Raw genomic sequence first — 288358 nt, forward strand, 5'->3', positions numbered from 1 at the left:
TCTGTCAGTTTCTTTTCTGTACAGAGTTGTAAACAGGGTTCCATTTGATTTCTCAATCCACATATCGAGGTAATAAACACGTTTAATGTCACATTCAATAGTGAATTTGAGATTGGGGTCAATGTCATTGAGTAATGCCATAAAGTCTTTCAGCTCTTCTCTCGTTCCTCCCCATATGCAAAAAATGTTGTCAATATATCGATACACTTCAGGATTTTATTCAAAAAATTATTTTCATTTTCATTGTAAACAAAATTTCATTGTAAACAAAACTTTATTCAAAATGACCCACATAAAGGTTAGCATAGCTCGGAGCGAATGTGGAGCCCATCGATGTTCCATTAGTTTGGAGGTAGTATTCATCACCAAACCTGAAATATTTATACGTCAAAACACATTCAGCCAGCTCTAGAATAAAATTTGTTGGTGGGTATTTATTAGTATCTCGGTCTCTCAACTAGTGAGCAAGAGCTGGCAGTCCACCCCCCCCCCCCCACCCCCCCCCCCCCACCACCACCACATGTGTGGGATCAACACTCAGTTATCTATAGAAACGTTCATTACTGACTTCTCTCTGAATCTCTTTGTATTTTTCATAGTCTAAAACGACCACAGCACCCCCCTTGTCTGCAGGTTTGATAACCAAAGATGAATCTTTCATTAGTTAATTAAATGCCTGTTCTTCTGTCCTGGTGAGGTTCTTCTGAATGTGGTTTGTTTTTCTCGTATATACAGACATGGCTTCTTGTTCGACTAACCTACAATAGGTATTAGGTATCATTGTGGAGTGACACGTATATACATTTTTCTAACTAGGCTACCCAGCCTGGTCCTTCTGATCACTGCTAGTCTATTAGAGTCGACCCTGGTCCTTCTGATCACTGCTAGTCCATTATTCTACCATGGTCCTTCTGATTACTGCAATCCAAGATGGCGTAGCAGTCGGACGTGTGTTTTGTCTTGTCCCGTGTAAATAGTCGTTTTCCTCGCTTTTTCCTTATATATATTTCGTATATATTTTAATCACTCTTTCCATCTGCGGACGGAATATACTTTCCTGCAACCCGCCTCGCCCAATGTGGTACGGATCTGCTATTTTTCAGAAGCTAGCCAGCTAACTAGCTACTAGCTAGTAGGCAGTTAGCCACTGCTAGCGGTCTTCACCGTTAACACGGACACCAGCCAGCTTCAGCTCGGTCAATACCTGCCAGTCTGCACAGCACGATATCAACCCAGAGCATATTGGACTGCTTTTTCTCTATCACATCACCGGATTCCTACTGCAAGCTCTGGACCAGTACACTGGATCATCGCTGCTAGCTAGCTGCAACCTGAGTGGCTACTGCTGGCTAACGCCTCTGTCACGAAGCAAGCACCAGTTAGCCTTGAGCTAGCCTCGAGCTAGGCCCATCTCCCGGCTAAGCGAAGAGGCCTACCAGCTAATTCTTGGGCTACAATACCTCTTTTGTCAATTGGCCTGGACCCTTTTTGCCGACATGGTGCCCCGCCGATCCATCACGACAGGTCTGCCGACGTAATCGTCCGAGGTGGTTTCAACAGGCTCTTCCGTTGCGATGTCGCCGTAGACCCATCTGCTAGCCCCGGTCCGCTAGCTTTCTGAATCGCCGTGTCTCCAGCTCGACTAGCGTAGTAGCGACTACCGAATGGCTCCCTGACCCACCTATTGCTGCTCATTAGACCCTATGATCACTCGGCTACACATGCCTCTCCCTAATGTCAATATGCCTTGTCTACTGCTGTTTAGGTTAGTTATTGTTTTATTTCACTGTAGAGCCTCCAGCCCCACACTACATGTCTTAGATAGATCTTTTGTCCCACCCCCCACACATGCGGAGAACTCATCTGGCTTAACTGGTGCCCTCAGAGACACTATCACTCTCATCGTCACTCAATGCCTAGGTTTACCTCCACTGTACTCATATCCTAACATACCCTTGTTCGTACATTATGCCCTGAATCTATTCCACCACGCCCAGAAATCTGCTCCTTTTATTCTCTGTTCGCAATGCTCTAGACGACCAGTTCTTATAGCCTTTAGCCATACCATTATCCTACTCCTCCTCTGTTCCTCTGGTGATGCAGAGGTTAACCCAGGCCCTGTAGCCCCCAGCACCACACCTATTCCAAGGCCCCAGGTGCTCTCATTTGTTGACTTCTGTATCAAATCAAATCAAATTTATTTATATAGCCCTTCTTACATCAGCTGATATCTCAAAGTGCTGTACAGAAACCCAGCCTAAAACCCCAAACAGCAAGCAATGCAGGTGTAGAAGCACGGTGGCTAGGAAAAACTCCCTAGGAAAAACTCCCTAGAAAGGCCAAAACCTAGGAAGAAACTAGAGAGGAACCAGGCTATGAGGGGTGGCCAGTCCACTTCTGGCTGTGCCGGGTGGAGATTATAACAGAACATGGCCAAGATGTTCAAATGTTCATAAATGACCAGCATGGTCAAATAATAATAATCACAGTTGTCGAGGGTGCAACAAGTCAGCACCTCAAGAGTAAATGTCAGTTGGCTTTTCATAGCCGATCATTGAGAGTATCTCTACCGCTCCTGCTGTCTCTAGAGAGTTGAAAACAGCAGGTCTGGGACAGGTAGCACGTCCGGTGAACAGGTCAGGGTTCCATAGCCGCAGGCAGAACAGTTGAAACTGGAACAGCAGCACGGCCAGGTGGACTGGGGGACAGCAAGGAGTCATCACGTCAGGTAGTCCTGAGGCATGGTCCTAGGGCTCAGGTCCTCCGAGAGAGAGAAAGAAAGAGAGAAAGAGAAAATTAGAGAGAGCATACTTAAATTCACACAGGACACCGGATAAGACAGGAGAAATACTCCAGATATAACAGACTGACCCTAGCCCCCCGACACATAAACTACTGCAGCATAAATACTGGAGGCTGAGACAGGAGGGGTCAGGAGACACTGTGGCCCCATCCGACGATACCCCCACACAGGGCCAAACAGGAAGGATATAACCACACCCATTTTGCCAAAGCACAGCCCCCACACCACTAGAGGGATCACTTCAACCACCAACTTACCATCCTGAGACAAGGCCGAGTATAGCCCACAAAGATCTCCTCCACGGCACAACCCAAGGGGGGGCGCCAACCCAGACAGGAAGACCACGTCAGTGACTCAACCCACTCAAGTGACGCACCCCTCCTAGGGACGGCATGGAAGAACACCAATAAGCCAGTGACTCAGCCCCTGTAATAGGGTTAGAGGCAGAGAATCACAGTGGAGAGAGGGGAACAGGCCAGGCAGAGACAGCAAGGGCGGTTCGTTGCTCCAGAGCCTTTCCGTTCACCTTCACACTCCTGGGCCAGACTACACTCAATCATAGGACCCACTGAAGAGATGAGTCTTCAGTAAAGACTTAAAGGTTGAGACCGAGTCTGCATCTCTCACATGGGTAGGCAGACCATTCCATAAAAATGGAGCTCTATAGGAGAAAGCCCTGCCTCCAGCTGTGTTTGCTTAGAAATTCTAGGGACAATTAGGAGGCCTGCGTCTTGTGACTGTAGCGTATGTGTAGGTATGTACGGCAGGACCAAATCAGAATGATAGGTAGAAGCAAACCCAGGTAATGCTTTGTAGGTTAGCAGTAAAACCTTGAAATCAGCCCTTGCCTTAACAGGAAGCCAGTGTAAGGAGGCTAGCACTGGAGTAATATGATCAAATCTTTTGGTTCTAGTCAGGATTCTAGCAGCCGTATTTAGCACTAACTGAAGTTTATTTAGTGCTTTATCTGGGTAGCCGGAAAGTAGAGCATTGCAGTAGTCCAACCTAGAAGTAACAAAAGCATGGATACATTTTTCTGCATCATTTGTGGAAAGAAAGTTTCTGATTTTGCAATGTTACGTAGATGGAGAAAAGCTTCCCTTGAAACAGTCTTGATATGTTCTTCAAAAGAGAGATCAGGGTCCAGAGTAACGCCGAGGTCCTTCACAGTTTTATTTGAGACGACTGTACAACCATCAAGATTAATTGTCAGATTTAACAGAAGATCTCTTTGTTTCTTGGGACCTAGAACAAGCATCTCTGTTTTGTCCGAGTTTAAAAGTAGAACGTTTGCAGCCACCCACTTCCTTATGTCTGAAACACAGGCTTCTAGCGAGGGCAATTTTGGGGCTTCACCATGTTTCATTGAAATGTACAGCTGTGTGTCATCCGCATAGCAGTGAAATTTAACATTATGTTTTCGAATGACATCCCCAAGAGGTAAAATATATAGTGAAAACAATAGTGGTCCTAAAACGGAACCTTGAGGAACACTGAAATTTACAGTTGATTTGTCAGAGGACAAACCATTCACTGAGACAAACTGATATCTTTCCGACAGATAAGATCTAAACCAGGCCAGAACTTGTCCGTGTAGACCAATTTGGGTTTCCAATCTCTCCAAAAGAATGTGGTGATCGATGGTATCAAAAGCAGCACTAAGATCAAGGAGCACGAGGACAGATGCAGAGCCTTAGTCTGACATCATTAAAAGGTAATTTACCACCTTCACAAGTGCAGTCTCAGTGCTATGATGGGGTCTAAAACCAGACTGAAGCGTTTCGTATACATTGTTTGTCTTCAGGAAGGCAGTGAGTTGCTGCGCAACAGCTTTTTCAATTTTTTTTGAGAGGAATGGAAGATTCGATATAGGCCGATAGTTTTTTATATTTTCTGGGTCAAGGTTTGGCTTTTTCAAGAGAGGCTTTATTACTGCCACTTTTAGTGAGTTTGGTACACATCTGGTGGATAGAGAGCCGTTTATTATGTTCAACATAGGAGGGCCAAGCACAGGAAGCAGCTCTTTCAGTAGTTTAGTTGGAATAGGGTCCAGTATGCAGCTTGAAGGTTTAGAGGCCATGATTATTTTAATCATCGTGTCAAGAGATATAGTACTAAAACACTTTAGTGTCTCCCTTCATCCTAGGTCCTGGCAGAGTTGTGCAGACTCAGGACAACGGAGCTTTGAAGGAATACGCAGATTTAAAGAGGAGTCCATAATTTGCTTTCTAATGATCTTTTCCTCAAAGAAGTTCATGAATTTATTACTGCTGAAGTGAAAGCCATCATCTCTTGGGGAATGCTGCTTTTTAGTTAGCTTTGCGACAGTATCAAAAATAAATTTTGGATTGTTCTTATTTTCCTCAATTAAGTTGGAAAAATAGGATGATCGAGCAGCAGAGAGGGCTCTTCGATACTGCACGGTACTGTCTTTCCAAGCTAGTCGGAAGACTTCCAGTTTGGTGTGGCGCCATTTCCGTTCCAATTTTCTGGAAGCTTGCTTCAGAGCTCGTGTATTTTCTGTAATCGTAAAAGCCTTGGTTTCATGCATGTTAACATCAGAAGCCTCCTCCCTAAGTTTGTTTTATTCACTGCATTAGCACACTCCACCAACCCTGATGTCCTAGCCGTGTCTGAGTCCTGGCTTAGGAAGGCCACCAAAAATTCTGAAATTTCCATCCCCAACTACAACATTTTCCGACAAGATAGAACTGCCAAAGGGGGCGGAGTTGCAATCTACTGCAGAGATAGCCTGCAGAGTTCTGTCATACTATCCAGGTCTGTGCCCAAACAATTCGAGCTTCTACTTTTAAAAATCCACCTTTCCAGAAATAAGTCTCTCACCATTGCCGCTTGTTGTAGACCACCCCCAGCTGTGCCCTGGACACCATATGTGAATTGACTGCCCCCTATCTATCTTCAAAGTTCATACTGTTAGGTAACCTAACCTGGGATATGCTTAACACCCCGGCAGTCCTACAATCTAAGCTTGATGCCCTCAATCTCACACAAATTATCAAGGAACCTACCAGGTACAACCCTAAATCCATAACCATGGGCACCCTCATAGATATCATCCTGACCAACTTGCCCTCTAAATACACCTCTGCTGTCTTCAACCAGGATCTCAGCGATCACTGCCTCATTGCTTGCGTCCGTAATGGGTCTGCGGTCAAACGACCACCCCTCATAACTGTCAAACGCTCCCTAAATCACTTCAGCGAGCAGGCCTTTCCAATCGACCTGACCCGGGTATCCTGGAAGGATATTGACCTCATTCTGTCAGTAGAGGATGACTGGTGGTTCTTTAAAAGCGCTTTCCTCACCATCTTAAATAAGCATGCCCCATTCAAAAAAAGTAGAACTAAGAACAGATATAGCCCTTGGTTCACCCCAGACTTGACTGCCCTTGACCAGCACAAAAACATCCTGTGGCGTTCTGCATTAGCATCGATATGCAACTTTTCAGGGAAGTCAGGAACCAATATACACAGTCAGGAAAGCTAAGGCTAGCTTTTTCAAAACAGAAATTTGCATCCTATAGCACTAATTCCAAAATGTTTTGGGACACTGTAAAGTCCATGGAGAATAAGAGCACCTCCTCCCAGCTGCCCACGGCACTGAGGCTAGGAAACACTGTCACCACCGATAAATCTACGATAATCGATCATTTCCATAAGTATTTTTCTACGGCTGGCCATGCTTTCCACCTGGCTACCCCTGAAGCACCTAAAGGACTCAGACCATGAGAAACAAGATTATCTGGTCTGATGAAACCAAGATTGAACTCTTTGGCCTGAATGCCAAGCGTCACGTCTGGAGGAAACCTGGCTTCATCCGTGCGGTAATGTAAGGGCTGTCTGAAGAGAGAGTGGACCAAAACGCAGCAGAGTTAGTGTTCATCATATTTAATTAAGGAAGAACACTCTACAAACAAAACAAGAAAAAACCGACAGCCAAACAGTCCTGTCAGGTGAAACACAATGACAGAAACAATTACCCACAAAACCCCAACGGAAAAACATGCACTTATGTGTGACTCCAAATCAACCACAACGAACTTCAGCTGTGCCTGATTGGGAGCCACACACGGCCCAAAACAAAGAAATACAAAACATAGAAAAAGAACATAGAACGCCCACCCAATGTAACACCCTGGCCTAACCGAAATAAAGAACAAAAAACCCCTCTCTATGGCCAGGGCGTTACAGGTAAAGCATGGTGGTGGCAGCATCCTGATGTGCGGATGCTTTTCAGTGGCAGGGACTGGGAGACTAGTCAGGATCGAGGGAAAGATGAACAGGATATCTCTACGCTCCGGTTGGAGATCCTGGATGAGACAGAAGGCCGACTGCACCTCACGGTGAGTCTCTGTGGCTGTATAACCACCGGTATATTTACTACCGAGATACAGGGTTTGGTTGGCATTGTCTTTGTCTATAACATTGCTTTTAAAAGTGTTGCCTCTGAAAAGGGCGTACAGTATTTGCAAAATGTTTTATCTCATTACTTTTTCATCACTTTTATTATCACCAATCGCTCATCACCGGGAATCATTCTCCTCAGACCACATTGTGTAAGAGTCATAACACGTTTCTTCTCCTGACAGTTGAAGGATCCGTTGTCCCGGCGATATGAAGTTCCTGTATCCACTGCCCAGTCCAGGGGTAACACTAACATCCAGGACCACCAATATGTCACTGAGTTTCAACCCGACCCTTTTGGGTTCATAGTGCGCTGAAAATCCAACGGCCGCATCCTGTGAGTATTCATTGTCTGTTGTTCTTTACGTCTAATATGTCTGGCACTGGTTAATTGATCAGATCTCATAAACCTGACATAAAACTGTTGTAACCATGTCATAGGCCTAACACATAAGATCAGTTAGGATTTATAGATCCCAAAGGGTAACTTGGCTTGCAGATACTACTGCACTGTTGGAGCTAGAAACACAAGCATTTCGCTACACCAGCAATAACTTCTGCTAAATATGTGTATGTGACCAATACAATTTCATTTGATTTATATCGCTGTGTTTCTACTTATAGCAGTCATAAGCATGACATAAGGTGCCCCTGTCCCTACTTATAGTTGTCATAAGCATGACATAAGATGCTCTCTGTCCTGACTTACAACTGTTATAAGCATGCCACCTCTGTCCTCTGTCTGTCAGTGTGAACACCACGGTGGCCCCGCTGCTGTATGCTGACCAGTACCTGCAGCTGTTTACCTCCCTGGCCTCCTCACTGGTGTCTGGGCTGGGGGAACACTACACCCCCCTCAGCCTGGACCTCAATTGGACCTCCCTCACCCTTTGGAACAGGGACATTGTGCCCCACGTGAGTCTAACATCACCATCATTATCGTCATCATTATCATTCATTTGTTTCCTTTTTAAATCATGGTCAGGAGTGGTAAGTAAGTGAGATGTGTCTTCTTTGTCCACCATGCAGGGCGATGCCAACCTTCATGGCTCCCATCCATTCTACATGGTGCAGGAGGGGGGTGGACAGGCTCACGGGGTCTTCCTGCTCAACAGTAATGCCATGGGTAAGAAAGCATGTTGCTCCATGTATCATATCCTTAAGCAGAAATGTTTTGTTCTAACAGGAAAGCTTTGGTTTGAGCTAGTAGAGTATCGAATCCCTCTTTTGACGATCTGACAATATCATGGGCATTACGCCTCGAACAGACCACCAAGACTGTTGGCCATGCTACTTAGCAGCTCTGCCCAGAATGTTGCCAGTCATTCTTTTTTTGTGTTCACATGGCACAGTACTTCAACTGTATCAGGATACAGGTTTACATGATTGAGCTGAGTTTGACCTCTACTTCTCTCTGTAGAGGTGGTGCTGCAGCCTAGCCCTGCTCTGACCTGGGTGGCTGTTGGAGGAATCCTGGACCTGTACATCTTCTTGGGCACTGACCCTCAGAGTGTTGTCAGACAGTACCTCCAGGTTATAGGTCTGGCTATATATGACCTTTAGCTGTAACTTCCTGTTACTGAATAACCTTTTCTTGTCTCCTATCCCAGTGTTGCTATGGTGGGTCAGGCCACTGGTGGGTCACAACAAATTACTTTTGGGTAATAGCTAAGGAAAAGATAGTGGCTGTCTGTGTCCCATTGTCCTAGTAGTCTGAACTTGCTCCCTGTCTTGCCTAGTTAAATAAAGGTTGAATAATAAAAAAAACATCTCCTTTCCTTCATCTCCTTTCACTTATGTGAAAGAACTAGACTGGTGAAAGCAAATACATTTTCCACCATTAGGCACCATCCACCATATAGGCATTATCCACCATAATATGGTGTGGTTTGTTTGGTGTCTGCTGTGAAGTAATACCACAACAAGTTAACTACTTGATTGATGAAAGCATGTCATCCAGCAAAGACAGCAGCGCAGTCATCAACTACATGCACCATTTCTTCACCAACTACGGAGTTGGGGAAACACGTGTGAACCTGAATTGTGATAACTGCAGTGGCCAAAAGAAGAACACGTTTGTGCTCTGGTATTGTGCCTGGTGGACCATACACAAGCTCCACCACAGTCTGGACCTTCACTTCCTGATCACATGCCACACAAGTTTTCCCGTGACTGGTGCTTCGGCCTCATCAAGCAGCGCTTCAGAAAGACCAGAGTGAACACTTTGTCTGAGATTGCTGGTGTTGTGAAGGACAGCACTGTGACAGGGGTCAACATCCCACAGCTGGTTGGACTGGAGGATGGTACGGTGCTGGTGGAAAGCTATGGCTGGCAACAACACCTGACTCTGTACTTCAGGCCGCTGCCACAATTCAAGCAGTACCAGCACTTCAGGTGAATATCATTTTCATTGCATTGTATGAGGTTATTCTTCTTATCTAAACTTGCGAGGTGAATTGATGTTGTGCAAGGTTGTAATGTCTTCTACATTTTTTTGGTTATTTCCTGTTTTACAGCTTCAATGCTCTGGAGCCTGGTGTTGTTGTCGCCAAGGAGCGTTCGGACACAGTCGGGACCAGGTTTCTGCTGCTGTGCAATGCTGACATCCTTCCTCCCATGGATGGTCTGCCTGTACAAGCACCACCTGAACTGGACACAGCTAGACAAACGTATGTTTTTGAGAAGATCAGGGAGTTTTGCGATGAAGAGGCTATGGACATCACATTCCCTGCACCAAAGGCAAGGCAGGACAGAAACAGGCTCTACAAATATAGATTCCCTTGTTCAGACGGATCAGTCATCAGCACTATCTGTAGTGCCTCTATTCAAATTACTCTCTCTTAACACACACGCCATACTTTTCTGCTACTATTATTTATCCTGCTGCTCAGCCATTTTACCCCTGAATGTATGCGTACACAGTTGAAGTCGAAAGTTTACATACACCTTAGCCAAATACATTTAAACTCAGTTTTTCACAATTCCTGACATTTAATCCTAGTAAACATTCCCTGTCTTAGGTCAGTTAGGATCACCACTTTATTTTAAGAATGTGAAATGTCAGAATAATAGTAGAGAGAATGATTTATTTCAGCTTTTATTTCTTTCATCACATTCCCAGTGGATCAGAATTTTACATACACTCAATTAGTATTTGGTAGCACTGCCTTTAAATTGTTTAATTAACTTGGGTCAAACAATTCAGGTAGCCTTACACAAGCTTCCCACAATAAGTTGGGTGAATTTTGGCCCATTCCTCCTGACAGAGCTGGTGTAACTGAGTCAGGTTTGTAGGCCTTCTTTCTTGCACACGCTTTTTCAGTTCTGCCCACAAATTTTGTATACGATTAAGGTCAGGGCTTTGTGATGGCCACTCCAATACCTTGACTTTGTTGTCCTTAAGCCATTTTGCCACAACTTTGGAAGTATGCTTGGGGTCATTGTCCATTTGGAAGACCCATTTGCGACCAAGCTTTAACTTCCTGATTGATGTCTTGAGATGTTGCTTCAATATATCTACATAATTTTTATTTCTCATGATCACATCTATTTTGTGAAGTGCACCAGTCCCTCCTGCAGCAAAGCACCCCCACAACATGATGCTGCCACCTCCGTGCTTCACGGTTAGGATGGTGTTCTTCAGCTTGCAAGCATCCCCCTTTTTCCTCCAAACATAACAATGGTCATTATGGCCAAACAGTTCTATTTTTGTTTCATCAGACCAGAGGACATTTCTCAGAAAAGTACAATCTTTGTCCCCATGTGCAGTTGCAAACCGTAGTCTGTCTTTTTTTATGGCGGTTTTGGAGCAGTGCCTTCTTCCTTGCTGAGTGGCCTTTCAGGTTATGTCGATATAGGACTCGTTTTACTGTGGATATAGATACTTTTGTACCTGTTTCCTCCAGCATCTTCACAAGGTCCTTTGCTGTTGTTCTGGGATTGATTTTTTTCTGAGATCTTGGCTGATTTCTTTAGATTTTCCCATGATGTCAAGCAAAGAGTCACTGAGTTTGAAGGTAGGCCTTGAAATACATCCACAGGTACACCTCAATTGACTCAAATGTTGTCAATTAGCCTATCAGAAGCTTCTGAAGCCAAGCTGTTTAAAGGCACAGTCAACTTAGTGTATGTAAACTTCTGACCCACTGGAATTGTGATACAGTGAATTATAAGTGAAATAATCTGTCTGTAAACAATTGTTGGAAAAATTACTTGTGTCATGCACAAAGTAGATGTCCTAACTGACTTTCCAAAACTATAGTTTGTTAACAAGAAATTTGTGGAGTGGTTGAAAAACGAGTTTTAATGACTCCAACCTAAGTGTATGTAAACTTACAACTTCAACTGTACATACACTTATAATTCTAACAGCTTTTTTGTTAGTAGAGTATTTAATTGTCTTAAAATACAGTTCAATTTATTTTTGTAAGATAAGAAAATGGGGTATTTTGTTTGTAAATTTACATTTGTGAATATGAAATGTGACCAAAAGAATAATGAAATTAATTACTTAAAATTGTTTCATCTTATTTCTATCATAGGTAAAGAATCCAAGCAGTACATCTCTCCACAAAAGTGTAAAATCTTCATCAATGTGTTCAATTGCCACAGTTTCCTTACATGAATACAATGCCAAAAAAAGATGCAACACTGTTTCTGGGTGGTCATTACAAAACGTACAATTTGAGTTCGTTTTTTCTTCATATAGTGGTTGGCAGGATAATATTTATGAAACATTTTAAAGGAAACTTCCTTAATTTTGTTAGCAAGTAGGTATGTGTGTGGCAACATCCAAACTTTTTTCCAACAGATATTATCAATAAATCCATTCTAATAAGGCATGACATAAGGTATAGATACAACATCCTGCTGAAACAAGGTTCGTATCGCTCTGTTGTTGAATGGACCAAAAGAGAAACGAATCTTTCCTACTGATGAGTCAAAACTTCGTAAATATCTTCTTATGTGGCATTGACATTAGTGATGTGCTTGAAACTAATAAATAAACCTATGTGACAGGGATGATAGGATTTGGCCCACTATTGTCACGGCCCCTCCTCTGCAGTGCAGGGGCGGTTCCTCCTACAGGCAGAGGAGGGTCGTTAGTGATTGGAGCTGGTGTGATTGGAGCCACCTGGGCTCAGGGTATTTAAAACTGCTTCACTAACCTCTCTCTCTCTCTCTCTCTCTCCCTGCTCCTCCAGGTATGATCCTGTTTTGTTTGTTCCTTTGTAGGTTTACTTAGTTTCCATTCAGTCATGTTCACACACACAGATTCATGCATCCATGCACCTTACATACACCCTACATTATGACATTTCCATACCGCATTCCTTTTTCTTTGTTTAAAGTTAATAGTTTTTTGGTTTACCATAAAGAACCTTTTGATTGGCCTATACCTGTTGTTCATGTCCCCTCATTTTTGCCACAGGCTATGAGCCGGCCTGTGACACTATCATAAAGTGTTGATATTTACATTTTATTACATTTATTTTTGTTGCTTTATGTCTCGAGAATAAAAATGTTTGTCCACCGGCCTCTTGAGGATTGACCACAAGTTCTCAATGGGATTAAGGTCTGGGGAGTTTCCTGGCCATGGACCCAAAATATCGATTTGTTTTGTTCCCGAGCCACTTAGTTATCACTTTTGCCTTATGGCAAGGTGCTCCATCATGCTGGGAAAGGCATTGTTCGTCACCAAACTGTTCCTGGATGGTTGGGAGAAGTTGCTCTCTTGGGATGTGTTTGTACCATTCTTTATTCATGGCTGTGTTCTTAGGCAAAATTGTGAGTGAGCCCACGCCCTTGGCTGAGAAGCAACCCCACACATGAATGGTCTCAGGATGCTTTACTGTTGGCATGACACAGGACTGATGGTAGCGCTCACCTTGTCTTCTCCGGACAAGCTTTTTTTTCCGGATGCCCCAAACAATCAGAAAGGGGATTCATCAGAGAGAATGACTTTACCACAGTCCTCAGCAGTCCAATCCTTGTACCTTTTGCAGAATATCAGTCTGTCCCTGATGTTTTTCCTGGAGAGAAGTGGCTTCTTTGCTGCCCTTCTTGACACCAGGCCATCCTCCAAAAGTCTTCGCCTCACTGTGCTTGCAGATGCACTCACACCTGCCTGCTGCCATTCCTGAGCAAGTTCTGTACTGGTGATGCCCCGATCCCGCAGCTGAATCAACTTTAGGAGACGGTCCTGGCGCTTGCTGGACTTTCTTGGGCGCCCTGAAGCCATCTTCACAACAATTGAACCGCTCTCCTTGAAGTTCTTGATGATCCGATAAATGGTTGATTTAGGTGCAATCTTACTGACAGCAATATCATTGCCAGTGAAGCCCTTTTTGTGCAAAGCAATGATGACGGCACGTGTTTCCTTGCAGGTAACCATGGTTGACAGAGGAAGAACAATGATTCCAAGCACCACCCTCCTTTTGAAGTTTCCAGTCTGTTATTCGAACTCAATCAGCATGACGGAGTGATCTCCAGCCTTGTCCTCGTCAACACTCACACCTGTGTTAACGAGAGAATCACTGACATGATGTCAGCTGGTCCTTTTGTGGCAGGGCTGAAATGCAGTGGAAATGTTTTTTTTGGGATTCAGTTAATTTGCATGGCACAAAGGGACTTTGCAATTAATTGCAATTCATCTGATCACTCTTCATAACATTCTGGAGTATATACAAATTGCCATCATACAAACTGAGGCAGCAGACTTTGTGAAAATTAATATTTGTGTAATTCTCAAAATGTTTGGCCACGACTGTATGTAAACTTCCGACTTCAACTGTAAATGGAACATGCAACAATTTCAAAGATTTTACTGAGTTACAGTTCATATAAGGAACGAAATGAATTAGGCCCTAATCTATGGATGTCACATGCCTGGGCAGGGGCGCAGCCATGGATGAGCCTGGGATAGGCCCACCCACTTGGGAGCCAGGCACAGTCAGAATGAGTTTTTCCCCACTAAAGGGCTTTATTACAGACATAAATACTCCTCCGTTTCATCGGCTTTCTGGGTGGCTGGTCTCAGACGATCCCGCAGGTGATGAAGCCGGATGTGGAGGTCCTGGGCTGGCGTGGTTACACACGGTCTGCAGTTGTGAAGCCAGTTGGACATACAGTACTGCCAAATTCTCTCAAACAATGTTGAAAGCGGCTTATGATAGAAAACGTTACATTCAATTCTCTGGCAACAACTCTGGTGGATATTCCTGCAGTCAGCATGCTCCCTCAAAACTTGAGACATCTGTGGTGTTGTGTGACAAAACTGCACATTTTAGAGTGGCCTTTTATTGCCCCCAGCACAAGTTGCACCTGTATAATAATCATGCTGTTTAATCAGCTTCTTGATATGCCACACCAGTCAGATGGATGGATTATATTTGCAAAGGAGAAATGCTGACTAACAGGGATGTAAAACAAATTTGTGCACACAATTTGAGAGGAATAAGCTTTTTCTGTGTATGGAAAATTTCTTAGATCTTTTATTTCAGGTCACGAAACATGGGACCAACACTTTTGCGTTTATATATATTTTTTTCGGTATACATCGTTGGACAGAAATTCGTAAAGCGCGCTCACTATTAAAAATGTATAGTTTTATTAGACAAGTTTAAAGATTGACATTTCGGCCTTCTTCAGAATAATCACAACAGGAATGGACAAGTTCATATAGGGCATTGGTGCTAATGAGAGACAGTGTGGTAGACCATACAGGTTGTTACTCAGGGTGTGGTGTGCTGTGGTCAATGTCTCCACCTAGTGATGAAAAACAAGTAAAACCAGCAAACAACAACTGGACAAGCTTTTTTCAACTACAGTAGGTGTAATTGATATACAACCATTACTATATATTTTGGGTATTGAAAAATAAACAACAGGGCTAAGCAAAACTAGAGAACACCAAAAAACAATCTTAGGCAATAACAGAGAACCATGTCTTTTCTACACAATATTTCTGCACAGTATTTCCATCTGAACATTCTGTAAAGTCGAACTCGACCCAGATGGATTCCATGATGGGACAGTGCACACATTAATCATCTATGTAATTAGTTTGTATTCTGAACATACATGTTAGACATTCATTAAACCTTACCACAACAGATAGTCATAATCAATCATCCCTTTATTATAGCAGGTTGTTGGCATAATAAAAACACATTTTATCCATAAACCTTACTGACCCCTGTGATGAGACCTCTCTTTCCAGTATGAGGAAGGCCTTCCACTTCCTAGTGGAATCATAGACTTATAAGGGTTGGAAGCAGCAGTTAGTCTTTCTCATAACAAAGGTCCCCAAAATACTGAAGGTCAAAGGTGAACACTGCGCTTCACTATGTAGTGATCTATGACTGTGTTACTGCAAATCCTGACAACAATGGATGGATTGCGATTGTTAGCATTGGTCATGTCAATTGTGAAATACAGGTGACTCCTGACAACATTTTTATTGTTTTCAACTGCATACCGTTATCATGCGCAATTACAGTAAATTAATGTAGGAAAAGAACACTGTCACACTTTTGAGCAGTGTGCATCTTATCCGAAGTGTGCTGAGTGATGAAATTAACAAAGTTGTAATGTTAATAATGCACCACGATTGGTCATACATCAACTATATTTGATCTGATTGTTCATACATCTACTATATTTGATCTGCATGCCTCATATTGAGAAATATTTGACTACTGTTGAATATACTTGAGTTTGCAACAACAGGGTAAAATATCGAGATGCTCACTTATGTGTTGTTGATGTCGTGGATATACCTTGGCTTCATGCCGTTTTGTTCTTCAGAGAAGGATGGGACATCTAGTTGACGTTGACCACTGAAGTTACGTTGACAACCCAAGTTAATTTCAGTAGACTTTACACAATGTACACTGTCCATCACAGTTCTAAGTATGTTAGAAGCATTGCCTACATACCTGCTTGTGGGTAGTTTGAACTCAACTATTTTTATTATGTGGTCCTATGGATTCATGGGTCTACCATTAAAATGTTTTTTTTTGTTTTTTTTATGCGTGAATTTCATGTGACTATTTTAGTATTGTTCACACATTTGCTAAACAGTCACACAATAACCATTCAAAACAAAAAGTTATGGCTACTTTATTAGACATGAGTTATTACATGATAAACTATAACTTTGCACTAGTCATTCTTCATTCAAAAAGACTATTAAAACTGGTTAGAAAAAAATACGTAAAATTAAAAATGAGAATCCTATAGAGGGGGACATTACATTGGGAAAACTATCAATACATTAATGAGAGAAGTACAAAGTTGTTTGGTCATCAAATACTACATTTTGTGCACAATACATATATGATATTACCCAGGCTTGCTGCATAAGACAAAATATAGTATTTAAAAAATATACAATATTCTTCAAGAAGGAAACAAAAACAACAGATCTCATGACTGCATAACTTGACAACACATTCCTTAATATTTTCAGTCCACATAATGGTTGAAAACTTGCAACAAAGCATTCAAACAGAAATAACTTTACACTTATGGTATGCAAAATATCCATACAATTGCCTTGCAAATTTTTTTTTACAGGCAGAAATTAATTCAGTCTTTTGACACTAAACTGAATTTTGTACACACACACAGTCTTCCTCTGACAATGTGCTCTAAAACATGCTCATTCGTTGGTATGTTGGTCCAAAATGTTCAGGAGATATTCCATAAGACTCCTTTTCTGGCAGCATCTGTCTAACTGGCCTCTCTGCCTTCTATTGCAACCCTACTTTTTCACAGTGACGTTGTACGCAACAGGTCCTCTAAATGTGAACCCCAAGTAGAATGTGATGTTTTCATTGCCATAGGGCACGGAGGCTGCTTTCAGATGAGGAATAGGGAACTTCTTCTCTTTTGGGCCCTCAAGGTACACTTTCCCATCTTCTGTCCACCCAGACACAGTCCTGAGCAGTTTTGCCATCTCTGGCATTTTCCACACCTCCCCACTGAACCACTTCATTCTCTTTTCTGAGATGGAGAGGACCTTTGTAATCGTTTCAACCTTGCTTTTGTGAACAATCTTGTCCCACCCACTTCCATTACTTAGGAAAAAGTGGGTGTAAATCCTTTTCTTTCTTTGTGGTATATCCTTCATTTTGGTCCAGTAGCTCCTTTTGAGGTACTCAACAGCTGATAGAACACTGTTGTATTTGGTCTCTTTTTCAGGGTCGGTGTCATGATCTTCTGGCCAGAAGAGCAAGATGAGCAGGAACAGAGCACTGGACAGGCACTTCCGTTTCTCTGTTGGGAACTGCTGACTGAGTTTCTGAAGGTCTTTCAGAGCAGCCAACTTTGGAGATTGGGTTGTAAGGCAACTCAGAGCAATATGAGCTGCTATGTAATTGACGAGATCCATTTGATCCAGCCTGGCCATCAGAGGGTTGCTGGGGTAGAGAGATATGATATTCTCTAGGACTTTGACTTGGTCGCTTTCTTTCTGGTCAGTCAGAAGGGAGAAGATCGAAGTTATATTCCCCCCACCAAGCCGGTAAATGACCATGCGTTTCATGAAAGGAGTTAAACTGCCAGGGTTCGACTGGCACAGCTTTGGGGCAATGCTGAGAGAGGCATCACTGAAATATTTACCATACTCAGAGGATGTTCTCACCAACCATGTCATTGGATGGTTTATTTTCATCTCAGAGCTTTCAATTGTCTCCTCCTCATCTGCACTGATGTCTGTCTGGAAGTAACTCAGGTCTTCCGAGATCCACTCCAGGGCTTCATGCAGTGTCCTTTGAAGGCCTTTGAAATTGATGTGAAAATTCTCCCAAGGCTTCTTCAGTTCCTCAGGAATGTAATCGTTGAGCAGGTACTTCATACATTCTGAGTGGCCATTCGTTTTCCTTGAGAAAACAGGCAATGAGAAAAAAAGCTTCAACAGGCTGAGGCCAACTTCAACTTCACCAAAAAAGCCACTGTTGTTCATGTTTTCGAGGTCCAATTTGGCAGATGTCTGACATTCTCTGAAACACTCCATTGCTTTCAGTGCAGTTTCAACAGCGTCTGCTGTATTTTCTGCCGTTTTTGGTACATTCTCAATTGCTTTGCACTTGATGTTGAACCATCTTCTGTATACCTGGCCTTTTGTGTCAAGAATGTAAGAGTTGTTTGGCATTTGTTTTGCTGCTATCTCAGCCCAATTTTTTGCCTCTTCAAACTTCTCATAGAAGTAGTTCAGGCGAGCAAGTTGCTGAGCAAAGAAAGCATCTTTGTTGAAGCGTTTGTATGCCTCCTTGAGGAGCTCGATTGCCTTGTCAGGGGTTTCCTTTTCATTCACATGTTCAATGAGAGGAGAGAAAAAGCTGTTTGATTTATCACCTTTACTTACTCTGCAACGTCTCATGAACAGGGCTCGCAAAAACTTAGCATAATCTTCTTTTCCAAATCTGTGCTCAAAAAGCACATCCTCGTGGAGAAGATCCATGGCCAACCCACTTTGCTGCTTTTGGTCACCAAGGAGCTGCTGAAGGATTTCCTTTGCAACAAGTGGATGAATGATTTGAACTGATTCAATGTGCGTCTTGTCATCTCTCAGATGTATAAAGACAAGTTTGGCCTGCTCACTCAGTGAACTCTCAAAAGCATGCTGGCGGAATCGATCCATATGAATGGTGAATAATAGCAGAGCTTCGCAATGGGACTGGGAAATGAATGAGTTCTGAACATAAGTGTTGAGCAATGCCACATACAGAATGAGCCGAGTGACACCTGCTTTATGATCAATGCCTTGTAGCAAATGTTTCACAAATTGCTCAACATACTCAACAATCTTCTGGTGTTCAAATTCTTCACTCATCAAGATGAATGTCAAGATGAATTCTGGCGGGTACTGTTCTTCAAGCTTCTGTCGTTTCCCAGCAAACTGTCTCTTCTCTTCTTTTGATAGTTTGTGAGTGACAGCTACATTCTGCAGTGGCGAGTCCTTGCACATCTTCTCTGGGTTATGTGATCGTCTGCAGCTCAACAGAATGAAGCACGGTGTTCCTTGTTTGATATTCTTAGTGTTGATGGCAAACTCTAATTCATTTCTCAGCTCATCAAGGTATTCTTTGTCACAGTCCTCAATCAGCAGGAGCACTGGGAGACATTTCTCAGGATCTTTTTCCTCATACTCTCGGAGTTGAACAGCATGTTCAGATACAGTGGCTGCTGAGTATGACTGCTTCACAACAGCACATCTTAGGTCTGTCCTCTTGTTCCATAACACTTGCCTTCCCACTGTGCTTCCACCGCTTCCTGGGTGATGGTAGATGTTGATACTGTTCACAGGTCTGTCTACACCCCATTTCATAGTGTCAGTGAGAAGTTTGGAGACATCCCTGTATGCATCCCTTTTAATCACTTCACCAACAAACTTCTTCTCTGCAAGCCAGAAATTCAACCAGGTCACTCTTCCCCCGTGGTAAAACTGGCTTTCAATGTTTTCTTTTTCTGCTTTGATGTAATCGTCGCTAGTTTCATCACAATGATTGACACTCAGGATTTCTAAGGAATACATCCTTTCCTCGTCACGAGTTTCAAGAAGGCACTGTCCTTTCAGGTAGATAGGCAAGTGTTTGGTGTCTCGAGATGTTACAGGTTGGATTCGCTGCAGTGTCACATCTACATGGCTCATTTTCATCCCGACAACACTGGAACGGTTCACAGTTTCTGTATCACACGAACCCTCTGCAAAACTTTGCCATTTCTGATAGTTATCCTCAGATTCTGAGATGCAAATGATGTCTTCATGACCTTCCATATCTGTGAAGAACTCATAGAAGGTGTGCAAAAGTGGTTTCTCAACTGGGGATGTGAGAAGGAAGACCACCAGGAATGCTCCTTTTGGCAAGATCTGTTTGCAGATCAATGAAACAGATTCCCTCAGGAGTGTAATTTTTGTTTTGATCCATGTCATCTCATCACAGGGGTTTTCATTCCCTTTGTAATCGCTTCGTCCATTGCAAAATATCCAGCTGGTTTGCTCAAACAAATGCAATTGGCTCACAAATTCGCCAATGCTCATACCACTTGGTATTTTGTAGTCCTGCATGAAATGCATATTTGCAGCATGGTGCTGAATATATTTACTGCACAGTCCTGACAGCTTGGAATCTGTGTCAAAGTCAAACACACAGAAAATGTTCATGTTGAGCAAGAAGTCAATGCTGCTCAAATCATCTGGTTTGAACTTGTTAGTGACAAGAATGTACCATTTCTCCTTTTCAATGAATTTCTTGCCACTGGTTACCAGCATGGTGAGTTTCCTTCCGAGGTCTTGGCAGATGGCCGGGGTGTTAACATATCGACAATGCTCAGCCTCTTCTCTTTGGGCATCTCTGTCTCGGACTCGCTGGTAGAAGTCATTTTGATCACTCACTGGCTCGGTTTTTGATCCTACCCTGTAATAGATTGTTTCCTTTTCATGCTCAATCTTGTTAGAGGACTCTTTGAAGTTCGGCAGGCGAACAGAGTACACTCGGTTCTTAACAATGCTTATGGAGGGAACAATATCAACCTCCACCACATATCTTTTTTCTGTGCTATTTATGTCCATGACCTCTATAAACTGAGGTGGGCGTATGCACTGTCGCACATGCTCGCTGTCAGAGCGAGAGAAACTCCTCTCAATGTGATCCAATGCATCAACATATATATCTTTCTCAAAAACCGGAACACCGATTATCTCACCATGCACATAGCCTGTATCATCCCTACTGTCCATCACACCAAAGTGGATTGTGCCATTTGATCTGATATTCATGCAGCCACTACCGAATTTGAGAACCTCTTTGGCAAGTTTTGCCTGTAGTCTTGTGCGGTCCAATTTGGCAGCTTTTTCAAGTGACTTGTACTCATGACAGGGAGATATCAGATCAAATACACCAGATTCAGGTTGCAGAACACTATGTTTGACATATGTGAAATCAATGCCTTCTTTGCCAAATGGCCGTGGCTTGCAGTCCCTCTTTGTGGGTAACACACAGACAAACTGATCTTGGTGTGCTTGTGGCTCTGCTTCTGGACATATTTGGTCTGTTTCATCCTTCTTGTGATCAACATCTTTCTTTCCCTTTTTACCTCCCTTTTGTCTGCCATGACCACTTTGCGGACTTCCCTTTATTTGTAGCTCATTTCTTTTTCTGATGATCAGCCGAGCCACTAAGGATGTTATTCCGGTCTCTTGTTTCAGATCATCTTCTGTAAGTTGTAAAAGAATTTGCCCATTGACCTCCTCCTTTTCAAGTCTCTGAATATACTCCTCTTTCACTCCTATAGATCTCATCCAAGAGCTGACGTCATACTCTGTCCATTTCTCAATTGGCAGCACACTAAAGTCTTCCACTGGGTCGTGAAAAACAAAGTCATCGATTTATTAAACAAACATACACAGCAAAGTCACAAAAACAGCTGTTCTTTCAATTATTCGTTTTGATATCTCACATGTGGGATTCACCAGAATCTCAGAAGCTATTACACACGTCTGTAGGAGGCAGACAGATTGGGTAGTGAATGAGGTGAGCCCTACCCCTCATTATAAGGGGCCACTCACTCCCCCTCTGGTTATTCTCACCTCTCTTCCACACGAATAGTACTACTCTAAACTCTCCTCAGCATGACTTGATCTGTTTTTCTTTTCAACTGTTCACTAGTGTGCCGCAAGGAAAGTCGCTTCATGTAGAATTAGCTTTTCCGCTTTTTCTTCCCTTTGTCTCCTGTGATAGCTAGCATCACATGACTAGCTAATGAGACAACCTGGCTAGCTCACCGCAAGGCTAGCTATCATACCGACTAGAGGGTAGAATTGCTAGCTCGCTCTCTCTTTTAGCTCAATCCACTACCATGCCACGTTGACTAGACCCTTCATCCTAGCGTCACTGCTTATTGGTCGAGAGCCACACTTTTGATTGTTGCGAGACTAACAAAGCGCTAGCTTCGTTTGGCTTACATTGTGCTAACTAGCTAGGGTACTAGCCCATGAGGTGAAAGCTAGCTACGTTCACATTGTTAAAGGATTAGCTTTCTCCGCCTAGCACTGTGCTAACTTGCTACATGCTTCATCTCCTGTGGTAGCTAGTGTCACACAGCTAGCTACTGAGACTTGGTTAACCCACACTGCAAGGCACAAGTTAACTTGGCTTGCTCGTTGGAAAGCAAGCTATCCAGGAGTTTCCTATGTGCACATATGGTAGCACAAGCACTGCTATCTATAACAACCGTAGCCCACATGCTGGTTGCTGGCACTCTTCCACTTATGGCGGTATCACCAGCTTGCTCTTTCATTTAGTACATCAAATATTCACTTGTTTCTTTGGCTAAACTGACTGGTTACATCTCACCGTGCTACGGTCAAAAAAGATTCTCTAGACCGAAGAAGCAACAGTACTCATGCGGATAACGAGGTGCTAGCTATAGCTAGAATATTAGCCCACTGGGTGAATACTAGCTAGCTAACACAGAAAGCCTCACGGTTAAGCGTCAACTAGCACGCACATAACCCAGTTAGCAATACTTTTCTCCCAGAGTTAAAAAGGGCCCCCGTACCCCATGTGAATCAAACATGCTCAGGCGGCTCTCTAACGAGTCCTGCAAGATTTGTAAGGTTTTAACCAAGTACCAGCCCATGCTAGCGTAAGCTACGCCACTAGCCATCACGACGAAAGCTAGCTAGCTACCTACTAACATCTACAGTTGAAGTCGGAAGTTTACATACACTTAGGTTGGAGTCATTAAAACTCGTTTTTCAACCACTCCACAAATTTCTTGTTAACAAACAATAGTTTTGGCAAGTCGGTTAGGACATCTACTTTGTGCATGACACAAGTAATTTTTCCAACAATTGTTTACAGACAGATTATTTCACTGTATCACAATTCCAGTGGGTCAGAAGTTTATATACACTAAGTTGACTGTGCCTTTAATAAACAGCTTGGAAAATTCCAGAAAATTATGTCATGGCTTTAGAAGCTTCTGATAGGCTAACTGACATCATTTGAGTCAATTGGAGGTGTACCTGTGGATGTATTTCAAGGCCTACCTTCAAACTCAGTGCCTCTTTGCTTGACATCATGGGGAAAATCAAAAGAAATCAGCCAAGACCTCAGAAAAAAATTGTAGACCTCCACAAGTCTGGTTCATCCTTGGGAGCAATTTCCAAACGCCTGAAGGTATCACGTTCATCTGTACAAACAATAGTACGCAAGTATAAACACCATGGGACCACGCAGCCGTCATACCGCTCAGGAAGGAGACGCGTTCTTTCTCCTAGAGATGAAGGTACTTTGGTGCGAAAGGTGCAAATCAATCCCATAACAACAGCAAAGGACCTTGTGAAGATGCTGGAGGAAACGGGTACATAATTATCTATATCCACTGTAAAACGAGTCCTATATCGACATAAGCTGAAAGACCGCTCAGCAAGGACGAAGCCACTGCTCCAAAACCGCCATAAAAAAGACAGACTACGGTTCGCAACTGCACATGGGGACAAAGATCGTACTTTTTGGAGAATTGTCCTCTGGTCTGATGAATCAAAAATAGAACTGTTTGGCCATAATGACCATAGTTATGTTTGGAGGAAAAAGGGGGAGGCTTGCAAGCTGAAGAACACCATCCCAACCGTGAAGCACGGGGGTGGCAGCATCATGTTGTGGGGGTGCTTTGCTGTAGGAGGGACTGGTGTACTTCACAAAATAGATGGCATCATGAGGAAAGAGAAGTATGTGGATATATTGAAGCAACATCTCAAAGACATCAGTCAGGAAGTTAAAGCTAGGTCACAAATGGGTCTTCCAAATGCACTGACCTCAAGCATACTTCCAAAGTTGTGGCAAAATGGCTTAAGGACAACAAAGTCAAGGTATTGGAGTGGCAATCACAAAGCCCTGACCTCAATCCCATAGAAAACTGAAAAAGCGTGTGTGCAAGCAAGAAGGCCTACAAATTCACCCAATTTATTGTGGGACGCTTGTGGAAGGCTACCTGAAACGTTTGACCCAAGTTAAACAATTTAAAGGCAATGCTACCAAATACTAATTGAGTGTATGTACACTTCTGACCCACTGGGAATGTGATGAAAGAAATAAAAGCTGAAATAGATCATTCTCTCTACTATTATTCTGACATGTCACATTCTTAAAATAAAGTGGTGATGCTAACTGACCTAAAACAGGGATTTTTTTACTGGGATTAAATGTCAGAAATTGTGAGACACAGTGGATAATAAGAAGACACAGTGGCAGAATAAATTCAACCCCACCTTTGTTTCATCACAAAACAGGAGAGCAACCTCTGTCCGGTGAAGTCCACAAAGCATATTGCATGTAACAAACAGTAACATGACCTACAGCGTGGTCAAGCAAGTTATTGTTTTCGACCACTAAACTACTATTGAGTTCAAACCATTGAGAGTTACCTTAAGTCCCAAAGAAAAAAAGGAACTGCCGCCACTTTTCCAGCACCATTTCAACTTCAACATCATCAAATCACCTATGCTTAGTCATATACATTGACAACGAAAAGATACCAAAAACAATTTAGTCCAATCAACGTAAGCTAAAGGATATGGCTGTCCATGGTTCTGATGTGTCTGTGTGTGCGTGCGCGTTCGTACAAGTAGCATAAACATGTTGACTCACTCTACTTGTAGAAAAACGCCAATGCCATCCTCCTCTCTATCATGTTGACGAAACGGTCTATCACTCTGTCATACAGTACACGCTTTTAGTTTTTGTTGTCCCAGGCTACCTGGCTAAAATGCCTGCTCGCTAGCCTAACTTCCTTTCATGGGCAACAATGAGCCAGCTAGTTAACATTAACATACTACATCTAGCTACATATCGTCGGATGTGGCAGGGCTTGAAAACTATTACGGACTGCAAAGGGAAACCCAGATGCGAGCTGCCCAGTGACACGAGCCTACCAGATGAGGTAAATGCCTTTTATGCTCCCTTCGAGGCAAGCAACACTGAAGCATGCACGAGAGCACCAGCTGTCCTGGATGACTGTGTGATAACGCTCTCGGTAGCCGATGTGAGCAAGACCTTTAAACAGGTCAACATTCACAAAGCCGTGGGGCCAGATGGATTACCAGGACGTGTACTCAAAGCATGTGCGGATCAACTGGCAAGTGTCTTCACTGACATTTTCAACCTCTCCCTGACCGAGTCTGTAATACCTACACGTTTCAAGCAGACCACCATAGTCCCTGTGCCCAAGAAAGCGAAGGTAACCTGCCTAAATGATTACCGCCCGTAGCACTCACGTTTGTAGCCATGAAGTGCTTTGAAAGGCTGGTCATGGCTATCATCAACAGCATCTTCCCGGATACCCTAGACCCACACCTAGACCCGCTCGGCATCTGACCATAAGACGCTACAGAGGGTGGTGCGTACGGCCCAGTACATCCCTGGGGTCAAGCTTCCTGCCATCCAGCTTCCTGCCATCCGGTGTCAGAGGAAGGTCCAAAAAATTGCCAAAGACTCCAGTCACCCAAGTCATAGACTGTTCTCTCTGCTACCGCAAGGTAAATTGTGCGATCGCCAATATACCATAGAAGAAGACTTCACTCTGAGGCACATCGATCTGCAGGTTGAACATGAGGAGATTGTAGACTCCTAAATTAATAGTGCAGTTTGTTTAGGCAGTTTTACAGCTAACTAACTACTTCATATGCTGATATTGTCTTTGGTATTATTGTATGTAGCTACGTTTGCTAGTTAGCCACTCGAGGACACAGGAGTGAACTGTTGACTGCCCTTCTCTGCTGCTGGGGGGTACCCAACACATCGTCGAATGCCGAATCAACTACTCAAACACCGAAAATGCCTGCTGCGGCCAGCCCTGCTGCAGAGTCGAAGGCTTTGTCTATGACTACGCTTGTAGCTGAGCTAGCAAAACCATGAAGTAGCCTAAAAGAGGATATGGCTTCTCTCATCAGCACTTCGCTGGCACCTCTCCAAACTTTAATTGATGCCTTTCGAGAAACAGTTAATACTTTTGGGCAACGCCTCACTATGCTAGAAGGTTTCTCCACTGACAACACCGAGTGGATTGTCGAGCTAGAGGCAGCTGTCTCTCATATGAAAACGGTCAACACAGCTTTACTTTCCAAGGTAGATTCGTTGGAGAATTATACCAGAAGGGGAATATCCGTATCGTTGGCGACTTGAAACTGGAGTCAACCCTGTGAAATTTGTCTCTGGCATGTTGGTGGAAGTGATGGGCAACGGTGTCTTTGACAAGATGCCGGAGCTCGACCGAGCACATAGATCCCTCACCCCGAAACCCAACTCAGGGGAGCAGCCTAGGGCGATCATAAACCACTTTCATCATTACCAAGACAAGGAATGTGTAATGCGGCCTTCCCTGTGGCTCAGTTGGTAGAGCATGGTGTTTGCAACGCCAGCACGGTGTGTGCAACGCCAGGGTTGTGGGTTCGATTCCCACGGGAGGCCAGTACAAAAAATGCATGAAATGAAAAGTATGCATTCACTACTGTAAGTCGCTCTGGATAATTAACTTGCTATATCTAATATTGTATAGCTTTGGAATCGTGACATTACGTACTTTAGAGGAAAATATGCACTTTTTTCGACATATACATTGACTTTGAGAAGGGATTGCGTGACAATTAATTTAGCAACCCCGTGACGCAGCATGACAACGTGAACGCGATTGGTCGACAGTCTGCTGGGTGGGGCGTTAAACGTTACTTCGTTCATTGGATTCCTATCTCCTTTCTATAATATCTCTAGCAACAGCATCATGCAATGCACCCTGGACTGAAGAGGCAGACAAATAGGAAAATGTGCTAGACCCTCCGCTAAATTACACATTTCTTGAGGTAGGAATATCGCAATAATGACATCGGCCAGTATTGAAATCTGTATCATAGCGAAAACTACTATCTAACAGTCGTATTTCCAGTGTAGTGAGAGCAACTTTATCACAGTGATACATCATATGGTCGGATATCTGCCTGCTTGGACGCCAAGAACTCAGATACACATGAAAACATAAAATGACAGTGGCAACCCGCCATTCAGGGCAGGTGGGGCTAAAATTATGGCCCTCAAAGCAGCCCTGAATGACGAGTAGCCACTGAAAATGACCCAGGGAATCGAAAGAACATCACACAGAGATGCACAAAAACAATATAACAAGTCGTATAAGAAGTCGTCCAATAATAATTTGGCCACATATGCTTCCGGCAGACCCAGTTATTCAAGAAAGCTTAACACGCGCTCTGCCTCCTCTCCAATCCAAGCGGGTATTGCTTACACACCTAGAACCTAACGCTTCAATATAACCAAAATATTTGTAATTTAACTTTAATGTATTACCTTTTTATGTGGCATAAACACAACTAGTCAGTGTTTTAATTTAATTAGGCTACTTCAAAAGTCTTCTGTCGGCATGCGCACCGTCATCCAAAATATAATTCCAGCATTCTCGAAATGGCTTTGCATTAACCAGGTTTCCATCCATCCTTTTAACGCTAGTAAAGTAGCCTACATATCTGATAAAACATTTCACAACATCATGGAAAAGCATGCAGTGTATTAGGCTACAGATTAAATGATAAACTTCACAGGGTGGTGAAAGAGCACAGTGATAAGGAATAAATATCAATAGACTTATTCTGGTGACATGATTGATGTCGGCTTCCATTTGACATATAAAATAATTTAGCCCATAATTTGTCCATAATCATCTCATGTATTAGATTATACCTGCACTGTATGTGCAAGAGAGCCAATACCTGCACGTGCCGATAAAAGACTGGGTACATTCGCTAAACCTACTGTAACAACTCCATAGGTGGAGGAGTGTGTCACGTGTGGTACTGCAAAACCAAGAGACAGACAAGTCAATTCAGCACTCAAAGGGGATTTATTAACTTAAAAATTGGTTCACAGGTAGCTTGGGGAATCTTCATGTCCCAAAAGAATGTTCTCACAAAGAAAAATGGCCAATACTCAAAATCAACAACTGGCCCTTTATGGCAGTAACTGAACATAAACCTCAATCACTGGGGAAGGTCATTTTTACCCGAGGGCAGAGAGAGCTTCAAACCTTCAGCATTGGGTGCTGACTGGTCCAATGTTTGCGACAGAGGTTTGGCGTGTCCTCCTCAGGGCTCTCTCACCCCCCCTGAATTCCACTGCCTCCCCATGTTCTGCCACCCTAATTGCAGCCAGCTGTACAAGATGTGCAGCTGCAGTCAATTAAGTATCCGCAGAGATTCCACACCTTGTAATGAGTGGTTTAGCCACCAGGTGGGGTCAAAAGCCAGCCTTACACCCCTCTGGTGCTCGCACTACACAACATTTTTTGTGACAAAACCATCAGACCTAGAGTAGAAAATGCTATGGAAACCCAATTAACTTGTATTTTTTATTCGGTACATGGGAATTTAACCTCAAAAGTAATTTTTATGTGCACTACATATTTACGGACAGACTTATCTGCAACAACTCAATTTAAATGAGATGGAAACACAACTCAAATGAGAAAATGCAGCAGGGTTTCCCTTAGCTGGTAATTGCCGGCTTTTGGACAATACATTTTTTTCCAAGCAGGTAAATAACATTGTAGTGGGCCAAACCCCATCATTAAATTTGCCGATGACACAACAGTGTCAGCCTGATCACCGACAACAACGAGACAGCCTATAGGGAGGAGGTCAGAGACCTGGCCATGTGGTGCCAGGACAACAACCTCTTCCTCAACGTGATCAAGACAAAGGAGATGATTGTGGACTACAGGAAAAAGAGGACCGAGCACGCCCCCATTCTCATTGACGGGGCTGCAGTGGAGCAGGTTGACAGCTTCAAGTTCCTTGGTGTCCACATCACCAACAAACTAACATGGTTCAAGCACACCAAGACAGTCATGAAGAGGGCACGACAAAACCTATTCCCCCTCAGAAGACTGAAAAGATTTGGCATGGGTCCTCAGATCCTCAAAAGGTTCTACAGCTGCACCATCGAGAGCATCCTGACTGGTTGCATCACTGCCTGGTATGGCAACTGCTCGGCCTCCGACCGCAAGACACTACAGAGTAGAGGTCGACCGATTATGATTTTTCAATACCGATACCGATTATTGGAGGACCAAAAAAAGCCGAAACCGATTAATCAGCCGTTTTTTATTTATTTTTTATTTTATATATATTTATTTTTTAATTTAAAATTTGTATTTTATTTATTTATTTGTAATAATGACAATTACAACAATACTGAATGAACACTTATTTTAACTTAATATAATACATCAATAAAATCAATTTAGCCACAAATAAATAATGAAACATGTTCAATTTGGTTTAAATAATGCAAAACAAAGTGTTAGAGAAGAAAGTAAAAGTGCAATATGTGCCATGTAAGAAAGCTAACGTTTAAGTGCCTTGCTCAGAACATGGGAACATATGAAAGCTGGTGGTTCCTTTTAACATGAGTCTTCAATATTCCCAGGTAAGAAGTTTTAGTTTGTAGTTATTATAGGAATTATAGCACTATTTCTCTCTATACGATTTGTATTTCATATACCTTTGACTATTGGATGTGCAACCAGAGTGAGGACAGACATTTTTTGGAATAAGCGTGATGAGTGAAAAACGCAATGAAATAGACCACTCCCTACCCGGTGTCTTATTCTGCCGCTATACAACTTCGTATGCGTTGTTTTTTGGCAACCTTGTGATTTACGAAGTTTTTGGAATAGATTCCTGTTGGAACGTTCCTGTCACGTCCTGGCCAGTAAAAGGGGTTATTTGTCATTGTAGTTGGTCAGGGCGTGGCAGGGGGTGTTTGTTTTGTGTGGTTGGGTATTGTGGGTTTAGGTTCTAGTTTTCCTATTTCTATGTTTATCTAGCTTTTCTAGTTCTATGTGAGTTTTGTCAATGACCTCCAATTAGAGGCAGCTGGTTGTTGTCTCTAATTGGAGGCCATATTTAGTTTTGTTTGTTTTCACTGGGTTGTGTGGGTGGTTGTTTCTAGTATAGTCTATGCACCTTACTGGACTGTTTTCGTCATTTGTTTTGTATTGATCAAGTGTTTTCTTTAATAAATAAGAGGATGAGCACTTTACCCGCTGCGTTTTGGCCCCCCTTCAACGACGCTTGTTACAGTTCCACAAATTATACCCACCCGGCTTGAAGTCATAAACAGCGCAATGCTTGAAGCACAGCGAAGAGCTGCTGGCAAAACGCAGTAAAGTGCTGTTTGAATGAAAGCTTACGAGCCTGCTGGTGCCTACCACCGCTCAGTCAGACTGCTCTATCAAATCATAGACTTAATTATAATATAATAAACACACAGAAATACGAGCCTTAGGTCATTAATATGGTCGAATCCGGAAACTATCATCTCGAAAACAATTTTTTTTTCTTTCAGTGAAATACAGAACCGTTCCGTATTTTATCTAACGGGTGGCATCCCTAAGTCTAAATATTCCTGTTACATTGCACAACCTTCAACGTTATGTCATAATTACGTAAAATTCTGGCAAATTAGTTCGCAACGAGCCAGGCGGCCCAAACTGTTGCATATACCCCGACCCTGCGTGCAATGAACGCTAGAGATGTGACACAATTTCATGTTAGCAGGCAATATTAACTAAATATGCAGGTTTAAAAATATATACTTGTGTATTGATTTTAAAGAAAGGCATTGATGTTTATGGTTAGGTACATTGGTGCAACGACAGTGCTTTTTTCGCAAATGCGCTTGTTAAATCAACACCCGTTTGTCGAAGTAGGCTGTGATTCAATGAGAAATTAACAGGTACCGCATCGATTATATGCAACGCAGGACACGTTAGATAAACTAGTAATATCGTCAACCATGTGTAGTTAACTAGTGATTATGTTAAGATTGATATTTTTTTATAAGATAAATTTAATGCTAGCTAGGAACTTACCTTGGCTTCTTTCTTCCTTCTTTCGCGTACCAGGTAGTCTGCCTGCCATGCAGGCTCCTCGTGGAGTGCAATGTAAGGCAGGTGGTTAGAGCGTTGGACTAGTAACCGAAAGTTGCAAAAACGAATCCCCCCTGAACAAGGCAGTTAACCCCCGTTCCTAGGCCGTCATTGAAAATAAGAATGTGTTCTTAATCTGACTTGCCTAGTTAAATAAGGCTGTAAAATATATATATCTATATATATATATAATATATAAAAATCTGCAAATCGGTTGCCAAAAATACCGATTACCGATTGTTATGAAAACTTGAAATCGGCCCTAATTAATCGGCCATTCCGATTAATCGGTCAACCTCTACTACAGAGGGTAGTGCGAAGGGCACAGTACATCACTTCACTGGGCCAAGCTTCCTGCCATTCAGGACCTCTATACCAGGCGGTGTCAGAGGAAGGCCCTAAAAATGGTCAGACTCCAGCCACCCTAGTTATAGACTGTTCTCTCTGCTAAGTCTAGGTCCAAGAGGCAAGCAGTACCGGAGGGCCAAGTCTAGGTCCAAGAGGCTTCTAAACAGCTTCTACCCCCAAGCCATAAGACTCCTGGACATCTAGTCAAATGGCTACCCAGACTATTTGCATTGCCCCCCTCCCCTCCCTCTCCATGCCACTGCCACTCTGTTGTCATCTATGCATAGTCACTTTAATTAACTCTACCTACATGTACATACTACCTCAACTAACCGGTGCCCCCGCCCATTGACTCTGTACCGGCACCCCCCTGTATATATTGTTATTTTTTACTACTGCTCTTTAATTACTTCTTACTTTTATCTCTTATTCTTATCTGTATTTTTTTAAACTGCACTGTTGGTTAGGGGCTCGTAAGTAAGAATTTACTGTAAGGTCTTCGGCGCATGTGACTAATACATTTTGATTTGATGGTAACAGTTGAATAAGATGAGAAAAAAATAAGAAACTCGCACACTTTTTTTCTCATTAAAGTAAAACAAAAGTTAGATGCAAAAAAAGACAATGCCTATAGTGAAAAGTCTAAGGGTTGTCCTGATAGCTGAACTTCTGTACAAAGTATTATATTGTCCTATGTTGTCATCTAGTGGAGCATTTGGGTACTGTAGCTTTTAATTTGCTAACTTTCTGTTCAGAGCTATTTCCTGTTAGAACAATCCGAGCAACAACAACAACAGACAGACAAGCTCTATTTTTCCATCTTACTAGGCCTTGGTTAAAGATAAGTCTGTAAGTAATTTTTTGTTATTAGAACATGCTTTTGCTAATTAAAATTGTGTTTCTAGAATATTTATGTTTTTTACATGTTTATTCTAGTTTTCTAAGTTCCGATGATGCTACACTAATTGCGCTAACTATCGCCTATTCACTTAACATGGTCCAAGCACTTTAATGCAGACTTTAATGCAGGGAAACTTAAATCACTTCTACCAAATCTCTATCAACATGTTAAATGTGCAACCAGAGGGGAAAAAATTTGAGATCAACTGTACTCCACACACACAGAGACGCGTACAAAGCTCTCCCTCGCCCTCCATTTGGAAAATCCGACCACAACTCTATCCTCCTGATTCCTGCTTACAAGCAAAAATTAAAGCAGGAAGCACCAGTGACTCGGTCTATAAAAAAGTGGTCAGATGAAGCAGATGCTAAACTCCAGGACTGTTTTGCTATCCCAGACTGGAACATGTTCCGGGATTCTTCCGAAGACATTGAGGAATACACCACATCAGTCACTGGCTTTATCAATAAGTGCATTGAGGATGTCGTCCCCACCGTGACTGTACGTACATACCCCAACCAGAAGCCATGGATTACAGGCAACATTTGCACTGAGCTAAAGGGTAGAGCTGCCGCTTTCAAGGTGCGGGACTCTAACCCGGAAGCTTACAAGAAATCCCGCTATGCCCTGCGACGAACCATCAAACAGGCAAAGCATCAATACAGCGCTAAGATTGAATCATACTACACCGGCTCCGATGCTCGTCGAATGTGGCAGGGCTTGCAAACTATTACAGACTACAAAGGGAAGCACAGCCGCGAGCTTCCCAGTGCAGTGACACGAGCCTGCCAGACGAGATAAATCACTTCTATGCTCGCTTCGAGGCAAGCAACACTGAGGCATGCATGAGAGCATCAGCTGTTCCGGACGACTGTGTGATCACGCTCTCCGTAGCCGACGTGAGTAAAACCTTTAAACAGGTCAACATACACAAGGCTGCGGGGCCAGACAGATTACCAGGACGTGTGCTCCGGGCATGTACTGACCAACTGGCAGGTGTCTTCACTGACATTTTCAACATGTCCCTGATTGAGTCTGTAATACCAACATGTTTCAAGCAGACCACCATAGTCCCTGTGCCCAAGAACACAAAGGCAACCTGCCTAAATGACTACAGACTCGTAGCACTCATGTCCGTAGCCATGAAGTGCTTTGAAATGCTGGTAATGGCTTACATCAACACCATTATCCCAGAAACCCTAGACCCACTTCAATTTGCATACCGCCCTAACAGATCCACAGATGATGCAATCTCTATTGCACTCCACACTGCCCTTTCCCACCTTTCCCACAAAAGGAACACCTATGTGAGAATGCTATTTATTGACTACAGCTCAGCGTTCAACACCATAGTACCCTCAAAGCTCATCACTAAGCTAAGGATCCTGGGACTAAACACCTCCCTCTGTAACTGGATCCTGGACTTCCTGACGGGCCGCCCCCAGGTGGTGAGGGTAGGTAGCAACACATCTGCCACGCTGATCCTCAACACTGGAGCTCCCCAGGGGTGCGTGCTCAGTCCCCTCCTGTACTCCCTGTTCACCCACAACTGCATGGCCAGGCACGACTCCAACACCATCATTAAGTTTGCAGAAGACACAACAGTGGTAGGCCTGATCACCGACAATGACGAGACAGCCTATAGGGAGGAAGTCAGAGACCTGGCCGGGTGGTGCGAGAATAACAACCTATCCCTCAATGTAACCAAGACTAAGGAGATGATTGTGGACTACAGGAAAAGGAGCACCGAGCACGCCCCCATTCTCATCGACGGGGCTGTAGTGGAGGAGGTTGAGAGCTTCAAGTTCCTTGGTGTCCACATCAACAACAAACTTGAATGGTCCAAACACACCAAGACAGTCGTGAAGACGGCACGACAAAGCCTATTCCCCCTCAAGAAACTAAAAGATTTGGCATGGGTCCTGAGATCCTCAAAAGGTTCTACAGCTGCAACATCGAGAGCATCCTGACCGGTTGCATCACTGCCTGGTACGGCAATTGCTCGGCCTCCGACCGCAAGGCACTTCAGAGGGTAGTGCGTACGGCCCAGTACATCACTGGGGCAAAGCTGCCTGCCATACAGGACCTCTACACCAGGCGGTGTCAGAGGAAGACCCTAATAATTGTCAAAGACCCCAGCCACCCCAGTCATAGACTGTTTTCTCTACTACCGCATGGCAAGCGGTACCGGAGTGCCAAGTCTAGGACAAAAAGGCTTCTCAACAGTTTTTACCCCCAAACCATAAGACTCCTGAACAGGTAACCAAATGGTTACCCGGACTATTTGCATTGTGTGCCCCCCTCCCCAACCCCTCTTTTACGCTGCTGCTACTCTCTGTTGATATTATATGCATAGTCACTTTAACTATACATTCATGTACATACTACCTCAATTGGCCCGAACAACCAGTGCTCCCGCACATTGGCTAACCGGGCTATCTGCATTGTGTCCCACCCACCACCCGCCAACCCCCTCTTTTACACTACTGCTACTCTCTGTTCATCATATATGCATAGTCACTTTAACCATACCCTCATGTACATACTACCTCAATAAGCCTGACTAACCGGTGTCTGTATATAGCCTTGCTACTCTTATTTTCAAATGTCTTTTTACTGTTAGAAAGAGGAGGAAGGGAAGCGCTACTAAGGTACACAATAGTAAATGTTGGTAGACAGAAGGTGCTCTTTGGTAAAAGGGTTGAGTTGGTCTTCAAAAAGAAAGGAGGACCAAGGCACTCTTCATATAATTGATTAAAATGCCTTTATTAGTATGGCATGTTCAATAGAAACAATGTTTTTAAAAAACCGACGCGTTTCGGCTGCATGGCCTTCATCAGGGTGTACAAAGAAATAATACAATGTTCTCTGTTTAACAGCTTTTACAATTAACCCTAATTAGAAGGGGGAGTGGTTAAAATTGATTGGACACACCTAGTAAGCAATAGTATACACACTTTAAAGTGAAATGCTGTAGCTATGTTATCATAAAAATGTAACTCCAAACTAGAAGTATCAGAACACTTAGAAAGGTAGTTCTAACCTTAAATATGTCTGGGCGAAGTGTCAAGAATAAGAAAGCAATACATTCCATAGTACACTAGAACACAGCAAAACATGAACAACAAGAGTCTAAACATAGCTGAGGGCAATTGAGCAAAGATATCCACTAGATGACAGCAAATGTACCCATCACAACCCTACAGGAAGGGTGAGAAATCCATATCTTCATTTAAACCCGGGTATTTAGTGGCCTGTAGTTTGTAAATCCAAAAACTTTCCATTTGGTTTAACTGTTTAAGGCGGTCCCCTTTTCTAATAGAGGCCGGGATATGATCAATACCCATAGCTTGTAGGGAGGCAGGGTTGCCATGGTGTAAGGACTTGTAGTGCCTTGCCATGGGGTAGTCTTCATTGCCTACCCGTATGGCGTACTTGTGTTCCGCTAGGCGATCTTGAAGGCGTCTCTTTGTCCGTCCAATGTAGAACACCTTGCACTGTGGACATTCCAATCTATAGATGACATGAGTGGTTTTGCAGTTAATGAAATGCTTGACGTAATACTCCATTTTGGAAGCTGTATCAACGAAATACTTTTTCTGTGCAATATTTCTGCAATGGTTGCACTGGTTACATTTAAAAGAGCCCTTGGGTTTGTGGCCAAGCCAAGTTTTTTGAGAGTCACCCGGAAGATAACTGTGGACTAATTTGTCCTTTAGGGTAGGACATCTCTTAAAGCTTATGACTGGTGGCTCAGGAAAGACTTGGCGTAGTAGCGTATCACTTTGGATGATTCCCCAATTATTTTTAATGATTCTTTTAATGTTCTCTGCTTCAGTGCTGTATTTTGTAACAAAATACACTCTCTCTGATGCATCACGAGGCACTCCCCTTCGCAACAAGTTCTCTCTGTCAAGTAATCCAGCCCTTATACCTGCATCTTTCAGGACCTGGACGCTGTAGCCCCGATTCAAGAAACGATTCTCCAATTCAGCAGATTTGACAACATAGTCTGTTTCCTGATCGCAAATTCTGCGGACTCTTTGGAATTGGCCATATGGAATATTCTCTTTTAGCCTTTTGGGGTGAAAGCTGTCTGCTCTCAGAATGGTATTCCCATCTGTAGGCTTCCTAAAGATACAGCTTCCAAAATGGAGTATTACGTCAAGCATTTCATTAACTGCAAAACCACTCATGTCATCTATAGATTGGAATGTCCACAGTGCAAGGTGTTCGCCTAGCGGAACACAAGTACGCCATATGGGTAGGCAATGAAGACTACCCCATGGCAAGGCACTACAAGTCCTTACACCATGGCAACCCTGCCTCCCTACAAGCTATGGGTATTGATCATATCCCGGCCTCTATTAGAAAAGGGGACCGCCTTAAACAGTTAAACCAAATGGAAAGTTTTTGGATTTACAAACTACAGGCCACTAAATACCCGGGTTTAAATGAAGATATGGATTTCTCACCCTTCCTGTAGGGTTGTGATGGGTACATTTGCTGTCATCTAGTGGATATCTTTGCTCAATTGCCCTCAGCTATGTTTAGACTCTTGTTGTTCATGTTTTGCTGTGTTCTAGTGTACTATGGAATGTATTGCTTTCTTATTCTTGACACTTCGCCCAGACATATTTAAGGTTAGAACTACCTTTCTAAGTGTTCTGATACTTCTAGTTTGGAGTTACATTTTTATGATAACATAGCTACAGCATTTCACTTTAAAGTGTGTATACTATTGCTTACTAGGTGTGTCCAATCAATTTTAACCACTCCCCCTTCTAATTAGGGTTAATTGTAAAAGCTGTTAAACAGAGAACATTGTATTATTTCTTTGTACACCCTGATGAAGGCCATGCAGCCGAAACGCGTCGGTTTTTTAAAAACATTGTTTCTATTGAACATGCCATACTAATAAAGGCATTTTAATCAATTATATGAAGAGTGCCTTGGTCCTCCTTTCTTTTTACTGTTGTTTTATTTCTTTACTTACCTACACACACACACACATACCTTTTTTTCCGCACTATTGGTTAGAGCCTGTAAGTAAGCAGTTCACTGTAACCTGTTGTATTCGGCGCACGTGACAAATAAACTTTGATTTGATAATATTGTTCGTTAGCATCCTAGCTAATGTTTCATGATGGAATTTAGCTCCTTTGGGTTTTGGTTGTAGCTAGCTATTTTAAGTGTTCAGATATCTCTTGACTGAGCTAAAGCATAGTTATTATGCTATATGGACACTTAGATTCTGTGTATATGTTTTGTGTCACCTTTCATGTGATGTAAATTCATCATTTCTGCACGGTCATGTTGGCTAACTAGGCTTGTTTTCCTGTTGCTACCTCGTTTATGCTGTTTATTTTTATCCTTTTGTGTGAATGTATATAGTGACTTTTCTAATACATGTATTCCTTTCTGTATCTGTTACAGTTTTACAAACAAAATATCTTCTACTACAGATTATTAAAGGTACCAATGCCTCCTGATTCTTTATTGGAAGAGTGTAAGCTGTCTGCCAAGCTTTGTAGTTTACACATTGTGAGGGCAGAACAAGGGGAATTTAATATATGTTTTAATATTGTGGTGGACTAAGATGAGAAGAACATTGGGGAGCCAAATGCAGGCTACTATGCAACTCCCTAGAATACAATTTGGGAACTTAAATAATTTATAAATATTTTTTTTGCATTATTAATATTATTATTATAAATCATTGTTATTATTGTAATTTTATTTATCCATCAAAACCAGCTCTTTAAATATGCAAAACCTGTTTTGTTTAATTCTTTTAGACATTTTCATTGGCTAAATTAAATTCAATGTCTTTAATTGTGTGCTCCATATTTAGTTTAAAATAAATAACATTAGCCTATTTCAGTCATTTGTTGGGTTCTGTAGGCACTTGCCTTTGTTGGTAATTGCTGCAATATAGCCTGTTTAAAACATTTGTGAAGTGTTTTGTGTCATTCTGTTGAGCCATTTTCTTTGGCCAAATTAAGTTTCACCTGTAATGCTGTGTTTGCTGCAATATAATCGGCCAGGACACCCGTGATACAAGTCAGTATACAAGTGTAAGTAAAAACTAAAGTAAATGACTTAGAAATTGTGCTACTAATGCACAAACACGTCTCGCAAAAGTAATTATGTTTTTGTTTGGTTAGCTTTTGGAAATTGTACAAATACATTTTTTTCCTTCAGAAGTTCCAGCTAGGCAGGCTAACGTTAGTTAGCTAATGAATTTGCTAGCTATCATAGAGTAGGCATATATTAATAATTATATAGTTAATGTAACTAGACATGCAATCATAATTGACTGTAGCGCATATAAAGCACCCACAAGCGATTGACAAATTTCTGGGCAAGGGAGGTCCATTTAAAAATCATTCCTTCCTCCCTCGCCCCTTGACCTGCAAGTGTATGCTCCTCAGACGTCATGATATGTCATCAGTGGCAGCAGGGTAGCCTAGTGGTTAGAGCGTTGGACTAATAACTGAAATGTTGCAAGTTCAAACCCCTGAGCTGGCAAGGTACAAATCTGTTGTTCTGCCCCTGAACAGGCAGTTAACCCACTGTTCCTAGGCCGTCATTGAAAATAAGAATTTGTTCTTAACTGACTTGCCTAGTTAATAAAAAAAAATCAGAAGTATCTGCTTAATTTGAGGGCTGAGAGGTGTTAAGTGTTTAGAATGCAGCCCATGTCTGAGGCTGGGTCTATATCTGTATAGCAGAAGCAGTAACCATCTGACCCAAAAAATTGAAACTGCACTGTTGGTTAGGGGCTCGTAAGTAAGCATTTCACTGTAAGGTCTACTACACCTGTTGTATTCAGCACATGTGACTAATACAATTTGATTTGATTTGAAAAACCAAGCCATGAGGTCCAAGGAATTGTCCGTAGAGCTCCAAGACAGGATTGTGTCGACGCACAGATCTGGGGAAGGGTACCAAAACATTTCTGCAGCATTGTAGGTCCCCAAGAACACAGTTCCATCCATCATTCTTAAATGGAAGTTGTTTGGAACCACCAAGACTCTTCCTAGAGCTGGCCGCCGGGCCAAACTGAACAATTGGGGGAGAAGGGCCTTGCTCAGGGAGGTGGTGGTCACTCTGGTCACCAATGGTCACTCTGACAGAGCTCCAGAGTTCCTCTGTGGAGATGGTTGTCCTTCTGGAAGGTTCTCCCATCTCTGCAGCACTCCACCAATCAGGCCTTTATGGTAGAGTGGCCAGACGGAAGCCACTCCTCAGTAAAAGGCACATGACAGCCCACTTGGAGTTTGCCAAAAGGCACCTAAAGGACTGTCAGACCATGAGAAACAAGATTCTCTGTCAAGATTCACTTTCCAACAGAACAATGACCCTAAGCACACAGTCAAGACAACACAGGAGTGGCTTCGGGACAAGTCTCTGAATGTCCTTGAGTGGCCCAGCCAGAGCCCGGACTTGAACCTGATCGAACATCTCTGGAGAGACCTGAAGATAGCTGTGCAGCGACGCTCCCCATCCAACTTGACAGAGCTTGAGAAGATCTGCAGAGAAGAATGAGAAATACTCCCCAAATACAGGTGTGCCAAGCTTGTAGCGTCATACCAAAGAAGACTCACGGCTGTAATCGCTGCCAAAGGTGCTTCAACAAAGTGCTGAGTAAAGGGTCCGAATACTTATGTAAATGTAATATTTCAGTTTTAAGTTCTTTTTGCAAAAACAATTCAAAACCTGTTTTTGCTTAGTCATTATGGGGTATTGTGTAGACTAATGAGAAAAAAACCCCAATTGAATAGATTTTAGAATAAGGCTGTAAGGTAACAATATGTGGAAAAAGTCAAGGGGTCTGAATCTGTCTATTGTGCTTGAAGCTATTTCACAGAAGCCTTTTCAGCTGCTGGAAAGCTTGATGAAATATCTCTCCTTTAAGACTACTTTACTGGTCACCATTCAACCCGCAAAGCTAGTGAGTGAGATGCGTGCACTGTCAGTTCACCATTAGTGTCAGGCTTTTTCCAAGGTTTCCTTGTTGCCCAACCCCACTTCTATGCCTTAGGTCAGCAGCAATTACAATTGTCTCGCTTTGAAGCTTGTGACTTACCACCCGTTGGCCTTCCCTTCTATGGAAGAAGAGCATCTCCAACATTTGTGTCCAGAGGAAGGCCTGAGGGCTCACTCCACCAGAGCTTGGGCACTGTTCAAGGGCATCTCCTTGCAGGAGATTTGCGATGCGGCTTTTTGGTCATCCCCTCTTTTTTAATGAGGATCTACCGGCTAGACATCTCTGTGCCTTCTTTGGCACATTACCGTACTCAGTGTCGGGGCCTCTGTGGGTTGATATTTTGAGACTACCTGGCTTTCGAGAGCATATTTGCGATACAGGAGTTGTCCATATCCCACGTGAGATGTCAAAATTAATAATTGAAAGAGAACTTAAGGTAACTCTCACTATTAGTGAGATGTCTCACCGCATTCCCCTACAAGAGTGTGAGAGAATAATCGGAGGTCGGGCGAGGGGCTCATGCCATTCGCCTTTACACCTGTCTGTTTCCAACAGAAGTGTGTAATAGGTTCTTCAAGCTTCTGAGATTCTGATGAATCCCACATGTGAGATATCACACTCATAATATCAGAAAACCAGGGTTACGCAAGTAACCTTAAATTATAACATAAAATAGAATGAATAAATGCACTACTAAATAAGGTTTCTAATTCTTACCCATGATGGCACTCTCTTCTAGGGTTTCCATATCCTGTCTGGAGGATAAAAAAAAAATGTTACACAGTTATACATATTTTTCTCAATAGTTGTCCCCAAGGTAAGTAACAATGCATGATAATCCAATACAGATTACAATAACATGGCACTCTTTATTAAAGAAGATATGTTTTAGTTGACTGATTGCAGACCTGGGGGGGAGCGGACTTGTAAGCCAGAAATGAGGTAAGGAATTTATACTGTATAGGCTATTATGTGTGTACCATATTAAGATTCATATTAAGGTGAACATGTAAATGAATGTACAGGTGTAGGATCTTAATTTGAGCCAGTTTGCTACAGCAGGAAAATAATCCTGCATTAAAGGAAATGTAAATTATTCTGTGGATTATAGTTAATGGATATTTTTGTAGGGGTTGATCGATTTTTCATAAGGGAAAATCAAGTCTGAAATTTCAAAGTGGAAATGACAAATTTCAGAAGCCTTTTAAACCTCAAATATAATACAAGTTATTCTGCGACAGGGTGATCAAATTAAGATCCAACATCTGTGTGTTATGTCTTGTACCAGAATATGCTCGTTTTTATTTAGGTTTTATAAAAATATTTCTATTTTATTTTTATATTATTTTGTTTGTGTTTCAGAAACGTGTGGGAGGCTAGGACCCATTTGTGTTGTATAGTTTATGTTTTGTTTTTTGGTGATGTTACTTCTTGCAACTTGGGGACAGTAATACAATAGATGATGGGTCAGGTCATAGGTTAGTTTAGGTTTCAATTATAAAGTTAATCTTAATGTGACTTGGATTTAAAAGGAATAGCGCTGAAAGTGGTGCACAAAATATGGTGAAAGGAAACTCTCTTGCCCATGTTTACACCAATCCAATGCTTTTTAACTTTAGTAGTAGGCCTACATGTAAGAAGAATCAAGTAATCTACCTAGCTGATTTAGCTAGTGATAGGCTAGTGATAGTGATGCACAAGCTAGGTTATTTAAACCATCACCATCCCCTGGCTGCATTTATCCGCCAGATTCAGGGTGCTTGAAAACCTAATTGAAACTGAACATAATTCATGATGCTTTTTATTTTAGTTAGTTATGTGCGAACATGTGGCATCCACCACAGGCCAGTCTGGCAGCTGGACCACAACGCTGCGGAATGCCTCCATTGAAAATGAATATATGCCCCTTACAATGATCTTAACTGTTTTTATTACACAATTAAATTAAACACAGACTACCTGGGTATGTTGTGGTGGACAGTCATTACAATTGCTTCTCAGGAACCTGGTAAAGTAAAGATTGTAGCCACTGAATGGCTCTGAATGCAGTCAGCTTGCAGCCAAAGCACTTTTGGAGCTAACTTGTGGTCTCACATCGTATCCTGGTGTCGACAGTAGATGAGAGTCTTATTCATAACATGGCTAATTTAGCTAGCTAACATACATTTAGAAAAAACAAGATATATTAACTGTCTAGCTATAGCGTTATTAACGTTTGGTGGTCAATGCAGCCAGGTCACCCGTGATACAAGTCAGTACTTGACATCCATCCATGTCTTTGGACGTTGGGAGATGACATGGAAACTGGCCACTAGGGGCAACAGTGAGCACGGTTACCTTTCAAGTTAGTTTCGGGTTTTGCTAGGGCATTTTGGACGGAGATTGCAGATGGGCATAAGTATCTGCCACTGATTCCAAAGGTTGCTCGTTTGAATCCAGCAATAGAAAGTTATTTTTGTTTTAAGCCTATCCCAAACTTTAACCCTTACCTTAACCATTCAGAGTTAATACCTAACATTAAGAATTTGGAGTTAATGCCTGAACTTAACCCTAACCTTAAAAATGTAGAGTTAATGCCTGAATTTAACCTTAAACACTTCAAAATTTGATGTTTGGAACAACTTCAAAATTTTACATTTGAGAAACATGGATGACTGTGAGAGCTGGTAGGGTCAATGAGACTAGGAGCTAACTAACCAACTGAGCTGTAACAAAAATATAATTGTTCCCCATGATGATCGGAACTGGACTGTGTATCTGTCTCTGTCCCAGCACTGGCCTGATTTTGACAACCTGGGTGAATGATGTGTCTTGCCATAGAGATCCGGCATTTACAAAATTACACTGATTGGCACAAGGCGGGTGCTGTAGTTATTAACTGAAATGTGTTAGTCACACGCAATATCTCAATTGGCCGAAGGGGGTGTCATGACGTTGGCCTGTGGGTAAGGTTTATGACCCCCCCCCCATAAATACCTTTCTCCCTTCCCCTCTCTTACTGACCCTACTGAAGGACTGCTGTCCTGTTAAATATAGAGAGTCTGGGAACATCAAACAAATGGGGAAAGGAACCATATTTTGGTAATAAAACCAGTTGGAAATATGCTTGATAACATAATGAGTATGGAGGTCAGTTCGTTGTTATCTGTGACATTATGACTGATGACAGGACGACATAAACTGTACCTGGGAAAGTATCCACCCTCTAGTTATCAGAGTCACATGGAATTGTTATGCAATTGAAATGTTTGATATTGAAATTGTTTGTTAGGAGATTAAATGTAATTTTAGCTTCCAAATGAGAGATTTGGGTTTTCATAAGGAAAGTGCCCTGCTTGATCAGTGGCCCACCCCTGTGAAGAGGAGGGGTTATAAACGATGAAACACATCCTTCCCCCCTCTCCACTATATAAGCCTTTGACGAAAAGATAACCAGTGGTTCCAGTACGTGAGGTCTGCAGCCTCTACGTTAGAAGGACACACATGTCAAGAACAGAACTAAGCCAACATTGGCGTGAGCTATGGTATGAACTGGTATGAACTTTGAGCTTATTCACTACAGAAGTGATACTTCCTAGCCGTTGAGTTAGCAGCGGCCGCTGTCGACGTGGGCTAGGAAAGGACGGACGATGGATCCAGTCTAACAGACGGACGAAGATACCACCACGTATCCAATTTACCACCAGAGACATTCTTCCAAGGACCGGAAGATCTGTTGGCCAACCCGGCCAGCATCTACGACCAATCTACCGAAGCGCAGCTCAGAGTAAATATTTATTGCATTTTCCTTTTCCAAATGGGCGGTAATTTAGAATGCATAAGATAATGTATTTACGATAGCATAGCTGCTGTTTCTCTGTTCCTAAATCTTCCCGCTCTTTCATTCAAGCCCAACCCCCTTTCCTTTGTGTAACCAGGTTCCGTCCACCGGGACGTTTTCTGTATGACATCATTGGTATTCTGTGTATTTGTAATTCTGTGTGGTTAGTTTAGGTATTTAGTAAATAAATAATTAAACCCAATTTTGTATTGCTGATTCAACTTGTTAGCCAGGGTTCGTGAAGATAACCAAGAATTTACAACTTTCATTATGAGACTAAAAATAAGATTAGGGTTAATATTGACTGCTATCGATGTAAAATATTACTAAGTATTTTAAGAGTTTATTCGGAAGATAACAGCTCTATAAACGTTCTTCCGTGGTGCCCCGACTTTCTAGTTAATTACATTTACATGATTAGCTTAATCAGGTAATATTAATTACAGAGAAATCATTTTATAAGTTAGCATGTCATATCACTTAATCCGGCATAGCCAAAGACACGACAGGGGGTTTTGAAACGCATGACGAGGTGTTGGCAAGGTGTCAGACAACAGTTGCTATCCATTAGAGCTTAGTGAAGAAGGGTCAGTTGTTGGCAATGGTACGTGTGGATTTCATTCTCAGTGATTTTATTCTCAGTTTCATTCTCATTCTTGTCCATTAGGGTGTTAGGGGTGGTGCCCCACTTAGTGATTGGTCAAAAAATAAAAAACATATATTTTTTTACGTTTTTCAAGTGTATGTACAAAACACTACGAACACCTGCTCTTTCCATGACATAGACTTACCTGGTAAAAGCTATGATCCCTTATGTCACTTGTTAAATCCACTTCAATCAGTGTAGATGAAGGGGAGGAGACAGGTTAAAGAAGGATTTTTAAGCCTTGAGACATGGACATCTTTTTTTTGTGCAGTCCGGACCGGCCTTGATTTCCACAGACATTGGTTTTTGGTCCTGTCTGGACCAAATCTGAACCAATCATAGACTATGATTGGTTCAGATTTGGTCCAGACCAAAAACCAATGGATGTGGAAATCAAGGCCGGTCCAGATTGCACCAAAATAAGACGTTGGCTCTGGCTTACTGGGGTGTAGCTTACAAGGTCGGCCTGCAATGGAATTTTATGAATGCCCATCCATGTGTTAGGCCCACTGTTTGTAAAATAGGCAGTTGCATTGGCTTTATTAGTCCTAATTCCTGTGACTAATCCATTTGTCTACTTAAACACTGAATATCAGCTACCCAACTTGATCAGGAGTTATCCTGAGCCTATTTGGAATATGTTTACACAGTGGGAAATGTAGATGTATTTCTTTTTTGCAATGATCAGCTTGTCAAAAATGTAGGGGTACCGGGGGTTGTGCGACTGATGTGTTTTCCGTTTGCTCCCGCGGTATTCTTATAGTTTATGTGAATTTTGCAGCAGAATCGTATTTATTTTCAAATATTAGTTTGGTGATCCCTTTCCGTAAAAACCAAGACTACTTTGCTTTCGAATGTCAACATGTCGACGAAACATAAGGCAAAAAACATGATTTTGAGAAAACCCGGCCTACAAGACCCACTCTCATCACCGCCCTCTCCTGAGTCTGAGGGCCCAGGGACTCACACTTTACCCGGGGGTGCAGCTTGGCCTGGCTGCGGAGAAATGAACATTCTCAAGGCCATCAAACTACTACGCTCTGAGATAGTTGAAATGAAAACGGAGGTAGTTGCTATGATTGAGGCCCGAATACAGGAGGTTTCTGATACTTTAAAAGCAGATCTAACCATCCTGCGGAACAAGACCGTGCCAGCAATCACATCACTCAAAACAACAACAGCGTTGCACACTACAACGATTGCAGCACTGGAGACCTCCGCTACCAATTTCTCTGACTTAACTACCTCCCTGGAGGCTGACGTGAAATGCCTGGCTGCGAATTTGAAAAAGGTGCAGGAGAGTTGTGTGAGTTTAGTGTGAATCTCTCGCCACAATAACCTGAGACTGGTATCGGTCCCAGAGTCAGCTGAAATGCCTCGCGCCACGGATTTTGTTTCTGGGCTGCTGAAGGATATTCTTGCCTTGGATGAGAAGCCCCTGATTGATTGTGCCCACCGGTCGCTGCGCCCAAAGCCCCGGGATGGTGAGAGGCCCCGTGACATAATTCTTTGAGTGCACTTTTTACATGAGAAGATGTTGTTGTAGCCAAACGACTACTACGGGACCATCCAGGTGTGAGGTATGGACTGCAATTCCCGGCCTGTCTCATGATGGTAAAGACTACACATTTGAGTCTCCGGATGAGGCTATGGCTCACATTCAATGTCACATCAAGAAGTCTTGAACTTGCTCATAGTTCTCAAGCAACAGTTGTTGATCTGTGGATAGTAAGTAGCCCACCTGTGGTACAATTATGTTTAGTTATAACATACTAGTCTTGTATAGTTGGGGAGTTGGCAAACCCATTCAGGCTTATTTGATGTGATCTAATGTTTTGATCATCTAGTGTGCTTGCCTTACAAGCATTCAGTAATTTTAATTTCATTGTATTAAGGTTTTACGTAACTCCTTTGTTTCTAGGCTCTCGTTCACCTATTCAGTTTGTTTACATAGTGTCTCAGTGACTCAAAATATTTTGGGTTATTTGTTTACTGCATCCGTTTGTACCGACCCAGTAAACAGTAAATGTTCTGAGGCTACATGTTTTTGGGGGTCTTCACTTCAATTTTAAAGGTTTTGAGCGTTATTTATGCCCAGCAAACGTTCAACGTTGCGCACACATAGTTTTTTGGTCTTGGCTGTAAGTTGTCTTAGCGTCAAACTGGACAATTATTATTATTTTTTGATTGTCTTACTACGATTTGCTTACTTCAAATTAGGTTTTTGATTGAGAGCCTTTATACATTGTATTTATTTTCTCTCTCAATGCCTGTTATAAGACTGGGAATATAATTATATACATCTACAAGTGGTGCTTTTGTAATTTCGTTTGCACAAAGGGATTCACTTTTTTTATTTTTCTCTCTTTTTGCTGCTTGATTCACGAACACAAAACACGGCTTTAAAGAGCGGGACTGTGGGTTTAGGTAAAACACCGCACTCTCACAGACATACTGTGCGATGAGAACATGTTCTATTTAGGCTTGTACCTCGTTTGGGGAGGTACTGTCTGGGATGGGGGAAGGTGGTTGGGGGGAGGAAGGAGGTTGAATTGTTCAGTCCTTATGTTGTCATTGTCTTTTTAGTTTTTTTCTGTACTTTTTCCAAATATCTTGCACCGTACATTATTACTCTGAGACAAGTTATTCTGGGGTTTTTGGGTACTCATTGCTTTTCCACTCTATGCTCTAATGACAGGGTTGTATAACGGGAGTGCTCAGGGTGGCCGAAATAATTCATGGAACATCAAGGGGTTAATGACCATGTGAAGCATAAGAGGGTGTTGACACACTTAAAGGGTTTGAATGCAAATGTTACATTTCTACAAGAGACTCACATGAGGACTGGTGAGCATTTTAGGATGCATAGGGACTGGGTTGGTCAAGTGTTCCACTAACTTTCATAGTAAATCAAGAGGTGCTGCCATTTCGGTTGATAAATCTACTCCCTTTGTAGCTTCTGAGGTTATTTCTGATCCTAAGGGACGATAGGTCCCTTTTCTATCCCTCTTGTTTTGGCTAGTGTTTATGCTCCCAATTGGGATGACACAAGTTTCATTTCTTCCTTTTTATCTGCTATACCCAATTTAGATTCTCATTTGTTGATTTTAGGGGGGGATTTCAACTGTACAATGTCCCCAGTTCTTGACAAGTCCTCACGAAGAACTATAGGCCCATCTAAATGTGCCCTACTTATTCAATCTTTTCTTCAGAAGTATGCTATGTGTGAGGCCTGGCGTTTCCTCCACCCTACAGATAGACAGTATTCCTTTTATTCTCATGTTCATCAAACATACTCCCGCATTGATTACTTCTTTTTGGACAAAAAACTTCTGCCTAACCTTCGGCGGTGTACTTACGAGAGTATTGTTATTTCTGACCATTCACCATTAGTGCTTGAACTAGAGTTTCCACAGCGACCTCCTATGTGTTATCAATGGCGACTTAACCCCATTTTACTCTCAGATAAGGAGTTTGTCAATTTAATTTCTTCTGAAATCACCTTATTCCTAGAAACTAATTCAACGACGCCTTATGAATATACTGTACTCCCCAGCGTCGGGGGACCCGGAGGTGGTGGTCTCTTTCGATGCGGAAAAAGCTTTTGACCGCGTTGAGTGGGACTACCTAACAGCTGCCCTTTATAGATTTGGCTTTGGCCCCAAATTCATTGCGTGGATAAAGATTATTTATTTTTCCCCCCATGGCTTCGGTACGGACTAACAACTTGTCCTCTGACTATTTTCCTTTGCACTGCGGATCCAGAAAGGGTTGTCCACTCTCCCCCTTGTTGTTTGCTTTGGCACTCGAGCCTCTCGCCATTGCACCACGCTGTAATGATGCCATTCAAGGTATAATCAGGACGGGCTTAGAGCAGAAAGTCTCGCTATATGCTGACGACCTCCTTTTGTTTATCTCCAACCCTGATACCTCATTGCCACGTGCCTTATCTGTTCTTAAAAAGTTTGGATCAATCTCAGGGTACAAGCTGAATCAAGGCAAGAGTGAGCTTTTTCCTGTAAATAAGGCTGCTTTAAAGTGCTCTTTTACAAGTTTTCAGTTTAGGATTGTCCGGGATCAATTCACCTACTTGGGAGTTAAAGTGACAAGGAAATATTCAAATTTGTTTCAGGAAAACTTTGTTGCTCTAGCAGACAGTTTGAAACAATCTTTTACTTTTTGGAATTCGCTACCTCTTTCTCTTATCGGAAGGATTAATGTCATTAAAATGAATGTGTTGCCCAAATTTTTATATTTATTTCAATGTTTACCCATTTTTATTACAAAATCTTTTTTTAATTCACTGGATCAAACATTCATGTATTTTATTTGGGATGGCAAGGTACCACGGATTGGTAGAAAACATTTACCGAAGCCTAAGGCATTGGGGGGTTTAGCTCTACCAAATTTTCAGACATGCTATTGGGCTGCAAATTTCAGAGCCCTTCTGTACTGGCAGCAGACTGATCCTACTGGCCATAGACCACTCTGGGTCCAGATGGAGTCTGAATCATGTAAACCTGCTGCACTTTCTTCTGTGTTGTGCTCGTCTCTCCCAGTGTCCCTAGGCAAAAGGTGTGTCAACCCAATTGTAAAGCAGTCTCTTAAAATTTGGAATCAGTTCCGTTTAGCCTTTAGCCTCCGAGGCTTTTCTCTATCAGGCCCAATCAATCAGAACATTTTATTTCCTCCATCTTTGAATGATATGGCTTTTGCTATCTGGCACTCACTAGGCCTCTTCTCACTAGCCCAATTATTCTTTGATGATACTTTTGCCTCTTTTGCTCAGCTACAGGAAAAGTTCAACCTCCCCCAATCACACTTTTTCCGCTATCTCCAGACTAAGAACTTTGTCAGAGCTAACACACCTGAGTTTCCCCATAGGCCTGCGAATATAGCTATAGAGAGCATCTTTGAGCTGAACAAGCTTTCTAGGGGCGCAATTTCAGATGTATATGCAATCATTAATGACTTACAGAACCCTTCTTTGGTGCCTTTAAAGACTCGATGGGAAAAGGATTTGGGGGAGGAACTTGGGGAAGACACCTGGGAATCTGTGCTGCACAGGGTGCATTCGTCCTCTTTTAGCCTCATTCAATTCAAGGTGGTTCACCATATCCACCAAACTTGAAAGAATATTCTCTGATTTTGATCCTACCTGTGTCAGATGTAAAATGGAACCAGCCACATTGTTGCATATGTTTTGGGGCTGTCATAAACTGTCAGGTTTCTGGGAATTAATATTAAAATTTTTCTCTGATTATATATGACACTGTTATTGATCCGTCTCCCCTTACAGACCTTTTTGGAGTACTGCCCATAGGTACCCCCCTGTCAAGAATCCAGTTGGACACTGTTGCTTATACAACTCTTTTAGCTATTTTTATTTTATTTCACCTTTATTTAACCAGGTAGGCTAGTTGAGAACAAGTTCTCATTTGCAACTGCGACCTGGCCAAGATAAAGCGTAGCAATTTGACACATAGAACAACACAGAGTTACACATGGAATAAACAAATATACAGTCAATAATACAGTAGAACAAAAAAAACAAAAAAGATCTATATACAGTGAGTGCAAATGAGGTAAGTTAAGGCAATAAATAGGCCATGGTGGCGAAGTAATTACAATATAGCAATTAAAACACTGGAATGGTAGATGTGCAGAAGATGAATGTGCAAGTAGAGATACTGGGGTGCAAAGGAGCAAGATAAATAAATAAATACGGTATGGGGATGAGGTAGGTAGATAGCCCATCTGTAAACAGCCCATCTATGTACAGGTGCAGTGATCTGTGAGCTGCTCTGACATCTGGTGATTAAAGCTAGTGAGCGAGATATGAGTCTCCAGCTTCAGAGATTTTTGCAGTTCGTTCTAGTCAGCAGAGAACTGGAAGGAAAGACGACCAAATGAGGAATTGGCTTTGGGGGTGTCCAGTGAGATATACCTGCTGGAGCGCGTGCTACGAGTGGGTGCTGCTATGGTGACCAGTGAGCTGAGATAAGGCGGGGCTTTACCTAGCAGAGACTTGTAGATAACCTGTAGCCAGTAGGTTTGGCGACGAGTATGAAGCGAGGGCCAACCAACGAGAGCGTACAGGTCGCAATGGTGGGTAGTGTATGGGGCTTTGGTGACAAAACGGATGGCACTGTGATAGACTGCATCCAGTTTGTTGAGTAGAGTGTTGGAGGCTATTTTATAGATGACATCACCGAAGTCGAGGATCAGTAGGATGGTCAGTTTTACAAGGGTGTGTTTAGCAGCATGAGTGAAGGATGCTTTGTTGCGATATAGGAAGCCAATTCTAGATTTAATTTTGGATTGGAGATGCTTAATGTGAGTCTGGAAGGAGAGTTTACAGTCTAACCAGACTGTAGACGGCTAATACTACAGAACGGCTAATACTCCAACTGCTCCTGAATACAAGTAAAACTAAATGCATGCTCTTCAACCGATCGCTGCCTGCACCTGCCCGCCTGTCCAGCATCACTTCTCTGGACGGTTCTGACTTAGAATATGTGGACAACTACAAATACCTAGGTGTCTGGTTAGACTGTAAACTCTCCTTCCAGACTCATATCAAACATCTCCAATCCAAAGTTAAATCTAGAATTGGCTTCCTATTTCGCAACAAAGCATCCTTCACCAACCCTTTTGAAAAGAAGGTTGACGACATCCGATCCTCGTTTGTTAAGTCAAACGACACTGCTGGTCCTGCTCACATTGCCCTATCATATGCTTTGACCTCTTTCTCCCCTCTCTCTCCAGATGAAATCTTGCGACTTGTGACGGCCGGCCGCCCAACAACATACCCGCTTGACCCTATCCCCTGCTCTCTTCTCCAGACCATTTCCGGAGACCTTCTCCCTTACCTCACCTCTCTCATCAACTCATCCTTGACCGCTGGCAACGTCCCTTCCGTCTTCAAGAGAGCGAGAGTTGCACCCCTTCTCAAAAAACCTACACTCGATCCCTCCAATGTCAACAACTACAGACCAGTATCCCTTCTTTCTTTCCTCTCCAAAACTCTTGAGCGTGCCGTCCTTGGCCAGCTCTCTTGCTATCTCTCTCAGAATGACCTTCTTGATCCAAATCAGTCAGGTTTCAAGACTGGTCATTCAACTGAGACTGCTCTTCTCTGTGTCACGGAGGCTCTCCACACTGCTAAAGCTAACTCTCTCTCCTCTGCTCTCATCCTTCTAGACCTATCTGCTGCCTTTGATACTGTGAACCATCAGATCCTCCTCTCCACCCTCTCCGAGTTGGGCATCTACGGCGCGGCTCACTCTTGGATTGCGTCCTACCTGACAGGTCGCTCCTACCAGGTGGCGTGGCGAGAATCCGTCTCCGCACCATGTGCTCTCACCACTGGTGTCCCCCAGGGCTCAGTTCTAGGCCCTCTCCTATTCTCGCTGTACACCAAGTCACTTGGCTCTGTCATATCCTCACATGGTCTCTCCTATCATTGCTACGCAGACGACACACAATTAATTTTCTCCTTTCCCCCTTCTGATAACCAGGTGGCGAATCGCATCTCTGCATGTCTGGCAGACATATCAGTGTGGATGATGGATCACCACCTCAAGCTGAACCTCGGCAAGACGGAGCTGCTCTTCCTCCCAGGGAAGGACTGCCCGTTCCATGATCTCGCCATCACGGTTGACAACTCCATTGTGTCCTCCTCCCAGAGTGCTAAGAGCCTTGGCGTGACCCTGGACAACACCCTGTCGTTCTCCGCTAACATCAAGGCGGTGACCCGTTCCTGTAGGTTCATGCTCTACAACATTCGCAGAGTACGACCCTGCCTCACACAGGAAGCGGTGCAGGTCCTAATCCAGGCACTTGTCATCTCCCGTCTGGATTACTGCAACTCGCTGTTGGCGGGGCTCCCTGTCTGTGCCATTAAACCCCTACAACTCATCCAGAATGCCGCAGCCCGTCTGGTGTTCAACCTTCCCAAGTTCTCTCATGTCACCCCGCTCCTCCGCACACTCCACTGGCTTCCAGTTGAAGCTCACATCTGCTACAAGACCATGGTGCTTGCCTACGGAGCTGTGAGGGGAGCGGCACCTCCATACCTTCAGGCTCTGGTCAGTCCCTACACCCAAAGAACGGCACTGCGTTCATCCACCTCTGGCCTGCTCGCTTCCCTACCTCTGTGGAAGCACAGTCCCCGCTCAGCCCAGTCAAAACTGTTCGCTGCTCTGGCACCCCAATGGTGGAACAAGCTCCCTCACGACGCCAGGACAGCGGAGTCAATCACCACCTTCCGGAGACACCTGAAACCCCACCTCTTTAATGAATACCTGGGATAGGATTAAGTAATCCTTCTAACCCCCCCCCCTACCCTCCCCCCAAAAAAAGATATAGATGTACTATTGTAAAGTGGTTGTTCCACTGGATATCATAAGGTGAATGCAACAATTTGTAAGTCGCTCTGGATAAGAGCATCTGCTAGATGATGTAAATGTAATGAGAACATATGAAAGCTGCTAGCTAGCCATTTCACATAGGTTACACCAACCTAATCTCGGGAGTTGATAGGCTTGAAGTCATAAACAGCTCAATGCTTGAAGCACAGCAAAGAGCTGCTGGCAAACGCACGAAAGTGCTGTTTGAATGAATTCTTACGAGCCTGCTGCTGCCTACCACTGCTCAGACTGCTCTATCAAATATCAAATCATAGTCTTAATTATAACATAAAAACACACAGAAATACGTGCCTTAGGTCATTAGTATGGTCAAATCCGGAAACTATCATTTCGAAAACAAAACGTTTATTCTCTCAGTGAAATAAGGAACCGTTCCGTATTTTATCTAACCGGTGGCATCCCTAAGTCTAAATATTGCTGTTACATTGTACAACCTTCAATGTTATGTCATAATTATGTGCAATTCTGGCAAATTAATTACGGTCTTTGTTAGGAATAAATGGTCTTCACACAGTTCGCAACGAGCCAGGCGGCCCAAACTGCTGCATATACCCTGACTGCTTGCACGGAACGCAAGAGAAGTGACACAATTTCCCTAGTTAAAAGAAATTCATGTTAGCAGGCAATATTACCTAAATATGCAGGTTTAAAAATATATACTTGTGTATTGATTTTAAAGAAAGGCATTGATGTTTATGGTTAGGTACACATTGGTGCAACGACAGTGCTTTTTTCGCGAATGCGCTTGTTAAATCATCACCCATTTGGCGAAGTAGGCTGTGATTCGATGATAAATTAACAGGCACCGTATCGATTATATCCTTCCGAGGGTGGCTCCTCTCCCTGTTCGGGTGGCACTCGGCGGTCGTCGTCACCGGCCTACTAGCTGCCACCGATCCCCTTTTCTGTTGGTTTTGCCTTTATTTGTTGCACCTGTTGTCTATTAGGTTGATTAGCTGGGCTATTTAAGCCCGTTTTCCCGCCTGTTCTGTGTGCGGGCTTGTTGGTTCTTTCCCACTGTGTGCTGTGTAGTGGATTGTATTTTGGGACCTTGTGTTTTGGGCGATTACTCTTTTGTGGTGCGTAATAAAGAGCACTGTACTGAACATTTCTGCTTCCTGCACATGACTCCACACCCACGACGACCAAGCGTTACACACGCTAGATAAACTAGTAATATCATCAACCATGTGTAGTTAACTAGTGATTATGTTAAGATTGATTGTTTTTTATAAGATAAGTTTAATGTTAGCTAGCACCTTACCTTGGATTCTTGCTGCACTCGCATAACAGGTAGTTAGCCTGCCACGCAGTCTCCTCGTGGAGTGCAATGTACGGCAGGTGGTTAGAGCATTGGACCGGAAGGCGAGTAACCGGAAGGTTGCAAGATCGAATCCCCGAGCTGGCAAGGTAAAAATCTGTCGTTCTGCCCCTGAACAAGGCAGTTAACCCACCGTTCCTAGGCTGTCATTGTAAATAAGAATGTGTTCTTAACTGACTTGCCTAGTTAAATAAAGGTAAAAAAAAAAGGAAATCGGCCACAATCGGTGTCCAAAAATGCCGATTACCGATTGTTATGTAAACTTGAAATCGGCCCCAATTAATCGGTCGACCTCTAATTGTCATACATTTTATCTCCAGCCTGTAGGCTACAGAAAAGGGCACATACTCTTTGTACCATATCCTATATCTGCTACATGATTTTTATTAGATTATATTTTTGACGGAAGCAATTTCTCTTTCCAACAGCACCCTGGAGAGGTGCGCTGGGAATGGAAAAGCTAAATATTTTGCACCCTAACCTTTGACAAAGTGGGCACTGCTTATCACAGGGCGGCATCAGCGCTCACTTAAATGCCACTGTTTGAGAGAAATTGTCATTGTTTTTTTCGTCAGAATTATATGAGGTTTTATGTGTTGTTGAGGTGCATCTTGGTCAGTTTAGCTCAGAAAATGCCGCCCTAGTCAATATGCCGCCATAGGCGACCGCCTAATCCTGCCTAATGAGTGTGCCGGCTGTGGCCCTTAGCCGCTATGGGGCGGCAGGCCGGCAGAATGGCCAGTCTCAGATAGGGTGGCAGAATGGCAAGGACCTGTTAGCCGTGGTATATTGGCCATATACCACAAACCCCTGAGGTGCCTTATTGTTATTTTAAACTGGTTACTAACATAATTTGCTCCATTACTGTCACTGTCACCGAACAGCAGGTGTGGGCTCACGGGGCGGCGAGGTTGTGTGATAGCTGAACCGTCATACGTGGACCTTGCCCTGCAAAACAAAAGCACAAAACAGTCACAAGAGACAAGTTATTGTTAGCATATGTTAGCTTGGGCTAATGCCAATACTGTGCAGGCTGGTCCTGTCTCATGAGTAGAATAGCATATAGCAATTGCCAGCATCTGTTGTCAAATTGCATTTCATATTTGAACTTTAATAAATCACCAACCATTGCTCTTACCACTGTAGGACATTTAAAGGCAGATTTAAAAAACAGTGTTCTTCATTTACAGTCCATTCATAAAACATCACTTTTAAAAAAATGTATTTAACCTCATCACGTGCACCATCTATCAATTTTGGAATACATCACTTCTATCAATGTACTTCGTAGTTTGTTTTTCATACACACATGACCACAAGTCACAACAGACACATCATGCTACCCACTCACACATGAAGTTTCGTCTAGTCTCGGCTGTTGTGTCTTTACCGTGCTCAATTGAACCACAATGGCCACAGCAGATACCCAATCACAATATTGTGTTACATTTTTGGCTGTGTTTGGTTGTGTGGTAAAAATTGAGGAGCAAGAGAACATAAATAAGTCCAAATGAGGCCAAAGGCACTGTAGTGTACAGCAGGGTTGCAGTCATTTGAGGAAGTAAACTGAACATCCAATTAAATATTTTAAAAAATTGCATTTATTCTCAATGATTTCACAACAAGCTAAAAGGAACACTATTTATTTAAAAAGTGTAAAGTTTTACATTTTTTATTCAAATCACTTCCAGAATTGAGTGACTTCAATTGGAATTGACCCCAACCCTGGTTTAGCCTACAGTATGGGCCGACTTCCTAGCTTCCATAATGCCTTATTACCTAAGTCTGTTTGTGTTAGGAGGACATTTTCTCCTGTAATTGCTTTAATACCAAAGAGCTGCTACTGTCCAAGTACATGAGTAATGAATGTTTCAACTCACCTCAAAAAAATAAGCAACACTTTATCACTGTGTTTAAGTGCGTCATAGTCTAAGAATAATGCAGGACCTGGTGGGCTCTGTCCTGTCTGTGTAGTGAAGAGTGAGAGCTGTGGAATAAGAGCTGTGAAATAAAGCAATGGAATTTTTTTCAGTCCCGCCCAAATCACAGAGCTATCAAAGAAGTTGTCCCTCCCTTGTCTGAGCATTGTAAGTTTCGTTTGGTAGAAAACGAAAGTTTGGATATGCAATAACACATTACATGCTTTTTTGTTGACATTAAAAAAAAACATACAGCCCCTCTAATTTTCTATCAAACCATTTGAACCACCTGTAACTGCAGTTTTAAAATGAAAGACATGAGGATGGGATTGTAAACTAAACTAAATATAGAGTGAGACGGTGAGGTAACACCCACAGTAAAATGCCACCCACAGTAAAATGCAGTCAGCTAGGCTTGACCACATACTGTACCTTTGTGTACAGAGTAAAGGTGGCAAAGACAGATGGAGAAGCAATAACAGTGGTAATTCAAATTAATAATTCATCAAACAAAATTTGTCTTTCTCTTGGCACAGAGAGGATGTTTTTCAGACCCATGTATCCGACAAGTATTTGCGTAGATCTGTCAAGGGAGATACAGTGCCTTCAGAAAGTATTCATACCCTTGACTTATTCCACATTTTGTTGTGTTACAGCCTGAATTCCAAATTAATTAAATAGTTATTTTTCACCAATCGAAGCTCACTATCGCTTCCAGTCCCTACTGGATTGGATGTTGATACCTAGCAGTACCTAGACTGCTTGTTAGTTTGCTAGCACCCACATGAGGGAAGGGAGGGTGGCTGCCATCAACGACGGCACTGTGCTACACCCTCCCTCCCCAACCCACCCATCCTGGAGGTGGCTCTGGTTCCGGCCTCCAGGTTGTAGGCAGACTCATTGGGGTCCGAGTCGTAGACAGACTCAAGTTGTTGTGGCTCGTGGGCAGGTTCCCTCATCTCCACGCTGTAGGCAGACTCATTTACAACACAGTTAGTCAATTTCAGTTCTGAGTCGCAGGCAGACTCACCCGGTTCCGGGTCGCAGGCAGACCCCCTCGGTTCAGGGTCGCAGGCAGAACCCCTCGGTTCCGGACTAGACACTGTTGCCGGATACTCTGGACTGCACACTGGTGCCGGATACTCTGGACTGCACACTGGTGCCGGGCTCTTGAGGCTGGGCCGACGCACTGGAAGCCTGGTGCGTGGGGCTGGTAGAGGTGGTACCAGGCTGAAGACACGCACCCTAGGGCTAGTGCGAGGAGCGGGAACAGGACTAGGCCGACTCATGGGAAGCTTGGTCCGGGTTGCTGGTACTGGTCGTGCCATACTGGAGGTACTCACTTCCGGGATAGCACGAGAGGCGGGAACCGGAAAGACTGGGCCATGGAGGCGCACAGGTGGCCTTGACCGCACCGCCTGCACAACCCGTCCTGGCTGGATGGAACTAGCAGCCCTGCACGAGCGGGGTGCTGGTACAGGGCGAACTGGGCTGTGCAGGGGCCTGATGGTTGCCGTGCATAGAGCGGGAGTAGGGTAGCCTGGTCCTAGGAGGCGTACCGGCGACCAGATGCGCTGCGCAGGCATCCTCCTACCAGGCTGGATGCCCACTCTAGCACGGCATCTGCGAGGGGCTGGAATGGCGCGCACCGGACTGTGCGTGCGTATGGGTGAGAGTGCGCATAACAGCAAAACACGGCACCCTCCACTCCATACGCTCCTCCATATAATCACGGGTAGCTGGCTTATGGCTATTCCTTGGCCTAGCCAAACTACCCGTGTGCCCCCCCCAAAAAAATTATTGGGGGTGCCTCTCCGGCTTCCTCGCCAGTCGTGTACCCCGGTAGCGTTCCCGGTCCTCACCAGCCTTTCTCCACGGGCCCTCTCTGGCCAGAATCTGGTCCCAAGTCCATTTCTCACGAGTGTCCATGTCAAAGTCTATTTCCTTAGAATAGTCCATATATTCAGCGTCCTGCTCCTTTTTCCGCTGCTTAGTCTTGTTGTGGTGGGTGGTTCTGTCATAATAGTTGAAGCCGTGTTGTATGGACCAAACTGCAGACGGAATGTGGATACTCATCTTTTAATGTAAAGAATAATAAATTAAAGCAAAGTATACACAGGAAACAATAAACACAAACTCACAACAGGCTAACATGCTACGTACAAACAAAAGACTAGCAGTGTTAGCACAACCACCCACAAACCCAAGTGACAAACATACTCCTAAATATATGACTCCCAATCAGGAACAACGATCCCCAGCTGTTCCTGATCAGGAGTCACAAGACCAACACAGAAACAGACATACTAGACAACACATACAGACTTCTTCTGCCACGTCCTGACCAAAATACTACACCACTACTCCCTCTGCTGGTCAGGACGTGACACAATGACTGCAGTTCCCATTTTTCCGAGAGTCATTTCTTTCACTCTGAAACGCTATTATATTTATATATTTATTTAGCCCTTAATGACTAACCTCCTATCTCAGGACTTCAACCTCCCTATCATAAACACAAGTTGTTTCTACCAGGTCTGGTTATCCCTAAAACTTGTGTTTACTTCGTCACTCAGCTAACAAAGGACTTCCATACAACCGGAAGGTTTTACATAGTGGCCTATGTAAAAATATTGTTTAAATTCCTAATTTGAAGCCTTATCACTCATTCATTGCCTGTACTTCAAACCTGACAATTAGTTCTTATAGTGTAGGTTTTGGCTCACCGGATAGTCAGGAGATGAGACCATCAGCTCCCAAAAAGGGTGTGTACTGTACTGCCCACAGTTCTCTTCTTCCCCTGGGTCAACAGATAAGGATTTATTGGAGCTCAAAACTGAACCATCTGGGTCACTGCACCAAGTGTTGGCTTTTTGTTGTTTTTCATGATGAAAACACGCAGACCCAGTTGTCAGGGGGGGGAGAAGGCTTTGTTGTTTATGTTAAATACAGGTTTACAACATGGTTGTTGCTTCTACCCAATATTGCATTGAAAACAGGGCAGTTTTATACCATGGCTTTGTCTGAGACTGACAGAAAACATGACCAATCAGAATTCACCATAGAATGACAGCCAATGACTAGATATTAAGTATCCAGTTCAGAGTTGGACATATGGGTACCTCAACCAATCCTGAATGTGCACACGTAGCCACAGATGAGTTCAAACCATTGGAATGCACTGAATAGGAGTGAGAGCAGTTGTACCCCTTGAATACGCCTCAGGAAATCTATAACAGATGTTACACTGCTTAACACCTTCCACTCTTTATCTACTGATACTCAGCACCTCTGCTGTACTTCTGCACATTGATCTTCACATCAGTACTCTTGCATTGTGTTATAAGTTGTCAAATGTCACAATCAGAAATATATGATTGATATAACTCCAAAGAGCCCTATAATAAAAACAGTTATAAAACACAAATAGAGTTCTAAAATTATTCCACAAGACACCAGTACCCAAAATGATAGTCTAAATTGCAATGCCAACAAGTTGAAGGCCTATTTTTTTATTTGGATAGGCCTAAATTAAACATATAATTATTAAAGTGACAGGCTTAAAAACTTTGGATAATTTTGAATACACCCAAACGAATGGATAAGACTGTTCTATTCTCTTTGATTTAGTTCCTATTGCATCTCAGACAAATGACTGAATGGATAACATACTAACTGGCTGAACTGAATTAAGGATTAATTAAATGTTCAAATATGTTGGAATGACGAGTTGCACGCATCATGCATGCTCTGCACATTATTTGGCTAGTAAGTATAAGAATATTTTGAAGATAAATACACAACGCAGAGGATGAGAGTACTAATGGTCAATAGCGAATTGTAAATAGGAGTTGGGTTTCAGTTCAACATCTGTTCAGAATCTGTGAAATGTCACTCCTGAACTCAGAGCGACGTGGGCTACGTGTGCCACGTTTTCATTGGTCTGTACATTGAGCCGGGGGCAGGATACTTATTATTTGGCCATGTTGTACTGCAAGGACCTCTGATTGGTCAACCCCAGGCTAGGGTGGGGGGTTGTAAAGGGCATCCTGTTCCTTTGTTCGGTGGGGAAAAGCTGAGGACAAGGGAGACTGAACATCTGAACATCTACCTCCCAGCATAACTTCTTGATTTGTCCTCTCTGAATAAACCTATTTTTCTCCCTCTGATTTGCTTTGGAGATTGTATTATTGAAGAATAACATCAATTGCTAACATACTGTAAGTAAATAGGCCTACATTAGGATATAATGACTCTATGGCTGCAGGGTATCTTCTGAGGCTGAGGGGGGCTTTTCCAAAGACGCATGGTGCTGTGGTGCTGTATGGGGATCACAAGCTCTTCAACTGGGCAGCAGTGTCGCGGTGGAGGTAATAGCCAATACGGAGACTACCTAAGACCACTGCAACAGCGTTATTCTAAAGTGCGGGAATAAGTTAATGTCAGACTTAGCCATATGTTTACCCTCTCCTTTGTTCATTTCAAAGTCCATATGTTCATGACCCGATTCATATAAATCATGTCAAATTATTTTAAATTCATATGAACCCCTCCTACAGAATACACTTCGGCAAGATTTTGAGTGATGAAATAAATATCCAAATATTCTATAAAAAAAATATTTAGAGTGGCAAAGACTCCAATGGTCATACATAGTTCATAGATTCACCAAACATCTATTAATATTCTGTGTTTCATTATTCCCGGTAGATACTTATGATTGCAGACAAAACCCAGAGAATGGGATTGTGCACTATTGAATTAGTTATATTTTGATAAGGTGCATGTATGGGGATGTCCACATCACCCACATATGTCCACATATTCCCATTCTGTAGAGATACACCTAGTGGACTGAAACTTCACTGTTGTAGGCATAATACAGCTAGTGCTATCTTGACTTGCGCTGGCAAACAAATCCAGTGCATTAGCTACCTAAATGTGAAGTAAACTCAACTGAGAATTAATAGAGAATGGAGACTTTTAACTTGAAAAGGTGCAGGATACCTTTTTCCAGTGTCCCTAACTTCCATTTTTTTATACGGTGTTACGACGCTTGTTCGCGTAGCACTACTCACAGGCCCTTTGGTTTACGTTTTTTTGTGCTCGCCACATGGAAATGACAAAACTCTGAAAGGTATTACTGTAGGTCAGAATTGCAACACAAGATTTGTTCAAGCCTAAAATGTTAGTCCGTAATCGTAACATGGTGTTTGTATCTTCACAGATAAAATTCTCCGTTTCATGCATGGCTTACGATCCTAACAATTTATGTATGTCCCAACACTTTACAACTGCTACACCTGGCTGTCAGCGGAGCCTTGTCTGACAGCGAAACAGTTCATTCAGCCTATTCTACTGCCTTAAAAAAAACATAGCTGATATGGCTGACTTGCTTAAACAAATGTGGTTTCTACTGACAATTGAGATGTACAAACTATGGCATAAGGGGACGACTAGCGGATAAGAGGCAATCCGTCATTTTGATTAAGACATTAATGAGCAAGCTAGGACGGACGTAGTCAATTTAACTACTTGTTCAGCACTCTTGAAATGTACAGCGACAGAATTCAGAACATGGGCCATTCTAACAGTATTCTTCCTGTACACAAAGTCAGAACTGTAGGATAAATAAACAGGGCATATAAGCAGACAATGAAAGCTCTTACAATATTCAATGATTACATTTCTCTAAAACAGGTTATAGGCTACATGTGCACCATCAAGTCAGAACAGTAGGGTAAATTATGAGGGGGAAAGGGACCAAATTATTAAGGTGAGGCACATGGGCTACTAACATCTTACTACACAACATACACTTAGTATTACTTTCTTAGCTACAGTATACATATCTCCCTGGCATATTACAGAATTTATGCAGCAGCATACAAGACATTTTTGGACTCACCTTGTTGTGCTGTGCTCACTTAAACAGGAAGGTTGTGCGGCGATCTTTCTTGTGGGATCTCAAATCAAAGTTTATTTGTCACGTGCGCCGAATACAACAGGTATAGATAGATCTTAGTGAAATGCTTACTTACAGGCTCTAACCAATAGTGCAATTTCAACAACAAAAAAAGTTAAAGGTATTAGGTGAACAAAAGGTAAGTAAAGAAATAATAACATTAAAAAGACAGACTATATACAGTAGCGAGGCTATATACAGTAGCGAAGCTATATACAGGCACTGGTTAGTCGGGCTGATTGATGTAGTATGTACATGTAGATATGGTTAAAGTGACTATGCATATATGATAAACAGAGAGTAGCAATAGCGTAAAAGAGGGGTTGGCATGTGATGGGTGGCAGGACACAATGCAGATAGCCCGGTTAGCCAATGTGCGGGGCACTGGTTGGTCGGGCTAATTGAGGTAGTATGTACATGAATGTATAGTGTTACGAACCGGCTCAGAGTTCGCAACAAAAGGGAGACAACGTGGAAACAAGGGGTATCAAAATATATATTTATTAACTAAAGTAAACTAAGTAATTAGCAATGGTGTGTGTAATCAGTAGCGTAAATGAGTGCTTGCATGCATGCATAAATGTAATAATGCAGGGTGTTGAAGGGTGCCAAAGCAAATAACCAAAAAGCCACAAAACTACCACAACCAAAAACAACAAGGTGTCTGCATGGAGAGAGTCTCCCCAATGACTGTGGAAGAGGTCTATTTATCCTGGGACACACCCGAGCCCAGGTGTGTCCCATGTAGCTGACGACCCTCCCAACTCCGCCCACTGGCATCCTAATAAGGAAACAAGAGCAAAGAGAGAAAATACAGCAGACAGAGTGGGAGGGTTGTCACACCCCCCCCCCCCCCCCCCCCCCCCGGGGACCAACAAGGACCCCGGAACAACGTACCAGTCTCTGCGTCCCAACTTGATGAGGGGTTACATGTTCACAGTTCCACTTGCCACAACCAACCTCCTCCCCAGACCTCAGCAACCTTTGCACAGGAAGCCACGTTTAAGAGGAAAGAAGAAAACAAGACCAGGAGGGAACAGACAGGAAAGACAGAACATGACAATACCAAACAATGGTCAGTCACGTAAACATTCAGGAACAGGGCATAATAGGGTTTTAATACATTTACATGGCACAGTTGGTGTGCTTTTCTCCGTTCTGGAGTGGCAACTAGATACTTTTGCTCAGTGTACTGGCGCACCACTGTATATGGACCTTGAAACTTGGCTTGAAAAGGATAACCAACAATTGTCAGCAGAGCAAGAACCTGGTCACCTGGACTGAAGTGATGAGGCTCAGTTCGGCGATCAAATATGCCCTTCATCCTGTCCTGTGAAGATGATAGCTTTTCTCTAGCCATTTCACCAGCGGCGTACAAGCATCGCCGGAAATCCCACACATACGATAACAGGGACTGAGGAGGCTCGGGAGATTTCCAGTCATCCTGGAGAACAGATAAAAGTCCACGCACCCTATGTGCAAACACAAGGTAATTTGGACTGAAACCCGTGCTCTCCTGTGAAACCTCCCTTGCGGCTAACAGTAACCAAGGCAACCCCTCCTCCCAATACTTATCCAGCTCAGTACAATAAGCTCTCAACAAAGACTTAAGTGTTTGATGGAAACGTTCCAGTGCTCCTTGACTTTGCGCATGATAGGCGCAAGAGCAAAGAGAGAAAATACGGCAGACGGAGTGGGAGGGTCGTCACAATAGTTAAAGTGACTATGCATATATGATAAACAGAGAGCAGCAGCAGCGTAAAAAAAGGGTTGGGGGGGCATACAATGCAAATAGTCCGGGTAGCCATTTGATTACCTGTTCAGGAGTCTTATGGCTTGGGGGTAAAAACTGTTGAGAAGCATTTTTGTCCTAGACTTGGCACTCCGGAACCACTTGCCATGCAGTAGTAGAGAACAGTCTATGACTGGGGTGGCTGGGGTCTTTGACAGTTTTTAGGGCCTTCCTCTTAGCCCCAGTGATGTACTGGGCCGTACGCACTACCCTCTGTAGTGCATTGCGGTTGGAGCCCGAGCAGTTGCCGTACCAGGCATTGAAAACTAGCTTGCAAGCTAATGTGTGTCAATTTGCTAATCCAATGTTGAGTCTCATTATTAGCTAGCTAGGTAAATTATTCTCTGCTAAAACATCAGCTTGCTACATGACTAGCCAACGTTAGTTATCCCTCATCGCGTTAATGTCAGCTTAAGCCAACTATCTAGCGTTAGCTAGACAGCCATATTACTAGCTAGCTAGCTAACTACGTTATCTATTTTAGTCTATGCAAGTCTAGTTGGACGATTAATCAGCAATATTCTAGCAGACATTTACTAGCTAGGTCATAACGAGTGAAAATGGCTAGCTAGCTACATCATGTAAGGTAAACCGCAATGTAAAAAGTTGGGCAATTCAAACAGTCAGTGTTAGCGAGCAACTTTTTGGTTGCACTGTTTAACAATTAAAGCAAGGCTGAACAGCTTATTTTTGGTTTCAACAGGTGAAGGCACTGAAGGAGAAGATAAAAGCAGAGAGGGGGATAGATAACTTCCCAGTGTCTGGACAGAAGCTCATATATGCTGGCAAAATCCTGCAAGATGACACACCTATTAAAGACTACAAAATTGACGAGAAGAATTTCGTTGTAGTTATGGTATCGAAAGTACATTTCCCTAATCCATTTTACTATGGCTCATAATGAGCTGCACCCACCTGTTTTGGGTTACATGATTGTCTGCATAGATGACAGTAATAGCCTGTTTATATCTCCTCTGGAACTAGGCAAAGTCTGCCACAGCTGCTTCAACACCTTCCTCAGAGGCACCCAAGGCCCCTGTCCAGGACTCTGGGTCGTCTGCGGGCCCGGCCCCTGCAGCCATTCCTATCCCCCCAGAGGAGCCCACACCTCCAGTCGCAGAGCCCCAGCTCTGATGTCCTCTTAGTCTTTCCCACAGTAGTTGTGGGTCAAGACTGTCTTCCAAACTGATCTGTGATGTATGGTCTGTTACATTGCCGTTCATTGTTCCATTACTTTATTGTATTTGTGGTTACATTCAAATCCTGAGGGAGTGCGTAGATAGACTGTGCACAGACACACAATATTGTTTTAATATTATTAACTTTTTCCACTTTTTACTCAACATGAATGAATGATAGAGATTTCCTCTTATACAGTGCATTCGGAACGTATTCACACCCATTGACTTTTTCCACATTTTGTTACGTTACAGCCTTATTCAAAAAGGATAAAAAAATTACAAATCCTCATCAATCTACACACAATACCCCATAATGACAAAGTGAAGACAGGTTTTTAGACATTCTAGCAAATTTATACAAAATAAAAAACAGAAATACTTGTACATGATTTGGAAAGGCACACCTGTCTATATAAGGTCCCGCAGTTGACAGTGCATGTCAGAACAAAAACCAAGCCATGAGGTCGAAGGAATTGTCCTCCATCATTCCTAAATGGAAGAAGTTTGGAACCTCAAAGACTCCTAGAGCTGGCTGCCTGGCCAAACTGAGCAATCAGGTGAGAAAGGCCTTGGTCAGGGAGGTTAACAAGAACCTGATGGTCACTCTGACAGAGCTCCAGAGTTCCTCTGTGGAGATTGGAGAACCCTCCAGAAGGACAACCATCTCTGCAGCACTCCACCAATCAGGTCTTTCTGGTAGAGTGGCCAGACGGAAGCCACTTCTCAGCAAAAGGCATATGACAGCACGCTTGGAGTTTGCCAAAAGCCACCTAAAGACTCTCAGACCATGAGAAACAAGGTTGGCCTGAATGCCAAGCGTCACATCTGGAGGAAACCTGGCACCATTTCTACGGTGAAGTATGGTGGTGGCAGCATCATGCTGTGGGGATGTTTTTCAGCAGCAGGGACTGGGAGACTAGTCAGAATCGAGGGAAAGATGAACGGCACAAAGTACAGAGAGTTGCTTGATGAAAACCAACTCCAGAGCGTTCAGGATCTCAGACTGGGGCGAAGGGGTAAACTTCCAACAAGACAACGACCATAAGCACACAGCCAAGACAACGCAGGGGTGGCTTGGGGACAAGTCTCTGAGTGGCCCAGCCAGAGCCCAGACTTTAACCTGATTGAACATCTCTGGAGACCTGAAAATAGCTGTGCAGCGCTTCTCCCCATCCAACCTGACAGAGCTTGAGAGGATCTGCAGAGAAGAATGGGAGAAACTCCCCAAATACAGGTGTGCTAAGCTTGTAGCGTCATACCCAAGAAGACTCGAGGGTGTAATCGCTGCCAAAGGTGCTTCAACAAAGTATTGAGTAAAGGGTCTGAATACTTATGTAAATGTGATAGTTAAGCTTTTTGTTTTCTTTATAAATTTGCAAAAAAATTCTAAAAACCTGTTTTTGCTGTCATTATGGGGTAGATTGATGAGAAGAAAAACAATTTAATCCATTTTAGAATAAGGCTGTAACTTAACAAAATGTGGAAAAAGTCAAGGGCTCTGAATACTTTCTGAATGCACTGTAGGTACAGTTATTAACTACCATGTAAAGGAAAATGAATTACACTAGGTAGGTGAGATGTTTTATATTTATATAATTGTAAACATACAGTGGATAGCCTACAGTGGTGTAGGCTGTTTCTTCTGGTGGTCTAGGGCAGCTTGATGGTGGTCTAGGGCATCCTAATTCGATGAATCTGATGTTTCTTGGTGTGCGGTAGGTGCTACTCCAGGTGGTCCCTGAGCGCTGTGCCCCTAACGATGGGTTCTCCTGGTGCTTCTCCTAGTAGTGAGGGGCCTGGTCTCCTTCACCTGCTCCACTACAATGAGAAATGACAGGGAGATCTTACATGTACATACAATGTCTGGAAAATAACACATACAGAGGGATTACAGGTTAAAGGGATAACTCTTAATGTGTGGTCAATTAATCATCTTTCTAGCTTTGGTGAACACTTTTTTTTTCTTGATGACTCATTGTCGTGATTGACTCCATTTGTGTCATTCTTCTCAAATGTGTGGGCTAGAGCCTTACCTGCAGACATAGAACAGGATGTAGGCAGTCTGTGCCGTTGCCCTCAGCACAGTGGCCTCATCTGTCCTCAAGACATGTGCGTCATCCAGGCAGAGCCACCCACTGCCACGGCTGTCCAAAACATCACTGATGTAGTGGCCTAGGGAACAAGGGAAACAGAATAGAGCACCCTATCAACAGCAGGTGCATTTCAAGAGCGGCAAATTTGAAACCAAATAAATGTCAAAATTCAAATTTCTCAAACATACAACTAACTTACAGCCTTTGAAAGATAAACATCTCCTTAATCTAACCACGTTGTCTGATTTCAAAAAGGTTTTACGGGGAAAGCATAAAGTTAGGTTATGTTAGGAGAGTACATTGATAATAGCTGTGTGTAATGCATTGTGATTCAAAGACAGGCGTCACCAAAACCATAAAATCAGCTAAAATTATGCACTAACCTTTTACAATCTCCATCAGATGACACTCCTAGGACATTATGTTAGACAATGCATGCATTTTTAGTTCTATCAAGTTCATATTTATATCTAAAAACAGCGTTTTACTATGGCGTTGATGTTCACGAAATCGTTTCCCTCCAATACCGGCAGTCAAGTCATGACAACAAAATAATTAATTAATATTAGAAAACATTGGTAAAATATTATATTGTCATTCAAAGAATTATAGATTTACATCTCTTGAACGCAATGGACTTGCCAGATTTAAAATTAACCTTACTGGGAAATCACACTTTGCAATAATCTGAGCACTGCGCCCAGAAAAATACGCATTGCGATACAGACTAACCGCCATGTTGGAGAGATCTAAAATCGAAAATACTATGTAAATAATCCATTACCTTTGATTCTCTTCATCAGATGTCACTTCCAAAGAATCCCAGGTCCATAACGAATGTAGTTTTGTTCAAAAAAGCTAATCATTTATGTCCAAAAACCTCCGTGTTGTTAGCACATGATCTAAGCCAGCCGGACTTCACATCACGAACGGAAAAAATATATTTACGTTCGTTCAAACATGTCAAACGTTGTATCGCATAAATCATTAGGGCCTTTTTTAACCAGAACATGAATAAAATTCAAGGCGGACCATTGGGTTCTCTTTTAAAACGTTTCGGAATGAGAGTACCCACCATCAACTCGCGCGCAAGGTGTCTAATGGGCCATCACAGTTCCAAGGCTCTTCTTCGGTCAGATCTCACTGTAGAAGACTCAAAACACTTTGTAAAGGCTGGGGACATCTTGTGGAAGCAATAGGAAGTGCCAAAACATTCCTCACCCCCTTTGTTTTTCAATGGTATAGGCTTAAAGTCAATTCAACACATCAGGCATCCACTTCCTGTCAGAATCTGTCTCAGGGTTTTGCCTGCCAAATGAGTTCTGTTATACTCACAGACACCATTCAAACAGTTTTTGAAACTTTAGGGTGTTTTCTATCCATATATAATAAGGATATGCATATTGTAGTTACTGGGTAGGATTAGTAACCAGATTAAATCGGGTACATTTTTTTATCCAGCCGTGAAAATACTGCCCCCTATACCCTAACAGGTTAAGCTTTCAGAATTGTGTGTGCGTGCGTGCATTTTACCTGTACACATGTTGTCTCCCAGATGTGAGATCACACTTGACAATTTGTAGATATTGTCTGGCTGGTGTCTCTGTAAGGAAACACATTTAATAATAGGATTGTTATTTTGTCTACAGGATAGGGGTGCCTTCTATAACTGCCTTATCTTGATCCGCCCACTATCTCTCTTTCTATTTCTATTTCTCTCTCTCTCTCTATTTCTCTCTCTCACTCTCACTCTCTCCTCACCACAGCGGCCTGCTGCTCTTTCTCACTGTCAGCTGGTTTCTCTAGCTGGTCAGAGGAATTTGAAGCTGGTGGGGGTATATCAAATATAGTGTAAATACAAACCAGAAAGTGAAGTGGAAACCTATCAACAAATATACTCTTAACTTCAGCTTCTGACTTGCTTTCCTCAATAGTCCTGTTTCATGAGAGGGTGTTCTGCATGATGTCAGTAACACAATGTCCTACCTGGTCTATCAAGGGTGCCTTTCGGGGAGTTTGCAGGTGTGTTGTCCATGTTGTTTTTCCCCATGGAGCTTGCCCTGTGTAAATTGATGGCATTGAAAATAAATATCTAGTGTGTGAAAATCATGGTGTGTGTTGGCTGCCCAATGTGCAATGTCCCCAAACAGAGTCTAAACCAACCTGGCTCCATGCTGGACAGGGGCTGTCGCCCCACATACGGCTGGGAGGGTCAGTTCTGCAGGGATGGATATGGGATCATCCACCTTCTCTGGCTCCCAGTTTCCTGCAGTAAACCGCTTGATATGAAGCATTAGGACCCTGCTCAGAGACAGACAGGCATTCACACACACAGACAGACGGACAGACGGGCAGAGGCAGGCAGGCATTCACATACACAGACGACCAGGCAGGCATTCACACAGACAAAGGCATCAGTCTTGTACTCAAATCAATAACCCAGTTTGGTGAGTTAGATCAGGACTGTCAATTTTAATCTGAGATGATGATGGGGGGGACTCACCGGGGAAGCGTGAGGAAGTGTCTAGTCACAGATGCCATGCTGCCTGAGCACACCCTGCATGCACACTCTAACGCAGATGGCTAGGTAACAAAGCATAGCAATACAATTATGAACATTATGACATTAATGATAGTGTTCCTTGACATACTCACTAACTCTTGGTTGAAGCTAAGTGCTGACCTTAAAGTAGAGGTCCAGGCTGTGTGTCAGGTCTTGGCTCAGGTTCAGTGACAGGTGATTGTAATCCTCCTGACCATACACTATAACTCCACAGCTTCAGAGGTACGGAGAGAAATGCATCAGCTCTCCAACACAAACCTTTTGATCCCTCTACACACTAACTATCTTAATGCTTTACCTCTGTATCCTGCATGTTATGCTGACATTAAACCTCCTCACAAATGTGATGAAGACATCAAGGTACACCGTATACAAATGACAGCTGTTACCTGGTGCAGGTACAGAAAGTCTTCAGCTTGAATTCTAACTGCTTCACGGGGCAGGTGTATGGCTCTGGGGAGCCCTTTAATGCCATACCCTCCTCCTTCAGCTGAAAGAGGAGGAGCAACACACATTCATGGGCATCCTAAGAGAAGAATGGGAAAGAAACAGAAAATACATCAACAACTACAACTGAAACAGAGCTAAGGAAAAAGATGGTCACGTGTCCCAGGTTTATTGTTAAGTGAGTCTTTTAGCATATAATATCTTACCTGTTCACCGTCGTCCTCATAGTCCTCATTGACAACGGAGAGACAGCGCTTGATTGTTTGAAGGATTTTCATCTTTTCCTTTTTCTTAGCATTGACAGTGTCTCCAGAAAGCCTTGCCTGATGTAACTCGGCAAAGCAGCTGTGGAGGGAGACAAAGAGCTCTCAATGTTGCAGCTGTAGAACCTTTTGAGGATCTGAGGACCCATGCCAAATCTTTTTCGTTTCCTGAGGGGGAAAAAGCTTTGTCGTGCCCTCTTCACGGCTGTCTTGGTGTGTTAGGACCATTCTAGTTTGTTGGTGATGTGGACACCAAGGAACATGAAACTCTCAAACTGCTCCACTACAGCCCTGTCGATGAGAATGGGGGGCTTGCTCAGTCCTCCTTTTCCTGTAGTATACAATCATCTCCTTAGTCTTGGTTACGTTGAGGGATAGGTTGTTATTCTGGCACCACCCAGCCAGGTCTCTGACCTCCTCCCTATAGGCTGTCTCGTCGTTGTCGGTGATCAGGCCTACCACTGTTGAGTCGTCTGCAAACTTAATGATGGTGTTGGAGTCGTGCCTGGTCATGCAGTCGTGGGTGAACAGGGAGTACAGGAGGGGACTGAGCACGCACCCCTGAGGGGCTCCAGTGTTGAGGATCAGTGTGGCAGATGTGTTGCTACCTACCCTCACCACCTCGGGGCGGCCCGTCAGGAAGTTCAGGATCCAGCTGCAGATTGCGGTGTTTAGTCCCAGGATCCTTAGCTTAGTGATGAGCTTTGAAGATACTATGGTGTTGAACGCTGAGCTGTAGTCAATGAATAACATTCTCACATAGGTGTTCCTTTTGTCCAGGTGGGAAAGGGCAGTGTGGAGTGCAATAGAGATTGCATCATCTGTGGATCTGTTTGGGCGGTATGCAAATTGGAGTGGGTCTAGGGTTTCTGGGATAATGGTGTTGATGTGAGCCATTACCAACCTTTCAAAGCACTTCATGGCTACGGACGTGAGTGCTACGGGTCTGTAGTCATTTAGGCAGGTTGCCTTTGTGTTCTTGGGCACAGGGACTATGGTGGTCTGCTTGAAACATGTTGGTGTTATAGACTCAATCAGGGACATGTTGAAAATGTCAGTGAAGACACCTGCCAGTTGGTCAGCACATGCCCGGAGCACACGTCCTGGTAATCCGTCTGGCCCCGCAGCCTTGGGAATGTTGACCTGTTTAAAGGTCTTACTCACGTCGGCTACAGAGAGCGTGATCACACAGTCATACGGAACAGCTGATGCTCTCATGCATGCCTCAATGTTGCTTGCCTTGAAGCGAGCATAGAAGTGATTTAGCTCGTCTGGTAGGCTCGTGTCACTGGGCATCTCGTGGCTGTGCTTCCCTTTGTAGTCTGTAATAGTTTGCAAGCCCTGCCACATAAGACGAGCATCGGAGCCGGTGTAGTACGATTCAATCTTAGCCCTGTACTGACGCTTTACCTGTTTGATGGTTCGTCGGAGGGCATAGCAGGATTTCTTGCAAGCTTCCGGGTTAGAGTCCCGCACCTTGAAAGCGGCAGCTCTACCCTTTAGCTCAGTGCGAATGTTGCCTGTTATCCATGGCTTCTGGTTGGGGTATGTACGTACAGTCACTGTGGGGACGACATCCTCGATCCACTTATTGATAAAGCCAGTGACTGATGTGGTGTACTCCTCAACGCCATCAGAAGAATCCCAGAACATTTTCCAGTCTGCGATAGCAAAAAAGTCCTGTAATTTAGCATCTGCTTCATCTGACCACTTTTTTATTGACCGAGTCACTGGTGCTTCCTGCTTTAATTTTTGCTTGTAAGCAGGAAACAGGAGGATAGAATTGTTTACCAAATGGAGGGAGAGGGAGAGCTTTGTACACATCTCTGTGTGTGGAATACAGGTGATTTATATAAAAAAAAATCCTCTGAGGTAGAAATGATTTAAGTTTCCCTGCATTAAAGTCTCCGGCAACTAGGAGCGCCGCCTCTGGGTGAGCGGTTTCCTGTTTGCTTATTTCCTTATACAGCTGACTGAGTGCGGTCTTAGTGCCAGCATCTGTCTGTGGTGGTAAATAAACAGCCATGAAAAGTATAGCTGAAAACTCTCTAGGCAAATAGTGTGGTCTGCATTTTATCACAAGACACTCTACTTCAGGCGAGCAAAATCTAGAGACTTCCTTAGATTTTGTGCACCAGCTGTTGTTTACAAATATGCACAGACCGCATATTTGTAAGAGGCCCGAGTTCCCGAGTTGGAATTCCGACTTGGATGTCTGTTAAAAATCATTTTCTGTATTTTCCCAGTCAAAGTTAGTTTTATCCAAGTTGACAGTTGTCTTGAACTCACTGAAGTCTGAGATTTCCCAGTTCGGATTTTCCAGTTGTTTTGAACGTGGCAGAAGTCATGCTGGATTGACAGCATAGCCCATATTGAATGTTTATCCTTTTAAGCTTGGAAAAGAGACCCTTAAACCCAGACTTGGACCACACACCCACTCCACTGAATAGTATGCTAGTGATTGCTTTGCAAGGCTTGCAGTTAGCCACTGATTCATTCCAAACCACTCATTGTTGAATTTGCGATTTCAACTTGTTGCGTAATGTTTATGTACAATGGCCGATGAGCACTGATACCTTTAATCTATATTTTCTCTTCATATGACAAGGATTGAAAAGGATTTGCCAGTAGATTGCCGACTTGATGCATGATGAGTGCTTGTCTAGCTTGCTAGCTACGATTTTGAAAGTATGATGTTGACATGTTGACATCAGTCCAATCAAAGCTACGGTAGATGACCAATGACCTTGAGCCTTCTTGGATGGGCACTTCTAATGTAAGTCTATGGCAGCACCCAAGGGGCTAGAATTTTAGAGCTCTACCTGTAGATTTTGCAGGGGTCAGTGGTGGAAAAAGTACCCAATTGTCATACTTGAGTAAAAGTAAAGATACCTTAATAGAAAATGATTTAAGTAAAAGTGAAAGTCACCCAGAAAAATCCTACTTAAAAGTAAAAGTCAAAAAGTATTTGGTTTTAAATATACTTAAGTATCAAAAGTAAATGTAATTGCGAAAATATACTTATGTATCAAAAGTAAAAGTAAACGTATAATTAATTTCAAATTCCTCATATTAAGCAAACCAGATAGCACCAATTTTTTTTTTACGGATAGGTCAGACATAATTTACAAACAAAGCATGTGTTTAGTGAGTTTGCTAGATCAGAGGCAGTAAGATTGTTCTCTTGATAAATCTGTGAATTAGACAATGTTCCTGTCCTGCTACGCATTCAAAATGAACGGGTACTTTTGGGTGGAAAATGTATGGAGTAAAAAGTAAATGATTTTTGTTAGGAATTTAGTGAAGTAAAAGTATAAAGTTGTCAAAAATATAAATAGTAAAGTAAAGTACAGATAACGCAAAAAACTACTGAAGTAGTATTTTCAAGTATTTTTTACTTAAGTACTTTCCATAACTGGCAGTGACGTAGTGTGACAGAATACTGAGCAAATCACAGCACAACTAAAAAACATTACCAACCCCTACGTTCTGTATTTTCCGCTGGCCACTACCACAGAAAGCACTGAGCTAGGCTGAAACACCTACATTTTGGAGCTGCCTTTCTCAAGTTGTTTTGCCACAACTTTGGAAGTATGCTTCGGGTCATTGTCCATTTGGAAGACCAATTAATGACCAAGCTTAAACTTCCTGACTGATGTCTTGAGATGTTGCTTCAATATATCCACATCATTTTCCTCCCTCATGATTCTATCTATTTTGTGAAGTGCACCAGTCCCTCCTGCAGCAAAGCACCTCCACAACATGATGCTGCCACCCCCGTGCTTCATGGTTGGGATGGTGTTCTTTGGCTTGCAAGCCTCTCCCTTTTTCCTCCAAACATAACGATGGTCATTATGGCCAAACAGTTCTATTTTTGTTTCATCAGACCAGAGGACATTTCATCTTTGTCCCCATTTTGTAAGGGCTGTCGTCATGGAGAGAAGAAGACCAAGGTGCAGCGGAGTTAGTGTTCATGATTTAATTCAAAAGGAACACTGGAACACTACAAAACAAGAAAACACTGACAGCTCAACAGCACTGACAGCTGAAACACAACTGAACAGAAACAATTACCCACAAAACCCCAACGGAAAAACATGCACTTATGTGTGACTCCCAATCAACAGCAACGAACTACAGCTGTACCTGATTTGGGAGCCACACACGGCCCAAACAAAGAAATACAAACACATAGAAACAAAACATAGAACGCCCACCCAATGTAACACCCTGGCCTAACCAAAATAAAGAACAAAAAACCCCTCTCTATGGCCAGGGCGTTACACATGTGCAGTTGCAAACCGTAGTCTGGCTTATTTATGGTGGTTTTGGAGCGGTGGCTTCTTCCTTGCTGAGCGGCCTTTCAGGTTATGTTGATATAGAAATCGTTTTACTGTGGATATAGATACTTTTGTACCTGTTTCTGCCAGCATCTTCAGAAGGTCCTTTGCTGCTGTTCTGTGATTGATTTGCACTTTTTGCACCAAAGTACGTTCATCTCTAGGAGACAGAACGCGTCTCTTTCTTGAGCGGTATGACGGTTGCGTGGTCCCATGGTGTTTTTACTTGCGTACTATTGTTTGTACAGATGATCATGGTACCTTCAGGCATTTGGAAATTGCGCCCAAGGATGAACAGACTTGTGGAGGTCTACAATTCTTTTTCCGGAGGTCTTGGCTGATTTCTTTTGATTTTCCCATGATGTCAAGCAAAGAGCAGTGAGTTTGAAGGTAGGCCTTGAAATACATCCACAGGTACACCTCCAATTGACTCAAATTATGTCAATTAGCTTATCAGAAGCTTCTAAAGCCGGGACATCATTTTATGGAATGATTAACTTGTTGGGGTGTAGGGGGCAGTATTTTCACGGCCGGATGAAAAATGTACCCACATTAAACTGGTTAATACTCTGGCCCAGAAACTAGAATATGCATATTATTAGTAGATTTGGTTAGAAAACACTCTGAAGTTTCTAAAACTGTTTGAATGGTGTCTGTGAGTATAACAGAACTCATATGGCAGGCAAAAACCTGAGAAAAATCCAACCAGGAAGTGGAAAGTCTGAGAATTGTAGTTCTTCTTTTGATTCTCTATCGAAACTACAGTTTCTGTGGGGTCACGTTGCACTTCCTAAGGCTTCCATTGGCTGTCAATAGCCTTCAGAAAGTTCTTTCAGCATTCTCCTGTCACTGGGCAGATAATAGGAGCTCAGTCAATCAGTGGACTGCCTGTGGACAAAGGGATTGGATATGCACGATCCCGCGAGCGCACCGTTCCTTCTTTTTCTTCTTGAATGAATATGCTATTGTCCGGTTGGAATATTATCGCAATTTTACGTTAAAAATAGCATAAAGTTTGATATTAAACAGCATTTGACATGCTTCTAAGTACGGTAATGGAACATTTTGACTTTTCGTCTCTGGTACCGCACTCGCGTGTTATGCCTTTGTATAGTGCTCTGAACGCACGAACAAAACGGAGGTATTTGGACATAAATATGGATTATTTCGAACAAAAACACATTTCTTGTGGAAGTAGCAGTCCTGGGAGTGCATTCTGATGATGATCAGCAAAGGTAAGAGAATATTTCTAATACTAATTCTGAGGTTAGGTGACCCCGAACTTGGCGGGTGTCTGTATAGCTTGCTGTAATGGCGAGCTATGTACTCAGAATATTGAAAAATGTGCTTTCTCCGTAAAGCTATTTTAAAATCTGACACTGCGGTTGCATCCAGGAGTAGTCTATCTATAATTCTTTAAATAATTGTTATGTATTTTTTCAACGTTTATGATGAGTATTTTTGTAAATTGATGTGCACATTCACCGAGAGTTTTGGCGGGAATACATTTTCTGAACATCACGCGCCAATGTAAAATTATTTTTTTGGATATAAATATGAACTTTATCGAACAAAACATACATGTATTGTGTAACATAATGTCCTAGGAGTGTCATCTGATGAAGATCGTCAAAGGTTAGTGCTTCATTTAGCTGTGTTTTGGGTTTTATTGACACATGTCCTTGCTGGGAAAATGGCTGTGTGATTATTTTTGTCTATGTACTCTCCTAACATAATCTAATGTTTTGCTTTCGCTGTAAAGCCTTTTTGAAATCGGACAATGTGGTTACATCAAGGAGAAGTGTATCTTTAAAATGGTGTAAAATAGTTGTATGTTTGAGAAAGTTGAATTATGACATTTTGTTGTTTTGAATTTGCCGCCCTGATATTTCACTGGCTGTGTCCCGCAGGTGGGACGCTAGCGTCCCACATAGCCCTGAGAAGTTAATTAATGTTTGTCTGTTTTCATTTCTAATTTACTATTTCAAATGCAGCAGAATTACATCATCACCCAGTCTGTAATATACAGACACATTTAGGAAATAACAATTCATCAAAAGATCTCCCTCCCTCCCCCCCTCCCTCCCTCTAGAGGGCAGTGTTGGAGATCTAGGAGATGATTTGAATATTAGAGCATCTTCTTCAGGGAGATCTACAGGACATCTTCAGCCAGATGTTGTATTTTATCACTTTTCTCTCTCAGGTCCTCTTTAGGCTTCTTATCTTTATTGGCAATAATAAAATGTATGGTATATATCCACCATTGTGGATATGGTAGTTCTCAATGACATGATTTTGTGCGTTATATGCAGTCAGATTGGTCATTATTGTCAATCTTGATAAAGATTAGCAAAAAAGAGTGAATTAAATAAATAATACACACTGAGTTATATGGAAAGTAACAAAAGGAGGGATTTGTATTATTTTATACTATTTTATACAATTGTTTTGAGAAATATTTATTTTTAACAAGTAATAAAAAATGTATCTAAAAAAGAAAGGGGTCAAAATGATTGGCACCCCTGTTTTCAATAATCTAGCACCCTCCCCTTGCGAGGATAATTACACTGAGCCTTTATCTAAAATGTTTTATGAGATTGGAGAACACCTTTAGAGAGATCTTAGATCCTTCCTCCATTCAGAATCTTTCCAGATCCTTGATATCATTTGCCTGCTCTTATGGACTACCCTCTTCAATTCAAACCACAGGATACTGATATAGCCATTGCACAATGTTGATTTTGTGGTCAATTGATTTTGATTAGTGCTTGGGGTTATTGTCTTGCTGGAAGTGTCAGCCTCCTGGCAGAGGCAACCAGGTTTTTGGCTAAAATGTCCTGGTACTTGGTAAAGTTCATGATCCCGTTGACCTTAAGGGCCCCAGGACCAGTGGAAGCAAATTAGCCCGATAACATCAAAGATCCACCACCATATTTTACCGCCAAACCAACCACTGGCGTGGTTGAGCTCTATTTTCATGTTACCTGACCATAGAACTAGTTCCAATCCAAGAGAAAATAGAGCTCTTTGGCCACACACACCAATGGTGAGTTTGGCGTTGAAAAACAGAAGCATATGCAGAAAAGCACCTCATACCTACAGTAAAATATGGTGGTGGATCTTAGATGTTATGGGGCTAATTTGCTTCCACTGATCCTGGGGCCCTGGTTAAGGTCAACAGCATAATGAACTTTACCAAGGACCAGAACATTTTAGACAAAAACTTGGTTGCCTCTGCCAGGAGGCTGACACTTGGCCGGAAGTTATTCTTCTAGCAAGACAATTAACCCAAGCAATAATCCAACTCCACAAACAATTGGTTAATTGACTACAAAAGCCCCATTTTGAAGTAGCCATCTCAGTCTCCGGACTTCCTCCGACGCATTGGTGCGGCTGGCTTCCGGGTTAAGTGGGCATTGTGTCAAGAAGCAGTGCGGCTTGGTTGGGTTATGTTTCGGAGGATGTATGGTTCTCGACCTTCGCTTCTCCCGAATCCGTACGGGAGTTGCAGCGACGAGACAAGACTGTAACTACTGTACCAATTGGATAATACAAATTGAGGAGAAAAATGGGTAAAAGTAACAAAAAATAAATAAAACCGCAAGAAGGTAGAGACAACAATACATCACACAAAGCAGCAACTGTCAGTAAGAGTGTCCATGATTGAGTCTTTGAATGAAGAGATTGAGATAAAACTGTCCAGTTTGAGTGTTTGTTGCAGCGTGTTCCAGTCACTAGCTGCAGCAAACTGAAAAGTGGAGCGACCCAGGGTTGTGTGTGCTTTGGGGACTTTTAACAGAATGTGACTGGCAGAACGGGTGTTGTATGTGGAGGATGAGGGCTGCAGTAGATGTCTCAGATAGGGGGGAGTGAGACCTAAGAGGGTTTTGTAAATAAGCATCAACCAATGGGTCTTGCGACCGGGAAACAGAGATGGCCTGTTTACAGAGGAGTATAGAGTGCAGTGATGTGCCCTATAAGGAGCATTGGTGGCAAATCTGATGGCCGAATGGTAAAGAACATCTAGCCGCTCGAGGGCACCCTTACCTGCCGATCTATAAATGATGTCTCTGTGATCTAGCATGGGTAGGATGGTCATCTGAACCAGGGTTTGTTTGGCAGCTGGGCTGAAAGAGGAGCGATTACGATAGAGGAAACCAAGCCTAGATTTAACTTTAGCCTGCAGCTTTGATATGTGCTGACAGAAGGACAGTGTACCGTCTGCCATACTCCCAAGTACTTGTATGAGGTGACTACCTGAAGCTCTAAACTCTCAGAGGTAGTTATAACACCTGCGGGACTAGGGGCATTCTACTTACCAAACCACATGACCTTTGTTTTGGAGGTGTTCAGAACAAGGTTAAGGGTAGAGAAAGCTTGTTTGACATTAAGAAAGCTTTGTTGTAGAGTATTTACCACAAAACCCAGGGAGAGGCCAGCTGAGTATAAGACTGGATCAAGCCTTTGGTGCCTTTCCCTTGGTGACAGGCAGTGGCTGAGACAACAGATTTTCTGACTTTATACACTGCACTCTTTGAGAGAGGTAGTTAGCAAACCAGGCCAAAGACCCCTCAGAGACACCAATACTCCCACAAGAATGGAATGGTCTACCGTATCAAAAGCTTTGGCCAAGTCAATAAAAATAGCAGCACAATATTGCTTAGAATCAAGGGCAATGGTGACATCATTGAGGACCTTTAAGGTTGCAGTGACACATCCATAACCTGAGGGGAAACCAGATTGCATACCAGAGAGAATACTATAGACATCAAGAAAGCCAGTATAACAGTTAGGATCAGCTTGATCTCCACCTTTAAATAAAGGACGAATTGTGGCTGCCTTCCAAGCGATGGGAAGGATATGTGTCATTTGACCTCTATTTTTGTAACTTATCTTTTTACTACTTGTTAAACAAAATATATGTCTCTGAGCAATTGTATTAGTAGATATTGAAACGAAACGCTTTTGCATACAATATAGCTCAGTATTTTAATTATTTATTTTTGTATTTTTTTTGCTTATCTTTATCAAGGGATCCAATCATTTTGGATCTCACTGTATGATTGATGTTATCCAATCTTAAGTCCTGCATTACCTCCTGCCTCCAATATATTGCCTGGGACTGTAAGATAATCAGTTGAACGTTATGAGCTTTCAACCATTTTGACATGCTTGTTAAAACCACCCAAGAACCACACCGAAAGATCCAATTGACCAAAGAGTATTCCCCCTTTTTGGATCCAAATTTACAACAGCATGTGTGCATTTCAATGCTCCTTACAGATTATGTTAAATGCAACACAGCAATAGGTGCTATGCTAATACAATGTGTAATTGTAGCTAGGTCTACTGTGTATGTAGGATCTTAATTTGATCACCCTGTTGCCCGATAACTTTCCTGCAATGCAGGACATTTAAAACTTGTAGTGTATTTGAGGTTTGAAAAGGCTTCTGAAGTTTGTTATTTTCACTTGAAAATGTCAGATTAGATTTTCCGTTATGAAAAATGCATTAACACCTACACGAATGTCCATTAATTATAATCCACATCATAATTCACATTTTCTGTTGTTTATTTTGCTGTGGTAGCAAACTGGCTCAAATTAAGACCCTACTTATGTATAATTCTCATAAACCTTTGATTTAACAGATAAGGTTCTGTGTCTTGACAATAAAGGTACAGTAGGGTGGTATTTTCTGTCTGAACACAGCGTTTTAATTTTGATACAGCATCAGATGAGGAATAGGTTGGAAAGATCACATACTACACCAGTAACCATCTTGGAAAAGGTGCCGATGGAATTGTGTTCAGGTAAACCAGCTTAAACATTATTGTGGAAATGTGTTTGTAACCCTGATCACCTCTTTGCAGCAAAATTGTCTATACGATTGGTTCATTGACTATATGTTTATCTTTCTCTACCTCTATCCTCCAGGGGTTACTTCCTTTGTGATGATAACAACAAGCGTCCTGCGGCAGTGAAGAGAATTGAACTAGCAAAACAAAGCTATGCTGATCGAGAGATCGCTTTGCTTCTTAAATTGGACGACAATCCCCATGTCGTCCGCTACTTCTGCACTGAGAAGGACGGGCAATTCCTATACATTGCCATCGAGCGATGTGCCGCCTCTTTAGATAAGGTCTAAGTGAATGACTCACTATTTTATTCTCTGGCTTATCCAAGGGGATCAAACTTGATTATATAACAGTCTCACATCATGGTTATCTGTGTTAGAATATACAGTATAATGAACAAAAATGTAAACGCAACAATTTAAAATATTTTTACTGAGTTACAGTTCATATAAGGAAATCTGTCAATTGAAATAAAATCATTAGGCTCTAAACTATGGATTTCACATGACTGGGAATACAGATATGCATCTGTTAGTCATAGATATGTTAAAAAACGGTAGGTACATGGATCAGAAAACCAGTCAGTATCTGGTGTGACCACCATTTGCCTCATGCAGTGCAACACATCTCCTTCGCATAGAGTTGATCAGGCTGTTGATTGTGGCCTGTGGAATGTTGTACCATTCCTCTTCAATGACTGTGCGAAGTTGCTGGATATTGGTGGGAACTGGAACACGCTGTTGTAAACATTCATCCAGAGCATCCCAAACAGGCTCAATGGGTGATATGTCTGGTGAAAATGCAGGCCATGGAAGAACTGGAAAATGTTCAGCTTGCAGGAATTGTGTACAGATTGTTGCGATATGGGGCCGTGCATTATCACGTTGACATCAGCAAACCGCTTGCCCACAAGACGCCATACACATGGTCTGCGGTTGTGAGGCCATTTGGACGTACTGCTAAATTATCTAAAACACCGTTGAAGGCGGCTTATGGTAAAGAACTGGACATTAAATTCTCTAGCAACGTCTCTGGTGGACATTCCTGCAGTCAGCATGCCAAATGCACGCTCCCTCAAAACTTGAGACATCTGTGGCATTGTGTTGTGTAACAAAACCGCACATTTTAGATTGGCTTTTTATTGTCCCCAGCACAACGTGCACCTCTGTAATGATCATGGTTTTTAATCAGCTTCTTGATATGCCACATGTCAGGTGGATGGATTGTCTTGGCAAGGAGAAATGCAAACAAATTTGTGCACAAAATGTGAGAGAAATAAGCTTTTCGTGCATATGGAACATTTCTGGGGTCTTTTATTTTAGCTCATGGAACATAGGCCCAACACTTTACATGTTGCGTTTGTATTTTTGTTCAGTGTAAATTCCAAGGTTAGAATGCTTGGGGTTCATCAGCGCACTAATACTTGGGTGTCTCTTCCAGTGTTTTACTAAAGAAAATCCTTTTGACCTTCATGGACTGAAACCAGTGACCCTGCTGCAGCAGACAATGATAAGACTGGAACACCTGCACTCTCACAACATAGGTTATAATGATATGCTGTATACCAGGTCTGCCCAACCCTCTTCCCGGAGATCTACCATCCTGTGGGTTTTCAGTCCAACCCTAATTTAACGCACCTGATTCTCCTAATTAGCTGCTCAACAAGACCTTAACTAGCTGAATCAGATATGCTAAATTAGTGTTGGACTGAAAACCTACAGGACAGAAGATCTCCAGGAAGAGGGTTGGGTAGCCCTGCTGTATACTGTAGATTTTATTTAACCTTTATTTAACTAGGCAAGTCAGTTGAGAACAAAATCTTATTTGCAATGACGACCACCCCGGCCAAACCCTAACCTGGACGACGCTGCGACCCAAATCACAGCCGGTTGTGATACAGCCTGGAATCAAACCAGGGTCTGTAGTGACACCTCTAGCACTGAGATGCAGTTCCTTAGACTGCTGCGCCACTTGGGAGCCCGAGATAATACTAGTGAAGTTACAGTATTGATGATTTTTCCTCATATAATCATTGATCAGATCTATGATCGTCCCTCAACTCCAGTAGACTGATTCATCCTGATCTTTTCTCCCCAGTCCACCGTGATGTGAAGCCCCACAACATCCTGTTGAAAGACCACTCTGACTCAGTCACGGTCAAGATCTCAGACTTTGGGATGAGTAAGCAGTTAGCGGACGGCAGACAAAGCTACAGCATGAGGTCGGGAGCCCTTGGCACCATGGGCTGGAATGCCCCAGAGGTCCTGGATGAGAGCAGGAAAGTAAACCCTGTGAGTGGCCCCTGATCTTTACACTGGACCAGAGAACTGTTCAAGTCATTACAGATTCAGAGATAATCGAGAAAGAAATAGTCTAATTGGCTTTTCCTTACAGGAGTAAATAAGAATGAATTTACAGGATTGGCCCATTGCTCAAAGGAACAGTTCACCCTAAAATCAAATTTGATCATCTGTTGTGGAGATCAAGCTACAGTATATTATACATGCATAAGAAAGATAGGCAGCGTCTACACAACCATGGTCTGGGATGTCGACTATGCTCGACATCAGACCACTTTCCGGGTTTAAAATGTCTGACAAATTTGTGAACTATTCTTTAAGGTTGCCTGTAGATTAGAACTAGTAATGATTGTGGTACTGTTCTGAAACACCTATTATTAAAGACACTCCTCTTCCTCTACAGACCAGTTGTCACGTCCTGACAGTAAAAGGGGTTATTTGTTATAGTAGTTTGGTCAGGGCGTGGCAGGGGGTGTTTGTTTTGTGCGTTTTGGGGTTTTGATGTATGTTCTATATTTTCTATTTCTATGTTCATTCTATGTTCCCTATCTATGTTTTGTATTTCTGTGTTTTGGCCTGGTATGGCTCTCAATCAGGGACAGCTGTACATCGTTGTTGCTGATTGGGAGCCATACTTAGGTAGCCCTTTTTCCACCTGTCTGGTGTGGGAAGTTGTTTTTGCATTGCTGTGAGCCTGCGAAACTGTTCGTTCGTTGTGTTGCTTCTTGTTTTGGTTTTTGCTGGTTAACCGTTTATATTAAAGTATGATGAACCCAACCCACGCTGCGCCTTGGTGTCATTCCAACAACGGACGTTACACCAGTGCTGTGGACATCTTCTCTGCCGGCTGTGTGTTTTACTATGTTTTAACAGGAGGCAAACATCCCTTTGGAGATATGGAAGATGAATTTGATGTTGCCATTAATATCAGACAAGGACAATTCAGCCTCGTAGGATTACAAAATTGATAGTCTCAGAGTTTAACCATTTCCAGCCGTGCAGCCAATGCTCCACAAGGTATGGTTAGGAATTCAACAACCATTACAACCTTAGCTTAAACTGAGGTTTTATGGTCTCTACACAAACCTTTGTACTGTCGGTGACCGAGGTACGCATGTTCTCAAGAGGATTTCTTCAGGTGGGGTTTTTATTCATAACAGTAGAAAAGTGCTGTCCCATGAGCCAGATGTTTATCAGGCTATATCAGGCAATATACCTTTATATCACTGTGTGCTCGACGCCGACCCTCATCTCTGATTCTCCACTGGGCGTGCAATATCAAGTGTGCCTATAGGCTATTTAGTGTGGTCTCAATCAAATGATCCAGAGGCTATCGGCTACAAAGTGCATGCTTGGAGAAGCACAGAGCAAAGGTTTATTTCTATGATAGCTGCTGGGATGGTGTAAATAAAACTAGGCAGCATTACACACTGCAATGGATATTCCAACCCTGAGCCCTGGTCTGCTCTGCTCTTGCTGATCAAAAACTTGTCAAAAGCTTTTTCTGAATATTTGTTGATTAGGCTTAGTGTCACGCCCTGACCAGAGAGAGCCCTCGGGGTTCTCTATGGTGTTTTATGTCAGAGCGTGACTAGGGGGGTTTCTAGTTATTTTATTTCTATGTTGGTGTATGTGTATGGTTCTCAATTAGAGGCAGCTGATAATCGTTACCTCTAATTGGGGATCATACTTAGTGTGTCCTTTTTCCCACCTGCTTTGTGGGATATTGTTTTGGTTTAGTGCCTATGTGTGCTAAGTAGTGCACTATCGTTAGATCTTTGTTTTGAAGTTTCACCATAATTAAAATGTGGAACTCTACTCACGCTGCGCCTTGGTCCAATTATTTATTTGACGGTCGTGACAGAATATCCAACCATTACAGGACCAAACAGCGTACCCAGGAGGTGAAGGAGAGTTGGACATGGGAGGAGATACTGGGTGGATGCGAGACCCTTCCTAAGCGGGAGTCGCTGAGGAGTAAAGGAGGACAGCGACGACGCCGGGGTCCGTCGCCACAAACAGCGACGGACCCCAAGGGGCGGTCGGCCGAGGAGAGAGCCAGAGACCGCCTGGGAGTCGATGGAGCAGTGTGAGGAGGGATATCGGAGAGAGATGTTGGCTAGGAGTATGCTGCAGCGCAGGTGTTTTGAGGAGCGTGTCATCAGTCTGGAGAAACCTGTACCGGCTCCATGCACCAGGCCTCCAGTGCGCCTGCCCAGCCCATACGTCCTGTGCCGGCTCCCCGCACTCGCCCTGAGGAGCGTATCATCAGTCCACTGCAACCTGTGCCGGCTCCACGCACCAGGCCTCCAGTGCGCCTTCCCAGCCCGGTACATCCTGTGCCGGCTCCCCGCACTCGCCCTGAGGAGCGTGTCAGGTTCTCAAAACCTGGGCTGGCTCCACGCACCAGGCCTCCAGTGCGCTTTCCCAGCCCGGTACGTCCTGTGCCGGCTCCCCGCACTCGCCCTGAGGAGCGGGTCATCAGTCCGGTGCAACCTGCGCCGGCTCCCCGCACTCGTCCACCAGTGCGTGTTTACAGTCCTGAGTCTCCAGCGATGGTCTACAGCCCGGAACCTCCAGTGACGGTTCACAGTCCAGAGCCTCCAGTGATGGTCCATGGTCCGGAGTCTCCAGTAACGGTCCACGGCCCGGAGCTTCCTGCGCCTGTGCCATGGCCGGAGCCTTCCACTGCGCCAGTGCCCAGTCCACGCACAGCGTCCAGTCCCACTCCATGGCCGGAGCCTTCCTCTGCATTGGTGCCCAGTCCAGGCACGGCGTCCAGTCCCGCTCCATGGCCGGAGCCTTCCTCTGCACCGGTGCCCAGTCCAGGCACGGCGTCCAGTCCCGCTCCATGGCCGGAGCTTTCCTCTGCACCGGTGCTCAGTCCTGGCACGGCGTCCAGTCCCGCTCCATGGCCGGAGCTTTCCTCTGCACCGGTGCTCAGTCCAGGCACGGCGTCCAGTCCCGCTCCATGGCCGGAGCCTTCCTCTGCGCCGTTGCTCAGTCCAGGCACGGCGTCCAGTCCCGCTCCATGGCCGGAGCATTCGGGGTTCTCTTTGGTGTTTTAGGTCAGAGCGTGACTAGGGGGGTTTCTAGTTATTTTATTTCTATGTTGGTGTATGTGTATGGTTCTCAATTAGAGGCAGCTGATAATCGTTACCTCTAATTGGGGATCATACTTAGTGTGTCCTTTTTCCCATCTGCGTTGTGGGATAATGTTTTGGTTTAATGCCTATGTGTGCTAAGTATTGCACGAACGTTAGATCTTTGTTGTTTTGAAGTTTCACCATAATTAAAATGTGGAACTGTACTCACGCTGCGCCTTGGTCCAATTATTTATTCGACGGTCGTGACACCTAGCCTATGTTCTGTTCAGTTTGAGAAGGAGAGAGCGAATATGAGGAGGACCGGAGGCCAACTTTGATAGCTTTCTAATACTATAAATGATTTTATTCAAAACAATATGTTCCTTGCCCATGATGTAGGCCTATTTATCAGACTTATTGACGTCACAACAAGCCAGATTCTAGTAACTTACATTGTGGTGCTGAAACTTGAAGCAGCGGCACAATCAGAAATGGACAGCTCATTGAATTGAATTTATTTTTGGCAACAGACATATACAACAAAATGCACAATGTGGACCCAGAGGATATCACTTGAAAATGCTATTCATTGACTACAGCTCAGCGTTCAACACCATAGTGCCCTCAAAGCTTATCAATAAGCTAAGGACCCTGGGACTAAACACCTCCCTCTGCAACTGGATCCTGGACTTCCTGACGGGCCGCCCCCAGGTGGTAAGGGTAGGTAACAACACATCCGCCACGCTGATCCTCAACACAGGGGCCCCACGGGGGTGCGTGCTCAGTCCCCTCCTGTACTCCCTGTTCACTCATGGCTGCACAGCCAGGCACGACTCCAACACCATCATTAAATTTGCCGATGACACAACAGTGGTAGGCCTGATCAACGATGAGCCAGCCTATAGGGAGAAGGTCAGAGACCTGGCCGTGTGGTGCCAGGACAACAACCTCTCTCTCAACTTGATCAAGACAAAGGAGATGACTTGTGGACTACAGGAAAAAGAGGACCGAGCATGCCCCATTCTCATCGACGGGGCTGCAGTAGAGCAGGTTGAGAACTTCAAGTTCCTTAGTGTCCACATCACCAACAAACTAACATGGTCCAAGCATACCAAGACAGTTGTGAAGAGGGCACAACAAAACCTATTCCCCCTCAGGAGACTGAAAAGATTTGGCATGGGTCCTCAGATCCTCAAAAGGTTCTACAGCTGCACCATCGAGAGCATCCTGACTGGTTGCATCACTGCCTGGTATGGCAACTGCTCGGCCTCCGACCGCAAGGCACTACAGAGGGTAGTGTGAACGGCCCAGTACATCACTGGGGCCAAGCTTCCTGCCTTCCAGAACCTCTACACCAGGCGGTGTCAGAGGAAGGCTCTAAAAATTGTCAAAGACTCCAGCCACCCTAGTCAGACGGTTCTCTCTGCTATTACACGGCAAACGGTACCGGAGCGCCAAGTCTAGGTTCAAGAGGCTTCTAAACAGCTTCTACCCCCAAGCCATAAGACTCCTGAACATCTAGTCAAATGGCTACCCAGACTATTTGCATTGCCCCCCCTCTTTACACCACTGCTACTCTCTGTCATCTATGCATAGTCACTTTAATAATCTATTAATTGCACATCATACTGATCCTTCAAATAAATACACCTGACCAGCTGTAGTGGGCACAAGGGGCAGTGGTGTGGTTTCCCTTACTTAGACAACCTTGTCCAAATGAAAACCTTTGCCTGCTTTTGAAAGCTTGTGTAACGCTTGTCGTCTGTAGAAGAAGGGGACCAAAGCGCAGCGAGTGTTCATATTAATGATTTAATAATAAGAAACACTTCAAACAAAACAAGAAAATGAACGACAGCCAACAGTTCTGTCAGGTCAAAAATGTACAAAACAGAAAATAACTACCCACAAACCCCAAAGGAAAACAGGCTGCCTAAGTATGACTCCCAATCAGCGACAACGATGTACAGCTGTTCCTGATTGAGAGCCATACCAGGCCAATACAAAGCATAGAAAAAAGGACATAGAACGCCCACCCAAATCACACCCTGACCAAACCTAAATAGAGACATAAAAAAGGCTCTCAGGTCAGGGCGTGACAGCTTGATCTCCAAGGGAAGGCTGTTCCATAGACAAATGCCTGTATGGAAAAAAACATGTTCTTCGCAGTACTATTTACTCTTGGGATTTTACAAGACATAACACTAGCTCTGGTATTGTGACTCTGTTGGTTATAGACCATATCAATGTGGTTTTTCATGTAACCTGGGGCATGATCATTTAAGATGTCGAACATATGATGCAGTTTAAGTTGGTCCACTCTGGACTCCAAAGGTAACAAGCTCACCTCCCGGAACTCCTGTACCCCTATATGGCTCCTAGGGGGGACATTCAACATATAACTGATTACATTATTTTGCATGACCTGCATTTTCTTTTTCAGATTTTTTGATAGCCCACTATACCAAGCAGAGCAGGCATAATCAAAATGACACTGAATCAAGGTTGAGACGAGCATTTTCTTAACTTTAATGTTAAAATTCAAAAGGCACTCGCACATCTGAGCAACCTTTTTGCAGGTGCATGGCAACAGTTGAAACAGGATGAAGGAAAAAGGAAACCCCACACTGCTCTTGATAGTATCACTGATATTTAATAAGCTTACGTATCGGCCTCACGGCCTTCGTCAGAGCTTAACTTTAATGTTAAAATATCTAGTGTTACGATGGAAAAATGTCTATTTGTTTGCCATTTTTATAAATAATTTTAGCAGTAATCAGGTCTCCAGAAAGGGATTGATCTAGGGACACACCAAGATAAATTACACTTGTTTTAGATTCAATCTCCTTGCCTGCACAGTTTACCATTATCTTGTCAGCCCTAAGCAATCTACGTTTTGTTCCAAACAAAATCGATTACGTTTTTCCCAAATGTAGTGACACTTCGTTGTCAGACAACCAATCCCCCAAAAAATTATTGCAATTCCTTACTCAGGGTCTCCTCTATGTAAACTGTATCCTTCCATTATACCAGTATGGCTGAATCATCAGCAAAAAGCAAGAGTTTGCACTTTAATGTATCTGGCATATCATTAACGTGTATATAAGAAATGAGGAGCATAAAATTGAGGCTGAAATGGGCATATTCTAAAAGGCATTAATTTAATTTAAACTTTCTTCATTTTAATTAGACTTTACTAACAACAACAGGGCTTTATGTTGAAGCCTATTTAACTTCCAATTTAAGAGATAAGAGGTAGGCCTACCTGTTTGGAAGACAAAGTTAGGCTATAGGCAGCTATATCCATAGATTTGTCAGTCAATTCCTCGACCCACCATGCACTCTTTAAATAACAGCTTTTCACTGACACAGACGTAGACTATGTTAAAACCAAGACTGGAATTGGGGGGGGTGTATGAGAGGGTATGCCATAGGCCTGCTTTTGTGGAAAAAAATGGAAAAAAACACAAGCCTACCCCTTGTTAGCTTAAGATTTTGAAGAAAATAAAAAAGGATCTGATTTATAAAGTGATCTATAACACGCTTTGGTCCATGCTTTTTTAATGCTAGAAACAAGCTGTAAAATACCAGAGAAAGACTCCGATGCATATGGGGATACAGTGGCTTGCAAAAGTATTCACCCCCTTGGCATTTTTCCTATTTTGTTGCCTTACAACCTGGAATTAAAATAGATTTTTGGGGGGTTTGTATCATTTGGTTTACACATGCCTACCACCATTTTTTATTGTGAAACAAACAAATAAGACAAAAACAGAACTTGAGCATGCATAACTATTCACCCCCCAAAGTCAATACTTTGTAGAGCCACCTTTTGCAGCAATTACAGCTGCAAGTCTCTTGGGGTATGTCTCTATAAGCTTTGCCCATCTAGCCACTGGGATTTTGCCTTCAAGTTGGATGAGTTCCGCTGGTGTACAGCAATCTTTAAGTCATACCACAGAATCTCAATTGGATTGAGGTCTGGGCTTTGACTAGGCCATTCCTAGACATTTAAATGTTACCCCTGAAACCACTCGAGTGTTGCTTTAGCAGTATGCTTAGGGTCATTGTCCTGCAGGAAGGTGAACCTCTGTCCCAGTCTCAAATCTCTGGAAGACTGAAACGGGTTTCCCTCAAGAATTTCCATGTATTTAGCGCCACCCATCATTCATTCAATTCTAACCAGTTTCCCAGTGTCTGCCGATGGAAAAACATCCCCACAGCATGATGCTGACACCACCATGCTTCACTGTGGGGATGGTGTTCTCGGGGTGATGAGAGGTGTTGGGTTTGCGCCAGACAGCATTTTCCATGATGGCCAAAAAGCTCAATTTTAGTCTCATCTGACCAGAGTACCTTCTTCCATATGTTTGGGGAGTCTCCCACATGCCTTTTGGTGGACACCAAATGTGTTTAGTTATTTTTTTCTTTAAGCAATGGCTTTTTCTGGCCACTCTTCTGTAAAGCCCAACTCTGTGGAGTGTACGGCTTAAAGTGGTCCTATGGACAGATACTCCGATCTTCGCTGTGAAGCTTTGCAGCTCCTTCAGGGTTACCTTTGGTCTCTTTGTTGCCTCTCTGATCAATGCCCTGCTTGCCTGGTCTGTGAGTTTTGGTGGGCGGCCCTCTCTTGGCAGGTTTGTTGTGGTGCCATATTCTTTCCACTATTAAAAAAATGTATTTAATGGTGCTCCATGGGATGTTCAAAGTTACGGATATTTTTTTTATAACCCAACCCTGATCTGTACTTCTCCACAACTTTGTTCTTGACCTGTTTGGAGAGCTCCTTGGTCATCATAGTGCCGCTTGCTTGGTGGTGCCCTTGCTTAGTGGTGTTGCAGACTCTGGGGCCTTTCAGAACAGGTGTGTGTATATATACTGAGATCATGTGACACTTAGATTGCACACAGGTGAACTTTATTTAACTAATTATGAAGGTAATTGGTTGCACCAGATCTTATTTAGGGGCTTCATACCAAAGAGGGTGAATACATATGCACGCACCAGTTTTTTTTTTTTTGAAACAAGTTATTTTTTTTCATTTCACTTCACCAATTTTGACTATTTTGTTTATGTCAATTACATGAAATCCAAATAAAAATCTATTTAAATTACAGGTTGTAATGCAACAAAATAGTAAAAACACCAAGGGTGTCACGCCCTGACCTGAGAGAGCCGTTTTTCTCTGTTTGGTTAGGTCAGGGTGGGCATTCTATGTGTGATATTTCTATGTTGTCTTTTTCTTTGATTGGCCTAGTATGGTTTCCAATCAGAGGCAGCTGTCTATCGTTGTCTCTGATTGGGAATCATACTTAGGCAGCCCTTTTTCCCTCCTTCAGTGTGGGATCTTGTTTTTGTTCAGATCAGTAAAGCCTGCAGAACGTGACATTTGTTTTCATTGTTTGTTGTTTTGATTTTGTGTTCTGAGTTTAATAAAATAGAAATATGAACACGTACCACGCTGCACCTTGGTCTACTCCTTACGACGAACGTTACAGAAGATCCCACCACCAACAGACCAAGCAGAGTGGTCCGGAGCAATGGACCTGGGAAGACACCCAGGAGGTAATGGTATCCTGGTCTATTGAGGAGATGAGGAGGAGTATATCCAGGGCTTTGGAGGAATTAGGGGCAGGAGAAAAGCGCCTCCCATGAGAACAGGTGGAGGCAGCGAGAGCACGGCAACGAGGGAAGCACGAGAAACATTTTTTGGGGGGGCACACGGGGAGATTGGCAGAGTCAGGTTGGAGACCTGAGCCAACTCCTCGTGCTTACCGTGGGGAGCGAGTGACTGAGCAAGCACCGTCTTATGCGGTGAAGCGCACTGTGTCGCCAGTGCGCATTCACAGCCCGGTGCACTCTGTGCCTGCCCCACGTACCAGGCCTCCAGTAAGTCTATCCAGCCTGGAACGCTCTGTGCCTGCTCATCGCACTTGCCCTGAGGTGCGTGTCACCAGTCTGACGCCACCTGTGCCAGCCCCATGCATCAGGCCTCCAGTGCGCCTTCCCAGTCCAGAGCTTCCGGCGACAGTTCCCAGTCCAGAGCTTCCGGCGACGTCCTCCAGTCCGGAGCCTCCAGCGACGTTCCCCAGTCCGGTGAGACCTGTTCCGGCTCCACGTAAGAAGCCTCCAGTGATGATCCATGGTCCGAAGCCTCCAGTGATGATCCATGGCACGAAGCCTGTAGTGATGATCCATGGCCCAGAGCCTGTAGTGGCACGAAGCCTCCAGTGATAATCCATGGCCCGGAGCCTCCAGTGATAATCCATGGCAAGAAGCCTCCAGTGATAATCCATGGCCCGGAGCCTCCAGTGATGATCCATGGCACAAAGCCTCCAGTGGTGATCCATGGCGCGGAGCCTGCAGTGATGATCCATGGCCCGGAGCCTGTAGGGATGATCCATAGCACGAAGCCTCCAGTGATAATCCATGGCCCGGAGCCTCCAGTGATGATCCATGACACAAAGCCTCCAGTGGTGATCCATGGTGCGTAGCCTGCAGTGATGATCCAGACAGGTGGCGTCAGACTGGTGACACGCACCTCAGGGCAAGTGCGAGGAGCAGGCACAGGGCGTACCAGGCTGGATAGACTCACTGGAGGCCTGGTACGTGGGGCAGGCACAGAGTGCACCAGGCTGTGAATGCGCACTGGCGGCACAGTGCGCATCACCGCATAACACGGTGCTTGCCGAACCGGAGCCGCCGCCATGAGTAGATGCCCACCCAGACCCTCCCCTATAGGTTTGCGGCCGGGAGTCCGCAGATTTGGGAGGGGGGGTACTGTCACGCCGACCTGAGAGAAACGTTTTTCTCTGTTTGGTTAGGTCAGGGTGTGATATGGGGTGGGCATTCTATGTGTGATATTTCTATGTTGTCTTTTTCTTTGATTGCCCTAGTATGGTTTCCAATCAGAGGCAGCTGTCTATTGTTGTCTCTGATTGGGAATCATACTTAGGCAGCCCTTTTCCCTCCTTCAGTGTGGGATCTTGTTTTTGTCCAGCTCAGTGAAGCCTGCAGAACGTGACGTTAGTTTTTCTTTGTTTGTTGTTTTGATTTTGTGTTCTGAGTTTAATAAAATAGAAATATGAACACGTACCACGCTGTACCTTGGTCTACTCCTTACGACGAACGTTACAAAGGGGGGTGAATACTTTCGCAAGGCACTGTATCATTGTTTGTTTCTTTGACATTGAGGCAGAGCTACAACCTTCTATAGCCGAGGAGACAAAAAATGTACTTTGCTTGGGATGTAATCTAATTCTGTCACTATCAATTGATTAACCTATTCGCTTTCTGAACAATAGAACAATTCTAAACCCAAACAGCTTTTAGTGAAAACTTTGTGACCTTCTCTCATTGGGTTAAGCCAAGAAAGAAGATCAGCCGGCAGTTAAAGCATACTTTTTTTCTGCGTCTGTAGGCCTGGGATGGAATGGTAGGCCTAACTTTTGAAAGTACCATGCTCAGATTCCTAATGACATCTCAGATTTAATTATTTACAAACAGGGATAGTTTCATTGCAAACAAGACACACTGCAACTCAATATTAGGAAGGTGTTCTTAATTTTTTGTGCACCGTGTATATAACGGTGTGTACAGACAGTATGGACAGTATATGAATAGAAAATGTGTGTGCAGCAGTAGTTATATAGGATGAGCCTTGACTAGAGTACAGTATATACATATGAAGTTGGTAAAACAGTATGTAAACATTAAAGTGACCAGTGTTCATTGACTATGTACATAGGGCAGCAGTTTCTAAGGTGCTGCTACTCGAATGAAACACTATATTGGTATTAGTAGTTAATTGTGTAACATTAATGCTTATTTCATTATTGAAAAAATTAAGATTGTTATCAGAATTCATCAAATACATAACATATAGAGATATTTATTTGTGTGACTACAGCCTCATTTTAATATACTGAACAAAAATAAACACAACATGCAAAAATGTCAATGATTTTACTGAGTTACAGTTCATATAAGCAAATCAGTCAATTGAAATAAATGAATTTGGCCCTAATCTATGGGTTTTACATGACTGGGCAGGGGCGCAGCCATGGGTGGGCCTGGGAGGGCATATGCCCACCCACTTTGGAGAAAGGCCCAACCACTGGGGAGCCAGGCTCAGCCAATGAGAATTAGTTTTCCCCACAAGAGGATGTTATTACAGACAGAAATACTGCTCAGTTTCATTAGCTGTCTGGGTGGCTGGTCTCAGACAATCCCACAGGTGAAAAAGCTGGATGTGGAGGTCCTGGGCTGGTGTGGTTACATGTGGTCTGCGGTTGGGAGTCCGGTTGGACATGCTGCTAAATTCTCTAAAACGACGTTGGACACAGCTTATGGTAGAGAAATTAACATTCAATTATCTGGCGACAGCTCTGGTGGACATTCCAGCCGTCAGCATGTCAATACCACGCTCCCTCAACTTGAGACATCTGTGGCACTGTGTTGTGTGACAAAACTGACCATTTTAGAGTGGCCTTTTATTGTCCCCAGCACCTGGGTAAATAAGAATTTGTTCTTAACTGACTTGCCTAGTTAAATAAAGGTTACATTTAAAATAAAAAAATGATCATGCTGTTTAATCAGATTCTTGATATGCCACACCTGTCAGGTGGATGGATTATCTTGGCAAGGAGAAATGCACACTAACAGAAATGTCAACACATTTCTGTGTGTATGGAACATTTCTGGGATCTTTTATTTCAGCTCATGAGACATGGCACCAACACTTTACATGTTGTGTTTATATTGTTGTTCAGTATTGTTAGCCTCACTAAATGTGTGCACGTGACATTCTATAAATTGTATGCTATTTCCCATAGAGTAACCATTACGATGAAATTCCTGATCTCCATGAGACGTTGGGCTCAATCCCAGAAGGCTTTATGCTCTACTTCACCTCCCGCTTCCCCCACCTGCGCTGCACACATACCTGGCCATGCGCACCTGTGCTGAGGAGCTGACTTTCCAGAAATACTACTCCAAGTTGAGAGAGGCGTGGATGGTCTATGACACATCCACAGCCTAAGACCAAAAAGTACTTTACACCAACCTTTGAAGTGATGACAACCAAGCCACCAGCCCAAATATTCTGTATTTTTCTAGGCTTTGCTTTTATTGTTGTTTTCATAACATGAACCTGCAGTGCACTGAATCCAGAAACATTCCTTCTATGTAGACCAACGCAATGACAATTCCATAACTAGATAGACTGTCAGTTCACTGTACTGTCAATGTACTTTATTGTTGTGATTCAAAAGTGACCTTAGCTTTTTTTTTTAAGTTGTGCATCTGTTTTTCTATTGTATTCTGTATGAAATAGCATTCTTTATGCACGAATGTATTCCTGATCCAATGTGGACCCTGACACAGGCACATCCAACGGAGACGTTTCTTTATAAGTGCATAGTTGTCCTTTTATTCACTGTACTTTGTCTTGTTGATGTATGTGTATACAGATGATTTAATGCTTTATAGATGATGCTTGTACCATGTTTGACTATAATGGCTTTTAGTACGTCAACTCAATTTGAGTGGTCCACAATGTTTTTATTTTATTTTGAATCTGTATTTTGTATTATTGTATCATTGTGTTTGTAGTATAGGGAAAACAAGCATATGTTACCAAATATAACAATGTGCATTTCATAAGTATTCTAATAAAGTGTGTACATAAAACGTATTAAACATGTCTGTAAAACCACAATGAGGACATCGACCTATCAACTAAGGTTTCATAAATCATTGGCTACAGTACAAGAAACAACGTCAGAGTAATCTGAAGTGGCGGCATTAACTCATGTTCACATTTACAACATAACATGCATGAGCATTTCATCATTAAGACATTTTGGGTATAATGTCTGGAGGGTGAAAATCCCAAAACATTCTCTTTTGCTCAGAGTATTATTCATATCACCTCCCTGGTCTGATATCTTGACTTTCTCTATGCCACAAAATCTAAAAGGTAGAAATGTCATGTTTTTGGTCATTAAGATGTACTGCGACTGGATAATCCCTGTCCTTTCTCCTGATTGAACTTTTATGTCCTCTAATTCTCTGTTTGAGAGAGGTTTAACCTACATAACACAGCCCACATGGACATTTAATAATGTAAATAACATGGGTGGTGGAACACGTAATAATGTAACTTATTTGGAACCGTTTTCATGTGTGTGGGTGGCAGAAATATTCACACTTCATCATATTATTGCACTATGAGCAACCCATGCATGTATAGCTACCATTCGGAAGAGGGCGTAAAAGAGCCTGGCTCATTTTCGTTTGTGGCTGGCGGTAGGCATGGACCAATTTGTCACGTAAATTGCGACCTCTCCTATATACAATAAGTGGTGGGTTCCTAAATTCAGCTGGCAGAGCTGGGTCCGATGATAAAACACGCCAGTGTTTCTTGACAGCATCTCCCACTTTGCGTGAGTTCAATGTATATGTGGTGGTGAACATTACAGAGTGTTCTTTACCTTTAGTGGGTCTTTTTTGTAACAGTTCATCTAGTGTTTTCCCCAATGCCAAATCAAGAGCTTAATCCACACATTGTGGAAAGAAGCCTCTTCTTGGAAACGTACTGCGCATCTCCGCTGCTTTTTCTAGATAGTCCTCTGTGGAGTGGCATATACTGCGCAGTCTGAAAAACTGGCTTCTTGGAAGTCCTCTTTTTAACGGCTCAGGATGGAAGCTGTCCCCCTGTAATAGAGTATTTCTGTCAGTTTCTTTTCTGTACAGAGTTGTAAACAGGGTTCCATTTGATTTCTCAATCCACATATCGAGGTAATAAACACGTTTAATGTCACATTCAATAGTGAATTTGAGATTGGGGTCAATGTCATTGAGTAATGCCATAAAGTCTTTCAGCTCTTCTCTCGTTCCTCCCCATATGCAAAAAATGTTGTCAATATATCGATACACTTCAGGATTTTATTCAAAAAATTATTTTCATTTTCATTGTAAACAAAATTTCATTGTAAACAAAACTTTATTCAAAATGACCCACATAAAGGTTAGCATAGCTCGGAGCGAATGTGGAGCCCATCGATGTTCCATTCGTTTGGAAGTAGTATTCATCATCAAACCTGAAATATTTATACGTCAAAACATATTCAGCCAGCTCTAGAATAAAGTTTGTTGGTGGGTATTTGTTAGTATCTCGGTCTCTCAACTAGTGAACTAGAGCTGGCAGTCTCTCCCCCCCCCCCCCCACCACCACCTGTGTGGGATCAACACTCCATTTTCTATAGAAACGTTCATTACTGACTTGTCTCTGATTCTCTTTGTATTTTTCATAGTCTAAAACGACCACAGCACCCCCCTTGTCTGCAGGTTTGATAACCAAAGATGAATCTTTCATTAGTTCATTAAGTGCCTGTTCTTCTGTCCTGGTGAGGTTCTTCTGAATGTGGTTTGTTTTTCTCGTATATACAGACATGGCTTCTTGTTCGACTAACCTACAATAGGTATTAGGTATCATTGTGGAGTGACACGTGTATACATTTTTCTAACGAGGCTACCCAGCCTGGTCCTTCTGATCACTGCTAGTCTATTAGAGTTGACCCTGGTCCTTCTGATCACTGCTAGTCTATTAGAGTTGACCCTGGTCCTTCTGATCACTGCTAGTCTGTTAGAGTCTACCCTGGTCCTTCTGATCACTGCCAGTCTATTAGAGTTGACCCTGGTCCTTCTGATCACTGCTAGTCTATTAGAGTCTTCCCTGGTCCTTCTGATCACTGCTAGTCCATTATTCTACCATGGTCCTTCTGATTACTGCAATCCAAGATGGCGTAGCAGTCGGACGTGTGTTTTGTCTTGTCCCGTGTAAATAGTCGTTTTCCTCGCTTTTTCCTTATATATATTTCGTATATATTTTAATCACTCTTTCCATCTGCGGACTGAATATACTTTCCTGCAACCCGCCTCGCCCAATGTGGTACGGATCTGCTATTTTTCAGAAGCTAGCCAGCTAACTAGCTACTAGCTAGTAGGCAGTTAGCCACTGCTAGCGGTCTTCACCGTTAACACGGACACCAGACAGCTTCAGCTCGGTCAATACCTAACAGTCTGCACAGCACGATATCAACCCAGAGCATATCGGACTGCTTTTTCTCTATCACGTCACCGGATTCCTACTGCAAGCTCTGGACCAGTACACCGGATCATCGCTGCTAGCTAGCTGCAACCTGAGTGGCTACTGCTGGCTAACGCCTCTGTCACGAAGCAAGAACCAGTTAGCCTTGAGCTAGCCTCGAGCTAGGCCCATCTCCCGGCTAAGCGAAGAGGCCTACCAGCTAATTCTTGGGCTACAATACCTTTTTTGTCAATTGGCCTGGACCCTTTTTGCCAACATTGTGCCCCGCCGATCCATCACGACTGGTCTGCCGACGTAATCGTCCGAGGAGGTTTCAACAGGCTTTTCCGTTGCGATGTCGCCGTAGACCCATCTGCTAGCCCCGGTCGGCTAGCTTTCTGAATCGCTGTGTCTCCAGCTCGCCTAGTGTAGTAGCGACTACCGAACGGCTCCCTGACCCACCTATTGCTGCTCATTAGACCCTATGATCACTCGGCTACACATGCCTCTCCCTAATGTCAATATGCCTTGTCTACTGCTGTTTAGGTTAGTTATTGTTTTATTTCACTGTAGAGCCTCCAGCCCCACCCTACATGTGTTAGATAGCTCTTTTGTCCCACCCCCCACACATGCGGAGAACTCATCTGGCTTAACTGGTGCCATCAGAGACACTATCACTCTCATCGTCACTCAATGCCTAGGTTTACCTCCACTGTACTCATATCCTAACATACCCTTGTTTGTACATTATGCCCTGAATCTATTCCACCACGCCCAGAAATCTGCTCCTTTAATTCTCTGTTCGCAATGCTCTAGACGACCAGTTCTTATAGCCTTTAGCCATACCATTATCCTACTCCTCCTCTAGTCCTCTGGTGATGCAGGGGTTAACCCAGGCCCTGTAGCCCCCAGCACCACACCTATTCCCAGAACCCAGGTGCTCTCATTTGTTGACTTCTGTATCAAATCAAATCAAATTTATTTATATAGCCCTTCTTACATCAGCTGATATCTCAAAGTGCTGTACAGAAACCCAGCCTAAAACCCCAAACAGCAAGCAATGCAGGTGTAGAAGCACGGTGGCTAGGAAAAACTCCCTAGAAAGGCCAAAACCTAGGAAGAAACCTAGAGAGGAACCAGGCTATGAGGGGTGGTCAGTCCTCTTCTGGCTGTGCCGGGTGGAGATTATAACAGAACATGGCCAAGATGTTCAAATGTTCATAAATTACCAGCATGGTCAAATAATAATAATCACAGTTGTCGAGGGTGCAACAAGTCAGCACCTCAAGAGTAAATGTCAGTTGGCTTTTCATAGCCGATCATTGAGAGTATCTCTATCGCTCCTGCTGTCTCTAGAGAGTTGAAAACAGCGGGTCTGGGACAGGTAGCACGTCCGGTAAACAGGTCAGGGTTCCATAGCCGCAGGCAGAACAGTTGAAACTGGAGCAGCAGCACGGCCAGGTGGACTGGGGACAGCAAGGAGTCATCACGCCAGGTAGTCCTGAGGCATGGTCCTAGGGCTTAGGTCCTCCGAGAGAGAGAAAGAAAGAAAGAAAGAAAGAAAGAAAGAAAGAGAGAAAGAGAGAGAGAATTAGAGAGAGCATACTTAAATTCACACAGGACACCGGATAAGACAGGAGAAATACTCCAGATATAACAGATTGACCCTAGCCCCCCGACACATAAACTACTGCAGCATAAATACTGGAGGCTGAGACAGGAGGGGTCAGGAGACACTGTGGCCCCATCCGACGATACCCCCACACAGGGCCAAACAGGAAGGATATAACCCCACCCATTTTGCCAAAGCACAGCCCCCACACCACTAGAGGGATCACTTCAACCACCAACCTACCATCCTGAGACAAGGCCGAGTATAGCCCACAAAGATCTCCGCCACGGCACAACCCAAGGGGGGGCGCCAACCCGGACAGGAAGACCACGTCAGTGACTCAACCCACTCAAGTGACGCACCCCTCCTAGGGACGGCATGGAAGAACACCAATAAGCCAGTGACTCAGCCCCTGTAATTGGGTTAGAGGCAGAGAATCCCAGTGGAGAGAGGGGAACCGGCCAGGCAGAGACAGCAAGGGCGGTTCGTTGCTCCAGAGCCTTTCCGTTCACCTTCACACTCCTGGGCCAGACTAGACTCAATCATAGGACCCACTGAAGAGATGAGTCTTCAGTAAAGACTTAAAGGTTGAGACCGAGTCTGCATCTCTCACATGGGTAGGCAGACCATTCCATAAAAATGGAGCTCTATAGGAGAAAGCCCTGCCTCCAGCTGTTTGCTTAGAAATTCTAGGGACAATTAGGAGGCCTGCGTCTTGTGACTGTAGCGTACGTGTAGGTATGTACGGCAGGACCAAATCAGAATGATAGGTAGAAGCAAGCCCATGTAATGCTTTGTAGGTTAGCAGTAAAACCTTGAAATCAGCCCTTGCCTTAACAGGAAGCCAGTGTAGGGAGGCTAGCACTGGAGTAATATGATCAAATCTTTTGGTTCTAGTCAGGATTCTAGCAGCCGTATTTAGCACTAACTGAAGTTTATTTAGTTCTTTATCTGGGTAGCCGGAAAGTAGAGCATTGCAGTAGTCCAACCTAGAAGTAACAATAGCATGGATACATTTTTCTGCATAATTTGTGGACAGAAAGTTTCTGATTCTGCAATGTTACGTAGATGGAAAAAAGCTGCCCTTGAAACAGTCTTGAAATGTTCTTCAAAAGAGAGATCAGGGTCCAGAGTAACGCCGAGGTCCTTCACAGTTTTATTTGAGACGACTGTACAACCATCCAGATTAATTGTCAGATTCAACAGAAGATCTCTTTGTTTCTTGGGACCTAGAACAAGCATCTCTGTTTTGTCCGAGTTTAAAAGTAGAAAGTTTGCAGCCATCCACTTCCTTATTTCTGAAACACAGGCTTCTAGCGAGGGCAATTTTGGGGCTTCACCATGTTTCATTGAAATGTACAGCTGTGTGTCATCCGCATAGCAGTGAAATTTAACATTATGTTTTCGAATGACATCCCCAAGAGGTAAAATATATAGTGAAAACAATAGTGGTCCTAAAACGGAACCTTGAGGAACACCGAAATTTACAGTTGATTTGTCAGAGGACAAACCATTCACTGAGACAAACTGATATCTTTCCGACAGATAAGATCTAACCAGGTCAGAACTTGTCCGAGTAGACCAATTTGGGTTTCCAATCTCTCCAAAAGAATGTGGTGATCGATGGTATCAAAAGCAGCACTAAGATCAAGGAGCACGAGGACAGATGCAGAGCCTAAGTCTGACGTCAGTAAAAGGTAATTTACCACCTTCACAAGTGCAGTCTCAGTGCTATGATGGGGTCTAAAACCAGACTGAAGCGTTTCGTATACATTGTTTGTCTTCAGGAAGGCAGTGAGTTGCTGCGCAACAGCTTTTTCTAAAATTTTTTAAGAGGAATGGAAGATTCGATATAGGCCGATAGTTTTTTATATTTTCTGGGTCAAGGTTTGGCTTTTTCAAGAGAGGCTTTATTACTGCCACTTTTAGTGAGTTTGGTACACATCTGGTGTATAGAGAGCCGTTTATTATGTTCAACATAGGAATGGCCAAGCACAGGAAGCAGCTCTTTCAGTAGTTTAGTTGGAATAGGGTCCAGTATGCAGCTTGAAGGTTTAGAGGCCATGATTATTTTCATCGTGTCAAGAGATATAGTACTAAAACACTTTAGTGTCTCCCTTGATCCTAGGTCCTGGCAGAGTTGTGCAGACTCAGGACAATGGAGCTTTGAAGGAATACGCAGATTTAAAGAGGAGTCCATAATTTGCTTTGCATCAGAGCTCGTGTATTTTCTGTAACCGTAAGAGCCTTGGTTTCATGCATGTTAACATCAGAAGCCTCCTCCCTAAGTTTTTTTTATTCACTGCTTTAGCACACTCCACCAACCCTGATGTCCTAGCCGTGTCTGAATCCTGGCTTAGGAAGGCCACCAAAAATTATGATATTTCCATCCCCAACTACAACATTTTCCGACCCCTTTTCTGCCAAAGGGGGCGGAGCTGCAATCTACTGGAGAGATAGCCTGCAGAGTTCTGTCATACTATCCAGGTCTGTGCCCAAACAATTCGAGCTTCTACTTTTAAAAATCCACCTTTCCAGAAATAAGTCTCTCACCATTGCCGCTTGTTATAGACCACCCCAGCTGTGCCCTGGACACCATATGTGAATTGACTACCCCCTATCTATCTTCAAAGTTCATACTGTTAGGTGACCTAAACTGGGATATGCTTAACACCCCGGCAGTCCTACAATCTAAGCTTGATGCCCTCAATCTCACACAAATTATCAAGGAACCTACCAGGTACAACCCTAAATCCATAACCATGGGCACCCTCATAGATACCAACTTGCCCTCTAAATACACCTCTGCTGTCTTCAACCAGGATCTCAGCGATCACTGCCTCATTGCTTGCGTCCGTAATGGGTCTGCGGTCAAACGACCACCCCTCATAACTGTCAAACGCTCCCTAAATCACTTCAGCGAGCAGACCTTTCCAATCGACCTGATTCCGTCAGTAGAGGATGACTGGTGGTTCTTTAAAAGTGCTTTCCTCACTATCTTAAATAAGCATGCCCCATTCAAAAAAAGTAGAACTAAGAACAGATATAGCCCTTGGTTCACCCCAGACTTGACTGCCCTTGACCAGCACAAAAACTTCCTGTGGCGTTCTGCATTAGCATCGATATGCAACTTTTCAGGGAAGTCAGGAACCAATATACACAGTCAGTTAGGAAAGCTAAGGCTAGCTTTTTCAAACAGAAATTTGCATCCTATAGCACTAATTCCAAAATGTTTTGGGACACTGTAAAGTCCATGGAGAATAAGAGCACCTCCTCCCAGCTGCCCACTGCACTGAGGCTAGGAAACACTGTCACCACCGATAAATCTACGATAATCGATCATTTCCATAAGTATTTTTCTACGGCTGGCCATGCTTTCCACCTGGCTACCCCTGAAGCACCTAAAGGACTCAGACCATGAGAAACAAGATTATCTAGTCTGATGAAACCAAGATTGAACTCTTTGGCCTGAATGCCAAGCGTCACGTCTGGAGGAAACCTGGCTTCATCCGTGCGGTAAAGCATGGTGGTGGCAGCATCATGATGTGCGGATGCTTTTCAGTGGCAGGACTGGGAGACTAGTCAGGATCGAGGGAAAGATGAACAGGATATCTACGCTCCGGTTGGAGATCCTGGATGAGACAGAAGGCCGACTGCACCTCACGGTGAGTCTCTGTGGCTGTATAACCACCCGTATATTTACTACCGAGATACAGGGTTTGGTTGGCATTGTCTTTGTCTATAACATTGCTTTTAAAAGTGTTGCCTCTGAAAAGGGCGTACAGTATTTGCAAAATGTTTTATCTCATTACTTTTTCCATCACTTTTATTATCACCAATCGCTCATCACCGGGAATCATTCTCCTCAGACCACATTGTGTAAGAGTCATAAAACGTTTCTTCTCCTGACAGTTGAAGGATCCGTTGTCCCAGCGATATGAAGTTCCTTTATCCACTGCCCAGTCCAGGGGTAACACTGACACCCAGGACCATCAATATGTCACTGAGTTTCAACCCGACCCTTTTGGGTTCATAGTGCGCTGAAAATCCAACGGCCGCATCCTGTGAGTATCCATTGTCTGTTGTTCTTTACGTCTTATATGTCTGGCACTGGTTAATTGATCAGATCTCATAAACCTGACATAAAACTGTTGTTACCATGTCATAGGCCTAACACATAAGATCAGTTAGGATTTATAGATCCCAAAGGGTAAATTGGCTTGCAGATACTACTGCACTGTTGGAGCTAGGAACACAAGCATTTCGCTACACCAGCAATAACTTCTGCTAAATATGTGTATGTGACCAATTTCTTTTGATTTATATCGCTGTGTTTCTACTTATAGCAGTCATAAGCATGACATAAGGTGGCTCTGTCCCTTACTTATAGTTGCCATAAGCATGACATAAGATGCTCTCTGTCCTGACTTACAACTGTCATAAGCATGCCACCTCTGTCCTCTGTCTGTCAGTGTGAACACCACGGTGGCCCCGCTGCTGTATGCTGACCAGTACCTGCAGCTGTTTACCTCCCTGGCCTCCTCACTGGTGTCTGGGCTGGGGGAACACTACACGCCCCTCAGCCTGGACGTCAATTGGACCTCCCTCACCCTTTGGAACAGGGACATTGTGCCCCACGTGAGTCTGACGTCATCGTCATTATCGTCATCATTATCATTCATTTGTTTCCTTTTTAAATCATGGTCAGGAGTGGTAAGTAAGTGAGATGTGTCTTCTTTGTCCACCATGCAGGGCGATGCCAACCTTCATGGCTCCCATCCGTTCTACATGGTGCAGGAGGGGGGTGGACAGGCTCACGGGGTCTTCCTGCTCAACAGTAATGCCATGGGTAAGAAAGCATGTTGCTCCATGTATCATATCCTTAAGCAGAAATGTTTTGTTCTAATAGGAAAGCTTTGGTTTGAGCTAGTAGAGTATCGAATCCCTCTTTTGACGATCTGACAATATCATGGGCATTACGCCTCGAACAGACCACCAAGACTGTTGGCCATGCTACTTAGCAGCTCTGCCCAGAATGTTGCCAGTCAATATTTTTTTGTGTTCACATGGCACAGTACTTCAACTGTATCAGGATACAGGTGTAAGTGATTGAGCTGAGTTTGACCTCTACTTCTCTCTGTAGAGGTGGTGCTGCAGCCTAGCCCTGCTCTGACCTGGGTGGCTGTGGGAGGAATCCTGGACCTGTACATCTTCCTGGGCCCTGACCCTCAGAGTGTTGTCAGACAGTACCTCCAGGTTATAGGTCTGGCTATATATGACCTTTAGGTGTAACTTCCTGTTACTGAATAACCTTTTCTTGTCTCCTATCCCAATGTTGCTATGGTGGGTCGGGCCACTGGTGGGTCACAACAAATTCCTTTTGGGTAATAGCTAAGGAAAAGATAGTGGCTGTCTGTGTCCTAGTAGTTTGAACTTGCTCCCTCATCTCCTTTCCTTCATTACCTTTCACTTATGTGGAAGAACTAGACTGGTGAAAGCAAATACATTTTCCACCATTATTCACCATCCACCATATAGGCATTATCCACCATATTGCTCTCCGCTTTTGTGACTCTTCCGTCATAGCTAATGTTTACCCCGTCCTCCTCCTCGGGTACCCTATGATGCTTCCTTATTGGTCACTGGGGTTCCACCTGTGTCGCTGGGGTTACCGGTCCACCAACGCAACCCGAGAGGTGGTGCGACGCATGCACAACGCCAACTTCCCCCTGGTAAAGATGCTGGAGAAAACACTTATATTGTAGTACAGTATTATCACTTGGGTTGACAACTATTGGGTAATGCTAACATTGAATGAGCATCAACATTGGCAGATTAACATGGAGAAAACCCATTATAGTATATCATGCTACAATGGGTTTTCTCCATGCTAATGCTAATTGGATGTTTGCGTACTCAAGTACAGTATTATCATGCCACTGAGGGTTCACAACTCATGGAAAACACTCACTGCATTCTTTAGTTCAACTGCTTTTGTTTTTGGTCAGGATGTGCAGTGGAATGACCTGGATTACACAGACAAGCATCAGGTGTTCACCTTTGACCCCCAGCGCTTTGTGGACCAGCCAGACATGCTGAAGGAGTTCCATCAGAAGGGCATGAAGTACATTCTCATCCTGGTAAGAGAGAGGCCTCAACCCTCACAACATGTGGGACACATAGGCACACTAATAACTCATATTAGATTGAAATAGTGGTTCAATGTCATTTTTGATTCTAAATAACAGTCTGCGTTGTGATTAAATTGTTGAGAGTGCAGTATTGGAAGGTACAAGTCAAGGAAACTTTCCTTCTCAATCCACAAGATGGCAGCAAAAGCATTACTGTCATTTATTTTAGAAGCATGTTTCCTATTTGTTCTGTTTCCCAGGACCCTGGAATCAGCAGCACCAGCCCCCCTGGTACTTACCCACCCTTTGATAAGGGTCAGCGGAGAGGGGTCTTCATCAGGAACTCTACAGGACAGACACTCATAGGGAAGGTCAGACCTAAAACTCTCACTTCTCTATCTGGAGACCTGTAAACTGGGCTACATATACTCTGAATAGTTTGGAAAGAACATCTTTTTTATCTGCTTGATAACATTGTGTATGTCCATTGTGTATTCAAGTAACGTGTCCTCTGAAAAGCAAGGTTACACAAAACAAAACCCCCTCTTGAAGCTGTGTGTGTGTGTGTGTGTGTGTGCATGCAGGTGTGCGTGTTGTGTGGAAAGGTATGCATGTTCGGTTCCTCACTCTTCTTCCTCTGTGTCCAGGTGTGGCCTGGTCCGACAGCGCTCCCTGACTTCACTAACCCAGAGACACAGAGCTGGTGGGAGGACTTCATTCGGTAGTTCCACTCCAGAGTCCCGCTAGATGGCCTGTGGATTGTGAGTGTGTCGCAGATAGAAATGTCTCGTAGAGGGCTGAAATCATCTCCTATTCTATTATATTATCTTCTATATTTGCACTAACAAGCTTGCATCATCCAGGCTGTGTCAATGCTACTCAGCATCCAGCATACTCTTTCTCTTGTCCCTCTGTTCTCAGGATATGAATGAACCAGACAGTTTTGTGCAGGGCTGTGTGGAAGGGTGTCCTGACAGTGATTTGGATAGCCCCCCCTACGTGCCATGTGAGTGTACTGCAGCTGAGTAGTTTCCTGTCTATATAAAATCAGTTGAGAAATTTAGTGAATTCATTCATTCATTTTCATTCTGTCTCCATAGACACATACAGGGGTGGTTGGAGGACAGCTGAACACTGGTACACTCTGCATGTCAGCTCAACAGAACCAGTCCACTCACTACAACCTGCATAACCTCTATGGGCTGATGGAGGCTAGCGCCACCCACAGGTCAGACACAGCACTACAGGGATCAGTGTCACACTTATCCTGAGACTGTTGGCACTTTTACTTCTGCTTGTTTGAATGAAGCAGATTGTATTTATCTTGTCTACATTACACATTTGTAACTGTAGTTGGAAGATCAGTTATAGCCTTTGACCCTCTCAGTGCCCTGGTGAAGGTCTGGGGGTCGCGACCCTTCGTGCTGTCCCACTCCTTCCCTGGCATCGGCCGTTTCTCCGGAGTCTGGACGGGAGATGTGAGGAGCGACTGGGAGCAGCTCAGATACTCCATCCCTGGTGAGGGGAAAGACATCGCCAACATTCCCATCTCCGTTCCAAGCCATTCCTATTCTCAACGAGATTCCCAAAGCCATTCACAAGCCCTGTGTGTTTTAGCCATCGGAGTACTAATGGTACCGATGCACCATCCAGACAGTACATATTGCAGTGTGCTCTTACTCAGCACTTTGTCTCTATTGTCTTTAGTTGAAAGAGTGCCTAGACAGAGTTGGAGCCTTTTCAGTGGTAGTTATCTATGGACTTGAATGAGGGGTTTGAATAGAAAAATGCCCAGACTTGTAATGGAACCACCTACTATTTATTTGACTGTATGTAGCTAGCAAGTACAGAGAGATGCCTCTGACTGCCTGACATCAAAGTTAAATAATGAATACAGTAATAATGAATAAATATGAACTAATATGTTCAATATCCGTCCGTCGCTCCACCCCCCAGCGGTGCTGCTGTTTGGCCTGTTCGGGGTGCCCCTGGTGGGGGCGGATGTGTGTGGGTTTGGGGGGGGACACCACAGAGGAGCTGTGTGTACGCTGGACCCAGCTTGGAGCCTTCTACCCCTTCATGAGGAACCACAATGACAAGCCCAACGCTGTGAGTGCTGCTGCGTGTGTTTGTGTGTGTGTGTGTGTGTGTGTGTGTGTGTGTGTGTGTGTGTGTGTGTGTGTGTGTGTGTGTGTGTGTGGGTGGGTGGTTTTATGGTCTTTACAGTTAACTCAGTTGGATAGGAATTTAACACCATTTTTTCCTGACCTGCTAATGTCTTTTCACTGTCTCTATGTAACCAAGTTATAATGTTTTCCTATTTACCATGGTGGCTGACCTGCTAGTGTCTTTTCACTGTGTCTATGTAACAGTCCATCAGTCCCATGTATTATGAATGGAGGTAACTCTAGCTCTGTGTGTAGCCCCAGGAGCTCTATGTGTTTGGGCTGGAGGCCCAGGCAGCCATGCGTAGCGCGGTGATGTTACGTTACTCTCTCCTGCCGTTCCTCTACACACTCTTCTACCACACACACACCTCCGCAGACACTGTGGGCACGCCTCTCTTCCTCCAGTACGTCCCTCTACTCCTCTCTTCTTCAGTTATCATTGTCCACTCTTCCCTTCTCTCTCTCTTCAACATTTGGATACTATTGTAACACATCTTATTTACTGTGTTGATACTGTTCTCTGGCCCTCCCTCTCTGTCCATCTCTCCCAGGTTCCCCTCGGACCCTAACTGCCAGACCATAGACAGACAGTTCCTGTGGGGGAGTTCTCTGCTCGTCCGGCCAGTGTTAGAGCAGGGGGCAGTGGAGCTGGCTGCCTACCTCCCCCCGGGGACTTGGTACAGTCTGCACAATGTAAACAGCTCCTATATTCAATACAGTTATACACTGAGCATACAAAACATTAAGAACACCTTCCTAATATTGAGTTTCACCCCACTTTTAACCATCAGATCAGCCTCATTTTGTCGGGGCATGGACTCTACAAGGTGTCGAAAGCGTTCCACAGGGATGCTGCCCATGTTGACTCCAATGCTTCCCACAGTTGTGTCAAGTTGGCTGGATGTCGTTTGCGTAGTGGACCATTCTTGATACATACAGGAAACTATTGAAAGACCAGCAGCGTTGCAGTTCTTGACACAAACTGGTGTGCCTGGCACCTACTACCATACCCCGTTCATAGGGACTAAATATTTTGTCTTGCCAATTCACCCTTTGAATGGCACACATAGACCATCCAGTTGTCTCAAGGTTTGAAAATCCTTATTTAACTTGTCTCCTCCCCTTCATCTACACTGATTGAAGTGGATTTAACAAGTGACAACAAGGAATCATAGCTTTCACCTCAATCAGTCCATGGCATGGAAAGATCAGGTGATCCTAATGTTTTGTACACTCAGTGTATTTCTATAGGCCTTTCATAATGTCACTGAAATTAGTTCGCAACTGATTAAAGGGATTCCTAGGAGAACAAGACCATCTTTTCTGTCGTTAACAGACATAAATTGATAAAAATCCATCTGTGTGAGTCTTTCTTAGGGTCTTGTAGGCTTACTTTAGGACCAGACAAAGATGTGTAATACTGTGTTACTGTGTATACTATAACCATATTTCAGTGGTCATCTCTTTCATCCCTTCCTCCCTAGAGCCAGCCGTTCTACAGTAAGGGTCAGTACCCGCTCCTCCCAGCCCCTCTGGACACCATCAATGTCCATGTGAGAGAGGGACACATCATCCCACAGCAGGTGTGTGTGTCCTCTGTACACAATAGAATTTGGTTGTCTGTTGTTTCATCGTGTGACAAAGCTTCATCTTAGGCCCATATTGTGGGTGTTACATACTGATAGTGGAGGAGATGAATGAGCTGCCAAACTCTCATATCATGAAATCTATTCAAGTTATTTGTCATAGAACAAGAGACCCAAAATTCCTTTGTGAAACTATGTGATAAAACCTAAAATGAAATACTCTCTGCATACTAATCCGACAATGTTGTTTTGAAGCTTGTGTGAGTTTTCTGTGTCAAACCTGTTGCCTGTTTTAATCAGTAATTATATATTTCAATGAAAAATCCCCTTAAACCCCCTCCAACTGAGATACAGGAGCCAGGCCTGACTACCTCAGCTTCTCGCAGTAACCCTTTCCTCCTGATGGTGGCGCTGTCTGCTGGGGGCTGGGCCTGGGGTGACCTGTTCTGGGATGGCGGGGACAGTCTGGACACCTTCCAGAGAGGTTACTACTCCTGTGTTATCTTCATCGCTGGACAGGTAGGAGATGTAGAGGTCACATAGGGTCCTGAGTTTTTCCTGATCACATGACCTTACCAAGGAAAACTCTGGGCCCTAGTTATAGCCCACTTCAAGGCTATCCCTGATGCAGTGAAAAAAAGTTAAGTAAGCTTTATGCAACATCTTTCTGAGTGCGGACCATCAAACATTTTGTTTGTCCTTCAAGGTATTTCATGACATTTGGGTAGGAATAACGTAGGGCCCTAAATGGACTTTAAAGAGAGGATGGAGATCAGAGAATTATCTAGGGTGATTTGGATGTTTCTGCAGTACAGTATGTTTCTAGCAATGCTCTCAAGATTGAGATCCAGGTCCAATCCAATCAAGATAGAAGACGTACTCTTCCCCTGCCATCCTGTAAACAGTAGACCTAACTGTGATGTCTAATGTATAGTGGTACTATACATGTGTGTGTTTACCAGTGGGGATCAATAAGGTTTTCATTTGATCCAGTCCCAGGTGGTGAGTGACCCCCTGCGTCAGAACGGGGCGCTGGACGGGCTGGTGCTGGGAGGGCTGCGGGTGTTCGGGGTGCCTTCCCCACCACGCTATGTATGGGCCAATGGAAAGAAAGTGTGGGATTTCTCTTATCGGACTGACACCAAGGTGAGCGGTAGCTGGCTGAGTTACCTCTATAGAGTTTAGAATTAAGAAATAGTAGAACGAACATTCTAATTCTGCTTGCCTACCTGTCTATTCTATTCTACAGTATAATATTATATATTGCTTATAATCCTTTCTTTTTGTGTCTGTCTGTCGGTTCTGACGGTGACCAGCCTGGCCCTGCCCATGTCAGAGGTGTTTGAAGTCCTGTGGACCTTGTGAGCCTTATGAACCGTATGACTCAGTGAACCTCATAATGACTCAGTGGACTCTGCCCCAGTAGACAGCCTCTCAGGTGGTTCTGGAACTCCTGACCTAGCACATCTCTGACAAAAACCTCCACCCAAAGTTGCCCCTCCATCACTGCTACCCTGGGCAAGACATTGCTCTAATAGACTCCTGGGTTTTCTGAATGGATGGACTACACTGAAGTATTTTGGGAAATAAAATGTGAAAAGTACAGGAGTGATCTGTGTGGGTTATTGGCAATGCTAATATTTTCACACGCTCAATCAGATATCTCTCCATTTCCTTGTTGTTGCGGATGAGTGATTACATGCCATTGTCTCTGGTGAGTTGCTGAGACAGTGGTGTGAGATAGAGGATTGTGGTCATTCTAGAATACTAGGACGAAATGTATTATTGTTTTAATATTTTAGTTTGATTCTCTTTGAAAACGTTTTGTTTTTATACTGAACAAAAATATAAACTAAACATGCAACAATTTCTAAGATTTTACTGAATTACAGTTCATAAAAGGAAATCAGTCCATTTAAATAAATAAATTAGGTCTTAATCTATGGATTCCGCATGACTGGGGTTACAGATATGTTTCAGTTGGTCACAGAAACCTTTAAAAAAAAAATGTTTTGCCTTTTTTTTAAATCAGTATCTGGTCTGACCATCATTGGCCTCATGCAGCGCAACACAAATCTCCTTCACATAGAGTTGATCAAGCTGTTGATTGTGGCCTGTGGAATGTTTTCCCACTCCTCTTCAATGGCTGTACGAAGTTGCTGAATATTGCCGGGAACTGGAACACACTGTCGTCCACGTCGATCCAGAGCATCCCAAACATGCTCAATGGGTGACATGTCTGGTCAGTATACAGGCAATGGAAGAACTGGGACATTTTCAGCTTCCAGGAATTGTGTACAGATCCTTGCGACAGGGTGGTGCATTATCATGCTGAAACATGAGTTGATGGCGGCGGAGGAATGGCACGACAATGGGCCTTAGGTTCTCGTCACGGTATCTCTGTGCATTCAAATTGCCTTTGATAGAATTCAATTGTGTTCGTTGACCGTAATATGTTTGCTCATACCATAACCCCACCGCCATCCTGGGGCAATTAACTGGCAACCGCTCTGGTGGACATACCTGCAGTCAGCCTGACAATTGCACACCCCCTCAAAAATGAAGACATCTGTGCCTTTGTGTTGTGTGACAAAACTGCACCTTTTAGAGTGACCTTTTATCGTCCCCTGCACAAGGTGCACCTGTGTAATGATCATGCGGTTTCATTAGCTTCTTGATATGGCACACCAGTCAGGTGAATGGCAAAGGAGAAATGCTAACTAACAGGGATGTAAACACATTTGTGCACTTAATGTGAGAAATAATATTTTTGTGCTTATGGAACATTTCTGGAATCTTTTATTTCAGCTCATGAAACATGGGACCAACACTTTACATGTTACGTTAATATTTTTGTTCATTGTAACTTTCTTACTGTTGTTAAGCACTTTTGAGATGCATCATGTAAGAAATGTGCTCTATAAATAACATTTAATGGATTGATTGTGTAACGGCTGTCGGGAGAGAGAGTAGACCAAGGTGCAGCGGAGTTAGTGTTCATCATGATTTTAATGGACGAAAGAACACTATACACAAAAACAAGAAAACTGACAGCCAAACAGTACTGTCAGGTGCAATACGTAACAGAAACAATTACCCACAAAACCCCAACGGAAAAACAGGCACTTATGTGTGACTCCCAATCAGCAACAACCAACAACAGCTGTGCCTGATTAGAAGCCACACGGCCAAAATCAATGAAACAGACAACATAGAAAATGAACATAGAACGCCCACCCAATGTAACACACTGGCCTAACCAAAATAAAGAACAAAAAACCCCTCTCTATGGCCAGGGCGTTACAGATTGATACATCTTGTTTTGAGGAGAGCAGTTAGCAATGGCTCTACACTATTTGAAAGTATTTAAAATTTATCAGTATATGCCCATTTTGTACTCTTCCAGAATGATGGTAGGCTCTATGTTAAATGTAGGAAGTAAGGCCACAGTTTAGTTGAAATGTTGAGTTCTAGATATAACACATACCTGACATGACATAAACATGCTATACAGTACCAGTCAAAAGTTTGGGCACACCTACTCATTCAAGGGTTTTTCTTTATTTTGACTATTTTCTACGTAGTAGAATAATAGTGAAGACAAAACTATGGAATCATGTAGTACCCTAAAAAGTATCAACATCTATTTTAGATTGTTCAAAGTAGGCACCCTTTGCCCTGATGACAGCTTTGCACACTCTTGGCATTCTCTCAACAGCTTCACCTGGAATGCTGTTCCAACAGTCTTGAAGCAGTTCCCACATATGCTGAGCACTTGTTGGCTGTTTTCCTTCACTCTGCGGTCCAACTCATCCCAAACCATCTCAATTGGGTTGAGGTCGGGTGATTGTGGAGGCCAGGTCATCTGATGCAGCACTCCATCACTTTCCTTTTTGGTCAAATAGCCCTTACACAGCCTGGAGGTGTGTTGGGTCATTGTCCTGTTGAAAAACAAATGATAGTCCCACTAAGCGCAAACCAGATGGGATGGTGTATCGCTGCAGAATGCTGTGGTAGCCATGCTGGTTAAGTGTGCCTTGAATTCTAAATAAATCAGACGGTGTCACCAGCAAAGCACCCCCACACCATCACACTACCTCCATGTTTCACGGTGGGAATCACACACGCGGAGATCATTCATTCACATACTCTGCGTCTCACAAAGACACAGCAGTTGGAACCAAAAATCTAACATTTGGACTCATCAGACCAAAGAACAGATTTTCACCGGTCTAATGTCCATTGCTCGTGTTTCTTGGCCCAAGCAAGTCTCTTCTTCTTATTGGTGTCCTTTAGTAGTGGTTTCATTGCAGCAATTCGACCATGAAGGCATGATTCACACAGTGTCCTCTGAACAGTTGATGTTGAGATGTGTCTGTTACTTGAACTCTGAAGTATTTATTTGGGCTGCAATTTCTGAGGCTGGTAACTAATGAACTTATCCTCTGCAGCAGAGGTAACTCTGGGTCTTCCATTCCTGTGGCGGTCCTCATGAGAGCCAGTTTCATCATAGCGCTTGATGGGTTTGGCGACTGCACTTGAAGAAACTTTCAAAGTTCTTGATATTTTTGGCATTGACTGACCTTAATGTCTTAGAGTAATGATGGACTGTCATTTTTCTTTGCTTGTTGGAGCTGTTCTTGCCATAATATGGACTTGGTCTTTTGCCAAATAGGGATATTTTCTCTATACCACCCCTACCTTGTCACAACACAACTGATTGGCTCAAACGCATTAAGGAAAGAAATTCCACAAATGAACTTTTAAAAAGGCACACCTGTTAATTGAAATGCATTCCAGGTGACTACCTGGTTGAGAGAATGCCAAGAGTGTGCAAAGCTGTCATCAAGGCAAAGGGTGGCTACTTTGAAGAATCTCAAATACAACATATATTTTGATTTGTTTATCTTTTTTGGTTACTCTCATTCCATGTGTTATTTCATAGTTTTGATGTCTTCACTATTATTCTAAAATGTAAAAAATAGTACACATAAAGAAAAACCCTGGAATGAGTAGGTGTGTCCAAACTTTTGACTGGTACTGTAGCTCACTTATACATGTACTTCTGGTTTACACACACACACACACACACACACACACACACACACACACACACACACACACACACACACACACACACACACACACACACACACACACACACATACACACACACACACACACACACACACACATACACACATACACACACACACACACACACACACCCTCCCAGAGTGTTCACAAACAGCAGCAGCTGCAGCATGAACAGTTCCAGAGGCAGTTGGATGAGTGGCTGGATCTCCTGAGGAGACAGCCGTTCCCTCCCCCAGGGACCGACCTGCCCCTGCTGGCCCCGGACAATTACTCACACATACTGTACACACACATACTCACTCACTTACAGTAGGTCTATAACTGCTCTATTCATCTGGGACAGGGTGCAGAGGGAACCATTGTGTATAAGTAAGTCTCAACCCAGGCTAATGTATCTACATTTTGTAACAAAGTGAAATGAAAGTCAAAGTCGCATACCCCAACCAGAAGCCATGGATTACAGACAACATTCGCACTGAGCTAAAGGGTAGAGCTGCCGCTTTCAAGGTGCGGGACTCTAACCCGGAAGCTTACAAGAAATCCCGCTATGCCCTGCGACAAACCATCAAACAGGCAAAGCGTCAATACAGGGCTAAGATTGAATCATACTACACCGGCTCCGACGCTCGTCGGATATGGCAGGGCTTGCATACTATTACAGACTACAAAGGGAAGCACAGCTGCGAGCTGCCCAGTGACATGAGCCTACCAGATGAGCTAAATCACTTCTATGCTCGCTTCGAGGCAAGCACGTGTGCTCCGGGCATGTGCTGACCAACTGGCAGGTGTCTTCACTGATATTTTCAACATGTCCCTGATTGAGTCTGTAATACCAACATGTTTCAAGCAGACCACCATAGTCCCTGTGCCCAAGAACACAAAGGCAACCTGCCTAAATGACTACAGACACGTAGCACTCACGTACGTAGCCATGAAGTGCTTTGAAAGACTGGTAATGGCTCACATCAACATCATTATCCCAGAAACCCAAGACCCACTTCAATTTGCATACCGCCCAAACAGATCCACAGATGATGCATTCTCTATTGCACTCCACACTGCCCTTTCCCACCAGGACAAAAATAACACCTATGTGAGAATGCTATTCAATGACTACTCTTCAGCGTTCAACACCATAGTACCCTCAAAGCTCATCACTAAGCTAAGGAAATTGGGACTAAACACCTCCCTCTGCAACTGGATCCTGGACTTCCTGACGGGCCGCCCCCAGGTGGTGAGAGTAGGTAGCAACACATCCGCCACGCTGATCCTCAACACTGGAGCTCCCCAGGGGTGCGTGCTCAGTCCCCTCCTGTACTCCCTGTTCACCCACGACAGCATGGCCAGGCTCGACTCCAACACCATCATTAAGTTTGCAGACGACACAACAGTGGTAGGCCTGATCACCGACAACAACGAGACAGCCTATAGGGAGGAGGTCAGAGACCTGGCCGGGTGGTGCCAGAATAACAACCTATCCCTCAACGTAACCAAGACTAAGGAGATGATTGTGGACTACAGGAAAAGGAGCACCGAGCACGCCCCCATTCTCATCGACAGAGCAGAAGTGGAACAGGTTGAGAGCTTCAAGTTCCTTGGTGTCCATATCACCAAAAAACTAGAATGGTCCAAACACACCAAGACAGTCGTGAAGAGGGCACGACAAAGCCTATTCCCCCTCAGGAAACGAAAAATATTTGGCATGGGTCCTGAGATCGTCAAAAGGTTCTACAGCTGCAACATCGAGAGCATCCTGACCGGTTGCATCACTGCCTGGTACGGCAATTGCTCGGCCTCCGACCGCAAGGCACTCCCCCCCCAACCCATCTTTTACACTGCTGCTACTCTCTGTTAATCTTATATGCATAGTCACTTTAACTATACATTCATGTACATACTACCTCAAGTGGCCCGACCAACCAGTGCTCCCGCACATTGGCTAACCGGGCTATCTGAATTGTGTCCCACCACCCGCCAACCCCTCTTTTTACACTACTGCTACTCTCTGTTCATCATATATGCATAGTCACTTTAACCATACCTACATGTACATACTACCTCAATAAGCCTGACTAACCGGTGTCTGTATATAGCCTTGCTACTCTTATTTTCAAATGTCTTTTTACTGTTATTTTATTTCTTTACTTACCTACACATACCTTTTCTTCGCACTATTGGTTAGAGCCTGTAAGTAAGCGTTTCACTGTAAGGTCTACACCTCGGCGCACGTGACAAATAAACTTTGATTTGAAGTGAAGTGTCTTTTTGAGGCTGCTCAGTTTGTCGTTCAATCATCTCTACTCGTCATATAGACTCTCGAGAGTCTTTGGCCGCATCCCCATTATTTCTGTGCAAGTGGGTAGAGAATTGGGACACAACCTTCGTTTTTTATTTATTTTGATAAATGTTCAGTTTTACAAACATACTGACAAGAACTCAACCTTTCTTTGTAAAGTGTCTGTTTAGGAATGTTCTACTAACCTTCCCCTACTCTGTCCCCCAGGGGTCAGTTTGACAACCGTGCCGTGGCAGTCAAGAGGATCCTCCCAGAATGCTTCAGCTTTGCTGACCGTGAGGTGGACCTGCTGCGCGAGTTGGACGAGCACCCTAACGTCATCCGCTACTTCTGTACAGAGAGGGATCGCCAGTTCCAGTACATCGCTATAGAGCTGTGTGCCGCCTCACTGCAAGAGGTACTGCAGCCTCACTGACCACCAAACCCAGGGGTCTGCAACACCCGGCCCACAAGCCAAATGTTTCTGGCCCTCCAAAGTTGTCTTAAGCCCTACAACGTCCCCTCTCTTCCATTTATTTATTTATTAATTAATTCATCCTCTTAAACTTGCTTCTTGTTACTTTTACTCACTCACTGGATGCGGACTCTTTGTGTTTCCTCTTTCAGTATGTGGAGAGACAGGATTTTGATCGGCATGGACTGGAGCCTGTGATGCTGCTGCAGCAGACCATGTCAGGACTGGCACACCTGCACTCCCTCAATATAGGTAATAATCACAAGATGTGCACCTCCACTAGGTTTTAATATAGGTTTTCATGAACAGAAAGGTTATACTCAAATGTTTCTATATAAGTTACAGTTAGGGCAAACCATACAGTAATATTTTCAATAAGAATCACCAGACTGCTGGACTAGGTACAGTAAACATCTAAGATCTCCTAGGTTACAGGTTATTCTTCCAGCCTGATCTTCTCCACTCTTCCCGTCCGCAGTGCATAGAGACCGGAAGCCCCACAACATCCTGGTGTCCATGCCCAACGCCCACGGCCGGGCGGGGGCCATGATCTCCGACTTTGGCCTGTGTAAGAAGCTGGCGGTGGGCCGACACAGCTTCAGCAGGAGGTCCGGGGTGCCCGGCACCGAGGGGTGGATCGCCCCAGAGGTCCTCAGTGAGGACTGCAAGGACAACCCTGTGAGCGGTCCCTCTCTTTACTGGAGACATGAATGGTCCTGATTTTATAGATAGCAGCTGTCATGAAACACAGGCCTGTGTGACTGATACTAATTTCAATTGGTGTGAATGCAGTTCACTGTTACATACTTATCATGCCTTTATCAAAGACATTGATTGCTAACCATCAACAGAACGCCATTATTGAACTCCTAACCTCTCTCTATCTCTTCCTCTGTAGACGTGCACGGTGGACATCTTCTCTGCAGGCTGTGTGTTCTACTATGTAGTGTCCTGGGGATGTCATCCCTTTGGCAAGTCCCTGCAGAGGCAAGCCAACATACTGCTGGGTGCCTACAGCCTGGACCAGCTACAGCCCCACAAACATGGTGAGGACATCACTTCCTGTTCTTCCACAGGAAGGTGGTGAGGGGAAGTTGGTGTAGAATTGGTTTGGAAGTGATTTGATCCAGATGTTGACTGTCTAAGAAACAGTAGTTTCTTGCTGGTGAGCATCAGTTCAGCCTTTGAAATTACAAAGAAGAGAGAAATATGTTTACATTTGGTAGTTTTGGTAAAGGCAGTATTAGAGTTATTATAGACAGACAGGGTCCGGATGTTATTGCAATTTGGTGTAAATGCAAACCCAAACATTGACAATAAAAGTTTATTCACATCAGAGACCGCTGTTGTGGAAAACTCAATCCAAAGATAAGGCAGAGACTAATATATAATTATAATAGTGAATCTTTAATACAGACGAGAAGCTGCTAGGTAGATCTCTCTCTGATCGCAGTCAGGGAAGGAGCTCCAAGAGTAAATGGCTACATGTCCCTTATATAGTGGAAGGTAATAATACAATCATATTGTTACACAACAGTTATTTATACAAGCAACAGTTCCAGAACACAATGGCCATGTTTTAGGGTGCAGACATAACAGGAGTTATGAAATGCATAACATCACAGTCCAACACAGAACAATAACATAACACTTGAGAAGTGACAATAGCTCACCCCAATTCTGCCACAACACCGCCCCATGGTGACTGAGTGTTTGGTCTTGTATTTCCCAGAGGACATTGTGGCCACAGACCTGATAGAACAGATGCTGAATATGGAGCGCCAGAGGAGGCCTTCTGCTGAGAGCGTGCTCAAACACCCCTTCTTCTGGAGCCTGGAGAAACAGCTGCAGTTCTTCCAGGTCACAATCAAATCCAGTACTTTTCTATTAAAGCTGTTCTTCATAAAGCAATATAGAGATGCAACTGTGAACTCACATCAATGAATATGTGCAACATTTTTCAATAACGGCATTTTCTTTTTTTTAAATAAAAACCCATATTTCATCTTGTTTCCCCTGTAGGACGTGAGTGACAGGATTGAGAAGAAGCCGCTGGACGGACCAATCGTAAGGCAGCTGGAGCGAGGGGGATGGGCCGTGGTGAAGCTGGACTGGAGGGAACACATCCCAGTGCCTCTACAGACCGGTAAGAGACTGGCCTGAGATCAGTTATAGCTACAACCACATACCTGTCTTACAAGACTTTGTCCATGTCATGAGTGTAGATTGGTAAAGAGACTGGTCTGAGTTCAGTTTTAACACTACAACTATGCTAGTGCCTTTAATGTATGAACATAACAAGATTCAAAACCTGAGACATAAACTGAACAAGTTCCACAGACATGTGACTAACATAAATATAATAATGTGTCCCTGAACAAAGGGCGGGACAAAATCAAAAGTAACAGTCAGTATCTAGTGTGGCCACCAGCTGCATTAAGTACTGCAGTGCATCTCCTCCTCATGGACTGCACCAGATTTGCCAGTTCTTGCTGTGAGATGTCACCCCACTCTTCCACCAAGGCACCTGCAAGTTCCCAGACATTTCTGGGGGGAATGGCCCTAGCTCCCACCCTCCGATCTAACAGGTCACAGACGTGATCAATGGGATTGAGATCGGGACTCTTCGCTGGCCATGACAGAACACTGACATTCCTGTCTTGCAGGAAATCACGCACAGAACGAGCAGTGTGGCTGGTGGCATTGTCATGCTGGGGGGTCATGTCAGGATGAGCCTGCAGGAAGGGTACCACATGAGGGAGGAGGATGTCTTCCCTGTAACGCACAGCGTTGAGATTGCTTGCAATGACAACAAGCTCAGTCCGATGAGGCTGTGACACACCGCCCCAGACCATGACGGACCCTCCACCTCCAAATCGCTCCAGAGTACAGGCCTCGCTGTAACGCTCATTCCTTCGACGATAACCGCAAATCCGACCATCATGAGTGTCTCCAAATGTATTTGCTAACTTAATATGCTACTGTATATGAAAGAAATGGTGAGAGAAAGTTCGCTGTGACTGTTGCATTCATGACTTTTAATTTGCATAATAGTCATTTATCTATTTAGCTTGTTGTTATGTTTTAGTTTTCATGCATTGTGGATAACTAGTCGGCTGAAGATTTCCTGGCAGGTAGACTATATTTATAGGATATCTAACATTAAACCAGGACATTGTGAGTTATTTCAATCTTGCTGTATTATGTGACTTGACTAGGGGATTGGTGTGTTTTACAGATTTTAGAATAAATTATAAAAATTTACTATGTGGATTACTCATTGCATGTATTTTCTCTTTTGGCAGATCTACGCAAATTCCGGTCGAATAAAGGAGGGTCCGTTAGAGATCTTCTCCATGAGAAACAAGGTATGGTGTCTTTCCGGCTAAATGGAGCAACAGTCCTTTTATGATGTACGATTCATGGCTGGAGGGAAGGAGTGACAGAATTATGTTTTGGTGTAACAGTGTATGTATACCCTTCTCTGTACCACAGGCTCTTATGCGCGTTTACCTGATTAGATGTCAGTTTATATGAATCCTTCTTTATTTGTCCCTCCTTTAGAAGCACCATTACAGGGAGTTACCAGCAGAGGTCCAGGAGACTCTGGGCTCCATCCCTGATGACTTTGTCTCCTACTTCACTTCCCGCTTCCCCCACCTGCTGCACCACACCTACAGTTGAAGTCGGAAGTTTACATACACCTTAGCCAAATACATTTAAACTCAGTTTTTCACAATTCCTGACATTTAATCCTAATAAAAATTCCCTGTCTTAGGTCAGTTAGGATCGCCACTTTATTTTAAGAATGTGAAATGTCAGAATAATAGTAGAGAGAATTATTTATTTCAGCTTTTATTTCTTTCATCACATTCCCAGTGGGTCAGAAGTTTACATACACTCAATTAGTATTTGGTAGCATTGCCTTTAAATTGTTGAACTTGGGTGAAATGTTTCGGATAGCCTTCCACAAGCTTCCAACAATAAATTGGGTGAATTTTGGCCCATTCTTCCTGACAGAGCTGGTGTAACTGAGTCAGGTTTGTAGGCCTCCTTGCTCGCACATGCTTTTTCAGTTCTGCCCACAAATGTTCTATATGATTAAGGTCAGGGCTTTGTGATTGCCACTCTAATACCTTGACTTTGTTGTCCTTAAGCCATTTTGCCACAACTTTGGAAGTATGCTTGAGGTCATTGTCCATTTGGAAGACCCATTTGCTACCAAGCTTTAACTTCCTGAGTGATGTCTTGAGATTTTGCTTCAATATATCCACATCATTTTCCTACCTCATGATGCCATATATTTTGTGAAGTGCACCAGTCCCTCTTGCAGCAAAGCAACCCCACAACATGATGTTGCCACCCCCATACTTTACGGTTGGGATGGTGTTCTTCGGCTTGCAAGCCTCCCCCTTTTTCCTCCAAACATAACAATGGTCATTATAGCCAAACAGTTCTATTTTTGTTTCATCAGACCAGAGGACATTTCTCCAAAAAGTACAATCTTTGTTCCCATGTGCAGTTGCAAACCGTAGTCTGGCTTATTTATGGCAGTTTTGGAGCGGTGGCTTCTTCCTTTCTGAGCGGCCTTTCAGGTTATGTCGATATAGGACTCGTTTTACTGTGGATATAGATACTTTTGTATCTGTTTCCTCCAGCATCTTCACAAGGTCCTTTGCTATTGTTCTGGGATTGATTTGCACTTTCGCACCAAAATACGTTTATCTCTAGGAGACAGAACGCATCTCCTTCCTGAGCGGTATGACGGCTGTGTGGTCCCATGGTGTTTATACTTGCATACTATTGTTTTTACAGATGAATGTGGTACCTTCAGGCGTTTGGAAATTGCTTCCAAGGATGAACCAGACTCGTTGAGGTCTACAATTCTTTTTCTGAGGACTTGGCTGATTTCTTTTGATTTTCCCATGGTGTCAAGCAAAGAGGCACTCAGTTTGAAGGTAGACCTTGAAATATATCCACAGATACACCGCCAATTGACTCAAATGATGTCCATTAGCCTATCAGAAGCTTCTAAAGCCATGACATCATTTTCTGGAATTTTCCAAGCTGTTTGAAGGCATAGTCAACTTAGTGTATGTAAACTTCTGACCCACTGGAATTGTGATACAGTGAATTATACGTGAAATAATCTGTCTGTAAACAATTGTTGGAAAAATTACTTGTGTCATGCACAAAGCAGATGTCTTAACCGACTTGCCAAAACTATAGTTTGTTAACAAGAAATTTGTGGAGTGGTTGAAAAACGAGTTTTAATGACTCCAACCTAAGTGTATGTAAACTTCCGACTTCAACTGTATGCATTATAAGGTTTAATATTGTTCCACAGTACTTTTCTAGTCTCTGCTTCTAATAAAAAATTATCTGAGAGATGTGTGAGTTCAGTGTGTCTGTGAGAAGAGCCTCAAAGATAAAAGAGATGCAGAGACACAGAACTCTGCAGGGGAGTGAAAGAGATACGAGACTAGTCAGACATACCACTATAAATCAACTAGGGGAGTGGACATTTACTGCTCAGCCTTTAGATAACACTGAAACTCTTGTTTGTATAGCTGTGTAGGCATGGGCTTGGTCTCATGAGTAGAAGATAATGACGTAGGCAGTGACATCACTCCGGTTTGACTACAAGTGTAATAAAATAACTTGTACCCTTTTATATTTTGCAGAACTTACTCGGAGACATGCGTGTTATGTTCCTGTGGTCAACTTCTGTCTGCAATTGCATTAATAAAGGTTTTTGATTGATTTACTTAAAGATATTGTCTGAATGCTAATTTCACCAAGGAGCCAATGACTGACAAGGAACAAGGAATGAACCCCAACATTTGGCGAGCTTGCCAGGAGTGAGTGTTGGAGGAGATCCACACCATGGTGCCAGAGCTCCAAAAAAACAAGGTAAGCAGACACCTGTTTAATCTAAGTCTGTAATTAATTGGCATTCACTGGTGTGGTTTCCCTCTAACAAGTAAGTGGCAACTCACTCACTCTAAAATATAGACATAGTCAGATTCTAGATTGGAGAAATTACATAACGGGCTATTGGTGAAATGCATGATGTCAATATAGGATGAATGAAATGAATGATTGATGATTTTAGGTTTTATTTCCGGTGGTAATGCGGGCGACCATTACTGAATACTAGTTGTTTTGGAGAGATGGATTTGTAATAATCATCTCTTCTATTTTATTTTGGGTTGTAATGCGGGCGTCCATTACTGAATACTGGTTATTTTATTTAGGAGAGGTGGTTCAGAGATATAATCATCTATTTTTATTTTGTAGAGGTAATTCAGCGACAATTACCCAATACTAGTTATTTTGGTTTTGAAGAGGTGGTTCAGCGTTAATCATCTATTTTTATTTTGGGTTGTAATGTGGGCGACCATTATTGAATACTAGTTATTTTTTATTTTTGTAGAGGTAATTCAGCGAAAATTACCAAGGCCACCTTGACCTATGGGAGGGTGGTTTATTTTATTTTGTAGAGGTACCCAGTGAATGAGTTGTTGTTTATGAATAGTGGTAATTCTGTGTGAAATTTACCCAGTGAATGAGTTGTTGTTTATGAATAATGGTAATTCTGTGTGAAATTTACCCAGTGAATGAGTTGAGTTGTTTATGAATAATGGTAATTCTGTGTGAAATTTACCCAGTGAATGAGTTGAGTTGTTTATGAATAGTGCGTTGTATGTTTCATTGTTTGTTTGTCTGTGGATTATGGCGGGATTTATTGGGTGATGGACCAATGGTGGAATAAAAGTTAGGAGTAGGACAGAAGTTATTTGAATAAAAGGTTGAACATATTTGTTAGTGACACTCCGGTTCTAAAGTATAACAATAGGACAAGACAAAACACACGTCCGGCTGCTACGCCATCTTGGAAACCTGTACCCCTGCACATTGACTCGGTACCGGTACCCCCTGTATATAGCCCCGCTATTGAGATTTTGTGTTCCTTTTTAACCTTAGTTTATTTAGTAAATATTTTCTTAACCAACAATGCAGTTCAAGAAATAGAGTTAAGGGCTTGTAAGTAAGCATTTCACAACAAATACCTGTTGTTTTCGGCACATTTGACAAATAACATTTGATTTGATTTGGAATCGTTCCAAGGTCCCCCAATGCATCAAGAGCCAAGGGTGTAAATTAACTAGTGTGGGCAGAGATAATCTGTTTTATTTGCAATGGAGTCCCTCCTCAAGCAAGCAATGCAATTCTTCTGTTGATGTTGTTGGAAGACTTAAGTCAACAATGGTAATTTTACTGTCCAATGTTCCCTCAGTGAGCCTTTTCACTGTAAAGAGGTGTATATCTTTGTATAGGTGATGACTTGATAATGACTTAATCATCGATAATCAGGTGATGTGGCCGTTATGCCTTTTTAAATAACACTATGCTATGTTTGTGAGCTCTGTGAGGGTAGACGTCTCTTAAAACTTCTTGGTGACAGGGGGCAATATTCGGAAATGATGAATAACGTGCCCAAATTAAACTGCCTGCTACTCGGGCCCAGAAGGTAGGATATGCATATCATTAATATATTTGGATAGAAAACACTCTAAAACTGTTTGAATGATGTCTGTGAGTATAACAGAACTCATATGGCAGGCAAAAACCTGAGAAAAAATCCAACCAGGAAGTGGTTTGTAGTTTTTCAACTGGTTGCCAATCCAAACCACAGTGTCTGTGGGGTCATTTTGCACTTCCAAAGGCTTCCACTAGATGTCAACAGTCTTTAGAACCTTGTTTCATGCTTCTACTGTTTCTGGGGAGAGAATAAGAGCTGTCTCAAGCCTGGGACCAATGAGTTGTTTAGTGCGCGGTCACGCAGGCACAACGTTCCTTCTTTTTCCTCTGTAATGAATACGTTATTGTCCGGTTGGAATATTATTGAAGATTTATGTTAAAAAGACCCAAAGGATTGACTGTAAACCTCGTTTGACATGTTTCTACGAACGGTAATGGAACTATTTGACTTTTCGCCTCGGGATTTGCGCTAACGTATTATGCGTTTGGAATAGTGATCTGAACGCGCGAACAAAACGGAGGTATTTGGACATAAATGATGGACTTTATCGAACAAAACGAACATTTTTGTGGGAGTCCTGGGAGTGCATTCCGACGAAAATCAGCAAAGGTAAGTGAAGATTTATATTACTATTTCAGAGTTTTGTTGACCCCAGAACTTGGCGGGTAACTGTATAGCTTGCTTTGATGGCTGAGCTCTGTACTTAGAATATTGAACAATGTGCTTTCGCTGTAAAGCTGTTTTGAAATCTGACACAGCGGTTGCATTAAGGAGAAGTGTATCTATAATTCTTTCAATAACTATTGTAAATTTTATCAACGTTTATGATGAGTATTTTTGTAAATTGATGTGCTCATTCACCGGGGGTTTTGGTGGGAATACTTTTTCTGAACATGCGCCAATGTAAAATGTGGTTTTTGGATATAAATATGAACTTTATCAAACAAAACATACATGTATTGTGTAACATTGAGCCCTGGGAGTGTCATCTGATGAAGATCGTCAAAGGTTAGTGATTCATTTTAGCTGTATTTCAGTTTTTTTAAGACGCCTCTCCTTGCTTGGAAAACGTCTGTCTGGTTTTTCTTGTGTCGGCGCTGTCCTAACATAATCTAATGGTATTCTTTCGCCGTAAAGCCTTTTTGAAATCGGACAATGTGGTTGGATTAACGAGAAGTGTATCTTTACAATGGGATATAATAGTTGTATGTTTGAGAAATTTGAATTATGAGATTTTTGTTGTTTTGAATTTGCCGCCCTGCTATTTCACTGGCTGTTGAATAGTGTGTACCGTGGGTGGGACAGTAGCGTCCCACATGTCCCAGAGAGGTTAAATAGTTTTGCTTGCCGTTACAGATGCTGCTAGTGACGGCTTTTCTCTCTTGAATCAAGGCTATTTCAGTGCCTGTCTTCCTGTGCAGGCGAGGACCGATAGTCCGGTTGTTTGAACTGAACACTGGTAAAAGCACAATGTGTTTATCTTTTGTACTTGTATCTTGTCTGTTAGTGTTGTACTGTACATCTGGTACAAGGAAATGTGATCTGATTGTGTTTTTATTGCAGGGGGTCACCCAAAGTCTTGTTTGCTTGATCTCTGACACACTAGGCCTTTACTAAAACTAATTTGGCTACAAGTCATGATAGGATGGTTACAAAAAGTATTAACTTTACATTACGGGTTTAATTTTTTTGGTCCATTCTTTGATGGAGGAATTATCTATATTTTTTTCTCATACTATACTCTTTAATGCAACATGTTATTCAATCATATCAATTGTTGGTGAATGACAGATGAATAGGTCTTTAATTTATTCACTTTATCAACTGTACTCGTTTGTGTTAATAGTTGATTTAGTTTGTAAGTGGAATTCCTTTACTTCAGGTGGGTATTTTGTAATGTTCAAACTACACTGAACAAAAATATAAAAACATGTAAAGTGTTGGTTCCATGTTTCATAACCTGAAGAAAAGAAAATCTCAGAAAATGTTCCATATGCACAAAAAGCATATTTTTCTCAAATGTTGTGCACACATTGGTTTCCATCCCTGTTAGTGAGCATTTCTCCTTTGCCAAGATAATCTATCCACTTGACAGTTTTGGGATATCAAGAAGCTGATGAAACCTCATGATTGTTACACAGGTGAACTTTGTGCTGGGGACAATAAAAGGCCCCTTTTAAAATGTGCAGTTTTGTCACACAACACAACGCCACAGATGTCTAAAATGTTGAGGGAGCATGCAATTGACATGCTGACTACAGGAATGTCCACCAGAGCTGTTGCCAGAGAATTTAATGTTAATTTCTCTACCACAAGCTGCCTCCGACGTCGTTTTAGAGAATTTAGCAGTACCTCCAACCGGCCTCACAACCGCAGACCACATGTAACCATGGCAGCCTAGAACCTCCACATCCAGCTTCTTCACCTGCGGGATCGTCTGAGACCAGCCACCCAGGGGGGACGGGATGGGATAAAGCCATCTTGTGGCTGGGCCTGGCTCCCCAGTGGATGGGCCTGGATGCCAAGTGGGTGGGCCTATGCCCAGTCATGAAGTCCATAGATTAAGGCCTAATTTATTTATTTTAATGGACTAATTTCCTTATATGAACTTTAACTCAGTAAAATACAATTGTTGCATGTTGCATTTATATTTTTGTTTAGTGTATATCCCCAAAAATGTTACTTGTGTATTTTGTCAAATTAGGGTTTTAAGCTAAAGTCAAAATGAATGATATGGTATATGGTCAATATATCACAGCTAAGGGCTGTTCTTAGGCACAACACATGGCGGAGTGCCTGGATACAGCCATTAGCTGTGGTATATTGGCCATATGCCACATCCCCTTGTGCCTTATTGCTTAATTAACCACTGTGGTATACGGTCTGATATACCATGACTGTCAGCCAAAAAGCATTCAGGGCTCAAACCACCCAGTTTATAATTTGGTTTATAAACTGGGTGGTCCGAGCCCTGAATGCTGATTGGCTGACAGCCGTAGTACAGTATATCAGACCATATACCAGTTGTAGGACAAAACATTTATATTTACTGCTATAAGTTGGTAACCAGTTTATAATAGCAATAAGGCACCTTGGGGGTTTGTGGTATATGGCCAATATACCATGGCTAAGGGCTGTGTCCAGGCACTTGCATTGTGCATAAGAACATCCCTTACGCTTTGAACACACCAACAGCATCATTGCATTTTGGTACACCAGAATCACATTCATTATCAATGAAACACTGCATTTGCCTTGCAGCATTGCGTTACAGTGTGTTCGGTGTGGTGCACATGTTGGATTTATCGAACCTATGCGCCAAACTGTATGCATAGACGACTTGACAGAAATGGTAGCAGAAGGTGAATGTTGAACTTTTGTTGCACACATATCAGGATGATGCTGCATGCTATTTTGCGCAAGATTGCTGTCGAACACACCGACAGGGTAATTGCGCAATGAATGTAATTCTGTGGTACCAAAATGCAAGGACATTGTTGGTGTGATCTAAGCGTTAGCCATAGTACAATATATTGGCCATATACCACACCCTTTCGGCCTTATTGCTTAATTATTCAATGTCTAAAAAACTAAACATACCATCCTGATTATGCAAGAATAGAGAGCCACTGTTTCACAATTTTCTCATTTTCCATTGCCAACAAAATATCCCTGTTTAAGTGAAAATGCCAAATATTTCAGCATTATATTTGGGACTTTGAACTTTACATTTTTCAGTTTTTGGGACAAAGCAAACATAATAAATGCAAGTATTGCTTGATATGTAACTGACTTCCGCTGCAAGCCATGACACCTTGCCAGTGGCTGCCTTGCTTGCACCGATAACTCTACTTTTCTCCTAAACGAAACTTACCGATAAAAGCCCGCCCCTTAATGGCGTCGTTCCTTTTCACGAAGACACTGAGCATTCTTGCAATCGACCCCACCCATCTCTAGTACAGCAGCAGACAGAAATCTACCAGCTGGAAAGATGAGCCTTCTATAGATGTTTATTTTAGTCATTTAGATTTTAGCTCATATCCAGTGCGACTTACAGTTGCAATTAGGGTTAAGTTAAAAACCTTTTTTATGTGCACATCGACAGATTTTTCACCTTGTCCGCTCGGGGATTCGTACCGGCCCAACGCTCTTAACCGCTACGGTTAGGTTACCTGCCGCCCCAATCTTTATATCATACCGAGTTTTCAAAAAAATAACGATGTGAGGCGTATTAAGACCTAAACATATTTCTGTATGCAATGGTACAGTTTCACGAGAAGTATTCTAGAACAATTTCACAAGGTGAGGAGAACTTTACCCTGTAGGCTAGGATTGTCGAGAGTGCTGCAACAGAGCAAAACTTATTCCTATCCCTTTATTTCTGTCAAGTGAAAAACTTCGCGTTTATCTGCTGTGGGAAAAAACGAGGCATAAATACCTAACCGTGTTTCAAACCTCTTGGGCGTCTGTTTTATCTCCGCAATCTAAAACTGGAGTATATTTTTTTTGAAGAGGAAACATCCCCGCCAACGTCTGGTTTATCTTCACCCGCCCCATTGGTAAGCCCAATATTTGCTTTGCTTGGAGACTGTAGATGAAATGTATTAAACTTAATTTAATGATTTATTTAGCTACTTAGTTTGATATTTTCTTGAACATTTTCCAATACTATCTACTATCTGTAGCAAATAGGCTTGAGCCATTATTTTGGAACCGTGTCTAGACCTGCATTCATTACCTTGTGATTTTGTAATCAACTAAACATTTTAGCAGCTAAAAGCCTCTTTAGGGTCCTACATTTTTATAACTGTGACCTTAATTGCCTACCGTCTGTAAACTGTTAGTGTCTTAACGACCATTCCACAGGTGCATGTTCATTAATTGTTTATGGTTCATTGAACAAGCATGGGAAAAAGTGTTTAAACCCTTTACAATGAAGATCTGTGAAGTTATTTGGATTTTACGAATTGTCTTTGAAAGACAGGGTCCTGAAAAAGGGACTTTTTTTGTTGTTGTTGCTGAGTTTATTTTATTTAGTATATGTAAAGACAAGATTTAAAAAAAATAAAAAAAGATTTAAAAAATAAAAATAAAATAAAAAAAAGCAACAACAGTCTTACTGTGACCTATTAGCCTATCACTTGTGAATGATACACTACATGGACAAAGGTATGTGGACACCTGTTTGTCGAACTGGGAAGGCTTTCCATTAGATGTTGGGACATTGCTGCAGGGACTTGCTTCCATTCAGCCACAAGAGCATTCGTGATGTCGGGCTCTGATGTTGGGCGATTAGACCTGGCTTGCAGTCTGTGTTCCAGTTCTTCTTAAAGGTGCGCAATGGGATTGAGGTCAGGGCTCTGTGCAGGCCAGTAAAGTTCTTCCACACTGATCTTGACAAACCATTTCTGTATGGACCTCGCTTTGTGCACGGGAGCATTGTCCATGCCACAAAGTTGGAAGCACAGAATTGTCTATAATGTCATATGCTGTAGCAATGATTTTGGACTGAATGTTTGAAGAGCAATCCACATACTTTTGGCCATGTAGTGTATCGCGGTCATAATGAGTCAAATGTTTCTGTAACCTTTACTGAGAATATTGTTGCAGTTATTGTTCTGTTGGTTGTGTCTAATCTTTGAACATGATCACTGCCAGTGCTTCAGCTTTTGAAATCAGTGCAAGTGACAGATGAGAGCAATAATATATAATCAGCATATTGCTCTTTTCAATCAGAACAAAATATTGTTTTGAATGATACATAATGGTTTCATCATTGACATGTAGAGTGCATTCGGAAAGTATTCAGTCCCCTTAACTTTTTCCACATTTTGTTACATTACAGCCTTATTCAAAAATGTATTCAATTGTATTTTTTCTTCAATTTACACACAATACCCCATAATGACAAAGAGAAAAAAACACATCCATTTTTGCAAGTTTTATAAAAAATAAAACTGAAATTTCGCATATACATTAGTGTTGAGACCCTTTACTCAGTACTTTGTTGAAGCACCTTTGGCAGCGATTACAACCTCAAGTCTTCATGGGTAAGATGCCACAAGCTTGGCACACCTGTATTTGGGGAGTTTCTCCCATTCTTCTCTGCAGAGCCTCTCAAGCTCTGTCAAGTTCGATTGGGAGCGTCGCTGCACAGCTATTTTCAAGTCCGGGCCCTGGCTGGGCCACTCAAGGACATTCAGAGACTTGTCCCATAGCCACTCCTGCGTTGTCTTGGCTGTGTGCTTAGGGTCGTTGTCCTGTTGGAAGGTGAACCTTCACCCCAATCTGAGGTCCTGAGAGCTCTGGAGCAGATTTTCATCAAGGATCTCTCTGTACTTCGCTCCGTAAATGTTTCCTTTGATCCTAACTAGTCTCCCAGTCCCTGCTGCTGGAAAAACAACTCCACAGCATGATGCTGCCACCATGCTTCACTGTAGGGATGGTGCCAGGTTTCCTCTAGATGTGACACTTGGTAGTCTTGCCAAAGAGTTCAATCTTGGTTTCATCAGACCAGAGAATCTTGTTTCTCATGGTCAGAGTCATTTATTTAGGTGCCTTTTGGCAAACTCCAAGTGGGCTTTTGGCAAACTCCAAGTGGGCTGTCATGTGACTTTTTACTGAGGAGTGGCTTCCGCCTGGCCACTCTATCATAAAGACCTGATTTGGTGGCATGCTGCAGAGATGGCTGTCCTTCTGGAAGGTTCTCCCATCTCCACAGAGGAACCCATCAGGTTCTTGGTCACCTCCCTGACCAAGGCCCTTTTCCCCCAATTGCTCAGTTTGGCTGGGCGGCCAGCTCTAGCTAGAGTCTTGATGGTTCCATACTTATTCCATTTAAGAATGATGGAGGCCACTATGTTCTTGGACTCTCTGCTGCAGAAATGTTTTGGTACCCTTCCCCAGATCTGTGCCTCGACACAATCCTGTCTCGGAGCTCAATGTAAAATTCCTTTGACCTCATGGCTTGGTTTTTGCTCTGACATGCACTGTCAACTGTGGTACTTTTTATATAGACAGGTGTTTGTGCCTTTCCAAATCATGTCCAATCAATTACATTTGACACAGGTGGACTCCAAATTGTAGAAACATCTTGAGGATGATAAATGGAAACCGGATGCACCTGAGCTCAATTTTGAGTCTCAATTTTGAGTTATTATGGGGTTTTGTGTGTAAATTGAGGAAAACAATTAATTTAATCCATTTTAGAATAAAGCTGTTACGTAACAAAATGTGGAAAAAGTCAAAGGGCTGATTATGTGTTTTCAACATCTGGCAGAGACGTCTTTTCAAAATCCATGAAAATACGTCTTTTGAACTTTGACTTAGAACTGAAGATGAACATGGCTTTAATGTTATACGCAATTTCAACATCTATAAAAAGACATCTTTATAACGTCCATGAAAATATGTCTTTTCAACTTTCACTTACAACTGAACTGAAACCTGGCATTTGTTCAAGGTCATTTTTCTCACTGACCAAGAAAGAAGAAACTTTTTATATTCACAGCCTACTAAATGCTGTACTTCTTTTGTAGTTTAATGGAAAATATGTTTCACTGCAGCAACACACTGTAGAAAAACAAGAAGTGCCATTTTAAGGTCATGTAGTTGATTGTCATCATAAATCTTTTTATTTTACAAACGATCAATCGTTACTATTTTCCTCAGACTGATTATGCAAGACCCTACTCAGCAGTGAGCTCGTAGACTGAAGCGCAATAATGGGTAAGAACCTGTTTTGGAGATATTGGTGTAATGATGGTTTAATATCCTACTAATACTTAATATAGGTAATAAACCACTGTTATTTGATGTTTCTATTTTCTTATTCTACAGCAGAGGAACCTGATGAACTGCCTGTTGAAAAATGGACTGACTCCAACGTGAGCTCCTGGTTAAGAACTACTGGAGTGAGGGAGCAATACATCAAGAAACTTTATGAGGAAGAGGTAGATGGGAGCATTCTCCTTGTACTGACTGAGGACTATCTGAGAAAAGAGATTGGAATGAAATCAGGACCAGCTCTGTTGATCATCAGAAAGAGAAATGAGCTTGTAGACACCAAACAGAAAACTCAGGGCAAGGAAAAGCCTCAAAGTAGCAACGATAGTGAAAAGGGAAGTAAAAAGAAGCAGGGATCAGCTCCCCAGATTCCAGAGACAGATCAAGGTCTTTCAGAGGAAGAGAAACAAACTCATCAAGGGCAATCTGTTGTGGACAATGTGTTAACCACAAAGAGAGACTGCAAGCCACGGCCATTTGGCAAAGAAGGCATTGATTTCACATATGTCAAACATAGTGTTCTGCAACCTGAATCTGGTGTATTTGATCTGATATCTCCCTGTCATGAGTATAAGTCATTTGACAATGCTGCCAAATTAGACCGCGCTAGACTACAGGCAAAATTTGCCAAAGAGGTTCTCAAATTCGGTAGTGGCTGCATGAATATCAGATCAAATGGCACAATCCACTTTGGTGTGATGGACAGTAGGGATGATACAGGCTATGTGCATGGTGAGATAATCGGTGTTCCGGTTTTTGAGAAAGATATATATGTTGATGCATTGGATCACATTGAGAGGAGTTTCTCTCGCTCTGACAGCGAGCATGTGCGACAGTGCATACGCCCACCTCAGTTTATTGAGGTCATGGACATAGAAAAAAGGTATGTGGTGGAGGTTGATATTGTTCCCTCCATAAGCATTGTTAAGAACCGAGTGTACTCTGTTCGCCTGCCGAACTTCAAAGAGTCCTCTAACAAGATTGAGCATGAAAAGGAAACAATCTATCGCAGGGTAGGATCAAAAACCGAGCCAGTGAGTGATCAAAATGACTTCTACCAGCGAATCAGAGACAGAGATGCCCAAAGAGAAGAGGCTGAGCATCGCCGATATGTTAATACCCCAGACGTCTGCCAAGACCTTGGAAGGAAACTCACCATGCTGGTAACCAGTGGCAAGAAATTAATTGAAAAGGAGAAATGGTACATTCTTGTCACTAACCAGTTCCAACCAGATGACTTGAGTAGCATTGCCTTCTTACTCAACATGAACATTTTCTGTGTGTTCGATTTTGACCCTGATTCCAAAGTGTCAGGATTCTGCAGTAAATACATTCAGCACCATGCTGCAAATATGCATTTCATGCAGAACTACAAAATCCCAGATGGCATGAGCATTGGAGACTTTGTGAGTCACCTGCATTTGTTTGAGCAAACCAGCTGGATCTTTTGCAATGGACGGAATGACTATCAAGGAAATGAAAGTCCCTCCGATGAAATGACATGGATCAAAACAAAAATGACACTCCTCAGGGATTCCGTGTCACTGATCTGCAAACAGATTTTGCCAAAAGGCACATTTACTGTGGTCTTCCTTCTCACCTCCCCAGTCGAGAAACCACTCTTGCACACCTTCAATCTATTCTTCACTGACATGGAGGGTCATGATGACATCATCTGTATCTCAGAATCTGAGGACAATTATCAGAAATGGCAACACTTTGCTGAGCTCTCATGTGGAACAGAAACTGTGAACCGCTCCAGCGTTGTTGGGATGAAAATGAGCCATGTGAATGCCACACTTCAACGTATTCAACATGTCACCACTAGAGCAACCAAACATCTGTCTACCCATGTTAAAGGACAGTGCCCTTTTGAGACCCGTGACGAGGAAAGGATGTATTCTCTAGAGATTCTCAGTGTTTACCATTGTGATGAAACTAGTGATGACTTTATCGAGGCAGAGAAAGAAAACATTGAAAGACAGTTTTACCACGGGGGCAGAGTGAGCTGGATGAATTTTTGGCTTGCAGAGAAGAAGTTTGTGGGGGATGTCATTCAACGGGATGCCTACTGGGACGTCTCAAAACTTCTCAGTGACACTCAGAAGTGGAGTATAGATCAATTAGCTGTGAACAGTATCAACATCTACCATCACCCAGGAAGCGGTGGAAGCACCGTGGCAAGGCAGGTGCTATGGAACAATAGAAAAGACCTAAGATGTGCTGTTGTGAAACCATCATACTCTGCTACCATAGTCTCTGAGCATGCTGTTCAACTCCGAGAGTACGAAGAAAAAGATTCCCAGAAATGCCTCCCAGTACTCCTGTTGGTTGAGGACTGTGACAAAGAACATCTGGATGATTTGAAGCATGAATTAGAGGTTGCAAGCTACACAAAAAAAATTGTGCAAGGAACACTGTGTTTCATTCTGTTGAGCTGCAGACGATCCCATAACCCAGAGAAGATGTGCAAGGACTTTCCATTGCAGAATGTAGCTGTCACTCACAAACTATCAAAAGAAGAGAAGAGACAGTTTGCTGGGAAACGGCAGAAGCTTGAAGAACAGTACCAGCCAGAATTCATCTTGACATTCGTCTTGATGAGTGAAGAATTTGAGCACAAGAAGATTGTCAAGTATGTTGAACAATTTGTGAAACATCTGCTGCAAGGCATTGACCATGGATCTGTTGTCACTCGCCTCATTCGGTATGTGGCATTGCTGAACACATATGTTCAGAACTCCTTCATTTCCCAGTCCCACTGTGAAACTCTGCTAGCTCTAACTATCCACATGGATAGGTTTCGTCAGCATACGTTTGAGAGATCACTGAGTGAGCCAGCCAAACTCGTCTTCATTCACCTGAGAGATGACAGAACATATATTGAATCAATCCGAATCATTCATCCATTTGTAGCAAAGGAAATTCTCCAGCAGCTTTTGGGTGACCACCAGCAAGGTCAAGGGACTCAAGGCAGATTAGCAATGGATCTTCTTCATGAGGATGTGCTTTTCGAACACAGGTTTGGAAAAGAGGATTACTTGAGGTTTCTGCGAGACCTGTTCATGAAGCGTTGCAGAATAAGCAAAGGTGATGAATCTGACAGCTTTTTTTCTCCACTCATTGAGCATGTGAGTAAAAATGAGGGACCTGACAAAGCAATTGAGCTTCTCAGAGAGGCATATAAACGTTTCAACAAAGATCCATTCTTTGCTCAGCAGCTTGCCCGTCTGAACTACAGACACAACAAATTTGAAGAGGCAGAACATTGGGCAGAAATAGCAGGCAAAAAGATGCCTAACAACTCCTACATCCTGAACACCAAAGGTCAGGTCTACAGGAGCTGGTTCAATGCCAAGTGTAAAGCAATAGAGAACGTCCCAAAGACTGTAGAAAACACAGCTGATGCAGTAGAAACTGCACTGAAAGCTATGGAATGCTTCCAAGATTGTGAGCAGGCTGCAATCGCAGACCATAACTCCATGAACAATTCAGGCTTTTTTGCAGCTGTTGAAGTCGGATTCAGCTTGTTAAAGCTAATTTCCTCACTGCGTGTTTTTTCAAACAAGGCACATGGTCATTCAGAAAGTTTGAAGTACTTGCTCACAGACTATGTTCCTGAAGAAGTCAAGGAACCCTGGGAACATTTTCACAGCAAACTGAAGAACCTGCAAACTACTCTGCACGAATCCCTTGATTGGATCTCAGAAGATCTGAGTTACTTTCAAGCTGACATTGGCGCGGATGAGGAGGAGACTATTGAAAGTTCTGAGATGAAGATATTCAATCCCATGAAGTGGTTAGTGAGACAGTCCTCTGAATATGGGAAGTACTTCAGTGACTTTTCACTCGGCACTGCCCAAAAAACATCAGAGTCCAACCTAGTCCAAACTCCTTTCACGAAACGCATGATAATCTATCGCCTTGGTGGTGGAAATATAACCACAATCTTATCCCTCCTGACTGACCAGAAGGATAAAGACCAAGTGAAAGTGCTGGAGGATATCATATTTCTGTATCCTACCAACCCTCTGAGGCTGAGGATGGATCAGATGGATCTGGTCAATTACATAGCATCTCACATTGCCCTAAGCTGCCTTTCTACTCTGTCTCCAAAACTGGCTACTCTCAAAGATCTTCAGAAACTTAGTCAGCAATTTCCTAAAGAGAAACAGAAATGCCTTTCAAGTGCTCTTTTCTTACTCACATTGCTGTTTTGGCCAGAAGAGCATGACACGGATCAAGACAAAGAGAGCAAATATGACATTGTACAGTCAGCTGTTGAATTCCTGAAAAGAAGCTACTGGACCAAAATGAAGGATATTCCACAGCGAAAAAGGAGGATTTACACTCATTTTTTCCTGGGGAATGGAACTGGATGGGAGAAGATTGTCCACAAAAGCAAAGTTGAAACGACCACAAAGCTCCTCTCTGTGTCAGTGAAAAGAATGAAGTGGTTTCGTGGGGAAATGTGGACAACACCAGTGATCACAAAGCTGTTTAAGCGTGTCTCTGGCTGGACAGAAGATGGAACCGTCTACCTTGTGGGTCCTAAAAAGAAGTTCACTATCCATCCACTGTATGCAGCGTCAGTTCCCTATGGCAATGAAAATGTCACATTTTACTTGGGCTTCACATTCAGAGGACCTGTTGCGTACAACATCACTGTGAAAAAGTAAGGTCGCAATAGAAGGTAGAGAGGCCAGTTAGACAGATGCTGCCAGACAAGGCAGCCTGTTATTGAATATCTCTTGTTGTATATTGTTGCCAGACAAGGCAGCCTGTTATTGAATATCTCTTGTTGTATATTGTTGCCAGACAAGGCAGCCTGTTATTGAATATCTCTTGTTGTATATTGTTGCCAGACAAGGCAGCCTGTTATTGAATGTCTCTTGTCAACACTTTGGACCAACAAAAATGAATGTACAGAACTTTTCCAACACAAATATATTTTATGGTTTTGGTTGTTGAAAATGTGTTTTCAGTTTGTCAGAAGACTATGACTGTAATGCTTCCGATCACAGAATGTAGCCTACATACAAGGCTATTGTGTATATATGTTTGAATAAGTTGTAGCAAGTGAAGTCCATTTGGACCGACAATATTAAAGGAATTTGTGAACTTATACAGATATGAGATGTCGTTTTTTGTTTGATTCTTAAAAAACATTGTATAGCTTTATATTATAACTTCTTATTCATAAAGCCTGTGTAATATTATGTATTGTGACCAAACAGTAATCTATTATGGCCAATCAACCTGGTACTTTACTCATACATTTTTTTTTGATAGTTTACCCTGTGAAATGGCCCCCTCTATAACATTTTCAAATTCCTATGAAGTTTTATATATTTTCTTCTAACCAGTTTCAATGTTATGTTACCTTTTTTGTATGACGAGTGACTAGTGCAAAGATGGAGTTTGTTTTCATTGTGTTATTAAAATGCTCATCTATTAAAGTTTCCATAACTTTATTGGTTTGTTTTGAATGGATATTGTGTGAGTGTTTCCTATAACAAAATCAGTTACCATATGTGAACAATGCAGAACACATACAGCTATTAATAGTTGGCCTATGAATATGTAGTACCACATAATAAAAGTAATCTATTCATTCTGTTATTAAACTTCGCTATACAGCAAGGCTGCTTATTTTGCTTCATACCAGTAGTCAAATATATTCTTCAAAATCAAATCAAATGTATTTGTCACATACACATGGTTAGCAGGTGTTAATGCAAGTGTAGCGAAATGCTTGTGCTTCTAGTTCTGACCATGCAGTAATATCTAACAAGTAATATAACCTAACAATTCCACAACAACTACCTTATACATACAAGTGTAAAGGAATGAATAAGAATATGTACATAAAAAATATATAAATGAGTGATGGCCGAACAGCATAGGCAAGATGCAGTAGATGGTATAGAGTACAGTATATACATATGAGATGAGTAATGTAGGGTATGTAAACATTATATAATATAAAGTGGCTAGTGATAAAATGATTACATCAATTTTCCCATTATTAAAGTGGGTGGAGTTGAGTCAGTATGTTGGTAGCAGCCACTCAATGTTAGTGATGGCTGTTTAACAGTCTGATGGCCTTGAGATAGAAGCTGTTTTTCAGTCTCTCAGTCCCTGCTTTGATGCACCTGTACTGACCTCGCCTTCTGGATGGTGGCGGGGTGATCAGGCAGTGGCTCGGGTGGTTGTTGTCCTTGATGATCTTTTTGGCCTTCCTGTGACATCGGGTGGTGTAGGTGTCCTGGAGGGCAGGTAGTTTGCACCCGGTGATGCGTTGTGCAGACCTCACTACCCTCTGGAGAGCCTTCCGGTTATGGGCAGAGCAGCTGCCGTACCAGGCGGTGATACAGCCCGACAGACAGGATGCTATCGATTGTGCATCTGTAAAAGTTTGTGAGTGTTTTTGGTGACAAGCTGAATTTCTTCAGCCTCCTGAGGTTGAAGAGGCGCTGCTGCGCCTTCTTCACCATGCTGTCTGTGTGGGTGGACCATTTCAGTTTGTCCGTGATGTGTACACCGAGGAACTTAAAACTCTCCACCCTCTCCACTACTGTCCCGTCAATGTAAATAGGGGGCTGCTCCTTCTGCTGTTTCCTGAAGTCCACAATCATCTCCTTTGTTTTGTTGACATTGAGTGTGAGGTTATTTTCCTGACACCACACTCCAAGGGCCTTCACCTCCTCCCTGTAGGCCGTCTCGTTGTTGTTGGTAATCAAGCCTACCACTGTAGTGTCGTCTGCAAACTTGATGATTGAGTTGGAGGCGTGCATGGTCACGCAGTCGTGGGTGAACAGGGAGTGCAGGAGAGGGCTGAGAACGCACCCTTGTGGGGACCCAGTGTTGAGGATCAGCGGGGTGGAGATGTTGTTTCCTACCCTCACCACCTGGGGGCGGCCCGTTAGGAAGTCCAGGACCCAGTTGCACAGGGCCAGGGTCTTGAGCTTAATGACAAGTTTGGAGGGTACTATGGTGTTAAATGCTGAGCTGTAATCGATGAACAGCATTCTTACATAGGTATTCCTCTTGTCCAGATGGGTTAGGGCAGTGTGCAGTGTGATGGCGATTGCATCGTCTGTGGACCTATTGGGTCGGTAAGCAAATTGGAGTGGGTCTAGGGTGTCAGGTAGGGTGGAGGTGATATGGTCCTTGACTAGTCTCTCAAAGCACTTCATGATGACGGAAGTGAGTGCTACAGGGCGGTAGTCATTTAGCCCAGTTATCTTAGCTTTCTTGGGAACAGGAACAATGGTGGCCCTCTTGAAGCATGTGGGAACAGCAGACTGGGATAAGGATTGATTGAATATGTCTGTAAACACACCAGCCAGCTGGTCTGCGCATGCTCTGAGGACGCGGCCGGGGATGCCGTCTGGGCCTGCAGCCTTGCGAGGGTTAACACGTTTAAATGTTTTACTCACGTTGGCTACAGTGAAGGAGAGCCCGCAGGTTTTGGTAGTGGGCCTTGTCAGTGGCACTGTATTGTCCTCAAGCGAGCAAAAAAGTTGTTTAGTCTGTCTGGGAGCAAGGCATCGTGATCCGCGACGGGGCTGATTTTTCTTTTGTAGTCCGTGATTGACTGTAGACCCTGCCACATACCTCTCGTGTCTGAGCCGTTGAATTGTGACTCCATTTTGTCTCTGTACTGACGCTTAGCTTGTTTGATATGAGGCATGCAGATAAAATATAGTAGACGTATGGCCAATCATTGTGGTAAATTATTAACATATCTATGTTAATTTCATCACTCAGCACACTTCAGATAAGATGCACACTGCTCAAACGTATGATACAGTTTTCTTGTCCTATGTTATTTTACTGTAATTGCACATGATAACGGCATGCTTAGTCGCTCTCACAACAGGAGTCAACTGTATTTCACAATCCACTGCGTTGTTGTCAGGATGTGCAGTAACACAGTCACAGATCACTACATAGTGAAGCGCAGTGTTCCTATTTGACCTTAAGCATTTCGGGGACCTTTGTTATGGAGAAAGACTTCTAACTGCTGCTTCCAACCTGTATATGTATACGATTCCACCAGAGAAAGTGGAAGACCTTCCTCAAAATGTGTTTTTATTATGCCACCAACTTGCTGTAATAATGGAGGATTATGACTATCTGTTGTGGTATGGTATAATTAATACCCAACATATTTATGTTCAGAATACAAACTAGTTACATAGATGATTAATGTGTGCACTGTCCTGTCATGGAATCCCCCTGGGTCGAGTTAGACTTTACAGAATGTTCAGATGGAAATACTGGATAGAAAAACTGTATATTATGTAGAACAGACATGGTTCTCTGTCATGTAAAATGGGGAATGATGCCAGTTCTATACAAGACATGTCTACCATGTTCAGATCTTTCCACCCTCCTGAGCACTGCCCTAGAGACCTCAAGGAAAGATGATGGATGAATGAAGATCTCCCACTCAGGCCGTTTACCATTGAAAATAATTGTCACAGTTCCGGTTGGCTTAAGGGGTGGCTCTCCCATAAGCAACAATGCATTAGCAGCTGGGTCTGGTCTGCTTAGTTGATTGACTGTATATGAACCAGAAAAAAAGGAATGAGTGAGATCTCTCGCTTCCTCTTCCGTCACTGACCTGAAGGCCATGTACAGCAAAGTAGGACTCATCTCTTGGCAGTATACAGTAGTATCATCCTCCTAAGGCCAGCAGATGTTGATTCAGGACAGGCAGTGATCCAGGGCAGCACTGGAGTGAGTACTCTAATACTATCTGAACCCTTAGATATCCTTTCATGAAGGGGTTGCTGAAATGAGTATTCATCAGTAGAATAGTGGACTAGTGACAGTTTGCCTCTTCTCAATGAAACCCAGATATCGGTTTTGTGGGATAAGTCAAAATCATCATCAATCTTCTGGTCCTGCAGGAATACAGGTTTGGACTCATGTTATTCACGCAACAATACAAACTTCAGGCCTATTGAGTAAAATAAAGAAATTAAATTGTATAATCATTTCATACATGCTTTTCTCAATGTCTATAGAAACTTGACTTATTCTGGTTATCGATTTTCATTGAATAGGGCTTTATGGTCTGCTGTTTTATGCACACTGTACATCTGTAGTGTACATCTGTTTTCTCTCATACTGTGTTTCTACCTTCCTTGTCTACATTCCCTACAACAGTAAATCACAACCTGCGTTGTTAGTGGTACTGGTAGACCTGAACTTCTCAGACAAGCCTCTAACCCATCCAACTTCCAGCGGAAGTATATCCTCATTCGGTGTACGTCTCACAAGCTATCAACATCAGCGAGAGCAGAACAAGTAATCTGGTACCGTAAGTAGTATCCCTTTATTCTATTAATACTGTATACATTGTGATTTTGACAAGGTTTATCAGACTTTTAGAAGAGTCAAGGATATGGTTATATGTGAAATTGGATAGAATACCACTCTTATAGGACAGGATTAAACTGGATGTTTCATGGGTGTAGTTAGGAAGTTAGTTGCTTCAAGTAGAAGACCCTCATGAGACCGTAAAACATGACTCAAACACAGATATCTGGAGACAAACAGTAAACATTGTCGAGAGAAGATTAGTGAGAGGAAAGAGGAAGTGTAGAAAAATAAAGACAGAAAGTTGCATATAGACAGAGTGTGTGACTTTCTTTCTGTATTTTTATACAGTTTACTCTCCGTTAGTCAGCACCGCTACATAAATTGGGTATGCGTCAGCTCATGCTTTTTACAGAAAACAGGAAGTGAACATAAAGGACAGACAGTATATCGCTTCTGTGTGATAAGTAAAAATCATCAATCTTCTGGTCCTGCAGGAATGCAGGTTTGGACTCATGTTATTCACTCAACAAAACAGTGTAGGCCTACTGAGTGAAATAAAGAAACTAAACTGTATAATAATTGTCAAACTTTTTACATTGTCCATAATAACTTTTGTTATTGTCTTATTCTGGTTACTTTTTTCCATTTAATTAGGGGCCAGCTGTTTATGTACAGTAGCTACTCTATAACGTACTGTACATCTGTAGTGTACATCTGTTTTCTCTCATACTGTGTTTCTACCTTCCTTGTTTAGATTAAGGGCTTATGACTTCTCTACATTCTCCATTCCCTTTCCACAGTAAATCACACCCTGCATGGTACTGGTAGACCTGAACTTATCAGACACGCCTCTAACCCATCCCACTTGGGTATAAGCTGACTCAACATCAGCAAGAGCAGAAGACTATCCGATCCCGTAAGTAGTATGGGATATGTTGTGTGTAATGAAATAACTATATGAGATTTTGAGAAAACCACTCTTAGGACAGGATTCAACTTGATGTTTCATGGGTGAAGTCAGGTAATGAGTAGTTTTGAGCAGGAAACCTCATGAGAGCTAATAACATGAACCACAAATAGATAGATCTCGAGACAAAATGTAAACATTGATGAAAGTAGTTTTGTGAGAGGATAAAAGACGGAGGCACTAAGTACCGGAGTACATACAGTTTGGTTAGTGTATCGTAGACTTCCTTATCAGTTGTGCTTGTGAAGTTTAGTGCATGGTATTATTTTCAGTGTGAACATTGTTTTCTGGTGATTGAAATAAATAAGTACAGTGTCTTTATAGGGAGTACAACAAACTATTATAGTCAATGTATAGTAAATATGAATACAGCTCTGGCAAGAGTGAAAGTGAAACATCAAGTCCATGCTTCCTAGCAAAGCTTCCAAAAGCACACACTGCAAGCCCACGTCTACCCCAGCCTGTTCTGCTGTGTGATGCCCTAAAACAATTTGATCTTGTACACGGTCAATAATGAAGTTTAAAAACAATACTTAAATAAGTGCATGTGACATATGAGATACTTGTAAACAAAAAAAATATATATGTATGATAGTAACAAGTATGTGGGCATGTTTGCTGGGGTGTATCTAAAGTATATTAGAGATAGCTTCCTCATGTCTTATCCTCAGTGATCCACACAGCTGCGTTCACACTGCACGTAGCCCAGGGCTAACAAGCCTCCATGTCTTATCCTCAGTGACCCACAATGGCTATCGTTCCTGAGCTGCTGCTGGCCACTCTGGATGATTTGGGTAAAGCAGAGCTGAATACATTTATATGGTACCTTCGTCAAGGCGTGGAAGGTTTCCCTCAACGCATCCCAGTGAGCCAGCTGGAGTACGCTGGCAGAGAGGACACTATCAGTAAGATGGTGGGGACCTACCAACCTGAAGATGCTGTGAAGATTACACTGGAGATTTTGAGGAAGATGAACCAGCTAGCTGAAACTTAAAAAAATATATATAATGGTGATGAGAAATACGGTCTTTGCTTAATTACTGGCCTAACACTCTTAACCACTAGGCTACCTGCCACCTCTTTTTAGGGAATTTATGTAATATCATTATTGATCCTGTAGAATTAGAAAGATTATCTCAAAGTACATTTTTTAAGAGTTGTATTTACAGTAACTTGCTTTGAATCAACATAATCTAACATATTTTCTACTATAATTTTTTATCTACCATCTCTCTGTCTCTATGTGTCTCTCTCGCTCTCTCTCCCCCAAGATGGCCCTGTTGGAGCTCTAGGAGATGGTTTTAACATCTTCTTCAGGGAGATCTACAGACATTTTCAGCCAGGTGTTGTATTTTATCACTTCTCTCTCCGGTTCTCTTTAGGCTTCTTATCTTTATTGGCAATAATAAAATGTATGGTATATATCCACTATTGTGGATATGGTAGTTCTCAATGACATGATTTTGTGCGTTATATGCAGTCAGATTGATCATTATTGGCAATCTTGATAAAGATTAGCAAAAAAGAAAACAATACTATATAATACTATATAATACTATATAATATAAAAATATAATATAAAATAAACAATATGATGGTAAGTAATAATACTAATACAATTGTTTAGAGAAATATATATTTTAAAAAAGTGATAAAAAATAAATGTAAAATAAGGTAGCGGTCAAAATGATTGGCACCCCTGTTTTCAATAATCTAGCACCCTCCCCTTGCGAGGATAATTACACTGAGCTTTTATCTAAAATGTTTTACGATATTGGAGAACACGTTGGGAGAGATCTTAGACCCACCACCATATTTTACCACCAAATCAACCACTGGTGTGGGTAAGCTCTATTTTCATGTTATCTGACCATAGAACTAGTTCCCATCCAAGGGAAAATAGAGCTATTTAGCCACACACACCAATGGTTGGTTTGGCATTGAAAAACAGAAGCATATGCAGAAAAGTACATCATACCTATAGTAAACTATGGTGGTGGATCTTAGATGTTATGGGGCTATTTTGCTTCCACTGATCCAGTTAAGGTCAATGGCATAATGAACTTTTCCAAGGACCTGGACATTTTAGCCAAATACTTGGTTGCCTCTGTCAGGAGTCTGACACTTGGCTGCAAGTTGATCTTCCAGCAAGACAATTAACCCAAGTATTAAACCAGGGGGTTCTTCCTTTGTGATGATAACAACAAGCGTCCTGCGGCAGTAAAGAGAATTGAACTAGCAAAACAAAGCTATGCTGATAGAGAGGTCGCTTTGCTTCTTAAATTGGACGACAATCCCCATGTCGTCCGCTACTTCTGCACTGAGAAGGACGGGCAATTCCTATACATTGCCAAATCAAATCAAATCAAATTTATTTGTCACATACACATGGTTAGCAGATGTTAATGCGAGTGTAGCGAAATGCTTGTGCTTCTAGTTCCAACCATGCAGTAATATCTAACAAGTAATATAACCTAACAATTTCACAACAACTACCTTATACACACACAAGTATAAAGGAATGAATACAAATATGTACATAAAAATATATGAATGAGTAATGCCCGAACGGCATAGGCAAGATGCAGTAGATGGTATAGAGTACAGTATATACATATGAGATGAGTAATGTAGGGTATGATCGAGCGGTGTGCCGCCTCTTTAGATAAGGTCTAAGTGAATGACTAACTATTTTATTCTCTGACTTATCCAAGGGGATCAAACTTGATTATATAACAGTCTCAGATCAAGATGATCTGTGTTTGAATATACAGTATACTGAACAAAAATATAAAAGCAATATGCCACAATTTCAGAGATTTTACTGAGTTACAGTTCATATAAGAAAATCTGTCAATTGCAATAAATTCATTAGGCTCTAATCTATGGATTTCACATGACTGGGAATACAGATATGCATCTGTTGGGGGCGTGGATCATAAAACCAGTCAGTATCTGGTGTGACCACCATTTGCCTCATGCAGCACGACACATCTCCTTCGCATAGAGGTGATCAGGCTGTTGATTGTGGAATTTTGTGCCACAGCTCTTCAATGGCTGTGCGAAGTTGCTGGTTATTTTTGGGAACTGGAACACGCTGTTGTACACGTCGATCCAGAGCATTCCAAACATGCTCAAGGGGTGACATGTCTGGTGAGTATGCAGACCAGAACTGGAACATTTTCAGCTTCCAGGAATTGTGTACAGATCCTTGCGACATGGGGCAGTGCATAATCCTGCTAAAACATGAGGTGATGGCAGCAGATGAATGGCGCGACAATGGGCCTCAGGATCTCGTCACAGTATCTCTGTGCATTCAAATTGCTGTCGATAAAATGCAATTGGATTCGTGTCCGTAGCTTATGCCTGCCCAAATCATAACCCCACAGCCAACATGGGGCACTTTGCTCACAATGTTGAGATCAGCAAACCGCTTGCCCACAAAACGCCATAAACGTGGTCTTTGATTGTGAGGCCAGTTTGACGTACTGCCAAATTGTCTAAAATGACATTGGAGGTGGCTTATGGTAAAGAAATGAACATTACATTATCTGGCAACAGTTTTGATGGACATTCCTGCAGTAAGCATTCCAATTGCAAACTCCCTCATAACTTGAGACATCTGTGGCATTGAAAGTGTGACAAAGCTGCACATTTTAGAGTGGCCTTTTATTGTCCCCAGTAGTAGGTGCACCTCTATAATGATCGTGCTGTTTAATCAGCTTATTGATATGACACACATGTCAGGTAGATGGGTTATCTTGGCAAAAGAGAAATGCTCACTAATGGATGTAAACAAATGTATGCACAAAATTTGAGAGAAACACGCCTTTTGTGTGTATGGAAAATCTCAGGGATTTTTTATTTCAGCTCATGGAACATAGGCCCAACACTTTACATTCCAAGGTTAGAATGCTTGGGGTTCATCAGCGCACTAATACTTGGGTGTCTCTTCCAGTGTTTTACTAAAGAAAATCCTTTTGACCTTCGTGGACTGAAACCAGTGATGCTGCTGCAGCAGACCATGATAGGACTGAAACACCTGCACTCTCACAAAATAGGTTATAATGATATGCTGTATACTGCAGATAATCTTAGTGAAGTTACAGTATTGATGACTTTTCCTCATATAATCATTGATCAGATTTATGAACTTCCCTCAACTCCAGTAGACTGATTCATCCTGATCTTTTCTCCCCAGTCCACCGTGATGTGAAGCCCCACAACATCCTGTTGAAAGACCACTCTGGCTCAGTCACGGTCAAGATCTCAGACTTTGGTATGAGTAAGCAGTTAGCGGACGGCAGACAAAGCTACAGCATGAGGTCGGGAGCCCTTGGCACCATGGGCTGGAATGCCCCAGAGGTCCTGGATGAGAGCAGGAAAGTAAACCCTGTGAGTGGCCCCTGATCTTTACACTGGACCAGAGAACTGTTCAAGTCATTACAGATTCAGAGAGCACGTGCCAAGACCAGAGTAGGCACATTTCTATTTAATGCAACAGTTTTTGTGACAAAACTATTGGTAGAATTGAAAATGCAATAGAAACACATTCAACTTCTGAGTTTAATTCGGTACATGAAAACTTAAGTGAAAAAGTTCATTTGTGTACACTATGTCATCACACACTGATTTTTATCCTTAAAAAGTTTTTATCCTCAACATATTTGCTTACTTAATATGCTACCTGTATTTAAAATACATGTTGAGACACAGAGAAAGTTCACTGTGACTGTTGCATTCATGAGTTTTTAATTTGCACTATATATTAATTTTCCTATTTAGCTCGTTGGTATGTTTTTATTTTATGCCTTGTGGATAACTAGTCGGCTGAAGATTTCTTGAGAGGTAGACTATATTTATAGGATATCTAACTTTAAACCAGGACATTGTGAGTTATTTCAATCTAGCTGCATTATGAGACTTGACTAGGGGATTGGTTTGTTTTACAGGTTTTAGAATAAATTATTAGAATGTACTGTGTGGAATACTCATTGCATGTATTTTCTCTTGCCAGATCTATGTAAATTCTGGTTGTATAAAGGAGGGTTCGTCAGAGATCTTCTCCATGCCATGAGAAATGAGGTATGGGTGTCTTTCCAGCTAAATGGAACAACAATACTTTTATGATGTACTATTTATGGCTGGAGGGAAGGAGTGACACAATTATCATTTGATGTAACAGTGTATGCATACCCTTCTCTGTGCAACAGCCTCTTATGTGTGTTTACCTGATTAAAGATGGACGTTAATATTAATCGTTCTTCTTTTGTCCCCCTCCTATAGAAGCACTCTGATTAAATGTTCTCTTACCTCCCCTCCCTAAGGCATAACTGTCGTTTTCTATCAAACAAAACTTAGTGCTCAGACAAGGGAAGGGCAACTTCTTTAACAGCTCTGTGATTTATCCCATTACTTTATTTCACAGCTCTCACTCTTCACTCCACAGACAGGACAGAGCCCACCAGGTGCTGCTTTGTTCTTAGCCTACAATGCATTTCAACACAGTGATAAAGTATTGCTTATTTTTTGGAGGTGAGTTGAAAACATGAATTACTTATGTATTTAGACAGTAGCAGCTCTTTGGCATTAAAGCAATTACACGCACACACCCCGTGCCCAAGACCACAGAGCCACTGCAGACGCTGTGTCCTGTACTGGTGAGGACCAGGCCTGCATTGCCTGGGAGCCGCCGACAGGGGGGAGCAGCAGCACAAACCAGGATCAGAATGTATCCGTCCTCAAGGTCCCTGAAGCATCAAGAAGCAAGGGAGGAAATGAACTAATTTAGGCCGTACTGTGTAGTACAGAGATACTCTTTTATTTTCACTGGAATCTCTCCTAATGTCAAGTATTTTGAGGTATTTAAGTATTGTACATATTATCTTGAATGACCGGTGTACATATTACATTGACTCTGTACTGGTACTCCCTGTATATAGCCTCGCTATTGTTATTTTACTGCTGCTCTTTAATTATTTGTTACTTTAATTTATAAATTGTTACTTATCTATTTTTCACTTAACACTTATTTTTCTTAAAACTGCATTGTTGGTTAAGGGCTTGTATAAGTAAGCATTTCACTGTAAGGTCAACTAACACAACTGTTGTATTCATGTGACAAATAAAATTTGATTTGATGTGTTGGGCACAAAATACTTGGCAAAGCAAGGGAGGAATTATTGTGTTGATGTTTTTGGAAGACTTAAGTTTATTGTCACGTGTGCTCCCTCTCCGGCCTCTAGGCCACCAGGCTGCTCGTTATGGCACACATCTGTCACCATCGTTACACGCGTCAGCGCATTATGACACTCACCTGGACTCCATCACCTTTTTGATTACCTGCCCTATATATGTCACTCCCTTTGGTTCCTTCCCCAGGTGTCATTGTTTCAGTTTCATGTCTGTGCGTTGTTCATGGTTCTTATTATGTTTAATTTATTGATTAAATCACTCACTCCCCGAACTTGATTACCGACTCTCAGCGCACATCGTTCCACAATGATAGTTTTATTGTGCAATGTTCCCTCAGTGAGCCATATGCAGGCTATGACAGATATGCCAAAGGGTGTTTGAAATATCGGGTTGCGATTTTATTGCAGGGCGTCACCCGAAGTGCATAACTCTTGTTTTCTACCAAGCGAAACTTACAGTGGACAAGACAAGGGCAACTTATTTGACAGCCATGTGATTTGGGTGGGACTAAAAAAATGTAATTTCCTTATTTCACAGTTCTTCTTTCACAGCTCTCACTCTTCATTTAAACACAGTGATACAGTGTTGCTTATTTTTTGAGGTGAGTTAACATTAATTACTCATGTATTTAGACAGATATTCCAAAGGGTGTTTGAACTTAACACTGGTAAAAGCATAATGTATTTATCTTTTGTACTTTTATCTTGTCTCTGTTAGCGTTGTGCTGTACATCAGACACAAAGAAATGTGATCTGATTGTGTTTTTATTGCAGGGCATCACCCAAAGTCTTGTTTAGTTGATCGCTGACACATCAGAGCTGTGTTGAATACTCACACTACCCACACTAACCGTACTATGTATGACGTGAATTGAGTATTATGTATGCTTATTGGTCATTGTATGGATATAATTAGTATGCCAAAAGTTCCCGGATGTCGTACTAAATTCGCAAAATATGAAGTATACACGCAGAGTACACTATTTCCATAATATGTTCTATCAGTGCTATTTCTGTACTTTAGGGCTATAATGCAATTCTTCAGGTAATGGGCGTGGCTTCACATCGTTTCCAGATTTGAAGAAAATGGCGGAAAATATGCAGCGGAAGTACGAGTGTGGATACAAATGCATTGTTTTAACTAATTATGAGAAATGTTAAGAAAATGTTGAGTAATGTAAAAAAGTTATTACTTTTCAAATAAGTTACCTTACACGATATGTTGGCTGACAATGTGTTAGCTATGCTGTCCTCACGAACCACATAACATATAATTGCATCAATATGTATCGGTATGTTAGCTAGCTACCTAGGTTATACATCAAACTTGCCAGTATATTAACTATAGGCTAACTAACTACCCAACGTTTATTGACTTGATTATTCCCGTCATTCTTAGTTTAGCTAAATGTTATAGTCGTGCGTTCTCAATGGACATTCGCTCTGGCTATCTACTCCGACTCCGATCTCATCTGAGTGTATCTGAGCGCAGAATAATGAATTTAGGAGCGCTCAACACCGGTTGAATATGGCCGGTGTCAGTAAATTTCGGCAAAAAAAGCTTAATTAAATTGTTGCCAGCAGCACAGTTAGTCACTAACGCTCTGGATAACATGAAAACTGCCTAACCAGCTCTGTTAGGGCGAGTGGTTGTTACTTTTATTTTTTATTTGAAGCCAAACTAGGTTACCTGGGGTGACAGGTAGCCTAGTGGTTAGAGCGTTGGGCCAGTAACCGAAAGGTTGCTAGATTGAATCCCTGAGCTGACAAGGTACAAATGCCGTTCTCCCTCTGAACAAGGCAGTTAACCCATTGTTCCTAGGCTGTCATTGTAAATAAGAATGTGGTCTTAACTGACTTGCCTAGTTAAATAAAAAAAATACAAGTAGAGTGGTCACTCTCATTTGTGTCTAGAAGTAGCTGGCTAACGTTAGCTTGGGTGCTTGACTGCCCATGTAAGGTCAGTACGCTCAAATCAACCCTACTCCTCGCCTGAGCGTCCAGTGTTCGCTCCGAGAGCGAACTAGTCATTTGTTATGCTAACTAGCTAGCAAGAGGTTGCATAGCAACAGCATCAACTTCCGGTAGGCTGGCGAAGCGCTAGTACACTCAACTGAAATGATACTGTCCGTTTACAGTATACTAAAATGAACTAATGGTATGTAGTATATACTCATTAAGTTCGTAGTATACAGTATGTTAGTAAGGTTATTCGAACACAGATTAGGCCTTTACTAAAACTTGTTTGGCTACAAGTCATGATAGGATGATTACAAAAAAGTATTCACCTTACATTCCGGGTTATGGGCTTTATTTTTTTTTTGTCCATTTGATGGAGGAATGATATTTATTTTCTCTCATCCTATATTCCTTAATGATGATCCAATGCAACATGTTTTATTCAATCATATCCATTGTCAGTGAATGACAGATGAATAGGTATTTAATGTATTACAATTATTAGCTGTAATAGTTTGTGGTAATATTTGATTTATTTTCTAAGTGAAATTAATTTACTTCAGGTGGGTATTTTGTAATATTCATACTACACCGATCAAAAATATAAATGCAACATGTAAAGTGTTGGTCCCATGTTTCATGAGCTGAAATAAAAAAATCTGGAATTTCCCACATGCACAAAAAGCTTATTTCTTTCAAATTTGGTGTACAAATTTGTTTCCATCCCTGTTAGTGAGCGTTTCATTAACCTGACAGGTGTGGAAAATCAAGAAGTTGATTAAACATCATGATCATTACACAGCTTGTGCTGGGAGGCTAATCAATTTATTTCAATTGACTGATTTCCTTATATGAACTGTAACTCAGTAAAATCTTTTCAATTGTTGCGTTTATAGTTCTGTTCAGTATATTGTACATTCTATAGGTCTTTCTCCATTCTGATTGTTTTGTACTGTTCAATTCAACTTCAACCCCCCCCCCTCCCAAAAAACAGCATTGTCACCCATTACTGCACGATATGAGAAAACAATCTAGGCTTTATTTTTAAGCAAGTGTAGCAATTGCGATTTGACTTGCGATTTAGAGCAAAACACTTGGGTGAACTGTTGGAATAATGGAAATAGAATGATTATTCTAATTCTATAGTTAGAATATAGTAGTGGGCACTTTGAATACAGATAGTATTTGACATGCCAACGAATGAAAATACCAAGGAGGCGTTATTGTGACAGGGTAGGAAACAAATAGTTGTGTTTCCTAGGGGACCCTATAATCTTTGGCTACATTGAGTGTTTTCTCTTAGCTACTTCATGTAGTTAACATAGTATTGCTTTGCGCATTCCTCTTTGATTTAGAAGATACTGTTACACAAAAAAACATGCAGATTTAGGTCTACTTCATCACTAGTATTATCATGCTGTATCGCTTATTACGTTTGCTCTGACAACATTTATTAGCTAGCTAGCGATTAGCATTAGCGGCTAACAAGATTTAGGCCTAACTTGCTAAAAAAAAGACAAACTAGCTGTTTGCAGATGTAAGAAACACAAACTAATGGTGTAATTATAGAACACTAGTGGATTTCTATTAAGAGCAAAGTGAAAACAGCATCGATGCCATGTTCTGCATTAACCATGCAGAGGCTGAACGCAGGACCACCAAGGATCAACAAATGCGCTTCTTGAGTGACGGGGCGGGGCTAGGTCTGTGTGGAAAGTGGCGTAGAGAGAGAGAGATGACTTAAGTAGCGAAGTAAACTATAAAAATGGACGTTACACACGACGTTTCACATTTAACAAACCAAACATTCAAATACCGTTATAGAAGATAAAGTAAAAACCCAAACCGGTCCGTACATCAATACAGGTATATTGTAAAATACAGTATACCGTCCAGCCCTATTCAGCCCTAAGATGCACATTGATCAAAAGTGCGACAGTTTTGTCCTACATTACTTTACTGTAATTGCACATGATAATGGCATGCTTACAGGCTCTCACAGTTTCAAACAATTTACATTTTGTCAGGAGTCACAATTAGAATGTGTTTTTGTTATGCCACCAACTTGCTATAATAAAGGATGTTTGATTATGACTATCTTTTGTGGTAATATATAATTAATACCAGTGGTGGCTGCTGAGGGGAGGATGGCTCATAATAATGGCTGGAACGGCATGAATGGAATGGCATCTAACACAATGAAAACATGGGTTTGATATCATTCCACCAATTCTTCTCCAGCCTACCTTCTGTGTTTAATACGTAACATTATATTTATGTTCAGAATGCAAACTAGTTACATCGATGATTAATGTGTGCACTGTCCTGTCATGGAATCCCCCTGGGTCGAGTTAGACTTTACAGAATGTTCAGATGGAAATACTGGATAGAAATATTGTATATTATGTAGAACAGACATGGTTCTCTGTCATGTAAAATGGGGAATGATGCCAGTTCTAATCAAAACATGTCTATCTACAATGTTCAGATCATTCCAATCTCCTGAGCACTGCCCTAGAGACCTCAAGAATAGTTGCTGGATGAATGAAGATCTCCCACTCAGGCAGTTTACCATTGAAAATAATTGTCACAGTTCCGGTCTGCTTAAGGGGTGACTCTCCCATAGGGAACAATGCATTAGCACCCTTAAACTCAAATCAAATCAAACTGTATTGGTCACATACACATGGTTAGCAGATGCTAATGCGAGTGTAGCGAAATGCTTGTGCTTCTAGTTCCGACCGTGCAGTAATATCTAACAAGTAATCTAACAATTTCACAACAACTACCTTATACATACAAGTTTAAAGGAATGAATAAGAATATGTACATATAAATATATGGATGAGTGATGGCCAAACGGCATAGGCAAGATGCAGTAGATGGTATAGAGTACAGTATATACATATGAGGTGAGTAATGTAGGGTATGTAAACATTATATAAAGTGGCATTGTTTAAAGTGACTAGTGATACATTTATTACATCCAATTTTTTTATTATTAAAGTGGCTAGAGATTTGAGTCAGTGTGTTGGCAGCAGCCACTGAATGTTAGTGATGGCTGTTTAACATTCTGATGGCCTTGAGATAGAAGCTGTTTTTCAGTCTCTTGGTCCCAGCTTTGATGCACCTGTACTGACCTCGCCTTCTGGATAATAGCGGGGTGATCAGGCAGTGGCTCGGGTGGTTGTTGTCTTTGATGATCTTTTTGGCCTTCCTGTGACAGCGAGTGGTTTAGGTGTCCTGGAGGGCAGGTAGTTTGCCCCCGGTGATGCGTTGTGCAGACCTCACTACCCTCTGGAGAGCCTTCCGGTTGTGTGCGGGGCAGTTGCCGTAACAGGCGGTGATACAGCCTGACAGGATGCTCTCAATTGTGCATCTGTACAAGTTTCTGAGTGTTTTTGGTGACAAGCCAAATTTCTTCAGCCTTCTGAGGTTGAAGAGGCGCTGCTGCGCCTTCTTCACAACGCTGTCTGTGTGGGTGGACCATTTCAGTTTGTTCGTGATGTGTACGCCGAGGAACTTAAAGCTTTCCACCTTCTCCACTACTGTCCGGTCGATGTGGAAAGGGGGGTGCTCCCTCTGCTGTTTCCTGAAGTCCACGATCATCTCCTTTGTTTTGTTGACGTTGAGTGTGAGGTTATTTTCCAGACACTACACTCCGAGGGCCTTCACCTCCACCCTGTAGGCCGTCTCGTTGTTGTTGGTAATCAAGCCTACCACTGTAGTGTCGTCTGCAGGCGTGCATGGCCACGCAGTCATGGGTGAACAAGGAGTACAGCAGAGGGCTGAGAACGCACCCTTGTGGGGCCCCAGTGTTGAGAATCAGCGGGGTGGAGATGTTGTTTCCTACCCTCACCACCTGGGGGTGGCCCGTCAGATAGCCCAGGACCCAGTTGCACAGGGCGGGGTCAAGACCCAGGGTCTCGAGCTTAATGACGAGTTTGGAGGGTACTATGGTGTAAAATGCTGAGCTGTAATCGATGAACCGCATTCTTACATACAGTTGAAGTTGGAAGTTTACATTCACCTTAGCCAAATACATTTAAACTCAGTTTTTCACAATTCCTGACATTTAATCCTAGTAGAAATTCCCTGTCTTAGGTCATTTAGGATCACCACTTTATTTTAAGAATGTGAAATGTCAGAATAATAGTTGAGAATTATTTATTTCAGCTTTTATTTCTTTCATCACATTCCCAGTGTCACGTTCGTCGCAGCGGGTTGAGTGCTCATCTTAACTTTTATTGTGAACACGACTAATAAACAAAACAATAAACGAACAAACAGTCTTGTAGGCTCACACAGCAGTACAAAGAACAACATCCCACAAATCCCATGACAAACACATTCCTAATTATAGGACCTTCAATCAGAGGCAACGATAGACAGCTGCCTCCAATTAAAGGTCCTAATCCCAATTATCTAAACACAGAACTAAACACCCTAGAACAGACATAGAAATATACAAACATAGAACAATGACCAAAACCCTGGAATACATAAATCAAACACCCCTCTACATACACACACACACACACCCCAAACCATATAAAACAAATACCCCCTGCCACATCCTGACCAAACTATAATAACAAATAACCCCTTTAGTGGTCAGGACGTGACACCCAGTGGGTCAGAAGTTTACATGCACTCAATTAGTATTTGGTAGCATTACCTTTAAATTGCTGAACTTGGGTCAAATGTTTCGGGTGGCCTTCCACAAGCTTCCCACAATAAGTTGGTTGAATTTTGGCCCATTCCTCCTGACAGAGCTGGTGTAACTGAGTCAGGTTTGTAGGCCTCCTTGTTCGCACATGCTTTTTCAGTTCTGCCCACAAATTTTCTATAGGATTGAGGTCAGGGCTTTGCGATGGCCACTCCAATACCTTGACTTTGTTGTCCTTAAGCCATTTTGCCACAACTTTGGAAGTATGCTTGGGGTCATTGTCCATTTGGAAGACCCATTTGCGACCAAGCTTTAACTTCCTGACTGATGTCTTGAGATGTCTTGAGCCATATTCATGATGCCATCTATTTTGTGAAGTGCACCAGTCCCTCCTGCAGCAAAGCACCCCCACAACATGATGCTGCCACCCCGTGCTTCACGGTTGGGATGGTGTTCTTCGGCTTGCAAGCGTCCCCCTTTTTCAGCAGTTGTGGCTGCTTTGTGTGATGTATTGTTGTCTCTAGCTTCTTGCCTCTTGTGCTGTTGTCTGTGCCCAATAATGTTTGTACCATGTTTTGTGCTGCTACCATGTTGTGATGCTACCATGCTGTGTTGTCATGTGTTACTGCCTTGCTATGTTGTATTAAGTCTCTCTTTATGTAGTATTGTGTTGTCTCTCTTGTTGTGATGTGTGTTTTGTCCTATATTTATATTGTATTTATTTTTTTATTTTTAATCCCAGGCCCCCTTCCCCGTAGGAGGCCTTTTACCATTTAGTAGGCCGTCATTGTAAATAAGAATTTGTTCTTTACTGACTTGCCTACTGTAGTTAAATAAAGGTAAAATAAATGTAAAAAATGTAAAAAATCCACAGATGACGCAATCTCTTTTGCACACTACTCTCTCCCACCTGGACAAAAGGAACACATACGTGAGAATGCTATTCATTGACTACAGCTCAGCATTCAACACCATTGTGCCCTCAAAGCTCATCACTAAGCTAAGGACCCTGGGACTAAATGCCTCCCTCTGCAACTGGATCCTAGACTTCCTGACGGGCCGGCCCCAGGTGGTAAGGGTAGGTAACAACACATCTGCCACACTGATTCTCAACACAGGGGCCCCTCAGGGGTGCATGCTCAGTCCCCTTCTGTACTCTCTGTTCACCCATGACTGCATGGCCAAGCACTCCAACACCATCATTAAGTTTGCCGACGACACAACGGTGGTAGGCCTGATCACTGCCAACGATGAGACAGCCTGTAGGGAGGAGGTCAGAGACCTGGCAGTGTGGTGCCAGGATAGCAAACTCTCTCTCAACATGATCAAGACAAAGGAGATGATCGTGGACGACAGGAAAAGGAGGGCCGAGAACACTTCCGGCGCCGACAGAGATGGCTGCCTCGCTTCGCCCCCATTCTCATCGACAGGGCTGTAGTGGAGCAGGTTGAGAGCTTTAAGTCCCTTGGTGTCCACATCACTAACAAACTATCATGGTCCAAACACACCAAGACAGTCGTGAAGAGGTCACGACAATGCTTATTCCCCCTGAGAAGACTGAAAAGATTTGGCATGGGTCCTTAGATTCTCAAAAAGTTCTACAGCTGCACCATCGAGAGCATCCTGACTGGTTTCATCACCGCATGGTGTGGCAACTGCTCCGCCTTCGACCGCAAGGCACTACAGAAGGCAGTGCGTACGGCCCAGTGCATCACTAGGGCCAAGCTTTCTGACATCCAGGAACTCTATACCAGGCAGTGTCAGAGGAAGACCCTAAAAATTGTCAAGGACTCCAGCCACCCTAGTCACAGACTGTTCTCTCTGCTATCGCATAGGAAGAGAGACTGGAGTGCCAAGTCTAGGTCCAAAAAGTCTAGGTCTTAACAGCTTCTACCCCCAAGCCATAAGACTCCTGAACAGCTAATCAAATGGCTACCCTACTGTAACTATTTGCATTGACCCTTCCCCCTCACCCCCATTTTTACGCTGCTGCTACTCTCTGTTTATTGTCTATGCATAGTCACTTTACCTACATGTACATATTACCTCAATTACCTCGACTAACCTGTGCTGGCGTATGTGACAAATAAGATTTGATTTGAAATTTGATTTATCTGGTACCATAAGTACCATCCCTTTATTCTATTAATGCTGTATACATTGTGTATTTTGCCCTTGCAAAATAGTCCCCTTCTTAAGCTTAGCAGATAGATAAACTCTTTCCAGCTACTGTAGTATTAAATAATGCTTTATTACCACCAGTTCGTAGGTACAGCATTAGAAACAGAGTAAAACTTAAATAGTAGAAAGAAAACAACCATATAGAGGTTCAGAAATGTTGTGAAATAGCAGTTACAAATAGAAATCAAACTGGATGGACATCAGAAATAGAGGAAGGACTAAAAACAAACAAAATATAACTATTGTAAAATAGATTGTGTCTGTAAAATGTGTATAATATGTATAAACTGAAGGTAGAAGCCTACAGTTGAAGTCGGAAGTTTACATACACGTAGGTTGGAGCGTAGCCTAGTGGTTAGAGCGTTGGACTAGTAACCGCAAAGGTTGCAATATCAAATCCCCCAGCTGACAAGGTACAAATCTGTTGTTCTGCCCCTGAACAAGGCAGTTAACCCACTGTTCCTAGGCCATCATTTAAAAAATAAGAACGTATTCTAAACTGACTTGCCTAGTTAAATAAAGGTAAAATAAATCTTATTTTACAGGAAATAGAAATTTATGGAAAGAACAGATCTTATCAGTGAGCAATTAACCTTAAAATGAACTCAAACCAACTACAGGAGCCAGAACATTGTGACTTTGGCAAGGTTTATCAAACTTTTAGAAGAGTCAAGGATATGGTTATATGTGAAATGGATAGAATACCACTCTTATAGGACAGGATTAAACTGGATGTTTCATGGGTTTAGTTAGGAAGTTAGTTGCTTCAAGTAGAAGACCCTCATGAGACCATAAAACATGACTCAAACACAGATATCTGGTGACAAAAAGTAAACATTGTCGAGAGAAGATTAGTGAGAGGAAAGAGGAAGTGTAGAAAAATAAAGACAGAAAGTTGCACACTTTAAATATGCTCCCAGCGATTAAATGGGTAAACCCATAGGTTCACTCATTAACTTGTTTGAAGAATATACAGTGTGCAACTTTCTTTCTGTATTTTTATTCAGTTTACTTTCTTTAAGTCAGGACCTCTTTAAAGATTGGGTATGGTCAGCTCATGTTTGTTATAGGAAAAAGGAAGTGGACATAATGTGTGTAAAGTTTGGTTATCAGTTGTAAGGGATAGCCTATACCCTTTTTTCTGTCCATGTGAAATGTTTAATGCATTGTTACTCACTCATTCTGTCTTTCTCTCTACCTCTCCAGAACAAGCTACTTCTCACCATTCTTAGTTTGCTGCCATGACATCAAAAGAGGATGGTAAATGTGACATATTTGCTTTGGGATCAACTCAAAAATAATACTATTGATTTGAGCAAGTTGTGGACAACTGCTGTAGTTAACTTTCTGTATTTGTATATAAATTGTTTACCATGTTTTGTAGTTATAAAATAAAAAGGCATCCTAAAAGATTCACATTGTGAGGAATGACAACAAATGACATAAAGATAGCAAGAACCATACTACTAGAGAGCATTAATACTACACCATTGATATTACATGGACAAATACTACATGATGACAATACAAATTGATGACAATTTGATGTTGTGTGTGTCGAACCTGAATGCAGACAATACTTCCCAGCTTCCTACATATTTAGTCTTGTCCATTTAGGGCCACATACACCAAGTGTGATTGTCTAATATTGTCTTGATAACTGTAACTCTTTCTTTCCTAACCTGACTACCAGCTGCTGAGTTTGTGGATAGACACAGGGCTGAGCTCATCCAGAGGGTTCGCAAGGTGATGCCCATAGCAGATGATCTGCTCAGAAGGGGCATGATCAATTATGAAATGTTTGCTAATATTACAACTTCCAAGACCAACCAAGGAAAGATGAGAGAGTTGTACAAAGCATTGCAGTCAGGAGGGACACCACTTAAAACAGCCTTCTACAGGATTCTGCTGAAAAATGAACGTCTTCTGGTCATCAATCTGGGTAAAGTCCTCTCTCTTCCTCTTCTTGGTGCAGTTTGTAGGACTACTGTAGAATATTGCATTTTACACATTTGTCACACTCTTCCCCATTCTGTGGATAAGAACATAGGCTACACTCTGATGTTTGTTTAATTTAGGTAAAGTAGAAATGTAACCCAGTCACAACTCAAAAGTGAAATATGTAAGTCTCTCTAAGTGGTTGTCTTAACAGACAATAGAGGCAGACCATAACTGACCATTATACTCTCAATGTTAATGTCATTAAGTAGCAGAATTTCATTACCACCCAATTTTACCAGAGTACAGCATTCTCAGCCAGGGAGAGATAAGCAGTTGGAGATCAGGGTCAGGGTTAACCCTACCCTAAACCTAACCCTAACCCTACGTTAATCGAGCCAGCAAACACAGTCATTTCTTTCTCCCTCTTACTAGGACAACATAGTAACAGACAAGGCTTACTGGCCTATGACTAGAATTTCCCATTTGTCCTGTCCTGAATGTAAACAAAACCTCCCAGCTTCCTACATGTTTTGTCTTGTCCATTTAGGGCCACATACACCAAGTGTGATTGTCTAATATGTCTTGATAACTGTAACTCTTTCTTTCCTAACCTGACTACCAGCTGCTGAGTTTGTGGATAGACACAGGGCTGAGCTCATCCAGAGGGTCCACATGGTGATGCCCATAGCAGATGATCTGCTCAAAAGGGGCATGATCTATCCTGAGGTGTACTCTAATATTCAAACTGCCATTGCCAGCCAGGACCAGATGAGAGAGTTGTACAAAGCCGTACAGTCAGGAGGGCCAGAAGTTAAATCAGCCTTCTACAGGATTCTGCGGAAACAGGAACCTCATCTGGTCATCAATCTGGGTAAAGTCCTCTCTCTTCCTCTTCTTGGTGCAGTTTGTAGGACTACTGTAGAATATTGCATTTTACACATTTGTCACACTCTTCCCCATTCTGTGGATAAGAACATAGGCTACACTCTGATGTTTGTTTAATTTAGGTAAAGTAGAAATGTAACCCAGTCACAACTCAAAAGTGAAATATGTAAGTATCTCTAAGTGGTTGTCTTAACAGACAATAGAGGCAGACCATAACTGACCATTATACTCTCAATGTTAATGTCATTAAGTAGCAGAATTGTATTACCACCCAATTTTACCAGAGTACAGCATCCTCAGCAAGGTAGAGATAAGCAGTTGGAGATCAGGGTCAGGGTTAACCCTACCCTAAACCTAACCCTAACCCTACGTTAATCGAGCCAGCAAACACAGTCATTTCTTTCTCCCTCTTACTAGGACAACATAGTAACAGACAAGGCTTACAGGCCTATGAATGGCATTTCAAAATGTGCCTGTCCTCTGGGGAAGGCAATCAATGTATTGAAAGGTAATGAAAGTGCTTTGAAAGTGTCTGTTTTGTCAATCAAAAGAAATTGTCTGATCATAACTGATCCTTCAATTCTGAATGCATGCATTCTTCTCCATTTTACCCCATCAAAAGCAGATGAATTTCCTTACCTGCCAAGCTCCCTCTATGTAATTAATACTTAGTAAGAATACTCAGTAAGACAAATGGTCTTGTGTAATATTCTGTAATACAGGGGTCTTGAAACTTTTCTTGCCCAGGGACCCACACCAAGGCAAACCGGTGACCCAGGGACCCCCCTTAAGTTTACAATTTTAATTTAGAAAATAAATACAAATGGCATGGGCAAAATTATTAACAGCCAACAAACGCTTCTTCTAGCCATCAATGAGCCTGCTGCTCTTTTCTACTGCAATTTGGCCTACTCTTCAGAAGCAAACTGCTCTAATTCTTCAATGTTGGAGGGGTGGCCTCCACCAACTGCTGTTTTTAGATCTTGCAATGTGGATGTGATTCAGATCTGGACTCTTCACTGGCCACTCCAGAACAGTTCAGTGTTTCTTTTGGAACCTTTCCAGGGTGTTTTTTATTTATTTCAATGTGTGTTTGGGGCTGTTGTCTTGCTGGAAGACCCACCACATTCAACAGAGACAGTGTTTAGACACTGGGTTGAACATTGCAAAACAGCTTTATAATCTGCTGATTTTATGATTTCTTGCACATGTTCAAGGCCCCCAGTACCAGAAGCAGCAAAGCAACCATACAGCATTATTGAACCTCCCCCATAATTGATTGTAGGGAAAGTGGTATTTTCTTTGAATGCTTAATTTGGTTGTTGGTAACCAGAGGAAGACCCCACTGCTGAAGGAGAAAGCCTGATTGAATTGCTCAAAAACCCACCTAAACAAGCCTGTATCCTGGGGAAAATGTTCTGTGTACCAATGAAACGGAATTAGAGCTCTTTGGCAATACAGATCAGCGCTGTTTACTGACAACCAAATGAAGCATTCAATGAAAACTACACCCTCCCTACAATCAAAGATGGAGGAGGTTTGATAATGCTGTGCGGTTGCTTTGCTGCCTCCAGTGCTGGGGGCATTGAACGTGTGCAATGCATCATGAAATCAGCAGGTTATCAGGTGTTTTGGAGTCCAATGTTCAACCCAGTGTCCAAAAATGCCTCTAAAACATACATCAAAAAGCACCCAGGAATGGTTAGGAAGAGACGCTGGACTGTTCTGAAGTAGCCAACGAAGAGTCCAGATCTGTAAACTCATGGCAAGATCTGAAAACAGCAGTTGGTGGAGGGCAGGCACCCCTCAAACATTGAAGAATTAGAGCAGTTTGCTGCTGAAAAGTTGCCCTCATTTTCAGTAGAAAGGTGCAGAAAGCTCATTGATGGCTGCAAGAAGCGTTTGTCTGCAGTTATATGAACCAAGCTCCAGGATTTAGTTTTATATTATTTTAACATCCCCACGTTTTAATTGGAAGAGGAAGTGTGAACTCTAACATAGCCTATTAGATAGAAAGGTAACTCCAAACACATTTTCTCAAGTAACAACTGTTTAGCTGGTTAAACAAAGGTTAGCCATGTGTTGGCAAAAATGAATGTCCAAGTCAAAAAAGATACTCGTGGGTGCTTTTTCAAAGCCTATGTCAGATGTTTTGTTGAATATTAGGAGTTGAGAAATAAAGTTGACATGATAAGAAATAACATATTCATCTCTTTTATATTGTAGTCATGCAATGTACATTTAGTTTATTATGTTATTACAAGCAATATTGATTTAAAAAAATCCACTTTATTTATAAATATATTTGTGAACCACCTGCAGTACATGCGTGGACACCTAGGGGGGTGCAGACCCCAGTTTGAAGACCCCATGTAATATATATAGACAGGCCCTTGATAATGTAATAATTCAATAGGACATATCAGATTATCCATTCGTTGTGACGCTCTCTCTCTATCTCTATCTCTCTCCTCTCTCTCTCTCTCCAGAGGATGCTGTTGGAGATCTAGAAGATTGTTTGAACATTGGAGAATCTTCTTCAGGGAGCATTGCATTGGAAGGTAACGAAGTTATGGAGACATCTTCAGCCAGGTCTTGTATTGTATAAACACACACAGCCTGCTAGTGTTTTATATCTATAAAATATATTTAATACGGTATATCTACCATTGTGCTGGTTTGATTGTTCTCAATGACATGATGTTGTGCATTATATACAATCAGGTCCATAATTATTATCACCCTTGATATGTACAGTGAGGGAAAAAAGTATTTGATCCCCTGCTGATTTTGTACGTTTGCCCACTGACAAAGAAATTATCAGTCTATAATTTTAATGGTAGGTTTATTTGAACAGTGAGAGACAGAATAGCAACAAAAAAAATCCAGAAAAAACGCATGTCAAAAATGTTATAAATTGATTTGCATTTTAATGAGGGAAATAAGTATTTGACCCCTCTGCAAAACATGACTTAGTACTTGGTGGCAAAACTTTTGTTGGCAATCACAGAGTTCAGACGTTTCTTGTAGTTGGCCACCAGGTTTGCACACATCTCAGGAGGGATTTTGTCCCACTCCTCTTTGCAAATCTTCTCCAAGTCATTAAGGTTTCGAGGCTGACGTTTGGCAACTCGAACCTTCAGCTCCCTCCACAGATTTTCTATGGGATTAAGGTCTGGAGACTGGCTAGGCCACTCGAGGACCTTAATGTACTTCTTCTTGAGCCACTCCTTTGTTGCCTTAGCCGTGTGTTTTGGGTCATTGTCATGCTGGAATACCCATCCACGACCCATTTTCAATGCCCTGGCTGAGGGAAGGAGGTTCTCACCCGAGAATTGATGGTACATGGCCCCGTCCATCGTCCCTTTGATGCGGTGAAGTTGTCCTGTCCCCTTAGCAGAAAAACACCCCCAAAGCATAATGTTTCCACCTCCATGTTTGACGGTGGGGATGGTGTTCTTGGGGTCATAGGCAGCATTCCTCCTCCTCCAAACACGGCGAGTTGAGTTGATGCCAAAGAGCTCCATTTTGGTCTCATCTGACCACAACACTTTCACCCAGTTGTCCTCTGAATCATTCAGATGTTCATTGGCAAACTTCAGACAGGCATGTATATGTGCTTTCTTGAGCAGGGGGACCTTGCGGGTGCTGCAGGATTTCAGTCCTTCACGGCGTAGTGTGTTACCAATTGTTTTCTTGGTGACTATGGTCCCAGCTGCCTTGAGATCATTGACAAGATCCTCCCGTATAGTTCTGGGCTGATTCCTCACCGTTCTCATGATCATTGCAACTCCACGAGGTGAGGTCTTGCATGGAGCCCCAGGCCGAGGGAGATTGACAGTTCTTTTGTGTTACTTCCATTTGCGAATAATCGCACCAACTGTTGTCACCTTCTCACCAAGCTGCTTGGCGATGGTCTTGTAGCCCATTCCAGCCTTGTGTAGGTCTACAATGTTGTCCCTGACATCCTTGGAGAGCTCTTTGGTCTTGGCCATGGTGGAGAGTTTGGAATCTGATTGATTGCTTCTGTGGACAGGTGTCTTTTTTACAGGTAACAAACTGAGATTAGGAGCACTCCCTTTAAGAGTGTGCTCCTAATCTCAGCTCGTTACCTGTATTTAAGAAACCTGGGAGCCAGAAATCTTTCTGATTGAGAGGGGGTCAAATACTAATTTCCCTCATTAAAATGCAAATCAATTTATAACATTTTTGACATGCGTTTGTCTGGATTTGTTTGTTGTTATTCTGTCTCTCACTGTTCATTTTTTTTTTTACATTTTACATTTTTAGGCATTTAGGAGACGCTCTTATCCAGAGCGACTTACAGTAGAGTGCATACATTTTTATTACATTTTTACATATTGGCCCCCCGTGGGAATCGAACCCACAACCCTGGCGTTGCAAGCGCCATGCTCTACCAACTGAGCTAAAATTATAGACTGATCATTTCTTTGTCAGTGGGCAAATGTACAAAATCAGCAGGGGATCAAATACGTTTTTCCCTCACTGTATGATGTTATCCTATTTTAGGTCCTGCATTACCTCCTGCCTCCAATATATTGCCTGCGACTGGAAGAAAACCTGCTGCACTTGGTGAGCTATCAACCATTTTGACATGTTTGTTAAAGATCCAATTTGGTTCCCAATTTACATGAGCATGTATGCAACATAAATCCAATCATTTCAATACTCCTTACAGATTATGTTAAAGGCACGACAGCAATAGCTGCAATGCTCCCAAGTATGCTAATACAATGTGTAATTGTAGCTAGAGAACTTTCTGCAATGTGGGAAATGTAAAACTTGTAGTGTATTTGAGGTTTAAAAAGGCTTCTGAAGTTTGTAAATTCCACTTAGAAATTTCAGTCTTGATGGTCCCGAAAAATCTATCAACCCCTACACAAATGTCCAATAATTATAATCCACATAATAATTTACATTTCCTGTTGCTGCATGATTATTTTCCTGCTGTAGCAAACTCGCTCAAATTTAAATCCTACATATGTATAATTCTCATAAAGGTACAGTAGGGTGGTATTTTCTGTCTGAACACAGCGTTTTAATTTTGATACAGCATCAGATGAGGAATCGGTTGGAAAGATCACATACTACACCAGTAACCATCTTGGAAAAGGTGCCGATGGAATTGTGTTCAGGTAAACCAGCTTAAACATTATTGTGGAAATGTGTTTGTAACCCTAATCACCTCTTTGCAGCAAAATTGTCTATACGATCGGTTCATTGACTATATGTTTATCTTTCTCTACCTCTATCCTCCAGGGGTTACTTCCTTTGTGATGATAACAACAAGCGTCCTGCGGCAGTGAAAAGAATTGAACTAGCAAAACAAAGCTATGCTGATCGAGAGGTCACTTTGCTTCTTAAATTGGACGACAATCCCCATGTCGTCCGCTACTTCTGCACTGAGAAGGACGGGCAATTCCTATACATTGCCATCGAGCGATGTGCCGCCTCTTTAGATAAGGTCTAAGTGAATGACTCACTATTTTATTCTCTGACTTATCCAAGGGGATCAAACTTGATTATATAACAGTCTCACATCATGATTATCTGTGTTAGAATATACAGTATACTGAACAAAAATATAAACGCAACATACAACAATTTCAAAGATTTTACTGAGTTACAGTTCATATAAGAAAATCAGTTAATTGACATAAATTCATTAGACTCTAATCTATGGATTTCACGACTGGGACTACAGATATGCATCTGTTAGTCAAAGATACCTTAAAAAGGGTAGGGGCGTGGATCAGAAAACCAGTCAGTATCTGGTGTGACCACCATTTGCCTCATGCACTGCAACACAGGCTGTGGATTGTGGGCTGTGGAATGTTGTACCACTCCTCTTCAATGGCTGTGCGAAGTTGCTGGACACTCCCTCAAAACCTGAGACATATATTTTTGTTCAGTGTACATTCCAAGGTTAGAATGCTTGGGGTTCATCAGCGCACTAATACTTGGGTGTCTCTTCCAGTGTTTTACTAAAGAAAATCATTTTGATCTTCGTGGACTGAAACCAGTGATGCTGCTGCAGCAGACCATGATAGGACTGAAACACCTGCACTCTCACAAAATAGGTTCTAATTAAATTTTTTACTTTTTTAATTTAACCTTTATTTAACAAGGCAAGCCAGTTAAGAAACCACTTGGCCAAACCCTAACCCGGATGACGCTGGGCCAAGTGTGCGCCGCCCTATGGGTCTCCCAATCACGGCCGGTTGTGAAACATTCTGGAATCTAACCAGGGTCTGTAGTGACACCCATAGCACTGAGACCGCTGCACCCCTCAGGAGCCCAGTATTTTCTGTAGACTGTAGATAATCCTAATGAAGTTACAGTATTGATGACTTTTCCTCATATAATCATTGATCAGATTTATGAACTTCCCTCAACTCCAGTAGACTGATTCATCCTGATCTTTTCTCCCCAGTCCACCGTGATGTGAAGCCCCACAACATCCTGTTGAAAGACCACTCTGGCTCAGTCACGGTCAAGATCTCAGACTTTGGGATGAGTAAGCAGTTAGCGGACGGCAGACAAAGCTACAGCATGAGGTCGGGAGCCCTTGGCACCATGGGCTGGAATGCCCCAGAGGTCCTGGATGAGAGCAGGAAAGTAAACCCTGTGAGTGGCCCCTGATCTTTACACTGGACCAGAGAACTGTTCAAGTCATTACAGATTCAGAGATAATCGAGAAAGAAATAGGCTAATTGGGATCTCCTTACAGGAGTAAAACAGGATTGGCCCATTGCTCAAAGGAACAGTTCACCCTAAAATCAAGTTGATCATCTGTTGTGGAGATCAAGCTACAGTATGTTATACATACATAAGAAAGATGGTCAGCGTCTACACAACCATGGTGTGGGATGGGGACTATGCTCGACATCAGACCACTTTTGGGGATAAAAAAAAGAACCCCTTTAATCCAAAATGTTTATGCCAGTAAAGTATACCATTAAAAAAAATGTGATGGAACCAGGAAGTTTCTGTACAATTTTATGAATGCCAATAGATCATTTGTTCGTTCGACATGTTGGGATCTTTTTGTGTCTGTAAAATTAATTGTGCGAGAAATGGCAGTAGAAATGGCTTCATGCGCAAATATTGATATAATAACCATCATACTGAGGTAAACTTGGAGTCACGCGATGACATGTTGTGTGGTCCTCCCACTACGACTTCGGAAACCAAGCCATTTATTAGGCTACAGATGAAATAAATTATGATGAACTTCACAGGAGGGTGAATTTTTTTAATGTTTAACATTTATTTAACCAGGCAAGTCAGTAAAGACACATTCTTATTTACAATGACGGCCTAGGAACAGTGTTAACTGCCTTGTTTAAGGGCAGAACGATCGATTTTTACCTTGTCAGCTCGGGAATTCGATCTAGCAACCTATCGGTTACTTGCCCAACGCTCTAACCACTAGGCTACCTGCCTCTAACCACTAGGCTACCTGCCTCTAACCACTAGGCTACCTGCCTTTAACCACTAGGCTACCTGCTACCTGAAAGTGCATGGTGATGAGTTTGACGCTCCTTTCCTATAAACATGGAGGGTCTTATTCTGGTGACATGATGATCGTTGCTTGATGGCCACTTGACAAAAAATATTCTCACTCTTATCCATCATCTCATCATGTAAACTAGCCTACCCTCACTGTATCTGCTAGCTGTTGGCTAGAGAGCACGTGCCAAGACCAGAGTAGGCACATTTCTATTGAATTCAACAGTTTTTGTGACAAAACTATCAGTAGAATTGAAAATGCAATGGAAACACTTTTGAGTTTTTTTCGGTACATGAAAAAAAAGGAAATGTTGTGTGCACTACGTCATGACGCACTGATCGTTATCCTTAACAAGTCTGTTTGGTGGGAACACTACAGGCGGGAAAATGCTAATGTTTTCTTTATGTAGATTTTAGAATATTCGCATGAAAATCTGTCGCCAATTGGATGGAAACCTAACTATAGTTACGCTGCTACTTGGTCGAAGTGAATAGATCACTGTACCGTCGTAACAAGGTTGACCTTCGGATTGCTGAGCCAGCACCTACTCAGAACCCTGATGATCAAAGGGGTCGCATGACAAAAGACGGAACCCCAGCAAGTCACATGGGGCCTGAGTCACTGGGCGAAGAGCCAGGGGATCACAGGTCGGCCGCTCCCTCGCCCATCAATACTCCCCTTAGACAGTCAGGTGACACGCCTGTGCGGGAACCCGCAGTCCTCGCAGACAAGCCCCCTGTCTTTTCACGCTGCGGGAGTCTGTCCCAGCCACCAAAAATATTTAATCTGTAGGTTTCCCATTAGGGATTGTTGACAGACAGAGATAAAAGTGAAGAGAGTATCAAAATGTGTTAAGTTGTTACCTGAAAAAAAAAAGAAAGAAAAAAAAGAACTTAACTGTTCATGTTGGAAATTATTACTAGGTTTGTTTTGTTAGTGAATTGACAGCTCCTGTCCTTTTTTATAAAAGGGAAGATGTTATGGGTGTAAGATGGCACAGTGATGCCATCTGTTGGTAAATGTTAATTACTGCAACTCCAGTGTTTTTACCGGTGTGCTTGAGATACCCGGATGTATTGTAATGTACTGAACAAGACTGGTTACTCGCATCAACACCTCTGTCTCGTCATTTATTAACATTCAAACAGAAACCTAGCTATAGTCTGACAAATTTGTGAACTATTACTTTAGGTTGCCTGTAGATTGGAACTAGTAATGATTGTGGTACTGTTCTGAAACACCTATTATTAAAGACACTCCTCTTCCTCTACAGACCAGTGCTGTGGACATCTTCTCTGCCGGCTGTGTGTTTTACTATGTTCTAACAGGAGGAGAACATCCCTTTGGAGAACCCTATCGGCAGACTGGTAATATCATGGATGGCAAATACAACCTTAACGGATTACAGAAAGACAAACATGGTAAGGTTAGTGTACAACTGAAAGGTTGTTTCTGAAATCATCATCAGAGTACTAATTAATTTAAAGTAAAGGCAAATAGTAATTTCTTTGCAGTGGCATCATGTAGCCTAACTTTGAACATAAACTATGAAGAAAATGTAGGCTATTTGCTAATGATGGTTGTGGGTTTTTAAATGGCATATTGTTGATAAATATATGACCTGAAACATTCTCACTTATGATTAACCAAAATGAGTACTATTCTCATTCTTGTAAATGGCCCATGTAAATGTGGGATCATAATGTGAGTTAGTTTTCTACAGCAGGAAAATAATCCTGCAGCAACAGGAAATATGAATTATTATTTAGATTAGAATTAATTAACATTTTTTGTACGGGTTAGTACATTTTTTGTTAGGGCAAATCAATTCAGAAATTTCAAAGCGGAAATTACACATTTTAGAAGCCTTTTTAAACCACAAATACAGTACAAGTTTGCATTTCCTGCTGTGCAGGAAAATTCTCATCAACAAAAGAGTGATCCAATTAAGATCCTACATCTGTAGACACCAAGCCAGAATTTGACCCTATGGAATAGTGATCTCAAATTTTGTCTTTGAGAGAGGCCTGATAAAATGTTCTAATAAGCACTGACATTGATTGCTTTTGTCATCATCTTTGACTCAACTCAAATTCTGGGTCTTTCTTCATTAAAATCATCACATTGATTCTGAGGAAATACCAAACACAATTCATTATAACTTTCACAATACAGTAAAGAGCCTACTAACTCGTCAACCAGTTAATAAATGATATGTTGGATTCACGTCTCTAACTCAACCCAAAATAAAAGGATTAAGCCAGTGGCTCAGATGGAACTATCCAAACAGTAGGTACAGTACATCTCCTTTACATGTTGATATTTGGTTGTCTTGTCAACCAAACACAATTCAAAATGACTTTTGTAATATAGCCTTAACTTTAGTCTTTCTTACAAACTATTGCAACCTTATAATGAGTAACACATCCATGGCCACATTTTGATGTAACTGTAACAATAAATATCTTCCTATGTAATCATAGAACGTGTGCATGTTCGAGATGGCATGCAAAGGATGCAGGTCTGTAGAGATCTTCACAATTACTAGAATAATCTGCGCAGAATTTCGAAACGGCGTTGATCACTTGCACCATTTACTTTTAACGTAATCCCAACTGCAATCCAGTTCATTTGACTGTGCTATTAGATGAAGCACAGTAATAACACATTAAGTTGTTGTATGAATAAACAAAATATCTGACATTCCCATTTTAACTTTGTTGTGCTTTTAAATGTTTGAAAGTGCAGTGATAACACATTTAGGTAACAACAAACCAAAAATTGACATTATTGTTCCTTTGTAATTTGGTTGTGCTTTTACAGTAGATGGTTCAAAGCATAATAACAACAAACTTTCAACAACTGTTGGCTGTCTTTTTAGTGGGTGAATATACTGTAGGTTATATTCTCATTGATCAACATCTCCACCAAATATTAGCCAGTTGTCCACTTTGAAATGACGTGCTGTGCCCAGTGTGGGCACTTTCATCACCATGTTTTTGAATGAACAAAGTGCCTTGGCCTTGAACCTGCCCATGGTTACTGTGTGTGTGTGTGTGTGTTTGGTCTTATCTTTCCCAGAGGACATTGTGGCCACAGACCTGATAGAACAGATGCTGAATATGGAGCCCCAGAGGAGGCCTTCTGCTGAGAGCGTGCTCAAACACCCCTTCTTCTGGAGCCTGGAGAAACAGCTGCAGTTCTTCCAGGTCACAATCAAGTATATTCAATCCATAGCTAATGTCAGTTAGCTAGATTACAATATCATTTAATTCTACTAGGGAAACATTTAACTGTAACAACAGAAACAATGGGTATACTGTCAATAGAATATATAGCAATAGTGGAGTCCATTGAGCATACAGCAAGAGGGTGGTAAATGATATGCTTGATTCACTAAAGTACTGTCTTCCCCTGTAGGATGTGAGTGACAGAATTGTAATGGAGGCATCGGATGGTCCAATCATACAGCAGCTAGAGTCAGGGGGACAGGAAGTGGTGAGGAATAACTGGATGGAACACATCCCAGCAGTTCTGCAGAAAGGTTAGTGACTGGTCTGAGATCAGCGTTTGAACAGCAACACTTTACAGCCTGTAAAGCCATATTCTATTACAGTATATTTCTATTAACATCCAGATCAGAGGTGTCATGAATGACATGACTATATTTGCAAGATGAGTTTATTACTGGACCAGACGACAGCAACATCTCTTTTTTGTTGTTGTTTTATATTACACTAATGATAAACTTTCTTAATATCATAATTCTGTATCTTAATAGAATTGTTTTTGTTTGTTTACTGGCTGTGTTTCCTCCTTCTGCAGATCTAGAAACACGTAAAGGAGCATATAAAGGAGCATATGAAAAGGGCTCTGTTAAAAGTCTTCTACGTGCCATAAGAAACAAGGTGTGTTTTGTCCAAATACAATTGCCATACTATATTAAAATACACAAATGAAGCATAATGATAATGTGTTGGTATATTTGCAAAACATTATTTAATTAGTCAAAAACATGAGAGGAGGCATCCTCTATGCCACCTACTACCCTCATAAACCTGTTAAATGGAGTATTTATGTAAATCTGACACAAGAAACTAAATGTGTGTAAATTAATTTTATAAGCAACATGTTGTTTCCCATAGAAACACCATTACCACGAATCTCCTAAGGAGGTCCAGGAGACTCTGGGCTCCATCCCTGATGACTTTGTCTCCTACTTCACCTCCCGCTTCCCCCACCTGCTGCTGCACACCTACCTGGCCATGCGTTCCTTAGCTGAGGAGCTGACTTTCCAGAAATACTACCCTAAGTTGAGAGAGTCGTAGATGGTCTATGACACATCCACAGCCTAAGACCAAAAAGTCCTTTATACCAACTTTGAAGTGATGACAACCAAGCCACCATCCCAAATATTCTGTCTTTTTCTAGGCTTTGCTTTTATTGTTGTTTTCATAACATGAACCTGCAGTGCACTGAATCCAGAGACATTCCTTTTATGTAGACCAACGCAATGACAATTCCATAACTAGATAGACTGTCAGTTCACTGTACTGTCAATGTACTTTATTGTTGTGATCCAAAAGTGAACTTAGTTAATTTTTTATTTTTTGGGGTATCTGTTTTTCTATTACATTGCTTATGAAATAACATTCTTTATGCATGAATGTATTCCTGATCCAATGTGGACCCTATCACAGGCACATCAAATGGAGACGTTTCTTTAAGTGCATAGTTGTCCTTTTATTCACTGTACTTTGTCTTGTTTATGTATGTCCATAGATTATTTAATGCTTTATAGATGATGCTTGTACCATGTTTGACTATAATGGCTTTTAGTACGTCAACTCAATTTGAGTGGTCCACAATGTTTTTATTTTATTTTGAATCTGTATTTTGTATTATTGTATCATTGTGTAGTAAGATGAGAAATAAAAAACCCGCACACTGCTCTTGATAGTATCACTGCTCTTTATTAAGATTTACGTGTCGGCCTCAAGGCCTTCGTCAGAGTTCTTTTTATAACTTGCACCCTTATGTAGACATTGCTCCACCCACATCCGTTTAATGCATCAAATGGGTTTGGAGTATAAGGAAAACAAGCATATGTTACTAAATATAACAATGTGCATTTCATAAGTATTCTAATAAAGTGTGTACATAAAACGTATTAAACATGTCTGTAAAACCACAATGAGGACATCGACCTATCAACTAAGGTTTCATAAATCATTGGCTACAGTACAAGAAACAACGTCAGAGTAATCTGAAGTGGCGGCATTAACTCATGTTCACATTTACAACATAACATGCATGAGCATTTCATCATTAAGACATTTTGGGTATAATGTCTGGAGGGTGAAAATCCCAAAACATTCTCTTTTGCTCAGAGTATTATTCATATCACCTCCCTGGTCTGATATCTTGACTTTCTCTATGCCACAAAATCTAAAGGTAGAAATGTCAAGTTTCTGGTCATTTAAATAGACCCCCGACATCTAATGTGACCAAAAAACAGTCTTATGTTAATCCCGTTATTGGTGAGATCTTATTTATGAAGTCTGTAGAGTCTTTCTGTCACGTCCTGACCATAGAAAGCTTTTATTTTCTATAGTAGAGTAGGTCAGGGCGTAACTGGGGGGTTAGTCTAGTTTATTATTTCTATGTGGGGTTCTAGGTTTGTTTTTCCATGTTGGTGATTGTGTATGATTCCCAATTAGAGGCAGATGGTAATCGTTGTCTCTAATTGGGGATCATACTTAAGTAGCATGTTTTCCACCTGTGGGTTATGGGCTATTGTATTTTGAGTAAGTGTATGTAGCACCTTTGTAGTCACGTTTCGTTTATTGTTTTTGTATTTTTGCATTTTGAGTAAGTGTATGTAGCACCTCTGTAGTCACGTTTTTGTATTTTTGCATTTTGAGTAAGTGTATGTAGCACCTCTGTAGTCATGTTTTGTTTATTCTTTATTGTTTTTGTATTTTTGCATTTTTAGAAAGTGTATGTAGCACCTCTGTAGTCACGTTTTGTTTATTCTTTATTGTTTTTGTATTTTTGCTTAGTTTCACTTTATAATAAATATGTGGAACGCTACTCACGCTGCGCCTTGGTCCATCTATACACACGAACGTGACACTTTCACATATGATGGCAATGCTTGCACATTATATTTAATAAAAGAGTCTACATAGTTTGACAATGGCTCAAGCATTGGGCCTATTCCTACAACCCCTAGTCTGCCTGGATAATTGCCTTGTGTTTTAGGTTTGTGTAATTCAGGCAAAATGTACAGGCATGGACGTATGGCACATTTGCAGCAAAGGTATTCATATTCAGGTTTTGAGATAAGGTTATTTAATAGTGCTTGCTCCAGATTAGAGCATATATACCATTGGAACACCTGTGTGGGATCAACACTCCATTTTCTGTAGAAACATTCATTACTGAGTTGTCTCTGAATCTCTTTGTATTTTTCATAGTCTAAAATAACCCCCTTGTCTGCAGCTTTGATAACCAAATATGAATCTTTCATTAGTTCATTAAGTGCCTGTTCTTCTGTCCTGGTGAGGTTCTTCTGAATATGGTTTGTTTTTCTCGTATATACAGACATGGCTTGTTTGACTAAACCTACAATAGGTATTATGTATCATTGTGGAGTGACACGTAAATACATTTTTCTAACTAGGCTACCCAGCCTGGTCCTTCTGATCACTGATAGTCTATTAGAGTCGACCCTGGTCCTTCTGATCACTGCTAGTCTATTAGAGTTGACCCTGGTCCTTCTGATCACTGCTAGTCTATTAGAGTTGACCCTGGTCCTTCTGATCACTGATAGTCTATTAGAGTCTACCCTGGTCCTTCTGATCACTGATAGTCTATTAGAGTCTAACCTGGTTCTTCTGACCACTGCTAGTCCATTAGAGTCTACCCTGCTCCATATGATCACTGCTAGTCTATTATTCTACCCTGGTCCTTCTGATCACTGCTAGTCTATTAGAGTTGACCCTGGTCCTTCTGATCACTGCTAGTCTATTAGAGTCTACCCTGGTCCTTCTGATCACTGCTAGTCCATTAGAGTCTACCCTGGTCCTTCTGATCACTGCTAGTCCATTAGTCTATATACAGTGCATTCAGAAAGTATTCAGACCCCTTCCCTTTTTCGTCATTTTGTTACGTTACAGCCTTATTCTGAAAATGATTAAATAAAAAAAGTTCCTCATCAATCTACACACTATACCCCATAATGACAAAGCAAAAACTGTTTTTTAGAAATGTTAACAAATGTATTACAAATAAAAAACAGAAAGACCTTATTTACATCCTGTTTCCATTGAACATCCTTGAGATGTTTCTACAACTTGATTGGAGTCCACCTGTGCTAAATTAAGTTGATTGGACATGATTTGGAAAGGCACACACCTGTCTATATAAGGCCCCGCAATTAACAGTGCACGTCAGAGCAAAAATCAAGCCATGAGGTCGAAGGAATTGTCCGTAGAGCTCCAAGACAGGATTGTGTCGAGGCACAAAACCTCAAGGCACAGGTACCAAAAAATGTCTGCAGCATTGAAGGTCCACAAGAACACAGTGGCTTCCATCTTTCTTAAATGGAAGAAGTTTGGAACCGCCAAGACTCTTCCTAGAGCTGGCCGCCCGGCCAAACTGAGCAATCAGGGAGAAGGTCTTTGGTCAGGGAGGTGACCAAGAACCCAATGGTCTAGTGGTTAGAGCATTGGGCCAATAACCGGAAGGTTGCTGGATCGAATCGATGAGCTGACAAGGTAAAAATCTGTCGTTCTGCCCCTGGGCAAGGCAGTTAACCCGCTGTTCCCCGGGCGCCGAAGACGTGGATATCGATTAAGGCAGGTTCCTCGCACCTCTCTGATTCAGAGGGGTTGTGTTAAATGTAGAAGACACATTTCAGGTGAATAGATTCAGTTGGACAACCTTTCCCTTTCACTCTGACAGAGCTCCAGCGTTTCTCTGTGGAGATGGGAGAACTTTCCAGAAAGACAACCATCTCTGCAGCACTCCAACAATCAGGCCTTTATGGTAGAGTGGCCAGATGGAAGCCACTCCTCAGTAAAAGGCACATGACAGCCCACTTGGAGTTTGCCAAAAGGCACCTAAAGGACTCAGACCATGAGAAACAAGATTATCTGGTCTGATGAAACCAAGATTGAACTCTTTGGTCTGAATGCCAAGTGTCACGTCTGGAGGAAACCTGGCACCATCCCTGTGGTGAAGCATGATAGTGGCAGCATTATGCTGCGGGATGTTTTTTAGCTGCAAGGACTGGGAGACTAGTTAGGATTGAGGGAAAGATCAATCAATCAATCAAATGTATTTATAAAGCCCTTCTTACATCAGTTGATGTCACAAAGTGCTGTACAGAAACCCAGCCTAAAACCCCAAACAGCAAGCAATGCAGGTGTAGAAGCACGGTGGCTAGGAAAAACTCCCTAGAAAGGCCAGAACCTAGGAAGAAACCTAGAGAGGAACCAGGCTATGAGGGGTGGCCAGTCCTCTTCTGGCTGTGCCGGGTGGAGATTATAACAGAACATGGTCAAGATGTTCAAATGTTCATAGATGACCAGCAGGGTCAAAAAATAATAATCACAGTGTTTGTCGAGGGTGCAACAGGTCAGCACCTCGGGAGTAAATGTCAGCTGGCTTTTCATAGCCGATCATTCAGAGTATCTCTACTGCTCCTGCTGTCTCTAGAGAGTTGAAAACAGCAGGTCTGGGACAGGTAGCACGTCCGGTGAACAGGTCAGGGTTCCATAGCCGCAGGCAGAACAGTTGAAACTGGAGCAGCAGCATGGCCAGGTGGACTGGGGACAGCAAGGATTCATCAGGCCAGGTAGTCCCGAGGCATGGTCCTAGGGCTCAGGTCCTCCGAGAGAGAGAGAGAGAGAAAGAAAGAAAGAAAGAAAGAAAGGGAATTAGAGAGAGCATACTTAAATTCACACAGGACACCGGATAAGACAGGAGAAATACTCCAGATATAACAGACTGACCCTAGCCCCCCGACACATCAACTACTGCAGCATAAATACTGGAGGCTGAAGATGAACGGAGCAAAGTATACAGAAATCCTTGATGAAACCTGCTCCAGAGTACTCAGGACCTCAGACTGGGGCGACGGTTCACCTTCCAACAGGACAACAACCATGAGCACACAGCCAAGACAACGCAGGAATAGCTTAAGGACAAGTCTCTGAATGTCCTTGAGTGGCCCAGCTAGAGCCCGACTTGAACCCGATCAAACATCTCTGGAGAGACCTGAAAATAGCTGTGCAGCGACGCTCCCCATCCAACCTGACAGAGCTTGAGAGGATCTGCAGAGAAGAATAGAAGAAACTCCCCAAATACCGGTGTGCCAAGCTTGTAGCGTCATACCCAGGAAGACTTGAGGCTGTAATCGCTGCCAAAGGTGCTTCAACAAAGTACTGAGTAAAGGGTCTGAATACTTATGTAAATGTGATATTTCAGTTTTTATTTGTAAAAATTGGCAAAAATAAATAAAAAACTGCTTTTTGCTTTGTCATTATGGGGTATTATGTGTATATTGATGAGGGGGGAAAAACGATATAATCAATTTTAAAATAAGGCTGTAACATAACAAAATGTGGAAAAAGTCAAGGGGTCTGAATACTTTCCGAATGTGATAACATGATGTCTGTACTGTAGCTACTGATTCATTATTAAGTGCTAATATGCGAGCTTATTAAAAAAAACTACTGGTTCACATGGTGCCTCAATATCCTCAATATTCTCTAAGTCCCAGTAATTGGATATGGGTTCACTTCACATTTAACACAGGAGCATAATGGATAATGTTTGTATTGGTATTATGTTTGTATTGGTAGTTATAGATGCATTAGATAGATGCACTCAAATAATCGAAGAATAGGTTACTTCCACTGTGTGGTAGCCCAATAGGCAGCGCCAAGTTTGTCCCTAGTGGCATGCCGTCGAAATTGCTCAGTCCAGTTCAACAACAACTTTTCACGTGCGTTGACATGCGACATTCAAAGCATTTTGTGTGGCCTGCCCTAGAGTAAGTACTTTGGAAAATGCATACATTTAATCTCCTAATTTTCACCCGCATTCTAATATCTCTTGCTAATATTTAGCTATGTATGCACCAGGCATACAATTCTAGCTACAGTATGTTCTAGGCAGCTTGCACACTTCCTTGTTAATGTGTGTAGACTGTGTAACGTTACATCTGTCAGCTGACATATAACATCTATCGTAAGTGGTAGGTCCACAATTTGTTGTCGTACGTCCATAGTTGCCAATTATCCTAGGCGTCCGTTTCATATCATTTTCATTTTTCAGACTTCTACACTGACATGCGGGCTCTTCAGCTTTGGAGACATTTTTTCCCACCACCTCCCAGATGTCCCAACTCGACACAGGACATGGGTTTGTCTAGTTGTCTGTCTGCCCTGTCTCTCTCAGCCCTGCTCACCCTGGCCTTGATGTTTACACCTTAGCAACCTGTCTGACCAAAAGTTGTCACTGATAAAGTTAACAAGCAAACAACTACCAGATGAGACACCAATACACCTGTCAGTAAGACCTGGTTTAGAGGAAGATCCAGCAACAAAACAGGCTGGTGAGAGGGAGACAGTGAACCTCCAGAGGGGTAGCGCCCATCCAGCCACAGATTGCTGTGGTAAGTCCCCCATCCAGCCAGCTCCAGTGGTCCCAGAGAGGCAGAGTGTAGGAGGGTAGCCCTGGAGAGACGTTTTGACTGTGCCCGGGACCGAGTTCTGAGCCAGATAAAGTGTCAGGGGAGAGGGTGCTGCTATGCCCCCTTACCACAAGGCCTCTCTGGAGGACCCCCCCTGGTGCTTCTACCCCCGTCATACAGCGGCTACAGGATGGGGCCCCTCACCCCCACTTCCAGGGGCCAGGCTGCCACCCTTACTCGGCCCACTCCTTCCTACCTGCCCCTGGATATCTCTACGCTCCGGTTGGAGATCCTGGATGAGACAGAAGGCCGACTGCACCTCACGGTGAGTCTCTGGCTGTATAACCACTCGTATATTTACTACCGAGATACAGGGTTTGGTTGCCATTGTCTTTCTCTATAACATTGCTTTTAAAAGTGTTGCCTCTGAAAAGGGCGTACAGTATTTGCTACATGTTTTATCTCATTACTTTTGTAATGATACGTTTGTAATAGAGGTCGACCGATTATGATTTTTCAATGCCGATACCGATTATTGGAGGCCCCAAAAAAGCCAATACCGATTAATCAGACAATGTTTTTATTTATTTATTTATTTGTAATAATGACAATTACAACAATACTGAATGAACACTTATTTTAACTTAATATAATACATCAATAAAATCAATTTAGCCTCAAATAAATAATGAAAGATGTTCAATTTGGTTTAAATAATGCAAAAACAAAGTGTTTGAGAAGAAAGTAAAAGTGCAATATGTGCCATGTAAGAAAGCTAACGTTTAAGTTCCTTGCTCAGAACATGAGAACATATGAAAGCTGGTGATTCCTTTTAACATGAGTCTTCAATATTCCCAGGTAAGAAGTTTTAGGTTGTAGTTATTATAGGAATGATAGGACTATTTCTCTCTATACGATTTGTATTTCATATACCTTTGACTATTGGATGTTCTTATAGGCACTTTAGTATTGCCAGTGTAACAGTATAGCTTCCGTCCCTCTCCTCGCTCCTACCTGGGCTCGAACCAGGAACACATCGACAACAGCCACCTTCGAAGCAGCGTTACCCATGCAGAGCGAGGGGAACAACTACTCCAAGTCTCAGAGCGAGTGACGTTTGAAACGCTATTAGCGTGCACCCGCTAACTAGCTAGCCATTTCACATCGGTTACACCAGCCTAATCTTGGGAGTTGATAGGCTTGAAGTGATAAACAGCGAATGCTTGAAGCACAGCGAAGAGCTGCTGGCAAAACGCACGAAAGTGCTGTTTGAATGAATGCTTACGAGCCTGCTGGTGCCTACCACCGCTCAGTCAGACTGCTCTATCAAATCTTAGACTTAATTATAACATAATAACACACAGAAATACAAGCCTTTGGTCATTAATATGGTCGAATCCGGAAACTATCATCTCGGAAAAAAAAGTTTTTCCTTTCAGTGAAATACGGAACCGTTCCGTATTTTATCTAACGGGTGGCATCCCTAAGTCTAAATATTCCTGTTACATTGCACAACCTTCAATGTTATGTCATAATTACGTAAAATTCTGGCAAATTAGTTCGCAACGAGCTAGGCGGCCCAAACTGTTGCATATACCCTGACTCTGCGTGCAATGAACGCAAGAGAAATGACACAATTTCACCTGGTTAACATTGCCTGCTAACCTGGATTTCTTTTAGCTAAATATGCAGGTTTAAAAATATATACTTCTGTGTATTGATTTTAAGAAAGGCATTGATGTTTATGGTTAGGTACAGTCGTGCAACGATTGTGATTTTTTCGCAAATGCGCTTTTGCTAAATCATCAAATCAAATCAAATCAAATGTATTTATATAGCCCTTCGTACATCAGCTGAAATCTCAAAGTGCTGTACAGAAACCCAGCCTAAAACCCCAAACAGCAAGCAATGCATGTGAAAGAAGCACGGTGGCTGGGAAAAACTCCCTAGGAAAAACTCCTGAGAAAGGCCAAAAACCTAGGAAGAAACCTAGAGAGGAACCAGGCTATGAGGGGTGGCCAGTCCTCTTCTGGCTGTGCCGGGTGGATATTATAACAGAACATGGTCAAGATGTTAAAATGTTCGTAAATGACCAGCATGGTCAAATAATAATAATCATAGTAATTGTCGAGGGTGCAACAAGCACGTCCGGTGAACAGGTCAGGGTTCCGTAGCCGCAGGCAGAACAGTTGAAACTGGAGCAGCAGCATGGCCAGGTGGACTGGGGACAGCAAGGAGTCATCATGCCAGGTAGTCCTAGGGCTCAGGTCCTCCGAGAGAAAGAAAGAAAGAAAGAAAGAAAGAGAGAATTAGAGAGAGCATATTTACATTCACACAGGACACCGGATAAGACAAGAGAATACTCCAGATGTAACAGACTGACCCTAGCCCCCCGACACATAAACTACTGCAGCATAAATACTGGAGGCTGAGACAGGAGGGATCAGAAGACACTGTGGCCCCATCCGATGATACCCCCGGACAGGGCCAAACAGGCAGGATATAACCCCACCCACTTTGCCAAAGCACAGCCCCCACACCACTAGAGGGATATCTACAACCACCAACTTACCGTCCGAAGACAAGGCCGAGTATAGCCCACAAAGATGTCCGCCACGGCACAACCCAAGGGGGGGGCGCCAACCCAGACAGGAAGACCACGTCAGTGGCTCAACCTACTCAAGTGACGCACCCCTCCCATGGACGGCATGGAAGAACACCAGTAAGTCAGTGACTCAGCCCCTGTAAAAGGGTTAGAGGCAGAGAATCCCAGTGGGAAGAGGGGAACCGACAAGGCAGAGACAGCAAGGGCGGTTCGTTGCTCCAGCCTTTCCGTTCACCTTCACACTCCTGGGCCAGACTATACTTAATCATAGGACCTACTGAAGAGATAAGTCTTCAGTAAAGACTTAAAGGTTGAGACTGAGTCTGCGTCTCTCACATGGGTAGGCAGACCATTCCATAAAAATTGAGCTCTATAGGAGAAAGCCCTAATCATCCCCTGTTTGGCGAAGTCGGCCGTCTTTGTTAGGAAGAAATAGTCTTCACAGTTCGCAACGAGCCAGGCGGCCCAAACTGCTGCATATACCCTGACTCTGTTGCAAGAGAAGTGACACATTTTCCCTAGTTAAAAGAAATTCCTGTTAGCAGGCAATATTAACTAAATATGCAGGTTTAAACATACACTGCTCCAAAAAATAAATGGAACACTAAAATAACACATCCTAGATCTGAATGAATGAAATAATCTTATTAAATACTTTTTTCTTTACATAGTTGAATGTGCTGACAACAAAATCACACAAAAATAATCTATGGAAATCCAATTTATCAACCCATGGAGGTCTGGATTTGGAGTCACACTCAAAATTAAAGTGGAAAACCACACTACAGGCTGATCCAACTTTGATGTAATGTCCTTAAAACAAGTCAAAATGAGGCTCAGTAGTGTGTGTGGCCTCCACGTGCCTGTATGACCTCCCTACAACGCCTGCGCATGCTCCTGATGAGGTGGCGGATGGTCTCCTGAGGGATCTCCTCCCAGACCTGGACTAAAGCATCCGCCAACTCCTGGACAGTCTGTGGTGCAACGTGGCGTTGGTGGATGGAGCGAGACATGATGTCCCAGATGTGCTCAATTGGATTCAGGTCTGGGGAACGGGTGGGCCAGTCCATAGCATCAATGCCTTCTTCTTGCAGGAACTGCTGACACACTCCAGCCACATGAGGTCTAGCATTGTCTTGCATTAGGAGGAACCCAGGGCCAACCGCACCAGCATATGGTCTCACAAGGGGTCTGAGGATCTCATCTCGGTACCTAATGGCAGTCAGGCTACCTCTGGCGAGCACATGGAGGGCTGTGCGGCCCCCCCAACGAAATGCCACCCCACACCATGACTGACCCACCGCCAAACCGGTCATGCTGGAGGATGTTGCAGGCAGCAGAACGTTCTCCACGGCGTCTCCAGACTCTGTCACGTCTGTCACATGTGCTCAGTGTGAACCAGTGGCGAATTTGCCAATCTTGGTGTTCAAATGGCAAATGCCAAACGTCCTGCACGGTGTTGGGCTGTAAGCACAACCCCCACCTGTGGACGTCGGGCCCTCATACCACCCTCATGGAGTCTGTTTCTGACCGTTTGAGCAGACACATGCACATTTGTGGCCTGCTGGAGATCATTTTGCAGGGCTCTGGCAGTGCTCCTCCTGCTCCTCCTTGCACAAAGGCGGAGGTAGCGGTCCTGCTGCTGGGTTGTTGCCCTCCTACGGCCTCCTCCACGTCTCCTGATGTACTGGCCTGTCTCCTGGTAGCGCCTCCATGCTCTGGACACTACGCTGACAGACACAGCAAACCTTCTTGCCACAGCTCGCATTGATGTGCCATCCTGGATGAGCTGCACTACCTGAGCCACTTGTGTGGGTTGTAGACTCCGTCTCATGCTACCACTAGAGTGAAAGCACCGCCAGCATTCAAAAGTGACCAAAACATCAGCCAGGAAGCATAGGAACTGAGAAGTGGTCTGTGGTCCCCACCTGCAGAACCACTCCTTTATTGGGGGTGTCTTGCTAATTGCCTATAATTTCCACCTGTTGTCTATTCCATTTGCACAACAGCATGTGAAATTTATTGTCAATCAGTGTTGCTTCCTAAGTAGACAGTTTGATTTCACAGAAGTGTGATTGACTTGGAGTTACATTGTGTTGTTTAAGTGTTCCCTTTATTTTTTTGAGCAGTGTATATACTTGTGTATTGATTTTAAGAAAGGCATTGATGTTTAAGGTTGGAGCAACGTGTACCTAAGCGATTATATGTAACGCAGGACAGGCTAGATAAACTAGTAATATCATCAACCATGTGTAGTTAACTAGTGATTATGATTGATTGATTGTTTTTTATAAGATAAGTTTAATGCTAGGTAGCAACTTACCTTGGCTTCTTACTGCATTCACGTAACAGGCAGGCTCCTCGTGGAGTGCAATGTAAAGCAGGTGGTTAGAGCGTTGGACTAGTTAACCATAAGGTTGCAAGATTGAATCCCCGAGCTGACAAGGTAAACATCTGTCATTCTGCCCCTGAACAAGGGAGTTAACCCACCGTTCCTAGGCCGTCATTGAAAATAAGAATGTGTTCTTAACTGACTTGCCTAGTTAAATAAAGGTAAAAAAAACAACAACAAAAAAATCGGCCAAATCGGCGTCCAAAAATACCGATTTCCGATTGTTATGAAAACTTAAAATCGACCCTAATTAATCGGCCATTCCGATTAATCGGTCGACCTCTAGTTTGTAATGTATCATGCTACTTAGCAGCTCTGGCCAGAATGTCACCAGTCAATCTTTTTTTGTGTTCACATGGCACAGTACTTCAACTGTATCAAGATACAGGTTTACATGATTGAGCTGAGTTTGACCTCTCCTTCTCTCTGTAGAGGTGGTGCTGCATCCTAGCCCTGCTCTGACCTGGGTGGCTGTGGGAGGAATCCTGTACCTGTACATCTTCCTGGGCCTGATCCTTAGAGTGTTGTCAGACAGTACCTCCTGAATATCCTTTTATTGTCTCCTATCCCAATGTTGCTATGGTGGGTCAGGCCACTGGTGGGTCACAACTAATTCATTTTGGGTAATAGCTAAGGAAAAGATAGTGGCTGTCTGTGTCCCATTGTCCTAGTAGTCTGAACTTGCTGCCTCATCTCCTTTCCTTCATCTCCTTTCACTTATGTGAAAGAACTAGACTGGTGAAAGCAAATACATTTTCTACCATTAGGCACCATCCACCATATAGGCATTATCCACCATAATATGGTGTGGCTTGTTTGGTGTCTGCTGTGAAGTAATACCACAACAAGTTAACTACTTGATTGATGAAAGCATGTCATCCAGCAAAGACAGCAGCGCAGTCATCAACTACATGCACCATTTCTTCACCAACTACGGAGTTGGGGAAACACGTGTGGACCTGAATTGTGATAACTGCAGTGGCCAAAAGAAGAACACGTTTGTGCTCTGGTATTGTGCCTGGCGGACCATACACAACCTCCACCACAGTCTGGACCTTCACTTCCTGATCACATGCCACACCAAGTTTGCCCGCGACTGGTGCTTCGGCCTCATCAAGCAGCGGTTCAGAAAGACCAGAGTGAACACTTTGTCTGAGATTGCTGGTGTTGTGAAGGACAGCACTGTGACAGGGGTCAACATCCCACAGCTGGTTGGACTGGAGGATGGTACGGTGCTGGTGGAAAGCTATGGCTGGCAACAACACCTGACTCCGTACTTCAGGCCGCTGCCACAGATCAAGCAGTACCAGCACTTCAGGTGAATATCATTTCATTGCATTGTATGAGGTTATTCTTCTTATCTAAACTTTGGAGGTGAATTGATGTTTTCTACGTTTTTTGGGTTATTTCCTGTTTTACAGCTTCAATGCTCTGGAGTCTGGTGTTGTTGTCGCCAAGGAGCATTCAGACTCTGCTGCTGCGCAATGCTGACATCCTTCCTCCCATGGATGGTCTGCCTGTACAAGCACCACCTGGACACAGCTAGACAAACATATGTTTTTGAGAAGATCAGGGATTTTTGCTGACGAAGAGGTTATGGGCATCACATGCCCTGCACCAAAGTCAAGGGCAGGACAGAAACAGGCTCTCCAAATAAATATAGATTCCCTTGTTCATGTGTGGTTCAGACCATCAGCACTATCTGCAGTGCCTCTATTCAAATGACTCTCCTGCTACTATTATTATTTTATCCTGCTGCTCAGCCACTTTACCCCTGATTGTATGCATATAACTACCTCATCTATCACTGATATTGTTATTCATATTGTTCTTGTACATACTGTATATTATTTTTTTTATTTTGACACTTTCTGATATTGCTACTATGCAGGTAACCATTTGGCTGTACCGTTTACACCTTCTGTAGAGACCCATCCACTTGGCAAGATGTGGCTAGCGTTATAGCATTTCTTTCACATGACCCATCAATTAAGTGTGTCTGGGTAAGAGTCAATTAATATTTATAAAATATTTTTTATCTGGACACTTTCTGTTTACCTGGAATTGTTCATTATTGTAGGCTACTACTTTTACCACTTTAAATCTGAATGTTTCCTTAAAGAGATGGGTGGGGCTGGCTTAAGTGTAAACAAAGAGCTCTCCAGTAGGTACCAAACCATTCAAAGGCCATTTTCTCAAAAGTGAGTTCACAAGTTTATCAACTTTCAAAGCAGAATTACTTTCCCATTGTTCCTCAAACATGCAGTGTATGATATACCATGTTGTAGCTGTGAGTCTACTTTTATCCAATGTAATAAAAAAAAAACACAATTTCAAATTTTGCAACTTAAGTCCAATTTGAGCAGGTTGGTTTGCGCTCACCTTTTGTGACTCTTCCGTCATAGCTAATGTTTACCCCGTCTTCCTCCCCCAGGGTACCCTATGATGCCTCCTTATTGGTCACTGGGGTTCCACCTGTGTCGCTGGGGTTACCGGTCCACCAACGCAACCCGAGAGGTGGTGCGACGCATGCACAACGCCAACTTCCCCCTTGTAAAGATGCTGGAGAAAACACTTATATTGTAGTACAGTATTATCACTTGGTACAGTACAGTATTATTACGCAGACAAGCGTTAGGTGTTCACCTTTGACCCCCAGCGCTTTGTGGACCAGCCAGACATGCTGAAGGAGTTCCATCAGAAGGGCATGAAGTACATTCTCATCCTGGTAAGAGAGAGGCCTCAACCCTCACAACATGTGGTACACATAGGCACATTAATAACTCATATTAGATTGAAATAGTGGTTCAATGTCATTTTTTATTCTAAATAACAGTCAGCGTTGTGATTAAATTGTTGAAAGAGTGCAGTATTGGAAGGTACAAGTCAAGGAAACTTTCCTTCTCAATCCACAAGATGGCAGCAAAAGCATTACTGTCATTTATTTTAGAAGCATGTTTCCTATTTGTTCTCTTTCCCAGGACCCTGGAATCAGCAGCACCAGCCCCCCTGGTTACTTACCCACCCTTTGATGAGGGTCAGCGGAGAGGGGTCTTCATCAGGAACTCTACAGGACAGACAGTCATAAGGAAGGTCAGACCTAAAACTCTCACTTCTCTATCTGGAGACCCACTGTAAACTGGGCTACATATACTCTGAATAGTTTGGAAAGAACATCTTTTTTATCTGCTTGATAACATTGTGTATGTCCATTGTGTATTCAAGTAACGTGTCCTCTGAAAAGCAAGGTTACACTAAACAAAACCCCCTCTTGAAGCTGTCTGTGTGTGTGTGTGTGCATGCAGGTGTGTGTGTTGTGTGGAAAGGTATGCATGTTCGGTGGCCTGTGGATTGTGAGTGTGTAGCAGATAGAAATGTCTCGTAGAGGGCTGAAATCATCCCCTATTCTATTCTATTCTATTATATTATATTCTATATTTGCACTAACAAGCTTGCATCATCCAGGTTGTGTCAATGCTACTCAGCATCCAGCATACTCTTTCACTTGTCCCTCTGTTCTCAGGATATGAATGAACCAGACAGTTTTGTGCAGGGCTCTGTGGAAGGGTGTCCTGACAGTGATTTGGATAGCCCCCCCCTACGTGCCACGTGAGTGTACTGCAGCTGAGTAGTTTCCTGTCTATATAAAATCAATTGAGAAATGTAGTGAATTCATTCATTCATTTTCATTCTGTCTCCATAGACACATACAGGGGTGGTTGGAGGACAGCTGAACACTGGTACACTCTGCATGTCAGCTCAACAGAACCAGTCCACTCACTACAACCTGCATAACCTCTATGGGCTGACGGAGGCTAGCGCCACCCACAGGTCAGACACAGCACTACAGGGATCAGTGTTGCACTTATCCTGAGACTGTTGGCACTTTTACTTCTGCTTGTTTGAATGAAGCAGATTGTATTTATCTTGTCTACATTACACATTTGTAACTGTAGTTGGAAGATCAGTTATAGCCTTTGACCCTCTCAGTGCCCTGGTGAAGGTCTGGGGGTCGCGACCCTTCGTGCTGTCCCGCTCCTCCTTCCCTGGCATCGGCCGTTTCTCCGGAGTCTGGACGGGAGATGTGAGGAGCGACTGGGAGCAGCTCAGATACTCCATCCCTGGTGAGGGGAAAGACATCGCCAACATTCCCATCTCCGTTCCAAGCCATTCCTATTCTCAACGAGATTCCCAAAGCCATTCACAAGCCCTGTGTGTTTTAGCCATCAGAGTACTAATGGTACCGATGCACCATCCAGACAGTACATATTGCAGTGTGCTCTTACTCAGCACTTCGTCTCTATTGTCTTTAGTTGAAAGAGTGCCTAGACAGAGTTGGAGCCTTTTCAGTGGTAGTTATCTATGGACTTGAATGAGGGGTTTGAATAGAAAAATGCCCAGACTTGTAATGGAACCACCTACTATTTATTTGACTGTATGTAGCTAGCAAGTACAGAGAGATGCCTCTGACTGCCTGACATCAAAGTTAAATAATGAATACAGTAATAATGAATAAATATGAACTAATATGTTCAATATCCGTCCGTCGCTCCACCCCCCAGCGGTGCTGCTGTTTGGCCTGTTCGGGGTGCCCCTGGTGGGGGCGGATGTGTGTGGGTTTGGGGGGGGACACCACAGAGGAGCTGTGTGTACGCTGGACCCAGCTTGGAGCCTTCTACCCCTTCATGAGGAACCACAATGACAAGCCCAACGCTGTGAGTGCTGCTGCGTGTGTTTGTGTGTGTGTGTGTGTGTGTGTGTGTGTGTGTGTGTGTGTGTGTGTGTGTGTGTGTGTGTGTGTGTGTGTGGGTCTTATGGTCTTTACAGTTAACTCAGTTGGATAGGAATTTACCACAATTTTTTCCTGACCTGCTAATGTCTTTTCACTGTCTCTATGTAACCAAGTTATAATGTTTTCCTATTTACCATGGTGGCTGACCTGCTAGTGTCTTTTCACTGTGTCTATGTAACAGTCCATCAGTCCCATGTATTATGAATGGAGGTAACTCTAGCTCTGTGTGTAGCCCCAGGAGCTCTATGTGTTTGGGCTGGAGGCCCAGGCAGCCATGCGTAGCGCGGTGATGTTACGTTACTCTCTCCTGCCGTTCCTCTACACACTCTTCTACCACACACACACCTCCGCAGACACTGTGGGCACGCCTCTCTTCCTCCAGTACGTCCCTCTACTCCTCTCTTCTTCAGTTATCATTGTCCACTCTTCCCTTCTCTCTCTCTTCAACATTTGGATACTATTGTATCACATCTTATTTACTGTGTTGATACTGTTCTCTGGCCCTCCCTCTCTGTCCATCTCTCCCAGGTTCCCCTCGGACCCTAACTGCCAGACCATAGACAGACAGTTCCTGTGGGGGAGTTCTCTGCTCGTCAGCCCAGTGTTAGAGCAGGGGGCAGTAGAGCTGGCTGCCTACCTTCCCCCGGGGACTTGGTACAGACTGCACAATGTAAACAGCTCCTATATTCAATACAGTTATACACTGAGCATACAAAACATTAAGAACACCTTCCTAATATTGAGTTTCCCCCCACTTTTAACCATCAGATCAGCCTCATTTTGTCGGGGCATGGACTCTACAAGGTGTCGAAAGCGTTCCACAGGGATGCTGCCCATGTTGACTCCAATGCTTCCCACAGTTGTGTCAAGTTGGCTGGATGTCCTTTGGGTGGTGGACCATTCTTGATACATACAGGAAACTATTGAAAGACCAGCAGCGTTGCAGTTCTTGACACAAACTGGTGTGCCTGGCACCTACTACCATACCCCGTTCATAGGGACTAAATATTTTGTCTTGCCAATTCACCCTTTGAATGGCACACATAGACCATCCAGTTGTCTCAAGGTTTGAAAATCCTTATTTAACTTGTCTCCTCCCCTTCATCTACACTGATTGAAGTGGATTTAACAAGTGACAACAAGGAATCATAGCTTTCACCTCAATCAGTCCATGGCATGGAAAGATCAGGTGATCCTAATGTTTTGTACACTCAGTGTATTTCTATAGGCCTTTCATAATGTCACTGAAATTAGTTCGCAACTGATTAAAGGGATTCCTAGGAGAACAAGACCATCTTTTCTGTCGTTAACAGACATAAATTGATAAAAATCCATCTGTGTGAGTCTTTCTTAGGGTCTTGTAGGCTTACTTTAGGACCAGACAAAGATGTGTAATACTGTGTTACTGTGTATACTATAACCATATTTCAGTGGTCATCTCTTTCATCCCTTCCTCCCTAGAGCCAGCCGTTCTACAGTAAGGGTCAGTACCTGCTCCTCCCAGCCCCTCTGGACACCATCAATGTCCATGTGAGAGAGGGACACATCATCCCACAGCAGGTGTGTGTCCTCTGTACACAATAGAATTTGGTTGTCTGTTGTTTCATCGTGTGACAAAGCTTCATCTTAGGCCCATATTGTGGGTGTTACGTACTGATGGTGGAGGAGATGAATGAGCTGCCAAACTCTCATATCATGAAATCTATTCAAGTTATTTGTCATAGAACAAGAGACCCAAAATTCCTTTGTGAAACTATGTGATACAACCTAAAATGAAATACTCTCTGCATACTAATCCGGCAATGTTGTTTTGAAGCTTGTGTGAGTTTTCTGTGTAAAACCTGTTGCCTGTTTTAATCAGTAATTATATATTTCAATGAAAAATCCCCTTAAACCCCCTCCAACTGAGATACAGGAGCCAGGCCTGACTACCTCAGCTTCTCGCAGTAACCCTTTCCTCCTGATGGTGGCGCTGGGGGCTGGGCCTGGGGTGACCTGTTCTGGGATGGCGGGGACAGTCTGGACACCTTCCAGAGAGGTTACTACTCCTGTGTTATCTTCATCGCTGGACAGGTAGGAGATGTAGAGGTCACGTTGGGGCCTGAGTTTTTCCTGATCACATGACCTTACCAAGGAAAACTCTGGGCCCTAGTTATAGCCCACTTCAAGGCTATCCCTGATGCAGTGAAAAAAAGTTAAGTAAGCTTTATGCAACATCTTTCTGAGTGCGGACCATCAAACCTTTTGTTTGTCCTTCAAGGTATTTCATGACATTTGGGTAGGAATAACGTAGGGCCCTAAATGGACTTTAAAGAGCGGATGGAGATCAGAGAATTATCTAGGGTGATTTGGATGTTTCTGCAGTACAGTATGTTTCTAGCAATGCTCTCAAGATTGAGATCCAGGTCCAATCCAATCAAGATAGAAGACGTACTCTTCCCCTGCCATCCTGTAAACAGTAGACCTAACTGTGATGTCTAATGTATAGTGGTACTATACATGTGTGTGTTTGCCAGTGGGGATCAATAAGGTTTTCATTTGATCCAGTCCCAGGTGGTGAGTGACCCCCTGCGTCAGAACGGGGCGCTGGACGGGCTGGTGCTGGGAGGGCTGCGGGTGTTCGGGGTGCCTTCCCCACCACGCTATGTATGGGCCAATGGAAAGAAAGTGTGGGATTTCTCTTATCGGACTGACACCAAGGTGAGCGGTAGCTGGCTGAGTTACCTCTATAGAGTTTAGAATTAAGAAATAGTAGAACGAACATTCTAATTCTGCTTGCCTACCTGTCTATTCTATTCTACAGTATAATATTATATATTGCTTATAATCCTTTCTTTCTGTGTCTGTCTGTAGGTTCTGACGGTGACCAGCCTGGCCCTGCCTATGTCAGAGGTGTTTGAAGTCCTGTGGACCTTGTGAGCCTTGTGAACCGTATGACTCAGTGAACCTCATAATGACTCAGTGGACTCTGACCCAGTAGACAGCCTCTCAGGTGGTTCTGGAACTCCTGACCTAGCACATCTCTGACAAACACCTCCACCCAAAGTTTCCCCTCCATCACTTCTACCCTGGGTAAGACATTGCTCTAATAGACTCCTGGGTTTCTGAATGGACGGACTACACTGAAGTATTTTTGGAAATCATGTTTTTATATTCAACTGTATTTTCAATAAAATGATGTGAAAAGGACTAGAGTGAGCTGTGTGGGTGAAAGCTCTATCAGATATCTCTCCATTTCCTTGTTGTTGCAGATGAGTGATTACATGACATTGTCTCAGGTGAGATGCTGAGACAGTGGTTTGAGAGAGAATTGTGGTCATTCTAGAACACTAGGCCGAAATGTATTATTGTTTTACTATTTTAATTTGTCTCTAAGAATATATATATTTTTTATCTTTCTAACCTTTTATTTTATTTGTTAAGCACTTTTGAAATGCATCACCTGTAAGAAATGTTCTCTGTAAATAACATTTGATTAATTGATAAATTGTGTGCTGAGGAGGACAGCAATGGCTCTACACAATTGTTTTTATTAATTGAACATCTAAAATTGACAAGAATATGCCCATTCTGTACTCTTCCAGTAGGATGGTAGGCTCTGTGTTAAGTCTCATCAAATTACTTCCAGTGATATTGCCACATTGTTACCATTAAAGGCAATTGATAGGTCTGGGTTTGTTTCTCCTAAGCTAAGCATTGTTTCTCATGTTCTCCTATTAGTGAGCTGTCACCACTCAGTGTTTGAATGTGCAGTCAATTATCTCTTTCTTAATCTACTTCATAGTCCTGAGGGCGGTCTAAGGCACTGCTTCTCAGTGCTAGAGGCATCACTACAGACCATGGTTCGATTCCAGGCTGTATCACTTCCGGCCGTGATTGGGAGTCCCATAGGGCAGCGCACAATTGGCCCAGCGTCGTCCGGGTTTGGTCAGGGTAGGCCGTCATTGTAAATAAGAATTTGTTCTTAACCGAATTGTCTAGTTAAATAAAAATAGTCTTCCCATCTGGAACATCTGCCTTATAACTCAGTGCAGTTAAGCTCAATACAGTTACATATTGTAAACAATTCTGAATTGTACAAAATATCATACCTCCACAGAAAACACTGCTACTCCTACTGCTCTCTCCTCGTCTGACCACGTGTTCTCACACCCCGAGAGCATCTGGTCAGCAGGGTGGTGGGACTGGAATCCTCATCTCTCCCAAGTGGACATTCTCTCTTTCTCCCCTGACCCATCTGTCCATCTCCTCCTTTGAATTCCATGCTGTCACAGTCACTAGCCCATTCAAGCTTAACATCCTTATCATTTATCGCCCTCCAGGTTCCCTTGGAGAGTTCATCAATGAGCTTGATGCCTTGATAAGTTCCTTTCCTGAGGATGGCTCACCCCTCACAATTCTGGGTGACTTTAACCTCCCTACGTCTACCTTTGACTCATTTCTCTCTGCCTCTTTCTTTCCACTCCTCCTCTTTTGGCTTCACCCTCTCACCGTCCCCCCCTACTCACAAGGCAGGCAATACGCTTGACCTCATCTTTACTAGATGCTGTTCTTCTACTAATCTCACTACAACTCCCCTCCAAGTCTCCGACCACTACCTTGTATCCTTTTCCCTCTCGCTCTCCTCCAACACTACTCACTCTGCCCCTACTCAGATGGTATTGCGCCGTCGCAACCTTCGCTCTCTCTCTCCTGCTACTCTCTCCTCTTCCATCCTATCATCTCTTCCCTCTGCTCAATCCTTCTCCAACCAATCTCCTGATTCTGCCTCCTCAACCCTCCTCTCCTCCCTTTCTGCATCCTTTGACTCTCTATGTCCCCTATCCTCCCGGCCGGCTCGGTCCTCCCCTCCTGCTCCGTGGCTTGACGACTCATTGCGAGCTCACAGAACAGGGCTCCGAGCAGCCGAGCGGAAATGGAGGAAAACTAGCCTCCCTGCGGACCTGGCATCTTTTCACTCCCTCCTCTCCACATTTTCTTCCTCTGTTTCTGCTGCTAAAGCCACTTTCTACCACTCTAAATTCCAAGCATCTGCCTCTAACCCTAGGAAGCTCTTTGCCACCTTCTCCTCCCTCCTGAATCCTCCTCCCCCCTCCTCCCTCTCTGCGGACGACTTTGTCAACCATTTTGAAAAGAAGGTTGACGACATCCGATCCTCGTTTGTTAAGTCAAACGACACCGCTGGTCCTGCTTACATTGCCCTACCCTATGCTTTGACCTCTTTCTCCCCTCTCTCTCCAGATGAAATCTTGTGACTTGTGACGGCCGCCCAACAACCTGCCCGCTTGACCCTATCCCCTCCTCTCTTCTCCAGACCATTTCCGGAGACCTTCTCCCTTACCTCACCTCGCTCATCAACTCATCCTTGACCGCTGGCTACGTCCCTTCCGTCTTCAAGAGAGCGAGAGTTGCACCCCTTCTCAAAAAACCTACACTCGATTCCTCCGATGTCAACAACTACAGACCAGTATCCCTTCTTTCTTTCCTCTTCAAAACTCTTGAGCGTGCTGTCCTTGGCCAGCTCTCTTGCTATCTCTCAGAATGACCTTCTTGATCCAAATCAGTCAGGTTTCAAGACTGGTCATTCAACTGAGACTGCTCTTCTCTGTTGGGCATCTCCGGCGCGGCTCACTCTTGGATTGCGTCCTACCTGACAGGTCGCTCCTACCAGGTGGCGTGGCGAGAATCTGTCTCCGCACCACGTGCTCTCACCACTGGTGTCCCCCAGGGCTCAGTTCTAGGCCCTCTCCTATTCTCGCTATACACCAAGTCACTTGGCTCTGTCATATCCTCACATGGTCTCTCCTATCATTGCTACGCAGACGACACACAATTAATCTTCTCCTTTCCCCCTTCTGATAACCAGGTGGCGAATCGCATCTCTGCATGTCTGGCAGACATATCAGTGTGGATGACGGATCACCACCTCAAGCTGAACCTTGGCAAGATAGAGCTGCTCTTCCTCCCGGGGAAGGACTGCCCGTTCCATGATCTCGCCATCACGTTTGACAACTCCATTGTGTCCTCCTCCCAGAGTGCTAAGAGCCTTGGCGTGACCCTGGACAACACCCTGTCGTTCTCCGCTAACATCAAGGCGGTGGCCCGATCCTGTAGGTTCATGCGCAGGTCCTAATCCAGGCACTTGTCATCTCCCGTCTGGATTACTGCAACTCCCTGTTGGCGGGGCTCCCTGCCTGTGCCATTAAACCCCTACAACTCATCCAGAACGCCGCAGCCCGTCTGGTGTTCAACCTTCCCAAGTTCTCTCACGTCACCCCGCTCCTCCGCACACTCCACTGGCTTCCAGTTGAAGCTCGCATCTGCTACAAGACCATGGTGCTTGCCTACGGAGCTGTGAGGGGAACGGCACCTCCGTACCTTCAGGCTCTGATCAGTCCCTACACCCAAACAAGGGCACTGCGTTCATCCACCTCTGGCCTGCTCGCCTCCCTACCTCTGCGGAAGCACAGTTCCCGCTCAGCCCAGTCAAAACTGTTCGCTGCTCTGGCACCCCAATGGTGGAACAAGCTCCCTCACGATGCCAGGACAGCGGAGTCAATCACCACCTTCCGGAGACACCTGAAACCCCACCTCTTTAAGGAATACCTGGAATAGGATTAAGTAATCCTTCTACCCCCCCCCCCCCAAAAGATATAGATGTACTATTGTAAAGTGGTTGTTCCACTGGATATCATAAGGTGAACGCACCAATTTGTAAGTCACTCTGATTAAGAGCGTCTGCTAAATGACATAAATGTAAATGATGTAAATGTCTGTATTATGGTTATGTTAGCTTATGTTTTAAAATCTTTTTTGTTATTGTTTAAAACATTGGCCTCGAAATACCTTGTTTTGAAATAGTCATTTTGAGATGTGCTGTTTATTGTTTAAATGATTAAATGATTGAATGTTTAAATGATTGTTTAAATGATTGCTCATTGTCCTTGCTGCTAGTGGTTTACCTGCCATATATAGAGTTCCAGCGGGACATCTGAGATCCGCGTCATGATGCTTCGACTCCACTGGTCCTGATGATGCTCATGTGAGTTCAGGATCAGCCAACTGCAGTGACGCTTTCGGCATTGACCTCTAAAACGTCATACTATGATAAAAGGTTAGCCTTACTTAGATATATCATTGTGATGTGTTGACGATCATTTGCTTTTGCTAATAAGACAAACATACTTCCAAATGTAATGTGATCCAAGTAGTTGACTGGTCCGTGCATTACATGCATTCACAGAAGCAGCCTTTATCCAGTCTGCCATCCCGGAAGCGGAGGAATTTGGGGGTTGGGTTAGAGAAACATAGCAGCTCCGCGTGCGGTAGAGAAAGACCGCACGGATACAAACACGCACACCGCGTAACAAAATACCGAAGACGTGACCTCAAACTACACGGATACAACCACCAGAAACATCGCTTCGGAATGGATAAGCGGAAAAGACAGTAGTCTCGGGTGGAACAGAGGGTGAGAAAGCAAAGACCGCATCGCCTGTGTTTTTGAGTGTGCATTTATTTATTAAGTCCTCCGCTCGCACAGGTGTACACCGATGACCGAGAAGGAACCAAACGACCTCGTTTATTATGGATAAGGTTATGGTGTTTGTAGCCTACACGACCCCTTATTTCCTAGGCTAGGCTATTCCTTTGGCGAACTATACGGGTTGGTCGGGATGTGCACTGCATGTGATGGGGAGAAATTTGAGGACATAGGCCAGCCAGCTAGACTAAAATATGTATTCGTGATGGTAGGCTTAACTACGAATAAAATCCCTGCCCGGCCAAACCGATAGCAATGTTGGAGAGGCAGGAGAAGGACCGGGCCCGTGAAAAAATAATGCTGCGGCAGTGAGAATCCCGCTGTTCCATCCTCCTGTCAAATGGATGTTTCCTGTCATTGAAACAACGTGTCAATAGTTGATGTAGCCTCGTCATCACGGACGGCACGCCACTCTTCAGGATACTTCTCTGTTACTATGTCGCGTTGGCTATTGATAGCCTAAAGCTATCATTTCCATATGGCTATCTCATTGACTTCATATCTATCTGTTTATAGCCATTACAGGGTCAAATTCTAGGCCTATGCCTTGTGAATGTGATTTGGGAAGGTGGGCCAAGCCAACCATTTTCAGCTCCCATTCGAGTTGTCTCACCTAGGCTACTTCTATTCAAGCTCTACTTTACTAGGTCAAATGTAAACAGAATACTTATTGCTCTGTCTGTGTCTGATACATAGTCTATTGACTTTTTGCTCATGGAAGTGAGTCAGCCTGAGGGATTGCAACTCACTGAGAGTGCTTGTGGTTATTTAAAGTCTTTGCTGCCCCCCAGGCAGTGGTTTTGGTGTCACAATCCAGATGAACGGGAGAGGCAGTTAATTATGGAAGCCTCCTCTATTCAAATGTCAGCAGCCTGACAAGTTTGTTAGCGTGGCCCGGAGGTGAACTTGGACCCACTGATCTGAGGCACTGGAATCCTCTGCGTTTATAGTCATTGAGGCTGGCAGGACACAGTGGGATACTGTACTGATACACTCGCTCTGTAATCTCGTTGGGGAACGTTTAGTTGTCTCAGAAAATCCTTAGGACTGTTTTGTTTGAAGTTTTTCTGAACAAAACAACTCCATACAGCAAGGCAGAAGGAGATGAATACTAAATGAGATGAATGGCTACAGAAAAAATGATGACCGACTGCAGACTTCACACTCACAGGAGAGTAACACGTTCTTTGGAAAGATGTCTCCATGTTGGAATGCTACAGTAGGACCAGTGTGAGGTGACAGAGGCTAAAGTGGAGGAGACAAGGCAATGTGTGAACACACACTGAGGTGATGACAGCATGGAAGAAGGAGAGAGCATTGTGCTATATCAGTCAGGCTCCCTGCTTAGTCACATGCTGAATATGGAATCATATCACACTCTGACCTCTTCTCGCCCTGCTGCTATCATACCCACCAGAATAACCTCAGGCTATGGATACACACAGAGAACTGCTTATAGCTGTTTTACCACCAAATAACCTCTAACTTCCCTGTTTTGGTGGAGATCTCCACTGTCTATCAACTGGTTAGGGGTAGCTGTTGTCTGGGGTGACCAGAAGGAGAAAAATGGACTATGAAATGTAGCTTTAATCTGCTGAGGTATGGCTGGAAGGTCCAGGGGGGTATGGTTGACACTGAACACCTGGTATAGTGAGTTCAGCCTAGTTTACTACTGCTCATTTGCAAGTGGATTCAATGGATTGGCTTTGTTCTGTAAGCAGTTACCATGCAAATGTTCATGTGAGCAGCTCAGCGCTATGGCCAGAGTGGTTTTAGGATGGTTGAAGTACTGAAGTATAGTGTGTACATGCAGTGTTCTAAGAAAGGTAGCCGAAGAGAGAAACATAATCATTGTAAAGTGTTACCCGGCCAAATGAGTACATTTGTTGCATTCCTAGGAACCTCACTCACTCTCCCTAGCCTGGTACCCGGTCTGTTTGTGCTGTCCTGCCAACTCCTATGATCATTGTCAGTCCAAAGACCATAGCAATTGGCAAGACGGCACAAACATATCTGGGACCAGGCTACAGTACATCCTCACTGGCCTTGCCCGGATTCCGGGGTAGAAGACTTCCTGTCCGAGTCCTGATAAGCCAGTAGGGTGAAGTTACCCCTAGATGCTGATCTTGTGTCAGTTTTGCATTTACCCCACAAATGGTTAAGGTTAGGATTGGGAGAGGGGAAGCTGATCCTAAATCTTTACCGAGGGGAAACATCACCCTGGAGCCCTGTTAACAGGAAGTCGTGGGGCATAGAGTTAATCAGAGGAGGTAAACATGGCTACCTCCCAAATGGCACTCTATTCTCTATGTAGCGCAGTACTTTCTACCTCTGCACATAGGGCTCTGGACTAAAGTAGTGCACCATATAGGGGATAGGGTGCCATTTGGGTCACAGATCATGACTCAGGGTTCTGAGGAAGAGGGAACATTCCACACATTCAGGAGTAGTGGGGCCCTGGGAATGTAGCCGATGTCATAGACTGTAGTGATAGGGAACTAGGCCACATTATCATAGGGTCGCACAGAGGAACTTACACATTATGGAGTAACACTGATATGCCAGTAGCACTGATATGCCAGTAGCGATAGTGGCCAATTCCAGTCATAGCAGAAAGGTTGACTGGAGTGAACAGCAAAATGATTTTGTTTACAGTCCTAGTGTAGTCTCTTTCATCAGCTGCTGTGAAAGCTATGAGTCTGGCATGTGAGACCAGTCATAGTGTAGTCTCTTTCATCAGCCGCTGTGAAAGCTATGAGTCTGGCATGTGAGACCAGTCATAGTGTAGTCTCTTTCATCAGCTGCTGTGAAAGCTATGAGTCTGGCATGTGAGACCAGTCATAGTGTAGTCTCTTTCATCAGCTGCTGTGAAAGCTATGAGTCTGGCATGTGAGACCAGTCATAGTGCACAGTTGTGTGACATGTTGAGAATAGCCATAGATGCTGACATCTGTTAGCTCTGTGTGTGTTTATTCAAGGTGGGGGACACACTTGCACACACACGCCTACACTAACTGAGCCAAGTGTCTGAGTCAAGATAGTGTTTTCCTATGCCACGTCAACTAACTGTGAATTTTTATTGCATGCCAGGGTTGACTTGTTGGGGTAAGAACACACTAATACTATACAAACATCAGTGTAACTTGAGTATAAATGTCTGTCACTGCCTTTAAATGAAATCTCAAACTGTAAAAGAGTTAGCTTTGCCATGTATGATTGTATAACGATTATATACGTTGTCTTCAGAAGGTATTCACACCCCTCGATTTGTTGTTATAGCCTGAAATTAAAAATGAATAAAATAATATTTTTCACACCTATCTACACACAATAATAATGACAAAGTGAGAACATGTTTTTAGAAATGTTAGGACATTTTAAGAGCTTTGCACACCTGGATTGTACAATATTTGCACATTATTCTTTAAAAAATTCTCCAAGCTCTGTCAAGTTGGTTGTTGATCATTGCTAGACAGCCATTTTCAAGTCTTGCCATAGATTTTGAAGTAGATTTGAGTCAAAACTGTAACTAGGCCACATTGAAACGTTCAATGTCGTCTTGATAAGCAACTGCAGTGTATATTTGGCCTTGTGTTTTAGGTCTTTGTCCTGCTGAAAAGTGAAGTGTCTGTTGGAAAGCAGACTGAACCAGGTTTTCCTCTAGGATCTTGCCTGTGCTTAGCTCTATTTGTTTCAAGATTCTCTGGTCTGATGAAACCAAGATTGAACTCTTTGGCCTGAATGTCAAGCATCATGTCTGGAGGGAACCTGGCACCATCCCTACGGTGAAGCATGGTGATGGCAGCATCATGCTGTGGAGATGTTTTTCAGTGGCTGGGACTGGGAGGCTAGTTTGGAAGGAGGGAAAGATGAACGGAGCAAAGTACACAGAGATCCTTGATGAAAACCTGCTCAGGACCTCCAACTGGGGCAAGGGTTCACCATCCAACAGGACAACGACCTTAAGCGTACAGCCAAAACAACGCATGGGAGAATCTCCCCTAATATCAGTGTGTCAAGATTGTAGCGTCATACCCAAGAAGAATCGAGGCTGTAATCGCTGCCAAAGGTGCTTCAACGAAGTACTTAGTAAAGAGTCTGAATACTTATGTAAATCAAATTGTATTTGTCACATACACATGTTTAGCAGATGTTATTGTGGGTGTAGCGAAATGCTTGTGTTTCTAGCTCCAACAGTGCAGTAAAATCTAACAATTCACAACAATACACACAATACGCACAACCTAAAAGTAAAATAATGGAATTAAGGAATATATAAATGTGATATTTCAGTTTTTAATTTTAATAAATTAGCTAACATTTATAAACTGTTTTTGCTTTGTCATTATGGGGTATTGTGCATAGATTCATGAGGGGGGGAAAAAACGATTTAATACATTTTAGAATAAGGCTGTAACGTAACAAAATGGAGAAAAAGTCAAGGGGTCTGAATACTTTCCGAAGGCACTGTATATATGATTTGTTCATTTGAATAGGCAAATGTCGTACTGTAAAACACTAGTGCCCCATGTCCTCCATTCTGACCTGATTCTGTCTCTCTCCATCCCTGTCCCCCTCTCTCACCTTTCCCCCTCCCCCCACTCCAGAGGATGGGCGCAGAGTCCTGGTGTCGGTGTAGATGTCTCTCGGTCGGCTCTTGCGACGCGCCTCCTCCAAGGCCTCGGACCTCCTGACCTTTAACCCAGGGTCGGCGGGGTCGCGGAACAGCTTGGACGGAGAGATCATCTTCTCCAAGAACAATGTGTGTGTGCACCCTGCCGAGCCTCTGCCGGGCCTGCCCGAACACCACCCAGGTACAGTATATAGCTGTCTAGGAGTCCCCTACATAAGGGTCCTATTCATTAGGGCACACTGTAGCGAACGTCTTTGCAACGGAGAAGAGCATTTCTTATCGGACAAGTTCAGGCAGTCCCTTCCTGTTTCAGTCCATTTTCTTGCATTTGGTGCCTAATACATACAACCCTGGGGTGTATTCAGTGAGCTGAACTATTCTGAACATCACAGACATGTAATGAATAGCACTAACACGATTCCCTATTCTACCTGACAATCATATTTGTTCTACACCATACATTTCTATCTGAATGTTCTGTAACATTACATCCTCCTGAACAGGCCCCAGCTATGACTATAGCGTTCACCTATTCCTCTGCTGTTGTTCTCTTCCCAGTGTGTCCTATAGTGTCTCTCTCTCTTTCCACCATGTACAGATGAACTCTCACCTGAGAGATATGAGACTGTATGGTTCATTATCTCTCGTCTCTGCATCTCCTTGTTTGTTCATGAGTCAGATCTTAACTTCTTTTCAGGTTATTTCCTCTTTGTCTCACTTGTTTTGTGTCATACCTAGTAATGTTTCCACGTACAGTATGCCACTGCTTTGTCTCACTTGTTTAGTGTCATACCTAGTAATGTTTCCACGTACAGTATGCCACTGCTTTGTCTCACTTGTTTAGTGTCATACCTAGTAATGTTTCCACGTACAGTATGCCACTGCTTTGTCTCACTTGTTTAGTGTCATACCTAGTAATGTTTCCACGTACAGTATGCCACTGCTTTGTCTCACTTGTTTAGTGTCATACCTAGTAATGTTTCCACGTACAGTATGCCACTGCTTTGTCTCACTTGTTTAGTGTCATACCTAGTAATGTTTCCACGTACAGTATGCCACTGCTTTGCCACCTCTTCCATCATGGTATGGTATGTTAGCTATGGACAGTATGTTTGTGTACCAACTTATTAAGGTTATAGATGTCTAATCTATTATAGTTCTCAGGCCAAAATCTTTTTCCCATGAACCAGAAGTCAGATAGATAGATATACCAAATCTGGAGTCAATCTATCTATCTGACTTCTGGTTCATGGGAAGAAGGTTTTGTCCTCAGGAGAACTGACTTGGTTCAGGGATCCTTTTATCTTATAGTGTGATCTTCTCAGGTGACTTCGGTGCTTGTGTTTTCTTGTGTGTGTGTCCTCTCTTTCTCAACCTGTCTCCAATCCTCTGATGATATGATCTCATCAGGGTGAGTGTGTGTGTGTTTTGTGTTCTTGTCCACATGTCTGTGTTCCTGTGTGTTTGCGGCCATGTTTCTCCATCTCTCTCATGACTCCCTTCTCTCCTCAGGGTACCTGTGTGTGCACATGGAGAAGGATGAGAGCCTGGGAACCACTCTGATCCTAACCTGGGTTCCCAACTCCCGCATCCAGAAACAGGACGAGGAGGCCCTGCGTTACATCACCCCAGAGAGCTCACCTGTCCGCAGGAACGCTCGGCGCAGGCCCCGCAGGTAGAGTGGGGAGAGGGGAACGTAATGGACTTCTGTAGGTGGTGATATTGCAATAACTGGTGTTATCGTGAAAACGGCTTGTATCGCCGTAACAGGTTTTATTGCAGTAACTAGTTTTATTGTGATAACTGCTTGTATCCTGACAACTGAGCCTGAACTTTTGTAATATAGCTGAACACTGTTTCAGGATGGTGTTTAATTTCCATCTGTTCGAATTTCATCCTCCGAAAAAACCTATTTTACGGTAACACTGTAATGTTAACCCTACCTGCAGGCCCCACTCCCGACACCCTCCCGCCCAGGAGGAAGATGAGGACCGGGAGGAGGAGGAGAGGATCGGGAGCGGAACTGGGAATGGAGGGGGCCTGGGTCTGGAGGCCAGCATAGAGCCCCCTCCTCCCCAGCAGCAGCAGCCCCAGTCTGGGGGGGATGAGGGGGATGAGGGGTCCTGTGAGCTGTCGGCTGACGAGGTGAGCAGGGACAGCACCATGGGCTCGGACTCGGACACCACCTTCTCCTCACCCTTCTGCCTGTCGCCCGTCAGCGAGTCCCTCTTTGAGAGCAGCGGCTCTGTGTTCCTGGACAACGAGAGCAGGTGAGCTGGGAGGGGATGGGTTTGTGTGTGTGGATAATACAGACCTTGGTTCAAATTGTAATTTTAAATCATTTCGGATACTTTATCAGGGCTTGATTGAGTTTGCATGTTGTCATTTAACCAATAGAAAAAGTCGGGCTAATGCAAATACTAAAAGTATTTGAAAAATTTCAGTATTTGAATGCAGGTCTGTTATGTGTACGTATTTGTTTGTGACTTGTGTTAGACATAGATACGAATAGGGTGTTTTGGTGGGAAAAATGAAAGTTATTGTCAGTTGGATTTGTGTGAATTATCTATGCGAGGTAGCTATTGATATGCAGGGCACAAATGGAGCTGTAGTTTCCATGGTATTTATAATTTATGTATGTATTGAATCCAGTCTCTGTCAGTTCAGACGCTGAATATTGATGTCTTATCTCGCAGTGGAGACATTGAAATAGTTTAAGCATATAAGCACATGACAGAAATGCTTTTCCAATTATTTGGGTAGAGAAGCATCCAACTTGTTAAATACATATTTGAAACTGACTGCGAGAATGCAAACAAGAACCTGCAACCCATTTGCGTAAATATCCTATGCTTATTTTAGCTAACTGCCAATTTGATCGTTTCCCCACCACTTTATAAAAGAGTTTAAAAAAGAGAGCGAGAGAGAGTAGCAACAGTTGTCGGTGTTTAAAGGCTGTAACCTTGAATAATGTTGAACCCACACTCCAGATGCCAGTTTCTCATCTCACAAGATAGAATTTCTCACCAGATTGAGGTAGTTGTAATAGGCCAAACCTACCACATGGTGGAGCCACAGAGAAGAGGATAAGTGTACGCTTACTGTCAATGGGGGAGGTTCACACTTCACACAGCATTTTTTAAATTAAACCTTTATTTAACCAGGCAAGTCTGTAAATAAGAATTTATTCTTAAGTATTACTGCCTACCATGGCTGGATGTGTGCACTCTGTAGGGAGAGAAAGGGCTGTTAAAGCAGATAATTACAAGGTTATGGTAATATCCAGTAGATTCAGGTTCTTATTGGCAACATGGGCCAAAACACACACATTGTCCTTAGCTAAATCAATCCAATTAAAGCAGCTTAGTTAGCAGTTAGCAGTTAGCACACACATTCATTATGTGGTCCATGCAGGAATTCTACCGACAGCCTTGGTGTTGCCAACACTCTGCTCCAACCAACTAAACCATCTGGACTAAACCACGATCATGTTGCTGTACTGACCTTATGGCCATTCTCCTTTATACATCCCTCAGAGGTCGTTTCCACACAGAGGTATTTGGCCAGAAACACAGCCCAGGATGAGGGAGTTTGAAGTGTGTGTGTGTGTTGTCAGTCTATTTAACACTGTAAGTGCAGTTAGTGTGTGACTTGGCAGCTTTCTCTTGCACTGCCTCTAACCTTTTCTTCCTCTCCCTCCCTTTCGCTTTTTTTCTTTCTTTCACTCACTCACTCTCTTTCTCTCTCTTTCTCTCTCTTTCTCTCTTTATCCTTCGCCAATGTTTCTTTTTAACCCAATCTCTATTTTTTTCTCCCTGTACTTCCTCTCCCCCTCTTCACTCACTCCCTCCCTGGGTCTGTGTGAAACGCTCTTTGATTCCTCCCCGCTCCTGGAGTTGTTGTGCTGGGCTGTGTGTCAACTGGGTGGATTAGAGGAATGGAGAGTGGTCTGGTCCGGGCCTACAGGCAGCAGCAACCCCTCTGGAACAGCACAGCTCTCAGCTTTAATTCACACTGTTAAGGGGCCTGGGACTGGAAACATGTCACTAGGAATCATGCAGAGAGAAATAACCTGTGTGTAAGGAAGTGAGTGGGGAGAGGGAGAAAGAGAGAGTGTGTAAGAAAGCGAGAGAGTACATTATGTTGGTGTGTGGGAGAGCCTGTGTATTGTAACGTGTGTGTGTGTGTGTGCATGCATACTTGTTCACAATGCTATTATTGTTTCACACTTTTGAAACTCTCATCTATATGGTTAAGCTATTAGTTACTCCAGTACAGCATCTATATGGCTTCCGGTACAGCATCTATATGGCTTCCGGTACAGCATCTATATGGCTTCCGGTACAGCATCTATATGGCTTCCGGTACAGCATCTATATGGCTTCCGGTACAGCATCTATATGGCTTCCGGTACAGCATCTATATGGCTTCCGGTACAGCATCTATATGGCTTCCGGTACAGCATCTATATGGCTTCCGGTACAGCATCTACAGTTGAAGTCAGAAGTTTACATACACTTAGGTTGGAGTCATTAAAACTCGTTTTTCAACCACTCCACAAATTTCTTGTTAGCAAACTATAGTTTTGTCAAGTCGGTTAGGACATCTACTTTGTGCATGACACAAGTAATTTTTCCAACAATTGTTTACAGACAGATTATTTCACTTATAATTCACTGTATCACAATTCCAGTGGGTCAGAAGTTTACATACACTAAGTTGACTGTGCCTTTAAGCAGCTTGGAAAATTCCAGAAAATGATGTCATGGCTTTAGAAGCTTCTGATAGGCTAATTGACATCATTTGAGTCAATTGGAGGTGTACATGTGGATGTATTTTAAGGCCTACCTTCAAACACAGTGCCTCTTTGCTTGACATCATGGGAAAATCAAAAGAAATCAGCCAAGACCTCAGAAAATAAATTGTAGACCTCCACAAGTCTGGTTCATCCTTGAGAGCAATTTCCAAACGCTTGAAGGTACCACGTTCATCTGTACAAACAATAGTACGCAAGTATAAACACCATGGGACCACGCAGCCGTCATACCGCTCAGGAAGGAGATGCGTTCTGTCTCCTAGAGATGAACGTACTTTGGTGCGAAAAGTGAAAATCAATCCCAGAACAACAGCAAAGGACCTTGTGAAGATGCTGGAGGAAACCGGTACAAAAATATCTATATCCACAGTAAAACGTGTCCTATATTGACATAACCTGAAAGGCCTCTCAGCAAGGAAGAAGCCACTGCTTCAAAACTGCCATAAAAAAGCCAGACTACGGTTTGCAACTGCACATGGGGACAAAGATTGTACTTTTTGGAGAAATGTCCTCTGATCTGCTGAAACAAAAATAGAACTGTTTGGCCATAATGGGGAGGCTTGCAAGCCAACGAACACCATCCCAACCGTGAAGCACGGGGGTGGCAGCATCATCTTGTGGGGGTGCTTTGCTGCAGGAGGGACTGGTGCATTTTACAAAATGGATGGCATCATGAGACAGGAAAATTATGTGGATATTTTGAAGCAACAACTCAAGACATCAGTCAGAAAGTTAAAGCTTGGTCGCAAATGGGTCTTCCAAATGGACACTGACCCCAAGCATACTTCCAAAGTTGTGGCAAAATGGCTTAAGGACGACAACAGTCAAGATATTGGAGTGGCCATCACAACACCCTGACCTTTATCCCATAGAAAATGTGTGGGCAGAACTGAAAAAGTGTGTGCGAGCAAGGAGGCCGTCAAACCTGACTCAGTTACACCAGCTCTATCAGGGGGAATGGGCCAAAATTCACCCAACGTATTGTGGGAAGCTTGTGGAAGGCTACCCGAAACATTTGATCCAAGTTAAACAATTTAAAAGCAATGCTACCAAATACTAATTGAGTGTATGTAAACTTCTGACCCACTGGGAATGTGATGAAATAAATAAAAGCTGAAATAAACAATTCTTTCTCCTATTATTCTGACATTTCACATTCTTAAAATAAAGTTGTGATCCTAACTGACCTAAAACAGGGAATTTTTACTAGGATTAAATGTCAGGAATTGTGAAACTGAGTTTAAATGTATTTGGCTAAGGTGTATGTAAACTTCCTTCAACAGTATATGGCTCCAGTACAGCATCTATATGGCTCCAGTACAGTATTCTAAACCACTGAATGTAGTGCGTCTGTAGGACAAAATTGCTATTATTTTTCTTTGTTTAAAATGTTTAAATTCATAATGTTTCTCAAGTATTTTGCTGCCCTGTACAATTGTTAGAATCCTAAACATAGGTAATTCAATTGTAGTGAATTTCCATGCAAATGTACAGTAATACATTTATATAACATAAAACCTATTTTTAGCTCTCCTCTTCTCCCTGCCCTCCCCAGAGTTTTGATTAGATGTTTTTATACTAAACAAAAATATGAACGCAACATGTAAAGTGTTGGTCCCCTGTTTCATGAGCTGAAATATAAGATCTCAGAAATTTTCCATACAAACAAAAAGCGTTTTTCTCTCAAATGTTGTGCACGAATTTGTTTACATCCCTGTTAGTGAGCATTTCTCCTTTGTCAAGATAATCCATCCACCTGATAGGTCTGGCATATCAAGAAGCTGATTAAACAGCTAGATCATTACACAGGTGCACCTTATGCTGGGGACATTTCTTTTCTTCACAAAACACAACTCCACAGATGTTTTGAGGGAGCATGCAATTGGCATGCTGACTGCAGGAATGTCCATCAGAGCTGTTGCTAGATAATTGAATGTGTATTTCTCTACCATAAGCCGCCTCCAACATTGTTTTAGAGGATTTGGCAGAGCCCAACCGGCTTCATAATCGCAGACCACGTGTAACCATGCCAGCCCAGGATCTCCACATCTGGCTTCTTCACCTGCGGGATCGTCTGAGACCAGCCACGCAGACAGCTGATGAAACTGTGGATTTGCACAACTGAAGAATTTCTGTACAAACTGTCAGAAACCGTCTCAGGGAAGCTCATCTGCGTGCTGGTCATCCTCACCAGGGGCTTGACCTGACTGCAGTTCACCAACGTCAAGGGGCAAATTCTCACCTTCGATGGCCACTGGCATGCTGGAGAAGTGTGCTCTTCATGGATTAATCCCAGTTTCAACTGTAACGGTCAGATGGCGTCGTGTGGGCGAGTGGTTTGCTGATGTCAACGTTGTGAACTGAGTGTCCCATGGTGGGGTTATGGTATGGGCAGACATAAGCTATGAACGAACACAATTACATTTTAACAATGCCAATTTTGAATGCACAGAGATACCATGACGAGATCCTGAGGCCCATTGTCGTGCCATTCATCTGCCGCCATCACCTCATGTTTCAGCATGATTATTTACTGCCCCATGTCACAAGGATCTATACACAATTCCTGGAAGCTGAAAATGTTCCAGTTCTTCCATGGTCTACATACTCACCAGACATGTCACACACTGAGCATGTTTGGGATGCTCTGGATCTATGTGTTTTTACAGTGTGTTCCAATATCCAGCAACTTCGCACAGCCATTGAGGAGTGGGACAACATTCCACAGGCCACAATCAACAGCCTGATCAACTCTATGCGAAGGAGATGTGTCGCACTGCGTGAAGCAAATGGTGGTCACACCAGATACTGACTGGTTTTCTGATCCACGCCCCTACATTTTCTTGAAGGTATCTGTGACCAACGGATGCATTTCTGTAGTCCCAGTAATGTGAAATCCATAGATTAGGGCCTTATGAATTTGTTTCAATTGACTGATTTCCTCATATGAACTGTAATTCAGTAAAACCGTTGAAATTGTTGCGTATTTGTGTATTTAATTCAGATCCCCATTAGCTGTTGAAAAAGCAGCAGCCACACAACATAGAACATGACAACATGCAGAACACTAATAGATAAGAACACTAATAGATAAGAACACTAATGTAAAGCTACATTTAAAACATCTAAAGAAAACTGTGTTAGTGTGTGTCTCTTCACAGTCCACGTTGTTCCTTCAGGTGTTTCATATTTCTTGCCTGAGTTACCATGTAGTCATTTTCCCAGCCTCTGTTCTTACTTGGGGACTGGGTTTTTGAGCTGTGATAACTGGCTGAAAAGACAATTTGGTACTTTCAACACATAAATATTTCTTACAACGATCGACAGTGATTCAGTCAATCTCTCGTCCACTCTGAGCCAGGAGCGACTGATAAGCATATTATTGACATTGGCCCTCCATGTACATTTGAGGGCCAGACGTGCTGCTCTGTTCTGTGCCAGCTGCAGCTTTTCTAGGTATTTTTTTTGCCGCACCATTACCGTACAACTGTTTGGTTGCATGTGGTGTAAAAAAAATCAGAGCATCTCTTTATCACAGACAGACCTCTCCCCATCTTTACAACAATGCCTTCAATATGCTTTGCCCTTGACAGTTTACAATCTAATAGAACACCAAGAAGTGTAGTCTCTTCTACATGCTCGACAGCCACATTATTCATTGAGTTTAGGGACTACACTCAATGAATAATGGGGGTTTAGCCCCAGGCTCTGGTTCTCAGGGTGACGCCAGAGCTCTGTCCCTAGGGTAGAGCATCACGTAGGTGGGGAGCTTGTAGCTCCCCTGATGAGGGACATGCCATTAAAACAGCTTTTCCATCAAAACATGCTGTTGACATATACTGAGTGTACTAAACATTAAGAACACCTTCCTAATATTGAGTTTTATGCCCTCAGAACTACTTTTTGCCCTCAGAACAGGCTCAATTTGTCGGGGCATGGACTCTACAAGGTGTTGAAAGCATTCCACAGGGATGCTGGTCCATGTTGACTCCAATGCTTCCCACAGTTGTCAAATTGGCTGGATGTCATTTGGGTGGTGGACCATTCTTGATGCCCACCAGAAACTGTTGTGCATGAAAAAGCCAGCACCTTTTCAGTTCTTGGCACTTAAATCGTTTGTCTTGTGCATTCACCCTCTGAATGCCACACATACACAATCCATGTCTCAATTGTCTCCAGAGCTTGAAAATCCTTCTTTTAACCTGTCTCTTTCCGTTCATCTACAATGATTGTTGTGGATTTAACAAGTGGCATCAATAAGGGGTCATAGCGTTCACCTAGGTTCAGTCTGTCATGGAAAGAGCAGGTGTTACTAATGCTTTGTCCACTCAGTGCATAGTCTGTGTATAACACTCTATACATAGGCTATAGTGTAGTCGCTATAGAGAACAGCATCAGCTATTAGTGTGAACATTTAGCATTAGCTAATTGAGATCCACTGATGAGGTAGATGGCATTTAAAACCTCTCTGTAAGCACCCACTGTTATGTTAGCGTAAGCTATCTTCGCTTCATTGATTAAGTAGACCCCATTTAAAACAGGTCCGTGTTCAACACCTTCTGCTGATGCTGATTAGTTAACTGGAAAGACCAGAGACAGTTAGCTTAGCAATATCTCTGACAGTTACAGTAGTTAGCATGTAGCGCAGTTTAAATATTCCTTTGAGACAATGTTTTAATCAATCAAATGTTGCCAGGTTTTATTCAAGCAGACCATTAAGTGTGAGACTTTTGGTTTCTGTATGTTCTCTCAGCACCTCAATGTAATACAATAGGCCTATGACTCAGACCTGGGTTCAAATACTTAAAAAAAGAATTTCAAATGCTTCTGCCGGGCTTGATTGAGATTTCCTGTTGCAATGGAACCGGTAGAAAAGTCCCAAATCTGCAAAGCCCACTCACCTGGCACTCCGGACAGGCTAAAGCAAAGGCTCAAAATATTAGAAAGATTTCAAATAGTATTTGAACCCAGGTTTGCTATAACTAGGTTTATATTGAGGCAGACAGAATCTCCCCACTTCTCTGTGCTGTAGTGTCCCAGAACTGGGACCTTGTTCATGATTTGAAACATGATCCAGTGAATCTGACCAATGAGGGGAGACCTTGCTGTCTCGATGGATCTCACATTATATTCCCATATACAGGTATGTGACAACCCGAGACATGATCAATTCACAACCATTGATTTAGTTTGAAAGTGACCAGCTCTGGCTCCTCTCATGGGACCAATAGGCTGTTTGTATTTATTATGGACTTAGAGAAATACTGTTCCATCAGCATACAAGGAAACAGTATTTAAATGTAAATGTTTTTCCATATTTTTGACTTGTGTTTACTGGCCCCATTTGCAATTAATACATCACTGTGCTTCTCAGGTCTGGCTCTCCGAGACGTGTCTTGGGGTGTGTTTTGGTTGTTAATTGTTTGATTTACCCCCTTACCCAGTTGTGTGTTTGTGTGTGTGTGTGTGTGTTAACGCAGTAGAGGAACCCCCAGCTCGGGTTACAGTGCCGGGAAAAACCAGTGGCCGTGGGGGAATGACTGGGGAAATTGGAAGGCAGACGCTGTGATTTGTGTGTGTGTGTGTGTGTGCACAGTTTCTGTTGTATGCACTGTGTGTGTGTGACGTGCGTGGTTCCCCCCTGCGCAGTAACCGCCATGCATTCTTCTCATTCTCTGTCCCATGGTCTAAGCCAGAACAATCCCAGGACATTAAACAAGGGACCACAACAGGGCAGTAAATAGACTCCTGATATTCAACACTAGTTACAGGCAGTACATAGCCCTCTGGACCCTGTTTGCCATATCTATTGCTTATGTGTTGTTAGAATTACATCTGTGTGCAATGCAATCATTCTCCAAAATCATGGTCCCATCAGTTTCCCTTAGATGCTGATCTAAGGTCTGTTTTAATTTGGCCAGTAATAGTTGTGGGTGTAAGTTAATCTGATCCTATAACCAACTTAACTTCTCCCCCCTCATTTTCTCAGGGAGCTGTGCGACGAGTCCATGACCCATTCGGCTAGCTCCGCCTCCAGCCTGGACAGCCACGCTCCCTCTGAGAACAACAGCCAATCACAGGGCATGCGGTGGGAGGAACAGCAGAAGGTGCTGGCGTTGGAGCAGCTGGGGGGAGTGTTCCGGGTCGACCTGGGTCACATGAGGTCGCTCCGCCTCTTCTTCAGGTCAGCCAGGGGTCATGATGTCTGGATATTTTATGACCTCAGGAACTTTACTCTCATAACAACTCACCTGCGTACAGTTGTGGTGTTTGACCTGTGAGGGTAAAGGGGAGGATTATCATTGTCCAACTCAAACGATTACAAAAATGAAAAAGTCACTTCAGAAAGTGGACCTCTATGTATGTGTAAAAAAAAAGACTATTTGACAATCCAGGAAGTGTTTCTGAAATTCTTCTCCAACTGAGAGTTTGCTGTATATGTTATAAGCCATGTTTTAGCAGTGCAGGAACATTGTATGTGTATTTCTTTCAGCCAGTGTTTCTGTATGTTTGAATGGTATGTTGTGATTCCAGTGATGAGGCGTGTAACAGTGGTCAGCTGGTGATCGCCAGCAGAGAGAGCCAGTATAAGGTCCTCCACTTCCACCACGCAGGTCTGGACAAGCTGGCTGAGGTCTTCCAACAGTGGAAGTGCTGCAGAGAGACCCAGCTCAAAGACCAGGTGAGACATGTTAGCATTGGGGCTAGATATCATGTTCCTACAGTGTTAGCATTGTGGCTAGATACCATCTTACTTCGGCGTTATTATTGTGGCTAGATAACATGTCATTTCAGTGTTAGGATTGTGGTTAGATACCATGTTATTTCAGTGTTAGCATAATGGCTAGTTCCTTTATCTCTCGTTCTCCGCCCCACACCCATCTGTCTCGCTCTCTCTCTGCCCCCCACCTATCGATCTTGCTCTTTCTCCTCCCTCTCTCTTCCAGGTAGTGGATGAGAAGTCATGTATGCAGTTCTCCATCCGGAGGCCCACCCTGCCGTCCGCTGAGACCCACCCAGAGGAACGTCTGTACCGCCGCCTGGACGTCACCACCTGGCTCCGACACCTCAACCACAACGGACAGGTGGAGGAGGAGTACAAGCTACGCAAGGTGAGTGTGTAGCTGGGATAAGACCTTGGAAGACTGACAGACATGCTTACATTTGTATACGATCATGTGTCTCTCGATTATGCATGGGAATATTTGGGAACAGATTTCTTAAATAGAAATTACATGGAGCTGATTTCCTGGTGTTTTTAGTCTTATGTCAAACAATGGAAATGCAAAAAAATATTTTTTTTTAAATAAAATTCTGGTGGGCCAAATAAAACCACCTGCAGCACTAATTCGGCCAATGGGCCACCAGTTGGGGAACCCTGGTGTAGTTACTGTAGCTGATATTGTTGAATTCTAGACTTCTACTACCCAGGCTGATCATGTCCTCTCTGTCCCGCCTCAGGCCATCTTCTTTGGGGGCATTGACCCTTCCATCCGCGGGGAGGTGTGGCCCTTCTTACTGCACTACTACAGCTGTGACTCCTCCTCCCAGGAGAGAGAGGCCTGGAGACTGCAGAAACGCTCCGAGTACCACCACATCCAGCAGAGGAGGTAGGTGGCTGGGGGTTTACTATAACTAATGGCTCTCCATCCAGCAGAGGAGGTAGGTGGCTGGGGGTTTACTATAACTAATGGCTCTCCATCCAGCAGAGGAGGTAGGTGGCTGGGGGTTTACTATAACTAATGGTTCTCCATCCAGCAGAGGAGGTAGGTGGCTGGGGGTTTACTATAACTAATGGCTCTCCATCCAGCAGAGGAGGTAGGTGGCTGGGGGTTTACTATAACGAATGGCTCTCCATCCAGCAGAGGAGGTAGGTGGCTGGGGGTTTACTATAACTAATGGTTCTCCATCCAGCAGAGGAGGTAGGTGGCTGGGGGTTTACTATAACTAATGGCTCTCCATCCAGCAGAGGAGGTAGGTGGCTGGGGGTTTACTATAACTAATGGTTCTCCATCCAGCAGAGGAGGTAGGTGGCTGGGGGTTTACTATAACTAATGGCTCTCCATCCAGCAGAGGAGGTAGGTGGCTGGGGGTTTACTATAACTAATGGTTCTCCATCCAGCAGAGTAGGTAGGTGGCTGGGGGTTTACTATAACTAATGGCTCTCCATCCAGCAGAGGAGGTAGGTGGCTGGGGGTTTACTATAACTAATGGCTCTCCATCCAGCAGAGGAGGTAGGTGGCTGGGGGTTTACTATAACTAATGGCTCTCCATCCAGCAGAGGAGGTAGGTGGCTGGGGGTTTACTATAACTAATGGCTCTCCATCCAGCAGAGGAGGTAGGTGGCTGGGGGTTTACTATAACTAATGGCTCTCCATCCAGCAGAGGAGCAGAGGAGGAATAAGGTGGCACCAAGCCATATCCTGCTGTTTCACACACACACACACACCTTGTGGTTACACTTTGCAAATGGAGCAATCAATAGACACAATTACAGAATGTGTTATGGGAGTGCTGGGTGTAAATTAACAGACCTCCTGGGTAAAAACATGTAATCACTGATCAAATCATATTCTCATATTCTATCAATATGATGACTACAGCTCGATACACATGCACGCACGCACACACGCACGCACACACGCACGCACGCACACACGCACCACACACGCACTAAAAGAGAGTAAAGGGTGCAACCAGTCACAGTTTATTTTAACCTCCCAGCGTTACTTGTCTGTCCCTAATCCTCTTTTTTCAATACATTTACATTTGACATTTGAGTCATTTAGCAGACGCTTGTCCAGAGCGACTTACAGGAGCGATTAGGGTTAAGTGCCTTGATCAAGGGCACATTGGCAGATGTTTCACCTAGTTGGCTTGGATATTCGAACCAGCGACCTTTTTGGTTAATGGCCGTACGCTCTTAACCGCTAGGCCTCCTAAGCTTCCACACAGTGTGCATGTGTGCGCAAGTGTGTGTGCACGAGTGCACAGAATTGATATGATAATTGGCCGGTCTTCAGCGGAATGGCATATTAACCTTTAGAATACATCAGAAGATGTAATCCAAACCAGCCAATTAGACGCTCTATTCCTCCTGTGATGTGATGAGGCTGATGGAAAAACACTTGACTGAGCCTCCAGGGGCCATTGGCTCATCATTAAGACCCTGGAACTACAGTCTCTGCCTTCTAAAGGTGGTGGCACTGGTACCACTCTACTTAAAGCCTGCAGATATAATGCATTATGATGCAGGTATCAGATTAGACTTGTCATGAACATGTATGACACCCTTATAATCATCTGTTTGTGATCCTGACTAAAGACCAGCCACTGTTAATGAAATAATTGAGTTCTATATGGAAATATAACATTAGATTATTTATATAAGTCACATTTTGAAGAATCAATTATTGCTTGTTTGATTTGATGTTCTGTGCTGTAGCCAGTACTATTGAAGATGTTAAACATGGATGATCCTGCTGGAGAGGAGAGAGATGTCAATATATACCTGTTCTGAACAAACACCAGAGGAGGAGAGGGGTGTGGAGAGTTGATTCAGTTTGCTCGTCTATTTTCTACAAGGTCTGATGTCTCTGTGGTCTTACATGTTAATGTTGAGTTACACGATTAGGGGATTCTGGTAGCAGACCAGGTACAGCTGCTGACAGTTCTCCAGAAAGGGAAGAAGAGAGAGCGAGAGGCATGGAGGGAGAGAGGGGACAAGGGACTGGGAGAGAGGGGACAAGGGACTGGGAGAGAGGGATCAAGGGACTGGGAGAGAGGGGACAAGGGACTGGGAGAGAGGGATCAAGGGACTGGGAGAGAGAAGGAGTGAGGGAGGAGACGCCGAGGGAGAGGCAGACAAACACAGACCCAGAAAGTAAACAGTTGTGTGAAGTTGCATCAGGCCTAGTGTTATTGTTCCTGGCGGGGCTCAATGGAAAACAAATAGTGTTAATTAAATCCCCTCTGCTCTGCTCGTTAGGGTAGGGGTCAGGTCCTCAGTGTCCAGGTTCTCAGCCAGAGAGTGATGGGAGGGGGTTAGGGTTAGATCATAGGTTGTTTCAGTGGTTTACAGTGCCCCAACATCCTCACCCTACCCTTTTTCTGACATCCTATCAAGGGTTAAATGAAGTAAATTTTTGAAGTTGAGTAACTGCCTTTCAGTTTGGTTGACATTAGTGCATAGCCCCAGTATTTAACCCAGTTTAAAACCCTTCCTCCCTGTGTCTGTCCCTGCCATCCCCAGGTTGTCTATGAGTCCTGAGGAGCACAGTGACTTCTGGAGGAAGGTTCAGTTCACCGTGGACAAGGACGTGGTGAGAACAGACCGCAGCAACCACTTCTTCAGGGGAGAGAACAACCCCAATGTGGAGATCATGAGGTCAGGACAGATGGTTCTGTCTGGGCATTTCCCTCTTTTCTCTCTATTCTCTTACCCACTCTCTTCTCTGCTGTCATTATTTTTCTTTCATTCTTACACTTTCTCTCCTCTACCGCTCCTCTTTCCTCTCATCTCCATATCCTTTCCTCTGTCTTTATTCTATATTTCACTCTCTCCTCTACCGCTCCTCTTTCCTCTCATCTCTATCCATATCCTTTCCTCTGTCTTTATTCTATATTTCACTCTCTCCTCTACCGCTCCTCTTTCCTCTCATCTCCATATCCTTTCCTCTGTCTTTATTCTATATTTCACTCTCTCCTCTACCACTCCTCTTTCCTCTCATCTCCATATCCTTTCCTCTGTCTTTATTCTATATTTCACTCTCTCCTCTACCACTCCTCTTTCCTCTCATCTCCATATCCTTTCCTCTGTCTTTATTCTATATTTCACTCTCTCCTCTACCACTCCTCTTTCCTCTCATCTCCATATCCTTTCCTCTGTCTTTATTCTATATTTCACTCTCTCCTCTACCACTCCTCTTTCCTCTCATCTCCATATCCTTTCCTCTGTCTTTATTCTATATTTCACTCTCTCCTCTCTTACCACTCTTCCCCCCTTTCTTCCTCACCTTTTCAATTTCTCATCTTTCCTATCCCATAGTCCAGTGCATAGGAGGTAATATCGTACATGAATATCATATTCTGAACCCTGGGGGAAACTAGCTAATGACTTTCATGCTTTATTGACTCCCAGTAAGTTGTTAGAGTGCTAGTTCTGATGCATACTTACAGCTAATAGCTTCCTAAATGAGGAGCTAAAGGCTTTCAAAACCAGGCTGTTTAAGTGACTCTCATGGCTGGATCTCAGTATTGGTGAAAGTAACTGGGTCAAGTAGAGTAGAGGTGGGGGAGGTTAGAACTCTCATGTATTATTATGGCCCAATATTATCTCACCACTTTCCATATTTGTCTTATTCATTCGCTTACTCTGTTTTAATGCCATAGTGTTAATTAGCTTTAAGTTCCTCTGTGTCCACATCACTAAGGAATGATCATGGTCCACACACTCCAACACAGTCGTGAAGGCACAACAACACCTCTTCCCCCTCAGGAGGCTGAAAAGATTTGGCAGGGACCCTCGGATCGTTATAAAGTTCTACAGCTGCACCATTGAGAGCATCTTGACTGGCTGCATCACCTCTTGGTTTGGCAACTGCTTGGCATCTGACCGCAAGGCTCTACAGAGGGTAGTGTGTACGGCCCAGTACATCACTGGGGCCAAGCTTCCTGCCATTAAGGACCTCTATACCAGGCGGTGTCAAAGGAAGGCCCTAACAATTGTCAGACTCCAGCCACCCTAGTCATAGACTGTTCTCTCTGATACCGCACGGCAAGCTGTACGGATGCACCAAGTCTGGAACCAACAGGACCCTGAACAGCTACTATCCCCAAGCCATTAGACTGTTAAATAATTAGTCTGGGTGGCTATTGGTTAACTATCTGCAGTGACCCTTTTTGCCTTAACTTTTTTGACTCATCACATACACTGCTGTTACTGTTTATTATCTATCCTGTTACCTAGTCACTTTATCCCTACCTATATATACATACACTGTTGTTACTGTTTATTATCTATCCTGTTACCTAGTCACTTTATCCCTACCTATATGTACATATCTACCTCAATAACCTCGTACCCCTGCACATCAACTCAGTACTGGTACCTCGTATATATAGCCAAGCTATCATTACTCATTGTGTATTTATTCCATGGTTATTATTTTTCTATTTCCACATTTACCTCTCTGAATAGTTGGGATGAGAAGTAAGCATTTCACTGTTGGTCTACACCTGTTTACAAAGCATGTGGAAAATACAATTTGATTTAATGTAAATTGATTGTTTTAACGACAGTGTCTAAACATCTATATGACCTGTTGGTTAGTGTGATGGGTCTGTATGACTTTGTATGTATGACTTAGTATGAGGTAATATGTGTAACTTAGTATGAGGTAATATGTATAACTTAGTATGAGGTAATATGTATAACTTAGTATGAGGTAATATGTGTAACTTAGTATGAGGTAATATGTGTAACTTAGTATGAGGTAATATGTGTAACTTAGTATGAGGTAATATGTGTAACTTAGTATGAGGTAATATGTGTAATATGTGTAACTTAGTATGAGGTAATATGTGTAACTTAGTATGAGGTAATATGTGTAACTTAGTATGAGGTAATATGTGTAACTTAGTATGAGGTAATATGTGTAACTTAGTATGAGGTAATATGTGTAACTTAGTATGAGGTAATATGTGTAACTTAGTATGAGGTAATATGTGTAACTTAGTATGAGGTAATATGTGTAACTTAGTATGAGGTAATATGTGTAACTTAGTATGAGGTAATATGTGTAATATGTGTAACTTAGTATGAGGTAATATGTGTAACTTAGTATGAGGTAATATGTGTAACTTAGTATGAGGTAATATGTGTAACTTAGTTTGAGGCGACTATGATCTCTTGATATTGTCTGTGGTGGTGTTCCTCCATTCCTCCAGGTGTGTGCTGCTGAACTACGCGGTGTTCAACCCAGAGATGGGCTACTGCCAGGGCATGTCTGACCTGGTGGCCCCCCTGCTGACCGAGGTGCAGGACGAGAGTGACACGTTCTGGTGCTTCGTAGGGCTGATGGAGAACACCATCTTCATCAGCTCTCCCCGCGACGAAGACATGGAGAGACAACTGGTAAGGGGACAGAGGGAGGAAAAGTGTCTTTCTCTCTCTCTTTATTACACACACTTTTCTCTCTTCTCTCTCGCTATCTGTGATTCTCGTGTTTTATTGTGTGTGTGTGTGGCGTTACATTCATATCCACATCAGTGCCCTAACCATCTCTCCCCCGTTCCAGATGTACCTGAGGGAGCTGTTGCGTCTGATGCTTCCCCGGTTCCACCAGCACCTGACCCAGCTGGGGGAGGACGGGCTCCAGCTGCTCTTCTGTCACCGCTGGATCCTGCTCTGCTTCAAACGGGAGTTCCCCGACACAGAGGCCCTGCGTATGTGGGAGGCCTGCTGGGCACACTACCAGGTACGCAACTTTACATCAGCATACGCACAGCAACATGTTGTACATGGCATTGGTGTACACAGAGCAATATCAAACACAACATTGGCATACATACACCAATATCAAACACAACATTGGCATACATACACCAATATCAAACAATGTGTGTATTAACAACGGTGTGTAACAGTGTTAGGAGTTTCTAGCCTGGTATAGGTATAACCATCATTCATACTACACACTAGTTATGGAGATTAGAGTTGGATGTAGACACAACCACACACACAAACTGTACTGTAGGCAGGCTCTCCACAGTCCAGTATAAATGTACTTTGTCAATAACACGCTGTCGCTCCCTCAGACGGACTACTTCCATCTGTTCGCGTGTGTGGCCATCATCGTGCTGTACGGTGATGACGTGACGGAGCAGCAGTTAGCCACCGACCAGATGTTGCTCCACTTCAGCAACCTCTCCATGCACATGAACGGGGAGCTGGTGCTGCGCAAGGTAACGCCAGCAGTTAGCCTTAGCATGACGATGCGCTACTCCATCCAAGGCTGGGCCACTTTACCTCATGCTATGCTAGGCTATACTAGCATTTTATGCAACGCTAGCATTTTACCCTCCAGTTAGCATGCTATGGTGGTTGTTTAATTGTTAACTCATCCCCTCAGTGTACACTCATCGACTGCGCCGAATGGATTTAAAGGAATGGCGTTTGTAATACAACAAAGCATAATAGTCCTTGTTGCTCCCCAGCCCTCAAGGAGTGTTGAAATACTTGCTGTGATCCTGCCATGTTGAGGATTTCTGAGTCATGGCCTGTAGTGTGTCTGTCTTCTCCTCATGTTTATGGATGCCATGTTAGTACTGCTGCTGCAGCAACAGCACATTTTAGCATGCAGGTGTTAGGACTGTTATAGAACCCCTATCAGATTTGATATCTCTGTCTGTGAACAGTTCAGCCCTATTTAGTTTAAATTAGATCACGTTAATTGATTTTGGCTGCGTTAGATCATGTTCTTCCACGTCTGAAGGAGCTATTGATTTAGTCAAATGTTATTCAAATCTCCATGATACTAAGTGTGATACTGTTAGCTGTTTTGCAAGTCTTGAGGATTAGCTGCCTTCTATTTCCTCCTTTCTATGTGTTTTCCTCATGTTTAACCTTTCTCTCATACACTGCCACTCCTCCAGTCCCTTGTTCTCTCACATGCTCTCTTTCTCTCCATTTCTTCTCTCCATTTCTTGACCCTCTCTTACGTTCTCTCTCTTCCTCTCTCTCTCCCACCCTTCCTACTATTAGGCCCGTAGTCTACTCTACCAGTTCCGTCTGTTACCCAGAATCCCGTGCAGCCTCCATGACCTGTGTAAGCTGTGTGGTCCAGGGATGTGGGACAGTCGCTACATCCCGGCCGTGGAGTGTTCCGGGGAGCACCCCGACTCCCAGAGCTGCCCCTATGGAGGCACAGCCACCCCCCAGCCCTCCCCGTCGCCCTCACCCAACCCCACCCCACTCCCCGAGGGCAAGAGAGGCTCCAAGACCAGAGACATCTTAATGTTTCGGAAGCAGTCCTGAGTTGAAATAGGGGGAGGGAGACAATGGTGCTAACTGTAACTGTTGAGTCGATCAGGAGTTGCAGTACCACTTTTCTGCCACTAGGATTCCCAACATACTGTATGTGCTTCTCTCTGATACTTCTCTTCACACTCTCCCACTTTTCACAATCCCCATCTTATTAAAGGGATTTTCCACCTGATCCTTTTGTCCGGTGTGACATGGAACACTGCCTTATAAGAATGTATATTTATTTGGAACATTCAGTACCACAGACACTTGGCACTACGGTTCCCATGAAGAAGAAGAAGCTGCTCTGCTATTGGAGGAGATTGGACAATCATCACTCTGTGTTGGACTGTAACCGTTCAGGGTCCACACTGTGGTCTAAGGTTGCTGGACTGGATTCAAGGTGACTCCAACGGTCAGATACTGACTTGAGGTGTGTTGTCGTACTTTGAACTCCATCAAAAGGTTTTCATATGCTCACAATGGAATGTTTGTGTGAATAATGGAATTATATATTATCTCAGCATATTGCAATCAGGCTGAAGCCTTTTAACACTACACACTTATAAACCTCCATCAACCAAGAGAGGCAAGTTGTCATTTCAACTGTCAGTAAGTTGAAATATTGTTACTTTTCAAATCATATATTTTTTCCGTTCCCTTCAAAGAGGGAGTGTGTGCATCTGTGGGTTTGCGATTACAATATTTAGCAATATAGTACGATTATATCCTTGCATGAGCAACCCTTTAAGTATAGAGGGCACAACTAGTTTAGCGAATAACACAAAGCCCAAAACAGAGGTATGTAGGAAACTTGTTGTGGAAACAGTTTTCTACAAACATCCTAATCAGATTCCTGTTCAGAAACCTGTTCATGTTTTCTCACATTATCAGATTCCTGTTCAGAAACCTGTTCATTTATTCTCACATTATCAGATGACACTGCCTGTCAGGCAGAAGGAAGGTGGGATTTCATTTATCTTTGATAAGAGGGGATATGAATAAATATGGCATCTATCAAAGCAATGGGGATTAAAAAATAAAAATGAGACTAGATGTAGAGTTAAAAAAATATGCAGTGATGGTTGTGGATATCACACCATTACTAGTCAGTGTACAGTTTGGTCAGCTAGCTACATATCGAATACGAGGCAGGATATTAGATAATGTGTTTGTAAGTTTACTTTAAGTTTGTTTTTGTTAAATAATGTCAGACAGGGAGGTTGTGTATACGCTCAACAGTGTTTTTGTTTTTTCATATCTAGAAACACATTGACCTCCACCTTGACCTCCAAGTGAATGAACACCACCATTGTTGTCACTGCACTAAACAATATTATAATTCATTTGATTTGTACAGCACAGCTTCAATCAAATACAATGAAATCTCAAGGTTCTTCACCTGCACCAACCAAGTGAATGTGTCCATATGAATGTATACACTTTGTTGCTTTCTGTTCTCTTGACTGTTTATTTCACGTGTGTGTGTGTGCAAACGGCAGTGACCTCCCAACATCTGGTAATGAGTTGGGGAGCAGCCACCAATAGGCCTCCACTGACTGATCTCAATTACACAACACATCACAGAGGGAGAGAGAACGAAAGGGGGAGAGCGGGCGAAAGAGAACCCGACCTGGTCCAAATACTATTTGAACTATTTTTCAATGGTTTATTTGTGGTTGAGTGAGCTTGCCTGGCTGAATAATGGGCCAATAGACTAGTCCAAAAAGGCAGGCAGACGACACCAAAAGCTTAAAGTATCTGAAAGATTTTAATGATTTAATTTGTATTTATTTCCCAGAGAACTATCAAGGCCTATCAAGTGAAGTGTTGAGATCTGCATGTTTCCTGTAATCTGTGAGTTCTCACGGTGGCGAGGGTTCTGGGGGTGGGTATTAGAGTGCCACTCCTGGGGGAAAAACATCTTCAAATTGCCACTAAAAGGTAACATTAGGATCTTCAAGCTGCTTCCCCTCTCTCTCCTGCTCAACATGCAGTCTCTGCAAATGACATTCATTACTGGCCCCTGCGTCCATTAGTCATCTGTGGCTGCTGCTCGCTGAAAAAGCCTGGAGATTTAGAAGATTGTACCAACCACTTTATAAAGGGCTAACCGATGGATGGTAACGTGATTTGGAAAATAATTGGGTGGCAAGGAGGCGTGTGTGTGTGTGTTTATTTACTTATCTCGATTCTTCACCTCTTTCCATGGACTGCTTATCTCACATGTTGAAACTGTTTCTACACGTGAGTCACTGTAACATGTCTTTGGGTTTAGCTCTATTTAAAAACTGTTTGTGACTGAGTTATCACTGAATGTACAGTTCTATAATAATACACAGGCCACTGAGGGCCTACTGTGGTCCTATACTGTAGTATAGCCAACACATGCAAGACTGGCTTTCACATGCTGGAGGGCCGTGGTGAAGGCAGAAACGTCGGTGATTTGAAATAAATGGTGTAAATGGAACTTTTATTTTTCACACTTTTCTCTCTGCATTCTGACCTTGAACTTAAGCATGAGGAAATGCATGTGCCAGCCAGCTATTCATTTGGGTGGAGATCACATAAATGACTGTCTGGCAGAGGTGTGTCTACAGATTCTCTACATGTATTCAGAACTTTCTGGCCTTCCCTAATAACTTCAACACCTTTATGCTATTTTTCCATGAAGTAGGATTTGTGATTATTCCCTAAACATGAATGTGTGTAAAACCACTGTTTTTAAATCTAATGGTGGGTTCTGAAATGGAGACAATTATCCACTGATTGTACAAAACATTAGGAACATGACTCAATTCGTTGGGGCATGGACTACAAGGTGTCAAGCCTTCCACAGGGATCCTGGCTTATGTTGACTCCAATGCTTACCACAGTTGTGTCAAGTTGGCTGGGTGTCCTTTGGGTGGTGGACCATTGTCGATACACACAGGAAGTGGTTGAGTGTGAAAAACACAGCAGTGTTGCAGTTCTTGACACACTCAAACGGTTGCCCTGGCAGCTACTACCATACCCTGTTCAAAGGCACTTAAATATTTTTTCTTGCCCATTCACCCCTCTGAATGGCACACATTACACATGTCCATGTCTCAATTGTCTCGATGGCTTAAACATCCTTATTTAACCTGTCTCCTCCCCTTCATCTACACTGATTGCAATGAAAATAACAGGTGACATTAATAAGGGATCATAGACTGACCAGGCCAATCCTGGTGAAAGCTGTCATGGAAAGAACATGCTTTGTACATTGTGTATATGTTTTCATAGCTATCTTTCCATATTGTGAACACATTCTCCATAGTCTACATTCTAGTCTGGTGCCGACCAAATTCAAACTAAAGGTACACAGTATTAAAGGGATTATTTTAGATAAAAGAACAGAAAAACAAATTGAACAACTCCCTCATCAAATTGGTAGGCTACCCAGCGGGTGTGTATTCTGGGGTGGAATTATATTTATTGAGTGTGCGCAAGGGAGCCACACCCGCAAACCTTGTTACACACCTTCATACGGTAAAAGCCAATTTATGGTCAATTGGACATCTGCAGAAGCAGTACAGCATTTACAGCAATGGGGCCTCTGCAGAAGTCAGAGCACTCAGACTTCTTGTGCATCAGGGAGCTGTCATATGCATCCAATAAATTGTTCTGCACCGCACCACTCGTAGTGATTCAGGACTAATCTCTATAGGCATCCAGCTAATTACGAGCAACTGGCTAAACAAAAAGACTACACCTTACCGCTTCTGAGATGTTGGAGTCCGTTTCCCGGTGGTTGATATAAGAGCACAGCCAAGATGGCATGAAGTAAAAAGGCTGCACTGTTTTCCCACCTGCATCTCCATCCTGAATCTCCTCACTGCCCCCCAGCAAAATTAGCCTACATTTAGGCTACTGTTTATATGTGTATTTGACAGTATGTTGAGGTAAACATCGGAGTATAATGCTGGTCTGGATGTCAACCCCAATACCTGTCCATGTCACCGTTACCAATCAACTGCATTACAGTTAAAAATGACTGTCTACCACCACCCATTTCTCTATGCTAGCTATGCTAATCATCTTATACAAACGGGAGTTAGCATTTAGCAGTCACTTCTTCTAAACCTGAAAAGGGACTACTTCTAAATGAGCAGTCACTTCTAAATGTTATGCAGTGAAACAATCAGATTTTAGTAGCCATATTGTGGGCATGTTGCAACACCTCAATCATGACGAATTTGACAAATATCCGCTTTGTCAGAATCCGACTTGTTGAATGTGCGCCTATCCACTGTCCTTCTATCCAAACGGTCTGAATTCCATTAACCTCTTTACCGCGTCTATCCCCATTACATCCATCTATCCTCATTCCATCCATCTATCCCCATTACATACATCTATCCCCATTACATCCCCGATCTCTTTCCAGGAGTTCAAACACATTTTGGTGTCTTTTGAAATCCCAACACAAGGTATCATAAAGATGTATTTTATTTGTGATCTTGTTATAATAGCCTTTCGTCAAAGATTCTCCGTGTGTGTTGTCAAGGAAGTGAGTTTGTGTTTATACAGGATGTACCGCCCCCACCTACTGTCAACCAATCATGTCAATGTGGAGCTATGCGGAGCCCTCCACATTGTTACAACATTTAGGAGGTGCATGACAACGCAGTACAGAGCTCGATTTGGCCTCTGCAAGCTTCCGGAGGCTCCTCAATTGTGTCACACGTCCATACGGAGCCTCCAGACCGCATTCCTAGATCAACCATAAATCGTCTTTTAAGTCTGAATAGCAACTACTGAGAAGTGAGTAGGAAAAGGCATACAATTCCTATGTCTGAATCGGCCCCTAAATGAAAGAGAACTCAAAAAAAGCGAGGGACTACTTGGACTTGTCCAATAAGAAACATTTTTCTGTTTTCCCGTTGAAACTGTTTTAAAATGATGTTGCTCTGTTGCTAATGAACAAGAACCAGATAGAATCGGTGTCTGCCAGTAAAGGGTTGTTAACCTCTCTGGGACGCAAGCGTCCCACCCGCGGTACACACTATCAACAGCCAGTGAAATAGCAAGTCGGCAAATTCAAAACAACAAAAATCTCATAATTCAAATTTCTCAAACATACAAGTATTATACAACATTTTAAAGATAAGATTCTCCTTAATCTAACCACAGTTTCCGATTTCAAAAAGGCTTTACGGCGAAAGCAAAACATTAGATTATGTTAGGACATCACCTTGACAAGAAAAACCACACAGCCATTTTCCAAGCAAGGAGAGGCGTCACAAAAACCAGAAATGCAGCTAAAATGAATCACTAACCTTTGATGATCTTCATCAGATGACACTCCCAGGACTCAATGTTACAAAATACATGTATGTTTTGTTCGATAAACCCCATTTTACATTGGCGCGTGATGTTCAGAAAATGTATTCCCACCAAAACCACCGGTGAATGAGCACATCAATTTACAAAAATACTCATCATAAACAAGGATAAACTTTACAACAGTTATTGAAAGAATTATAGATATACTACTCCTTAATGCAACTGCTGTGTCAGATTTTAAAATAGCTTTTCGGCGAAAGCACATTTTTCAATATTCTGAGTACAGAGCTCAGCCATCAGAGCAAGCTATACAGTTACCCGCCAAGTTCTGGAGTCAACTAAACTCAGAATAGTATTATAAATCTTCCCTTACCTTTGCTGATCTTCGTCGGAATGCACTCCCAGGACTCCCACTTCCACAAGAAATGTTATTTTTGTTCGAAATACTCCATATTTATGTCCAAATACCGCCGTTTTGTTCGCGCGTTCAGATCACTATCCAAAGGCATAACGCGTGAGCATAAAACAAGAGACAAAAAGTCAAATAGTTCCATTACCGTTCGTAGAAACATGTCAAATGATGTTTACAATCAATCCTTAGGGTCTTTTTAACATAAAACGTTGATAATATTCCAACCGGACAATAGCGTATTCATTACAGAAGAAAAAGAAGGAGCGGCGCGCCAATGTGCCTGCGCAGTAAACAACTCACTGCTCCCAGGCAGTCCACTGATTGACTGAGCTCTTATTCTCTGCCCAGTAACAGTAGACGGATGAAACAAGTTTCTAAAGGCTGTTGACAGCCAATGGAAGCCTTAGGAAGTGCAAAATGACCCCACAGACACTGTAGTTTGAACAGGGATTAGATAGGAAAAACTACAAGCCACTTCCTGGTTGGATTTTTTCTCAGGTTTTTGCCTGCCATATGAGTTCTGTTATACTCACAGACATCATTCAAACAGTTTTAGAAACTTGAGTGTTTTCTATCCAAATCTACTAATAATATGCATATCCTACCTTCTGGGCCCAAGAAGCAGGCAGATTAATTTGGGCATGCCTTTCATCCGGACGTCAAAATACTGCCCCCTATCCTAGAGAAGTTAACATGGTGACAGTACAGGTGTTTTTCCTCGAGTTCCACCCTGAAAACTAGGCTATTTAGTGCACAATCTAATCTGGAATGATTGTTTGCTGTAGCTTCTCGTTATGGTTGGAGGATGGATTCTTAAACTGCCTGTCATCAACATCTGTTAAGATGGCATCAGAATGATCGCAGGTGGCCTTGTCTTGGAGAGCAACAGGAACACTCAAATCAGGGTTGCCAGATATGTCTAAAATCCCCCGGTCTCTGCTCTTTACTTATGTTGGATCAATTGAAGCCTTATAAGAAGATGGTTTCTGTCTATTTAGTTTAAGATATCACTGCAACTCTGACATATTTATCATAGTTCATCGTTTGAAAAGGGGGAGGTCGCTGAAACTAGCCAACAAGAATTTGATAGCAATGTTCTATGACATTTAGAAATGTAAAATAAATTGGACATGATTTCAAAATGTGATAATGTTCATTGTAGTTCACTGGCTGATGCTGCAGGCCTATTGGCCGGTTTCATCCTGAATGACGCTACTGCCTCTCAGATTTGAACCAAAGAAATACCATGACTAGAACTGACATCCCCATTCAAGTCAATGATCTTTAATTGGTGGATTGGCAGCCATATTGAGTGTACCCATTAGAATGCACGTTTTATTTCCATTCTAATAACTATATTTCTATGCTTGGAACTGACTGCAATTACACAACCCATTAGCAGCTGATTGATAGCCCCTGTCAGGCTTAATGCTTTTCAAGAGCAGTGAACCAGATAAAGGGAAAATGACAATAAATACATAAATGAATAAAATGCCACTTTTCATTACTTCTATCTACAGTTTCCTTTGAGTAACTCCTGTGAGGTTCATCTACACAACAACATTACTGTTGAATGATGATGGAAGCTGACAGGAATTGCACATGTGAAGGAAGAGCACTTTAAGATCTGTGGGGGCCCGTATTCATGAAGCGTCTTAGAGTAGGAGTGCTGAACTAGGATCAGGTTTTCCCCTGAACATATAATCTTATTCATTATGATCTAAAGGATAAACTGATCTGTGTGCAGCAGCATTGCAGGAAAAGCAGATGTTGTCATCTTCTGCCTTCATGTTCATGTAAAGTGTTCATCTGAGAGGCGCTCATTGTCATGTGCTGCTTTGCCTAAACCTACAGTGGCGAGGTGGATTAAACAGCTGTCATCACAGCTCTGTGTGATTGATAAGATCTGAGGTGTAACTGTAAGTGCTCTATCTATCTCAGACTTGGGTGGAAGCCCAACCAACCAACCAGCACCGTCTGCAACCTCACACTGCTGCCACCATAGACATACAGACACGTTCCAGTCAGTACCTCTGCCACTGTGCCACACCTACAGCACTAACACTGTGTGTGTGTGTGTGTCAGTCTCTGTGTTTTCCATTAGAATTTGTATGCTGCAGATCAGTGTGGGTGTGTGATTCATCTGTGTGGTCCTCCTTTATCACATCTATCTGTTTCTCAGCATTGTGTGTGTGCGTGAGGGCATGCCTGCCTGCTGTGCAAGCCCTACCTGCCTGTTTGTGTGTTTGTCTCTCCAAGCTTCCCTTACTGAATTGCAGCCAACAACCTACCCCCCATCTCTCTCCCTCTCTCTTTTCTTTGAGTGACAGTGTGGGGCCTGGCCCCTCCCTCTCCCTCCCCTGCTGTGGGTCTGCATTGACCACTAGGCTATTGCCCCTTAATTATCAATTACAGGGCCACACTTCCACACCTGGAGACAGGCTGGGCTGAGAATGAGTTTGGCCCATTAGGGTGGACCCCGGCTGGGCTGTTTATCGAGGGGGCTGGGCGGTGTGGTGCGGAGGTGTTAATGGACCTGCCACTGCCACAGTCAGTCACCACCATAAAACAGTAATGAATGGAGAGTGACGGGGAAGCTTGGTGCTTGTGGAGGCTACTATGTTCTCTGTGTTCATTGGCTCATTTCCTGATATTGTTCGGTTGGATTTTATGTTTGTTTTGGTTCATTGTGTTGGAATTTATTTAGGCTTTTATTTATTTTTTAAATTACTGACGTTTTCCTGTTAATTTGTTCAAACTGAAGATATGATATGTTGTGTTCTTTCAGTACAGTAACAGTAGTCCAGAATAAATACTGGTCTTATGGTGACGTAAACAGTAGTATACAAGTAGTGTTATAATGGAGAAGTACTGGATACAACAATGACTCTGAAACATCATTTCACAAAGACCCACAGGCTTAGTTTAGCTTTCAATGCGATTATGGAGCTTAGATATTGTATGATCAATGATACAGGCACAGTTTCGCTCTCCTAAATTGGCCACTCTATCTATGCTATTATCATTGCATGGGAGTGGGATGATGGGGATGGAGTGGGAGGGAGAGAGAGAGAGAGAGAGAGAGAAAGAGATGACTTATTGAATATACTCAGATGACTGCCTTATTGATAGAAGTATAAAAACCTTTTCTCCCTCTGTCTGGATTTGTGATGTCATTATGAAAGAATTATGGGCCATAAATTATGGCTGATCATGCTCAATTACTTCTAGATTGGGTCAGGCCAAAGTTTGTATCAGGACAAAATCTTATAAATAAGGAATTTTCCTTGCATTATGCTTATTCTTAGCTGGAGCAAAAAGAGTCATGGCATTGAAATAAAATACATCTGTATTTCATACATTGTAATCATTTCTAAGTGTATTGCATGTTATTTCATTAGACATCTGATAATTATTTTCCTTTATACACAGTGTACAAAACATTAGGAACACCTGCTCTTTCTATGACAGACTGACCAGGTGAATTCAGATGAAAGCTATGATCCCTTATTGATGTCACTTGTTAAATCCAATTCAATCAGTGTAGATGAAGGGGGGAGACAGGTTAAAGAAGGATTTCTAAGCTTAGACAATTGAGACATGGATTGTGTATGTGTGCCGTTCAGAGGGTGAATGGGCAAGACAACATATTTGAGTGCCTTTGAACAAGGTATGGTAGTAGGTGCTAGGTGCATCGGTTTGAGTGTGCCAAGAACTGTAACACTGTTGGGATTTTCCACACACAACAGTTTCCCATGTGTATCAAGAATGGTCCAGCACCCAAAGGACATCCAGCCTATTTGGCACAACTGTGGGAAGTATTGGAGTCAACATGGGTCAGCATCCCTGTGGAACGCTTTCGACACCTTGTAGAGTCCATGCCCCAATGAATTGAGGTTGTTCTGAGGGCAAAAGGGGGTGCAACTCAAGATTAGTAAGGTGTTCCTAATGTTTTGTTCACTCAGTGTATGTCGCCTCTACTCTGTCACTTTGGGAGCGGCCATCTTGCTTGTACTCTGTGTTCTCTGTCCATGTAAGGATCAGGGCAAAAATAGATTCATGGTCACGCTCTAATGCAAATGGCTTAACTTGTCTTGGCCTCTCACCATAATGTCAAAACTGAACTCTGCCACAACGGTACTATTCTAACATTGGTGGCATGTTGGTGAAAAGTAAGACTTATTACAGAAATATAGTGGTTCACAAAATAGCAACATATTATGCTTGGTCGTCATTAAAACTCATTTTTTAACCACTCCACAAATTTCTTATTAACAAACCATAGTTTTGGCAAGTCAGTTAAGACAACTACTTTGTACATGACACAAGTAATTTTTCCAACAATTGTTTACAGACAGATTATTTCACTTATAATTCACTGTATCACAATTCCAGTGGGTCAGAAGTTTACATACACTAAGTTGACTGTGCCATTAAACAGCTTGGAAAATTCCAGAAAATGATGTCATGGCTTTAGAAGCTTCTGATAGGCTAATTGACATCATTTGAGTCAATTGGAGGTGTACCTGTGGATGTATTTCAAGGCCTATCTTCAAACTCAGTGCCTCTGCTTGACATCATGGGAAAATCAAAAGAAATCAGCCAAGACCTCAGAAAATAAATTGTAGCCCTCCACAAGTCCGGTTCATCCTTGGGAGCAATTTCCAAATGCCTGAAGGTACCACGTTCATCTGTACAAACAATAGTACGCAAGTATAAACACCATGGGACCACGCAGCCGTCATACCGCTCAGGAAGGAGATGCGTTCTGTCTCCTAGAGATGTACGTACTTTGGTGCGAAAAGTGCAAATCAATCCCAGAACAACAGCAAAGGACCTTGGGAAGATGCTGGAGGAAACAGGTACAAAAGTATCTATGTCCACAGTAAAACGAGTCCTATATCGAAATAACCTGAAAGGCCACTCAGCAAGGAAGAAGCCACTGTTCCAAAACTGCCATAAAAAAGCCAGACTACGGTTTGCAACTGCACATGGGGACAAAGATCATACTTTTTGGAGAAATGTCCTCTGGTCTGATGAAACAAAAATAGAACTGTTTGGCCATAATGACCATCATTATATTTGGAGGAAAAAGGGGGATGCTTACAAGCTGAAGAACACCATCCCAACCGTGAAGCACGGGGGTGGCAGCATAATGTTGTAAGGGGTGCTTTGCTGCAGGAGGGACTGGTGCACTTCACAAAATATATGGCATCATGAGGAAGGAAAATTGTGTGGATATATTGAAGCAACAACTCAAGACATCAGTCAGGAAGTTAAAGCTTGGTCGCAAATGGGTCTTCCAAATGGACAATGACCCCAAGCATACTTCCAAAGTTGTGGCAAAATGGCTTAAGGACAACAAAGTCAAGATATTGGAGTGGCCATCACAAAGCCCTGACCTCAATCCCATAGAAAGTTTGTAGGCAGAACTGAAAAAGCGTGTGCGAGCAAGGAGGCCTACAAACCTGACTCAGCTACACCAGCCCTGTCAGGAGGAATGGGGCAAAATTCACCCAACTTATTGCGGGAAGCTTGTGAAAGGCTACCCGAAACGTTTGACCCAAGTTAAACAATTTAAAGGCAATGTTACCAAATACTAATTGAGTGTATGTAAACTTCTGACCAACTGGGAATGTGATGAAATAAATCATTCTCTTTACTATTATTCAGACATTTCACATTCTTAAAATAAAGTTGTGATCCTAACTGACCTAAAACAGGGAATTTTTACTAGGATTAAAACCTCTCTGGGGTATGTGGGACGCTAGCGGTACACACTATTCAACAGCCAGTGAAGTAGCAGGGCGGCAAATTCAAAACAACAAAAATCTCATAATTCAAATTTCTCAAACATGCAACTATTATATCCCATTTTAAAGATACACTTCTCGTTAATCCAACCACGTCCGATTTCAAAAAGGCTTTACGGCGAAAGCATAACATTAGATTATGTTAGGACAGCACCGAGACAAGAAAAACCACACAGCCATTTTCCAAGCAAGGAGAGGCGTCACAAAAACCAGAAATACAGCTAAAATGAATCACTAACCTTTGATGATCTTCATCAGATGGCACTCATAGGACTTCATGTTACACAATACCTGTATGTTTTGCTCAATAAAGTTCAAATTTATATCCAAAAAAACAATTTTACATTGGCTTGTAATGTTCAAAAATGTTTTGCCTCCCAAAAGTTCCGGTGAATGAGCACATCAATTTACAGAAATACTCATCATAAACATTGATAAAATATTCAACAGTTATTCAAAGAATTATAGATACACTTCTCCTTAATGCAACCGCTGTCGAAAGCAAATTTTGCAATAATCTGAGTACTGCGCTCAGATATCAAAACAAGCCATACAGATACTCGCCATTTTGGAGTCAACAGAAATGACAAAAATTACATCGTAAATATTCACTTACCTTTGATGATCTTCATCAGAATGCACTCCCAGAAATCCCAGTTCCTCAAAAAAAATTGTTTTGTTCGATAAAGTCCATAATTTATGTCCAAATACCTCCTTTTTGTTCGCGCGTTTAGTCCACTACTCCAAATGCAGGAAGCGCTTCGAAAATGTCACGACGAAAAGTCAAAAAAAGTTCTATTTACATTCGTAGAAACATGTCAAACGATGTATAGCATCAATCTTTATGATGTTTTTATCATAAATCTTCAGTAATATTCCAACCGGACAATTCCAATGTCTTCAAAAAAGAAAAGGAACACAGCTAACTCTCATGTGAGTGCGCGCCACTGAGCTCATGTCATTTTCTCACTCATCTACTTCCAGGAGCTCTTATTCTCTCCCTATTCACAGTAGAAGCATGAAACAATGTTCTAAAGACTGTTGACATCTAGTGGAAGCCTTAGGAAGTGCAAAATGGACCCTAAGTTACTGTATACCGTATAGGCAATCACTTGAAAAACTACAAACCTCAGATTTCCACACTTCCTGGTTGGATTTTTCTCAGGTTTTTGCCTGCCATATGAGTACTGTTATACTCACAGACATCATTCAAACAGTTTTAGAAACTTCAGAGTGTTTTCTATCCACATCTACTAATAATATGCATATCCTACCTTCTGAGCCTGAGTAGCAGGCAGTTTACTACGGGCACGCCTTTCATCCAGACGTCAAAATACTGCCCCCTACCCTAGAGAAGTTAAATGTCAGGAATTGTGAAACTGAGTTTAAATGTATTTGGCTAAGGTGTATGTAAACTTCCGACTTCAACTGTATGTGCATGCTTGTGGATGTGTGTCAACTACTGTAATGAACATCCAGAGAGAGAGAAAATTAATAACTAAGAGAGCTGCGTATTTATTTTTCTAAAATTGTAATCATAATGGTTCTGGAATTGAGTGGAGATGGAAAATATTTGGATACTATGGAACAGTTGGGCACTCTGACTTATAATGGCAAAGTCAGGGTGAGGAAAACTGATGTTAGATCAGCTGTTCAGGTGCAGCCCTCACTTTGTAACTCAGCTTTCAGGTTTAATGTAGACCACATGGAATGAAGCATGGAAAATGTGTTGCCATGGTGATGGATTTAATGTAGCCTCTATGTCATATCACCTCATCAGACTAAACGTCACTGTTTCTGTGCCACAGTTGTTCAATGGCTCACACAAAAGATTGTTGACTGCTTTTTATACATTAGGTTGAACCTCTGTTTTTTAAATATTGCATCGTTCTTAAAATAAAATGTATGTAAGAAACTATATAAGATATTAGTATTTTTCTCAACGTAAGACTCTCAGAATAGAATAAAATACAATAGACTAGAATAACAACTGCTCTGTGAAGATGATGAAACTCTTGCTTGGGGTAACGTGACTCATGTACTGTATAATGTGAATGATGTAACATGGTCACAGTGGTGCTGTTAAAGGCCCAGTGCAGTCAAACTAGATTTTCCTGTGTGCTATATATATTTCCACACCATAAGGTTGGAATAATACTGTGAAAACTATGATAATGCATTTTTAGTGTAACATCTGTTTTGAAAAGACCGCCTGAAATTTCTGCCTGTTTTGGTGGGGTGGAGTTTTGGCCTTCCATGGTGACATCACCAGGCGGTAAATTAGTTGATAGACTAATAGAAAGAGCGTTTCAAGCCCCTCTGCCAATAACTGCTAGTTTTCTCCCTCCCCACTCAGACCAATCCCAGACAGTCCTTGATAAAAAAGATAATGCTTGAGAAATTGCTCTTTGCTAAGAAGCTATTTTTGTTTCTTTTTGACAATTTTATTTGAAAACAATCACATTAAGGTACTTAATGGTTACCGAGAAATGATTTGATATTGTGATAAAAACAGCTGCATTGGACCTTTAAGGGTTGTTAAGGGTTAAAACTTTAGCTCCAGTCTCTCCCCTGACATGCTCCACCGGAGCCATGGGATACGGGTGATGACGCAAGTTAAAACCCCACACGATACGAGCCAGCAAGTAAATAAGCAGTCAGGTTAGCAGAGCTCAGTGGTTGAAGGCACAGTAACACCGATGATAAGCAGTGAGCCATGTTGATCAAAACAAAATATATGATGAATTTTCACTGGAAGGCTATCCTTTTATTTTATACACTGATTTGATTGACTTCTTGTAATTTACAATGTAGGTTATATTTTAGTATCATAGTGCTGTAGTTATCAGGTTGATATTTTGTAACTGACATACAATATCTCCAGTCCATTTTCCCAGGGCTTTACACTGTGTCATCTGTATTCTGCAACCTGGTTTCTGTTTGAGTTTTAACCATCACAGTGAAATGTAAGCATCTGAAAACTGATTTACCATTGATTGAACACCATCTTACTATCAGTTCTTGTTTTGACAAATTAAACGCCAAAGGAAATGATACAGGTTCTGGCTATCATCCGTTAACCATCCATTCTTCAAGCCGAACTCAAACAGTACAGAGGAGAGTCACTGGATCTGCTGTTAACTAGCGTTCCCTATGATGTGCTCTCTCTGAGAGGACAGTCACTGGATCTGCTGTTAACTAGCGTTCCCTATGATGTGCTCTCTCTGGGAGGACAGTCACTGGATCTGCTGTTAACTAGCGGTCCCTATGATGTGCTCTCTCTGGGAGGACAGTCACTGGATCTGCTGTTAACTAGCGGTCCCTATGATGTGCTCTCTCTGGGAGGACAGTCACTGGATCTGCTGTTAACTAGCGGTCCCTATGATGTGCTCTCTCTGAGAGGACAGTCACTGGATCTGCTGTTAACTAGCGTTCCCTATGATGTGCTCTCTCTGGGAGGACAATCACTGGATCTGCTGTTAACTAGCGTTCCCAATGATGTGCTCTCTCTGGGAGGACAATCACTGGATCTGCTGTTAACTAGCGGTCCCTATGATGTGCTCTCTCTGAGAGGACAGTCACTGGATCTGCTGTTAACTAGCATTCCCTATGATGTGCTCTCTCTGGGAGGACAATCACTGGATCTGCTGTTAACTAGCGTTCCCTATGATGTGCTCTCTCTGGGAGGACAGTCACTGGATCTGCTGTTAACTAGCGGTCCCTATGATGTTCTCTCTCTGAGAGGGCAGTACTGGGGTCATTCCTAGCAGGCTGGTGGTGTTGACACCTGTTGTTGTTGCTCAGAGCATGGTGACTCTCTCACATCTAGGAGGACCAACATTAAAGGGGTGATTTGTCACTCTCTAATGTCCTGTAAAACCCCCTTGTGGTTTTAGAAAGGATGGTGAGGTCCCTCTTTTGTGGTCCCTACCTCTGGTTGTCCCCTCAGGCAACTCTGGCTTTGTTCCATATCTGTGGTTCACGCTTTCATTCTTTCGTTCTCTCGTTCATGCCTTTTTCTATTCTCTCGTTCTCTTGTATCTCTCTCTCTCTCTCTCTCTCTCTCTCTCTCTGTGTCTCTCTCTCCCCCTTCCTCCTTTCCTCCCTCCCACCATTCAGGGCGTTCCCCCGACACGTCTACTTTGTTATTTTGTTTTACTCATGACGTGAATATGTGATAATAAATTCCAGTGGTCCCAGTCAATGCCATGAAACATTCATACCAAAAATCTTTGGCGTGTATCTACTTGAGATTGTTTCAGGCCTTACCCTAATGGCTGCCGAGCCTGTGACCTACGATGACTGTCAAAACATCCCTTTACCAGACAGAAGACACCTGTAAGGGCTCTCTGTATGTCAGCATACAGGATTATTCCTGTACAGCAGCCTCGCCCAATGCTTTTACACGTGTACAGAAGTCATGTTTGTTTCATGTTTCATTGCCTCTTCAAATAAAATGTGATATTTTACAGAGTGTGTGAGTGTGTTATGTGTGGTGAGCGGCAGAGCGTTCAATGACAAAATGGCCGCCGTGGGCTATGGAGATGATTTAGTCTAGCGCTGCACCATAACCACACTTCGTTGGTGGCTCTCTTCTAACAATCTCACCACCAACCTCTTAGATCATAAATTAAATTCTGTTGAATACAAATATCATCCACTATTATCCCTCTTTATCAACCATCATCATTCAATATCATTAATCTTCCCCTGCTTTTCTCTCATAACTGGCTGAATCAATGCAATGCCCCTGAGGCGACTGCCTGCCTTGGCTGGGGTAGGGTTTGATGCCATTTTGTCTAATAAGCCTGTGTTTGTCTGTGTTATTGGATTGGATGGATTGTCTCCTCTCCGTTCCTCTGTGAGTGACTGTGAGGGGGTAAAGCCGGTGCCTGAGGCGCAGCTGTGTACGATCAGCCCCATTTGGAGTCCCCGGTCGCTCCGTAGGGAGCAGCTCCTAAATCCAGGATTATTCTGGCAGGGCCCACAGCCCGGGATTAGGATGGGAAAGGGCACAGTCAGCACTCTCTTCTTTAGCAGCTCAAGGGATTACCCAACACAGACGAGGCACGACGAGGTCTTGGTTTCTGCGAGGGGTCGCTTGCTCCTTTTGCAGCCAGGTCACTATGTGGAGAAGGTGTCAGAGAACACTCACACTGGAGAGGTGTTGGTACTTTAGGTCCTTGTTTCTTGAATACAGTGTCAACTATACAAGGGGTGATAAGGAAGATGAGTGCTGGATGTTTGAGTGGTGATGTTGTATATTATTTTAAATGTTACTCAAACATTCCTTTTACACTTTAGAAATGCTACAGTTCAGGTATTCCACATTAGACAGCATGCTTAACAAATTGTTTTTCGCCCTCGTCTGGATACGAGTCTAAAAATCCTCACGTTCACAGATTCAGTGTGACACCATGCCAGTTTTCTTCATGGCATTACTCCATGCCAGTTGGTACAATGGCAGTTGTACGGCCACCTCACCTATTTTGCAGGTACTGCCTGTGTGGGCTATAACTGTGTGGCACATAACTGTGTGGGCTATAACTGTGTGGCACATAACTGTGTGGGCTATAACTGTGTGGCACATAACTGTGTGGGCTATAACTGTGTGGCACAACTGTGTGGGCTATAACTGTGTGGCACATAACTGTGTGGGCTATAACTGTGTGGGCTATAACTGTGTGGCACATAACGGTGTGGGCTATAACTGTGTGACACATAACTGTGTGGGCTATAACTGTGTGGCACATAACTGTGTGGGCTATAACTGTGTGGCACATAACTGTGTGGGCTATAACTGTGTGACACAACTGTGTGGGCTATAACTGTGTGACACAACTGTGTGGGCTATAACTGTGTGACACATAACTGTGTGGCACATAACTGTGTGGGCTATAACTGTATGGCACATAACTGTGTGGGCTATAACTGTATGGCACATAACTGTGTGGCACATAACTGTGTGGGCTATAACTGTGTGGCACATAACTGTGTGGCACATAACTGTGTGGCACATAACTGTGTGGGCTATAACTGTGTGGCACATAACTGTGTGGCACATAACTGTGTGGGCTATAACTGTGTAGCACATAACTGTGTGGGCTATAACTGTGTAGCACATAACTGTGTGAGCTATAACTGTATGGCCAGTACAGCCAAAAGAGTATTACACTCAAAGCCTCAAATATTGGTGTGTGTGTGCGCGCCCGGTCAGTCCACCCCCATAATCAGGTGGTATTGATTGACTAGATCTCAATGTGAGAGGACAGTTTGCATTCTCCCTATATGAAGCGGTGGACCCGTGATCAATAATTCATACAATCAAAATATTAGGCCTACATTTCTAAGGATGTGAATGAAATACCATACTTCATCTAATTTCCCTGCAATGAACCCATCTATATCTTCTCTATGACTGAATCTGAATCACATCCCATTGATTGTGATCCCAGGAAACAATATTATAACGAACCATACTGAAAAAGACAGGTGCCTTAATTTGGTCTTTGTCACAGATAATTGAAAGCAGCCTCCTCCCTCCCCCACTCTGGCAGAGAGAGTCTTGCCTTATAAGGTTGCAGTGGCTTCAAGTGCTGTCTCATTCCCAGCAGTAGATCCCTGGCAGCCAGACGAGAGCGTAAAGCCCACCATCTCAAACCCATCTGAAAGAGGAAGTCTCCCAGGCTTTGATTTGATAGCTCCAGCTGTCTACTGCTGCTGCTTGGTTGTGGATGGGAGGAGGAGGAGGATGATGATGATGGTGGAGTGTGGTTATGTCATAGTGGTGTTATTGACTCCAGTCCTGAATCACGTCCAACATTTTATTTCTCTGCAAGGGGGTTATTTGTTTCTTTTTTGTGTGTGTGTGTGTGTGTGTGTGTGTGTGTGTGTGTGTGTGTGTGTGAACTCGTTTTCCTATCTTATAAGGACCACAATGTCCTAATAAGTCACCAGAATGTCCTGACAAGGTATGAAAACAAGAGCATTTTTGAAAAGTCAGGTCTTTTCCCACGTCCTGAATTTATTAAAATGCTATTTTGGGGTTAAGGCAAGGGTTAGGGGTTAGGGAAAATAGGATTTTGAATGGGCACACATTTTTACTCCACAAAACCTCCAAAACAAAGGTAGGGGTGTGTGTGTGTGTGTGTGTGTGTGTGTGTGTGTGTGTGTGTGGATGCTGAGTCAGGTGGGGGATGTTGTAGATGTGGATAATGTTTCCATGGTGAAGAGAAGCAGGTGTGGACTTGGACTCATCATTCCAACATGGATTTTCTCACTGCACAGGACAAATGCTAATATCCACCTATCCAGGCAAGTGGTTAATGGATTTCATTCAATCCCAAGTCTCTGGATATCTTTCATATTCCTTCCATTAGTCTTCCATCCCGTCCTACCATCTCTCCTTCCCTTCCCCTTACTTTCATTTCTCCTTCCCCTGTTCCTCTCTTTTCCTTTACCTCTGTATCTTTCTTATTCTCTCCCATTCTTCCTCCTTCTCCCTCTCCCTTTCTCATTCTCCCTTCTATTTCTCTCCCTCGCTATCCCTTGCTCTTCCTACCCCCTCCCTCCTCCTTCGTCTCTCCGTCTCCGTCTCTCTGTCTCTGTTCCCCTCCCCCAGACTGGGGCTGTGTGGTGTGTATCTCTCAGTCGGGGGCAGCAGCAGGGAGGGATGTTATTTGGGGAAATGGAGGACAGCGTGCAGTCTGCTCGTTTGGAGGACGATCTGCCTCCTGCTGTCTCTCTCTCTCTCCTCTCTCTCCTTCTCTCTCTTTTTCCTTCTCTCTCTCTCTCTCTTTCTCCTCTCTCTGTCTCTTTGATTCAGACTGTAACACTTTCTTTTCTGTAATTGCTCTCCCTCTCTCACCATTTAACCCTGTCTCTCCTTTCAACGTCTCTATCCATTCCTCTAGCACTCTCTTGCTCTCTCCTTCTACCCATATATACATCTCTGTCTCCCCCCCCCTCTCAACTCTGTGCAGACGCCCTCCTGGTTGGGTGGTTATCTGGTAATGTTGTCTCCCTCCCTCTGCTTGGTGCCAGCTCTAACAGTGGGGGCATTCTTCTGTCATTAGAGACCCTTCACAGGGAGTCCACTCAGCACGCCGACCCGCTTCTTCAAAGCCAACGCAGTCGTTTGTCTCTTCTCCTCCTCTCCCCTCCTCTCCTATCATCTTTCTAAACCCCCGATCCAACGGCTTTCTATGATCTTATAGTGTTTACTGTACACCGCTCCGTGGCCGCTTGGAAACAGCTTTGGGCAAATATTTTCCTTTCATGAATATGCTGTCATTAAGCAGTGACCTCATAGGTGTGACCTCATAGGTGTGGGAACACTGTCGAAATGTTAATTGGCGCGCTATGAGGGCCTCTCCTCGTTGCATTCCTCCCTCTCTGGAATCTGGCAGGAGGAACACAGACAGACATAGTGGAGAGAGACTGTCTGCGTCTCAAATGGCATCTTATTCCCTATGTAGTGCACTACTTACCCTATAGGCCCTGGGCAAAAGTCATGCACTATACAGGGAATAGGGTACCATTTGAGACGCAGACAGTGTCTGGGTCGCGGCAGGCTGAGACGTAGTAGGAGACGATGAGGGCTGATATCTGTTGAAGTTGACCGTACGGAGGTGAAGTAGGGAAGGAGGTTTCCTGGAGTCCTCACACTGGACCAGAAGATGTAGATGCAGGTGATAGATGATTCTTCTGATTCCTCTGGGTCCCGATCACAATGTGGTCACAGATATCAAATCAAACCTAATGTTATTGGTCACATACACATATTTAACAGATGTTATTGCGGGTGTAGCAAAATGCTTGTGTTCCTAGCTCCAACAGTGAAGTAGTATCTAACAATTCACAACAGTACACACAAACCTAAAAGTAAAATAATAGAATTCAAAAATATATAAATATTAGGACGAGCAATTTCACAGTGGCATTGACTAAAATACAGTAGAATAGAATACAGGATATACATATGAGATGAGTAAAGCAGTATGTAAACATTATTAAAGTGATTCCATGTGTATGTATATAGGGCAGCAGCCTCTAAGGTGCAGGGTTGAGTAACCAGGTCATAGAGGATCATCCCAATCATCCCAGTGACACCAGCCTCTCTGACTCTAAGACTCACGTCACAGCTGGTGGTGACAGAGGCAGGGCCAGGCTGTCACACCAGCACCATGTCCATGTTTGTGGCAGCTTGTCTCTTCCTTTGTCTGGCCTTGTGGGTTCATGAGAGAGAGCACTGGAGTGAGACCAGGAGGATACATTCTCCAGTGCACAGGGATGTTTGTTCCCCCTATAGAACAGAAAACTGCAATGGCTGCGTTGAAACAGGTCTGTCATGCTTCTGGATCTGAAGTGTGTGTAAGGTCCTCAAGCCTATCTCGCCAACTCATCCAGCGGAGGCTTGCATTGGACAAATTGTTGGATGGGGCTCATTGTAATGGCTGGAATGGAATGAATGGAAAGATTGAAACACTTTTTAATTCAACCCTTTATTACAGTTATTACAATGACTCATCCTATTGTCCTCTATCTCTCCCTATTCCATTCCTTCTCCCTTTCTGCCTCTCTCCCTCTCTCCTTTTCTCTCTCCATTTCTCTCTCCATTTCCCTTCATCTCCTTCTCTCTCCTCGTCTTCTCCTGCTGCCGCTCCTTCTTCCCTCTACCTTGATTTTCCTCTACCTTCTACCTCCCCCTTTCTCTCCTCCTACCTCTCCTACCTCTCCTTTCTCCATCCCCCTTTCTCTCCTCCTACCTCTCCTACCTCTCCTTTCTCCATCCCCCTTTCTCTCCTCCTACCTCTCCTACCTCTCCTTTCTCATCCCCCTTTCACTCCTTCTTCATCTCCTTCTCTTTCCCCTCAATCGTTCCCTCTTTCCACCATCTCCCTATTATCTTTCCCCCTCCCTCTCTCTTTCCCTCTCCCTCTCCATCAGCTCCGTTCCCTGGAGGGTGAACCTGCAATCGTCTGGGTCTATGTTTAGCTCAGGGCTGGAACAGTGAACAGCGACCCACTCAACTCCGTGCCTCCCGGCCCGCCAGCCCTTACACTTAGCCCTGCTCTACAGTAACCTAGCCAGCTCACTACTGTCTTCACCAGGTCTGCAGGGAACACATCCTGTGTCATGTTCCAGCCAGCTCACTAACTACTGTCTTCACCAGGTCTACAGGGAACACATCCTGTGTCATGTTCCAGCCAGCTCACTACTGTCTTCACCAGGTCTACAGGGAACACATCCTGTGTCATGTTCCAGCCAGCTCACTAACTACTGTCTTCACCAGGTCTGCAGGGAACACATCCTGTGTCATGTTCCAGCCAGCTCACTAACTACTGTCTTCACCAGGTCTGCAGGGAACACATCCTGTGTCATGTTCCAGCCAGCTCACTGACTACTGTCTTCACCAGGTCTGCAGGGAACACATCCTGTGTCATGTTCCAGCCAGCTCACTAACTACTGTCTTCACCAGGTCTGCAGGGAACACATCCTGTGTCATGTTCCAGCCAGCTCACTAACTACTGTCTTCACCAGGTCTACAGGGAACACATCCTGTGTCATGTTCAAATGCACTAAATGGGGAAAGAATAAACTGAGGAGGCACATTCATCTTAAATCATTTTCTCTTGATTGTTCCTTTGAATGGAACTCTACAGTACCAGACGTGTTTATTCATGCAGACATTAGGATTAACATTCACTTCCATGGTTTAGATGCTTGTCCTATGGAGTGCCGGGGGTCTATTCAGTCAGTCCCTGATGCTCATTTCAACACGTCAGCTATGTAACTGAAGAGTGCAGTGCTAAATGGAAATGCTGCATTTCATAGTCACTAATACAGCTGTGTTGAGATGAACAAAATAGCATGTGTCAAACAGATTTCAGTAGCTAATGGACTGACATGTACTGAAATGGTGTGCTGAGATGGACTGAAATGACTTTTTCTTCCAGCACATCAACAACGTGACTCTGAAGATGCAGCAGCAACATGGTCTGGTTGTTGTCTCCTCTACACTGTGACTGGAATAATGCAGCAGGGACAAGGACCTTAGCACTGACAGACACAAACCCCCTCTTACAGCACTCAGATTTCTGGATTAAGGGGGAGATTTTCACACCTCTGAATTGTATTGTACAATGGGGCTCATGCATCTTTTCATGCATCTTTTCTCCCTCGGGATGTGAGCCTTTCCTTATTTATCGTGAATTCTGATTTTCGTTGAGCGGGATGAGTTCATGAGCTGCATGTACAGAACATGCTAATGAGGTGGATGGTCCAGTATATTACCACTATGGGAGAAGGTTTTGGGGGCTGGAAAAGAAAGGCTGAGGAATAAGAGATGATTGTCATCAAATCCTTTCTAAATGGATTTGGGATGAGTTGGGTAGTGAGCTCCATAATAAACATTCTCATAGGTAGTTCAGTTCCACACCAACACATGCCCATCATACTGTTGGGCTCAGTGAGACTCAGATATTAGTTCAATGAATCCTCAAAGAGTTGATTATGTTGTGTATACTGTATTTAATGTATGTACTATCAACATGTAAATTGTATGATCTGTACATTACACAAATTGTAACATACACAAATCCTTTGTATACACATAGTGGTTACTCCCCCTTTCCTTGTCACCTAAATACCTTTCCTATCCTCAGTTTCCTACAGCTCTTCCTCCTTCACTCAGCCTCCTCTCTCTCCCTCTCGCTCCGTCTCTCTCTCTGTCTCTCTGTCTGTCTCTGTTTCTCTGTCTCTCTCTGTCTCTCACTCTCTCTCTCCCTCCCTGTCTCTCTCTCTCTCTCTCCCTCTGTCTCTCACTCTCTCTCTCTGTCTCTCTGTCTGTCTCTGTTTCTCTGTCTCTCTCTGTCTCTCACTCTCTCTCTCTCTCTCTCCCTCCCTCTGTCTCTCTCTCTCTCTCCCTCTGTCTCTCACTCTCTCTCTCTCTCTCTCTCTGTCTCTCTGTCTGTCTCTGTTTCTCTGTCTCTCTCTGTCTCTCACTCTCTCTCTCTCTCTCTCCCTCCCTCTGTCTCTCTCTCTCTCTCTCTCTCTGTCTCTCTCTCTCTCAATTAAATTCAATTCAATTCAAGGGGCTTTATTGGCATGGGAAACATATGTTAACATTGCCAAAGCAAGTAAAGTAGATAATATACAAAAGTGAAATAAACAATAAAAATGAACAGTAAACATTACACTCACAGAAGTTCCAAAAGAATAAAGACATTACTTATTATGCAAACTTTATTGACATGGCCAGTTCATTATTACTTACATTGTCAAAGTATACATATCAAAAAATTAAATAAAAATATATATATTTGTATATATATATATATATATAATATATATATATATATTTATATATAAATAAATGGTGGGACCAACAGCAATAATAATAGTAGTAGTGGACATGGGATTACCATTAACAGCAACTACAACAACAATATTAATCAGAACAACAATACATTAAAGCGACGGTAGTAGACCAGTGTCAACATGACTGAGAAGACACATGACCTGGTATGAAAGACAAAACAAAACAAGATGGGAAATATTATCCACATTATTTTGCACTTTTCACTGGCTGTCCCTCAGGTTGTGGCAGGAGGACACATATTTGGCTGCCAAAACTGCACATTTAGGCTTTTCACCCAATAAATATTAGATTTATTCTTCATCTTTTATAGTTTCAAATTCTTTGTATTGAATTATAATTTTGGGAAAGAAATATTCTCTTAGGTCTGAGTATTTGTCACAGTGTAATCAGAAATGCAGCTCTGTCTCTACCTCTCCCCTGGAACAGAGTGAGCACAGCCTGTCCTCTCTGGGCAGCCAGGTTTGTCTGTGATGACCAGTCTCTATAGCCAGACTGTGCTCACTGAGTCTGTACCTAGTCAGTGTTTTCCTCAGTTTTCTATCAGTCACAGTGGTCAGATAGTCTGCCACCATGTACTGTCTGTTTAGAGACAAATAGCATTAAAGTTTACTTTTATTTTTTTGTGGCGTCTTTCCAATAGGTGATATATTTTTATTTTTGTTTTGTGATGATTTGGTTGGGCCAGATTTTCTGAGTGCTGTCCTGAGGCTCTATCGGGTTGGTTTGGGTTGGTGAACTGAGCCTCAGAACCAGCTGGCTGAGGGGACTCTTCTCTTGTTTCATCTCTTGACATTATCGAGCTGTGTAATGGAATGTTTTGGGGTCACTTGTTTTTAGATGGTTGAAAAATTTGATGGCTCTTTTTTCTATTCGAATGAGGAGGGTGTATTGGCCACATTCTGCTCTACATGTGTGATTTGGAGTTTTTCTTTGCACTTGCAATACAGTCTTGCAAAACTCTGCATGCAGTATTTCGATTGGATGTTTTTCCCATTTGGTAACTTCATTGTTAAAGATTGGACCCCATACTTCACTGCCATATAGAGCAAATGGTTCTATAACTGATTGGAACATTTTGAGCCAGATTCTAATTGGAATTTCGATTTTGATGTTCCTTTTAATAGCATAGAATGCTCTTGCTTTGTCTCTCAGCTCATTCACAGCCATGTGAAAGCTACCTGTGTAGCTGATATTTAGTCCTAGATATGTGTAGTTTTTGGTGTGTTCTAATAGAACTGTGTCCAAATAGAATTTATATTTGTCATCCTTATTTCCGGACCTTTTTTGGAATATCATTATATTTGTTTTTTTTAGGTTAACGGTCAGAGCCCAGGTCTGACAGAACCTGTGAAGACGATCTAGGTGGTGCTGTAACCCCTCTTTAGTGGGAGACAGCAGCACTAGGTCATCTGCGTACAGCAGACACTTGATTTCAGTGTTGTGTAGGGTGATACCAGGTGCTGCCGATTCTTCTAATGTTTTTGCCAATTCATTAATGTAGATGTTAAATAGTGTTGGACTTATTGGGCAGCCCTGTTTCACTCCCCGTCCCTGAGAGAAGAAGTCTGTTTGCTTGTTGCCAATTTTAACCGTACATTTGTTTTTAGTGTACATTGATTTAATAACATCATATGTTTTCCTTCCAATACCACTTTCTATTAGTTTATAAAAAAGACCTTTGTGCCAAATTGAATCAAATACTTTCTTGAAATCTACAAAACACGAGTAGATTTTGCCTTTGTTTTGGTTTACTTGTTTGTCAATTAGAGTGTGGGTGGTGTAAATGTGGTCTGTTGAACGATAATTTTTTAGAAATCCAATCTGGCTTCTGCTCAGGACGTTGTGTTCGTCAAGGAAATTATGTAGTCTGCTATTTATAATACTGCAGAGAATTTTCCCCAAGTGGCTGTTAACGCAAATTCCTCTGTAATTATTTGGGTCAAATTTGTCTCCCTTTTTATAGATTGGTGTGATCAATCCCTGGTTCCAAATATCGGGGAAAATACCTGTAGTGAGGATAAAGTTGAAGAGTTTGAGTATAGCCAATTTGAATTTGTGGTCTGTATATTTGATCATTTCATTTAAAATACCATCAGCACCACATGCTTTTTTGGGTTGGAGAGTGCATATTTTTTCCAATAATTATTTTTCTGTAATTGGGGTATCCACAGGATTCTGATAGTCTTTGACTGCTGATTCAAGGATTTGTATTTTTTCTTGTATATCTTTTTGTTCTGGGCTCTTTGTTATATTGCTGTAGAGGTTTGCAAAGTGATTTCTCCACATATCCCCATTTTGGATAGCCAATTCCTCCTGATGAGGTTTGTTTAATTTATTCAAATTGTCCCAGAAGTGGTTTGATTCTATGGATTCCTCAATTCCATCCAGCTGATTTCTAATGTGCTGTTCCTTTTTTGTTCTTAGGGTGTGTTTGTATTGCTTCAGTGTTTCCCCATATTGAAGGCGTATATTTTTGTTGTCTGGTTCTGTGTTTTTGATTAGATATATTTCCCAATGACTTTCTTAGATTTTTGCAATCATTATCAAACCATTTTTCATTATCTGTTATTTCTTGTTTGCTCTTATGCTTCTTTAAATTAGCCAAGGAGGCTAATTTGTCAAATATAAAGTTTATGTTCCAAACGGCCAAATTTACACCTTCATTGCTGAAGGAGAATGTTAAGGCTAAAAAGTTGTCCATGAGAGATTGTATTTTTTGGCAACTAATTGCTTTTTGGTAGATGTCTGTACTGTTGTCACTCCATCTATAGGCCTGTTTAGTACCATGTCATTTACTGGGCCGTGATGCTTCATGGTTGGGTTCCGCTCTTCTCAGATACACTGTGATTTTACTGTGGTCTGAGAGAGGTGTTAGTGGGCTGACTGTGAAGGCTCTGAGAGACTCTGGGTTTAGGTCAGTGAGGAAGTAGTCTACAGTGCTGCTGCCAAGGGATGAGCTGTAGGTGTACCTACCAAAAGAGTCCCCTCTCAGCCTACCATTGACGATGTACAGACCCAGTGTTCGACAGAGCTTCACGAGCTGTACTCCATTTTAGTTTTTCACTTTGTCATAGTTGTTTCTGTGGGGGTATGTGGGGAGGGAAAGGTTGTTGCTTCCTGGTAGGTGTTTATCCCCATGACTGTTAATAGTGTCTTGTTCTTCTGCTGTACTAGCATTCAGGTCTCCACAGACCAGTACGTTGCCTTGGGCCTGAAAGTGACTCATCTCCCTCCTCTAGAATGGAGAAACTCTCTTCAAAGAAGTAGGGTGTCTCTGAGGGGGGGATGTATGTGTCACAGAGGAAGACGTTTTTATCTGTCAAGATAGCCTCCTTGTTGATTTCTAACCAGATAAAGAATTCTCCTGTTTTGATCAATACGATTGAATTAATTAGTTCAGATTTATACCATATTAGCATTCCCCCTGAGTCTCTGCCCTGTCCTGAGTCTCTGCCCTGTCCTGAGTCTCTGCCCTGTCCTGAGTCTCTGCCCTGTCCTGAGTCTCTGCCCTGTCCTGAGTCTCTGCCCTGTCCTGAGTCTCTGCCCTGTCCTGAGTCTCTGCCCTGTCCTGAGTCTCTGCCCTGTCCTGAGTCTCTGCCCTGTCCTGAGGCTCTGCCCTGTCCTGAGGCTCTGCCCTGTCCTGACTCTCTGCCCTGTCCTGAGTCTCCGCCCTGTCCCGAGTCTCTGCCCTGTCCTGAGTCTCTGCCCTGTCCTGAGTCTCTGGCCTGTCCTGAGTCTCTGCCCTGTCTGATTCCTTTTAATTTAGTGGATGGTAGGATTATCTCCCTATAACCTAGTGGACAGCCAGTGGAAACATCCTCTGCACCATGTTTCCTGTAGTACTAGAATATCAACATCAGCAATTTCTTTCAGGAAGTCTGGGTTTCTACTCTTTAGCCCAAAAGCAGAGGACTTCAATCCTTGTAAATTCCAACATGCAACGTAAAAAGATTATAACTTTTTTTTTCTCTTTACCTTCAAAATGAGACAAACACTCACAATACAACAAGAACTATTAGATTTTTAAATTAACGTAAACTCTTATGCAAATGTGATGTGTTTATCATTTAGGATGTCATTTGTGTCATGCCACTTGGGTGGATGTAGTGTGAGGATGGTGGAGTTCTTGTGCTCATCTTACCATGACCCTCGGCCTTACAGATGTGAGCATAGTAGACTCAGCATTTGTTTAATGTCACTCATTTGGTTGGTGGGGGCTGGGCCAGTTGCTCCTCTCACAGCCTGTGTGTAGCTCTGCCTGCTGGGCTGTGGCTCCTCCAAGTGTTGGTCTGCGGTGGGGGGCAGGGGGGTGGGAGGCCTCGTCTGGGTGGCTCTGAAGCTGGGCTGGGGTGGTCTGTGCTGCGCTGGCTGTGGTGGGCATTGAGGTTGGTGGTGCTGTGGTCGTGGCTGGGGGGTCCAGGGTGCTGGTCTGGGGTGGGCATTGAGGTTAGTGGTGCTGTAGTCGTGGCTGGGGGGTCCAGGGTGCTGGTCCGGGGTGTTGTCTCGGTGATCTCGGCTGGGTGGAGATTGCTCCGCTGTTCCTGGGTGGAGAGGTCGGGCTGCGGTTTAAAACAACGTCCTTGAGAGTCTTGGCAAGGATGGGGACTGTCTCCCTGTACAGGTGCACATGGTCATAGAGACAGTCCAGATGGAGGGTGGGATGGTGAGCCAGTTGTACATTGGGTCGCAGGGCACAGTCCCAGGAGAGGCTGGCGTTTATTCTTTGGATTGTGGCAGGGTGGAAGTCCTTCCTCTGTAGAAGGGTTGACACCACGATTCTTGAGTTGGGGAAGATTGTGGAGGCCTTCTCAATCACTCCCCGGAGTGAAGTCGCCACCCTCTCCTGCTGAGCACGCAGGTCGTTGCTTCCGGTGTGTTTGATTATGTGGCTTGGCGACCCGAGATGGGCCTTATCAAGCAGCTCCATGGCACTCTGCATTGTTGGGCACCACACCTTTCTCCTTTTGTGTCTAGGGAAAAGTTTATTCTCTTGAACAAACTTCCCATTTGAGTCCATCAACAAGACGATGTCAGCCAGTGTTTCTTCTGGACTGGAGGGGGCAGAGGGGGGGCTGGGGTGTGGCTGGTCTGTGCCGGTGCCGCTGTCAGTGGGAGGCTGTTCTGTGGGTTGGGGAGGAGGGGTACAGCAGGCAGGGCTGGGGACGCCTGGCTGGTTGAGCTGGGCTCCTCTGCTGTGTGAGGGCAGGTCATAGAGTGGTGATCTAGCTGCTCCTACAGCCTGTCCTCTGTTCTCTTTCTCTCCTGCAGCCTGTCCTCTGTTCTCTTTCTCTCCTCCAGCCTGTCCTCTGTTCTCTTTCTCTCCTGCAGCCTATCCTCTGTTCTCTTTCTCTCCTGCAGCCTGTCCTCTGTTCTCTTTCTCTCCTGCAGCCTATCCTCTGTTCTCTTTCTCTCCTGCAGCTTGTCCTCTGTTCTCTTTCTCTCCTGCAGCCTGTCCTCTGTTCTCTTTCTCTCCTGCAGCCTGTCCTCTGTTCTCTTTCTCTCCTGCAGCCTGTCCTCTGTTCTCTTTCTCTCCTGCAGCCTGTCCTCTGTTCTCTTCCTCCCCTGAGCCTGTCCTCTGTTCTCTTTCTCTCCTGCAGCCTGTCCTCTGTTCTCTTTCTCTCCTGCAGCCTGTCCTCTGTTCTCTTTCTCTCCTGCAGCCTGTCCTCTGTTCTCTTTCTCTCCTGCAGCTTGTCCTCTGTTCTCTTTCTCTCCTGCAGCCTGTCCTCTGTTCTCTTTCTCTCCTGCAGCCTGTCCTCTGTTCTCTTTCTCTCCTGCAGCCTGTCCTCTGTTCTCTTTCTCTCCTGCAGCCTGTCTTCTGTCTCTCCTGCAGCTTGTCCTCTGTTCTCTTTCTCTCCTGCAGCCTGTCTTCTGTTCTCTTTCTCTCCTGCAGCTCCTCTCTTAGTGTGGTCAGATCGTTATTACTGCTCTGTCTGTCTTTTTGGAGCTCTCTCACCTCCTTTGTTAGATCAGCCAGCTCTCTCTTGAGTCCGTCTCTCTCTTGCCGAACCTCTTTCAGCTGTGTTGCAAGGCTGCTGTCCTGCTCTGTCTGCATCTTGGTTAGGAGCTCCTCTAAGGTGAGGATGTCTGGTTGCTGTTTGCTCACGCTCTCCCTGAGCAGGACCACCTCTCCCTCCAGTTTGGTGAACTCATCCCTCATGGCAGCCATGGTGGTGAGGAGGGCCTGAGCCTGCTCTGCACTGAGGGGTTGCTTTCCTCCTGGGGCGTGTCCTCCACTATGGTGGGAAGAGAGGTGCTGCATGTGCCTTTTTGGGTGGGGATAGTAGGGGTGAGGGTGGTGCTGGTGGAGTTTGTCTTGTGGGAGGACAGTCCCAGTCTTGTAGAGGTTGATTGTTATCATGGTGCTGTCAGGGTCGTCTGTCTCTTTGATTTTCAGCTTCCACCCATTACAGATTCCCTCTGTCTTTATGGATGGGTAGTGAGAGCAGACTGCTGAGCGCCATGCATTTGGCTGGTCAGGGAGGAAGATGAGATTACTCACATCACCGTTTTTGTAGAGGTCTGCGAAAAGGGTTTCTGGCCTCCCCTTTAGTAGTTTCTGTTTAAAAGCTTTCCTCATAGTGTCATTTTTGGCCTCTAGAAGGTAGAGAATGGATTCAGCGCTACGGGGCTGTGGGGACACGGTGCCTGTGGGCTCTGCTACTACAGCTGCTGTTCCGCTGCCCCGTTGCCATAGCAACAGATTTGTTTGTCTTCTGCTGTTGCTAGCTAGCGCTAATTTAGTTCAAAAACCAGCAAAAACGAGTGACAAATCTTCACACAAAAAACAGAAGATATGTTTAAAGTTAGTCCGTGCTCCTTTTTGGTTTACTCACTCAGTTTGGTCGTTTGATGTAGTTGTAATAACTCCCCTTGCTAGGTTTGTTCTAGCTCATTTCTTCTGTCTAGCGTGTTAGTCTGCTGGCTAGGTCTTTGTTGTGTAGCTAGCTAGCTAGGGTCAAAACCTCTTAATAACTTGAGGCGCAAAGTTACTTTTTTTCTATTCTGAATGAATAGAGTTGTTGTTCATCACTTCATGTCTGTAAATCTTTTTCGATTAGAGTGTTTATCTCATTATAAAAACAATGACTCTCTCTAATTCTTTCTATCGCTCTAATTCTCTCTCTCTCTCTCGCTCTTTGTCTCTTATTTTTATTTCTTTCAGTGGAACTTTTGACACTCTGACACTCAATGTTCCGCAGGGTTCCGCATTCTCAGCATCCCGTCCTGCCGGAAGAAATCCCAGCCTGTGATTACCTACTCATATTTCATACTTCACTTCCCTTCCTGCACCGGCTATAAATGAATGCCTTTTATTAGTTGGCAGTTCCAGTGAACAAAAGGATTTACGGTGTCTTGCGTTCAGGTTTCGTATTGATTTATGGACGCATTCCAAGATGTCCAAATGCCATTGATTTTCTTCTGATTGATCAATTTAGAGAGATTTAGATAAGATGTCTGTGTGTGTGTGAATGTCACCCAAATATGACAGATATGCCCACCAGGAACATACAGTACATTTCACATGTATCTCGTGACTGTTGAAGCAATAAAGAAAAGTTACCTAACACACATAGCTCATGGATTATATTTCTGTCCTTGTTGCAAATACCTGTCGTATCAAACAATCATTTTCCACACACACACCTTTATTCTATGTTGTCATTATTGAGGATGTTTGTTTACAGGGCTCTGGTGATTACCTGATAATTAGGACAGTAGCACGTACAGACAGCAGACTGCAGGAAGGAGGTGAGACTGATGTGTTTATATTCACAGGCAATTAAAACTGTAGGAGCAGAAGATACATGTGTCCATCTGTTCCTGGTGTGTCCTACGTGGTGAGGGATGTTTATTCTGAAGGTAGTGGAGAGACTGGATAGTGACAGGAAGGGGAAGTGAACGAGTGTGGTTCTAGTGGTGGTGTTTTTCTTGTTTCCCCACATTAACACCTACCGTACATAAGGCTACGTGTACATTATGCATAAACAAATAAAATAAAAGGACTGACATGAAAATAGAATAAAAGGTCTGAGAGTTGAACATTTCCTTGGATGCCAAACCCCAACCTCCAGTGTAGGAGAGGTGGGAATTATTAGTAAAATGAATGAAGTTATTAGTCTGCAGTGCCGTCTTGGGTCTTGTCTGGCAGTAGTTTTCATCAGTCTGCAGTGCCGTCTGGGTCTTGCCTGGCAGTAGTTTATATCAGTCTGCAGTGCCGTCTGGGTCTTGTCTGGCAGTAGTTTTCATCAGTCTGCAGTGCATCCTGGGTCTTGTCTGGCAGTAGTTTTCATCATTCTGCAGTGCCGTCTGGGTCTTGTCTGGCAGTAGTTTTCATCGGTCTGCAGTGCCGTCTGGGTCTTGCCTGGCAGTAGTTTTCATCAGTCTGCAGTGCCGTCTGGGTCTTGCCTGGCAGTAGTTTTCATCAGTCTGCAGTGCTGCCTGGGTCTTGTCTGGCAGTAGTTTTCATCAGTCTGCAGTGCCGTCTGGGTCTTGCCTGGCAGTAGTTTTCATCAGTCTGCAGTGCCGTCTGGGTCTTGTCTGGCAGTAGTTTTCATCAGTCTGCAGTGCCGTCTGGGTCTTGCCTGGCAGTAGTTTTCATCAGTCTGCAGTGCCGTCTGAGTCTTGCCTGGCAGTAGTTTTCATCAGTCTGCAGTGCCGTCTGGGTCTTGTCTGGCAGTAGTTTTCATCAGTCTGCAGGGCCGTCTGGGTCTTGTCTGGCAGTAGTTTTCATCAGTCTGCAGTGCCATCTGGGTCTTGTCTGGCAGTAGTTTTCATCAGTCTGCAGTGCTGCCTGGGTCTTGTCTGGCAGTAGTTTTCATCAGTCTGCAGTGCCGTCTGGGTCTTGTCTGACAGTAGTTTATATCAGTCTGCAGTGCCGTCTGGGTCTTGTCTGGCAGTAGTTTTCATCAGCCTGCAGTGCGTCCTGGATCTTGTCTGGCAGTAGTTTTCATCAGTCTGCAGTGCCGTCTGAGTCTTGCCTGGCAGTAGTTTTCATCAGTCTGCAGTGCCGTCTGGGTGTTGTCTGGCAGTAGTTTTCATCAGTCTGCAGGGCCGTCTGGGTCTTGTCTGGCAGTAGTTTTCATCAGTCTGCAGTGCCATCTGGGTCTTGTCTGGCAGTAGTTTTCATCAGTCTGCAGTGCGTCCTGGGTCTTGTCTGGCAGTAGTTTTCATCAGTCTGCAGTGCTGCCTGGGTCTTGTCTGGCAGTAGTTTTCATCAGTCTGCAGTGCCGTCTGGGTCTTGTCTGGCAGTAGTTTTCATCAGTCTGCAGTGCCGTCTGGGTCTTGCCTGGCAGTAGTTTATATCAGTCTGCAGTGCTGCCTGGGTCTTGTCTGGCAGTAGTTTATATCAGTCTGCAGTGCCGCCTGGGTCTTGTCTTGCAGTAGTTTATATCAGTCTGCAGTGCTGCCTGGGTCTTGTCTGGCAGTAGTTTTCATCAGTCTGCAGTGCCGTCTGGGTCTTGTCTGGCAGTAGTTTTCATCAGTCTGCAGTGCTGCCTGAGTCTTGTCTGGCAGTAGTTTATATCAGTCTGCAGTGCCGCCTGGGTCTTGTCTTGCAGTAGTTTTCATCAGTCTGCAGTGCCGTCTGGGTCTTGTCTGGCAGTAGTTTTCATCAGTCTGCAGTGCCGTCTGGGTCTTGTCTGACAGTAGTTTATATCAGTCTGCAGTGCCGTCTGGGTCTTGTCTGGCAGTAGTTTTCATCAGCCTGCAGTGCGTCCTGGATCTTGTCTGGCAGTAGTTTTCATCAGTCTGCAGTGCTGCCTGGGTCTTGTCTGGCAGTAGTTTATATCAGTCTGCAGTGCTGCCTGGGTCTTGTCTGGCAGTAGTTTTCATCAGTCTGCAGTGCTGTCTGGGACTTGTCTGGCAGTAGTTTATATCAGTCTGCAGTGCTGCCTGGGTCTTGTCTGGCAGTAGTTTTCATCAGTCTGCAGTGCTGTCTGGGTCTTGTCTGGCAGTAGTTTATATCAGTCTGCAGTGCTGTCTGGGACTTGTCTGGCAGTAGTTTATATCAGTCTGCAGTGCTGCCTGGGTCTTGTCTGGCAGTAGTTTTCATCAGTCTGCAGTGCTGCCTGGGCCTTGTCTGGCAGTAGTTTATATCAGTCTGCAGTGCTGCCTGGGTCTTGTCTGGCAGTAGTTTTCATCAGTCTGCAGTGCTGCCTGGGCCTTGTCTGGCAGTAGTTTATATCAGTCTGCAGTGCCGCCTGGGTCTTGTCTGGCAGTAGTTTTCATCAGTCTGCAGTGCTGTCTGGGACTTGTCTGGCAGTAGGAGGTCTGGTCTGGAACATGTGTTCTCCTAATAGCTTTAATATGGCTGGAAATAAGAGAGGCAGAACCTAGAGTCATAGTCACATGACAATGAACACAGCTAAGGGATTTATAAGCTGCTATAGAACTTGTGTGAGTGCATGTGTGTTTTTGAGTGAGTGTGTATACGTATGTAAATGCTGATTGAATGTGAGTGGTAGCAACATGCAGGCAGCTCTTAACCTGAGCCTCTGCTTCATTAGGACTGTCTCTGTTGCCATGGTTCTCTATTAAGGCACTGAGATTAAACACTGATTTGCATGTGAAAGGGAGAGGGGAGGAGAGGAGAGGGGAGGAGAGGACAGGAGAGGAGAGGAGTCTGAAAAAAAGTCTGAAATATCTTCTAGTTGCATCACCCCTATCAACAAACTCCATACAACTACAGTGCTTGTTGTGCCAAAATACCCTATATGGTAGTTGCCTTTATATTGCAGATGCATGTCTTGGCCTTGGCCTGTGAGCTCTCTCTCTCTCTCTCTCTCTCTCTCTCTCTCTCTGTGTTTCATGTTTCATTAGCTGTTATCCGCAGTGGTGGCTGTCAGTGTGGTTTCACTCTGTGTAGAATAGCAGCAGGCCACAACGCAGCGTGTTGCTGTACCGGTAGACAGCTGGGCTTTTACATACTGTATGTAGGCTGACACTACATCTGCCTCTCTTGGTTTCCTATGAACATCCTGAGAGAGAGGAAAGGAGAGAGAAAGAGAGAGAGGGAAGGAGATATATATATATATATATATATATATATATATATATATATATATATATATATATATATATATACTGCTAAAAAAAATAAAGGGAACACTTAAACAACACAATGTAACTCCAAGTCAATCACACTTCTGTGAAATCAAACTGTCCGCTTAGGAAGCAACACTGATTGACAATAAATTTCACATGCTGTTGTGCAAATAGAATAGACAACAGGTGGAAATTATAGGCGATTAGCAAGACACCCCCAATAAAGGAGTGGTTCTGCAGGTGGGTACCACAGACCACTTCTCAGTTCCTATGCTTCCTGGCTGATGTTTTGGTCACTTTTGAATACTGGCGGTGCTTTCACTCTAGTGGTAGCATGAGACGGAGTTTCATACTGCCAGAGAACACCAAGATTGGCAAATTCGCCACTGGCGCCGTGTGCTCTTCACAGATGAAAGCAGGTTCACACTGAGCACGTGACAGACGTGACAGAGTCTGGAGACGCCGTGGAGAACGTTCTGCTGCCTGCAACATCCTCCAGCATGACCGGTTTGGCGGTGGGTCAGTCATGGTGTGGGGTGGCATTTCCTTGGGGGGCCGCACAGCCCTCCATGTGCTCGCCAGAGGTAGCCTGACTGCCATTAGATACCGAGATGAGATCCTCAGACCCCTTGTGAGACCATATGCTGGTGCGGTTGGCCCTGGGTTCCTCCTAATGCAAGACAATGCTAGACCTCATGTGGCTGGAGTGTGTCAGCAGTTCCTGCAAGAGGAAGGCATTGATGCTATGGACTGGCCCGCCCGTTCCCCAGACCTGAATCCAATTGAGCACATCTGGGACATCATGTCTCGCTCCATCCACCAACGCCACGCTGCACCACAGACTGTCCAGGAGTTGACGGATGCTTTAGTCCAGGTCTGGGAGGAGATCCCTCAGGAGATCTTTGTGGGCTATACTCGGCCTTGTCTTCTGACGGTAAGTTGGTGGTTGTAGACATCCCTCTAGTGGTGTGGGGGCTGTGCTTTGGCAAAGTGGGTGGGGTTATATCCTGCCTGTTTGGCCCTGTCCGGGGGTATCATCGGATGGGGCCACAGTGTCTTCTGATCCCTCCTGTCTCAGCCTCCAGTATTTATGCTGCAGTAGTTTATGTGTCGGGGGGCTAGGGTCAGTCTGTTACATCTGGAGTATTCTCTTGTCTTATCCGGTGTCCTGTGTGAATTTAAATATGCTCTCTCTAATTCTCTCTTTCTTTCTTTCTCTCGGAGGACCTAAGCCCTAGGACCATGCCTCGGGACTACCTGGCATGATGACTCCTTGCTGTCCCCAGTCCACCTGTCCATGCTGCTGCTCCAGTTCCCACTTTTCTGCCTGCGGCTACGGAACCCTGACCTGTTCACCGGACGTGCTTGTTGCACCCTCGACAACTACTATGATTATTATTATTTGACCATGCTGGTCATTTATGAACATTTTAACATCTTGACCATGTTCTGTTATAATATCCACCCGGCACAGCCAGAAGAGGACTGGCCACCCCTCATAGCCTGGTTCTTCTCTAGGTTTCTTCCTAGGTTTTTGGCCTTTGTAGGGAGTTTTTCCTAGGGAGTTTTCCTAGCCACCGTGCTTCTTTCACATGCATTGCTTGCTGTTTGGGGTTTTAGGCTGGGTTTCTGTACAGCACTTTGAGATTTCAGCTGATATACGAAGGGCTATATAAATACATTTGATTTGATTTGAGACCATTCGCCACCTCATCAGGAGCATGCCCAGGCGTTGTAGGGAGGTCATACAGGCACGTGGAGGCCACACACACTACTGAGCCTCATTTTGACTTGTTTTAAGGACATTACATCAAAGTTGGATCAGCCTGTAGTGTGGTTTTCCACTTTAATTTTGAGTGTGACTCCAAATCCAGACCTCCATGGGTTGATAAATTGGATTTCCATTGATTATTTTTGTGTGATTTTGTTGTCAGCACATTCAACTATGTAAAGAAAAAAGTATTTAATAAGATTACTTATTTTATTCAGATCTAGGATGTGTTGTTTAAGTGTTCCCTTTATTTTTTTGAGCAGTGTGTGTATATATATATATATATATATATACATACATACATACATACATACATACATACATACATACATACATACATACATACATATTTAGGAACTTGTTTTGAATAGGGAACACATTTGAAATGTGAAGAAAAATTATTTGATGGCAAAAATGAGCGAGTACAGATGGTGTAATATGTTGTTGATGTTGAGTTTGTTGTTGAGAGATGTCCAGACTGGATCTGAATGGATCTGGATGCACATAGTCACTGAGGTGATGAGTCATCTCTCCCGCTCTCTCTCGCTCTCTATCTCTCTATTCAATTCAATTCAAAGGGCTTTATTGGCATGGGAAACTCATGTTTACATTGCCAAAGCAAGTGAAATAGATAATAAACAAAAGTGAAATAAACAATAAAAAATGTACAGTAAACATTACACTCTCTCGATCTCTGTCTGTCTCTGTCTCTCTCTCTGTCTCCCCCTCCTTCCCCCCTCTCTCAGGAAGTTAATTAGAAACCAAAAAACAAGAAGTGAAACAAAGGATATTTCTCTTTCATTCTGACTCACCTTTCCACAACACTCAACCCAAAACAATCCTTCTGTACATCCAGTCTACAACAACCAAACACTGATTCTAGACTACATATTCTTAACAAGCACAAACTCCTGCAGTGTCTATAAATTCATAATGATAATCCAGTCTTTGAGTATTGACAACAATAGAAGCCACTCGAGAGTCTGTATATTGTATATTAAAAACAACAAAAGTCATACAGAGAGAGAGAATAAGCATGAATATTAATGCTGAGTACGGGGGAGGCTGAGGAGGCCACAGGGTGGAAAACCTTAAAGCCTCCTCCAAATCCTCAGCAGATAAACGGAGGAGGAAAGAGATCATTACACGCATCGTTTTTCACAAGGCTTCCCAAATCTCATTTTCCGTAGTGTATTTTAATGGGCTCCTCTCTCGCAGCTCAGTGTGTGTGTGTGTGTGTGTGTGTGTGTGTGTGTGTGTGTGTGTGTGTGTGTGTGTGTGTGTGTGTGTGTGTGTGTGTGTGTGTGTGTGTGTGTGTGTGTGTGTGTGTGTGTGTGTGTGTGTGTGTGTGTGTGTGTGTGTGTGTGGGTGTGTGTGGGTGTGTGTGTGTGTGTGTGCAACCTCTGCAAAGGCTCAAGGCTGAGGGTGCCGCCTCCACCAGTGTTCTGATGATTTCCCACATCAAGTGATTTTTTTTCTGCGTTGGGATTCGGGAGGGAAGGGGAGCCCGGTGAGCCTGTGTGTTCACGGTTTTAATGCTTGTCAAAATGTTGTCTTTGTACGGTGTCGTGTGGGTCCCTGTGTGGCATGTAAATGCAGCATGAGGAAATATAAAGCTCCTGAAGCTAGATAAATGAGATTGGATACAGAATAACTAGGAGAGGAATCAAAGTCATTTCCCTCCAAAAGATTGTGTGATTTATTATTTATTATTATTACCATGTGTAGCACAGATTATTGGGGTGTATTTATCAAATGCAGTATCATGGAAACCTAATGTAACAAGGAACTCAATGCTGTATTAGACTGAGAAAGACACCTCAACAAAACCAATCCCAACAGCTAGATGACATGAAAATAGCTGTGCAGCGACGCTCCCCATCCAACCTAACAGAGCTAGAGAGGATCTGCAGAGAAGAATGGGAGAAACTCTCCAAATACAGGTGTACCAAGATTGTAGCATCATACCCAAGAAGATTCAAGGCTATAATCACTGCCAAAGGTGCTTCAACAAAGTACAGAGTAAAGGGTCTGAATACTTAAGTAAATGTGATATTTCCGTTTTTTGTATTTGTATACATTTTCTAAGAAATTCTAAAAACCTGTTTTTGCTTTTTCATTATGGGGTATTGAGTGTAGATTGATGAGGGAAAAAATTATTGAATCCATTATAGAATAAGGCTGTAACTTTCCGAATGCACTGTCAAAGGTAAGGATATATGATGTACAAGGTATCTTTGACTAGAAAGTTATAGGAATGGCAGTGAGTAGGCTACAAGGTCATTGAAGAAAAACTGCTTCATGCAGCTGCTGTGGTTACTGATTAACTCAATACAACTGACTGGGCACAACAACCACAAAATAATAAGCATTAACAGTAAGTAGTTATCAAGCAGAGAATACATTTTTTAGTCATTTAGCAGACGCTCTTATCCAGAGTGACCTACAGTAGTGAATGCATACATTTCATACATTTTTTTTTCTTCTACGTAATGGTCCCCCGTGGGAATCAAACCCACAACCCTGGCGTTGCAAACACCATGCTCTACCAACTGAGCCACACATGTGAAAGGATAAGACCTATACACATGTAAAAGGATAAGACCTATACACATGTAAAAGGATAAGACCTATACACATGTAAAAGGATAAGACCTATACACATGTAAAAGGATAAGACCTATACACATGTAAAAGGATAAGACCTATACACATGTGACAGGATAAGACCTATACACATGTAAAAGGATAAGACCTATACACATGTAAAAGGATAAGACCTATACACATGTGACAGGATAAGACCTATACACATGTGAAAGGATAAGACCTATACACATGTAAAAGGATAAGACCTATACACATGTAAAAGGATAAGACCTATACACATGTGACAGGATAAGACCTATACACATGTGAAAGGATAAGACCTATACACATGTAAAAGGATAAGACCTATACACATGTGACAGGATAAGACCTATACACATGTGAAAGGATAAGACCTATACACATGTGACAGGATAAGACCTATACACATGTGACAAGATAAAACCTATACACATGTGAAAGGATAAGACCTATACACATGTGAAAGGATAAGACATATACACATGTAAAAGGATAAGACCTATACACATGTGACAGGATAAGACCTATACACATGTGAAAGGATAAGACCTATACACATGTAAAAGGATAAGACCTATACACATGTGACAGGATAAGACCTATACACATGTGAAAGGATAAGACCTATACACATGTGACAGGATAAGACCTATACACATTTGAAAGGATAAGACCTATACACATGTGAAAGGATAAGACCTATACACAGGTGAAAGGATAAGACCTATACACATGTGAAAGGATAAGACCTATACACATGTGACAGGATAAGACCCATACACATGACAGGATAAGACCTATACACATGTGAAAGGATAAGACCTATATACATGTGAAAGGATAAGACCTATACACGTGTAAAAGGATAAGACCTATACACATGTAAAAGGATAAGACCTATACACATGTGACAGGATAAGACCTATACACATGTGAAAGGATAAGACCTATACACATGTGACAGGATAAGACCCATACACATGTGACAGGATAAGACCTATACACATGTGAAAGGATAAGACCTATACACATGTGAAAGGATAAGACCTATACACATGTGAAAGGATAAGACCTATACACATGTGAAAGGATAAGACCTATACACATGTGAAGGGATAAGACCTATAGACATGTGAAAGGATAAGACCTATACACATGTGAAAGGATAAGACCTATACACATGTGAAAGGATAAGACCTATAGACATGTGAAAGGATAAGACCTATACACATGTGACAGGATAAGACCTATACACATGTGAAAGGATAAGACCTAAACACATTTGAAAGGATAAGACCTATACACATGTGAAAGGATAAGACCTATACACAGGTGAAAGGATAAGACCTATAGACATGTGAAAGGATAAGACCTATACACATGTGACAGGATAAGACCCATACACATGACAGGATAAGACCTATACACATGTGAAAGGATAAGACCTATACACATGTGAAAGGATAAGACCTATACACATGTGAAAGGATAAGACCTATACACGTGTAAAAGGATAAGACCTATACACATGTAAAAGGATAAGACCTATACACATGTGACAGGATAAGACCTATACACATGTGAAAGGATAAGACCTATACACATGTGACAGGATAAGACCCATACACATGTGACAGGATAAGACCTATACACATGTGAAAGGATAAGACATATACACATGTGAAAGGATAAGACCTATAGACATGTGAAAGGATAAGACCTATACACATGTGACAGGATAAGACCTATACACATGTGAAAGGATAAGACCTATACACATGTGAAAGGATAAGACCTATACACATGTGAAAGGATAAGACCTATACACAGGTGAAAGGATAAGACCTATAGACATGTGAAAGGATAAGACCTATACACATGCGAAAGGATAAGACCTTTCCACGTGTTAAATAATAATACCTCTCCACGTGTTAAATGATAATATCTCTCCACATGTTAAATTACAATACCTCTCCACATGTTAAATGATAAGACCTCTCCACATGTTGAATGATAAGACCTCTCCACGTGTTAAATGATAAGACCTCTCCACATGTTAAATGATAAGACCTCTTTACTTTCAGAATTCCTCGTCCTTCTGAGATTCCGTTGCTCTGCTTTCTGCCTGAAATCTAAAGACTTCCTAATATGGATGCTCTACTGTTATCTGGTTTCCTCCTTAGAGGGTTGATTTGTAATTCTGGAGACTCAGACCCCAAACACACACTAGGGAGTGTTTCATTACAAACTCATTCTGCATGTGTCCATCCATAATTCAATATCTCCAATAATGTAAGCTGTGATGAAATCCATAATGCCAATGTGACCTCACTCTGAGACGAGGTCATCTCTATGTAGCTCAACAACACCTTTAGAACCCTGTTACTTTTTACCGCCTGCTATTTACCTGCTATTTACATTCCAATGACATAGTAATATAGGTACTTACTTAATAATGACCAAATAATTTCTCTGTTGTTAGGAGCACAAAAAAAAAACTTTTCTACCAGTTACCCTTCGTTCAGTTCTATTTGGTAAGTACCAATATTGCTTGTTCTGCTTCTCAGTGTAACCCGGTAAACACCTGCTGAAAGAGGTAAGTAAAACATTTAATATTTTTCATTCATTTTTAATGATGTGATTTCTGAGTGCCTCATGCAGTGGCTATGAAGTACCGTATCGAGGGACTAGAGCTGTTTATGTTAATCTTCAAACGTTGCTTTTTTCTTCTTATCGTTGCCCTGGAATTCCCCGTATGTTCCGTATGTTCCTAAAAGCAGTCTTCTTTTATTAAGTAGCTGGCGCTTTAGTGTCAAAGAGAGAGTAAGTGTACAGTAGGGAAGGGAGGGACTGTTACACAGCCGTCAGGTTTTCTACTGTCAACTTCTGTCTCTCAGGTTACCCAGGCTGTAAACAGCAGAGGCGTGCGTATGTGGTGCTAAATGCCCCATCTCTACTCAAACATGCCATCTCTATGTCTGCCTCGCAATCTGCTGTTTAGAGCTGACCATACAAGGCAAATATGCCTATGTGTGTGTGTGTGTGTGGTGTGTGTGTCTTTGTGCAAGAGTAAGGGTGTGTGTGTGTGTGTGTGTGTGTGTGTGTGTGTGTGTGTGTGTGTGTGTGTGTGTGTGTGTGTGTGTGTGAGAGAGAGAGAGAAGCACACTGTCAGGCAAGATTGGGGAGGGGAGGATGTGAGTGTTAGATTAACATCATACCTCCCACCCCAACCTCTCTCACCCATCAAACTGACAAAGACCACAAATACACACACAGGACAAGGAGAAGAAACACAGTGTCAAGTGTGTGTGTGTGTGTGTGTGCGTGCGTGTCTGTGTGTGTGCGCGTGTGTGTGTGCGTGCGTGCGCGTGCGTGCGTGCCTTAGGCTCCAATCTAAAATCTGCCCATGCATGAGTACAGCAACAGTGAACATTGCAGTGTGTGTGTGTGTGTGTGTGTGTGTGTGTGTGTGTGTGTGTGTGTGTGTGTGTGTGTGTGTGTGTGTGTGTGTCTTTGTGCAAGAGTAAGGGTGTGAGTGTGTGTGTTTGCAAAGGTGTGAGGCACATCCTGTGGCTTGTGGCCTTGAAGACAAGCAAAGGGCTGTGCCTTCTCACTTTCACACTTCGACTGATCATGAGGAAGGTGTCCGCATGAGAGAAGAGACATAAACAGCAGAACAACATCACTATGTGCAACATTTTCATGCGCCGTTCAACTCAACGTTTATTTTTTTAACGTTGCCAATAGCTTTGTCATGATCCTAGAGGAGTACCATTTCCTCTTCCTCCTCTCTCTATCTGACCATTTGTATTCAAATCACATTAGAGACAATCCCATTGAATCCCATTGAAAAGGTTTTCTCTGGCCCTTTTAAGAGATGACAATAATAAAAGATTGGATTTATATAGACCGTTCTACCAATTGAGGTGCTCAAAGAGCTTTACACAGTAAGGGGGAAACTCACCTCATCCACCACCAATGTGTGGCACCCACCTGGGTGATGCAGGCAACCATTTTTTTTGTGCCAGAATGCTCACCACACATCAGCTAGCATAGAATGAGCTCCAGGAACCAGAGGGCCTGGCCTAGGGAGCTACCCAGGAGAGAGCTCTCCAATGTAGGCAAAGGGGAGACAATGAGAGGCATTGTCTGACTGGCTGGGTAATATTACATTTCCTTACATTCCTTACATTACAACGGAACGATTTGATTAGTGTAATGTTAGCTAGTTAGCTACATAGTTGTCTTTGCATCAAGGATAAAGGTGTAGCTAAAGGTGTAGGTGTAGCTTTGAGAAATTAACTTTGAGAAACTAACAAGGTTAGCTAGCTAGCTAGCCAGCTGTATTCGTTCGTTCGCGCCGTTTTCCAAACGGCGTCAACATCACAACACCACAGCCACTGCTAGCTAGCCAACTTTACCAACTAGCGGTACTGTAGAAACTAAATACATTACAACGGAACGATTTGATTAGTGTAACGTTAGCTAGCTACATAGTTGTCTTTGTGTCAAAGATAAAGGTAAACGCAGCCACTGCTAGCTAGCCAACTCTACCAGCTACCAGCTAACAGTACTGTATCATTTTTAGTCAATAAGATTTTTGCAACGTAAGCTTTCGAGTTGTGTAGTCCACTTGTGTAGCTAGCAGGACTGACTTTCTGTTAGCTAGCCAACATTTAATTACTTCTGCGTTATGAAAGGAACTAGACACGGATACGAATGATCCATTGGTAGTTTGTTGTAACCAAGTATTGGTGCTAACCGTGTGTTATTGGATGCTAGCATGCTAGTTAGCTACGGCATCATAAGACACGGTGCACTGGGTGGGTTTTACGGAAGAATACTGTACCAAGTTATCTAGCTGAATAAACTAAGATTGAGCCTATTCCTGGAAACATTGAACCACTGTAGTTTACATGTCACGCCCTGACCGGGTGAACTCAGGTGTTTTGGGTCAGGGTGGTTTATGTTGGGTGGTTTTCCTGTGTTTGTTTTCTGTTTTGCGTTGGAGCCTTGTGTTGGCTCTATTGGGGAGTATTTCTATGTTGGTTTCTGTCTTCCCAATCAGAGACAGCTGTCGCTAGTTGTCTCTGATTGGGATCTCATTTAAGTTCATTTTCCCCCACGCTGTTCGTGGGGAATTGTATTTGCATTGCTATTCGTAGCCTGTGAAGCTGTTCGTTCATGGTATCGTTTATTGTTTTGCTGGTTCACCGTTCTAAATAAAAATGATGATGAACCAAACCTCCGCTGCGCCTTGGTCCCTCTATAACGACGAACGTGACAGAATTCCCCACCGAACCAGGACCAAGCAGCGGGAGGAAAAGGAGCGCGAGAGATGGGCTCGCGAGGGAAAGGAGTTCTGGACCTGGGAGGAGATCATGTCGGGGAAAGGACCCTGGCGGACGGACTCCCAGGTCGAGGAGGAAAAGCCAGCCGGTAGACGGAGTCGCAGGCGGCGGTCGAGGAGGCCCGGAAAACAGCCCCAAGAAAAATTTTTGGGGGGGCTAATGGGGTGGTCCGGTAGGGCAGAGGAAGAGCCCAGACCACTGCTCTCGTGGGGGATGACGGCGGAGGAAGAGACGAGGATGAGGCAGTTGATTGAGGACCTGCAGAGGGAAGATCTGGAGGAGGAGCCCTGGTATGCGGAGTTGCGCGCTGTGTCGCCAGTGCGCCCGCACAGCCCAGTGCGTCCGGTGGACAGACCCAGCACATGCCGTGCTAAGATGGGAATCCAGCCGGGACGAGTGGCTAAACCAGCTCCACGCTACAGGTCACCTATACGTGTTCACAGTCCTGTCTGGCCCGTCCCTGCTCCCCGCACCAAACCCACGGTGCGTGTCCACAGTCCTGTCCGGCCCGTCCCTGCTCCCCGCTCCAGGCCACGGGAAGCGGAGTTGCGCGGTGTGTCGCCAGTGCGCCCGCACAGCCCGGTACGTCCGGTGGACATGCCCAGCACATGCCGTGATAGGATGGGCATCCAGCCAGGACGAGTGGCTAAACCGGCTCCACGCTTCAGGGCACCAGTACGTGTTCACAGTCCTGTCTGGCCCGTCCCTGCTCCCCGCACCAGGTTAGTGGTGCGTGTCCCCAGTCCTGTCCGGCCCGTTCCTGCTCCCCGCACCAAGTCAGAGGTGCGTGTTCCCAGTCCTGTCCGGCCCGTTCCTGCTCCCCGCACCAGGTTAGTGGTGCGTGTCCCCAGTCCTGTCCGGCCCGTTCCTGCTCCCCGCACCAGGTTAGTGGTGCGTGTCCCCAGTCCTGTCCGGCCCGTCCCTGCTCCCCGCACCAAGTCAGTGGTGCGTGTCCCCAGTCCTGTCCGGCCCGTCCCTGCTCCCCGCACCAGGTTAGTGGTGCGTGTCCCCAGTCCTGTCCGGCCCGTCCCTGCTCCCCGCACCAGGTTAGTGGTGCGTGTCCCCAGTCCTGTCCGGCCCGTCCCTGCTCCCCGCACCAGGTTAGTGGTGCGTGTCCCCAGTCCTGTCCGGCCCGTCCCTGCTCCCCGCACCAGGTTAGTGGTGCGTGTCCCCAGTCCTGTCTGGCCCGTCCCTGCTCCCCGCACCAGGTTAGTGGTGCGTGTCCCCAGTCCTGTCCGGCCCGTCCCTGCTCCCCGCACCAGGTTAGTGGTGCGTGTCCCCAGTCCTGTCCGGCCCGTTCCTGCTCCCCGCACCAAGTCAGAGGTGCGTGTTCCCAGTCCTGTCCGGCCCGTTCCTGCTCCCCGCACCAGGTTAGTGGTGCGTGTCCCCAGTCCTGTCCGGCCCGTCCCTGCTCCCCGCACCAAGTCAGTGGTGCGTGTCCCCAGTCCTGTCCGGCCCGTCCCTGCTGCCCGCACCAAACCAGTGGTGCGTGTTCCCAGTCCGGCACGGCCCGGGTCCGGTCCACCGGTGCCCAATCCTGTTCCGGGCGACGGCTCCGCTCCAGAGCCTGGGCATGCCGCTCCACAGTGGTCCAGTCCGGGCCAGAGGGGTAGGGCTAAGGTGGAGGCGGGGGGGAGAACACGCCCGGGGCCAGAGCCTCCACCGAGGGTGAGGCGCCCACCCGGATTCCCCCCCCTAATAGACTTAAGTTTGGTGCGCCGGGAGTACGCACCGTTGAGGGGGGGGTACTGTCACGCCCTGACCGGGTGAACTCAGGTGTTTTGGGTCAGGGTGGTTTATGTTGGGTGGTTTTCCTGTGTTTGTTTTCTGTTTTGCGTTGGAGCCTTGTGTTGGCTCTATTGGGGAGTATTTCTATGTTGGTTTCTGTCTTCCCAATCAGAGACAGCTGTCGCTAGTTGTCTCTGATTGGGATCTCATTTAAGTTCATTTTCCCCCACGCTGTTCGTGGGGAATTGTATTTGCATTGCTATTCGTAGCCTGTGAAGCTGTTCGTTCATGGTATCGTTTATTGTTTTGCTGGTTCACCGTTCTAAATAAAAATGATGATGAACCAAACCTCCGCTGCGCCTTGGTCCCTCTATAACGACGAACGTGACATTACATCAATTATAATTTCTAAGTGGAAGTTGGAATAGTTATATTTGAGTGTTTCAGCGAATGGTTAGTGAGGGAGGCCCTGCTCTCTCGCTTCCCCAGTTGTTTAATTAATTTTCTTTCCAATCTCCTTTGCATTAGCGTAGCCTCTCCTGTAGCCTGTCAACTATGTGTCTGTCTATCCCTGTTCTCTCCTCTCTGCACAGGCCACACAAACGCATCACACCGCATGGCCGCTGCCACTCTAACCTGGTGGTCCCAGCGCGCACGACCCACGTGGAGTTCCAGGTCTCCGGCAGCCTCTGGAACTGCCGGTCTGCGGCCAACAAGGCAGAGTTCATCTCAGCCTATGCTACCCTCCAGTCCCTCGACTTCTTGGCGCTGACGGAAACATGGATTACCACAGAAAACACTGCTACTCCTACTGCTCTCTCCTCGTCTGACCACGTGTTCTCGCATACCCCGAGAGCATCTGGTCAGCGGGGTGGCGAGACTGGAATCCTCATCTCTCCCAAGTGGACATTCTCTCTTTCTCCCCTGACCCATCTGTCTATCTCCTCCTTTGAATTCCATGTTGTCACAATCACTAGCCCATTCAAGCTTAACATCCTTATCATTTATCGCCCTCCAGGTTCCCTTGGAGAGTTCATCAATGAGCTTGACGCCTTGATAAGTTCCTTTCCTGAGGATGGCTCACCCCTCACAATCCTGGGTGACTTTAACCTCCCTACGTCTACCTTTGACTCATTTCTCTCTGCCTCCTTCTTTCCACTCCTCTCCTCTTTTGGCCTCACCCTCTCACCGTCCCCCCTACTCACAAGGCAGGCAATACGCTTGACCTCATCTTTACTAGATGCTGTTCTTCTACCAATCTCACTGCAACTCCCCTCCAAGTCTCCGACCACTACCTTGTATCCTTTTCCCTCTCGCTCTCCTCCAACACTACTCACTCTGCCCCTACTCAGATGGTATTGCGCCGTCGCAACCTTCGCTCTCTCTCTCCTGCTACTCTCTCCTCTTCCATCCTATCATCTCTTCCCTCTGCTCAATCCTTCTCCAACCAATCTCCCGATTCTGCCTCCTCAACCCTCCTCTCTTCCCTTTCTGCATCCTTTGACTCTCTATGTCCCCTATCCTCCCGGCCGGCTCGGTCCTCCCCTCCTGCTCCGTGGCTTGACGACTCATTGCGAGCTCACAGAACAGGGCTCCGAGCAGCCGAGCGGAAATGGAGAAAAACTAGCTTCCCTGCGGACCTGGAATCTTTTCACTCCCTCCTCTCCACATTTTCTTCCTCTGTTTCTGCTGCTAAAGCCACTTTCTACCACTCTAAATTCCAAGCATCTGCCTCTAACCCTAGGAAGCTCTTTGCCACCTTCTCCTCCCTCCTGAATCCTCCTCCCCCTCCCCCCCCTCCTACCTCTCTGCGGACGACTTTGTCAACCATTTTGAAAAGAAGGTTGACGACATCCAATCCTCGTTTGTTAAGTCAAACGACACCGCTGGTCCTGCTCACATTGCCCTACCCTATGCTTTGACCTCTTTCTCCCCTCTCGCTCCAGATGAAATCTTGCGACTTGTGACGGCCGGCCGCCCAACAATCTGCCCGCTTGACCCTATCCCCTCCTCTCTTCTCCAGACCATTTCCGGAGACCTTCTCCCTTACCTAACCTCGCTCATCAACTCATCCTTGACCGCTGGCTACGTCCCTTCCATCTTCAAGAGAGTGAGAGTTGCACCCTTTCTCAAAAAACCTACACTCGATCCCTCCGATGTCAACAACTACAGACCAGTATCCCTTCTTTCTTTCCTCTCCAAAACTCTTGAGCGTGCCGTCCTTGGCCAGCTCTCTTGCTATCTCTCTCAGAATTACCTTCTTGATCCAAATCAGTCAGGTTTCAAGACTGGTCAATCAACTGAGACTGCTCTTCTCTGTGTCACGGAGGCTCTCCGCACTGCTAAAGCTAACTCTCTCTCCTCTGCTCTCATCCTAGACCTAACTGCTGCCTTTGATACTGTGAACCATCAGATCCTGCTCTCCACCCTCTCCGAGTTGGGCATCTTCGGCGCGGCTCACTCTTGGATTGCGTCCTACCTGACAGGTCGCTCCTACCAGGTGGTATGGCAATAATACGTCTCCGCACCACGTGCTCTCACCACTGGTGTCCCCCAGGGCTCAGTTCTAGGCCCTCTCCTATTCTCGCTATACACCAAGTCACTTGGCTCTGTCATATCCTCACATGATCTCTCCTATCATTGCTACGCAGACGACACACAATTAATCTTCTCCTTTCCCCCTTCTGATAACCAGGTGGCGAATCGCATCTCTGCATGTCTGGCAGACATATCAGTGTGGATGACGGATCACCACCTCAAGCTGAACCTCGGCAAGACGGAGCTGCTCTTCCTCCCGGGGAAGGACTGCCCGTTCCATGATCTCGCCATCACGGTTGACAACTCCATTGTGTCCTCCTCCCAGAGTGCTAAGAGCCTTGGCGTGACCCTGGACAACACCCTGTCGTTCTCCGCTAACATCAAGGCGGTGACCCAATCCTGTAGGTTCATGCTCTACAACATTCGCAGAGTACGACCCTGCCTCACACAGGAAACGGCGCAGGTCCTAATCCAGGCACTTGTCATCTCCCGTCTGGATTACTGCAACTCGCTGTTGGCGGGGCTCCCTGCCTGTGCCATCAAACCCCTACAACTCATCCAGAACGCCGCAGCCCGTCTGGTGTTCAACCTTCCCAAGTTCTCTCACATCACCCCACTCCTCCGCACACTCCACTGGCTTCCAGTTGAAGCTTGCATCTGCTACAAGACCATGGTGCTTGCCTACGGAGCTGTGAGGGGAACGACACCTCCGTACCTTCAGGCTCTGATCAGTCCCTACACCCAAAGAAGGGCACTGCGTTCATCCACCTCTGGCCTGCTCGCCTCTCTACCTCTGCGGAAGCACAGTTCCCACTCAGCCCAGTCAAAACTGTTCGCTGCTCTAGCACCCCAATGGTGGAACAAGCTCCCTCACGACGCCAGGACAGCGGAGTCAATCACCATCTTCCGGAGACACCTGAAACCCCACCTCTTTAAGGAATTCCTGGGATAGGATTAAGTAATCCTTCTAACCCCCCCCTACCCCTCCCCCCCAAAAAAGATATAGATGTACTATTGTAAAGTGGTTGTTCCACTGGACATACATAAGGTGAATGCACCAATTTGTAAGTCGCTCTGGATAAGAGCGTCTGCTAAATGACGTAAATGTAAATGTAAATGTATGTGGGCAAGAGTGGAGAGATATGCAAGAACAATGGCACTGTTGCTGCAATCTGCATCATGCAATGCCTTCAGAAAGTATTTATACCCCTTGACTTATTCATTACATTACATTTAAGTCATTTAGCAGACGCTCTTATTCCACATTGTATTGTGTTTCAGCCTGAATTCAAAATAGATTATAAAATATAGTTTTTTTTATCTCACCCATCTACACACAATACCCCATAGTGACATAGTGAAAACATATTTTTATAAATGTTTGCAAATAGTTACATAAGTATTCACAACCCTGAGTCAATACATGCTAGAATCACCTTTGGCAGCGATTACAGCTGTGAGTCTTTCTGGGTAAGTCTCTAAGAGCTTTGCACACCTGGATTGTACAATATTTGTATATTATTCTTTTTTAATTCTTCAGGTTCTGTCAAGTTGGTTGTTGATCATTGCTAGACAGCCCTTGTCAAGTCTTGCCATAGATTTTCAAGCTGATTTAAGTCAAAACTCTAACTTGGCTACAATGTTGTCTTGGTAAGCAACTATACTGCTCAAAAAAATAAAGGGAACACTTAAACAACACATCCTAGATCTGAATGAAAGAAATAATCTTATTAAATACTTTTTTCTTTACATAGTTGAATGTGCTGACAACAAAATCACACAAAAATAATCAATGGAAATCTAATTTATCAACCCATGGAGGTCTGGATTTGGAGTCACACTCAAAATTAAAGTGGAAAACCACACTACAGGCTGATCCAACTTTGATGTAATGTCCTTAAAACAAGTCAAAATGAGGCTCAGTAGTGTGTGTGGCCTCCACGTGCCTGTATGACCTCCCTACAACGCCTGGGCATGCTCCTGATGAGGTGGTGGATGGTCTTCTGAGGGATCTCCTCCCAGACCTGGACTAAAGCATCCGCCAACTCCTGGACAGTCTGTGGTGCAACGTGGCGTTGGTGGATGGAGCGAGACATGATGTCCCAGATGTGCTCAATTGGATTCAGGTCTGGGGAACGGGCGGGCCAGTCCATAGCATCAATGCCTTCCTCTTGCAGGAACTGCTGACACACTCCAGCCACATGAGGTCTAGCATTATCTTGCATTAGGAGGAACCCAGGGCCAACCGCACCAGCATATGGTCTCACAAGGGGTCTGAGGATCTCATCTCGGTACCTAATGGCAGTCAGGCTACCTCTGGCGAGCACATGGAGGGCTGTGCGGCCCCCCAAAGAAATGCCACCCCACACTATGACTGACCCACCGCCAAACCAGTCATGCTGGAGGATGTTGCAGGCAGCAGAACGTTCTCCACGGCGTCTCCAGACTCTGTCACGTCTGTCACGTGCTCAGTGTGAACCTGCTTTCATCTGTGAAAAGCACAGGGCGCCAGTGGCAAATTTGCCAAACTTGGTGTTCTCTGGCAAATGCCAAACGCCCTGCACGGTGTTGGGCTGTAAGCACAACCCCCACCTGTGGACGTCGGGCCCTCATACCACCCTCATGGAGTCTGTTTCTGACCCTTTGAGCAGACACATGCACATTTGTGGCCTGCTGGAGGTCATTTTGCAGGGCTCTGGCAGTGCTTCTCCTGCTCCTCCTTGCACAAAGGCGGAGGTAGCGGTCCTGCTGCTGGGTTGTTGCCCTCCTACAGCCTCCTCCACGTCTCCTGATGTACTGGCCTGTCTCCTGGTAGCGCCTCCATGCTCTGAACACTACGCTGACAGACACAGCAAACCTTCTTGCCACAGCTCGCATTGATGTGCCATCCTGGATGAGCTGCACTACCTGAGCCACTTGTGTGGGTTGGAGACTCCGTCTCATGCTACCACTAGAGTGAAAGCACCGCCAGCATTCAAAAGTGACCAAAACATCAGCCAGGAAGCATAGGAACTGAGAAGTGGTCTGTGGTCCCCACCTGCAGAACCACTCCTTTATTGGGGGTGTCTTGCTAATTGCCTATAATTTCCACCTGTTGTCTATTCCATTTGCACAACAGCATGTGAAATGTATTGTCAATCAGTGTTGCTTCCTAAGTGGACAAATTGATTTCACAGAAGTGTGATTGACTTGGCTTTACATTGTGTTGTTTAAGTGTTCCCTTTATTTTTTTGAGCAGTGTATATTTGGCCTTGTGTTTTAGGTTATTTTCCTGCTGAAAGGTGGATTTGTCTCCCAGTGTCTATTAGAAAGCAGACTGAACCAGGTTTTCCTCTAGGATTTTGCCTGTGCTTAGCTCTATTCAATTTATTTTTATCCTAAGAAACTCCCTAGTCTTTGCCGTTGACAAGCATACCAATAACATGATGCAGCCACCATCATGCTTGAAAATATGAAGAGTGGTACTCAGTGATGTGTTGTGTTGGATTTGCCCCAAACATAACACTTTGTATTTAGGACAAAAAGTTAATTTCTTTTCCACATTTTTTGCAGTTTTACTTTAGTGCCCTGTTGCAAACAGGATGCATGTTTTAGAATATTTGTATTGTGTACAGGCTTCCTTCTTTTCACTCTGTAGTATTGTGGAGTTACTACAATGTTGTTAATCCATCCTCAGTTTTCTCTTATGACAGCCATTAAACTCTGTAACTGTTTTAAAGTACCATTATGGTGAAATCCCTGTGCGGTTTCCTTCCTCTCCGGCAACTGAGTTAGGAAGGATGCCTGTATCTGCATTGTTGGTTAAGGGCTTGTAAGTAAGCATTTCACTGTAAGGTGTAATTTGATTTGCTCTCTCTAGTGACTGGGTGTATTGAAGTGTAATTGTTAACTTCCCCATGCTCAAAGGGATATTCAATATCTGCTTTTTTTTACCCATCTACCAATAGGTGCCCTGCTTTGCGAGGCAAAGGAAAACCTCCCTGGTCTTTGTGGTTGAATCTGTGTTTGAAATAAACTTCTCAACCTTACAGATAATTGTATGTGTGGGGTACACAGATGAGGTAGTCATTCAAAATCTTCCATCCACACCCTCCACCTCCCTAGCCTGGTCTCAGATCTGTTTGTGCTGTATAGCCAACTCCTATGGTTGATGTCATTACACTTACCAAAGGAGTAGGCAAGAAAGCACAAACAAATGTGGAACCAAGCTACCACAGAGTGAGAGAAGAACAGGAAAATGTGACACAGGCTATCAGCTATGGTGGTAGAAATAATTCAACAGGATTTAGTGTGATTCCTTGACCCCTACACAAAGCAAAGGCGACGTCAGTGTGAGTGTGGTAACTGAGGGCTGGTGACTCACGCAAGGGTGTGTTGCTGCTGGTTGTTGTGTTAACGATAGGAAGAGAGAGGAGACTGAGATCATGGAAAGGCTTCTGAGAGGATCCATCCATCTCACCTTCTATGTCATCCAGTGATGGGTTTTCTTTTCTCTTTTTCTCTTTTTCTCTTTTTCTCTTCTCCTCTTCTCTCTCCTCTCTTCTCTCTTCTCTTCTCCTCTCGTCTCCTCTCGTCTCGTCTCCTCTCCTCTCCTCAGTGTTCATGTTTTCATCTCTGCCTGTACTATTCTGTTTCCCAGAATGAGTTACTGTTCTGTTCCTCTCCCATATTTCAGCGCTGTCGGAAAATGCAGAGAAATCTATAAGTCATGGTAACAACCTGTCCCTCCTCCCTTCCCTTCCCTGGGCCCGTGGAAATATCCCTTTTGGAACATGATGTCAGACGACTGCAAGTTGACAGGATTCTCACACGCGCAGGCTTATGCGTACACATGCGGACGCATGCTCATACACACACACACTCGCAAACATACACACGTACACGTTCCCAATCCAAACAAAACATGAAACGCATCTCTACACACTTAAACTTCACTCTGTTCTGGATAGAATGTATCTGCTTTATACTGCATTTCTCCCTACAACATTCTGTATGTTCTGGCCAAAAATAACCTTCAATATTCAAACCTCCAACTAATGATACTTTTATTTATTTTTACCCCTTTCTCTCCCCAATTTCATGGTATCCAGTTGGTAGTTACAGTCTTGTCCCATCGCTGCAACTCCCGTACGGACTCAGGAGAGGGGAAGGTCGAGTGCCATGCGTCCTCTGAAACACGACCCCGCCAAGCCACACTGCTTGTTGACACATTGCTCGCTTAACCCAAAAGCCAGCCACACCAACGTGTCAGAGGAAACACCGTACAGCTGGTAGTCAGCTTGCCGAAGTCAGCGTGCATGTGTCTGGCCCGCCACAAGGAGTAACTACAGCACGACGGCACGACGGGACAAGGACATCCCGGCTGGCCAAACCCTCCCCTAACCCGGACAACGCTGGGCCAATTGTGCGCCGCCTCATGGGCACCACTTCATGGGTCCCCCGGTCTCGGCCGGCTGCGACACAGCCTGGGATCGAACCCGGGTGCAGGGCCTTAGACTGCTGCGCCACTCGGGAGGCCCCAACCAACCATACTTACAGTGATAGGACGTTGGTGCTCAGTAAAAGTATAAGAAAAATAAAAACATAAACCAGCCCATTAGATTAAAAACAGCAGTTTAAATATATATTTATTCATATTGTTTCTGTGTTTCCACTTCAATTCCGTCTCCCATCTTTTATCCAGCTAGGCTATTGATTTACCATTAAGTTGAATGGGGGAGAAAATCCATACCGCTCCCTTTAAATAACCATCACACAGACATGAGACATATAGTATGTCATATAGAAACAATATTGGAGACCTTGGATGAGTCCCAAATTACACCATATCATCTATATAGTGCACTACATTTGACCAGGGCCCTGGTCCAAAGTAGTGCAGTATAAAGGGAATAGAGTGCCATTTGGGGTGCAAACCATTTGAGAGGCTTGAAATAACCAATGCAATCCTCCTATCCTGGTGAATACCCTCTCTCCTGCTCTCAAATATATTTCGAATGAAAACACCCATAGCATCGTTATCAATTAAACACTTTGCTGAATAAGACCTTTTACAGCTTAAAATGTATCAGATTTTCATTGCTTACTGTGTAGTGCTTTCTTCTATCGGTGTAGTGGAGGTTGGTGAGGGGAGGAGGACTCATAATAAAGGCTGGAATGGAGTCAATAGAATGGTAACCACCACATGGAAACCAGGTGTTTGATGTGTTTGATACCATTCCATTCACTCCATTTCAGCCATTATTATGAGCCTTCCTCCCCTCACCAGCCTCCACTGTATCTGTGGTATGTTGTCTCTTTGTCTTGGGAAGCACATTATGAAGCAGGGTCTCTATTGTTGGTCAGCTGGTATATGGATGCCACTGGGAGGGTCTGCTAGGTGAAAGAGGGGACAGATTGACTGAGAGTGACACTTCACTGTGGGAAATGACAGTGATTAATTTCTCTTTTTTTCTACTGCATGTTACAAGGTATGTCAGGCTGATGAGTGGTTGAGACACACACATGCATGTGCACACATAGGCATGAAAGCATGCACACACACACACGCACACACAAGTGCACACCAACATACACAAACACACAGAGAGAGAGAGAGAGAGAGAGAGAGAGAGAGAGAGAGAGAGAGAGAGAGAGAGAGAGAGAGACAGAGAGAGAGAGAGCAAGAGAGCGAGAGAGAGGAATGCCGTAGGACATCAGCCTCAGGTGTAGGTAAACATGAGAGGAGGAAACTGGGAAGTACATTTGTGGATTTTGTTATTGTGTGTGTGTGTGTGTGCGTGCGTGCGTGCGTGCGTGGATGTTTACAGTATACGTACTGTATGTTTATGATTTTTGACACACGAGTCCCAAAAAGAAAGAAAAAGAGAGAGACTACTGAGAGAGAGGGAGAGAGAGGGAAAAAAGAGAGAAAACAAATCCATTCATTCATGCCTTTGTTTCTTATGTGCCAATCCCAAAACGCAGTGGACTGCAAATGTCTAAGTGATTGAAACAAAACGTCAGTCCTACCCCAGCCCTATACTGTCTCTATAGATTTAATACAAATCTCTAATCCACATTGTGCTCTTTGCCCAAATAAGAAAGCCAGTCTTATCTCTGAACCATTCTTCTGAACTCCTCTTTGCTTTCCCAGAAGCCAATCAAAATCAAGTATGAAATAAAAAAAGAATCAGCATGGCAGGAGCCAGAGTGACTGAATTTCCATATAGATAGGCCAGCACATTAAACTGTCTGTCTGCCTCCTCTCTTCTCCCCTCCACCCTTCCTCTTATTAGACCTGATCTTTCTACATCATCGACTTCTAACATCCAGCCGCTCTCGCTGTCAATTCTATCTGGCCAGACAGTTGATTGTTTTTGAACCGCCGCTGACCTCTCATATACACTATAGAGTAAACCAGGTTGTGATATATACCTGCTGGTTTGTTGTGTTGACTTGGAGACGCGATGTGGGCTGTGCTTGACGTTGCTATTGTTGTATGTTAGAGGTCTCTTAGAATATGAGAGACAGAGAGAGAGCTTCTCGTCACAGCCTTTCCAGGCTATTGTAAATTAAAATGCAATTAAAACAAGCAAATAAGCCGTCCCAAGAGACGGAGGGGGAAGACAACAAGGATTATAAGCACTCAGCCAAAGACGACGGGCCTAGCTATGCCACTCATCATTAACATAACAGGAGCCAGGAAGAGGAAGTGAATCTGAAGAAAGAGCTCCGGTTATGGGATGTCAGACTGAGACACTAATGAATGGACCCACTCCAAGTTACAAGAACAAAGAGACAGTGGGCTGTAGTTCATAAAGATGAAACCACATCTTAACGATCAAACATGGAAACATACATTGTCTCACAGCTGGCGTGGGAAACTGCATTTGCTATATAGGTATCATTGAGGGCAGTAGTCTGTATCTATTCCTTCTGTATTTGTGTGTTATGCCTGCTCAGCCTCGGCTGTATACTACAGCCCTGTAGAATCCAAAGACTGTACATAGACTACATCCCAGCCCAGCATAGCGCCGTGGCTCGGTACACTATTGACAGGTCTGCTGCAGCGGATTCCACCACACACACCCTACTAGACCCCCATCCCCAGGGAGCATGGTGCTCTCTATCAGCCCCCTCCCCGCTCTCCCTCACTCCCACCCACACACCCCTTGCTCAGGCTCCTGGGTATGGGAGTAGAGGGGGGTCTCAGGAGGGGTGGAGGGTTAGGGGTGGAGGGGGGAGGTGACTGAGCAAGCCCCACACGACGACAGGCAGGCAGGGAGGAAAGTGAGGCAGCCCACCCTCACAGAGAGCTCCTCTCCATGGACCAGCCACACACGACAACAATGGGCCTGACAAAGACACTGGAGGAGGAATTTCCACTTCCCTCCCGCATTAATACACACAGCCCATACAACCTGATGCAGAGGCTGTAGGCTGCATTAATACACACAGCCCATACAACCTGATGCAGAGGCTGTAGGCTGCATTAATACACACAGCCCATACAGCCTGATGCAGAGGCTGTAGGCTGCATTAATACACACAGCCCATACAGCCTGATGCAGAGGCTGTAGGCTGCATTAATACACCCAGCCCATACAGCCTGATGCAGAGGCTGTAGGCTGCATTAATACACACAGCCCATACAGCCTGATGCAGAGGCTGTAGGCTGCATTAATACACACAGCCCATACAGCCTGATGCAGAGGCTGTAGGCCGCATTAAAGGTCGAATGTAGCCATTTTTATCACAATATCAAATCATTTCTGGGTAATAATTAAGTTCCTTCCCGTGATTGTTTTCAATTAAAATGGTCAAAAAGAAAGAAAAATAGCTTCTTAGCAAAGAGCAACTTCTCAAGCAAGAATTTGGCTTGGACTATCCGGGAGTGTTCTAAGTGGGGAGGGGGAAACTGAAAATGAACTGTTATTGGGAGAGAAGTTTGGAACTCTCTTTCTCTATTTGTCTATTAACTAATTTACCGTGCATCATCTGTAACTCCATCCCACCAAAACAAGCAGAAATTTCAGGCGGTCTTTACAAACAGCTCTTACACTAAAAGGACATTATCATCATTTTCACAATTGCACAGTATCATTCCAACCTCATAGTGTGGAAATATATATAAAACACAGGGATTTCACGTTTTTGACTACACTGGGCCTTTAAAATCTGCAGCGCGCCATTATTAATTGGATACTAATGGCTTTCATTTGTTACCATTATCATAATTGAACATATGTCAGAAACAAACCAAGATGAAGGGAGATAGCTACATTAAAACCTCAATGCTAGGAGTCTGGATTTAAAATGACCAGCTGTGTTACCATATCATTTTCAATGAATTCATATGTTTACTTGGCATATTCTACTGTGACAGAATTGATCAAAATTAATGTAGTGATTACAATGCATTGATTAAGCTTATTTTCCAAGCGTGCAAACAAAATCACTTCCTTCCCCATAATAGAGTTGCTAATTCGACAAGGCTTGGAATAAGCTAAACCGCATTGTCGAAAATCCAAGTGTTTCAAGGTTGCCAGATATACAGTGTACAGCTTGAAGAATCTCAAACTGCATTCTCATAGAGGGAAAACGTCCCCTCCTAATTCTGTGTGTCTCCCCCTCTCCCTGCCACATCAGCCTGTTTGATAGGGGGGCTTAATGACCGCCCACTGAGCGTTGTGAGAATGGCTGTAGGGCCCTCTTAACATTTTTGTAATACCCCCCCAACCCCTTCTACCCCTCTACCCCTCCACTCTGTCCCCTCATCCAATCCTCTTTTCTTCCATCTTTCTGTGAGAGATGAATCAGATGCTTGGCTGAGCAATGCAGGCATCCGTTGTGGTCCTGCTGCTGTTACTGCTGCTGGTGCTGCTGCCTCTCTCTCTCTCTCTCTCTCTCTCTCTCATATCTCTCTTTTTCTCTCCTCTTTCCATCCTCCCATCCCTCCCTTTCTAATCCTCTTCTCCTTCTCTTTTTGACATTTCCTCTCCCTCTCTTTGCCCTCTTCACTCTCTCCTCTTTCTCTTTTATTCCCTCCCTCTTCTGCCCCACTTTGCCCCGCCACCCAGCTCTCTCCATTTCACCAGTTGGCACAGTCTGGGCACTACAAGTGCCAAGCCCTCTCTAAGCAGACACCATTTTGTGGGTTGGATGATTATACAGGCAGTCTGTGAGAGAGAGACTGTGAGTGGAGCGAGAGAGAGAGGCTCTGGGATGAGGCTGTGTAAAGGTCATAGTCTGGGACCTCACCCAGCATCTCTCTCCTCACCGCTTCATGACTCCCCACGGTGAGGGGAGCAGAGATCACGGTTTAGCCTGACCCTGGGCCCTGCTGAACACACACAGATATACACACACGCACACAGGCACACACACGCACGCACACACACACACATACACAAACATGCACACACCTCTTTCTCAATCTCTTTTACTCTCTCACTTCCTGGAGATCTGCAGGCCTCTCTTGCCATCTGAGGTATAGTGAAGATCTGCAGACAGCGCAAACGTAGACAAGTAATAACGAAATACAACATATGAGACTACAGCATTTGTGTATTCTATAAAGTATGTCAGTCCTGCCCAATGGCTTAGCCCAGTCTGATAAACAGTGGTAAAACATCAGTTATTTCATGTATTAAATGGCACAGTGCTTCCACCATCCATTCTATGATAAATGAGCTACCCGTGGGATGACGCAACAAAAAGCTTCCTCATTCTAACCCAGGCCCATGTATGTGCATGCATATCTAACATTCGTTTTCTGTAACACCGTCATGGACATTCCAACAGGAGTTGCAATCCACGCATTTTGACCTTCATATCTGATAGCTGAGCAGTAGCAGAAATGTTCTACATTTTTAGAACATGTGCCATGCCATTTCTCATTTGAAAACCTTTCTTCTGTCTTTTTGGCTCGGCTGTAGTGTCTATTTTACAGTTGCTTTACACTACAAAAACGGTATATTTTGTTTCCCAGAGTTGAGAAGTTAGTGTAAATAAGATAACGTAGTAATTGTGGGTAAAAATCGTCCACGGTTCTTACAAGATGGTATACTTTATCCGGTCACAAATAGACACAACTTATATAGACTTAGTCTATGAACGTATGTTATGGAGAAACTTTGAGATACACTGCGAGCAGCATTGGTACATTATGCCTACCGTTTCACGCATAGGCCTATTCCCGCTTTATAAAGTGCAATTATCTGTTAATAAACTTCAATCAATTAAAGTAATTGTTTTGTTCAATTGCTGCTTTCATAACTCGAAATGTGGCCTAGAATTATTTGACAATGTTTGGATTCAACACGGCTAAATAAATGCTCTCTATAAAATAAACAATGTGGTGCTATGTAAACACTGTTGGAATGGAAGACCTACTATCTTCAATACACATCCAACAGTATGAATTAGAAACGGTTGTATTTAGGCGTCCTAATCCTTTATTAGTCGGAATGAACAATCGAAGTGGATTGCCTTTACCTAAAACTATTGGCACAGCTATTGACTAGAGATGCATCAGAGCCTGGAGCCAAACCAGTGAGTTTGTGCACCTGTGTGTTCAGAGGCGGATATCATGGTCATATGGGTCGAGAACAACATTGGCTATAGGCCTACACGGCGGGAAACGTTTCACGTAATCAAGGTGTGAGAAAATGTATTAAAACAGTCTACTTGCAAATGTGCAACCACACCCAAATGATTACCAATTCTCGCTGGGTTGGCAGGTTGGTTGATTTAGCCTACACCTGAATTCTCACAGCCTACAGTAGTTTGTGGGTCTAGAATAGGGTTTATTAAATGGGGCGACATTTGTTTTACTTGAAAACTAAATGCTGAAACAAAAACTATAAGATAAAACCCTATTACGTAGTTCAAACAGACAAATACCTTCTTAAACAACAATGTATTATGTGCAATGCGTTTCTAAGACTACATTAGTAGAGTCGTTCGTTTCTGTTCAGTGGTTATTATACAAGGCTAGTGTGTAGACATTTGATGTGGTTGTGCTGAGTTGGATGTTTGTATCGACGTGAGAGACAACACAAAAATGCACTTGCGACATTCCATCAAACTCTTATCAGGAAAAAGTCGGCAGCAGCATTACAGAATGGCTGCGTCAGGAGCAGCCAAGGAAGAATGAATGGTCCCTTCAATGTGTCATAAAATCATCCTTACTAATATGACTTCATGGAAGGGGAATGAATGCATGTAGCCTACTACTATATACAATTTAACAGCCATTGAAAATAGTACCTCTAAATTATAGATATCGTCTTCACTCCACGGCTTCATGTTGCCTTCAGCCATGCATTTCGTTTCTAAAACGCTTAACTAATACGACAGGAAATTCGCAAACGATAGAAAAACGTGAGTTCTACCTATGACATTTAATTACGGCCTGTATTGGCTCTATAGTCCCAGTTAAATTGTATTTCGCTCCGAATGCTGTTGCTAAGGGAGCAGGGCGTATTCGCTCTCTGACCGCAGTTGAAGGGCAAATGAAAACCGTGAATATGATCCAAATCCGTCGTTTTCACGTGCGCTTTTACGGCATGTGGTATCAGGACGTCGCCCAGTATGTATTTCGAGTGTGAAATATGGCTTTTAATTATTACACGGTGTGATATTACGCTCGTTTCTATCCATTACCTTATAAGGAAGGGCAGCGCTGTATCGTGCCTGGTTGCAATAGGCTGGCGGTTACCGCTCTATGGAAGATCGTGCATTAACCCTTGTGGTGCTGAATTATAGTTGAGAGGGAAACGCTTTAGGTATCAGCTAGAATACTTGGCATTTTGGTGATGACTTCTCGACTTACCCCTCGTCTAATCGTTTCGAGGTAGACCTGATCAAAATGTGTCACCATTGCGGCATATACACCAAATGCGCAATGGTGTTATCGGTCGTTTAATCAATCATTCATTTCCTACAAACGAGTAGCCTAAATATTAATGGCACAACTATTAATGAAGTAGTACCCGAAACAGCAGGGTAGCATATGAAGTTGCTTTACTATAGCTCGTATCTTTCTGCACATGCATTTTAATAGCCTATTGAAATATTATTGAATTACATTTTAGAGAGCACATTTAGCCATATAGCTAATATAAGCCTAAAGTTATGCAAAATATGGATTACAGCAGCCGTCTGATGTCTATCAATGTTTAAATGGCATTTGTGAACGACCGGAGCTTACGAAACTGGTTTCGGTGTAGAGTAGCCTAGTGCATGACCTAGATATTTGGTAACCTCATAACCGATAGGCTCTCCACATTTTAAAAGAATTCAAGCAGGCTACTGCATTGAGTATGATCATGAAAGTCAAAAGGTAAAGTCAATAGGCAGCTTATGGTCGTCGTTGAAGAACACGACGCATAGCCTAGCCTACTGGGGTCGCATTAAACCAATGCCCACTAAATGCCCCTCTTCATTGAATTGTGCCCATTCCTTTAGGAAACCTTAAAATATGACACCATTTCCCTTTGAATAATGTAAAGTTATTATTAACATTTTCAGCATCCACAACAACAAGTTTATATTCATCTGAAGGTTGACACGTGCTGTCCCACTGACCAATTTCGGCTCTTAGGCTTCATTATGACAACTCTTTCATAACGTATTTTGATTAGCTATCCTTGAAACCATTGCATAATGTAACTATTACATTTACAGACACGATCATCGTATCGACAGGCTCGTATGTGCTCAACATTCGGAGAAGACAGGCTCGTATGTGCTCAACATTCGGAGAAGACTTTGCACCTGCGCCTTATATTCTATTCTGTTCTATTCCATTCTATTCCCAGCAAGTTGGTGATACAACTTGCCAAGTATAATTTTGGGGGAAAATAGACTATAAAGCATCAATACCATGTTGTTATACACCTCTGAAAAGTCCTAAACATGGAACATGTTTTCAAACTACATTTTTGTATTTTATTTTTCTGAATGCATCGGAAGATTCTTATTCAACATACATATTGTGCTGATCGAATGAACCTGGTATAGGATACATATTTAGTCAACAAAGGTATGGTTTGCTCGTGGATGTAAATTATACAGTAATGGATTATAATTTCCATTGCTGCCTGTCTCTAACAGCCCAACTCCGCTCCACACACACGGAGCGGGTACAAACCTCTGCCCTTCACCTCCCCCTCTTCGCTCTGACGTCATGTGCCTGGCTATTGCATGAAGTGTTCTTGCAGCCCCACTAGTGTGGACTGTGGATATCTTTCTGCTTACTGCCTTCGAGCCAGGACCCAGCGAGAGAGTGTGTGTGTGAGAGAGAGAGGGCAAGAGAGCGACAGAGAGAGCGAGAAGGAGCTAGAGAGAGGAGTGGTGGAGGGATTACAGCTTGGTTTCTTATAACTGGAAAACTACCAAAGGAGTGAACGAAGGCATCAACGTATTTCAACGTTCGTTCGCTTCAAACGGATTCAAGCCAGAATGGAGCTACCTGCCGCGGGAGAGCACGTCTTTGCGGTGGAGGGTATCGAAAAGAAGCGCATTCGGAAGGTAAAACTTCTCACCAATGCACATTTCAATAGCGTTGAGCTCAATTCGAATGTTATCGGTTTTCTCACCAAATCTCTCTTTCTCCCTTCTCCTACAGGGCAAAATAGAATACCTGGTAAAGTGGAGAGGGTGGTCTCCCAAGTAAGTGTGAAACATTGTATTGCGCATATGATGTTAAAAGCTCGGACACACGATAGTACCCATACGTGGATTTTGCAGGCAGCAACCGATTTTGTTTTTCAACCAAAAAATCCTCGCTCGAAAGGCAGCTACGCGGACGCGCGCGCGAGCCAAAGAGAGATGGGGGAACGAGAAAGAGAGAGGGAGAGCGATACGGATGCCTTCACTAATTTATGCGAGGGAAGGGGGTAGGCACAGCCATGTAATCCCGTTTTAATTATTTCTGCACTGCCAGCGAATTTACGAGACAGTGGTGTTAAAATGGCCGACAGTAACTCGGTGCACAGTGCAAAGATTATTGGTTTTATACCGTTTGCGTTTGGATAGAGCAGGGACCCTACCCTGTTTTTTGAATTGTGTACTGCTCTCTCTCGCGTAGCCGACTTGAGACATACCCAGGGTTATTTGCTATGGCAGGCACGATCCGCATTTGTTTTGGAATTGGCTTCCCTTGCCAGACATCGTGAATCATCCAAGAGATGAACCCATTAGTAGACTATAACACATTTTTTGAACATGCTGGTGTATAGGCTACTTTACGCATGAAGACTACTGTAACGACGTTGTAGGCTAGAGTCAAGAACAGTATGTAATTCATAACCCATAATATATTGAGAGACAACCTTAGCCTCTATATTGTAAAAGGGAATAGCCTATGTTGTTTTTCTCAACACGAATTACATATTTGTTGTTGTTCTTTCTACAGATACAACACATGGGAACCCGAGGAAAACATCCTTGACCCGCGCCTTCTCGTGGCGTTCCAAAACAGGTGAGAGACTTTGGATCTGGCCTCGCAGCCTCGAGTTGAGCCATGACCTTATATGGTCACGAGAGGAGGGGGGCGGTGGGTAGCAGCGCCTGTTATTCATACACCACACAGCCTCCCATGGGGGGATGTGTTTGAATGTTGGGAGAACTCCAAAGACACGCTTATGGATTGATTATATACGCGCACGTGTGCATAGTTTTAGTATTAAATTCTGCATTCTGCATTTTAATAGCCTAGACTATTACATGGGTTGTTGTCAAGGTCTGGGTCTCAATGAGTCCATGCTCCGCGGCATGGCAGTTCATGTAGGCTAGTCCTATGCAAAGAACTGCTACAAAATCAAATAAACGGAGGGAAATAAACGGAGGAAGTTGTAATTAGACATTCGGTGTGAGGTTGTCCATCAAGAAACTATGTAAATATATGTATGAAGTCAATATCCTTCATTAGCAATCTTCCTATAGGCCTAATTTACCCGCTTACGGCCCTATTGTGTAGCCATTTACAATCGAAGACTTGGGCTGCTGTCAAAAGTGAGCCAGTCTTGCAGGTGCAGGAAATAACGGCGATGGGATGCTATTGTGAATAAACGACGAATTTGCGCATATAGACCTAATACTATTTTGATAGTCTGGTCTCTGTGAGTCAATTCATGAATATGTCATTGTGAAAGTCTTTATAATGACAAAACCACTCTTGTGTAGTCCTAAACATGGGCTGATTTCAACAATTAGCTTTAAGATTCAGGCGACAAATGTTTAGGCCTATCGTTTGGCTACATTCAAACGCAATGGGATATTTTAAACCACATTTTATTTCATAACTATTGATCGGAATAATCTTTGTATTAGCTAAAACCTTTGGAGTATATATAAGAGTTGATTATAAGCAAGGCTGCATAAAAGTATTATGTCTGTGCGAAAGTTTATAGGGCTTAAACAATTTTGCGCCGCAAATTCACAAATAGCCTACATCACATGCAATGTCATGCATACTCGATTGCGTTAATGACCACATATGTCGCAGTCATTATACTCCAACAATGTATCACAACAGCATTGCGTGGTGCAGGCGGCTGGTCTCTCTCTCACCCACGGGATAACCTAGGCTACCCGCCCCATAGGCCACCACCACCACTCCGTGTTTCACGTCGGTGTGGGGATAGGGAGATGCATAGAAGGCTGAAGGCCTAAAGGACGGGGGATGGGTATCACATTTATGGAAACCGTAATTGACACCCACTGCTCTCCGGCATTTCCAGTTGGCGACCTCATATTCTCCAGTCCCCCGGCGGCCTTGTCTGTGTCTGGGCTGGACGGTCGGTCTCAGAGCGCTGCCTCTGCGCTGTGTGGGGAGGGAAGGAGCAGGCCTGTGTGTTCGGCTCGCTCTGCTCCGGTCCCGGGGGATGGGGGAGGGGAATCGACATGGGAGGTTGTAATTTCCAAATCTTCTATAAAGGGAGATTACCCCGCTCGACGTCTCCGGTGTAAAATCACACCACGTTATTGCTTTATGATGCAGAAAGTTCACGGGGACTGGCCGTGTCATCACGGGTTTGCGCAGTGTTTTGCTTAAACATTAATACCGTAGCATAGTATGCCTACTACATTAATGCTGTGTGTTAGCCACATGCGCTAATGCACAGCGGTGCGGGTGCGTTGAGTCCAGCTGCCATTGGGCTAGTGGGTTATATTTACGAGCATGTTATGACTTCAGGCCTCAACCAGTGAGCAATTATTTCATATGGACATGACTGTGCATATGATCACAACAGAATCATAACGTCCTGCACTGCTCTCTCTCTTCTTTTTGTGGGGAGAGTTTTGTAAACCCAAACAAATATAATGTTGTTCTTGGTAGGCTATAGTTCTCTGGAATCTAGTTATTTATTCGGTGAGTGTAATGTACTCGGGAATATAACCCAATATATTCAAATGTGCTTAGTTAATAATAGACCATTGTGTTCACCTAATCTTTATGCAGTGTAGATGCTGTTGTGTTGCAGTTATTTCATTTTCAGTAAACCCTACTTCAACCTTGTATTTATTCAATTTCATACACACCATGTGACCCTAATTAGGATTTGACTGTGACAGAACCATAGGGAGGTGTAAGGACTGGAAGTGGGAGAGGATGTGGAAGAGAGAGGGGGAGATTCTCCCCCTGCTGTAGAACTAATTGAATTCCTTCATTATAATGAGAATATGGAATGATGGGCATATTACTATGGAGAGAGTTATGCAAATACAGACAGACCAGAATGCTTTGCAGCAGGTCACACTCGGGTCTTCATTAGCGTTCAAAATCAAAATTCCACTTTCGACCTTGAAGAGATTATTTGAAAAATACATTTGTCTAGAGATGCTACGGAATTATTAATAAGTTCAATAGAGGGATATATTTGCAAACTTTGCAAACTTTGTTTGTACAGTTCATTAATATGTTGTAAAGCTACCAGTATGTCAATACATCA

General features: G+C 43.4%; 11 protein-coding genes, 5 long non-coding RNA genes and 1 pseudogene across 26 annotated transcripts in view; 14 read left to right on the top strand and 3 right to left on the bottom strand.

Moving 5' to 3' along the window:
• The first annotated feature begins 7052 nt into the window (after positions 1 to 7052).
• Positions 7053 to 8061, top strand: LOC115205213 (uncharacterized). The gene is made up of 3 exons (XR_003880562.1): positions 7053 to 7166; positions 7413 to 7564; positions 7977 to 8061. It is a non-coding gene; the product is annotated as an uncharacterized LOC115205213 (long non-coding RNA).
• LOC115205120 (lysosomal alpha-glucosidase-like) lies at positions 8058 to 8994 on the top strand. 2 transcript variants are annotated; one of them, XR_003880557.1, is made up of 3 exons: positions 8058 to 8142; positions 8257 to 8353; positions 8648 to 8994. XR_003880557.1 is itself a non-coding variant. In XM_029770831.1 (2 exons), exons 1-2 carry the CDS (start codon positions 8251 to 8253, stop codon positions 8788 to 8790), a joined length of 246 nt encoding a protein of 81 aa, XP_029626691.1. In that variant the 5' UTR covers positions 8174 to 8250; the 3' UTR covers positions 8791 to 8994. The 2 variants fall into 2 exon arrangements, 1 of the variants encoding a protein (XP_029626691.1); XM_029770831.1 differs by lacking the exon at positions 8058 to 8142 and having other exon boundaries at positions 8174 to 8353.
• A 5819-nt stretch (positions 8995 to 14813) lies between these two features.
• LOC115205379 (sterile alpha motif domain-containing protein 9-like) lies at positions 14814 to 56715 on the bottom strand. Its single transcript, XM_029771314.1, has 4 exons — positions 56572 to 56715; positions 55540 to 55639; positions 41190 to 41227; positions 14814 to 21594 (listed from the first exon to the last, which is right to left on the bottom strand). The coding sequence occupies exons 2-4, from the start codon at positions 55551 to 55553 to the stop codon at positions 16994 to 16996; spliced, it is 4653 nt and encodes a 1550-aa protein (XP_029627174.1). The 5' UTR covers positions 55554 to 55639; positions 56572 to 56715; the 3' UTR covers positions 14814 to 16993.
• Positions 56716 to 67176: 10461 nt separating this feature from the next.
• LOC115205384 (ubiquitin carboxyl-terminal hydrolase 26-like) lies at positions 67177 to 70052 on the bottom strand. Of its 2 annotated transcripts, none has more exons than XM_029771327.1 (5): positions 69805 to 70052; positions 69628 to 69701; positions 69175 to 69244; positions 67582 to 67720; positions 67177 to 67366 (listed from the first exon to the last, which is right to left on the bottom strand). In XM_029771327.1, exons 1-5 carry the CDS (start codon positions 69812 to 69814, stop codon positions 67330 to 67332), a joined length of 330 nt encoding a protein of 109 aa, XP_029627187.1. In that variant the 5' UTR covers positions 69815 to 70052; the 3' UTR covers positions 67177 to 67329. The 2 variants fall into 2 exon arrangements, 1 of the variants encoding a protein (XP_029627187.1); XR_003880597.1 differs by having other exon boundaries at positions 67200 to 67366; positions 69175 to 69467.
• Positions 70053 to 70140: 88 nt separating this feature from the next.
• LOC115197479 (ubiquitin carboxyl-terminal hydrolase 37-like) lies at positions 70141 to 70929 on the bottom strand. Its single transcript, XM_029759092.1, has 4 exons — positions 70858 to 70929; positions 70594 to 70730; positions 70325 to 70418; positions 70141 to 70224 (listed from the first exon to the last, which is right to left on the bottom strand). Exons 1-4 carry the CDS (start codon positions 70927 to 70929, stop codon positions 70141 to 70143), a joined length of 387 nt encoding a protein of 128 aa, XP_029614952.1.
• A 9146-nt stretch (positions 70930 to 80075) lies between these two features.
• On the top strand, positions 80076 to 83813 carry LOC115205392 (uncharacterized). Of its 2 annotated transcripts, none has more exons than XR_003880599.1 (3): positions 80076 to 81066; positions 81191 to 81395; positions 83209 to 83813. It is a non-coding gene; the product is annotated as an uncharacterized LOC115205392 (long non-coding RNA). The 2 variants fall into 2 exon arrangements; XR_003880598.1 differs by lacking the exon at positions 83209 to 83813 and adding an exon at positions 82552 to 82698.
• A 19983-nt stretch (positions 83814 to 103796) lies between these two features.
• On the top strand, positions 103797 to 111687 carry LOC115197541 (lysosomal alpha-glucosidase-like). Its single transcript, XM_029759214.1, is given in 20 exon segments — positions 103797 to 103862; positions 104110 to 104261; positions 104670 to 104835; positions 104950 to 105046; positions 105341 to 105460; positions 105784 to 105929; positions 106206 to 106337; positions 106589 to 106699; positions 106976 to 107089; positions 107250 to 107334; positions 107439 to 107556; positions 107716 to 107846; positions 108285 to 108343; positions 108345 to 108437; positions 108752 to 108900; positions 109048 to 109189; positions 109981 to 110079; positions 110437 to 110601; positions 111076 to 111228; positions 111399 to 111687. Coding segments are annotated over 20 exon segments (2328 nt in total). The 3' UTR covers positions 111429 to 111687.
• Positions 111688 to 117668: 5981 nt separating this feature from the next.
• LOC115205434 (serine/threonine-protein kinase/endoribonuclease IRE1-like) lies at positions 117669 to 120107 on the top strand (the record flags this gene model as incomplete). Its single annotated transcript, XM_029771410.1, has 6 exons — positions 117669 to 117872; positions 118082 to 118181; positions 118408 to 118607; positions 118828 to 118975; positions 119662 to 119789; positions 119952 to 120107. Coding segments are annotated over 6 exons (921 nt in total), but the record flags the coding sequence as incomplete, so codon positions are not given.
• A 9292-nt stretch (positions 120108 to 129399) lies between these two features.
• LOC115205400 (sterile alpha motif domain-containing protein 9-like) lies at positions 129400 to 138734 on the top strand. Of its 2 annotated transcripts, XR_003880600.1 has the most exons (4): positions 129400 to 130034; positions 133147 to 133203; positions 133315 to 137989; positions 138037 to 138734. XR_003880600.1 is itself a non-coding variant. In XM_029771354.1 (3 exons), the coding sequence occupies exons 2-3, from the start codon at positions 133200 to 133202 to the stop codon at positions 137937 to 137939; spliced, it is 4629 nt and encodes a 1542-aa protein (XP_029627214.1). In that variant the 5' UTR covers positions 129401 to 130034; positions 133147 to 133199; the 3' UTR covers positions 137940 to 138734. The 2 variants fall into 2 exon arrangements, 1 of the variants encoding a protein (XP_029627214.1); XM_029771354.1 differs by having other exon boundaries at positions 129401 to 130034; positions 133315 to 138734.
• A 2163-nt stretch (positions 138735 to 140897) lies between these two features.
• On the top strand, positions 140898 to 146649 carry LOC115205440 (uncharacterized). Of its 4 annotated transcripts, XR_003880611.1 has the most exons (5): positions 140898 to 142594; positions 143397 to 143512; positions 144303 to 144573; positions 144835 to 144906; positions 146610 to 146649. It is a non-coding gene; the product is annotated as an uncharacterized LOC115205440 (long non-coding RNA). The 4 variants fall into 4 exon arrangements; XR_003880610.1 differs by having other exon boundaries at positions 144303 to 144906; XR_003880609.1 differs by lacking the exon at positions 146610 to 146649 and having other exon boundaries at positions 144835 to 145088.
• Positions 146650 to 146682: 33 nt separating this feature from the next.
• On the top strand, positions 146683 to 148884 carry LOC115205425 (serine/threonine-protein kinase/endoribonuclease IRE1-like). The gene is made up of 4 exons (XM_029771401.1): positions 146683 to 146716; positions 147522 to 147624; positions 147765 to 147958; positions 148581 to 148884. Exons 2-4 carry the CDS (start codon positions 147570 to 147572, stop codon positions 148638 to 148640), a joined length of 309 nt encoding a protein of 102 aa, XP_029627261.1. The 5' UTR covers positions 146683 to 146716; positions 147522 to 147569; the 3' UTR covers positions 148641 to 148884.
• Positions 148885 to 149876: 992 nt separating this feature from the next.
• LOC115205407 (serine/threonine-protein kinase/endoribonuclease IRE1) lies at positions 149877 to 173878 on the top strand. Of its 3 annotated transcripts, none has more exons than XM_029771371.1 (15): positions 149877 to 150359; positions 159773 to 159826; positions 160260 to 160508; positions 161130 to 161378; positions 163882 to 163953; positions 165923 to 165985; positions 166467 to 166548; positions 166673 to 166877; positions 167391 to 167493; positions 167847 to 168040; positions 170200 to 170347; positions 172008 to 172135; positions 172347 to 172470; positions 172752 to 172834; positions 173072 to 173878. In XM_029771371.1, the coding sequence occupies exons 2-15, from the start codon at positions 159808 to 159810 to the stop codon at positions 173252 to 173254; spliced, it is 1902 nt and encodes a 633-aa protein (XP_029627231.1). In that variant the 5' UTR covers positions 149877 to 150359; positions 159773 to 159807; the 3' UTR covers positions 173255 to 173878. The 3 variants fall into 3 exon arrangements, with proteins under 3 accessions (XP_029627231.1, XP_029627248.1, XP_029627240.1); XM_029771380.1 differs by lacking the exon at positions 149877 to 150359 and adding an exon at positions 157444 to 157463; XM_029771388.1 differs by lacking the exon at positions 161130 to 161378.
• A 5024-nt stretch (positions 173879 to 178902) lies between these two features.
• LOC115205451 (uncharacterized) lies at positions 178903 to 185473 on the top strand. Its single transcript, XR_003880615.1, has 3 exons — positions 178903 to 178989; positions 179274 to 179956; positions 185061 to 185473. It is a non-coding gene; the product is annotated as an uncharacterized LOC115205451 (long non-coding RNA).
• Positions 185474 to 185903: 430 nt separating this feature from the next.
• Positions 185904 to 186286, top strand: LOC115205454 (uncharacterized). Its single transcript, XR_003880616.1, has 2 exons — positions 185904 to 185946; positions 186050 to 186286. It is a non-coding gene; the product is annotated as an uncharacterized LOC115205454 (long non-coding RNA).
• Positions 186287 to 187073: 787 nt separating this feature from the next.
• Positions 187074 to 193089, top strand: LOC115197613 (lysosomal alpha-glucosidase-like; annotated as a pseudogene).
• Positions 193090 to 196667: 3578 nt separating this feature from the next.
• Positions 196668 to 223907, top strand: LOC115205459 (TBC1 domain family member 16). 2 transcript variants are annotated; one of them, XM_029771456.1, is made up of 13 exons: positions 196668 to 196891; positions 201571 to 201777; positions 203109 to 203271; positions 203546 to 203866; positions 212402 to 212596; positions 212947 to 213094; positions 213360 to 213524; positions 213874 to 214022; positions 216665 to 216799; positions 219361 to 219547; positions 219711 to 219890; positions 220231 to 220377; positions 221177 to 223907. In XM_029771456.1, exons 2-13 carry the CDS (start codon positions 201603 to 201605, stop codon positions 221447 to 221449), a joined length of 2238 nt encoding a protein of 745 aa, XP_029627316.1. In that variant the 5' UTR covers positions 196668 to 196891; positions 201571 to 201602; the 3' UTR covers positions 221450 to 223907. The 2 variants fall into 2 exon arrangements, with proteins under 2 accessions (XP_029627316.1, XP_029627325.1); XM_029771465.1 differs by lacking the exon at positions 196668 to 196891 and adding an exon at positions 196927 to 198250.
• A 60693-nt stretch (positions 223908 to 284600) lies between these two features.
• LOC115205470 (E3 SUMO-protein ligase CBX4) overlaps positions 284601 to 288358 on the top strand; it is a 9339-nt gene continuing 5581 nt past the window's right edge. Inside the window, exons 1-3 of the mRNA XM_029771477.1 lie at positions 284601 to 284933; positions 285031 to 285074; positions 285820 to 285885. Of these exons, the coding sequence (XP_029627337.1) occupies positions 284865 to 284933; positions 285031 to 285074; positions 285820 to 285885 (179 nt within the window). The 5' untranslated portion in view covers positions 284601 to 284864. The remainder of the gene's footprint in view (positions 284934 to 285030; positions 285075 to 285819; positions 285886 to 288358) is intronic.

The sequence above is a fragment of the Salmo trutta genome, chromosome 1 (assembly GCF_901001165.1).
Source record: "Salmo trutta chromosome 1, fSalTru1.1, whole genome shotgun sequence".
NCBI lineage: Eukaryota > Metazoa > Chordata > Actinopteri > Salmoniformes > Salmonidae > Salmo > Salmo trutta.

Excerpts from the sequence above, each read along its gene's own strand:
- LOC115197479 (XM_029759092.1), bottom strand. The coding sequence starts at position 70,929 with ATGAAAATCCTTCAAACAATCAAGCGCTGTCTCTCCGTTGTCAATGAG. Across the intron at positions 70,419-70,593 it reads ACTTTCTGTACCTGCACCAG|CTGTGGAGTTATAGTGTATG; the intron begins GTAACAGCTGTC and ends GTACCTCTGAAG. Across the intron at positions 70,225-70,324 it reads GCCTGGACCTCTACTTTAAG|CCATCTGCGTTAGAGTGTGC; the intron begins GTCAGCACTTAG and ends TTTGTTACCTAG.
- LOC115205407 (XM_029771371.1), top strand. Across the intron at positions 160,509-161,129 it reads TCTTCTGGTCATCAATCTGG|CTGCTGAGTTTGTGGATAGA; the intron begins GTAAAGTCCTCT and ends CCTGACTACCAG. Across the intron at positions 172,835-173,071 it reads TACGTGCCATAAGAAACAAG|AAACACCATTACCACGAATC; the intron begins GTGTGTTTTGTC and ends TGTTTCCCATAG.
- LOC115205384 (XM_029771327.1), bottom strand. Across the intron at positions 67,721-69,174 it reads GGGAGACAACATGTGTACAG|GCCACTACATCAGTGATGTT; the intron begins GTAAAATGCACG and ends CTTGTTCCCTAG. Across the intron at positions 67,367-67,581 it reads ATCCTGTTCTATGTCTGCAG|TGGAGCAGGTGAAGGAGACC; the intron begins GTAAGGCTCTAG and ends TTCTCATTGTAG.
- LOC115205459 (XM_029771456.1), top strand. The coding sequence starts at position 201,603 with ATGTCTCTCGGTCGGCTCTTGCGACGCGCCTCCTCCAAGGCCTCGGAC. Across the intron at positions 214,023-216,664 it reads CACCACATCCAGCAGAGGAG|GTTGTCTATGAGTCCTGAGG; the intron begins GTAGGTGGCTGG and ends TGCCATCCCCAG. Across the intron at positions 219,548-219,710 it reads AAGACATGGAGAGACAACTG|ATGTACCTGAGGGAGCTGTT; the intron begins GTAAGGGGACAG and ends CCCCCGTTCCAG.
- LOC115205379 (XM_029771314.1), bottom strand. Across the intron at positions 21,595-41,189 it reads AGAAGAGAGTGCCATCATGG|TGGAAGACTTTAGTGTGCTG; the intron begins GTAAGAATTAGA and ends TTCACGACCCAG.
- LOC115205425 (XM_029771401.1), top strand. The coding sequence starts at position 147,570 with ATGCTGCTGCAGCAGACCATGATAGGACTGAAACACCTGCACTCTCAC. Across the intron at positions 147,625-147,764 it reads CCTGCACTCTCACAAAATAG|TCCACCGTGATGTGAAGCCC; the intron begins GTTATAATGATA and ends TTTTCTCCCCAG. Across the intron at positions 147,959-148,580 it reads AGAGCAGGAAAGTAAACCCT|ATCTATGTAAATTCTGGTTG; the intron begins GTGAGTGGCCCC and ends TTCTCTTGCCAG.
- LOC115205120 (XM_029770831.1), top strand. The coding sequence starts at position 8,251 with ATGCAGGGCGATGCCAACCTTCATGGCTCCCATCCATTCTACATGGTG. Across the intron at positions 8,354-8,647 it reads GCTCAACAGTAATGCCATGG|AGGTGGTGCTGCAGCCTAGC; the intron begins GTAAGAAAGCAT and ends TTCTCTCTGTAG.